Consider the following 236,843-nt stretch of genomic DNA (forward strand, 5'->3'; position numbering starts at 1 on the left):
TATCACAACTATAAGACTGATTTGAAAAGCAGACAGTCATGAATCGTGTCCAATATTTCGTTCTGCGTAAAATAACACAACAAAGTTTGAAACTTTCAATAGTTCACCTATAAAGGTACTTATAACGTGACATCTTCACTGACACCGTGAGCGGAGGAAATAGAGTTCTATATATGAACGACATACTAATGCAATACATTTGTATGGTTATGTATAAAGGTACACATACAAAGCAAAGAATAACTTACTATTTTTTCCTAAACGTGACTTGCTGTCAAATCATTTGAACCATTTAGGGAACAGAAAGGGGGCACAACTCCGCTATGCTTAACTTAACTGTCTATTGTTTCCATGTGGTTCTTGTGAAGCTTTTATATAGATCATCACGGTGCTATATGTTCTCAATGCTTTGTTCGCGAGTACCCAGACTTTTCTGCAACATTTATAAATATTGAAATAGTATATTCTTAAGGTGTGTTAGTTGACATCAGTTTCGATGAAATTGTAATACAAAAAGTGACATGACAAATAGCGATGATTCACCAGACTGTGTCCGTGCACTGTGTCCCCTAATTCATCCGATTGTGTCTGTGTAACGTGGCCCTGATTCACCCGATTGTGTCTGTGTACTGTGGCCCTGATTCACCCGATTGTGTCAGTGTACTGTGGCCCTGATGCACCCGATTGTCTCAGTATACTTTGGCCCTGATTCACCTGATTGTGTCAGTGTACTGTGTCCCCTGATTCACCTGATTGTGTCAATGAACTTTGGTCCTGATGCCCCTGATTGTGTCAGTGTACTTTGGCCCTGATTCACCTGATTGTGTCAGTGTACTGTGGTCCTGATTCACCTGATTGTGTCTGTGTACTGTGTCCCCTGACTCACCTGATTGTGTCAGTGCACTGTGGCTGATTGTGTCAGTGTACTGTGGCCCTTATTCCCCTGATTGTGTCTGTGTACTGTGGTCCTGATGCCCCTGATTGTGTCAGTGTACTGTGGTCCTGATTGACCTGATTGTGTCAGTGTACGGTGTCCCCTGATTCACCTGATTGTATCAGTGTACTGTGTCCCCTGATTCACCTGATTGTATCAGTGTACTGTGGCCCTGATTCACCTGATTGTGTCAGTGTACTGTGGCCCTAATTCATCTGATTGTGTCAGTGTACTGTGGCTCTGATTCACCTGATTGTGTCAGTGTACTTTGGCCCTGATTGTGTCAGTGTACTGTGGCCCTAATTCATCTGATTGTGTCAGTGTTCTGTGTCCCCTGATTCACCTGATTGTGTCTGTGTACTGTGGCCCTGATTGTGTCAGTGTACTGTGGCCCTAATTCATCTGATTGTGTCAGTGTACTGTGGCCCTGATTCACCTGATTGTGTCAGTGTACTGTGGCCCTGATTGTGTCAGTGTACTGTGGCCCTAATTCATCTGATTGTGTCAGTGTACTGTGGCCCCTGATTCACCTAATTGTATCAGTGTACTGTGGCCCTGATTCCCCTGATTGGGTCAGTGTACTGAGGTCCTGATTGACCTGATTGTGTCAGTGTACTGTGTCCCCTGATTCACCTGATTGTATCAGTGAACTGTGGCCCTGATTAACTTGATTGTGTCAGTGTACTGTGGCCCTGATTGTGTCAGTGTACTGTGATCCTGATTCACCTGATTTTGTCAGTGTACTGTGTCCCCTGATTCACCTGATTGTGTCAGTGTACTGTGGCTCTGATTCACCTGATTGTGTCAGTGTACTGTGGTCCTGATTGTGTCAGTATACTGTGTCCCCTGATTCACCTGATTGTGTCAGTGTACTGTGGCCCTGATTCACCCGATTGTGTCAGTGTACTGTGGCTCTGATTCACCTGATTTTGTCAGTGTACTGTGTCCCCTGATTCACCTGATTGTGTCAGTGTACTGTGGCTCTGATTCACCTGATTGTGTCAGCGTACTGTGGTCCTGATTGTGTCAGTGTACTGTGGCCCTGATTGTGTCAGTGTACTGTGGCCCTGATTCACCCGATTGTGTCAGTGTACTGTGACCCTGATTATGTCAGTGTACTGTGGCTCTGATTCACCTGATTGTGTCAGTGTACTGTGGTCCTGATTGTGTCAGTGTACTGTGGCCCTGATTGTGTCAGTGTACTGTGGCCCTGATTCACCCGATTGTGTCAGTGTACTGTGGCCCTGATTGTGTCAGTGTACTGTGGACCTGATGCCCCTGATTGCGTCTGTGTACTGTGGCCCTGATTCCCCTGATTGTGTCAGTGTAGTGTGGCCCTGATTCCACTGATTGTGTCAGTGTACTGTGGCTTTGATTCACCTGACTGTGTCAGTGTACTGTGTCCCCTGATTCCCCTGATTGTGTCAGTGTACTGTGTCCCCTGATTCCCCTGATTGTGTCAGTGTACTGTGTCCCCTGATTCACCTGATTGTGTCAGTGTACTGTGTCCCCTGATTCACCTGATTGTGACAGTGTACTGTGGCCCTGATTAACTTGATTGTGTCTGTGTACTGTGGCTGATTGTGTCAGTGTACTGTGGTCCTGATTCACCTGATTGTGTCAGTGTACTGTGTCCCTGATTCACCCGATTGTGTCAGTGTACTGTGTCCCTGATTCCCCTGATTGTGTCAGTGTACTGTGTCCCTGATTCACCCGATTGTGTCAGTGTACTTTGTCCCCTGAACCACCTCATTGTGTCAGTGTACTGTGGCCCTGCGTCACCTGATTGTGTCAGTGTACTGTGGCTCTGATTCACCTGATTGTGTCAGTGTACTGTGGTCCTGATTGTGTCAGTATACTGTGTCCCCTGATTCACCTGATTGTGTCAGTGTACTGTGGCCCTGATTCACCCGATTGTGTCAGTGTACTGTGGCTCTGATTCACCTGATTTTGTCAGTGTACTGTGTCCCCTGATTCACCTGATTGTGTCAGTGTACTGTGGCTCTGATTCACCTGATTGTGTCAGCGTACTGTGGTCCTGATTGTGTCAGTGTACTGTGGCCCTGATTGTGTCAGTGTACTGTGGCCCTGATTCACCCGATTGTGTCAGTGTACTGTGACCCTGATTATGTCAGTGTACTGTGGCTCTGATTCACCTGATTGTGTCAGTGTACTGTGGTCCTGATTGTGTCAGTGTACTGTGGCCCTGATTGTGTCAGTGTACTGTGGCCCTGATTCACCCGATTGTGTCAGTGTACTGTGGCCCTGATTGTGTCAGTGTACTGTGGACCTGATGCCCCTGATTGCGTCTGTGTACTGTGGCCCTGATTCCCCTGATTGTGTCAGTGTAGTGTGGCCCTGATTCCACTGATTGTGTCAGTGTACTGTGGCTTTGATTCACCTGACTGTGTCAGTGTACTGTGTCCCCTGATTCCCCTGATTGTGTCAGTGTACTGTGTCCCCTGATTCCCCTGATTGTGTCAGTGTACTGTGTCCCCTGATTCACCTGATTGTGTCAGTGTACTGTGTCCCCTGATTCACCTGATTGTGACAGTGTACTGTGGCCCTGATTAACTTGATTGTGTCTGTGTACTGTGGCTGATTGTGTCAGTGTACTGTGGTCCTGATTCACCTGATTGTGTCAGTGTACTGTGTCCCTGATTCACCCGATTGTGTCAGTGTACTGTGTCCCTGATTCCCCTGATTGTGTCAGTGTACTGTGTCCCTGATTCACCCGATTGTGTCAGTGTACTTTGTCCCCTGAACCACCTCATTGTGTCAGTGTACTGTGGCCCTGCGTCACCTGATTGTGTCAGTGTACTGTGTCCCTGATTCACCCGATTGTGTCAGTGTACTGTGGCCCTGATTCCCCTGATTGTGTCAGTGTACTGTAGCCCTGATTCACCCGATTGTGTCAGTGTACTGTGTCCCTGATTCACCCGATTGTGTCAGTGTACTGTGTCCCTGATTCCCCTGATTGTGTCAGTGTACTGTGTCCCTGATTCACCCGATTGTGTCAGTGTACTTTGTCCCCTGAACCACCTCATTGTTACAGTATAACGTCGCCCTGATTAACGCGATTGTGTCAGTGTACTGTGGCTGATTGTGTCTGTGTACTGTGTCCCCTGATGCACCCGATCGTTCCTTGGTAACGTGGCCCTGAGTCGCCTGACCGTGCCAGTGTACTATGTCCCCTGATGCACCCGACCGTGCATGGGTAACATTGCCCTGATTTTACCCGATTGTGTCAGTGTACTGTGGCCCTGATTCATCTGATTGTGTCAGTGTACTGTGGCCACTAGTTACCCGATTGTGTCAGTGTACTGTGGCCACGAGTCACCCGATTGTGTCAGTGTACTGTGACCCTTATTCACCTGATTGTGTCAGTGTACAGTGTCCCCTGATTCACCTGATTGTGTCAGTGTACTGTGGCCCTGGTTCACCCGATTGTGTCAGTGTACTGTGGCTTTGATTCACCTGACTGTGTCAGTGCACCGTGGCCCTGATTCCCCGGATTGTGTCAGTGTACTGTGTCCCCTGATGCACCTGATTGTGTCAGTGTATTGTGGCTCTGATTCACCTGATTGTGTCAGTGTACTGTGGCTCTGATTCATCTGATTGTGTCAGTGTAGTCTGGCCCTGATTCACCTGATTGTGTCAGTGTACGATGGCCCTGAGTCACCCGATTGTGTCAGTGTACTGTGTCCCCTGATTCACCTGATTGTGTCAGTGTACTGTGTCCCCTGATCCACCTGATGGTGTCAGTGTACTGTGGCCCTGATTCCCCTTATAGTGTCAGTGTATTGTGTCCCTGATTCACCTGATTGTGTCAGTGTACTGTGGCCCTGGGTCACCTGATTGTGTCAGTGTACTGTGGCCCTGGTTCACCCGATTGTGTCAGTGTACTGTGGCTTTGATTCACCTGACTGTGTCAGTGCACCGTGGCCCTGATTCCCCGGATTGTGTCAGTGTACTGTGTCCCCTGATGCACCTGATTGTGTCAGTGTATTGTGGCTCTGATTCATCTGATTGTGTCAGTGTAGTCTGGCCCTGATTCACCTGATTGTGTCATCGTACGATGGCCCTGAGTCACCCGATTGTGTCAGTGTATTGTGTCCCCTGATTCACCTGATTGTGTCAGTGTACTGTGTCCCCTGATCCACCTGATGGTGTCAGTGTACTGTGGCCCTGATTCCCCTTATAGTGTCAGTGTATTGTGTCCCTGATTCACCTGATTGTGTCAGTGTACTGTGGCCCTGGGTCACCTGATTGTGTCAGTGTACTGTGGCCCTGGGTCACTTGATTGTGTCAGTGTACTGTGTCCCCTGATTCCCCTTATAGTGTCAGTGTACTGTGGCCCTGGGTCACTTGATTTTGTCAGTATTCTGTGACACTGAGTCACCTGATTGTGTCAGTGTACTGTGACCCTGGGTCACCTGATTGTTACAGTGTACTGTGGCCCTGGGTCAACTGATTGTGTCAGTGTACTGTGGCCCTGCGTCACCTGATTGTGTCAGTGTACTGTGGCCCTGGGTCACATGATTGTGTCAGTATTCTGTGACACTGAGTCACCTGATTGTTACAGTGTACTGTGGCTCTCCATCACCCAATTGTGTCAGTGTACTGTGGCCCCGAGTCGCCTGATTGTGTCAGTGTACTGTGGCCCTGTGTCACCTGACTGTGTCAGTGTACTGTGGCCCTGAGTCGCCTGGTTATGTTTGTGTACTGTGACTCTGGTTCAACAAACATTAATAGTAATGTAAACAGTATATTATCCTGTGAATCTAGATAAAACGAATTGTCAACCAGATTAGTAGAAAGTAGATCTAGATTTGTACAAAAATCGTTTGAGATTGATCGTACACATCGTGCATGTTCTGTAAATTATATGATCAAATAAAACTTGTGAAAACATCCAAACATTTTGTTTTACATTTACGCTGCATCTTGTGAGATAATTATAGTATTGGAAACTATGGATGACATTTTGTACAGGCCATGTTGTTATCAATTGTGTGAAAGCGATATCAAAGAGACAAACATATCCATCGACATTGAAGTGAATTAGTGAGGGAGTGTTTACGACATTCTGTAATAGTCTAGCTGTAGCAATGTGGGGGAGAGAAATGAGCCTCAGACATTGTACCCATGTTGGGAATCGAACCTAGGCTTTCTGTGTGATGAGCGATTGCTTGTCCTATGACGTCACTGCTTTGCATGTTCGCAGATTGTTAGTAAAACTCAGAGCGCTGCTAACATCCCCAACGAGAGAGCATAGTAACATGTTGCCAACATCTATCACATCTATGGAACCAGCTGGGGTATCGTGTAGACAAACCAAATATGATACTCAAGACACAAATGACGACCAGTGGCCCCTGGGACACAGGGCCTCGCAAGTATACCTCCAACACTGACGAGGTCAGTCGCGTGATATCCTGGAATATGCAGATTTCATAGAGTCTTTGTTCAGCATAAATGAGATATATTCTTCGTTCTTCCCCAGATTCTCTGATCCTAACGTTTTGTAGAAGTTAATGGCGGATGTATTCCAGCGGGCACACACCTCTGCATCTGTGCACTGCGCTTGTCCATGGCGACCTGCAAGGTGCACACGGTATAGGGAAACGTGACAAGCGCTGTATTAGTTTCTTGTGACCCGTTCGAGTGTTACATATTTTTACAAAGAATCAGGAATGTTACACGTCCATGTAGAGTAGACAGTAGACAATAGACTACAGGTTCGCTTAACTCACTGAACATGCTGTATATGACGTTATATTGTGCACTACTGCAATTATACTCATGAAAGATCGTTATGCGTTCCTTCAAAATTAATACTTTAACAACAACCAATAGGAATTATAAAATCGTATTACTACAAATGTCTTGGACAAACAATTATTTGAGAGCAAGTAACTTTGTCTATTTGTTGTTTAACGCTAGTGACACCCAGCAATATTTAAGTAATGTGGTGGTGGCTTGAAAATGTTCCGGAGACTGGACCAGATTAACCAGTGATTGATATAATGAGCCAAGGCCCACACAGTCAGATACGATGCCAAGGAATAAACCAGGTATCGAGCCTGACCAACTGATCTATTTCGTCACCTCATAAGACAAGCCTGGATGATGGGGACGTATTCTACTGGAGAAGGAAAGCAAACGGGTGAGGAATGAGGTTGTGTCCGCACCTTCATTGCACATGCCCACAGTGCTGACCGAACGCCCTTTCTCCTGTAGTCTTCATCAACATAGAGATCCTCCACGTACAACACACGCCCAGACAGTGAGAAGAAACACCACACATACAACAGGTAGCCTACAAGCAGGGGTCGGTCTGAAACAGAAGGGTCAAATAACAAAATACGCAAATAGAGGAAACATGTTTGAACATGCAACATAATTCCAAATAATAATTTATATATGAGCAAATTGCAGAGTTAATTTTAGTCAAGATGGTGAAATTGTAAAACGCAAATAAAGGACATTGTAAAACTGATGGGAGTGTGCGATGCATTCTGACAGAGATCATTAGCCGAGTTGATATACTTTGGTTCCGACAGCGTTCTGAACAATCTGATATCTGATATTGTGCACACCACACCAACTGGAGATACCACATCAGGTCATGTCTTGTAATCACTGACCTGTTCCTTTGTGGTCCCTCGCTTCAGCAACAAAACAGTGGAACACTTTATCCTCACCAAAGCCGTTCCTTTTCAAAGCTGTAATAGAAAGGTTCATCTTTTCGCACACTTGATCACCACAAAAGCAGACATATGATCATTGATAGACACTATCTGGATGCTAGACAGGATGTTCAAAGTCCATTTGCATGCAGTTTCAGTGAGTCTAATAAAAGCTGTAGGAAATAACCAAGACTGGAAAACACAGTAAATATTCATACAATATAGATGTATATGTATCCATTCTCCATTCTCAGATATAGGTATATGTAAGCCGTATGCATTTAATTAATCGTACCATCAACATGTGAGAATGGAGATATCGCCACAAAGTAGTTAACAGTTACTGTTGTGCTGGCTACACCACGCTGTGGTATCGAGGACATACAGATGGAGTACATGCAGTTCGACAGGACAAGGATTCGTCTGAATAACAAGGTGATTTTGATGCAACGTTTTGTCTCAATGAAAAGTAGAATATGTACAGATATGATGCATTAGTACCCGTTTATACATATCTTATACCCTGTTCACATGGACAGAAATACACAGGAGAATATTTGAATGTGGAGTAAATCTATTTATGTATGTAAAAGTATAGATATTTTGCGTTCACATGTTTTATTAGTGTCGTGTGCAACTCCACGTTTTGCTCCCCTTAAAAATCAAGAGAATCGACCATTTCTTCTTGGTCTGTCGTAATGGCACGACTGGCAGTATCAAGGCCCAGAAGTTTCTCCTATTTCCTATGTGCTGGTTTAACTTCAGGACTAACAGAGGAACGGAGCGTTTGAACAAGGCCTAGATCACGACAGTGGGGGAATGAAATTGTGAAAGAAACTTTCACCGATGGTCAGTGGATTGTAAATATTAGAGTGACAAGGGAAACATTTAATTCATGTGTCAATAACTCACTACGGCTGTACCAGCATAATCAACAGTCATCAGAAAACCACTTGCGTTGGACAACAGGTTGCCATAGCAATCTATTGGTTGGCATCGTGTGCTGAGTGCTCAACTGTGCCCAACTGTTGGGGACCTATTTGGAGTAGGGAAGTCAACGGTGTGGAAATGGGTACGAGAAATTTGTGTACTTATGTGTACTGTCTATATTTACTCAGCGTGTAAAATGCCAGTATTTGATCCAAATATACCTGCTACATGTTATGCGTCTACATGTTATGCGTGTACTTGTAACATATAGACACGCATAACATGTACACGCATAAAATGTGTGTACTGCACTTGCGGATGAAATGTGTTCCCCTCACATTAAGTTCCCCGAAGTTGCTAACCTAAAGGCGTTGATTAAAGGTATCGGAAATACCTGGGTGTAACTGTGAAGGGGCTTTAGATGGGACACATCTCCCAATCATTGGGCCATTTAGACATGGTGCAATACGCAGCTATAGTTGGATCAGATGCCGTCATTTTACACACTGAGTAAATAGTGTCGCCGTTCACATGGCCAAATTGGTTCACCATGTAAAGTTACTTATATGTAAATACACTTTTGCATGAGCTGTTTTGTTCGTATAGATATACTCCCTGCGTCTTACTAAACACTGTTGTCCAACTGTCTCTCACTAAACACTGTCGTCCAGTTGTCTCTTACTAAAGACCGTGGTCCAGCTGTGTCTTACTAAACACTGTGGTCCAGTTGTGTCTTACTGAACACTGTGGTCCAGCTGTGTCTTACTGAACACTGTGGTCCAGTTGTGTCTTAGTAAACACTGTGGTCCAGCTGTGTCTTACTAAACACTCTGGTCCAGCTGTGTCTTAAAAAACACTGTGGTCCAATTGTGTCTTACTAAACACTGTGGTCCAGTTGTGTCTTACTAAACAATGTGGTCAAACTGTGTCTTACAAAACACTGTGGTCCAGTTGAGTCTTACTAAACAATGTGGTCAAACTGTGTCTTACAAAACAATGTGGTCAAACTGTGTCTTACAAAACACTGTGGTCCAGTTGAGTCTTACTGAACACTGTGGTCCAGTTGTGTCCTACTAAATACTGTGGTCCAGCTTTGTCTTACTGAACACTGTGGTCCAGTTGTGTCTTACTGAACACTGTGGTCCGGCTTTGTCTTACTAAACACTGTGGTCCAGCTGAGTCTTACTAAACACTGTGGTCCAGTTGTGTCTTACTAAACACTGTGGTCCAAAATGTAGACAGATAACATACAGACACATAACATGTAGACACATAACATGCAGACACATAACATGTAGACACATAGCATGTAGACACATAACATGTAGACACATAACATGCACACACATAAAATGGAGACACATAACATGTACACGCATAACATGCAGACACATAACATTCAGACACATAACATGCAGACGCAAAACATGGAGACACATAACATGCAGACACATAACATGGAGACACATAACATGTAGACACATAACATGTAGACACATAACATGTAGACGCATAACATGCAGACACATAAAATGCAGACACATAACATACAGACGCAAAACATGTAGACACATAACATGCAGACACATAACATGTAGACATATAACATGCAGACTCATAACATGCAGACACATAACATGTAGACACATAACATGGAGACACATAACATGAAGACACATAACATGTAGACACATAACATGCAGACACATAACATGCAGACACATAACATGCAGACACATAACATGCAGACGCAAAACATGTACACGCATAACAGGTACACGCATAACAGGTACACGCATAACATGCAGACACATAACATGTAGACACATAACATGTAGACACATAACATTTAGACATATAACATGTAAACACATAACATGCAGACACATAACATGTAGACACATAAGATGGAGACACATAACATGGAGACACATAACATGTAGACACATAACATATAGACACATAACATGCAGACACATAACATGTAGACACATAACATGCAGACACATAACATGTAGACGCATAACATGCAGACACATAACATGCAGACACATAACATGCAGACGCAAAACATGTAGATAAATAACATGCAGACACATAACATGTAGACACATAACATGCAGACACATAACATGTAGACACATAACATGGAGACACATAACATGGAGACACATAACCTGCAGACACATAACCTGCAGACACATAACATGGAGACACATAACATGCAGACGCAAAACATGTAGACGCATAACAGGTACACGCATAACAGGTACACGCATAACATGCAGACACACAACATGTAGACACATAACATGTAGACACATAACATTTAGACATATAACATGTAAACACATAACATGCAGACACATAACATGTAGACACATAACATGTAGACACATAACATGGAGACACATAACATGTAGACACATAACATGTAGACACATAACATGCAGACACATAACATGTACACTTACATAACATTTAGAAGCATAAAATGTAGACACATAACATGTAGACACATAATATGAACAAGCATAACATGTAGACACATAATATGCACACGCATAACATGCACACGCATAACATGTAGACACATAAAATGTAGACGCATAACATGTACAAGCATTACATGTAGACACATAACATGTAGACGCATAACATGTAGACACATAATATGCAGACACATAACATGTAGACGCATAACATGTAGACACATAACGTGCTGATACATAACATGCAGACACATAACATGTAGATGCATAACATGTAGACACATAACATGCAGACGCATAACATGTACACGCATAACATGTAGACTCATAACATGTAGACACATAACATGGAGACGCATAACATGTACACGCATAACATGTAGACACATAACATGTAGACACATAACATGTAGACACATAACATGTAGACGCATAACATGTAGACACATAACATGTAGACACATAACATGTAGACACATAACATGTAGACGCATAACATGTAGACACATAACATGTAGACGCATAACATGTACACGCATAACATGTAGACACATAACATGTAGACACATAACATGTAGACGCATAACATGTAGATATATAACATGTAGACGCATAACATGTAGACACATAACATGTAGACGCATAACATGTACACGCATTACATGTAGACACATAACATGTACACGCATAACATGTAGACACATAACATGTAGACACATAACATGTAGACACATAACATGTAGACACATAACATGTACACGCATAACATGTAGACGCATAACATGTACACGCATTACATGTAGACACATAACATGTACACGCATAACATGTAGACACATAACATGTACACGCATAACATGTAGACACATAACATGTAGACACATAACATGTACACACATAACATGTAGACACATAACATGCAGACACATAACATGTACACTTACATAACATTTAGAAGCATAAAATGTAAACACATAACATGTAGACACATAATATGAACAAGCATAACATGTAGACACATAACATGCAGACGCATACCATGTACACGCATAACATGTAGACACATAACATGTAGACACATAACATGTAGACGCATTACATGTAGACACATAACATGTACACGCATAACATGTAGACACATAATATGCAGACACATAACATGTAGATACATAACATGTAGACACATAACATGCAGACGCATACCATGTACACGCATAACATGTAGACACATAACATGTAGACACATAACATGTAGACGCATTACATGTAGACACATAACATGTACATGCATAACATGTAAACACATAACATGTAGACACATAACATGCAGACACATAACATGCAGACACATAACATGTAGACACATAACATGTAGACACATAACATGGAGACACATAACATGTAGACACATAACATGTAGACACATAACATGGAGACACATAACATGTAAACACATAACGTGTACACGGATTACATGTAGACACATAACATGTACACGCATATATGTAGACGCATAAAATGTAGACACATAACATGTAGACACATAACATGCAGACACATAACATGGAGACACATAACATGCAGACGCAAAACATGTACATGCATAACATGTACACGAATAACAGGTACACGCATAGCATGCAGACACATAACATGCAGACATATAACATGCAGACATATAACATATAGACATATAACATGTAGACACAAAACATGTAGACACATAAAATGTAGACACATAACATTTAGACATATAACATTTAAACACATAACGTGTACACGCATAACATGTAGACGCATAAAATGTAGACACAAAACATGTAGACACATAATATGAACAAGCATAACATGTAGACACATAACATGCAGACGCATAACATGTAGACGCATAACATGTAGACATATAACATGTAGACGCATAACATGTAGACACATAACATGTAGACACATAACATGTAGACACATAACATGCAGACACATAACATGTACATGCATAACATGTAAACGCATAACATGTAGACGCATAACACGTAGACACATAACATGCAGACACATAGCATTTAGACACATAACATGTACACGCATAACATAGTATGTGTACATATGCAACAGTGCTGTCGTATGTCTGTACTCTGTAGTTTATACACTTTATGCTACACTTAGCAGTCATTTCTCTAACACATACGTTTCGGTGGAGGTTCTAACACCGTTATCAAGTAACTAATCCAACCTCTAAATGCCTCTCCAAGGAATCAAGTATTCAAGAGGGAAATTGAGTGGAAAACGGTTCATCAAACGAGATGCAAAGGATGCATTCTAAAACACGCATTTTACATGAGTACCAATCAGGAATACAACAAGCAGTTGCAAGCGACGTGGCATGCTTCTGGTAAACTGGCCTCTGGTCTTTTGGGATGCCCTGTCCAACTCTTCTGAAAATGAAAACGGTGGAGGCGATGTTGAGGTGTTCCGATGGTGTCCCATACGTGGTCGGTGGAGGAAATTGCGATTTGTGTAATGTGGTGATGTTGCTGTTTCGATTATGCAGTGATAGTCCGACCATGATGGACACGTCCATTCTCATTCTGGAAGACAACACGTCAACACGAGATGTAAGTCCGATAGGCAGAGCTGTGTTGTCACGGTACTACTGTCCTGTGACGCTCCCCTGGCCGCTGTGTAATGGCGTTCTGTCCGTCATCAAGACCATATCATCAACGTCATACTGATGGACAGACACTGACGTCTGCTAACGTTCTATGGCACATTTCCAAACACGAGTACGCCGTTCAAGGAGGTCAAGACTCAATCTGGATTCGACAGAGGACACATGACCATCCGCTATTCCCCTACTGGCATCAGCCACATTGAGGCGATCGGTCAAAGTGGGGTTACGCGTGATCATCGAGATCCAGATGCAACACAGATCCAGATGAAATGAGATGGTGTTGGCGAGACGGATCCTGATGAAACGACCCTGGATGGCTGCTGTAGCTCTACAGTCCTGGTTCAACGTAGAAATGTGTCTGCTAATCACAGACTGAGAACACATTAAGTGTACAATCTGAAGCATGCCTAGCATTAGACATTGGACACAAAACGATGATCAGGTGCGTGCTGTAACCGTGCTGTCATCAAGCCTCTTCGGCCAGCTGGATTCACACTGACTTAATTAAGCTTCCAATACAAGAGCAAAAATCCTAAATGCATATTTTACACGTGCAAAGGACCGTCACAAGATGCAACCGCAGTGAAAGGTGCGTATGGGGGCTTTCCGTTAACACCAAGTAGCAATACAAAATAGGCCACATATGCATGTCGTTTCTGAAGAAAGTCAGATATGATTTTCGATATTCCCTACTTCTGCAACGTCCCAAGTTACAGTGTTTGTGCATATATACTTGCAATAATTTCTCAGCGTTAAAGTCATTGCTTATTTGCTTATCAACCATTACATCTTGTGGTAACAGTTTTGATGACGTTAGTTTTGTGTGATCATCAACAGCCCAGGTACTGGTAAAGACTATAAAGGATTCCACTATTGATAATATTGTCTTCAGTGTTTCTTATGTAATATTTTCTTTATATGACGCAGTTAACCCAGATGTCAACTTACTCTCTGTATCAGTCCGCAAAAGGTGCAGCTTCTTCTCAAACTCCGCCAAGCCCTGTAACGTAACACAACAATACTTCAGTGAGGTAGTGTTCATACACGATATTGACGTCCATATATTTTGGGGGAAAATACAACAGATACTCTGATATTGAATGTAGGTATGGATCACTTGGGGGACAATTACACAAACCAAGAAGAGGGCATATACAACCCCTTTAGGGCCAATCAGTTTAAGATGTCTTTGAGTCGCACGCAGGACCATGCTACGAGCGGTGACTAAAACGTTCTGGGCCGAACAATGGATGTACTTAGTTGCTGATTATTTTTCAACATAATCCCCTCTTGAGGTCCACCCACTTCTGCCAACGATACTGGAGTGCCTGGTTCTCACTGTTGTAGATTACTCCTGATAGTGTAAAACTTACACCACAACAGATATGACGTCATCAGCATAAAATTTGCATAATACTTGCAGGCAATTCTTTCTTCGAGTGTGGGAAGTGGTGGAAAACTGACGGTGCCACATATGGTCAATGAGTTCAAAGCCACAATCATGCCCTGCAGGAATGGAGACAACAGACTTGGGCACAGGTGCAATGCATGTCTTTTGGGCAACACCACATCTTTAGTGAGCTTTCCCAGACGTTTAGCCAGAGGAGCATAATATTGGCCATTTATGGTCTGACCACTTGGGAGGTATTCCACCAGTTGGATTCCTTTGGAATCCCAGAAGACATCGCCTTGCCGGTTGTTGGTACAGACTTTGCTTTCCCTGGAGGAGGGTGCGCAAGATGTTTCAACTGCGTTGACTGTCACTTGTCGACAGTGGTGTACCCAAGACTCATCCATTTAAGGTTACAAATCCCTCTACAAAATCGGCTGGGAGTGTTTTTGGACTATGTAAAACCTCACAAGAGTGATGAACCTGGAGTGTTTCTGATCGGGAATCAGAAGCCTCGGAACCCAACGTGCAGTTATGCATCTTCCCGAGGCCAGGAAGTTAACCTACTATAAAAGTCCAGCTTCCACCCTTGCCGAACTAGGCTGGAATGTTTTACATTTTGGCTGGACTAGGAGTCTATGCATAGTCCAATCAAACATCCGGTTCGTAAGCAACATGGATTTCAACGTGCAGATTTCTGACGACTGAAGGATTTGCAAAAGATGTTTACCGACAAATAGGCGTCGACAGATATTTTCCATATCTTTCAATGTCATTAATGAAGTTGCAGACCTGATTTGATGCACTTTGAAAGGTAAGACACGTTTTATTACAAATTAGATCTTGATCAGCGATCAGATCGTCTTGAGTGGGCACCACAATTTGTGTGGTGGAATATGTTTGGTCAATAGGAGGGGCATAGAAGGGACATGACTCGTAATAGCTACTGGTGGCGCTACGATCCAGTCCTGAAATTTCAGCCTCGTTATGTTTGACATGCCTAGTTCATTTATAATGCACCAGATCCCATTACTGAAATCATGCTAATGGCCTTATACGTTGAAGCAAGTTGTGCTACAGCAAGGAAAACGTCAAGGCGAGGGGTGTTGATTTCAGGTTGAATAGTACTGGTTGACAAGGTAGTTCTTTAGATGAGCCTTGAATGGTGGTGAGAGTTTTAGTTCTGTTGGTAGACTGTTCTAATCAAACTATTGGAAAGATCTGTGACCAAAGGTCTTCAAGTGGGTTTCTGTCACTTGCAGCCAGTGTTGACTTTCAGAACGGAGAGACCTGGATGGCTAGTATTTCGGCAAAAGTTCCATCAGATACCATGGGGCTGATTCCTTGAAGCATTTGAAGGTTTATGTAAGTAGTTTAAAATCTATTCTCGCTTTGAGAGGCAACCATTTCTGCAACATCTGAGAAGGAGTAATAGGTGTCCATTTTGAAGTTCTCGTAACAATACGTACATCTGTGTTTTGTATGCGCTCAAGCCTCATGACCTGTTCATTTGTGATGTTACCCATCAGACAATTGTCAAGCCTTGACAGGACCAAATATCTGGCCATGAGATGTGCAGCACCTTTGGTGAGCAGATGTTGAATGCCTCCTAAGTTTCGAAAATGAAAGAAAGTCTTGGAAATGTGGCTTACATGCTCTCAACTCTCACATGAGAGATGCCTACTGTATTGGCTATGTGACATGTTGTGAAACGTCTATATATAATAGCATCATCCATTAATATTTTTTCTTATCCTGATCATTGTCGAGGCTCCATCTTCTCCTCTTGAACTCAGCTTCAATATCATACCTTAAAGTTGACACCATATCCGCATGAATGGTTGCTGGAGTTGGTCCTTTCAGTTTAAGACTCTTGATGACTGTGAGCTAGCAAATTGTGTCCATGTTCAGCAACAGAGGATACCTAATCTTGATACCTGCGGAAATGTGCTGCCTGTTGTGTATTTCTCTCACATGTAGCCTGTAAGCATGGGAACTGTTGTACTTAATACATGCTGTTAATGGCAGACAGTACGTCATTCGTAGTTAGGCTCAGAACCTTTCAGCCACCCCTCGATAAGCAATACAGAAGTTCGATTCCATATAGTTTGTGTCCCTATATCAATATTTGTCTAAGTTATACTTACCTTCTCAAGTCCCATCTGATCATGTCCACCTCCTCAAGTCAAATCTGATCATGTCCACCTTCTTCAGTCCCATCTGATCATGTCTACCTTCTTCAGTCCCATCTGATCATGTCCACCTTCTCCAGTCACATCTAATTATGTCCACCTTCTCCAGTCCCATCTGATCATGTCCACCTTCTCCAGTCCCATCTGATGATGTCCACCTCCTTCAGTCCCATCTGATCATGTCCAACTTCTACAGTCCAATCTGATCATGTCCACTTTCTTCAATCCCATCTGATCATTTCCACCTCCTCCAGTCCCATCTGACCATGTCCAACTTCTTCAGTCCCATCTGATCATGTCCACCTTCTCCAGTCCCATCTGATCATGTCCACCTTCTCCAGTCCCATCTGATCATGTCCACCTTCTTCAGTTCCATTTGATCATGTCCAACTTCTCCAGTCCTAACTGATCATGTCCACCTCCTTCAGTCCCATCTGATCATGTCCAACTTCTCCAGTCCCATCTGATCATGTTCACCTTCTTCAGTCTCATCTGATCATGTCCACCTTCTACAATCCCACCTGGTCATGTTCAACTTCTCCAGTCCCATCTGATCATGTCAACCTTCCACATTCCCATGTGATCATGTCCACCTTCTTCAGTCCCATCTGATCATGTCCACCTTCTCCAGTCCAATCTGATCATGTCCACCTTCTCCAGTCCCATCTGTTCATGTCTCATCTGACCATGTCCACCTCCTCCAGTCCCATCTGATCATGTCCACCTCCTACAGTCCCATCTGATCATGTCCTCCTTCTCGAGTCCCATCTGATCATGTCCCATCTGATCATGTCCACCTTCTCCAGTCCCATCTGTTCATGTCTCATCTGACCATGTCCACCTCCTCCAGTACCATCTGATCATGTCCACCTTCTCCAGTCCCATCTTATCATGTCAACCTTCTACAATCCCATGTGATCATGTCCAACATCTCCAGTCTCATCTGATCATGTCCACCTTCTTCAATCCCATCTGATCATGTCCACCTCCTCCAGTCCTATCTGATCATGTCCGTCTTCACCAGTCCCATCTGATCATGTGAACCTTCTTCAATCCCCTCTTAGCACGTCAACCTTCTCCAGTCCCATCTGATCATGTCAACCTTCTTCAATCCCATCTTAGCATGTCAACCTTCTCCAGTCCCATCTGATCATGACCACCTTCTACACTCCCATCTGATCATGTCCAACGTGTCCAGTCCAATCTGATCATGTCTACCTTCTTCAATCCCATCTGATCATGTCCACCTTCTCCAGTCCCATCTGATAATGTCCGTCTTCTCCAGTCCCATCTGATCATGTCAGCCTTCTTCAATCCCATCTCAGCACGTCCACCTTCGCCAGTCCCATCTTATCATGTCCACCTTCTCCAGTCCCATCTGATCATGTCAACCTTCTTCAATCCCATCTTAGCATGTCCACCTTCTCCAGTCCTATCTGATCATGACCACCTTCTCCAGTCCCATCTGATCATGTCAACCTTTTACAGCCCAATCTGACCATGTCCACCTTTACGGTCTTACAATTGCACTATGAAATCGTCTACCACACAACAACTCTCTTACCTAATAAATCACAGTATGTCATAGTCCATCGCCTACAACTTGATCTCCCGCCATAATATGTATGTCTTATACCACCTTCAACTCTTTCCCCTTAATAAGTCGCACAATGTCTTCGTCTATCACCTTCAACTCCCTCAACTTGATAAGTCGCAGTATTTCATCGCAATCATCGACGCAAGCATCCCTAACTATAAACTCGGCCATACTTGAAAATGAGACATTTCGTCATCATTCGTCCTTTTCCGTAACTGGCAAAAACATCGATGTGACGCTTTAGTCACCGATTCGTGTATAATATTTCATGTTGACAGAAATTTCTTTGTATATCATTACAACGTGAGTGATCTTAAACTCTTTGTACAAACGCCAATATAACGAAATATTCCTTTCTCGGTTCCACTGGCACTGCGCTATCTCAACTCATAACCGATTCCCAATCCAAACAGGGTACTAACACAACTGGTTGCCATGCTTTGTTTCAAACCGGTACTTGGAATCCGACACTTGGTATTGCTTCCTTAGTTCGTGCTGCTGTGGCTTCGAATGGTGATGGCGGTGATGACTGGATAAAAGATGATTGGATGTCCCGCTGTCATCGAGGAGGGGCCGTATCTATATACATACAAACATCAGATCCAGGCAACCGGATTGAAAACGTGATTAAAGTGGGTCTGCTGGTCTGTTCTGTGCCTTCATTGATTGCGTGGTTGTTGCTCAATCACGAAGTCTCATCCAGACTCTGTTATTGTATGAGGGCATATCAGGAGGTTTTGAACCTGTCATATCTAGGTGGTTGTTATTTTTTAGCGAAATATATTAGTAATGACTTGTGTTTGTTGAGTCATATTTCACAATTTGGCGTGTGACTTTCTAATACTGTGACTCTGAGGTACCCTACATCATTGCATTGAAATGGATAAAACTGTATAGAGTCAGCCTTCATTTGTGTAACCCTTTAGGTAGCCCTGCACCATGGCAGTGAAATATATTTTATGAAACCAAAACCATACAAATATCATAATGTTCATATGATCCCCCTTTTGTCGATCCACCACCAGCATCACAAAAGAATGTTTTACCGGCTTCATTTGATAAATGCAAGTCAGAGGGCAATAAAAATAGTATATGTCAAAGTAACGCAAATTGACTAGGGAAGCTCGTGATGCTTGGAAACACGAATTATACGCCTCCTGTGACGTCATCCCATTGCTCTGTACAGGGGTTTCTCCCTTTCAGCAAGTATTTCGACTAAATCAAATTGAAAGACGGGGTCGACTTTGAAAATGTACCGACGAGGAAAAGTAGCTGTACTGTTATTGAAAAAACCAACATGATTTGGTAATTTGTCTGATAAATGTTTTCTAACAAATACATGAACAAAACCCATACCTGGTACAGGATACAGAGAGACACACGTAAAAGAGTACTGACTAGATTGGTTCAACAGCGGTCATCCTAACTGGGATGTGAATAGGCGACCATCATGGAACTTCAGCAGCCTGTCCAAGGTGAAGTGATGCGTTATACTTTATGACGATGTCGATCCCACAGACAAATCGGGAAAGGACAAGTCAATTTGACGAGTTGGTTTGTGAATTTGACTCATGTACGATGTAAAAATGTGTTTTGAATGTAAACACATACAAGACATGTTTAGGAATGTGTTTCAATCCTGGACGGAATACACATTTGGTTTGTTCTATCTAAAGACGTTTAGGGTCTAAACACATGAAATAAGCTCACAGCCTAAACACCACCTAAACACCGCTAGGACTTACAACGAACTTGGTGCAACGTTAGCCTTAAAATGTACAAATAAACACAGCTAATGGTGACCAGGAAATTGCACTTGTGACAACAACAATCTCCCTATCACAGGTGGGAGCGTGAAGGACTGCACATCAAGAGGTTGCAGGTTCGTATCCCGTCTTCATCCCGTGAATCTTTGTGTTCATAAATGTGTTGTTGCTGTATTTCCTTATACAGGAAGCTGACAATGAGGGTATATCTGATTACTACGGCAGACACTTTTGCTTTTATACCTCCGGAGTTGTCAGTTTGACTGAGTGGGTGAGTGTGGTTTTACGCCGCTTTTAGCAATATTCCAGCAATGTCACGGCGGGGGACACCAGAAATGGGCTTCACACATTGAACCCATTTCGGGAATGGAACCCGGTTCTTCGGCGTGACGAGCGAACGCTTTAACCACTAGCCTACCCCACCGCCCCCAGTTTGACTGAAGGAACGAGACAAGTGGAGTAAAGAGACTAGTCAATTTGGCTTCTGGCTATAGCAAAGCCAGTCAGGCTGGTTAGAATCATTATCAGCTCAAGGCCCTTGCCCAGATTGGGAGGTACCAAACCTAAGGCACCGAGAACAATGGGGAGTCGAACAACTTGGCACTTGGGATGCAATCGTGACATTTCGAAAGCGAGGCCTGCATATTTGTCAAGCTTTTGCTGAATCTTGTCAAACACATTTGTGTCAAAAGGGACAGAAAATTCAATAATATAAATGATTTCATTGGATTTATCAAAAAGGACAAGATCAGGTTTGTTGGCCTGGATACGTCTAAGGCTGTATACGGGACTATTCCAAAGCATTTTTTGATCATTTTCCATGACGCCCTCTACATATTCCAGGTCGTACCATGGATGGACCTCTGTGTCAAAACACTAGCATGGCGATGATGGTAATGAAATGATCAAACCATTCCATCATGTCGCTTAAGACAGTGTGTTTGTGCCAAAGCTGGGCATCCACTGACAATGTGTTGGGTAGCCTCATTAAATTCATTACATAATCTACATTTCACATTTACATTTTGATGCAAAATCACACATTGACGGTTTCGAGCAGCAAACAGAAAGCCTTCTGTTTCACTTTTCAGGCCAGCCGACCTCATCCAAGCGAAGGACTCTGCAGGGTTGCCGAATTTCTCAACACACTGCACATAAACTAGGTGCAGTGGTCTTTCAGATAGCCACTCCTTAAAAAACTGTGTCTGGGCCGATTTGATATGGCACTTCGCTTGGTTGGGACTTCTCCCAGGAAGCGCTGCCTAGTCAAACCCACCCAGAAGTTTTAGGAGAATGGGAAGACTCCCAAAATATGCAGCCTTCTGCATTACCCAGATTGTCTGTCGATGCTCCAACCAACATGTCTCTCGCTCATGCTCTCTGACAGATATAGTTGACCTCTTTACACATCTACAAGTGTACAATGTTATCTATCCACCTCACGTCACACGCTCTGTGTATCAGGTAAACAGGCCTAGCCACAGTTTAAGATAACGTACCGAGGATTCAGTAAACGCCCTACTGATGCGGGAAGTGAGTGCACGTGGTTTAACGCGTCATTTAGAAATAGTCAGAAAATGTATCACAAAGGCATGTATATAATCAAAGAGCCTTGCCATCGTGTATGATGTACACTCAACGAAGCCCGACCAGTTGGCTATCATAACAACCATGAGGTATAATGGGGGCCTAATGGGACCCGGAATCCCCACAGCATAAGGCATATCTCAACCCTCACTTCAGTGTCCATGGATGTGCATATCCTCACCCTAAAGCCCTGTAATGGTTTTTAATTGTTATCGTTTTGAAACAATTTAATTCATACATTTTGCTTATTATGTGTTAATATATTGCTAAATGTCATATGAAAGTTGCAGGACGCATGCAGCTGGAGTCAAGCCCGTCATACTCTGCACTGTTGGATGATGTTACCTTCATTGCAGAGGCCCACAGTGCTGATCCGACCCCCTTCCTTCTGAAGTCCCTTTCCACAAACAGGTCCTCCACGTACAGGAAGCGCCCAGTCAAGGTGGTGAAGGACCACATGTACATCAAGTAGCCAACAAGCCGGGATCTGCCTGGAAGAGGTGAAGTCAGACCTCATGGTCACGTAATGGGATGGCGGAGAAAGGGCTTCCGACGTCCATTGAGGCTGTTCATTTTAGTTGCCACACACAAAACCACAAACTAATCTAGGTACGAAAACTTGGTGATACTAAACACAATCATGCTGGCATTTTCATTGTATTACAGTCTGTACTTGTGACTAAACACCCCATGTCATACACTATCATGCTGGAATCTTCATTGTATTACAGTCAGTACTTATAACTAAACACCCAAGGCCATGCACCATCATGCTGGAATCTGTATTGTATTACAGTCAGCACTTGTGACTAAACACCCCAAGTCATAAACCATCATGCTGGCATCTTCATTGTATTACAGTCAGTACTTGTGACTAAACACCCAAGGCCATGCACCATCATGCTGGCATCTTCATTGTATTACAGTCAGTACTTGTAACTAAACATCCCATGTCATGCACCATCATGCTGTTATCTGTATTGTATTACAGTCAGCACTTGTGACTAAACACCCCAAGTCATAAACCATCATGCTGGCATCTTCATTGTATTACAGTCAGTACTTGTGACTAAACATTCCATTCATACACCATCATGCTGGCATCTTCATTGTATTACAGTCAGTACTTGTGACTAAACACCCCATGGCATGCTCCATCATGCTGGAATCTTCATTGTGTTACAGTCAGTACTTGTGACTAAACACCCCATGTCATACACCATCATGCTGGCATCTTCATTGTATTACAGTCAGTACTTGTGACTAAACATTCCATTCATACACCATCATGCTGGAATCTATATTGTATTACAGTCAGTACTTGTGACTAAACATTCCATGTCATACACCATCATGCTGGAATCTTCACTATATTACGGTCAGTACTTGTGACTAAACACCCCATGTCATACACCATCAAGCTGGCATCTTTATTGTATTACAGTCAGTACTTGTGACTAAACATCCCATGTCATACACTTTCAAGCTGGCATCTTTATTGTATTACAGTCAGTACTTGTAACTAAACACCCCATGTCATACACCAATAGCGTTACATGTTGTTCCAAACAGCAGAGTCAAACACAGTCGTCAGTGTACAGTCTTCAAGTTGTGGGTGTTTGGTAAATCTGAGTTTATGAACAATATGCTTGGAATATAGCGTTAGTGCTTTGCTTCACTTGATACTGATGGGTGCAGTGAGTCGGGGAATACATGTGTATATATGTCGCACTTAGAAACACTAGAGTTTAGAGCACGGCGCGCTGACCGGGACTACAGTCGACACATTACACGTCCGTAAACACGGTGTTCTGTAGAACACATCAGTGAATCAAGGTGGGCTTGACGTGACTCACCTGTTGATTGTGTCTCTTCTGCCACGAAACAATCGAACACCTTCTTCTCTCCAAAGCCATCTCTTTTCAAAGCTGGAATGATTTCAGCCAGTGAGTTTCAACAGTCCCCCTACACAGTACACATGCAGTCAGATGAAGAATTTATCAACACCCTATACCACCAATATGTCGTCAGTAGAATATAACATCTATTTCCTTGTAGAACAGCTTCTCCTAAAACTCCTCTCCTGGAGAAAAGATATTGCTACTATTATATGATGGATTAATGCCGCATCAATCACCATGGTGACAGCATCTAATACTGAGAAGTCCAGTTTATCCTTGGATTCCCTGCTACAGTTGCAGGAATAACTTCATCAAAACATTTGAAGGGCAATACAATAAACTAGAGTTATAATGAACTAAAAGGGACCACTAATTTTAGTGCGTTATAACCGTAATCCTTTTCAAACATATATACAGCATATATACCGCAAATGGCTGGGACCAAAAAAACAGTTCGTTATATCCGCCAGTTCGTTACAAGCGTGTTCGTTATAAACGTAGTTTACTGTATATTTGAAATGGTCTCACATACCATGAGTGCACACCAACCACTGGTGTCAGTGCCCCAGACGAGACTAATTACAGGTCGCTGCACACTTGTAGACTGCACATCAACCACTGGTGTCCGTGCTACTGCTGTTGCTACTACTGCTACTGCTACTACTACTACTACTACTACTACTACTACTACTACTACTGCTGCTGCTGCTGCTGCTGCTCCCACTACTACTGCTGCTACTACTAGAACTACTACTACTACTACTACTGCTGCTGCTGCTGTTGCAACTAGTACTACAGGCTGCTGCTCCCACTTCTACTACTGCTACTACTACAACTACTACTACTGCTGCTTCTACTAGAACTACTACTACTACTACTACTACTACTGCTGCTGCTGTTGCAACTAGTACTACAGGCATTTTCTGCTGAGAACGTTGGAGGCAGAATGTTCGTAGTTTTCTATTGAGAAACAAAGCTCACTTACTCTTGACATTGGTCTTCAAGAGATGAAGGTTGCCTTCGTGTGTGGCAAAACCCTGTAAACACACATACGGACAACCCTTAACATGGACTACAAAAGGACCGCAGGTTAAGAATAAGGAGATGTGTTTTTTACACGTCGCGTGACAAGAGAAGGATTAAACATAAATTAAAATGACAGGTGTTGGTATATACTTTCCATATCATACGACAAACATAGAGTGCTGGTGACCTGTTCTACCCCGGGATGTGCACTGAGCGCCTGGGACACTGCATGGACAAATATCGAGTGTTGGGTGCATGTTCCACGCCGGAATGTTCATTGATAGTCTGGGATACTTCATACACAAACATAGAGTGTTGGGGACCTGTTCTACCCTGGAATGCCCATTGAGAGTCTGGGACACTTAGTACGAAAAGGATATGGAGAGATGTGTCTTGTTCTATCCAGGGATGATGGGTGCTCTTTCTTTATTTAGATTTTGAGTCGAAAATAACCCCAAATGTACAAGATGAAATGTACTCGTCAATTTAATATCGAACCACCTGAGTGCTGATCTTCATCGGTAACTTTTGTACAGTATTTGTTATATGACAACCCAACGTGTTAATACATGTATTGATAGAAACGCATTCCCGATTGGAGAACCGGTAAACTGAACGATGCACATCGTTTAGCATGTTTGCTACTGATAAACAATATGATGTAGTGAAACCAGAATGGGAATTGCGGTTCGCCATGAGGTGTATCAGAACTTGTTTCTTGTTTGTTGTTTAACGCTGCTCTACCTATCTGCCCATGCTTACCGCTGTCTACCTTTGTATCCCTATGTCTACTTATGTATGCCTGTGTCTACCTATGTATGCCTATGTCTACCTATGTGTGCCTGTATCTACCTATGTATGCCTGTGTCTACCTATGTATGCCTGTGTCAGCCTATGTGTGCCTGTATCTACCTATGTATGCCTATGTCTACCTTTGTGTGCCTGTATCTACCTATGTATGCCTGTATCTACCTATGTATGCCTATGTCAGCCTATGTATGCCTGTGTCTACCTATATATGCCTGTGTCTACCTATGTATGACTGTGTCAGCCTATGTATGCCTATATCTACCTATGTATGCCTATATCTACCTATGTATGCCTGTGTCAGCCTATGTATGCCTGTGTCTACCTATGTATGCCTGTGTCTACCTATGTATGACTGTGTCAGCCTATGTATGCCTGTATCTACCTATGTATGCCTGTGTCAGCCTATGTATGACTGTGTCTACCTATGTATGCCTGTGTCTACCTATGTATGCCTGTGTCAGCCTATGTATGCCTGTATCTACCTATGTATGCCTGTATCTACCTATGTGTGCCTTTGTCAGCCTATGTATGCCTATATCTACCTACGTATGCCTGTGTCAGCCTATGTATGACTGTGTCTACCTATGTATGCCTGTGTCTACCTATGTATGCCTGTGTCAGCCTATGTATGCCTGTATCTACCTATGTATGCCTGTATCTACCTATGTGTGCCTTTGTCAGCCTATGTATGCCTATATCTACCTACGTATGCCTATATCTACCTATGTATGCCTCTGTCTACCTATGTATGCCTGTGTCAGCCTATGTATGCCTGTGTCAGCCTATGTATGCCTATATCTACCTACGTATGCCTATGTCTACCTATGTATGCCTGTGTCTACCTATGTATGACTGTGTCAGCCTATGTATGCCTGTGTCTACCTATGTATGCCTGTGTCTACCTATGTATGACTGTGTCTACCTATGTATGCCTGTGTCTACCTATGTATGCCTGTGTCAGCCTATGTATGCCTGTATCTACCTATGTATGCCTGTATCTACCTATGTGTGCCTTTGTCAGCCTATGTATGCCTATATCTACCTACGTATGCCTATATCTACCTATGTATGCCTCTGTCTACCTATGTATGCCTGTGTCAGCCTATGTATGCCTGTGTCAGCCTATGTATGCCTATATCTACCTACGTATGCCTATGTCTACCTATGTATGCCTGTGTCTACCTATGTATGCCTGTGTCTACCTATGTATGCCTGTGTCTACCTATGTATGACTGTGTCAGCCTATGTATGCCTGTATCTACCTATGTATGCCTGTGTCAGCCTATGTATGACTGTGTCTACCTATGTATGCCTGTGTCTACCTATGTATGCCTGTGTCAGCCTATGTATGCCTGTATCTACCTATGTATGCCTGTATCTACCTATGTGTGCCTTTGTCAGCCTATGTATGCCTATATCTACCTACGTATGCCTGTGTCAGCCTATGTATGACTGTGTCTACCTATGTATGCCTGTGTCTACCTATGTATGCCTGTGTCAGCCTATGTATGCCTGTATCTACCTATGTATGCCTGTATCTACCTATGTGTGCCTTTGTCAGCCTATGTATGCCTATATCTACCTACGTATGCCTATATCTACCTATGTATGCCTCTGTCTACCTATGTATGCCTGTGTCAGCCTATGTATGCCTGTGTCAGCCTATGTATGCCTATATCTACCTACGTATGCCTATGTCTACCTATGTATGCCTGTGTCTACCTATGTATGACTGTGTCAGCCTATGTATGCCTGTGTCTACCTATGTATGCCTGTGTCTACCTATGTATGACTGTGTCTACCTATGTATGCCTGTGTCTACCTATGTATGCCTGTGTCAGCCTATGTATGCCTGTATCTACCTATGTATGCCTGTATCTACCTATGTGTGCCTTTGTCAGCCTATGTATGCCTATATCTACCTACGTATGCCTATATCTACCTATGTATGCCTCTGTCTACCTATGTATGCCTGTGTCAGCCTATGTATGCCTGTGTCAGCCTATGTATGCCTATATCTACCTACGTATGCCTATGTCTACCTATGTATGCCTGTGTCTACCTATGTATGCCTGTATCTACCTATTTATGCCTGTGTCAGCCTATGTATCCCTGTGTCTACCTATGTATGCCTGTGTCAGCCTATGTATCCCTGTGTCTACCTATGTATGCCTGTGTCTACCTCTAGCTCAGCTTGTCTCGCACACCTGCATCAACCGTACTATCTCATCACAATCGACCTTGTGAGCTTCTATCACTGAAAAGTCGGCCATACTTGAAGCTGTATTATGACATTGTGATCACTCGTTTCCGTGACCGTGGGTTATCCAGGTCGGTGTTCCAGTATCAGACGAGAAAAGACATCCCACGAGTCTCAGTCAACAGTCAAGAGGACGTCAACTCGAGCGTGCATGCGTGCGTGCGTGCGTGCGTGCGTGCGTGCGTGCGTGCGTGCGAGCGTGCGTGCGTACGTGCGTGCGTGTCTTCAGCAACCCATGCTTGTCGGACGGTGCGACAAGCGGGAACGGGTGGTCAGGCTCCCTGACTTGGTCGATGCATGTCATCGTATCCCAATTGCGTTGATCGATGCTCATGATGTCAATCTCTGGATGCTCTGGTCAAGACTCGATTATTTACAGACCGTCGTCATATACGAGCCGTTGCTGTAATATTGCTGAGTGCGGCGTTAAACAACAAGCAACCATCCAGTGTGTGGATATGTGTACAGGTCAGTGTGTGTGCATATGTGTACAGGTCTGTGTGTGTGTGGATAATTGTACAGGTCAGTGTGTGTGGATGTGTGTACAGGTCAGTGTGTGTGCATATGTGTACAGGTCAGTGTGTGTGGATATGTGTACAGGTCAGTGTGTGTGGATGTGTGTACAGGTCTGTGTGTGTGTGGATATGTGTACAGGTCAGTGTGTGTGGATATGTGTACAGGTCAGTGTGTGTGGATATGTGTGCAGATCAGTGTGTGTGGATATGTGTACAGGTCAATGTGTGTGGATATGTGTGCAGGTCTGTTTTTGTGGATTTGTGCACAGTTCAGTGTGTGTGGATATGTGTACAGGTCAGAGTGTGTGGATGTGTGTACAGGTCAGTGTGTGTGGATCAGTGTACAGGTCAGTGTGTGTGGATGTGTACAGGTCAGTGTGTGTGGATATGTGTACAGGTCAGTGTGTGTGGATGTGTGTACAGGTCAGTGTATGTGGATATGTGTACAGGTCAGTGTGTGTGGATATGTGTACAGGTCAGTGTGTGTGGATATGCGTACAGGTCAATGTGTGTGGATATGTGTACAGGTTACTTTGTTTGGATATGTGTGCAGGTCAGTGTGTGTGGATATGTGTACAGGTCTGTGTGTGTGGATATGTGTGCAGGTCAGTGTGTGTGGATGTATGTACAGGTCAGTGTGTGTGGATATGTGTACAGGTCAGTGTGTTTGGATATGTGTACAGATCACTGTGTGTGGATATTTTTTCGGACACAAATTAACATATCAACCTGGTGTGTATAAACGTTCACAGCTGTTATATCAATATTTGTCACTTAATAGTAACAGGACTATTGCATCAACAAACCCCCGGGTTAGATGTGTTATGGATATACTAGACAGCATTGATTTATCCTATGTATTTAGCAATCCGTTAATTTGCACAACAAAGTGGCTAGTGTCAGAAGAAAAGCAAATACTTAAAGATATTTTTTTTTCAGAAATGGAGAAGTGACGTTAATTCTAGTTCAAAAGGATTATATTATAAACATTTAAAGGACACTCCGGTTCTCGATAAATATCTTCTATTGCCAAAACGAATATCAATTCCAATACTACGATTTCGAAGCTGTAATCATAATTTACCTAATGAGACTGGTCGATGGAAAAAAATCCAAAGGAAAATAGAACCTGTAAATGATGTAATTCTCCATCTATTGCTGATGAATTTTGCAACTATTTCAGATGTAATTTTTTTAAAAGAGAGAGACAAACATTTTGATCATCATACTATACTGAATGGCCAAATATTATTAAATTTGTAAAACTCTTATCAACACAAAACAGGATCTAAAGAATTTATCGAGATTTATTGTACAAACGTCCATTAGTATTAAAAATGCTAGGTAATCACATGCTGTTATTAACTGCGATCTTGTCTGCTATTTCTACATATACATACTTATTTATTTAATATGCTCTTGTACCACTTTTTGTGGTTCTTGAGAATAAACCTATTCTAATTCAGTGAAAGGTAGTATACTGACGAGCAAAAGAAACTACACTATGTGATATCATACCATGTCAGAGATCTGATTAGTCTACGTGATCTTGATAAAATACTTTATCATACCTCCATCTCAGAATGATGACATCTGATTGGTCTACGTGATCTTGATAAAATACTTTATCATACCTCCATGTCAGAATGATGAGACCTGATTGGTCTACGTGGTCTTTATGAAATACTTTATCATACCTCCATCTCAGAATGATGAGATCTGATTGGTCTTCGTGAACTTGATAAAATACTTTATCATACCTCCATGTCAGAATGATGAGATCTGATTGGTCTTCGTGAACTTGATAAAATACTTTATCATACCTCCATGTCAGAATGATGGGATCTGATTAGTCTACGTGAACTTGATAAAATACTTTATCACACCTCCATGTCAGAATGATGGGATCTGATTAGTCTACGTGATCTTGATAAAATACTTTATCACACCTCCATGTCAGAATGATGAGATCTAATTAGTCTACGTGATCTTGATAAAATACTTTATCATACCTCCATGTCAGAATGATGAGATCTGATTGGTCTACGTGATCTTGATAAAATACTTTATCAGTCCTCCATGTCAGAATGATGGGATCTGATTGGTCTACGTGATCTTGATAAAATAGTATGTTTCCAGCCTTGGAGGGAAATTAATTTCTGGGAGGCAGAATAATATACCCCGACATCGAAGCTTTTTCCGAATCAATGAAAGCCACGTGACACAGCACAAGCTATCCTCTTCTCAATCGATCAATTTTTAATTTGTTTCAATTCTTTTAAACTGCCATAATAAAACATGTAGGTAAGATATGTTCGTTGTAGCAGGATCACTCAGGGCACGTGGGGTTTTTATGCGTCCCAAACCTAACGCGCGACTCCCCATGTTCCCCTCGTGATACAGCTACAACTGTAAAACCAATCGCAGAAAATCAACAGATATGGCGCCAACTGAATATATTTTAAAGTAGTTCACTGAATTCTGTGTAAAGTCACGTGCGCACACAGCATGGTCACAAGATACATATGGATCTATAAAGAACAACTCACAATATTCGTCAAAGCAGAAATTCGCCCGGACATCAACGGTAACATGCCATGGGTATCGGCAGAACAGAGAGTATTGGTATGTGACTTGTGCGCCATGCATGACACCGTTGTGAGACACTCGTACAACAATCACAAGGTTGATGCAACGATACCCACAGACAGGGCCGACTCAGGGCAGGCAGACCGCGTGTTAAACCCTACAAACATCTTTATTTACCTACTCTTCATTTGAGGGACCGCCTCTTGATTGTGACGTTATCAGAGTCAACTGCTCTCGACATGTTGTCAGCCGCGTCGCTGTATCCAGACGACGATGTTGACCATGGTATTCAAGCCCGTATCGGCCGTTACATTCAGCAGGTCGGTAATTTGGTGGTTAAACGTCGCTCTCCTGAACTGTTGCCGATTAAAGATCTTTGGGACCATCTTGACCTTCAGATTAGAACACGATCTCACCCTCCAACAAGTATAGGAACATTGATAATGTATTTCGACGTCCAATGAACTCAGCATGACGTCGCCAATTGCGGACACGAACGCTATCGACTGTTACTATAACGATTCCTTTGATGCAGAGGGATTTTAATTTCAACCATATTGTGTTTCACAGTGGTGACTGTAAATACACACTATATCCATCCCCATGTCTTTGTTGGCCTGGGTCCTCTATTGTCGCTACCATTGCATTGTAACTCTAGATCTGTATCCCTTTGTCCTTGTTGTCCTGGGTCCTCTATTGTCGCTACCAGTGCATTATAACTCTGTATATCCATGTCCTTGTTGTCCTGGACCCTCTATTGTCGCTGCCAGTGCATTGTTACTCTGTATCCCTTTGTCTTTGTTGTCCTGGGACCTCTATTGTCACTACCAGTGCATTGTATCTCTGTATCTCTTTGTCCTTGTTGTCCTGGATCCTCTATTATCGCTACCAGTGCATTGTATCTCTGTATCCCTTTGTCTTTGTTGTCCTGGATCCTCTATTGTCGCTACCAGTGCATTATAACTCTGTATTCCTTTGTCTTTGTTGCCCTTGGTCCTCTATTGTCTCTACCCGTGCATTGTAACTCTGTATCCCTATACCCTTGTTGTCCTGGGACCTGTATTGTCGCTACCCGTGCATTGTAACTATGTATTCCTTTGTCCTTGTTGTCCTTGGTCCTCTATTGTCACGTATAAACAATATCTGTAGCTATAAACTTGGTGGAGTGGACAACGTCTGTTCCTTGGTCTGTACCACATGAACCCTACCACCGTGAGGCTATGATTCAGCCTGCATTCGTATCACCGCATATAATGTATGTAACAAAAACAAATATTTGTCATTTCAAACACAAGTAGGCAGAGGTTTTTGAGTTTGCCAACCTACGTTTGCAAAAAGATGCTGTCGACTTTAAACATCGCTTCATGGTTCCAGCACGTGTACGTCACCCCATGCTACAGTAGGCTTGTAAACGTGCACACAAAGTGAAGACGGTTGTGTTGTCACCGACATCAAACTCACGAAATCTCAACTGTGTGTAGTTCAACAGTAGTACCTGGGTTAATAATTAGGACTGTGGCACAATCGAATAAATAATATATTTAATGAATTGCTTACGAGTCACTTTGACTGAATGTGTGCTTTCAAATTACCAGGCAATGTGAGGACACTGAGAATCTGGGACGATTCATACGACATACATAGAGTGTTGGTGACCTGTCCTACCCCTGAATATTGCTGGGTGCTGGCTTTAAAACAGATCATCTCGGATCCATATTTTTGTTTTGTATTGAAAAAAACTAAAATGTACAAGATTATTACGCGTTAATTTGATATAGAACCACTTCAGCCTTGATCATCATCCGGGACTTCGTCTGAGTTTAACATCACTTGTGAACAATATTTTAGTTACATGACAGTCAAAGTTGTACATGTATTGATAGAAATCCATTCCAGATTGGAGGACCGGTTTATGTAAAGATGCATATCGTTTGGCGTGTATACTGCGGCACAACAATATGAAATAGTGAAACCAGAATGGGAATTGCGATCGACCACGAGGTTTGTGATAACAGCTAAACTGGAATTGCGCTACTGGGAAGACAACCTTGACAACAGTTCCGCCGTCACGGAATGCATTTGTCATTGAATAACCTGACTATGACGACACGTTATCTTTACCCAATGAAGGCAGGTGTCTAGAGCATCACGCGAGTAGGCAACACTGAAAGTCCAGGTTTCGTTTTGAAGCTGAACAAGGCGACGGCTATATTTGGGTTCTTGTTTGTTTCTTGTAAGTAAAACATATCTACTCACTTCTTGTGATTATACTATAGTCTTCTTAACATACATTATGTTGTGCCGCTTGATGAGTGTTTACAGCTGTCTGACTTTCATTATAGATCTTTAAGCATCAGTATGAACTAAGTTGAATCTAGTGTGTGTGTGTGTGGTTATGAGGAGGAATGTAGTGGATGTAGGTCGGGTTGGGTGGGGTGTTGATAGGGAAGATGGACACGACGTCACCTTTGCAGTTATTGTCAGTTAAAGAGTAAGCATGTCAACACAGTTTCTTGTATCGTGTTGCATGTGGATACAGCTGCTACTCTCGCCAACTGCTTGTGTGAACAGCATATGTACACTCGTTAGACGCGAAGATCTGACCATGTCAAACAAGGATCATGTCCCACCCTGTAATTTTTAGATTTGGAAAGGGTGCCAAGGATCAAGCAACTTTGTTTGCAGACACTAATTTGTTTGTGTTGTACAAGTAGAGGTAGGGCGGTGGGAACGGCAGGCCATGTTGTAACATGCTACACAAGCTGGCCATGGCTGGTGGTGAAGTCATTCTATAGGTTGTCATGGCTGCCACTCTGACATCACCATGTATGAATAGCGCTTCGACATGCCTGTCAAGTGCACGAACTGCAGTGATGTGTTTCTAGAGCGGCACAGCCGGGATATTGTGAAGTCGGGTCACGCATGTCAGCTGCTCAGCTTTACAACGAATGCAACGAACACAGCTTCACACATAGCCTCTTTGCTGTGGTGGGCATCGAACGTTGAAATCCATGTTTGACATATAAATTAACTGTGTAGACATTTGTTCAAAGGGTTCTGTCGCTTTATTTAATTATTTTGTATTGTATTGAGACTGCAATCTAGATATATCGCAGCCCTTAGAAGAACATACATATCTTATTGGGCATTTATTTCATTCAAATCTACATATAACTAGATCAGTGGGTGAGTTTAACGCTGTTTAACAGTATTTCCTTTATAAGCTTATGTGGGTGGAAAGCCCGTAGTAATGCAGGCCTACTCCGTTTACTCCTTTGGTAAAACCTACGATCAAGGGAATGGTGCTGACAAACGTAGACACATAATCGCGGCGAACCTGGAATCGAACCCACAATCATAGGTTTCTGGCGTACCCAATGGACGCAACTTTTCACAGTGAATCGCGGCTCCTTAGACGGCTGAGCTACCCGTGGCCCCTATAACATATAGGAAACCCATTTCTCTATGTAAGATATTATGGGAAATAAAGGGACGAAGGTACCTACTTCAATACATTATACATGTAACTATACAACATGGCGAATTGCAATCAAAAGTAAGATTTTCGCAAGGAAGAATTTGACCAGGACTTTAAGGAATTTAAGCTATTAATGTTTCCCTTTTACTTTTTAGAACTGTACCTTCATCCCAGCGACATTCCCACACACCTGACGTCAGAAGATGGCTGCCCCCCACGTTGTCGTCATCCAGAGGAACCACAAGTTCCTGAAGGAGTTCCTTCAGGTGGACCCTGTGCTGGACGCCTTGTTGCAGGACGGTGTCTTCACACAGGAGGACTATGACAGGTGTAGACAGGCTGGGCCAGAGAAGTGTGAGATGCTGTTAGAAATATTAAAGAAGAAGGGACAAGAAGGGTTCCGGACACTGTGTGCTGTCCTTGATTCCACACAGCCGTTCATCAAACAACGGCTTGATGGAACCTCCGTGGAAGCAGGTATGTAAGTAGGATTATCATAAGCTGCCAGAACTACCAATAGCAAACAGCTATCAGTTGGTCTAGTATTTCTGTAACTGTGTTTTTTGTGCATCAGAAATGTAAAATAATATCCCGCTCTTGGAATTGGTTTAGATTGTTGTTTGGAGAACTAAATCCTGAACGTTGCCACCTACCAGGTCACCACATTAAGCCTGGATATTACACTTAGATCACAGCCAGAAAGTCACAGGGTCACACATGATTTCATTCTCTCCCACTCAACAAATAATATCTCACGTTTATATCAATATATTGCGGTAAGTCTATGACAGTACGTATGAACATAAAAAAACATTAGAAAAATAAAATGATTTTAAAAAGATAAATGCAGTACAATATGATAAGATGTCGATAAAGAGAAGTGCTATCAACCACAGATGTGCCTAGTTAGTAGCTACTCAACAGAGGAAACAAAAAGTCTTCAAACAACGAGTTATATCTTGTCTTACTGTTTTACTACACGCGCACTATTCTACTCTTCAGGTAGTTCAGATCTCGTCTATGTCAACAAGTTCAAGCTGGAAGCTCAGTACAAAAAGGAACTTGGTGACAAAGAGGACCAGATAGCTGAACTGCACTCTGTGAGTAGTCCGAACACAGTTAAAACTTGTCTGCTCATCATGTTAAGATAACCCTGTATTCAGATGAGATAGATATGTTTGAATTAGTACTGCACATGTTTTAGGTATCAGATGTGCAATGTTAGTGAATGTAAGCTTCCCGCAACTCTCCTAAACATCAAGTTTATATTACATTTTCCGAGACAAGTGAAACAGGCAAGACATGTAATAAGCTGCAATGTCTAGTTGTATTTATATGTAATGGGTGTTCAGGTATTTACTCCTCGTTCACATCTGTTGTCAGGCAATGGAAAGACTTGAGGAACAAATAAAACAAAAAGACTTGGACCACGCTGAACGGGAGGAAGCAATTAAAAAGGAGAGAGAGGACCACATAGCACAGATAGAAAAGCAGAAGGAGGAAGTAGAAACATGTAGGCTGATGTTTGCTTTCCTGTTTCAAGTCTGTCTTTTATTTGCAACTTTGATTTTACTTCTGCTGCCAGTGTTGACGTTAACACGTGCAGCATTGCTCATTACCATTGACCTGTATAGTATTATTAACCACACGATGCCATTGCTGGAGATACTTTCCCTCCACATCTACAATAAAAGATACCAAGGAATTTGTATTTTGATCAAAGAAGCAATTAACTGATGTGATCCTTGCAACTTTCTCATTTCAGTGAAAATGCAACTGTCAAAGTCAAACGATGATTTGCAGCAGAGTCAGGCAGAATGTGACGACGTGAAAAAGGTAGGAATGAGTGAGTGAGTGAGTTGGGTTTAATGCCGCTTTTAACAATAATCCAGTTATATCGCTGCGTGTCAGCTTAATGTGGGAGGAAAGCCCGAAGTGATGCAGGTCTCAGACATTTACCACTTCGGTGAAACCCACGAGCACGGGTATGGCGCTGACAAACCTAGAAACATAATCGAGGCGAACCGGGATTCAAACCCACAATCATAGGTTTCTGGCGAGCCCAAGGGACCCAACTCTGCACAGCGAATCTCGGCGCCTTAGACGACTGGGCCGCCCGTGCCCCCAGGTAAGAATGATGTTATCCTGAAGGAGATACTCGGAAATAGAAACACTGTTTCACAACTACACATGTAACACAAAAGGACAATATGAAGCAATGGTACTTGTCATTTCAGAGACTGCACGAAGAACAGCAGGCAAACGAGGCCTTGTCAGGGGATCCTAGGCCACAGTCCCCAGATATGGAAGACATTGCAGTGCAGGTCCAACATGCAGGTACACTGAGAAAAGGGACAATCAATCTCACAAACGTAAATAGTCAGAAACATAATCATAATGAGGTGGGGAGATATGGGGCTTAGCTTAGCGAATACTTGCGTGCGTGTGTGTGCATGTGTGTGCGTTTGTGTGTGTGTGTGTGTGAGTGCAGGCGAGCGTGCGTGTAAGCGTGTGCGTGGGTGGCTGCTTGTACTAGTCCTGACTAATGTTGATTTTACAGCGCTCGTCCCACGAGCCGCAGTTTAGAATGAATACCTCTATCGTACACATTATACAGACGCCGAGCATACCAGTCCTTTTTTTAGCCCCTTAATATCGAGGTCCACGCAGGGTAACAAGTACCATCTTTTAACGGCTTTTGGTCAGGGATCGAACCCCCGACCTTTCGCTCCACGAACAGACGCTCTATCCACTAGACCAAGGAGGCGGCCTAATCATGAAGAGCTCAGTATGATATTGAATATATACATCTTATTGTGTTGTTTGTTTTTTACCCCCAGGTGCTATTGACAGAATGTGCCAGTTTTCAACTCAATCTTGCTGTGATGAAAGTCAGCTTTGTCTCCTTCCCTGCCTTCATTCTGCCTGCAAACCATGCATTGATCACCACACCGCCCTAGCGAAGCAGAAGTGCCTCCAATGTCCCTGTGGTCGTGAGTTCAACATGGAACAGACTGAAGTAGATCATGTTGGACGTAATGAGGCTGCCTATGCTGCCAACGTTAAGGGAGACAAGAAATGTAACTACATCGAGGGAGATCATGACGCAAAGGCTGAGGTGTACTGCCACGAATGTGATAACCTGCTCTGCTCCGACTGTCATAAACTACATGACGTGCCGAAACGGAATAGAAACCACAGAGTGGAGGAGGTCAATCAGACAGGGAATATCCCCTTCAAGCTTTGGCTGAAGGAACCTAATTGCAGAGACCACCCTGAGAACAGGCTGCAGCTGTATGACCACACATGTAAGAAGGCTATCTGTATTGTATGTCTACATGGGACCCATAGAGATCACAAGAAAGAAGACTTGAATCATGCCCATGAGAAGGCAAAGGGTCAGTTGGAGGAACAGTTGCAGAATCAACGACGTAAACTGAAAGATGTCACAGACAAAATGGCAACTGTCAACAGTCACCAAGATGAACTGGGAGATAAACAGAGAAAGCTGGAACAAGCCATCATTACTGTTTGTAAAAGTGTTGCTGTAAAGTCCCTTCATCGACAGCGAAAACTGAGGGAAGAGGTCAAAATGAGTCTGGAGGCCCCAAATAAAACAGTTCAAGAGACACTTGACACTATACATGACGTCCATACTTCCATTGCATCCACGATAGACTATACACAGAGAACACTGGAATCTACAAGACGAGAGGAGCTCATTACTCTCACTGCTGCAATACTGAAGAAATGTGATGAAAATATGAAGAGGGAACTTCCAGAAGATGACACAAGAGATACGAGAATCCTCCTTTCCTTTCAAGGCCAGAAAGCCCTGGAGGAACTCATCGATACATTTGGTGGCATTGTCTCCTCTCTTGACTTGGATCATATTCCAGACACACAGCCTACTTATCAAGGTAGGTATATCTAAGAACATTCATGTTAAGATAATACTCAGCAACCCATTGACCAGTTTCTCATTCCACTGCTGAAACATTTGCTTAAATGCCTCAACTGCACTTATTCTTTATGGCCACATCGGTACTAAAGCATTTAATCCAAGATGTTGGTGTAACACTTATCTATAAGTCGTAAGTGACTTTGTAAACATTGCACGTTAGATATACATTACAAAAAGCCGATGCATATATCTGTTCCATATTTGTCCTCAGATCTGCTTCAACAGATACACCTGCTGACATTGAGAGAACAAGAAACAAACACGGTAATATGTTGTTTAAAAGGAAATTTAATGTATCTTAATACATTGAATGCAAATATTGTTGGAATCAATTAGAATATTCGGCTGATGAACATGGTTGGGAGTTCTATACCAGTTCTATGTTATATAATAACATCACGTTACAGTCTCTCAGATGGTTGAATGCCCACAGGTATATATTGTGGTTGTCGTTTCAGCTGCATGAAGGACGATGGCGTCAGCTTCTCCAGATTATACATCGCATCACAGGTATTGTATGATACCAGGATGGAGGTCGGAAGGAGCAGATTAAATAAATCACTTATTCTATTTCAGTCTTTATAGCAAAACATCAATGTACCTAACGCATACGTGAACGACTCGAAATGTAGGATTTAAGTAAACATGCTTAAACAATTTGAGTCAGGTAAAAAAACGTTCAAATATGTTTGTTTGTCTTCCAACAGGAATCAAGGAATCCGACTCTACTGTATCTGGATCACAGGAACTCCAGCCTGCACAGCTGACATCACAAGACGTTTATGAAGCTGTCACCAAAGTACGTTCAATAACCTCATATGAATGCGGGTCTGAATAGGTCCCCAGCAACCAATGCTGATTGTAAACAGGCGAATAGATGGATCAGGTCATCAGGCTTGTTGATAGAGTGTCATTGTTCCCCGACGGCGTTGGGGGTTGCACATAAATCAATCATCGGACATGGCCCTGATATGATTATGTACATGCCGCCGCCATATAGTCGGAATATTGCTGAGTGTGGAGTTAAACAACAAACAAAATCGTCATATCACATACTAATGATCTGTCGCTAAATCTTCAGTTGCATTCAGTAAAAGTAAATCAATCTCTAAGTTCAAATTGTCCATCCTATAAAATGAAACAGCTTACGCTAAAAACAGTCTCTTAACACCTTTGTTTCAGCTCACAATTCGAGCATGCATCTCCACTGAGACAGTACCACGTGAAATCTTCTTGCGAGGTTCGTGCAGGACAACTGATTTTAGACTAAAGTCAAAACTTTATTCGAGTTACTATCAGTATAGAAGATGCCACCAGTTCCATCTAGAGTGCTACAATATCAATTATGTATAGTAGATAGGTCAATCGCTTGGATTGTGTAAGACCGACACTATACCTAAACTACCACAAACAGATTACTCAGAGGTCAATCAATTCTTCTTTCTATTCTCTTGTTACAGTCTTTTATATGGGTCACATTATGAAATGCAGACGGGATTGTGCAATGGCAGGACATATTTCGTTAATGCAGAAACTTTTGGTATTTTTGTATATCGGAAGTGAGTTCAATACACCAACAAGTAGGGATACGTGAAAAGAAACAAACTCTTACAACGTTGTTTATTACCCAGTCAATATCAGACATTGCGAAACCCCTTACGAATTGAGAAATGTGGGGCAATAAAGACACAACCCGTCAAATACTTGGCAAATATCTGTGAAGAATGACGTCTCCACTTGGTCACGTCGCTTGTGCAGTAGAAGGAAACACATTTTATATAGCTGTTCAGTTCGTGTTTGATATTTAGCCCAAAGGATTAAGGATCTGTGATAAGATAATTACTTTATCTGTTGCATGTTGTTCATATCTTGAACGTCTTCAACATGTTGATTTAATTTGTTATAAAAACAAAGAAAAGAGCACGATGATTTGGACCTTTGGTCCAAGTGGGACTGAGGGGGTACATCCTTCAGTCGTCGAGGTTCGTGATAAACTGTTCTACTTACACGTGGCTGTATCAGATGAGCACTGCACGGAGTGTTTTGACACATGCATGACGACAACACGATATCAGCTATGTGTGTTGGTTGAAATGTAAATTATGAAACTACAACACGACTAAGCTGTGTGTTTCACTTGTGTGAGGGTGCTTAACCATTGTGTGTTTCCCTTATGTGAGGGTGCTTAACCACTGTGTGTTTCACTTGTGTTCGGGTGCTTAACCACTGTGCGGGACACGGTTGACCCAGTCCTCTGAAGCGCAACAATTCACACAAAGCTGACACTCCATGATATAACTGAAATACAGTTTAAAAAAACACACCTCACAGTCTTCTAACTGTGCAGGTCATCTGGGAAAACAAACCATATTCACATTTCTTCAGAAGCAAATGCGCCAAAGTTGTGTGTTACATTGTAATCTATACTTTTGCAGGCTTTTCTAGCACAGTGCACATCGTCAACGGGGACAGCGGTGTCACATACTTCATGTGTAAGTACATTTGAATCATAGCGACAGCAGTCCGCTCTGCCATCAGAGTCGCATCAGTAGTAAAAAAACACTTCAATGAAATTCAACCTGAATGATAGTGTGTCATCACGCACTGATGTCATGGATCCTTGCTGTCCACTACTGGTGTCTGGCTGTGTGGAGCTGGAACACTACTAAAAGAGAGGGAGAACAAGCCATGCATTCGACAGTTGCATCCCACTTGTACAGAGTGAGTGAGTGAGTGAGGGAGCGAGGGAGCAAGGGAGCAATCCTCCAGGTGTATCGTGTACCTTTGTCGGGAAACAAACTTAAGCCACCAGGGTTTTTTTCCATTCGTTGTAATAACCAGTGACCCATGAAGATCCGGGGTAGAAGAAGTATTCACAAACTCATGCCTGCAGTAAAAGGCGACTATGCTTGTCGTAAGAGGTGCGTTTGTGGCTGCTTGTACAAATCTGGACTAATACCGATATCAAAGTGCTAACTACCGTGCCGCAGTTTAACATGATTACCCCACAGTATACTGATTCCATCTTTTACTAACATCTTGCCGTAAAAGGCGACTAAGCTTGTCGTCAAAGGCGACTAATAGGATCGAGCGGTCAGGCTCGCTGACTTGGTTGAAGCATGTCATCGTATTCCAAATGCGTAGATCGATGCTCATGATGTCAATCAATTGATTGTCTGGTTCAGACTCGATTATTTACAGACCACTGTTATATAGCTTGAATACTGATTGCGGCGTTAAACAACAAAGAAGAAACTGTAATAGCCAGTATTCCAATTGCATGGAGCCGCTCAGTTGTTTTCAGTTGTTGCATTTTTGAGAAGTTTCATTCACGATTGTTAACAAAAAAAACAAAAAAAATCCGACTGTTCTCTTTAGTATTCCCAACTTAAAATAGAATCACGAAATATAAATCTTACAAAGGCAGCTACTAAATAGTGAAAACAAGTCATTCCGCCGATAAGGAACAAATTGAAAGAAAAACGTGCAGATGTAGTATTTTAGGCTATTGATCAAGTTAACTGCTAAATATAACCGCTCGCCGTTACCTGACTGTCGATTCCTACCCGAATTGTAACAATGAGATCACAACTCAATGATGATGTTTGTTTGCGAGCAAAATAGCTATTTCTAGAAAAGCGCACTTTGCTATATTTTGCGATTACTGTAAGTAAATTGGCTTGTTTTTACTTTTTAAGTATTATCACACATAATAAGTTTTCCCCCTTGTCGAGGAGGTTAATGAGACTGAGAAATATTATTACTGTAAAACACTTAATTGTGTACGTTTACGTTTATCTGTTAATATTCATCTTCAATACTGTTTCTAAATGCTGTGAAATGAGGTTTAAAGTTGCGTTCAAAATTATTGCTCTTATACAGCGACGTGCATGTACGTGTGCGCGCGCGTTTGTGGCTGCTTGTACAAATCTAGACTAATACCGATATAAAAGTGCTAACTACCGTGCCGCAGTTTAAAGGGGCACTGATCTAACGCAATTCCCCGGGACTGGTTGTTGCCTTTGTTATTGTTTTTTCCCAGTGAGTACCCGGATGTATAGCAGAAATCTAGACTTGTTCGCGCCATTCGTAAGCGCATTAGTCACTTTTATGGATACCGGTAGTAATTGGGGCGTATGGTCACATTGATCAACAAAATGAAATACAGTTTTCGAGATAATAAGGAAATGTAGGTATCTCTTTGGGTAGCATCGGTAATGGTGACGAAGTTTTGATAAGTCACTTGCTTGGGCAATTTTGCGATTTTCGTTTACACTATTTTGACTTGCAACATAAAGTAAATATTTCACCTGAGCATTGCTTTTTTATAGTGTGTATATTATTTTACTTTCAAAATGTGTAACATATTTATTAAACGTCTAAATATTTAGTTATTTTACAAATTGACTGAAAAACATTTCCATCTCTATTATTATGATAACGAATTCCAAACATTTTGATGTTTAATGTCATCACCAAGAGACTGAAAATGTTACGTTGAAAAGTACATTTCTATGTTGTTTGGCTTCTAATCCTACATAATAATCTGTTGTGATATTTGTAGGCCCTTTTGATAGTCTTAATCAATCTGGACAGATTTTTAGACAAAATGACTAAAATATTTACACATTTTATAAAGTGCCTGAGAGAATCACATTTTACAAAATGACGGTAATATATACACGCTTACAAAGGAAAAGACCTGTGAAAACAACGTCTATCACGCATTGAAGAACTTCCCAACCAAGACGTAGAAAAACAAGAACGAATTATCGGTTCAAATGAAGGAAAACAAAATGCAAATACCATAATTACAACCTACCAAATTTATGTGTATAAATTTTAGGCAGCTTCCTTGCTCGAGGAATGTATCCGTGAATATCCACACAAAGGAACAATATCCCACTCGTCTGCAGCTGTACAAAGAAACTTATTCGATGTCACGTGCCTCTGTAACAATCAAATATTTTAAAAGATATATATATCGTTTCGGGATATGATAACCCGTGTTCGTTTCTCAACTGATCACTTGGATTGTTTCAGGTGTTTCACATAGGTGTCAAGTCTCAAGGGTCGGCTGAGAAAGCCGACGTGACAACTAATTTCGTAACGTTCACGGTTCCTAAAAAATCCATTGAGTGATAGATAGCAATGACCAATCAATCAACGTATTATCAGTTAACCCTTTGAACAAAATATGTTGTTTTTACATCGGCACTTCACGCCATGATATGAGTGTATTCCCTTTGTTTTAGTAAACCTAGACATGTAAACACTCACTTTTGACATATTCACTGTGCAAGATAACAGTGATTAATCAATCAACGTATTTTCTGTTAATCCTTTGATGACTAGGAACGATCCGTTGATTTACAAAAAAAAAGTAAATCAACAGATCATTCATTTCTTGCTGGGCTGCCACGTGCATATTACATAAAACACATTTCACCTCACTTCAAACCTGTATTTAGATTGAATAATTACCACAGACACAATAAATGCCAAATAAGAACCTTTGTCAGGTAATCTAAGTGGTGCTACCACTAATTGTACCTGTAATAAATTCATTAACTGAGCATCAAGTGAATGTCGTCGATCCAAATTGCTCGGATCGATGCTCATGATATAAATCACTGGATTGTCTGCTCCATACTCGATTATTTACAGACCGCCGCCATATAGCTGGGATATTGCTGAGTGCGGCGTAAAACAACAAACCAAACAACCATCCATCTTTGAACGTCTTTTGGTATGATGCGGCCGGGTAACGAACCCCGGACCTTCCACTCCCCGCATGGACGCTCTACCATTGGACCACGGAGGCAGTCTGTTTCTGAGTAAAACACAATTTGACATATTGGTTGTAATATTGCATTTCATCCTTTTTGGACACATTATTATACTTTGTGTCAGTGCTGATGGCATATATTATGCGTAAATCCTAAATTCTAATGCGGATTTCAATATCATTGTATTGTCACTTTTAACGGCGCCATAACACTTGTCTGACAATAATTGTAAAGGTTTATAAGTATTAACAAACCCATGTATTCTGATGTCCATGCTTATCGTAAGTGTACATATGTGTATGACACTGATGATGAAGGCCGTACCTGTTGCTATGGCAGCAGTTTTGGGACGGTGGCTGGCTAGTGGTTAAAAGCGTCCGATCAACACGTCGAAGACCCGCGTTCGAATTCCCACTTGGCTGAAATGTGTGAAGCCCATTTCTGGTATTCTCCGTCGTGATATTACCAGAATATTGATAAAAGCGGCGTCGGTGTTCAACATTAGAAAACAATTCTGATTACTGATTTCTGAATTTCAGTTCTGGTAAATGGTTAAAAATTTGATGTTGAATGCAAATCAAAAGAGTTGGAATTCGCTGCCTAGATCTATATACTGAATTACTGTCATTATTGTTCTCCAACTTCTAACTCTGTTCAACTCTGTGAAACTCAGGGTCGGGTGATTGGTGAAAGAAATAACAACACAACGGCAAGTTAGTCAGTTAACATTTAGCATTGTTGACTTGTCTGTCCTCAGGATAATATAGGTGTTAACACAATGTAGATCGTTGTTATCATATATTGTTTAGTTATTTTATGTTTACGTCTGTGGGAACAGTTTTAGAAGTGGGTGTATTAAATACTGAGAATGTATTTAATTATATCCTTGACAACATCTTTAATAATCGTCATGTGACAATAATCTACATCGTGTCACAACACATGACGCGACATCCTCCCGTCCAGCGAGTGTGCTGAAACTGTGGCCAGTGATTGAAGCGGACGTAGAAGTTACCTGTTCACAGTGTCTGTTGAACACTCAAGTGTAAAAATATCGTCAAACAGGTTTTTCCATCTTATTGTTTACAAAATTGTACAAGAAGAGTTTAGAATTGCCATGATGATAGTTTTATCGTGAAATAATGTGAAAACACTTGTATATTTAGGCTGTTGTCGTCTATTTCTGATTGCTGATACAAACCAGCTCAACTACAACTTTGTGAAAAAGTATTTAAAACAGCATTCATTTGTTTATAAATGCACATAAAAATGTATGAAAAACATTTTGAATACCCACTCAAATAATTTCACAGCGTTATTGCTACTATTTAGGGCATTGTTATGTTGAAATTCACAGACAGACGAACATGGCAGTCGATCTTTCAGTGCGGTGTTTTGTAAACATTGAAACGAGGTTCACAATAAAATGACCAATTTGTTATCTGAAGTCAGGAAATTTGGTAAACTGTAAACAAAATGTATATTTCCAGGTCCTAAACTACAACTGGACGCTGCTCGAGCCAACACAGACTGCTGCCACGTAACTACAGACGGTGAGCTGGTCAACTCGCCGCCCGCCACACGACACAGCAATAGTGGCAGGTTACAGACATACATCGGCACCTGTAGCTCCACCCCCATCCCCCTTACTCCACCCCCCTCTAATGTCCCCCCTGCCCCACACACACCACGATACTGGGAGACCCACTCCAGGGTGGGTGTGGTGGGTGGTGGATGGTGGCCTGTTGTCCTGGAGATGGGTGTGGGGGAGGAGAGCCAGGTGGACAGTGGGCCGTATGTTTGTGCACAGCGCCGCTCCTGGTGTGTCCGTGTATGGAGATGTGACACACGAGGGGGGAGTTTCTGTACCAGCGTGTGTCAGCCGGGGGAGCGGGGGGAGTGTTACAGAAACACAATGTCTGCCACACGCGGCACACAGGCCACCCTCCACTATGGCGTTGTGCTGGATGTGGGGAGGGGGAGACTCGCCTTCATCGATCTCGACAGGGAGATTGTTTTGGTCAAGTTGGATGTTGAGTGGAGAGAGTCTCTTCTCCCCATGTTTACTGTTGGGCGGCCAGATCACTCAACAGTCAACATGAAGGTGGTCAGCGGGGTGGACATCACCATGACTGACTCCAAGAAGTCACTTATCTATAACGCCCTCACATAGGAAATAAAATAAACATGACATTGTGTAAACTTGTACGTGTGACATATTTATTTAAACTGTCAAATGTAATGTGATTTTATTGATTGAGGCGGACATAGAAGTTACCTGTCTATGTGTTGTTTGTTGTGTACAAGAATGTAACAAGGTTAGCTAAATGTGTTGTTTTCTACTTGACTGGTTTCTGTTGTGTACTAGAAACATTTTGCATCCTCACATGGGAATTGTTATGATTATTAATCTGCGGTAATCGATCAGTTTATCACACATTTCCTACATTTCTGGGAAATGGCACAACAAACAACTGAGTGCACAAATTCATCAAAAGTTGTTACAAATCATGAATTTGTTTACATGGTCCGTTTCTTCTCTTTAATATAATTGTTTTAAATCCCCACATGAATAGTGTTGTGCTGAAAGTATTGCAGTTGTGCCGCCACATTGCCACATTTGATGTCAGTGAAGAAATGGGATGAAAGTGATTGAAGCGGACATAGAATGTACCAGGGTACCTGTGACGTGTGTACAGAAATGTTACAAAGTTCACTGAGTATTATGTTTCTCTATTCTCAAGTCTCGTGCTGTGTGGGAAAAACACTTAGAATACCCACTGAAATGTGTTTGTTTAATTATCTGCTCTGATTATGTCAAGAGGTGACGGACACTTACGAAGGTTACGGGTAGGCATGGTGTCTCGTGACTTTAGTCTACGGACACTTACGAATGATCCCTATGCCATTTGGCACACTCGTCCCATTCCGTAATCTACAAGATACGGAGTGGTGAGGAATGAGCCGATATGGCGCGAACTGAAAAACGGCTCCAGGCGTCAGACGTCAGACGTCGAACTCGCAAGTACGCATGAATGACATGGTATTTAATAATTCGATTTTGTGACAGAAAAGTGTGGTTGGGAACACTAAGGATGACATGTTATTTCCGACACTGCTGATATACTCTCAAAGATGAGCACGGTAATATTTAACTGTCTTCTTTAACAGATTCGGATTTTACCCCTAGATGCCGAGTTATTTTTCTGACGCACAATTTTATCAATTTTAAAATTGGAAATTGTGAGAGAATTGTCTTCGTGTGGCACTTGATTTACCTCTATACAATTCAGCAGGGAGACAGAATGTAAACTTTATTATCATGCAGTATCATATCACAACTATAAAATTGATTTGAAAAGCAGACAGTCATGAAACGTGTCCAATAATTCGTTCTGCGTAAAATAACACAACAAAGTTTGAAACTTTCAATAGTTCACCTATAAAGGCACTTATAACGTGACATCTTCACTGACACCGTGAGCGGAGAAAAATAGTGTTCTATATATGGACGACATACTTATGCAATACATTTGTATGGTTATGTATAAAGGTACACATACAAAGCAAAGAATAACTTACTATTTTTTCCGAAACGTCACTTGCTGTCAAATCATTTGAACCATTAGGGGAACAGAAAGGGGGCCGCTATGCTTAACTTAACTGTAGTCTATTGTTTCCATGCGGTTCTTTTATATAGATCATCACGGTGCTATATGTTCTCAATGCTTTGTTCGCGAGTACCAAGACTTTTCTGCAACATTTATAAATATTGAAATAGTATAGTAGATAAGGTGTGTTAGTTGACATCAGTTTCGATGAAATTGTAACACAAAAAGTGACATGACAAATAGCCATGATTCACCAGACTGTGTCCGTGCACTGTGTCCCCTGATTCATCCTATTGTGTCTGTGTAACGTGGCCTTGATTCACCCGAATATGTCTGTGTAACGTGGCCCTGATTTACCTGATTGTGTCAGTGTACTGTGGCTCTGATTCACCCGATTGTGTCAGTGTACTGTGTCCCATGATTCACCCGATTGTGTCAGTGTACTGTGTCCCCTGATGCACCCGATTGTGTCTGTGTACTGTGTCCCCTGATGCACCCGACCGTGTCTGGGTAACGTGGCCCTGAGTCGCCTGATTGTGTCAGTGTTCTATGTCCCCTGATGCACCGGACCGTGTCTGGGTAACGTGGCCCTGATTTTACCTAATTTTGTCAGTGTACTATGTCCCCTGATGCACCCGACCGTGTCTGTGTGACGTGGCCCTGATTTTACCTGATTATGTCAGTGTACTTCGGCCCTGATTCACCTGATTGTGTCAGTGTACTATGTCCCCAGATGCACCCGACCGTGTCTGTGTACTGTGTCCCCTGATGCACCCGACCGTGTCTGTGTACTGTGTCCCCTGATGCACCCGATTGTGTCAGTGTACTGTGTCCCCTGATGCACCCGACCGTGTCTGTGTACTGTGTCCCCTGATGCACCCGACCGTGTCTGTGTACTGTGTCCCCTGATGCACCCGACCGTGTCTGTGTACTGTGTCCCCTGATGCACCCGACCGTGTCTGTGTAACGTGGCCCTGATTCACCTGATTGTGTCTGTGTAACGTGGCCCCTGATTCACCCGATTGTGTCTGTGTAACGTGGCCCTGATTCACCCGATTGTGTCTGTGTAACGTGGCCCTGATTCACCTGATTGTGTCTGTGTAACATGGCCCTGATTCACCTGATTGTGTCAGTATACTGTGGCCCTGAAACGACTGGTTATGTTCGTGTACTGTGTAAACAGTATATTATCCTGTGAATCTAGATAAAACAAATTGTCAACCAGATTAGTAGAAAGGAGATCTAGATTAGTACATATATCGTGTGAAATTTGATCGCACACATCTTGCATGTTCTGTAAATTATATGATCAAATAAACTTGTGAAAACATCCAAACATTTTGTTATACATTTACGCTGCATCTTTTGAAATAATTATAGTATAGGAAACTATGGTTGTCATGTTGTACAGGCCATGTTGTTATCAATTGTGTGAAAGCAATATTAAAGAGACAAACATATGTGGGGGAGAGAAATAAGCCTCAGACATTGTACCCATGTTGGGAATCGAACCCGGGCTTTCTGTGTGAAGAGCGATTGCTTGTCCTATGACGTCACTGCTTTGCATGTTCGCAGATTGTTAGTAAAACTCAGAGCGCTGCTAACATCCCCACCGAGAGAGCATAGTAACATGTTGCCAACATCTATCACATCTATAGAACCAGCTGGGGTATCGTGTAGACAGCCAAATATGATAATCAAGACACAAATGATGACCAGTGGGCCCTGGGACACAGCGCCTCGCAAGTATACCTCCAACACGGACGAGGTCAGTCGCGTGATATCCTGGAATATGCAGATTTCATAGAGTCTTTGTTCAGCAAAAATGAGATATATTCCTCGTCCTTTCCCAGATTCTCTGATCCTAACCTTTTGTAGAAGTTAATGGCGGATGTATTCCAGCCGGTCACACACCACTGCATCTGTGCACTGTGCATCCTGAAAGATCATTATGCGTTCCTTCAAAATTAACACTTGAACAACAACCAATAGGAACTATAAAATCGTATTACTACAAATGTCTTGGACAAACAATTATTTGAGAGCAAATAACTTTGTCTATTTGTTGTTTAACTTGTTTGGCTTTTAAATGTTCCGGAGACTGGAACAGATCAACCAGTGATTGATATTATGAGCAAAGTCCCACGCAGTCAGATACGATGCCACGGAATAAAAACCAGGTATCGAACCTGACCAACTGATCTATTTCGTCACATCATAAGACAAGCCTGACTGATGGGGACGTATTCTACTGGAGAAGGAAAGCAAACGGGTTCATTGCACAGGCCCACAGTGCTGACCCAACGCCCTTCCTCCTGTAGTCTTCATCAACATAGAGATCCTCCACGTACAACACACGCCCAGACAGTGAGAAGAAACACCACACATACAACAGGTAGCCTACAAGCAGGGGTCGGTCTGAAACAGCAGGGTCAAATAACAAAATACGCAAATAAAGGAAACATGTTTGAACATGCAACATAATTCCAAATAATTATATATATATGAGCAAATTGCAGTGTTAATTTTAGTCAAGGTGGTGAAATTGTAAAACGCAAATAAAGGACATTGTAAAACTGATGGGAGTGTGTGATGCAGTCTGATAGAGATCATTAGCCGAGTTGATATACTTTGGTTCCGACAGCTTCTGAACAATCTGATATCTGATATTGTGCACACCACACCAACTGGAGATACCACATCAGGTCATGTCTTGTAATCACTGACCTGTTCCTTTGTGGTCCCTCGCTTCAGCAACAAAACAGTGGAACACTTTATCCTCACCAAAGCCGTTCCTTTTCAAAGCTGTAATAGAAAAGTTAATCTTTTCGCACACTTCATCACCACAAAAGCAGACATATGCCCATTGATAGACACTATCTGGATGCTAGACAGGATGTTCAAAGTCCATTTGCATGCAGGTACAGTGAGTCTAATAAAAGCTGTAGGAAATAACCAAGACTTGAAAACACAGTAAATATTCATACAATATAGATGTATATGTATCCATTCTCCATTCTCAGATATAGGTATATGTAAACCATATGCATTTAATCAATTTTTCTATCAACATGTGAGAATGGAGATATCGCCACAAAGTAGTTAACAGTTAATGTTGTGCTGGCTACACCACACTGTGGTATCGAGTACATACAGATGGAGTACATGCAGTTGGACTGGACAAGGATTCGTCTGAATAACAAGGTGATTTTGATGCAACGTTTTGTCTCAATGAAAAGTAGAATATGTACAGATATGATGCACTAGTACCCGTTTATACATATCTTATACCCTGTTCACATGGACAGAAATACAAAGGAGAATATTTGAATGTGGAGTAAATCTATTTATGTATGTAAAAGTATAGATATTTTGCGTTCACATGTTTTATTAGTGTCGTGTGCAACTCCACGTTTTGCCCCCCTTAAAACAAGAGACTGCCAATATCAAGGCCCAGAAGACGTTTCTCCTATTTCCTATGTGCTGGTTTAACTTCAGGACTAACACAGGAACTGGGCGTTTGAACAAGGCTTAGATCACAACAGTGGGGGAATGGTCAGTGGATTGTGAATATTAGAATGGCAAGGGAAACATTTAATTCATGTGTCAATAACTCACTACGGCTGGAGTAGGGAATTCAACGGTGGGGAAATGTGAACGAGAAATGTGTGTACTGCACTTGCGGATGAGACATTGAGAAATGTCAATTAAGTAATAGTACATGAAGCTTCTCTTTCCATTATGGGTCGATGACAGCAGTTTACACACTCTTCCAGCTGTGTCTTACTAAACACTGTGGTCCATCTGAGGCTTACTAAACACTGTGGTCCAGTTGTGTCTTAGTAAACACTGTGGTCCAGCTGTGTCTTAGTAAACACTGTGGTCCAGCTGTGTCTTAGTAAACACTGTGGTCCAGCTGCGTCTTACTAAACACTGTGGTCCAGTTTTGTCTAACTAAACATTGTGGTCCAGCTGTGTCTTACTAAACACTGTGGTCCAGCTGTGTCTTACTAAACACTGTGGTCCAGTTGTGTCTTAGTAAACACTGTGGTCCAGCTGAGTCTTACTAAACACTGTGGTCCAGCTGCGTCTTACTAAACACTGTGGTCCAGGTGTGTCTTACTAAACACTGTGGTCCAGCTGGGTCTTACTAAACACTGTGGTCAAGTTGGGTCTTACTAAACACTCTGGCCCAGGTGTGTCTTACTAAACACTGTGGTCAAGCTGTGTCTTACTAAATACTGTGGTCCAGCTGTGTCTTACTGAACACTGTAGACGAACATGTAGACGCATAACATGTAGCCACATAACTTGTAGATGCATAACATGTAGCCACATAACATGTAGACGCATAATATATAGCCACATAACATGTATCCCCATAACATGTAGACACATGATATGTAGCCACATAACATGTAGCCATACACCATTTAGCCACATAGCATGTAGCCACATAACATGTAGACACATAACATGTAGCCATACACCATTTACCCACATAGCATGTAGCCACATAACATGTAGACGCATAACATGTAGACACATAACATGTAGCCAGATAACATGTAGCCATACATACACCATTTAGCCACATAACATGCAGACACATAACATGTAACCACATATCATGTAGACGCATAACATGTAGCCACATAACATGTAGACGAATAACATAGTATGTGTACATATGCAGTGCTGTCGTATGTCTGTACTGTGTAGTTTATACACTTTATGCTACACTTAGCAGTCATTTCTCTAACACATATACTTCATATACTATTAAGAAAGTGGGGCATATCCAATGTAGAGGTTTTCCATGCTGTATATAGGTGGATCTTAACATTATGGTAAGATTCAGTTATACATGTATGAATGAACAATTTCATTTTTACAAGTGGGAGAGACATTTCGGTGGAGGTTCTAACATCGTTATCAAGCAAGTAATTCAACTTCTAAATGCCTCTCAAAGGAATCAAGTATTCATGAGGGAATATCCCCATGTCCTTGTTGGCCTGGGTCCTCTATTGTCGCTGCCAGTGCATTATAACTCTGTATCCCTATGTCCTTGTTGGCCTGAGTCCTCTATTGTCGCTGCCAGTGCATTATAACTCTGTATCCCTATGTCCTTGTTGGCCTGAGTCCTCTATTGTCGCTGCCAGTGCATTATAACTCTGTATCCCTATGTCCTTGTATTCCTTGGTTCTGTATTGTCGCTACCCGTGCATTATAACCTATTTCTCATTTCATAATCACAAAAGTTACATTTGGAATATCTTCTTGTCCTTTGTTTAGTCACGTCTAAGGTTGATATAGTTTGTTTCTCGTCAGTGTAAAACATTCGAAGGGGTGAAACTATGTGTTTGTTAAAGATGTCACCAAAGCTGACACATAGCCTCCCCATTGCACTTGTATCAAATATTTCTTTCCACGCCTTCTGTTGTGGTAACAGAAGCAAGGATGATACACCTTTATATGAGGGCTGAGTTTTACAGATGGATTTTTGTGAGGTCGGTATTTTTCTACGCCATTCACTAGCTACACGAACAATGGATCCCTCACCGTTCTCTACCGATCAGTAAATAAGTGTATACACTTGTACATCACCAAGCATTACTATCAACTTTGAGGGAAACTAATACATTATATTATGTATTCATTGGTGCAACGAACAGTTTCGTAATATTACATTCTGCCGTGACATCAACATATAGTGTATAGCATACCCCATGTATGGATCACGACGCTACTCTAACTAGATTTTTGTATACAGCTAACACATTATGTGTTCACAGCATGTCTACCCGCGACTACCAGCACAATGTTAGGTGATGCATTGCGTGACTAACTATCAACGTCAATTGGAGTATTGTGCATTAGTATCTGACAGCGTCTTTGTGGCCGTCACAGTTACAAAGGGGCCTAGTATTTCGTTCCGTCCTTTGTTCTTGTTGTCCTGGGACCTATATTGTCTCTACCCGTGCATTGTAACTCTGTATCTCTTTGTCCTTGTTGTCCTGGGACCTCTATTGTCGCTACCCGTGCATTGTAACTCTGTATCCCTTTGTCCTTGTTGTCCTGGGACCTCTATTGTCGCTACCCGTGCATTGTAACTCTGTATCCCTTTGTCCTTGTTGTCCTGGGTCAGTTGGTGTATTGTGCATTAGTATCTGATAGTGTATTTGTGGCCGTCACAGTTACAAAGGGGCCCAGTATTCCGTTCTTGATAGGAGGCGTAAAACCCTGGGCCCAGTATTAGCCTTCTGTCATCCTTGGTTTTAGATCCTGGCTGCATTCAGGTAACATTATAGCAGAGAAAGACACATCTTGGTCCCTCCTTAGATATAAGTATGTTCAGGTTTGTTTTCTTCACCTGGTGATTTTAAAGCACGACACGAATTCAAATCTATTTGCCACGTATAAACAATACCTGTAGCTATAAACCTGGTGGAATGGATTACGTCTATTCCTCGGTCTGTACCACATGAACCCTATCACCGTGAGGCTATAACTCAGCCTTCATTCGTATCACCGCATATAATGTAGGTAACAAAAACAAATATTTGTCATTTAAAACACAAGTTGGCAGACGTTTTGGAGTTTGCCAACCTATGTTTGCAAACTAATGCTGTCGACTTTAAGCATCGCTTCATGGTTCCAGCACGTGTATGTCACCCCATGCTACAGTAGGCTTGGAAACGTGCACACAAGGTGAAGACGGTTGTGTTGTCACCGACATCAAACTCACGAAATCTCAACTGTGTGTAGTTCAACACAACCACCTGGGTGAGACCGCTGGCACAATCGAATAAATTTATTTTTATTGAATGGCTTACGATTCACTTTGTTTGAATGAGTGCTTTCAAATCGCCAGGCAAGTGTGAGGACAATATGTATAGCCTCCCTGCCGTAATTGAATGCATTTGTCATTGAATAACCTGACTATGACACAAGTTATCGTACCCAATGAAGGCAGGCGTCCTGTGCGTCACGCGAGTAGGCGCCACTGAATGTCCGAGTTTCGTTTTGTAGCTGAACAAGGCTACGGCCATATTTGTCTTCCTGTTGAGTCTGTGTCGTGTAAGTAAAATATATCTACTCATTTCTTGTGGTTATATTATCATCTTCTTAACATATACTATGTTTTCCCTCTTGATGAGTGTTTACAGCTGTATGACTTCCTTTATAGATCTTAAAGCATCGGTGTGAACTAAGTTGAATCCAGTGTGTCTGTGGTTATGAGGAGGAATGCAATTGGTGTAGGTCGGGTTGGGCGGGGTGTTGATAGTGAAGGTGGACGCAACAGTGTTGATAAAACGTCACCTTTTGGCCCAGGATTGCAGGTATTGTCAGTTAAAGAGTAAGCATATCAACACAGTTTCTTGTATCGTATTGTATGTGGATACATCTGCTACTCTCGTCAACTGCTTGTGTGAACAGCATATGTACACTCGTTAGACGCGAAGATCTGACCATGTCAAACACGGATCATGTCTCACCCTGTAATTATTAGATTTGGAAAGGGTGCCAAGGATCAAGCAACTTTGTTTGCAGACACTTTGTAAGCAGTGTACAAGTAGTGGTAGAGTGATGGGAACGCCAGGCCATGTTGTAACATGCTACACAAGCTGGCCACGGTTGGTGGTGAAGTCATTCTATAGGTTGTCATGGCTGCCACTCTGACATCACCATGTATGAATAGCGCTTTGACATGCCTGTCAAGTGCATGAATTGCAGTGTTGTGTTTCAGAGCGGGTTACTCATGTCATCTGCTTAGCTTTACAACGAATGCAACGAACACAGCTTCACACATAGCCACTTTGCTATGGTGGGCATCGAACGTTGAAATCCATGTTTGACATGTAAATTAACTGTGTAGACATTTGTTTAAAGGGTTCCGTGGCTTTATTTACTTTTGTATTATATTGAGACTCCAATCTAGATATATAGCAGCCCTTAGAAGAACTTACATATTTTATTGAGCATTTATTTCATTCAATAGTGAGACTGAATCAACATATAACTAGATAAGTTGGTGAGTTTAACGCCTCGTTTAACAGTATTTCATTTATATCACGGCGTGTCAGCTTATATGGGAGGAAAGCCCGAAGTAATGCAGGTCTGAGACGTTTACTCTTTTGTCAAAACCCACGATCACGGATATGGTGCTGACAAACGTAAACACATAATCGCGGCAAACCTGGATTCGAACCAACAAACATAGGTTTCTGGCGCACCCAATAGACGCAAATTTGCACAGTGAGTTGCGGCTCCTTAGACGGCTGAGCTACCCGTGGCCCCTATAACATAAAGGAAACCCATTTCTCTATGTAAGATATTATGGGAAATAAAGGGACGAAGGTACCTACTTCAATACATTATACATGTAACTATACAACATGGAGAATTGCAATAAAAAGTACGATTTTCGCAAGGAAGAATTTGACCAGGACCTCTAACGCAGTATAAAAGGGCATTATGAGTTTAATGCTAAGTTATTAATGTTTAGAACTTTTTAGAACTGTACCTTCATCCCAGCGACATTCCCACACACCTGACGTCAGAAGATGGCTGCCCCCCACGTTGTCGTCACCAGAGGAACCACAAGTACCTAAAGGAGAACCTTCAGGTGGACCCTGTGCTGGACGCCTTGTTGGAGGACGATGTCTTCACACAGGCGGACTATGACAGGTGTAGACAGGCTGGGCCGGAGAAATGTGAGATGCTGTTAGAAATATTAAAGAAGAAGGGACAAGAAGGGTACCGGACACTGTGTGCTGTGCTTGATTCCTCACAGCCGTTCATCAAACAACGGCTTGATGGAACCTCCATGGAAGCAGGTTCGTAAGTAGGGTTATCATAAGCTGCCAGAACTACCAATAGCATACAGCTATCAGTTGGTCTAGTATTTCTGTGCATCAGAAATGTAAAAAAATATCCCACTCTTGGAATTGGTTTAGATTGTTGTTTGGAGAACTAAATCCTGAATGTTGCCACCTGCCAGGTCACCACATTAAGCCTAGATACACTTAGATCACAGCCAGAAAGTCACAGGGTCACACATCGTTTCATTCTCTCCCATTCAACAAATAATATCTCACATTTTATATCAATACATTGAAGTAAGTCTATGACAGTACGTATGAACATAAAAAAAAACATTAGAAAAATAAAATGATTTTAAAAAGATAAATGCAGTACTATATGATATGATGCCGATAAAGAGAAGTGCTATCAACCACAGATGTGCCCAGTTAGTAGCTACTCAACAGAGGAAACAAAATGTCTTCAAACTACGAGTTACATCTTGTCTTACTGTTTTACCACACGCGCACTAATCTACTCTTCAGGTAGTTCAGAACTCGTCTATGTCAACAAGTTCAAGCTGGAAGCTCAGTACAAAAAGGAGCTTGGTGACAAAGAGGACCAGATAGCTGAACTGCAATCTGTGAGTAGTCCGAACACAGTAAAAACTTGTCTGCTCATCATGTTAAGATACCCCTATATTCAGATGAGAAAGATATGTATGAAGTAGTGCTGCACATGTATTAGGTATCAGATGTGCAATTTTAGTGAATGTAAGCTTCCCACAACTCTTTTAAATATCAAGTTTATATTACATTTTCCGAGACTAGTGAAACAGGCACTACATGTAAAAAGCTGCAATGTTTAGGTGTATTTATATGTAGTGGATGTTCAGATGATTACCCCTCGTTCACGTCTGTTTTCAGGCAATGGAAAGACTTGAGGAACAACTAAAACAAAAAAACTTGGACCACGCTGAACGGGAGGAAGCAATTAAAAAGGAAAGAGAGGACCACATAGCACAGATAGAAAAGCAGAAGGAGGAAGTAGAAACATGTAGGCTGATGTTTGCTTTTCTGTTTCAAGTCTGTCTTTTAGTTGCAACTTTGATTTTACCTCTGCTGCCAGTGTTGACGTGAACACGTGCAGCATTACTGATTACCATTGACCTGTATAGTATTATTAACCAGACAATGTCATTGCTGGAGATACTTTCCCTCGACATCTACAATAAAACATACCAAGGAATTTGTATTTTGATCAAAGAAGCAATTAACTGATGCGATCCTTGCAACTTTCTCATTTCAGTGAAAATGAAACTGTCAAAGTCAAACGATGATTTGCAGCAGAGTCAGGCAGAATGTGACGACGTGAAGAAGGTAGGAATGAGTGAGTGAGTGAGTTGGGTTTAATGCCGCTTTTAACAATAATCCAGTTATATCGCTGCGTGTCAGCTTAATGTGGGAGGAAATCCCGAAGTGATGCATGTCTCAGACGTTTACCACTTCGGTGAAACCCACGAGCACGGGTACGGCGCTGACAAACCTAGAAACATAATCGAGGCGAACTGGGATTCGAACCCACAATCATAGGTTTCTGGTGTGCCCAAGGGACCCAACTCTGCACAGCGAATCGCGGCGCCTTAGACGACAGTGCCACTCGTGCCCCCAGGTAGGAGTGATGTTATCCTGAAGGAGATACTCGGAAATAGAAACACTGTTGCATAATTACACATGTAACATAAAAGGACAATATGAAGCAATGGCACTTGTCATTTCAGAGACTGCACGAAGAACAGCAGGCAAACGAGGCCTTGTCAGGGGATCCTAGGCCACAGTCCCCAGATATGGAAGACATTGCAGTGCAGGTCCAACATACAGGTACACTGAGAAAAGGGACAATCAATATCACAAACGTAAATAGTCAGAAACATAATCATAATAAGGTGGGGAGATATGTGGCTTAGCTTAGCGAATACTTGCGTTCGTGTGTGTGCATGTGTGTGCGTTTGTGTGTGTGTGTGTGTGTGTGTGTGTGTGTGTGTGTGTGTGTGTGAGTGCAGGCGCGCGTGCGTGTAAGCGTGTGCGTGCGTGGCTGCTTGTACTAGTCCTGACTAATGTTGATTTTACAGCGCTCGTCCCATGAGCCGCAGTTTAGAATGCATACCCCTATCGTACACAATATACAGACGCCGAGCATACCAGTCCTTTTTTTTAGTCCCTTAATATCGAGGTCCACGCAGGGTAACAAGTACCATCTTTTAACGGCTTTTGGTCAGGGATCGAACCCCCGACCTTTCGCTCCACAGACAGGCGCTCTATCCACTAGACCAAGGAGGCAGTCTAATCATGAAGAGCTCAGTATGATATTGAATATATACATCTTATTGTGTTGTTTTTTACCCCCAGGTTCCAGTGACAGAATGTGCCAGTTTTCAACTCAATCTTGCTGTGATGAAAGTCAGCTTTGTCTCCTTCCATGCCTTCATTCTGCCTGCAAACCATGCATTGATCACCACGCTGCCCTAGCGAAGCAGAAGTGCCTCCAATGTCCCTGTGGTCGTGAGTTCAACATGGAACAGACTGAAGTAGATCATGTTGGACGCAATGAGGCTGCTTTTGCTGCCAACGTTGAGGGAGACAAGAAATGTAACTACATCGAGGGAGATCATGACGCAAAGGCTGAGGTGTACTGTCACGAATGTGATAACCTGCTCTGTTCCGACTGTCATAAATATCATGACCTGCGGACACGGAATAGAAACCACAGAGTGGAGGAGGTCAATCAGACAGAGAATATCCCCATGAGGCATTGGCTGAAGGAACCTAATTGCACAGACCACCCAAACAATGAACTCCAGCTGTATGACCACACATGTAAGAAGGCTATCTGTATTGTATGTCTACATGGGGCCCATAGAGATCACAAGAAAGATGACTTGAATCATGCCCATGAGAAGGCAAAGGGTCAGTTGGAGGAACAGTTGCAGAATCAACGACGTAAACTGAAAGATGTCACAGACAGAATGGCAACTGTCAACAGTCACAAAGATGAACTGGGCGATAAACAGAGAACTCTGGAACAAGCCATCATTACTGTTTGTAAAAGTGTGGCTGTAAAGTCCCTTCATCGACAGAGAAAACTGAGGGAAGAGGTCAAAATGAGTCTGGAGGCCCCAAATAAAACAGTTCAAGAGACACTTGACACTATACATGACGTCCATACTTCCATTGCATCCACGATAGAATACACACAGAGAACACTGGAATCTACAAGACGAGAGGAGCTCATTGCTCTCACTGCTGCGATACTGAAGAAATGTGATGAAAATCTCAAGAGAGAACTTCCAGAAGATGACACAAGAGATACAAGGATCCTCCTTTCCTTTCAAGGCCAGAAAGCCCTGGAGGAACTCATCGATACATTTGGTGGCCTTGTCTCCTGTCTCGACTTGGATCGTATTCCAGACACACAGCCTACTTACCAAGGTAGGTATATTCAAGAACATTCATGTTAAGATGATACTCAGCAACCCATTGACCAGTTTCTCATTCCACTGCTGAAACATTTGCTTAAATGCCTCAACTGCACTTTTTCTTTATGTCCACATCGGTACTAAAGCATTTAATCCAAGCTGTTGGTGTAACACTTATCTATAAGTCGTAAGTGACTTTGTAAACATTGCACGTTAGATATACATTACAAAAAGCCGATGCATATATCTGTTCCATATTTGTCCTCAGATCTGCTTCAACAGATACACCTGCTGACATTGAGAGAACAAGAAACAAACACGGTAATATGTTGTTTAAAAGGAAATTAAATGTATCTAAATACGTTGAATGCAAATATTGTTGGAATCAATTAGAATATTCGGCTGATGAACATGGTTGGGAGTTCTATACCAGTTCTATGTTATATAATAACGTCACGTTACAGTCTCTCAGATGGTTGAATGCCCACAGGTATATATTGTGGTTGTTGTTTCAGCTCCATGAAGGACGATGGCGTCAGCTTCTCCAGATTATACATTGCATCACAGGTATAGTATGATACCCGGATGGAGGTCGGAAGGAGCAGATTAAATAAATCACTTATTCTATTTCAGTCTTTATAGCAAAACATCAATGTACCTAACGCATACGTGAACGACTCGATATGTAGGATTTAAGTAAACATGCTTAAACAATTTGAGTCAGGTAGAAAAACGTTCAAATATGTTTGTTTGTCTTCCAACAGGAATCAAGGAATCCGACGCTACTGTATCTGGATCACAGGAACTCCAACCTGCACAGCCGACATCACAAGACGTTTATGAAGCTGCCACCAAAGTACGTTCAATAACCCAACGAGGTTCCGGGTCTGAATAGGTCCCCAGCAACCAATGCTGATTGTAAACAGGCGAATAGATGGATCAGGTGATCAGGCTTGTTGATAGCGTGTCATTGTTCCCCGACGGCGTGGGGGGTTGCACATAAATCAATCATCGGAAATGGCCCTGATACGATTATTTACATGCCGCCGCCATATAGTCGGAATATTGCTGAGTGTGGAGTTAAACAACAAACAAAAACGTCATATCACATACTAATGATCTGCCGCTAAATCTTCAGTTGCATTCAGTAAAAGTAAATCAATCTGTAAGTTGAAATTGTCCATCCTATAAAATGAAACAGCTTACGCTAAAAACAATCTCTTAACACCTTTGTTTCAGCTCACAATTCGAGTATGCATCTCCACTGAGACAGTACCACGTGAAATCTTCTTGCGAGGTTCGTGGAGGACAACTGATTTTAGTCTAAAGTCAAAACTTTATTCGAGTTACTATCAGTATAGAAGATGCCACCAGTTCCATCTAGAGTGCTACAATATCAATTATGTATAGTAGATAGGTCATTTTGCTTGGATTGTGTAAGACCGACACCATACCTGAACTACCACAAACAGATTACTCAGAGGTCAATCAATTCTTATTTCTATTCTCTTGTTACAGTCTTTTATGTGGGTCACATTATGAAATGCAGACGGGATTGTGCAATGGCAGGACATATTTCGTTAATGCAGAAACTTTTGGTATTTTTGTATATCGGAAGTGTGTTCAATACACACGTAAAAGTGTCAGCCTTAAACTTAAGAAATTCGGATTCCGACAAGTAGGGATGGGTGAAAAGAAACAAACTCTTATAACGTTGTTTATTACTCATTCAATATCAGACATTGCGAAAATCCTAACGAATTGAGACATGTGGGGCAATAAAGACACAACCCGTCAAATACTTGGCAAATATCTGTGATGAATGACGTCTCCACTTGGTCACGTCGCTTGTGCAGTAGAAGGAAACACATTTTATATAGCTGTTCAGTTCATGTTTGATATTTAATCCAAATGATTAATTCTTGATCTGTGATAAGATAATTACTTTATCTGTTGCATGTTGTTCATATCTTGAATGTCTTCAGCATGTTGATTTGATTTATCATAAATCATAGAAAGGAGCACGATGTTTGGGACCTAAGTTGGACCGTGGGAGTACATCCTTGATCCAGATCAGATCATAATACATGACAGCTCATGATAGACCGTTTCACTTACACGTGGCTGTATCAGATGAGCACTGCACGGAATGTTTTGAAACATGCATGACGACAACACGATATCAGCTATTTGTGTTGGTTGAAAAGAAAATTATGAAACTACATGACTAAGTTGTGTGTTTCACTTGTGTGAGGGTGCTTAACCACTGTGTTTCACTTGTGTGAGGGTGCTTAACCACTGTGTGTTTCACTTGTGTGAGGATGCTTAACCACTGTGTGTTTCACTTATGTGAGGGTGCTTAACCACTGTGTGTTTCACTTGTGTGAGGGTGCTTAACCACTGTGTTTCACTTGTGTGAGGGTGCTTAACCACTGTGTGTTTCACTTGTGTGAGGATGCTTAACCACTGTGTGTTTCACTTATGTGAGGGTGCTTAACCACTGTGCGTTTCACTTGTGTGAGGGTGCTTAACCACTGTGTTTCACTTGTGTGAGGGTGCTTAACCACTGTGTGTTTCACTTGTGTGAGGGTGCTTAACCACTGTGTTTCACTTGTGTGAGGGTGCTTAACCACTGTGTTTCACTTATGTGAGGGTGCTTAACCACTGTGTGTTTCACTTATGTGAGGATGCTTAACCACTGTGTTTCACTTGTGTGAGGGTGCTTAACCACTGTGTGTTTCACTTGTGTGAGGTTGCTTAACCACTGTGTTTCACTTGTGTGAGGGTGCTTAACCACTGTGTTTCACTTATGTGAGGATGCTTAACCACTGTGTGTTTCACTTATGTGAGGGTGCTTAACCACTGTGTGTTTCACTTATGTGAGGGTGCTTAACCACTGTGTGTTTCACTTGTGTGAGGGTGCTTAACCACTGTGTTTCACTTGTGTGAGGGTGCTTAACCACTGTGTGTTTCACTTGTGTGAGGGTGCTTAACCACTGTGTGTTTCACTTGTGTGAGGGTGCTTAACCATTGTGTCTTTCACTTATGTGAGGGTGCTTAACCACTGTGCGGGACACGGTTGACCCAGTCCTCTGAAGCACAACAATTCACACCAAGCTGACACTCCATGTTATAACTGAAATACAGTTTATAAAAACACACCTCACAGATTGACTGTCTTCTAACTGTGCAGGTCATCTGGGAAAACAAACCATATTCACATTTCTTCAGAAGCAAATGCGCCAAAATTGTGTTTTACATTGTAATCTATACTTTTGCAGGCTTTTCTAGCAAAGTGCACATCGTCAAGGGGGACAGCGGTGTCACATACATCATGTGTAAGTACATTTGAATCATAGCGACAGCAGTCCGCTCTGCCAGGCAGTCGCATCAGTAGTAAAAAAACACTTCAATGAAATTCAACCTGAATGATAGTGTGTCATCACGCACTGATGTCATGGATCCTTGCTGTCCACTACTGGTGTCTGGCTGTGTGGAGCTGGAACACTACTTAAAGAGACGGAGAACAAGCAATGCATTCGACGATTGTATTCCAGTTGTACAGAGTGAGTGAGTTAGGGAGCGAGGGAGCAATACTCCAGGTGTATCATTTACCCTTGTTGGGAAACGAACTTTAGCCACCGGGTCTTGTTTTCGATTCGTTGTAATATCCAGTGACCCGTGAAGGTCCGGGGTAGAAGGGGTATTCAGCAACTCATGCCTGCCGTAAAAGACGACTATGTTTGTCGTAAGAGGCCCTTGACGTGATCGGGTCATCAGGCTCGCTGACTTGGTTGATGCATGTCATCGTATGGTCCAGATTCGATTATTACAGACCACTGTTATATAGCTTGAATACTGATTTTGGCGTTAAACAACAAAGAAGAAACTGTAATAGCCAGTATTCCAATTGCCTGGAGCCGCTCAGTTGTTTTCAGTTGGCGCATTTTTGAGAAGTTTGATTCACGATTGTTAACAAAAACAAAACGTCCGACTGTTCTCTTTAGTATTCCCCACTTAAAATAGAATCACGAAATATAAATCTTACAAAGACAGCTACTAAATAGTGAAAACAAGTCATTCCGCCGATAAGGAACAAATTGAAAGAAAAACGTGCAGATGTAGTATTTTAGGCTATTGATCAAGTTAACTGCTAAATATAACCGCTCGCCGTTACCTGACTGTCGATTCTTACCCGAATTGTAACAATGAGATCACAACTCAGTGATGATGTTTGTTGCTAGCAAAATAGCTATTTCTAGAAAAGCGCACTTTGCTATATTTTGCCATTACTGTAAGTAAATTTGCTTGTTTTTACTTTTTAAGTTTCATCACACATGCTCCTATCTTCGTTAATCAATCATCGTGATATTTCGTCATTCTATTTCAAGTGGCAGAGTCTATAGATGTTTTTAGTATGTCGGAACTGAGTTGTACCGCCTCCCGTCACCCTTGTATGGTGTGTGTGAAAGGATGACATGGATAATATGTATAGTACGTTCCGTATATCATAACTTTGGATATGTATTGAAAACGTTAAACTACAACAAACTGTAACAAACAAGTCGATTCACAAATTCACGTAAGAACTATGACATTGTAGATTTCAGTTGATCAGTTCACCTGACGGAGTTTCCCCCCTTGTCGAGGAGGTTAATGAGACTGAGAAATATTATTATTGTAAAACACTTTCAGTTAATCGTGTACGTTTTTCCGTCAACATTCATCTTCAATACTGTTTCTGAATGCTGTCAGGTGAAATGAGGTTTATCGTCGCGTTCAAAATTATTGCTCTTATACAGCTACGTGCATGTACGTGTGCGCGCGCGCGCGTTTGTGGCTGCTTGTACAAATCTGGACTAATACCGATATCAAAGTGCTAACTACCGTGCCGCAGTTTAACATGAGTACCCCACAGTATACTGATTCCATCTTTTACTACCATCTTGCCGTAAAAGGCGACTATGCTTGTCGTAAAAGGCGACTAACAGGATCGGGTGGGCAGGCTCGCTGATTTGGTTGAAGCATGTCGTCGATCCCAACTGCGTGGATCGATGCTCATGATATCAATCACTGGATTGTCTGGTCCATACTCGATTATTTACAGACCGCCGTCATATAACTGGGATATTGCTGAGTGCGGCGTAAAACAACAAACCAACCACCCAACCATATTTGAACGTCTTTTGGTATGACGCGGCCGGGTAACGAACCCCAGATATTCCACTCTTTGCATGGACGCTCCACCATTGGACCACGGAGGCAGTCTGTTTCTGAGTAAAACATAATTTGACATATTGGTTGTAATATTGCATTTCATCCTTTTTGGACACATTATTATACTTTGAGTCAGTGCTAATGACATATATTATGCGTAAATCCTAAATTCTAATGCAGATTTCAATATCATTGTATTGTCACTTTTAACGGCGCCATAACACTTGTCTGACAATAATTGTAAAGGTTTATAAGTATTAACAAACCCATGTATTGTGATGTACATGATTATCGTACGTGTACATATGTGTATGGCACTGATGATGAAGGCCGTACCTGTTGTTATGGCAGCAATATTTGGACGGTGGCTGGCTAGTGGTTAAAGCGTCCGATCGTCACGCCGAAGACCCGCGTTCGACTTCCGACTTGGCTGAAATGTGTAAAGCCCATTTCTGGTGTTCTCCGTCGTGATATTACCGAAATATTGATAAAAGCGGCGTCGGTGTTCAACATTAGAAAAACAATTCGGATTACTGATTTCTGAATTTCAGTTCTGGTAAATGGGTAAAAGTTTTGATGTTGAATGCAAATCAAAAGAGTTGGAATTCGCTGCCTAGATCTACATACTGAATTACTGTTGTTCTCCAACTTCTAAATTTGTTCAACTCTGTGAAACTAAGGGTCGGGTGACTGGTGAAAGCATTGTTGACTTGTCTATCCGCAGGATAATATAAGTGTTAACACAATGTAGATCGTTGTTATCATATATTGTTTAGTTATTTTATGTTTACGTTTGTGGGAACAGTTTTAGAAGTGGTTGCATTAAATACTGAGAATGTATTAAATTATATCTTTGACAACATCTTTAATAATCGTCATGTGACAATAAATACATAGTGTCCCAGTCACAACACATGACGCGACATCCTCGCGGCCAGCGAGGTTGCTGAAGCTGTGGCCAGTGACTGAAGCGATCGTAGAAGTTACCTGTTCACACTGTGTCTGTTGAACACTCAAGTGTAAAAATATCGTCAAACAACAGCTTTTTCCATCTTATTGTTTACAATATTGTACAAGAAGAGTTTGAATTGCCATGATGATAGTTTTATCGTGGAATAATGTGGAAACACTTGTATATTTAGGCTGTTGTCGTCTACTTCTGATAGCTGACACAAACCAGCTCAACTACAACTTTGTGAAAAAATATTTAAAACAGCATTCATTTCTTTACAAATGCACATAAAAATGTATGAAAAACATTTCGAATACCCAGTCAAATAATTTCACAGCGTTATTGCTACTATTTAGGGCATTGTTATGTTGAATTTCACAGAGAGACGAAAATGCCAGCCGATCTTTCAGTGCGGTGTTTTGTAAACATTGAAACGAGGTTCACAATAAAATGACCAATTTGTTATCTGAAGTCAGGAAATTTGATAAACTGTAAACAAAATGTATATTTCCAGGTCCTAAACTACAACTGGACGCTGCTCGAGCCAACACAGACTGCTGCCACGTAACTACAGACGGTGAGCTGGTCAACCCGCCGCCCGCCACACGACACAGAGACAGCGGCAGGTTACAGAGATACATGGGCACCTGTAGTTCCACCCCCATCCCCCTTACTCCACCCCCCTCTAATGTCACCCCTGCCCCACACACACCACGATACTGGGAGACCCACTCCAGGGTGGGTGTGGTGGGTGGTGTGTTGTGTTGGCCTGTTGTCCTGGAGATGGGTGTGGGGGAGGAGAGCCAGGTGGACAGTGACTGTTATGTTCGTGGACAGCGCCGCTCCTGGTGTGTCCGTGTATGGAGATGTGGCACACACCAGAGTCTCTGTACCAGGGTGTGTCAGCAGGGGGAGGAGGGGGAGTGTTACAGAACCACAATGTCTGACACACCCGGCACACAGGTCACCCTCCACTATGGCGTTGTGCTTGACGTGGGGAGGGGGAGACTCGGCTTGTTCGATCTCGACAGGGAGATTGTTTTGGCCAAGCTGGATGTTGAGTGGAGGGAGTCTCTTCTCCCCATGTTTAGTGTTGGGTCGCCAGGTGTCTACACAGTCAACATGAAGGTGGTCAGCGGGGTGGACATCACCATGACTGACTCCAAGAAGTCACTTATCTATAACGCCCTCACATAGGAAATGAAATAAACATGACATTGTGTAAACTTGTAAGTGTGACATATTTATTTAAACTGTCAAATGTAGTGTGATTGTATTGATTGAGGCGGACATAGGAGTTACCTGTCTATGTTCTGTTTGTTGTGTACAAGAATGTAACAAGGTTAGCTAAATGTGTTGTTTTCTACTTGACTGGTTTCTGTGGTGTATTAGAAACATTTTGCATCCTCACATGAGTATTGTTATGATTATTAATCTGCGGTAATCGATCAGTTTATCACACATTTCCTACATTTCTGGGAAATGACACAACAATCAAATGAGTGCACAGATTCATCAAAAGTTGTTACAAATCATGAATTTGTTGACATGGTCCGTTTCTTCTCTGTAATATAATTGTTTTAAACCCCTACATGAATAGTGTTGTGCTGAAAGTATTGCAGTTGTGCCGCCACATTGCCACATTTGATGTCAGTGAAGAAATGGGATGAAAGTGATTGAAGCGGACATAGAATGTACAGGTGTACATGTGACGTGTGTACAGAAATGTTACAAAGTTCACTGAATATTTTGTTTCTCTATTATCATGTGTTTGCTGTGAGGGAAAAAAACACTAAGAACACTTAGAATACCCACTGAAATGTGTTTGTTTAATTATCTGCTCTGATTATGTCAAGAGGTAACGGACACTTACGAAGGTTACAGGTAGGCATGGTGTCTCGTGACTTTAGTCTACGGACACTTACGAATGATCCCTATGCCATTTGGCATACTCGTCCCATTCCGTAATCTACAAGATACGGAGTGGTGAGGACTCAGCCGATCGATATGCCGTGAACTGAAAACGGCTCCAGGCGTCATACGTCAGACGTTGAACTCGCGAGTACGCATGAATGACATGGTATTTAATAATTCGATTTTGTGACAGAAACGTGTGGTAGGGAACACTGTAAGGATGACATGTTATTTCCGACACTGCTGATATACTCTCAAAGATGAGCACTATAATAATTAACTGTCTTCTTTAACAGATTCGGATTCTACCCCTAGATGCCGAGTTATTTTTCTGACGCACAATTTTATCAATTTTAAAAGTAGAAATTGTGAGAGAATTGTCTTCGTGTGGCACTTGATTTACCTCTATACAATTCAGCAGGGAGACAGAATGTAAACTTTATTATCATGCAGTATCATATCACAACTATAAGACTGATTTGAAAAGCAGACAGTCATGAATCGTGTCCAATATTTCGTCCTGCGTAAAATAACACAACAAAGTTTGAAACTTTCAATAGTTGACCTATAAAGGCACTTATAACGTGACATCTTCACTGACACCGTGAGCGGAGGAAATAATGTTCTATATATGAACGACATACTAATGCAATACATATACAAAGCAAAGAATAACTTACTATTTTTTTCCAAAACTTGACTTGCTGTCAAATCATTTGAACCATTTGGGGAACAGAAAGGGGGCACAACTCCGCTATGCTTAACTTAACTGTAGTCTATTGTTTCCATGTTTCTGCAACATTTATAAATATTGAAATAGTATATTCTTAAAGCCCCATCTGCGGTAGTAACTACCGCACTCTAGTGGGCGGAGCTTATACAAGTGATCTGACAGGTCAATATGACGTCATGGTAACACATACATTTCATTGGTTAATGCGTAAACGGGTGACGTCATGTAAACACCCACCCACGTGGGCCGTTTGACAACAAGGGATTAGGTTTTAATGGTAATAAATATCTACCAAACGATTCCAAGACTTTTCAACAAACGCGTACATCTTTGGTTCCAAAACCTACCAGCCATGTCGTCTTCACATCTTCATAAAATGATACCGTGGAATGTCCACGATTTATCCAGCACAGTCCAACACACAAATTATGGTTCTAAATCTAGAACGAAATACGTTTGTCGTGATGCATATGAGCAGTGTAAATGAACAAGAAACATAATATGTGTTGGGGCACCAATCGTTATACTGTTGTTTACGGTATATATGCAGTTTATTAATAGCATTTCTCACAATATATACGGCAATCGGTGATTTCAACAATGTTTTTCTTCGTGGTGTTCGTCTTGCCTCATCTGGAATCTGGATGACAACGATCGTGTAAAAAACCCTGGTAATGGTCAAAAATATTTTCAAGTGTTCAAAGTAGTTTCTTGTCGTTTTTTCATTGCCCAGTAGCAATGTATTTTGGCAAAGTCTCACTTGTCAGGTGAAGCTCTGCATGCCGAAGTAACTCGATCCGTGAAACTTGGCCGGTCCCAGTGACCCAGATCCCTCTTGATTGGCATGCCAAGTGTCATTTGCATAAGGCCATCCATATTTTTGTATGTGTTTCTCCCCTCAAGCCTCAACTAATCAGAGAGCGCGCGGACGAAATAAAATATATGACTAATCAAAAAATGTCTTTCAATAATTTTTACTTATCATGGGAACAAAGGTATGGTTTTCAAAAAACGTCTCCCGACACTCGGTTGTGTTTACATTGTCAGTCATTGTTCGAAACTGAAACACCGCCACCTTGCGGGCTATTTATAGTCAGGGTGGGGCTTTAAGGTGTGTTAGTTGACATCAGTTTCGCTGAAATTGTAATGCAAAAAGTGACATGACAAATAGCCATGATTCACAAGACTGTATCTGTGCACTGTGTCCCCTGATTCATCCGATCGCGTCTGTGTACTCTGGCCCTGATTCACCTGATTGTGTCAGTGTAACGTGGCCCTGAGTCGCCTGATTGTGTCTGTGCACTTTGTCCCCCGATTCACCCGATCGTGTCAGTGTACTATGGCCCTGATTTACCCGATCGTGTCTGTGTAAAGTGGCCCTGAGTCGCCTGATTGTGTCAGTGTACTGTGACCCTGATTCACCTGATTGTGTCAGTATACTGTGACCCTGATTCACCTGATTGTGTCTGTGTACTGTGGCCCCTGATTCACCTGATTGTGTCAGTGTACTGTGACCCTGATTCACCTGATTGTGTCTGTGTACTGTGGCCCCTGATTCACCTGATTGTGTCAGTGTACTGTGACCCTGATTCACCTGATTGTGTCTGTGTACTGTGGCCCCTGATTCACCTGATTGTGTCAGTGTACTGTGACCCTGATTCACCTGATTGTGTCAGTGTACTGTGACCCTGATTCACCTGATTGTGTCTGTATACTGTGGCCCTGATTCACCTGATTGTGTCAGTGTACTATGGCCCTGATTCACCTGATTGTGTCAGTGTACTGTGGCCCTGATTCACCTGATTGTGTCAGTGTACTGTGGCCCCGAGTCACCCGATTGTGTTCGTGTACTGTGGCCCTGATTCACCCGATTGTGTCAGTGTACTGTGACCCTGATTCACCTGATTGTGTCAGTGTACTGTGGCCCTGATTCACCTGATTGTGTCTGTGTACTGTGACCCTGATTCACCTGATTGTGTCAGTGTACTGTGACCCTGATTCACCTGATTGTGTCAGTGAACTGTGACCCTGATTCACATGTATCAATGTGGGGGAGAGAAATGAGCCTCAGACATTGTACCCATGTTGGGAATCGAACATAGGCTTTCTGTGTGATGAGCGATTGCTTGTCCTATGATGTCACTGCTTTGCATGTTCGCAGATTGTTAGTAAAACTCAGAGCGCTGCTAACATCCCCACCGAGAGAGCATAGTAACATGTTGCCAACATCTATCACATCTATAGAACCAGCTGGGGTATCGTGTAGACAGCCAAATATGATAATCAAGACACAAATGATGACCAGTGGGCCCTGGGACACAGCGCCTCGCAAGTATACCTCCAACACGGACGAGGTCAGTCGCGTGATATCCTGGAATATGCAGATTTCATAGAGTCTTTGTTCAGCATAAATGAGATATATTCCTCGTTCTTCCCCAGATTCTCTGATCCTAACCTTTTGTAGAAGTTAATGGCGGATGTATTCCAGCCGGTCACACACCACTGCATCTGTGCACTGCGCTTGTCCAAGGCGACCTGCAAGGTGCACACGGTATAGGGAAACATGACATGCGCTGTGACCTGTTCGAGTGTTACATATTTTTACAAAGAATCAGGAACGTTACACGTCCATGTAGAGCAGACAGTAAACAGTAGACTACAGGTTCGCTTAACTCACTGAACATGCTGTATGTGATGTTATATTGTGCACTACTGCAATTATACTCCTGAAAGATCGTTATGCGTTCCTTCAAATTTAACACTTGAACAACAACCAATAGGAACTATAAAATCGTATTACTACAAATGTCTTTGACAAACAATTATTTGAGAGTAAGTAACTTTGTCTATTTCTTGTTTAACGCCAGTGACACCCAGCAATATTTAAGCAATGTGGTGGTGGCTTGTAAATGTTCCGGGGACTGAACCAGATAAACCCGTGATTGATATTATGAGCAAAGACCCCCGCAGTCAGATACGATGCCACGGAATAAACCAGGTATCGAACCTGACCAACTGATCTATTTCGTCACATCATAAGACAAGCCTGACTGATGGGGACGTATTCTACTGGAGAAGGAAAGCAAACAGGTGAGGAATGAGGTTGTGTCCGCACCTTCATAGCACAGGCCCACAGTGCTGACCCAACGCCCTTCCTCCTGTAGTCTTCATCAACATAGAGATCCTCCACGTACAACACACGCCCAGACAGTGAGAAGAAACACCACACGTACAACAGGTAGCCTACAAGCAGGGGTCGGTCTGAAACAGAAGGGTCTAATATCAAAATACGCAAATAAAGGAAACATGTTTGAACATGCAACATAATTCCAAATAATTATATATATGAGCAAATTGCAGAGTTAATTTTAGTCAAGGTGGTGAAATTGTAAAACGCAAATATAGGACGTTGTAAAACTGATGGGAGTGTGTGATGCAGTCTGACAGAGATAATTAGCTCAGTTTCTATACTTTGGTTCCGACAGCGTTCTGAAAAATCTGCTATCTGATATTGTGCACACCACACCAACTGGAGATACCACATCAGGTCATGTCTTGTAATCACTGACCTGTTCCTTTGTGGTCCCTCGCTTCAGCAACAAAACAGTGGAACACTTTATCCTCACCAAAGCCGTTCCTTTTCAAAGCTGTAATAGAAAGGTTCATCTTTAAGCACACTTGATCACCACAAAAGCAGACATATGATCATTGATAGACACTATCTGGATGCTAGACAGGATGTTCAAAGTCCATTTGCATGCAGGTTCAGTGAGTCTAATAAAAGCTGTAGGAAATAACCAAGACTTGAAAACACAGTAAATATTCATACAATATAGATGTATATGTATCCATTCTCCATCCTCAGATATAGGTATATGTAAACCATATGCATTTAATTAATCGTACCATCAACATGTGAGAATGGAGATATCGCCACAAAGTAGTTAACAGTTAATGTTGTGCTGGCTACACCACGCTGTGGTATCGAGGACATACAGATGGAGTACATGCAGTTGGACAGGACCAGGATTCGTCTGAATAACAAGGTGATTTTGTTGCAACGTTTTGTCTACAAATTTAAGTGTCTGAATGAAAAGTAGGATATGTACAGATATGATGCATTAGTACCCGTTTATACATATCCCATACCTTGTTCACATGGACAGACATACACAGGAGTATATTTAATTGTGGAGTAAATCTATTTATGTATGTAAAAGTATAGATATTTTGCGTTGACATATTTTATTAGTGTCGTGTGCAACTCCACGTTTTGCTCCCCTTAAAACAAGAAAATCGACCATTTCTTCTTGGTCTGTCGTAATGGCACGACTGGCAGTATCAAGGCCCAGAAGACGTTTCTCCTATTTCCTATGTGCTGGTTTAACTTCAGGACTAACACAGGAACGGAGCGTTTGAACAAGATCTAGATCACGACATTGGGGAATGAAATTATGAAAGAAACTTTCACCGATAGTCAGTGTGATGAATATTAGAATGACAAGGGAAACATTTAATTCATGTGTCAATAACTCACTACGGCTGTACCAGCATAGTCAACTGTCATCAGAAAACCACTTACGCTGGACAACAGGTTGCCATAGCAATCTATTGGTTGGTATCGTGTGCTGAGTGCCCAACTGTGCCCAACTGTGGGTAACATATTTGGAGTAGGGAAGTCAACGGTGGGGAAATGGGTACGAGAAATGTGTGTACTGCACTTGCGGATGAAATGGGTCCCATTCACATTAAGTTCCCCGAAGATGCTGACCTGATTAAAGGTATCGGAAACACCTGGGTGTAACTGTGAGGGTCTTAAGATGGGACACATATCCCAATCATTGGGCCATTTAGCTTGTTTGCTTTGTATAAATACTCAGGTACGTTGCAGTGTTTATTAAATGTCGTGCAGTGGTCTTGTAAACAGAGACAATGAGTAATTTGTATTAAGAAATAGTACATGAAGCTTATCTTTCCATTATAGGTCAATGACAACAATTTACACACTCTTCCAGACGTGTTTTACTAAACACTGTGGTCCAGCTGTGTCTTACTAAACACTGTGGTCCAGCTGTGTCTTACTAAATACTGTGGTCCAGCTGTGTCTTACTAAACACTGTAGTCCAGCTGTGTCTTACTAAACACTGTAGTCCAGCTGTGTCTTACTAAACACTGTAGTCCAGCTGTGTCTTACTAAACACTGTAGTCCAGCTGGGTCTTACTAAACACTGTGGTCCAGCTTTGTCTTACTAAACACTGTGGTCCAGCTGTGTCTTAATAAACACTGTGGTCCAGTTGTGTCTTACTAAACACTGTTGTCCAGCTGGGTCTTAGTAAACACTGTGGTCCAGCTGTGTCTTACTAAACACTGTGGTCCAGCTGTGTCTTACTAAACACTGTGGTCCAGTTGTGTCTTACTAAACACTGTGGTCCAGCTGTGTCTTACTAAACACTGTGGTCCAGCTGTGTCTTACTAAACACTGTGGTCCAGTTGTGTCTTACTAAACACTGTGGTCCAGTTGTGTCTTACTAAACACTGTAGTCCAGCTGTGTCTTACTAAACACTGTGGTCCAGCTGTGTCTTACTAAACACTCTGGTCCAGCTGTGTCTTACTAAAAACTGTGGTCCAGTTGTGTCTTACTGAACACTCTGGTCCAGTTGTGTTTTACTAAACACTGTGGTCCAGCTGTGTCTTACTAAACACGGTGGTCCAGCTGTGTCTTAATAAACACTGTGGTCCAGTTGTGTCTTACTAAACACTGTGGTCCAGTTGTGTTTTACTAAACACTGTAGTCCAGCTGTGTCTTAATAAACACTGTGGTCCAGCTGTGTCTTACTAAACACTGTAGTCCAGCTGTGTCTTACTAAACACTGTAGTCCAGCTGGGTCTTACTAAACACTGTGGTCCAGTTGTGTCTTACTGAACACTGTGGTCCAGCTGTGTCTTACTAAACACTGTGGTCCAGTGGTGTTTTACTAAACACTGTGGTCCAGCTGTGTCTTACTAAACACTGTGGTCTAGTTGTGTCTTACTAAACACTGTGATCCAGCTGTGTCTTACTAAACACTGTGGTCCAGCTGTGTCTTACTAAACACTGTGGTCCAGCTGTGTCTTACTAAACACTGTGGTCCAGCTGTGTCTTACTAAATACTGTGGTCCAGCTGTGTCTTACTAAAAACTGTGGTCCAGTTGTGTCTTACTGAACACTCTGGTCCAGTTGTGTTTTACTAAACACTGTGGTCCAGCTGTGTTTTACTAAACACTGTGGTCCAGCTGTGTTTTACTAAACACTGTGGTCCAGTTGTGTCTTACTAAACACTGTGGTCCAGCTGTGTCTTACTAAACACTGTGGTCCAGCTGTGTCTTACTAAACACTGTGGTCCAGCTGTGTCTTACTAAACACTGTGGTCCAGCTGTGTCTTACTAAACACTGTGGTCCAGTTGTGTCTTACTGAACACTGTGGTCCAGCTGTGTCTTACTAAACACTGTGGTCCAGTTGTGTTTTACTAAACACTGTGGTCCAGCTGTGTCTTACTAAACACTCTGGTCCAGTTGTGTTTTACTAAACACTGTGATCCAGCTGTGTCTTACTAAACACTGTGGTCCAGCTGTGTCTTACTAAACACTGTGGTCCAGCTGTGTCTTACTAAACACTGTAGTCCAGCTGTGTCTTACTAAATACTGTGGTCCAGTTGTGTCTTACTGAACACTCTGGTCCAGTTGTGTTTTACTAAACACTGTGGTCCAGCTGTGTCTTACTAAACACTGTGGTCCAGCTGTGTCTTACTAAACACTGTAGTCCAGTTGTGTCTTACTAAACACTGTAGTCCAGCTGGGTCTTAGTAAACACTGTGGTCCAGCTGTGTCTTACTAAACACTGTGGTCCAGCTGTGTCTTACTAAACACTGTGGTCCAGTTGTGTCTTACTAAACACTGTGGTCCAGCTGTGTCTTACTAAACACTGTGGTCCAGCTGTGTCTTACTAAACACTGTGGTCCAGTTGTGTCTTACTAAACACTGTGGTCCAGTTGTGTCTTACTAAACACTGTAGTCCAGCTGTGTCTTACTAAACACTGTGGTCCAGCTGTGTCTTACTAAACACTGTGGTCCAGCTGTGTCTTACTAAATACTGTGGCCCAGTTGTGTCTTACTAAACACTGTGGTCAAGCTGTGTCTTACTACACTGTCGTCCAGTTGTCTTACTGAACACTGTGGTCCACTTGTCTGACTGAACACTGTGGTCCAGTTGTCTTACTAAACACTGTGGTCCAGTTGTCTTACTGGACACTGTGGTCCAGTTGTCTTACTAAACACTGTGGTCCAGTTGTCTTACTAAACACTGTGGTCCAGTTGTCTTACTGGACACTGTGGTCCAGTTGTCTTACTGGACACTGTGGTCCAGTTGTCTTACTAAACACTGTGGTCCAGTTGTCTTACTAAACACTGTGGCCCACTTGTCTGACTGAACACTGTGGTCCAGCTTTAGGATGTCATTTCAGGATTATTCATTACCCCTCCACGAATCATTTTGATGTAAAAAACATATTGGTTTTTTTTTAATTCTCATATCTTGTAAAATAGAATTGTAAATATATGTATTTCTGAGTATTCAGTGAGTGAGTGGGAGAGTGAGTTGGGTTTGACGACGCTTTCAACAGTATTCCAGTTAAATCACGACGTGTCAGCTTAATGTGGTTGGAAAACCCGAAGTGATGCAGATATCAGACATTTGCCAATTCAGTGAAACCCACAAACACGACTATGGTGCTAGAAATCTGGGCGAAGGGGGCCAAGTATGTGTATGAAAAGGCACATACTTGCGCACCATGCTTCATACAGACGCATAACATGTACAGGCATAACATGTAGACGCATAATATGTAGGCGCATAGCATGTACACGCATAACATGTACACGCATAACATGTACAGCATAACATGTACACGCATAACATGTACACGCATAACATGTACACCATAACATGTACACGCATAACATGTACACAAATAACATGTACATGCATAACATGTACAGGCATAACATGTACACGCATAACATGTACAGGCATAACATGTACACGCATAACATGTACACGCATAACATGTACACGCATAACATGTACACAAATAACATGTACATGCATAACATGTATAGGCATAACATGTAGACGCATAATATGTAGGCGCATAGCATGTACACGCATAACATGTACACGCATAACATGTACACCATAACATGAACACGCATAACATGTACACGCATAACATGTACAGGCATAACATGTACACGCATAACATGTACACGCATAACATGTACACGCATAACATGTACACAAATAACATGTACACGCATAACATGTACACGCATAACATGTACACGCATAACATGTACACAAATAACATGTACACGCATAACATGTACAGGCATAACATGTACAGGCATAACATGTAGACGCATAATATGTAGGCGCATAACATGTACACGCATAACATGTACACCATAACATGTACACCATAACATGTACACGCATAACATGTACACGCATAACATGTACACCATAACATGTACACGCATAACATGTACACGCATAACATGTACACCATAACATGTACACCATAACATGTACACGCATAACATGTACACCATAACATGTACCCGCATAACATGTACACGCATAACATGTACACGCATAACATGTACACGCATAACATGTACAGGCATAACATGTAGACGCATAATATGTAGGCGCATAGCATGTACACGCATAACATGTACACGCATAACATGTACACGCATAACATGTAGACGCATAGCATGTACACGCATAACATGTACACGCATAACATGTACACGCATAACATGTAGACGCATAGCATGTACACGCATAACATGTACAGCATAACATGTACACGCATAGCATGTAAACGCATAACATGTACACGCATAACATGTACACAAATAACATGTACACGCATAACATGTACAGGCATAACATGTACAGGCATAACATGTAGACGCATAACATGTACACGCATAACATGTACACCATAACATGTACACGCATAACATGTACACGCATAACATGTACACAAATAACATGTACACGCATAACATGTACAGGCATAACATGTACAGGCATAACATGTAGGCGCATAACATGTACACGCATAACATGTACACCATAACATGTACACCATAACATGTACACGCATAACATGTACAGGCATAACATGTACCTGCATAACATGTACACGCATAACATGTACACGCATAACATGTACACGCATAACATGTACACGCATAACATGTACAGGCATAACATGTAGACGCATAATATGTAGGCGCATAGCATGTACACGCATAACATGTACACGCATAACATGTACACGCATAACATGTAGACGCATAGCATGTACACGCATAACATGTACACGCATAGCATGTAAACGCATAACATGTACACGCATAACATGGACACGCATAGCATATACACGCATAACATGTAGACGCATAACATAGTATGTGTACATATGCAACAGTGCTGTCGTATGTCTGTACTGTGTAGTTTATACACTTTATGCTACACTTAGCAGTCATTTCTCTAACACATATACTTCATATACTATTAAGAAAGTAGGGCATATCCAATATGTAGAGGTTTTCCATGCTGTATATGGGTGGATCTTAACATTTAGGTAAGAAACGAGATGCAAAGGATGCATTCTAAAACATGCATTTTACATGAGTGCCCATCAGGAATACAAAAAGACGTGGCATGCTTCTGGTAAACTGGCCTCTGGTCTTTTGGGATGCCCTGTCCAACTCTTCTGAAAGTGAAAACGGTGGAGGCGACGTTGAGGTGTTCCGATGGTGTCCCATACGTGATCGGTGGAGGAAATTGCGTGTAATGTGGTGATGTTGCTGTTTCGATTATGGAGTGACAGTCCGACCATGATGGACACGTCCAGTGTCATCTTGGAAGACAAAACGTCAACACCAGATGTTAGTACGATAGGCAGAGCTGTGTTGACACGGTAATACTGTCCTGTGACGCTCCCCTGGCCGCTGTGTAATGGCGTTCTGTCCGTCATCAAGACCATATCATCAACGCCATACTGATGGACAGACAATGACGTCCGCTAACGTTCTATGGCACGTTTCCAAACACGAGTACGCCAAGGAGGTCAAGAGGTCAAGACTCAATCTTGATTCGACAGAGGACACATGACCATCGGCTATTCCCCCTACTGGCATCAGCCGCATTGAGGAGATCGGTCAAAGTGGGGTTACGCGTGGTCATCGAGATCCAGATCCAACACAGATCCAACACAGATCCAGATGAAATGAGATGGTATTGGCGAGACGGATCCTGTAATTAAGCTTCCAATACAAGAGCAAAAACCCTAAATGCATATTTTACATGTGCAAAGGACCATCACAAGATGCACGCGCAGTGAAAGGTGCGTATAGGGGTTTTCCGTTGTCACCAAGTAACAATACAAAATAGACCACATATGCATGTCGTTTCTGACAGAATATAATTTTCGATATCCCCTACTTCTGCTATGTCCCAAGTTACAGTGTATGTACATATATATTTGTAATGCTTTCTCAGCGTTAACGTCATTGCTTATTTGTGCTTATCAACCCTTATATCTTGTGGTAACAGTTTTGATGACATTAGTTTTGTGTGAACATCAACAGCCCAGGTACTGGTAAAGACCAAAAAGGATTCGATTTTTGATAATATTGTCTTCAGTGTTTCTTATGTTATATTTTCTTTATATGACGCAGTTAATCCAGATGTCAACTTACTCTCTGTATCAGTCCGCAAAAGGTGCAACTTCTTCTCAAACTCCGCCAAGCCCTGTAACGTAACACAACAATACTTCAGTGAGCTTCATACACGATATTGACGTCCATACTCAAATATTGGGGGCAAATACAACAGATGTATACATTACTCTGATATTGAATGTAGCTATGGGTCACTTGGGGGACAATTACACAAACCAAGAAGAGGGCAAATATACCACCCCTTTAGGGCCAATCAGTTTAAGATGTCTTTGAGTCACATGTGGGACCATGCTACGAGCGGTGACTAAAACGTTCTGGGCCGAACAATAGATGTACTTAGGTGCTAATTATTTTTCAACATAATCCCCTCTTGAGGTCCACCCTCTTCTGCCAACGATACTGGAGTGCCTGGTTCTCACTGTTGTAGATGACTCCTGGTTGTGTAAAACCTACACCACAACAGTTGTGACGTCATCAGCATAAAATTTGCATAATGCTTGCCAGGAAATTCTTTCTTCGAGTGTGGGAAGTGATGGAATACTGACGGTGCCACATATGGTCAATGAGTTCAAAGCAACAGTCATGCCCTGCATGAATGGTGAAAATAGACTTGAGCACAGGTGCACCGCATGTGGACAACACCACATCTTTAGTGAGTTTTCCAAGGCGTTTGACCAGAGGAGCATAATAGTGGCCATTTATGGTCTGAACACTTAGGAGGTATTCCACCAGTTGGACTCCTTTGGAATCCCAGAAGACATCGCCTTGCCGGTTGTTGGAACAGACTTAGCCTTCCCCGGAGGAGGGGACGCTAAATGTTTCAACTGCGTTGACTGTCACTTGCTGACAGTGGTGTACCCAAGACTCATCCATATAAGGTTACAAATCCCTCTACAAAATCAGCTGGGAGTGTTTTGGAACTATGTAAAACCTCACAAGAGTGATGAACCTGGAGTGTTTCTGATCAGGAATCAGAAGCCTCGGAACCCAACGTGCCGTTATGCATCTTCCCGAGGCCAGGAAGTTAAAGTACTATAAAAGTCCAGTTTCCATCCTTGCCGAATTAGGCTGGAATGTTTGGGTTACATTTTGGCTGGACTAACGAGTCTATGCATAGTCCAATCAAAATCGCGTAACGAAATCGACATCCGGTTCGTAAGCAACATGTATTTCAACGTGCAGATGTCTGTCGACTGAAGGATTTGCAAAAGATGTGTACCATCAACTAGGCGTCGACAGATATTTACCATATCTTTTCATGTCATTAATGAAGGTGCACACCTGATCTGATGCACTTTGCAAGGTAAGACACTTTTTCTTACAAATTAGATCTTGATCATCGATCAGATCGTCTTGACTGGGCACCACAATATGAGTTATGGAATATGATTGGTCAATAGGAGGGACATAGAAGGGACATGACTCGTAATAGCTACTGGTTATAGCTAATAGCTAATTTCAGCCACGTTCGGCAAGGTTGGAAACTGGACAAGTATAGTCAGTTATCTCCCTTGCCTCGGGAAAACGGCCGTTATATTTGACAAGCCTGGTTCATTTATAATGCGCCTGATTCCATTCATTGAAATCATGCTAATGGCCTTATACGTTGAAGGAAGTTGTGCTGCAGCAAGGAAAAGTCAAGGCGAGAGTGTTGATTTCATGTTGAATAGTACTGGTTGAAAAGGTAGTTCTTTAGATGAGCCTTGAATGGTGGTGAGAGTTTTAGTTCTGTTGGTAGACTGTTCTAATAACACTATTGGAAAGACCTGTGACCAAAAGTCTTCAAGCGGGTTTCTGTCACTTGCAGCAGGTGTTCACTTTCAGAACGGAGAGACCTGGGTGGCTAGGTTTTTGGCAAAAGTTCCATCAGATACAGTGGGGCTGATGCATTGAAGCATTTGAAGGCTTATGTCAGTACTTTAAAATCATTCTCGCTTTGAGAGGCAACCAATGTAGCGACATCAGAGAAGGAGTAACAGGAGTGCATTTTGAAGTTCTTGTAACAATACGTGCAGCTGTGTTTTGTATGACCCTTTCAGTTTAAGATACTTGATGACAGTGTGGTAGCAAATTGTGTTCAGCAACAGGGGATACCTAGTATTGACGCCTGCAGAAATGTGCTGCCTGTTGTGTATTTCTTACATGCAGCCTGTAAGCATGGGAACTGTTGTACTTAATACATGCTGTTAATGGCAGACTGTACATCATTTGTAGTTAGGCTCAGAACCTTTCAGGCACCCCTCGATAAGCAATACAGAAGTTCCATTCCATATAGTTTGTGTCCCAATATCAATATTTGTCTAAGTTTTACTTATACTTACCTTCTCCAGTCCCATCTGGTCATGTCCACCTTCTCCAGTCCCATCTGATCATGTCCACCTTCTCCACTCCCATCTGATCATGTCCACCTTCTCGAGTCCCATCTGATCATGTCCACCTTCTCCAGTCCCATCTGATCATGTCCACCTTCTCCAGTCCCATCTGATCATGTCCACCTTCTCCAGTCCCATCTGACCATGTCCACCTTCTCCAGTCCCATCTGATCATGTCAACCTTCTCCAGTCCCATCTGACCATGTCCATCTTCTTCAGTCCCATCTGATCATGTCCACCTTCTCCAGTCCCATCTGATCATGTCCACCTTCTCCAGTCCGATCTGATCGTGTCCACCTTCTCCAGTCCCATCTGATCATGTCCACCTTCTCCAGTCTCATCTGATCATGTCCACCTTCTCCAGTCCCATCTGATCATGTCCACCTTCTCCAGTCCCATCTGATCATGTCCACCTCCTCCAGTCCCATCTGATCATGTCCACCTTCTCCAGTCCCATCTGATCATGTCCACCTTCTCCAGTCCGATCATATCGTGTCCACCTTCTCCAGTCCCATCTGATCATGTCCACCTTCTCCAGTCCCATCTGACCATGTCCACCTTTACGGTCTTAAAGTCGCAGTATGAAATCGCCTACCACATAACAACTCGCTCACCTTATTAATCACAGTATGTCATCGTCCATCGCCTACAACTTGATCTCCCGCTTTAATACGTATGTCTTATACCACCTTCAACTCTTTCCCCTTAATAAGTCGCAAAATGTCTTCGTCTATCACCTACAACTCTCTCACCTTAATAAGTCGCAGTATTCCATCGCAATCATCGACGCGAGCATCCCTTACTATAAACTCGGCCATACTTGAAAATGAGACATTTCGTTATCATTCGTCCTTTTCCGTAACTGGCAAACTTCGATGTGATGCTTTAGTCACCGATTCATGTATAACATTTCATGTTGACAGAAATTTCTTTGTATATCATTACAACGTGAGTGATCTTAAACTCTTCGCACAAACGCCAACATAACGAAATATTCCTTTCTCGGTTCCACTGGCACTGCGCTATCTCAACTCATAACCGATTCCCCAACCAAACAGGGTACTATCACAACTGGTTGCCATGCTTTGTTTCAAACCGGTACTTGGAATCCGACACTTGGTATTGCTTCCATAGTTCGTGCTGCTGTTGCTTCGAACGATGATGGCGGTGATGAGATGATGACTGGATAAAAGATGATTGGATGTCCCGCTGTCATCGAGGAGGGGCCGTATCTATATACATACAAACATCAGATCCAGGCAACCGGATTGAAAGACGTGATTAAAGTGGGTCTGCTGGTCTGTTCTGTGACTTCATTGATTGCGTGGTTGTTGCTCAATCACGAAGTCTCATCCAGATACTGTTATTGTATGAGAGCATATCAGAAGGTTTTGAACCTGGCATATCTAGGTGGTTGTTATTTTTTAGTGAAATATATTAGTATTGACTTGTGTTTGTTGATTCATATTTCACAATTTGGCGTGTGACTTTCTGATACAGTGACTCTGAGGTACCCTACACAACTGCATTGAAATGGATAAAACTGTATAGAGTCAGCCTTCATTTGTGTTACCCTATAGGTAGCCCTGCACCATGGCAGCATATGTAGTTTATGAAACCAAAACCATAAAAATACCATAATGTAGTTCATATGATCCCCGCTCTTTGTCGATCCACCACCAACATAACAAAAGAATGTTTTACCGGCTTCATTTGATAAAGGCGAGTCAGAGGGCTATAAAAAAAAGCATATGTCAAAGTAACGCAAATTGAAGGGAAAAGGGAAGCTCGTGATGCTTGGAAACACAAATTATACACCTCCTGTGACGTCATCCCATTGCTCTGTACTGGGTTTTCTCCCTTTCAGCAAGTATTTGGACTTAATCAAATTGAAAGATGGGGTCGACTTTGAATATGTACTGACGAGGAAAAGTAGCTGTACTTCATATAAAATGGTCTAAGTAATGTTATTGAAAAAAACAACTTGATTTGGTCATTTGTCTGATAAATGTTTTCTAACAAATACATTGACAAAACCCATACCTGGTAACAGGATACAGAGGGACACGCCGTAAAAGAGTACTGACTAGATAAGTTCAACAGCGGTCATCCTAACTGGGATGTAAATGGGCGACCGTCATGGAACTTCAGCAGCCTCTCCAAGGTGAAGTGATGCGTTATACTTTATGACGATGTCGATCCCACAGACAAATCGGGAAAGGACAAGTCAAATTGACGAGTGGGTTTGTGAATTTGACTCAAGTTCGATGTCAAAATGTGTTTTGAATGTAAACACATACAAGACATGTTTAGGAATGTGTTTCAATCCTGGACGGAATACACATTTGGTTTGTTCTATCTAAAGACGTTTAGGGTCTAAACACATGAAATAAGCTCACAGCCTAAACACCACCTAAACACCGCTAGGACTTACAACGAACTTGGTGCAATGTTAGCCTAAAAATGTACAAATAAACACAGCTAATGGTGACCAGGAAATTGACACTTGGGACAAGCGGTCATCCTAACTGGGATGTAAATGGGCGACCGTCATGGAACTTCAGCAGCCTCTCCAAGGTGAAGTGATGCGTTATACTTTATGACGATGTCGATCCCACAGACAAATCGGGAAAGGACAAGTCAAATTGACGAGTGGGTTTGTGAATTTGACTCAAGTTCGATGTCAAAATGTGTTTTGAATGTAAACACATACAAGACATGTTTAGGAATGTGTTTCAATCCTGGACGGAATACACATTTGGTTTGTTCTATCTAAAGACGTTTAGGGTCTAAACACATGAAATAAGCTCACAGCCTAAACACCACCTAAACACCACTAGGACTTACAACGAACTTGGTGCAATGTTAGCCTAAAAATGTACAAATAAACACAGCTAATGGTGACCAGGAAATTGACACTTGGGACAAATACAATCTCCGTAGCACAGGTGGGAGCGTGAATGATTGCACATCAAAAGGTTGCACGTTCGTGTCCCGTGTTCATCCCGTGAATCTTTGTGTTCATAAATGTGTTGTTGCTGTATTTCTCTTATACAGGAAGCTGACAATGAGGGTATATCTGATTACTACGACAGACACCATTGCTTTTACACCTCCGGACTTGTCAGTTTCACTGAGTGAGTGAGTGTGGTTTTCCACCGCTTTTAGCAATATTCCAGCAATATCACGGCGGGGGACACCAGAAATGGGCTTCACATATTGTACCCATGTCGGGAATGGAACCCGGGTCTTCGGCGTGACGAGCGAACGCTTTAACCACTAGCCTACCCCACCGCCCCCAGTTTGACTGAAGGAACGAGACAAGTGGAGTAAAGAGACTAGTCAATTTGACTAATCTGACACGTCAATTTGACTTCAGGCTCCAGCCATTATGACAATTTTTTTACTTAATTTGATTCATATGGCTAGTCAAATTGACCAATGCGACCACATGTTGTCAGTTTGAATCATTAGAGGCTAATCGTTTTTACTAACTGCCGAGTCAAATTGACTTTCAGAGTCGTCATTTTCTAGACAATCAATTTGACTACCATTTTCTTTCAGTTCAGGCTTTTCGTATGAGTCAAAGGAAACTATTCTTCATGGTTTGTGCACTGGCTCCTAGAATGCAATCGGATCACACGGTGGCTACGCGAGTCAACACCTCTAAGGCCACCTCTACAATCCAGAAGACTTTCATGTCAGGCAGGTGCCACGTGATGAGACCTGGATCCAGCATTGGGTCCCGGGAACAAACACGAATCCAGGGACTGGAAACACTTCGGGTCTACCAACACCAAGAAGTTTAAAGCAACCAGATCCACCAAGAAAGCTGTGTCCACCTACTTTGGGGACAACAAAAATATCGATTATTTCCCACGGGGAACAGCTATGAATGATGAATATCACGTCATCGTATTGAAAGGATTGCGCGTGTCGATCAAAGAAGCGTCGCGGTAACTTCGACGTGGTGTTGTCATGGGAACGTGGACATCACCTGTAATCATCTGCAGTTGTAATCACCTGTAATCACCTGTAATTGTTTTCCTACGTCGCTGTGTAGCTGTACGCTGCTGTCCTGAAGTCGCCTATTGGAGACACTGGCACTCTTGTAAACAATATATCCAACACGGAAAGTGCACACCACTGGTCATGTGTATGTCATTCTACAACATATACTAATTATTATTGGGGTTTTCATAGCAAAGACAACCGTTATCACAAATGTGATAATGTATGTTGAGGTTTTATAAGCTGTAAATATACTGAACCGCAAAAGAAACGTCACCATGGATAGATGTATGAGAAACCTCATTTGTCCAAACACTGCAAACATACTTTGAGAAATATCAAAAAGATGAAATTTGGCAAAACTGATCATCAAGGTTAAATGTCAAATGTTCTCAAATGTTCTTAAAGTGAAACACAACACTAGTCTCTGAGAAAATGGCATCACAAGTCGGTATCTCGTGTGTCCGCCATGTGCATTGATGACTGGCGTGCAACGCCGATACATGGAATGGATGAGGCGGTTGATGAAGGCCATAGGCACTTGAGCCCACACTCTGAGGAACGCCTGACGCAGTTCAGCTGCAGTTGTCGGCCTTGGTTGGACGTCATTCAGCCGTCTTTGAATCTTGTCCCACAGGTGCTCAATGGGATTTAAATCGGGACTGAGGGCAGGCTACTGCATGGTTCTGATGCCATTCTGCTGGAGGAAGTCTCTTGTTGCTCTCGCAGTGATGGCACGGGCGTTCTCATGCTGATGAAACTCGTGGTTGCGGCGACGTGCCGAATGAGGTATGGCGTGTGGTCTCAAGACTTGATCAATATACCGAGCTGCTGTGACACCAATGCCTCTCCCTGGACCGATTTTCTGGAGGACCATAGGGCCGACCCTCTGTGCAAGACCAATTCCACCCAACACCATGATGCGAATAACGTTCCCCACGGCGTCTCTCTCTCTCTCTCTCTCTCTCTCTCTCTCTCTCTCTCTCTCTCTCTCTCTCTCTCTCTCTCTCACACATACATACATACATACACACATACATACATACATACATACATACATACACACATACATACATACGTACATACGTACATAAATACATACACATAAATACACACATGCACACAAATACACACACACACACATGCATATATACTTCCGCGCGGCACACACATTACCTACCATCCATCTGTGACTGTGGAGTTTATACATGTGATAGCAGAGAATGCGAATTGTCCTTAGTAAGTTAGAACTGGACTGTACTGCAGTCAGCAGCGTGAGTATCTCTACTGCTGTCACAAGTACACCACGGTGAGTGAGCGATGTTGTCATCGATCCTAACAACAGATGTCCAATACATCCGACACAAACTGTTGATGAATATAGAAATATAGAAATATTTCACACTATTTCACTGTGCCATGTGGGTATATTGACAGCTGAATGATTCAAATACCATGGAATTACTCTAAACTCGCTATGTGTGCTGATATTAGCGTATGAAGTGATCTGCGGTTGGCATATCTGTAATTCAAGGGAAATAATCAACGTGATATAATATCCATTTGCAGCTGAATTCAGTCATTCTACAAGCTTTGCGTGGGGTAGTGTGTGTGTGTGTGTGTGTGTGTGTGTGTGTGTAGGGGAGCGCGGGGGGGGGGGGGGGGGGGGGGGGGGGGGTAAATATATCCTCAAAGCATTAGCTTGTTCTGATTCCCTAGTGCAATCAAGGTCATAAAGACTGCATGGTATGAATGACATAGTACACATTTGAAATATTGAAACTGGACACTTTTCTGAACAGGAGCATATCTCACGTGATACTGTGTCCGTGTCACCTCGTGTGGGGTTGCGGGGTCACGGGTATCGGAGGACCTTGCTAGCTACAGGTCAACATTGCACAATGATGAGGTAAATAGTCAGGCATTGGTAAATGCAGAGACCTTATACCGACGACGGTCGGTATATGGTCTCTGGTAAAAGGAATTCAATCTCCATAAACGGTTTCCATAATCTTAGGGCATCTTTGGGATGTTGGTTCCTCTGGACATCTGTACACCTTAAGAGATGTCTACTTGGTCAGTGTGTATTGAAATCGTACACATTACGCGTGTGATCTTTAAACATTACTTGATGTGTTTGGGGCTCAGATAGACCTTCCTTTCAGGCCCAAGTTGCCCTTAATATATTCCACCAAGACCACCATAAGATTCCTGTCCTCGCAAACATTCAGTACAAATCTATGGAGGACTTGGACGCTTTATCAAAGGCCTTCCTGTGACCAACGTTTACCGTTAACCCTTCCTTTTGCACGTGTCAGTCTGTTCCATGTGTTTCTGTTCACGACCCTGGGTCCGCCTCTGCATCCTCTAAAGCATGTACCATTACAGCGTGATGCCGCTGCTTGTCTGTCAGTAATTAACAAATCATACGTCTTTGGGTATGCATGGGTATGCATGGGTATTCATGACGTTTGAGTCACGATTGTTTAAAAAGAATTTCGAAAAAGAGCAAATAATTGGCTTTTCCAAAATTGAACATCTATACTATTCGATAGTTCTAGATATGACACCTACAGGTCATTTAAAGGACAGTTACAACCAGAAGAACACGTATCGAATGTGAATGGTTAAAAACTGAGAAATACCATGGTTAGGATTATGTTTAACAGATAGAAAATTCCAAACTATACGTGCCATGTGGAAGATGAAGTTTATATTCTACGTGTGTGTGTCCTACATAATGATTTGTTCAAAAATAGGACCCTGCTAATTACATGCACACAGGCGATAGGAACTTATATTTTATGAGACCGTCATCGTCAGATATTTCACTTTGGGGCTGGTCATTTATTATAGGGGTGGGGTGCTCATGAAGAAATGTTACATAAACTGGGGGTAGGGAGATTCCACCCCCACCTCCCCCACCTCCCCATCCCTATAATAAATGGTCAGTACCTAAATAATGTATTAATCATGTATTAAATATACTAATTTTAATAAAATATATTAAATAAAAAAAGAACTGCATTGTGTCATTTCCACACCCCGGTGATGTATTTTGGCGTATTAACACAATGGCCTTATCTTCATCTTGCACATGGGCCTTATCTTCCCCATATAGAATTATCAGCGTACAGGTATCTACCTGTTTCTTAAACGTGCACTGCCTTGCAGCGTATACACCGTGCTGCATATGAAGACTGTCAAATTCGTTATGTAACTCATACGTCGATAAGCCTCACAAATAGCTAGAGGCAAGAGATTATATCTTTATGGATTGTAAATGTTAGACGGGAGTAACAATAAGGCCGAGACTCGTAACGTGAGAAAGTACGAGGTTTATTCCTTTATGACCTGCTCGCATCGGCAAGTCCATTCATGAAGCCTCAAGGTGGCTTTCGTTGATATCCGCGGAGAAAATTTCCGGGAACGGCCGACAACGTTTGACGCGTTTTGGCGCTACACTATAGTTGCGTTCAATGTAACCCTCAAGTGTCTCAAAACAGCTTTAGGGTATTTCGATGCACTTGACACAGTAAACTACTACTACTACTACTACTACTACTACTAACTATTACTACTACTACTACTACTACTTCTACTACTACGACTATTACTATTACTACTACTACTACTACTACTACTACTACTACTACTACTACTACTACTAGTATAGCAAACTCAGAATAACACAGGGGTTTCTATAGTTTCAGCAAGAAAATCGCAGAAAACATTAACATTGTTTTCATTTCTACTTCTCAAAAAGGCAAATACACGATACATGTGGACTTCTACTATTTGTGAAATGCTGAATTTCTAGTATCTGTGAAATGCTGAACTTACACTATCTGTGAAATGCTGAACTTACATTAGCCGTGAAATGCTGAAGTTATCCTTGCTGTGAAATGCTGAAGTTATCCTCACTTTTAAATGCTGAAGTTATCCTCGCTGTGAAATGCTGAAGTTATCCTCGCTTTGAAATGCTGTACTTACATTAGCTGTGAAATGCTGAAGTTATCCTCGCTGTGAAATGCTGAAGTTATCCTCGCTTTGAAATGTTGAAGTTATCCTAGCTGTGAAATGCTGAATTTACCCTAGCTGTAAAATGCTTAACTTATTCTAGCTGTGAAATGCTGACCATATTCTAGCTGTGAAATGCTGACCATATTCTAGCTGTGAAATGCTGACCATATTCTAGCTGTGAAATGCTGACCATATTCTAGCTGTGAAATGCTGAACGTATCTGAGAAATTCTGAACTTACCCTAACTGCACGTGTACTACTCCGCTTTACTATAGCCGACATCCACTGGTCGCGAATACAAAGCGAACATTCACTCCTTCACAAGCCGTTCTAGTAAAAGCCCACTGTTGGTTTAGCACCGCCCTTCACAATCTCCGTCAGAATCCAAACTAAGGTAAATCGAGGAAACATTTATGCTCTCTTGTAGTAAAAGCGTAGCTTCACGCACAGGACCATGTTACTAATAATAATAACAAACTCGCAAACCGGGCCATGTAACTAGTAAAAAAATTAACTCGCAAAAAAATCGTATGGTTCGGCCTCGTCTACGAGGTTTTTTGCGAAATTGATTTTTCATTAATTTTTTTTATATTATTATTATTATTATTATTATTATTATTATTTATATGCTCCAGTTGTTGCACATTGCGCCACAAACTTATATACTTACTCATACTTAGAGTCTATACAAACTCTCTTGAAGTTTGTTTGTAAAATGTATTTGTCATCGTTTGATTTGAATGTATCAGTAATTTACATCAGGAAATGTATTATTAGATATACATAAATATTTACATAGTATTAGAATTGATGAATCGTATGATTATCAATCAAGTTCGTGTTTTTCGTGCATTCAAAAAAATATTTCGGGTACAGGCTAAAAAGGGGCCCCAGCTTAACGTCACCGTTTTCCGCAGGCGAAAACGGCATCGATGTTCCTAATAGTAGTCTGAAACATGGGTGCAGGCTAAAACGGCACCTCAGCAAAACGTCACCAATTTCTTGGGCGAAAACGGCTACTGTGTGTCGGGAGAAAACGGCACCTCTGTTTTAACTAACGATAAAAACGATTTATGTAGTAGTGTATATTTGATTTATTTACATGTTATTTGATGTATTTACATTGTCATTTCCTGTTTTCCTGTCCGGCTAATTTCTCTATAACGGGCCACAGAAAGTCCGGTACCACATACACGATGGGTCCACTGGTCACAGTTGTCACGTGATACAGCATGTTAATGTTTGCTTACATTCTTCTCGCCTGCAGCCATCGAAAGGCCGTTTTCGCCCAGTGGCGTTTTGCTGAGGTGCCGTTTCAGCTATAACCCCTGAAACATACCGCATAAACGCAGCCTTGGTGACGTGTAGCAGCCATATTGGAATACTGCTGTTGACACGGGGCACTGAGTCAGACGAAATTATCACCAACAGGGAAAGGTCCTTTCCCATTTCAAAGAGTGTGATTATCAGCGTATTACACCATGAAAGGCACATATATATTTTGCATTGTCGCTAGTTTGTTTTTGGTAAACGAGGCGTTTTATTTGCCGGGTCTTGCGCCTGTCACGTACTGTGAAGAATCTGACCAACCCAAAGCAACTTGTAAGGTAAGTTTTACAGGATCCCTTAGCAGTCACAAAATGGCTAATAAGATTGACATCCCAATTTATAATTTCTGCATTTGCCGTTTTCCAAAGCTGTGCACAGCTTGTTGGAAGTTGGCTACCAGTGGAGTGTTTGTTGACAGAATTGTGAGAATGTGACGTGTCTGATCACTCAAATGAGCAAGCGATCAGTGAACAGCTTAAATATTTTGGTTTTGTACAAATAGAAATTGTGTTTGGGTGCTTGATTACAAACATGTTTTCTTGTTGTCACTCTTCGGATTTGTAGTTAAATTGCGTGTACCATGTGTACTGGTTCCAGTCTTTACACCTGGCGAGTAACTCACTGGTCCAGTAGCTAGGGGAATAACAGATTACCAACAGTAACAATTAGGTATATTATGGATGCCAGTCAAAACGCACCACTGAGAAATAAATACCCGAAACAAAGACCATATCTTCAATCTTAATCGTGATAATTACTTAAAGAATGCATGAAGTGGATTCAAAATATGAGATGACTAAGGAATTTGACTACATGGACGAAGTAGTATCCAATTTCTATCCTTGCAATATGTTAAGTGAGGACATCTTTACTTGGTCTGCAGATCTGCAAACTAAATTTCATAAGTAGGGAATTAAGCTAAATCTTTTAAACTGCCTTTTTAGTATTCCCGTCAAATTGTAACAAAGTTACATCAACAACGAAAGTGAAACAGTTGTCCATGTCGAAACTGTTCTGCCAGTGATCTTTTATAGAGATTGATACAGAAACTCTTATCCCCTATCAGAAAATGTGTCTACAAATTCACTCCCAGTTTTTCTAAAAAGTCACTGAAATTGTGTCTTGGAGTTGGTGGTATCTACCCATTTACATAACCCTATAGACATGATAGAGTCTGATGTATATTTTGCATAGGCCTTCACAAGCTCCGTTGAAATGCATGTTACAAATACCATGGACATGTTCTTGGTTCAAAATCTATCTTCATGTCCATATAATATTTCAGTTGAAATGCACTGTAAACACGATTGGGTCAAGTGTACTTTCTTGTGTGTCTGTGTCTAAAAAATGCGTTCACAGGCCCCTCTTCTGTTTCTATTCACCACAGGTAAAACAACCACACGTTAAGATCCCTGATTCAGCTTGGAAAGGGGTACTCTTTAGTCAGCCAGCATGCATTAAACTTGGATACAGCTGTTATGTTGCAGGACACTAGGTTGGAGAGGCGTTGAAAGATATTTCTGGACCTGACCATCACACACAACTGCACAAGTTTTCACTGATTACACTATCATAATCCACTTTCTCTTTCAGACCAAGGTCCCAGTCTTTGTGAACCGCCTTAATTCCTTGGAAACAGTTGTGCCTTATGAGTACCAGAGGTAAGTGGTGGTTTCTGTTTAACAGTGTCACAATCATTTTTCACCTAGTATGTCTGACATTGTGTTTCAATATTTGGACATGTTGGAAGAAGGCTTCTTGTGTTCTGGTTGTGGCTTTGTATGGTGTTTCTAATGTAGAGGTGTAAACATTTTGCTTTTATCGTCACATTACCAGTAACCATGGTAACATTTCACTTTGTGAACATGAAGTCCATAAGTGCTGCATGATGTTGAAAAAAACACAAACATTGATCTTATGGGATACTTTAACATGCATTTACTAAGTCTGTAAGCCATATCTTTAGTTGTCAACATGTTAATTGGGACAATATTTTGAGTTATTTCCATGAAAATCTGAAAAGCCATGTTATGTTGTCTAGTTAATGATCTTGCATATATCTGTGCTAGCGGGAACATTGTTTTTACAACAAAATATTTGGAATGTATCTTGTTTCAGTTTTGACTTCTGTGTTGATGACAAGCCTTCATCACCAGTGGAGAACTTGGGCCAGGTGGTCTTTGGAGAGAGGATAAGCTCATCTCCTTACACAGTGAGTTGACATTTCTTAATTAGTCAGTAGCAGCCAATTGATAATGTGCAGTGCCTTGTGAAGAGTAGGACCCTTTGATAATGTTAAGTGCCTTGTCAAAAGAGGTACCCATTGATAATGTGCACTGCCTAGTCAAAAGTAGTACCCTTTGATAATGTGCCTGTCCATTTGGGCATGTTGGGTGGCATAATGCTCATGTAGTTAGTTGAACTTTCAATGGCTAGAGAATCCATGGGGCGATCCTGTTCATATCCAGACCTCCCTGGGATTTAATGTTATTTGAGCACAGTGTCCAACCCAGGCCGCGCCATTGCGCAATTCACGCTAAAAAAAATCAAATCGCCCCTCTTAAAAAATCAAAGCGCGATCTGTCGCGCACAGTAATTTCTTGTACAGTCACTCACTCTATGAGCTGTTTATCCCTACCTTTAGATTCAATACTCACTAAATCTTTCATCAATTGACGAAGAAAGACAGTTCACAACAAACATTGTAATCAACTGTCGAAGACCGATCGATAACAACTGGAAGTTCGAACACGAGTGACGTCCCTTGGGTTGCTGAATAAATTATCGATAGGATTGGCATAGGAAACAAAATTTGATTTACTTAAGTAGAAAACGTATCAAAACTTTGATCAAAATTATGTTGTATTTTGTTGTTTAGTAATGGAAAACCTTTGACAAGATGTTAAAAGTTAATAAATATTCTATCTTGAATAGTTCTGAAAATATTTTTGAGCATATTAGTTCGTTTTAGTTTTGTTTCTGAAATCACACTATGAATCGCCGACTGTCATAGCAGACAGTCTTTTGAATAGTGAATGGCCATGTCGCGCAAAAACAAAAGAATTACAGACTTTTTTAATCAAAATAGAAAAAAGCACAAAGCATTGTTATTCATTTCAGTTCTTTATTCTGATCTGTTAAACTTTTATATGATGATGTTCCGGTACATAATACAAAATAATACATTTTTTGAAGAAAGCAATTATCCCCCCTACTTTTTCAAAATCCCTCCTATTTTCTACACGATGAGTCCCCCGTTGATTTTCAATTCTGGGTTGGACACTGGAGCTATGTTCAGTAACATTCAAATGTTTAATCTATTTATCATGTTTATCAATATCACACGGTTGTGAGATACTGTATGCAGACCTTTCACAGTTTTGCTTATAGTGCCTGTATCAATTCAACCATCAATTGGATGTTCGTGTTTCAGTTTACATTCAAGAAGAATGTGACATGTCAGCCTGTATGTAACAAGGAGTACAAGAAGGGTGACCAGACGTCAGTGAAGAAGCTCAACTTCCTGCGTCGTGGTATCGCCCTCAACTACATGCATCACTGGATTGTGGACAACATGCCCATCACCTGGTGCTACATCGTGGAGAACAACAAGCGCTACTGTTCAACCGGATTCCCAATTGGATGCTTTGTCACTTCCCAGGGACGACAGAAGGATGCCTGTGTGATGAAGGTATTTGATGCATCGCTGCTTTTTTTAATTGTCTTTTCTGACATTGTTTTAATGAAGACTCTTAATGTGTATTTGTTGAAAAATTCAAATTGAAATGTTGTTTGGTTTCCTAACTTTTAATTTCAATTTTCATCCATTATGTCCTGGTCTGCTAACATTCATCTTCCCGAGGCAAGGGAGTTCACTGATAATAAAAGTAGAGTTTCCACCCTTGTCGAACAAGCCTGGAATTTCTGAGCTTGATTGATCTTCCTTTTGACCAGTCAGATTCCACCTCTCATATCATTTGCTGCAAACAAAATGGCAGCGCCCAATCAAGACGATCTTGAACTAATCAATCAACATCGATTTTGTAATAAAAAGGATCTTACTTAGCGACATGCATCCAATCACATGAGCACCTTGATTAAAAACAGGAACATATTTGGTAAATCTTGGCGGTACACATGCTTTGCAAATCCTGTACTGAAATCTGCACAGCAGTTTACGAACCAGATATCGATTTCGTTACGCAAAATATAATTCCAGCCTAGTTCATTCGGCAAGGGTGAAAACTTGACTTTTATACTCAGTTAACTCCCTTGCCTCGGGAAGATTCTGACATGAACATTCAACACAGAATGCCTGGAACTTTATGATGATAGTGTGCTTACTGTGATAAATTGTGCTGACATTTACAGTTGTATTGATCTTTATTGTACATCACTTCATGATTCTAATAGTCTGTTTGAGTGTTCAGCAAATTACATTACATTACATATGTTGTGTGAGTTGTATGTTAAGCATTGCAAATGTCTTTATCGAAAAGTTTAATTTTACTTCCAGGCTGAATTCAAGGATGCCAACACTTACTATGTTTTCAACCATGTTGATATCACCATTGAATACCATTCTGGCACTAATGAAGAATGGGGTGTTGATCTGGCTGACAAGGGTGGGCGCATTGTCAGGGCCAAGCTGGAACCCAGAAGGTACATACTGCTTCAGAAAGCTGGGCAACTGAGTCAGAAAGCCGGGTCTTGCAGGCTCAGCCAATAATTGTCCACAGAATGTGACTATAAATGTCTCCTACAGACACCTGTGTAACTGATTGGCTTTTGCCAAAGTGTTGTTTTGATAGCAGTAGGAATTCTTGTAATGAGAATTCTTGTAATGATTTGTATAGTGTGCCCACGACATGAATGATGCTTGACACTTTCAGTATCTTGCACAACAAGCCGGGCCCAGAAGCCTGTGCTGGGAATGCTCCTGTGAAGGGCATCAAGGGAGGCGACATGACGGACGCTGTCAAAATTGACTACACCTACTCTGTTTACTGGGTGGTAAGGCTAATTTACGGTTACCTCCTGAATAATTTGGAAATTAAAGCTATGATGAAATGACTGATTGCTGGCAAATGCCCATTGGATTGTTCCTTTAGATCTGCCAGTGACCCAACAACGTTAATTTGAATGCATCTATAATTTTGCAATGAAGATAGTTATGGATCTATGGAACGTTAGAACTCATAAGTGAAGCAATCTGTTGCTGATGATAGATATATTCTTTGTTTGCCAGGAAAACAAGCAGATCAAATGGTCATCCAGATGGGACTACATTCTGGAGTCAATTCCCCACACAAACATCCAGTGGTTCAGGTACCTGTTGTTGTTGATATTGCAGCCAAGACAAACACTGATACTTGTATTTGGTGCTTTTTGATAAATGTTAGGAAATAAAAACTTTGTAAGAGTTTCATTTGGAAAATGTTTTATGACATGAACGGGAACATTGAATCTGCGGTAATTTGACATTTAGTCAATAATTCTGTTTGATTGCTTACTATTGACAAGAAATCTGTACATGCTGTCGGAGATGCTTATCTAGCAATCTATAATTGAATATGCATGCCATACATGACTGAAGTTGTATATTTAGCTCACCTAACTGAACGTTAAGTGAGCTTATAAAGGGAGTCAATGAGTCCTTGTCATTGTCCTTGGCTAAAAGTTAAGGATTTAAAGGGTCCCTAGATTCAAATACTATAGGAGAAAATCCCCATTTATCACTCACTTGTGTATGCAGTGATCCCTCGCTACAACCCTCCCTTCAGGGTCCAAATAATTGATGAGCGTTATAGATGATCAGCAGTTTAACGAAGGTCGAGTCGTGGGTGGTAGATGACCAACATGCTTTACTGCGCACTATAACCGAGTTATTGTTACATCGAAGAGCGCAGTAACAAGGGACCACTGTATACAGTAGTTGATAACAGGAGCTACTCCTTATGAATGATGTGGATGTTTCTGATTGTAGTATCATGAACTCCTTGGTGATTGTACTGTTCCTGTCTGGTATGGTGGCCATGATCATGCTGAGAACTCTCCACAAGGACATCGCAAGATACAACCAGATGGACAGTTCAGTACGTGTTTTCCATTTTCACAGTTAGATAAATAGGTCAGAGAGGCCTAACTAATCATCCCATTGCTATCTTCCGACTCATGAAGATCCGAATCTTGCCATGCTTGCCGTAAAAAACGACTATGCTTGTCGTAAGTGGCGACTAACAGGATCGGGTGGTGATTGATGACTCGGTTGCAATCATTATCATGTCATTGTATCCGAAATTGGATGGATTGATACTCATGATGTCAATCACTGGATTGTCTGGTCCAGACTCAATTATTTACAGACCACCGTCATGTAGCTGAAGTATTGCTGAGTGCGGTGTTAAACAACAAATAAACAAACATGACTATCTTCCAGCCATGTTGTTGATGAGGTTTAATGATGACTGTTACAGGAAGATGCTCAGGAAGAATTCGGATGGAAGCTTGTTCATGGAGATGTTTTCCGTCCCCCACGTCAGGGAATGCTTCTTGCTGTCTTCACTGGCAATGGAGCTCAACTCTTCTGTATGACATTCATCACACTGGGTAAGTTGGTGTCACAACAGCTGTGATCTATAATGTCTAGTACTGTTGTTAGATGTTCATCACACTGGGTAAGTTGGCATCACAACAGCTGTGATCTATAATGTCTAGTACTGTTGTTAGATGTTCATCACACTGGGTAAGTTGGCGTCACAACAGCTGTGATCTATATTGTCTAGTACTGTTGTTAGATGATGTTCATCACACTGGGTAAGTCGGCTCCACAACAGCTGGTGATCTAGTATGTCTCGAGCTGCGGATTGTGCAATTGTGACTAAAATATTCCTGTTTTTCTTGCAGTATTTGCCTGCCTTGGTTTCCTGTCACCTGCCAACAGAGGTGCTCTCATGACATGTGCTATGGTGAGTAGAAAGCTTCTTATTGTGTCCCAAAATATGCAGCTATTTTGTCCTGGCTAATGAATGTTCACACTTACTTGCAGAAGCTCTGAAACATTGTTATGTCCTCAAGGTTCATACAGGCTTGAAAAGGCCTTGGATTTTAGTGTAATCCTTGAAAAGCACCAAACTAGCTTAGAAAGCCTTGCAAAGCACCAAACTAGCTTGACAGACTTAATTTATCTTATTTGTTGGTTCTGTAAATAAATCTTTGTGAACAATTTGTGATGTTTATACTGCTGTTTAGGTCCTACAACCGATATATTATATGCTGGATTAAACACTGATTGACAGACTAAGGCTTATTTAATAACCCAGCTAAAACGCCTTGAAAGTGACATTTGAAATACTTGAATTTTACTGTTCCATATCTGTAACATTGATCCTGTATTGTAAACATTCTGTGTGCTATACAAGGTAACCATGTCTGTTGCAGGTGTTGTATGTCTGCCTGGGGACTCCAGCTGGCTACATCTCTGCCAGGGTCTACAAAAGTAAGTTGACTGCATTTGAAGATACAATCTGTTTTGCAAGATTCTGTATGTCAACAGGGTGAAGATAAACTTCTGTCTTTGAGTCTTCACTAGACTTACATCTAAGTGTGTTATGATATCTAGACTGATTCAAGTTCAGGAAATATTAATTATTGCTGATGTGACCAATATTCACTCACTTGAAATTCTTATGTGACATCGCTCTGTTGAGTATTTGTACTGATGAAGGAGCATCTGTCTTAAGCATGATTTTTTTACAATTCTGGTGTAAATGTGAATCTATTTCTTGCTGCTTCAGTGTTCGGAGGAGAGAAGTGGAAGTCCAATGTGTTGCTCACATCATTTTTTGTCCCTGGGTAAGTGATGTGATTTGTCACCATGCCCCACCCACTTAACTATGTCCCTGGGTAAGTGATGTGATTTGTCACCATACCCCACCCACTTAACTATGTCCCTGGGTAAGTGATGTGATTTGTCACCATACCCCACCCACTTAACTATGTCCCTGGGTAAGTGATGTGATTTGTCACCATACCCCACCCACTTAACTATGTCCCTGGGTAAGTGATGTGATTTGTCACCATACCCCACCCACTTAACTATGTCCCTGGGTAAGTGATGTGATTTGTCACCATGCCCCACCCACTTAACTATGTCCCAGGGTAAGTGATGTGATATGTGACCATGCCCCACCCACTTAACTATGTCCCAGGGTAAGTGATGTGATTTGTCACCATACCCCACCCACTTAACTATGTCCCTGGGTAAGTGATGTGATTTGTCACCATGCCCCACCCACTTAACTATGACAAATATGAACCATGAATGTGAATGAATACATGTTGTGTCTTTACAGTGTGATATTCAGTATCTTCTTCATACTGAACCTGATTCTGTGGATCAAGGGTAGCAGTGCTGCCATTCCCTTCACCACCCTCCTCGCACTACTGGCTCTCTGGTTTGGTATCTCTGTGCCACTTACCTTTGTCGGAGCATACTTCGGCTTCAAGAAAAGGGTATGTATTGTGAACAGTAGTTTACTATTAGTACTTTGTTCAAGATCTGTAGTGTTGCATGCACAGGACAACCGAGAGTAAAACAATGAAAGACCCGTTTGGGTAGGTCTTTCATTTGCTCTTCATCTGCAGTATTTCTATGAAGACCACTTCATACTTTTGTTTGTTGGTGTTGCAGCCCATTGAGCATCCAGTTCGTACCAATCAAATCCCCCGTCAGATCCCAGACCAGACCTGCTACACGAAAGCCCTGCCTGGTATCCTTATGGGTGGGATCCTGCCTTTCGGCTGTATCTTCATCCAGCTCTTCTTTATCCTCAACAGTATCTGGTAAGTCATGCTGCAACCCTCTTGTTGAGCAGTTAAACCATCATCCTCAGAAATTCACTGAACAAGATAATTTCAAACATTCTGCAAAAGCCATCGCATGATTACTGTTCATAGACTTAGACTACATCCTGACAACCTCTTGTAACAAAAGAACATTGTTCAATGATGATTATCACAAAGTAGGGCGGGGGATATAGGAACAGCGTTCATCCGTCCTTCCATCTTTTCGTCCGTCAGCTTCTCAAAGGGGACAAACTTTCTCAAAAACCATTGAAATCAGAGAAATGAAATTTTACTCACTGATGTTCCTGGTCCTGATGTCAAATGAGTTCAAAACTTGCTGTTGTAAATTCGGTTTCTTACCAAGTTATGGTCCTTGCTCCGTGCTTTTCAACTTAGTGCATACTGCATAAAATGGGGACGAGTTTTCTCAGAAACTACAGAAGTTACATGAATGAAAGTTTGCATGCTTGTCTAAGAGATACTTGTCCAGACAGTTCGAATATTGGTACCCTGCTATGGCCCTTGATCCATGTTATTTTACTTGGTGCATAGTGCAATAGGGACAACTTTTCTCAGAAACTACTGAAGTTGGTTTATCTGAGAGATACTGATCAAGACAGTTTGTTTTTTCCAGAGAAGGGGCCTTTTGTGTATCAATTTCACATTTAATCATTTTTTCTGATGACATTAAGCAGCCTAAGTGCCTCTCTCTTCTTCAGGCTTTATTGTACTCTTTTTTTCATAGTTAATGTTCACTACTTAATGAACAAACAAAATTCTAATGTGCCCCCAGGTGGGGGATAGAGATAATACTGCTTTCTTGTTTCTGTTATGGCTGCATACTTGATCATCTGTGATCAGTGAAATTGTATTAACAACTTAAGGCAAAAGTATGGCCTGCATGACTCAGTGTACTCGGACTTGCACATGTTGTGTACGAAATCTGTAGCTGGGGTGGGTAGAAGTTTGTTGTTTAACAGCGCACTTAGCAGTGTTCCAGCTATATGACGGCTATGTGATCCAGTAATTGGTATCATGGGCATAGAACCACACAATTGCAATGATGCATACGATGCAAGCATCAACCAAGTCACCAAGCATAACCACCTGAAGTCGTTACTTGTCTCTTACGACAAGCATGGGTTGCTGAAGATCTATTCTAACCCGGATCTTCACTGATCCTGGGTAGAAGTGCAGATGATGGATAGTGGAATACATTTTGACTATGCTTCCATTGTGTTATATTTTATGTAGGTGACATCTGATTGTTGTGTTGTGTCTGTCACAGGTCCCACCAGACATACTACATGTTCGGTTTCCTCTGCCTGGTGTTCATCATCCTCATCGTCACCTGTTCTGAAGCCACAGTCCTGCTGTGTTATTTCCATCTTTGTGCGGAGGTAGCTATAACAATCTACTTTCACAAACAGCATCTACTGTTACTACATCAAGTGGCTCATTGTTTCAATTGTTATGCTGTTGGCTAAATGTAACCCACTGAGAAATACTTTGTGATTTAATTCATTTTGACTCCAGGAAATCAACTGTATATTAGGTTTGTTTCTGCATCCTCTCAAAATGACATGATGAAATGTAGCATACAATGTTGAACAGCATCTTTTACTGTCCAAGTTAGAAAGTGATGCCTTCAGCAAATGTAGCCATTTCTCCATAGAACCAAGTAGCTTTTTAAATCAATTTAGAATTGATTTTGTTTTGGAAACTTGCATGAAATTTTTGAAAAAATCTCGGTAAACCTTTCGAGAAGTCATTTTTGAGGTATTATGATTCCAGGACTACCACTGGTGGTGGCGGTCGTTCCTGACAAGTGGCTTCACAGCAGTGTATTTCTTCATCTACTGTATCCACTACTATGTGTCCAAGCTAGAGATGGTGGGAGCAGCCAGTATGATCCTCTACTTTGGATACACCATCATCATCGTATTTTGCTTCTTCTTGCTCACAGGTAGGTGATATTGACCTGCTAAGCACTGCTTTTAAATACCCTTTTCAGATGATTTGTGATGAATGGAATGCCCGATCAAGTAATGTGGTTATCTATGTACCTGTTTGTATAATTAGGAAATTTTCACTGAGAGAGACTCTAATCCTGTCTAGGGAGGGTATAATTTGTTCATGGATTACAAATATATAAAAAGTTAAAAATGTTCTCTTCGTAAGAATTTACTTTTGTATGAAACTATAAGAAAATGAAAATTTATGAAAATCTAAATACCTAATGATATGAAAAGTTAGTGTGTTTCTTGTTGTTCATTCATCAAATTTACTATTGGTTGTCCGTAAAGATGTCAACTTTGAGTCTAAGGATTTTTCAGTCCAATATAGATTAAGCTGTTAAATTACATTAAGTAATACGTTACCACTGTTATACCGAGGCTGTTGTCTCCCACAACTGCTGCTATAGCGAAATCTACCACAGAGATCTCAATTACCTCATGCAGCACGTGCGTAGCCACCTAGCTGCCATGTGACACCCTTCACTCTTGTCTCCTTCGTCTGCAAAGCAAGACGTGTTTTCTCCTGCTGCAGCCTTCCTTGAAGATTTGGTGATATTTATTATAGTTTATTCTCTAATAAACTGTGCTTTTATGGGGCGTTGCGGTAGCTACGCTTGGTTATAATTTTCCCGCCCTTTTTTCTATATACTTGCGGGGTTCGCGTATGCACGTTGTGTTTTACGTTTCCCCTGTTCTTGTATGTTTTGGGGGTTAACATAACTTATTTCTTCAATAAAAGTTATATGTGTATGTTATATGTTCACATTGCTCGTTTATTTTCTTGTGAAAATGCTCGTTTGTGAATCATTGTGGTGCGTGCGTTGTAACCATGTTTTGTTTTTTGTTTATAGCAAACAATCAATGTCTGATATCCCCAGTATCCACCCCCTCTACCCCTGCTCCTCGGAGTTGTGGGGTGTGCAGAAAGTTTTTGTCGTCCCGGGATCCCCAAGATCGTTGCCCGCGGTGCAGGGTTCCTTGCGGGGACACCCGGTGCACCCTGTGCGAAGGTCTGGGGCCTGCGGAGTTTGAGCGATACCGGCTGTACGTACAGTCCGTCTCCACCCCTGTGGTGGCCGGTTCGTCCGGTCGGGGTCCCCGTGCGGGTACCACCTCCTCGGCTGCGGCGGATCCCCTTGCGGCCCTCGGGCTGTCTGGGGATTCCGTCGCCGCATTGTTGTCGAAACTTGTGGACTCCAAGCTGGCGGCCTTATCGCAAGATAGGCCGCTGGCTGTTCCGTCCCCGGCCTCTTCGGTGGCCGCGGGTTCGGACGTGGGGTCCACCGGTACGGCGGCGGCTGCCGTGGTTACCGGTCCTTCCCCCGAACCGTTGCTTCCGCTATCGGTTAAGGACCGCGTGGCCATGGTGTATGACCTCTTCGAGGACATGCCAAAGCCCCTGCCGATACCGCGGGGAATCCACGGTTCCGTGGGTTCCTCCGAGGTATACGACGAGACGTCCGACAAGGCTTTCCCGGCATCAACCTTGCTGCGCGGGATTAAGCCTTCTTTGGAGAAGGCCTTCACGGCTGCCTCCCGTCGGGGTCTCCCGTTACCTCCCCCGTCGTGGAGAAAAGGGTCTTTCCCAGTACATGACCTTGCCTTTCCCGAGGCTGGTCCTTCTGCGGAAGCCCATGTGGAGCGTTTGGGGGTCCGTGCCCCACCGGTTGCCACGGTACCACAAGGTACCTTGCAACAGCTGGACACCCTCGCTCGACACTCCATGCTGGCATTGTCGCGGAGACACATTGGCACGGAGACACATACCTGGCTGCAGCGGCCAGTCTGGTCGAAGGTTCTACGGACCGAGACCAGCGCATTTACAACTGCTTGCTCGGTTTGAATGCTTCCCTGGAGTACGTTGCCGGGGCTTCGGCCTTTGTTTCCGGCACGTGCCATTTTCTTCGGCTCCAGTCGTATCTGGCTGCTTCAGGGTTGGACGCTGCCAATCAGGAGGTGCTCCTTTCGCAGCCTTGGTCTGCTCGGACCCTGTTTAATAACAAGATCCCTGGGGTTCTGAAGGAACAACAGGCCGCTGTGTCTGCCGATGCCTCTCGGCACACACTGGATCTTGTGGGGTCCTTGCATAGGCGCCTGGGTGCCGCTCCGAAGCGGAGCGCGCCCCAGGATGCTGCGTCCGGCAGGCCTAAGGGGTCGGGTCCTTCTTCCTCCGGGAAGAAGCCCCGCTCTGAGGGCTCCGGTAAGGGTTCTCAGCAGCCCTTTCGCGGGAAGAAGGGGAACTGGGGGAAGCCCAAGTCGTCTAAGGACGGCAAGGGCCCCTCCAGGTGACTCTCATTGGAGGGGTTCGTATGCCGACAGCGCCAACTTCGGTTGGCCCGTAGGCGAACCCGAGTCACTTGGCCCTGGACAGTTGCGCCTGCCGCAGCCCGTCCGGCCCCCCTCTCTTTCCCCAGTGGGAGCCAGACTCCAGACTTATTGGGAGAATTGGGAACAAGTGTTCGACGACCCGTGGGTGGTCAACACGATTCGGTACGGCTATCGGCTCGATCTCAAAGCGAATCCGCCGCTCACCGTTGCCCCGTCGGCAGGTTTCTATTCGGAAACCGATCTTCCCTTCCTCGCCGATGCCATCGGCAGGTTGGTGGAGAAGAGGGCAGTTCGGGAGTTAGTTCTACCAGAAATAACACCGGGGTTTTACTCCAGGATATTTCTCGTTCCCAAGAAGGACAGTGCCTAACTCAGAATGATTCACAACTTGAAATCGTTCAACGAGTTCTACCTGCGCAAGCCGCCCAAGTTCAGAATGTTGAGCTTGACGGACCTGAAAGCACTGATCATGCCGGCCGACTGGCTAGCTTCGATCGACCTGAAGGATGCTTATCTGCATGTTCCGATTCACTCGGATCATCACAAGTATCTCAGGTTTGTCTTTCAAGGCAGGCACTACGAGTGGGTTGTACTCCCATTCGGTCTTTCATCCGCTCCCTGGCTGTTCACCCGGTTAACCACCCCCATAGTGGGGTTCCTCCACCGGAGGGGTGTCCGGTACTTCGCGTACCTGGACGACTCGCTAGTAGCAAATCGAATGACGGACACCCTGTCACGCCATCTCGTTTTCGCACGTCGGCTCTTGGAGCAATTGGGGTGGATTGTCAATCTCCCCAAGAGCGAGTTAACCCCTTCTCAGAACTTGCAGTTCATCGGAGGTCGGTTCAACACGGTGTCCCATCGCCTATTTGTCCCCCCAGACCGGTGGCACAAAATTCAGGCGATGATTGCCAAAGTCTTAGCGGTGCAACAGACTGTTCACTTTTGGGAACAGCTGTTAGGGCTACTTGTATCAGCCCAGGACTGCACCGAACGGGGTCGTCTCCAACTCCGCCCGCTGCAACGGTTTTTAATCCAGTTGTTAGCAACGGAGGTGAACAGTGCGACCGTCGCCCTCCCGGATCGGCTCCGACCGCATCTGGAGTGGTGGACGCTCCCTTACAATGTCATATCAGGAGTCTCTATGCGGCCCTACCGGGCCACGTTGAACCTGTATACAGACGCCTCTCTAGTGGGCTGGGGCGCCCATCTAGAGGGGGAGGTGAGCTCGGGGCTGTGGTGCGTAGACGAACTAGGTCTTCACATCAATTGTCTCGAGTTCAAGGCAGTGATCAACGCAGTCAATCACTGGAAGCATCGTCTCGTCGACGCCCGGCTCATGCTGGCGACCGACAACACGACGGTAGTGTCCTATGTGAACAAACTGGGGGGAACCCACAGTCACTCGCTACTCGATCTCACGTTCGAGTTTTACGCTCTGGTGGACAGTGTCCCGTGCCAGATACGCGCCCGTCACATCCCAGGTGTGCGGAACGTACTGGCCGATGCTCTATCGAGGCCTCAGGATCCGAGCCCCACAGAGTGGATGCTGAACCCAGTAGTGTTTCAGTGGCTGTGCGAACGTTTGGGTCGTCCGATGGTCGACCTGTTCGCAACACGGTTCAACAATCAACTCCCGTTGTTTGTATCACCAGTCCCGGACCCGAGGGCCATCCATCACGATGCTCTCGCGTTAGACTGGACGGGCTTGGACGCTTATGCTTACCCGCCGACAGCGTTGATACCACACATTCTAAGCCGGCTTCGAGGAGTTCGCTGTCGAATGTTACTGATCGCGCCCATGTGGCCGAACAGATCGTGGTACCCCGACTTGCTGACCCAGGTCACGCAGTCGCCACTCCCACTGCCTGTGAGACCGGATCTCTTGATCCACCCTCACACCCGTCAGCTTCATCCAAACGCAGGGCAGTTCAATCTGCACGCGTGGATGTTGTCACCGAGCGTCTGAGGAGTAAAGGTTTTTCTCGCCGGGCGTCTCGGGCATACGTTAGTATGCATCGTGATTCTACCCAGAAGGTGTATAATGCACGTTGGGTTATTTTCACGAAGTGGTGTTGTAAACATCACATTCATTCGCCAGATAAGGTATCTGTGCAGGATATTGCTCGTTTCATGTCTCACTTGCGAGAGACCCGGAAACTCTCCGGGGGTTCCATTGCCAACTATGTTTCGTCCGTTGCTACGGTACGGGACGTTGCTATGGGTACTAGTCTCTCCAAAGAGCCGGTGATACGGGGTATTATCAAGGGTTTCAAACAGCACGATCTTAAGAAGGGCCGCCTTCGGGCACCGGCCTGGGATCTTTCCCTAGTGTTGCAATCACTTACGGAAGCTCCGTATGAACCCTTGCATAGTGCTTCGTTCCGGCATGTGACTTGGAAAACAGCATTTCTCCTCTCCTTTGCCATGGCGGCACGTGTATCCGAAATTCATGCACTCGATGTCGCCAAGGTACGATTCGATAGGGGTGACGAAGGAGCGGTCCGCCTGGGCCTGCTCATGGGCTTCGTCGCCAAGAATCAGAGAGTCGGGCAAACGGAGAGAGAATTCACTGTAAGATCCCTCAAAGAAATCTTACATCCTGCTGATACTGAGGACAGAGCGCTGTGTCCGGTTAGGGCCCTTAAGTATTATCTTAAGGCTTCGAATGAACGTAGACAAGGGCGTGACCGTCTGTTCATATCGTGTAACCCTAATCGCACGGTTGACATAACTCGCAACTCGATTGCGTTGTGGCTTCGTTCTGTCATCAATCTGGCGTACCGGTCTCGGGGGTTACCGGTAGCGGGGTCAAACCCGCACGAGATCAGGGCGCTAGCGGCAACATTTGCCCTACACTCGAATATCTCTGTTCACAGAATATTACGAGGTTGTTACTGGCGTTCTGACTCGGTTTTTGCCAATCATTACCTCAGAAAGGTTTCTGATGAAGACGTGGAGGGGGTGCACCGTCTTGGGCCGCTGATCGCGGCACAAGCGGTCATCTAGGGGGTGTGTCCAGCGCAATTCCAAACTCCGCAGTCGTCAGTCCTTGCACGGTGGTCAATCTGTGTCGTCTCCAATGTTCCCACGCCGTGGGTACAGGAGTGGGGGTCCTGCAAACCAGCTCACTCACACCACAGGTGAGGCGGCTTTTTGTGTGTTTTATCCTTATTTGTATTTTGACAATTATTCATTTAATTGTCTGTCGTGTATTCCAACCTTGTGATACATGCTTACGAATACTGGAATTAGGTCACGCGCCTAATGCATACTTTAAGTAGGCTTGCTCTGGGATATACGGTCTGAAGGAAATTAATTTCCCTCTTTTCGACTGTTTAACCTGATCTAAGATTAAGCTCACGCGGATACAGTGTTCTCATCCGCTGCGGCGATGAAATACCTATCCAGTGGGGCCGTTTGGAGTCACCAATCGTTTTGGCAATGACGATTGAGCCTTACGGTATGCGCTTGACAGTGCTTTGGTATTCCTATAGGGTAATGCCTAGCTAGGTGCATGCGCATCGAGTGCTTCCGCCTTGGTGTTTACTTCTGCTGGTCGGAAGGAACGCTAGCAGTCAGGATTCGGGTTGTAGGTGCTCCCCACCGCCTACTGTGGTAGTCAGCCTCGGTATAACAGTGGTAACGTATTACTTAATGTAATTTGTAGAATTTTCCTATTCGGAATATTCTTAATGTAATACGTTACCACTGGGCTGCTGCCCGCCCGTCCGTCCCCCGAGCACTTGCTCTCGCAAGAGACAAGAGTGAAGGGTGTCACATGGCAGCTAGGTGGCTACGCACGTGCTGCATGAGGTAATTGAGATCTCTGTGGTAGATTTCGCTATAGCAGCAGTTGTGGGAGACAACAGCCTCGGTATAACAGTGGTAACGTATTACTTATAGAATATTCCGAATAGGAAAATTCTACAATTATTGTCAGAAGGTGAAATATGTTTTACTTCATTCTATTTATTTATTGCCGAGTTATGCTTGTTTCACTTTGAGTTGAAACGCCTCCGTGGTCTAGTGGTAGAGCGTCGGCCCGGAGAGCGGAAGGTCCGGGGTTCGATCCCCGACCGCGTCATACCAAAAGACGTTAAAATGTGGTACTTGTTGTTACCCTGTCTGGCGTTCTGCATTAAGGGCCTAGAACAAGGACTGGTCGGCTCGGAGTCAGTACACTGTGTCTGAGTGGGGTATTCATGTTAAACTGCGGCATGGTATCTCAGTGAGCTAGCACTATAAATCGGCATCAGTCCGGACTAGTACAAGCAGCCACACAAACACACACCTGTACATGCACGTCGCTTTATAAGTGCAATAATCTTGGACGCGACGTTAAACCCCATTCACTTTGAGTTGAATCAACAAAGATATGCCTGGTGATATGTGCTTTTCTCATTAGTACATGTTGCATTCGCTAATTGAATAGTGTGCTTTGTATTGCAGTGGCTACTAGATACATGATTTGCTAATGTGTTTCAGGCTCCATTGGGTTCTTCTCGTGTTTCTGGTTCGTGACAAAGATCTACAGTGTGGTAAAGGTAGATTAAGCCTTAGCGGTTCACGTGGGAAGGGAACCTGATCAGAGGGACTACCATTGGGATTACATCACTTGATGCCTGTCACAGGTGCAACACGCAACACGCAACCAGTACAACCATTGTGCACAAAAACAACTGGAAGGGCCGATGTGATGAACAATGTTGCGCATGGAAAGAACGACGTGAGACTGTATGTGATTTAGAACACAATGTGGGACCTAGATGTGTAAATGAAGATGAACCTTGAGTCTACCAGTCTGAGAGGACCATGCATATCTGGCAGTGTTGAGGCTTAGTGCATCTGTGGGACAAGTGACAAGTGTGGTTCATGTATGCATAATTTATATTCACCATATTTTACTTTGCCATCATGTGTACATACTATATGTTGCAACTCGAGTAGACATTACTCTAGGCTTTATTCTCAGTTTTCACCCTTAATTGCTTTACAAAGTAATGAGTATAATGCTTATTGTTGACAATGACAGATCACTTCTGAAAGCATACAGTCCCATTGTGATTGCCAGTTTCATATGGAGACTGTTTGTACTGAGTGGATGAACAAGTAGCAGGTTTTTGCGTTATTATCAACATTTTGTGGATTCTTCAGTGTAGAGACTATCCCATTTGGTAGAGAGCACTCAGTATAGTTGATATGTTCAAATGAGAGGAGGTCCATTAAATCTGTGTGCTTTTGTTGAAGATTTCAAATATCCAAATATCCAAATAGAATTATGGGGCCAAAATGTAAGATTTACAAACGTAATTGTTCTGTAAACAAATTTTCTTTCTGAGAAGGATCTGATGAAAGAAGGCATGAAGGCTGCATAGAATAGGTTACTTCCATGTTTTCAGCATGATACTGACAGGAAGGCTTTTATAAAACTAGCCAAAATGTTTGCACTGTTGCATGGATATTATCAAGGGAATCAGTTGTCAAAAATAAGGATCAACAGAAAGTGATTTGTGTGTAGCTCAGTCCACTACTGATAGTTTGAGTGTGTGCACTATTATGTGGAAACAGTATGTCAGTCCAAACAATATTTGCGCCAGTTTTTGTAAACCAACTGTTTTCAATGTGTCACGAAAACAAACTCAAGTTGCATGTGCTGAAATGTGATAACCCCCAAATTGGAATGTGTCTATTTATGGTATAGGACAAACCATGGCCTGACAAATGCTGACGGCCAATATCACGTGTACGGCCAGATAAGTTTTCCATTAACGGGAGGTTTATTCTTGCCTGGCCATGCTGAAGTTACCAGATTGTGGAAAGCCAGACACCATTCCTTCATGGCAAGAATAACATCTCTTTACTTTTCAAGCCAAGTAGAAGGGATCTCATATTGTGAACCAGAGCTTGAAGTGTCTTAATTAAGAGCAACGTTTCGATGAAGGTCTTAACACCGTTATCACTGTTAATACCTAAACCGAAACGTCACTCATAATTGTAATAAAGAAGTTGTTCATCCATAAATCTTATCCTTACTTAGCGCTCCAACTTCTAAATGCCTATCAAAGAAGTTGAAGTGTCTTAACTGTTGTTTGTGACCAAATCTTGTCTGCACATCTGTTGGTTAATGTACTGTATTATTCATGTGATATAAAACTGTACATATTCATTAGAGGTGTAAATCTACTGAGAGTTGTTTGTAAATTTTGTTTGTGTTATTTTGTTATTGAATAAATCTATTCATGTGTCATGTGTACAAAGTATACCATCCAGGACACCTATTGTTAGAGTAAGTGTTTTATTGAAGTCCATTACTACAGTGCAAGCCATGAATTTACAGTTTCACTACCCACATGCTGCAATACAAAATTAATTTAATACATAACATGCCCAAAATTTTATGAATAATTTCATGTTGGTTATCTGTTAAGTATATTCATTGAGGTAATTTTGGTTTTGATTTAGTTGTTTGTGAACATTAATTGCATTTTTGATATTGTTGAATGATATCAGTGTGCATCAGAATAGCATTGCCCATTGCTACCTTGATCTGTATGTATCTGTGTACGAGTCGTTCCTCACAATCACTGTACACACGTGGCTTGATAATATTGTAAATGTAATGCTTTGGGGGAACTTATTACATGGATACATTATGGGGATATATTTTTCTTGTAGATATTGCAGTGAGTGAAGGAGACTGTTCTACAAATAAAATACTGTGATTTGACTGATATGTAAATATATGCACATGTTACATCAAATCTCTGGTGTGGACAACTTTTTATATGTGGGAGAATTACAAAGGTAATAAAACTTGGACTCACATTCACTTCTGTGTTGTCTTTTGACTTGCTTGGATTGATGATAGGACATACTTGAAACAATGAACTGAATCCTCTTATGTACAAAATTATTGTGGTTAAGGGAGGTCTTGTTTCACATTTGTGGAGAGGGTTTGTAAGCCTAGATTAGCATATTATCCAGGCTTTCTGTAATATAAAGCCTTAAGAAGAGATATGCACACAAAAGGCCCTTCCTCTGGGGAAAATAAGTGGTCCTGATAAGAATCTCTCAGATAAGCCTTTCTGAGAAAACGTTGCCATACATCAAGACGGACAGCCAGCCTGGGGCATGATGGTACATGAGGAGACCCAGGTCATGGTCCAGGTATGACGTTACACCCGGACAGCCAGTTCATGGTCCAGGTGTGACATTACTCCAGGACAGCCAGGTCATGGTCCAGGTGTGACATTACACCAGGTCATTGTCCAGGTATGACGTTACACCAGGGCACCCAGGTCATTGTCCAGGTGTGACATTACACCAGGACAGCCAGGTCATGGTCCAGGTATGACATTACACCAGGACAGCCAGGTCATGGTCCAGGTATGACATTACACCAGGACAGCCAGGTCATGGTCCAGGTGTGACATTACACCAGGGCACCCAGGTCATGGTCCAGGTATGACATTACACCAGGACAGCCAGGTCATGGTCCAGGTATGACATTACACCAGGACAGCCAGGTCATGGTCCAGGTATGACATTACACCAGGGCACCCAGGTCATGATCCCGGTGTGGCGTTACACCAGGGCACCCAGTTCATGGTCCAGGTGTGACATTACACCAGGTCATGGTCCAGGTATGACGTTACACCCGGACAGCCAGGTCATGGTCCAGGTGTGACATTACACCAGGGCACCCAGGTCATGGTCCAGGTATGACATTACACCAGGGCACCCAGTTCATGGTCCAGGTATGACATTACACCAGGGCGGCCAGGTCATGTTCCAGGTGTTACATTACACCAGGGCACCCAGTTCAAGGTCCAGGTATGACATTACACCAGGGCGGCCAGTTCATGGTCCAGGTGTGACATTACACCAGGGCAGCCAGGTCATGGTCCAGGTGTTACATTACACCAGGGCGGCCAGTTCATGGTCCAGGTGTGACATTACACCAGGTCATGGTCCAGGTGTGACATTACACCAGGGCAGCCAGGTCATGGTCCAGGTGTTACATTACACCAGGGCACCCAGTTCATGGTCCAGGTATGACATTACACCAGGGCGGCCAGTTCATGGTCCAGGTGTGACATTACACCAGTTCATAGTCCAGGTGTGACATTATGCCAGGGCAGCCAGTTCATGATCCAGGTGTGACATTATACATTGCAACATTAAGCAATATGCATGCATGTGTTGCGTGGCTGCTTGTACTCGGCCATCGGGCGAGATACTGTGCTGCAGTTAAACATCAAAACCCCACTCAGACACAGTATACTGACTCCCGAGCCGACCAGTTTTATCCCCTTAATGCCAAGCGCCAGGCAGAGTAACAAAAAATACCATCTTTTAACATCTTTTGGTTTGACGCGGCCAAGGATCAAACCCTTAACCTTCTGCTCTCCAGGCAGGCGCACTATCCACTGGACCACAGAGACCGTCTGCTACACCAGGACATGGTTGGGGTATGACGATACACAATTTCTACTTTTCTTGTAATTTCATTCCCTCCAACAAGTTCAAGAAGAAATACTAAAAACATCTGTACATTTTATTCTCACCAGCCAAATTTATACAAGACATTAGTGCTTTGTGATCCAGTACTCATTCTGATAACACTGATTGCAAGCATGTAAACATTTCCATGATGAAAGCTTTTATACATACACTTTTATGATGAAAAGGCCTTCTACAACATGTCATATGGTTGAAGCAATGATATTTGTTTCTTGTTTAAAGCCGCATTCAGCAATATTCCAGCTACCGGTATATGACGGCGACCTGTAAATAATCAAGTCTTGACCAGATAATCCAATGATTGATGTTGTGAGCAGCTATCCACACCATCGGGGTACGATGACACACAATCAACCAAGGCACCAAGCCTGACCATCGGTTCCACTAAGTCACCTCCTATAATCAGCAGATGTTGCTGGGGACCAGTTCTAACAGGGCATCACCACAGCGGTGAAGCAGTGATACACAAGAGGCACATGAGTTACTTCTTCCTCCCTCCTCTTTCTTTCAGAGCCAGTGAAACTGTAGCACCATTCAAAAAGTTGTAGAATGCCAGTGTATTGGAATCCTTGATGAAAATTCCCTGCAAAACAAATGGATGACATGAAATAAGTCAAATAATGTTTCAAGTTGTTGTAATAGCCATAAATTGCCCATTTATCAATTTATGTTGTTATGAGCTTCTCTGAACAGAATATTATTTTTTCATAGCATATATAGAGGTAACTGTATTTTCTTGACAAATAACATGTTCTTCTCAACTTTGCACAGCTCAGCAGCAATAGATTGTGGTGTAGGACAAGGTACCAATGTTCTACCTCTATGTTGTATGTAGTGTAGGGTAAAGTGCCCCAAATTACTTCTATGTTGTATGTAGTGTAGGACGAAGTACCCGAGAGTTACCTCTATGTTGTATGTAGTGTAGGATGAAGTACCCAAGGGTTACCTCTATGTTGTATGTAGTGTAGGACAAAGTACCCAAGAGTTACCTCTATGTTGTATGTAGTGCAGGACAAAGTACCCGAGAGTTACCTCTATGTTGTATGTGGTGTAGGACAAAGTACCCAAGAGTTACCTCTATGTTGTATGTAGTGTAGGACAAAGTACCCAAGAGTTACCTCTATGTTGTATGTGGTGTAGGACAAAGTACCCAAGAGTTACCTCTATGTTGTATGTAGTGTAGGACAAAGTACCCAAGAGTTACCTCTATGTTGTATATAGTGTAGGACAAAGTACCCAAGAGTTACCTCTATGTTGTATGTAGTGTAGGACAAAGTACCCAAGAGTTACCTCTATGTTGTATGTGGTGTAGGACAAAGTACCCAAGAGTTACCTCTATGTTGTATGTAGTGTAGGACAAAGTACCCAAGAGTTACCTCTATGTTGTATGTGGTGTAGGACAAAGTACCCAAGAGTTACCTCTATGTTGTATGTAGTGCAGGACAAAGTACCCAAGAGTTACCTCTATGTTGTATGTAGTGTAGGATGAAGTACCCAAGAGTTACCTCTATGTTGTATGTAGTGTAGGACAAAGTACCCAAGAGTTACCTCTATGTTGTATGTGGTGTAGGACAAAGTACCCAAGAGTTACCTCTATGTTGTATGTAGTGTAGGACAAAGTACCCAAGAGTTACCTCTATGTTGTATGTAGTGCAGGACAAAGTACCCAAGAGTTACCTCTATGTTGTATGTGGTGTAGGACAAAGTACCCAAGAGTTACCTCTATGTTGTATGTAGTGTAGGACAAAGTACCCAAGAGTTACCTCTATGTTGTATGTAGTGCAGGACAAAGTACCCAAGAGTTACCTCTATGTTGTATGTGGTGTAGGACAAAGTACCCAAGAGTTACCTCTATGTTGTATGTAGTGTAGGATGAAGTACCCAAGAGTTACCTCTATGTTGTATGTAGTGTAGGACAAAGTACCCAAGAGTTACCTCTATGTTGTATGTAGTGTAGGACAAAGTACCCAAGAGTTACCTCTATGTTGTATGTAGTGCAGGACAAAGTACCCAAGAGTTACCTCTATGTTGTATATAGTGTAGGACAAAGTACCCAAGAGTTACCTCTATGTTGTATGTAGTGTAGGACAAAGTACCCAAGAGTTACCTCTATGTTGTATGTAGTGTAGGATGAAGTACCCAAGAGTTACCTCTATGTTGTATATAGTGTAGGACAAAGTACCCAAGAGTTACCTCTATGTTGTATGTGGTGTAGGACAAAGTACCCAAGAGTTACCTCTATGTTGTATGTGGTGTAGGACAAAGTACCCAAGAGTTACCTCTATGTTGTATGTAGTGTAGGACAAAGTACCCAAGAGTTACCTCTATGTTGTATGTAGTGTAGGATGAAGTACCCAAGAGTTACCTCTATGTTGTATGTAGTGTAGGACAAAGTACCCAAGTTACCTCTATGTATTTAGTGGTGCAGGACAAAGTACCCAAGAGTTACCTCTATGTATTTAGTGGTGCAGGACAAAGTACCCAAGAGTTACCTCTATGTAATTAGTGGTGCAGGACAAAGTACCCAAGAGTTACCTCTATGTTGTATGTGGTGTAGGACAAAGTACCCAAGAGTTACCTCTATGTTGTATGTAGTGTAGGACAAAGTACCCAAGAGTTACCTCTATGTTGTTTGTAGTGCAGGACAAAGTACCCAAGAGTTACCTCTATGTTGTATGTAGTGTAGGATGAAGTACCCAAGAGTTACCTCTATGTTGTATGTAGTGTAGGACAAAGTACCCAAGAGTTACCTCTATGTTGTATGTAGTGTAGGACAAAGTACCCAAGAGTTACCTCTATGTTGTATGTAGTGTAGGACAAAGTACCCAAGAGTTACCTCTATGTTGTATGTAGTGTAGGATGAAGTACCCAAGAGTTACCTCTATGTTGTATGTAGTGTAGGACAAAGTACCCAAGTTACCTCTATGTATTTAGTGGTGCAGGACAAAGTACCCAAGAGTTACCTCTATGTATTTAGTGGTGCAGGACAAAGTACCCAAGAGTTACCTCTATGTATTTAGTGGTGCAGGACAAAGTACCCAAGAGTTACCTCTATGTTGTATGTGGTGTAGGACAAAGTACCCAAGAGTTACCTCTATGTTGTATGTAGTGTAGGACAAAGTACCCAAGAGTTACCTCTATGTTGTATGTAGTGTAGGACAAAGTACCCAAGAGTTACCTCTATGTTGTATGTAGTGTAGGATGAAGTACCCAAGAGTTACCTCTATGTTGTATGTAGTGTAGGACAAAGTACCCAAGAGTTACCTCTATGTTGTATGTAGTGTAGGATGAAGTACCCAAGAGTTACCTCTATGTTGTATGTAGTGTAGGACAAAGTACCCAAGAGTTACCTCTATGTTGTATGTAGTGTAGGATGAAGTACCCAAGAGTTACCTCTATGTTGTATGTAGTGTAGGACAAAGTACCCAAGTTACCTCTATGTATTTAGTGGTGCAGGACAAAGTACCCAAGGGTTACCTCTATGTATTTAGTGGTGCAGGACAAAGTACCCAAGAGTTACCTCTATGTTGTATGTGGTGTAGGACAAAGTACCCAAGAGTTACCTCTATGTTGTATGTAGTGAAGGACAAAGTACCCAAGGGTTACCTCTATGTTGTATGTAGTGCAGGACAAAGTACCCAAGAGTTACCTCTATGTTGTATGTAGTGTAGGACAAAGTACCCAAGGGTTACCTCTATGTTGTATGTGGTGTAGGACAAAGTACCCAAGAGTTACCTCTATGTTGTATGTAGTGCGGGACAAAGTACCCAAGAGTTACCTCTATGTTGTATGTAGTGTAGGATGAAGTACCCAAGAGTTACTTCTATGTTGTATGTAGTGTAGGATGAAGTACCCAAGAGTTACCTCTATGTTGTATGTGGTGTAGGACAAAGTACCCAAGAGTTACCTCTATGTTGTATGTAGTGTAGGACAAAGTACCCAAGAGTTACCTCTATGTTGTATGTAGTGTAGGATGAAGTACCCAAGAGTTACCTCTATGTTGTATGTAGTGTAGGACAAAGTACCCAAGTTACCTCTATGTATTTAGTGGTGCAGGACTAAGTACCCAAGAGTTACCTCTATGTATTTAGTGGTGCAGGACAAAGTACCCAAGAGTTACCTCTATGTATTTAGTGGTGCAGGACAAAGTACCCAAGAGTTACCTCTATGTTGTATGTGGTGTAGGACAAAGTACCCAAGAGTTACCTCTATGTTGTATGTAGTGTAGGACAAAGTACCCAAGAGTTACCTCTATGTTGTATGTAGTGTAGGATGAAGTACCCAAGAGTTACCTCTATGTTGTATGTAGTGTAGGACAAAGTACCCAAGAGTTACCTCTATGTTGTATGTAGTGTAGGATGAAGTACCCAAGAGTTACCTCTATGTTGTATGTATTGTAGGACAAAGTACCCAAGAGTTACCTCTATGTTGTATGTAGTGTAGGATGAAGTACCCAAGAGTTACCTCTATGTTGTATGTAGTGTAGGACAAAGTACCCAAGTTACCTCTATGTACTTAGTGGTGCAGGACAAAGTACCCAAGAGTTACCTCTATGTATTTAGTGGTGCAGGACAAAGTACCCAAGAGTTACCTCTATGTTGTATGTGGTGTAGGACAAAGTACCCAAGAGTTACCTCTATGTTGTATGTAGTGTAGGACAAAGTACCCAAGGGTTACCTCTATGTTGTATGTAGTGCAGGACAAAGTACCCAAGAGTTACCTCTATGTTGTATGTAGTGTAGGACAAAGTACCCAAGTTACCTCTATGTTGTATGTAGTGTAGGACAAAGTACCCAAGAGTTACCTCTATGTTGTATGTAGTGTAGGATGAAGTACCCAAGAGTTACCTCTATGTTGTATGTAGTGTAGGACAAAGTACCCAAGTTACCTCTATGTATTTAGTGGTGCAGGACTAAGTACCCAAGAGTTACCTCTATGTATTTAGTGGTGCAGGACAAAGTACCCAAGAGTTACCTCTATGTATTTAGTGGTGCAGGACAAAGTACCCAAGAGTTACCTCTATGTTGTATGTGGTGTAGGACAAAGTACCCAAGAGTTACCTCTATGTTGTATGTAGTGTAGGACAAAGTACCCAAGAGTTACCTCTATGTTGTATGTAGTGTAGGATGAAGTACCCAAGAGTTACCTCTATGTTGTATGTAGTGTAGGACAAAGTACCCAAGAGTTACCTCTATGTTGTATGTAGTGTAGGATGAAGTACCCAAGAGTTACCTCTATGTTGTATGTATTGTAGGACAAAGTACCCAAGAGTTACCTCTATGTTGTATGTAGTGTAGGATGAAGTACCCAAGAGTTACCTCTATGTTGTATGTAGTGTAGGACAAAGTACCCAAGTTACCTCTATGTATTTAGTGGTGCAGGACAAAGTACCCAAGAGTTACCTCTATGTATTTAGTGGTGCAGGACAAAGTACCCAAGAGTTACCTCTATGTTGTATGTGGTGTAGGACAAAGTACCCAAGAGTTACCTCTATGTTGTATGTAGTGTAGGACAAAGTACCCAAGGGTTACCTCTATGTTGTATGTAGTGCAGGACAAAGTACCCAAGAGTTACCTCTATGTTGTATGTAGTGTAGGACAAAGTACCCAAGTTACCTCTATGTTGTATGTAGTGTAGGACAAAGTACCCAAGAGTTACCTCTATGTTGTATGTAGTGTAGGATGAAGTACCCAAGAGTTACCTCTATGTTGTATGTGGTGTAGGACAAAGTACCCAAGAGTTACCTCTATGTTGTATGTGGTGTAGGACAAAGTACCCAAGAGTTACCTCTATGTTGTATGTAGTGTAGGATGAAGTACCCAAGAGTTACCTCTATGTTGTATGTAGTGTAGGATGAAGTACCCAAGAGTTACCTCTATGTTGTATGTGGTGTAGGACAAAGTACCCAAGAGTTACCTCTATGTTGTATGTAGTGTAGGATGAAGTACCCAAGAGTTACCTCTATGTATTTAGTAGTGCAGGCGAAGTCTCCTACCCTGCAAGTCACACTCACCTCGTACTGCAGCTTCTGTTTGCCAGCTGGCATACCCAGCGACTCATGCAGCTTGGCCTTGATCACGGACACCTGCAGAGGAAACACACATGGTCACAGCTGCCAACATTACAGATGGTCACATTACAAATGTCAACACTTTTCCACACATTCTGGGAATAGCACAGTTCAATAAGAGAAGGTCATGGTGGAGTCAATGTAGGAGATGCAATTGTCCTGTCTGTACTAATTTGAAGTATCTTAATCTTAACACAACTTAAGTGGTGTGGTGACGTCATGTAACTAATTGTAACTAACAGAATCTGTGAGCGTAGAAGTCAAGTAACTTATTGTAACTTACAGAATCTGTTAGTGGTGAAGTCAAGTAACTTATTGTAACTTACAGAATCTGTGAGCAGTGAAGTCAAGTAACTTATTGTAACTTACAGAATCTGTAAGTGGTGAAGTCAAGTAACTTATTGTAACTTACAGAATCTGTGAGCAGTGAAGTCAAGTAACTTATTGTAACTTACAGAATCTGTGAGCGGTGAAGTCAAGTAACTTATTGTAACTTACAGAATCTGTGAGCAGTGAAGTCAAGTAACTTATTGTAACTTACAGAATCTGTGAGCAGTGAAGTCAAGTAGCTTATTGTAACTGACAGAACTTGTGAGCGGTGAAGTCAAGTAACTTATTGTAACTTACAGAATCTGTAGGTGGTGAAGTCAAGTAACTTATTGTAACTTACAGAATCTGTGAGTGGTAATGTGAAATCCAGCTTCTGTCCCTTCAGCTTCCATTCAGGCTTGTCGGGCACATTGGGCACAGCCACCTTGATAGTCACTGGGCCCTGCAAAAAACAATTCATGTAATACATTCAGTTTACAAATTGACAGCAATTTATTATTTGGATATTCATGATATTAGTATACACAAGTATACTTATCCTAACAGACTTACCCTTCACGTCACCTATCTCATAACACATAACCCCAAATGCGTGTCTTCTACATCCGGGGCACCTATTGCCCTTGGTTACACATTAGAGTTATCTGTCCTTGATCCTTCACTGCCGTCTCATCAGCACATATTTTGTAGGGGTGAAATATTGCACTGGTGCATCGTAAGTATTCATGTGACGAAACGCTGCACCATACTTCCGTTTCTGTATCGATACAAGACGATACACATGCAGAAATTTATTACTCGCTATTCGTTTCATGATCCCCAGCAATTTTGTCAGTCAGATATAGCGAATTATGTTGGAATTAGCGTTTCTAGTACTACTAAAAATAACCACTACGAACATGTGTATAAAACCTAGCTTTTCCTTTTGAACCTGCTCTGAAATATTTATTGTCAAGATGTTTCCATGCAATTTGATGGAAATATGAGTATTGCGATACGTATCATATCATGACCTATGTGTCATGATACATATCATATCATGACCTTGCTGTATCATATCACCCTAGTATTTTAATATCCAGACAGGGATCGGGCCTGAGACTTGTTTTGCTAGGATAAGTATCGGTATCCAGATATCATGAACATCCAAATTCATGTAAATTATTTCCCATTCTGTCAATACACTGCAACATTTTACCCACAGTCGGAGGCAGGGTGTGCAGCTTGGGCTGTTTGTAGCCAGCATCGGATCACTAATCTCGTATTACCTGTCACAGCGTTCCTCTAACATGCAATTTCATAACACAAGGGAAATTGTGTTGGGCTTAAAAATGGCTATGGTAACAAACTGTTCAAGGGTAATTATCCTAACAGAATGGAGATGTTACCCACTGTATAATCAAAGCTGCATCTGATGTTTTTTGTCTTCTCTGTAGAACTAAGAAGCATACCTTGTTTTTCTTGAGGAACTCCTCCTCGGGCATGAGGTTGTCTTCAGTCTTCTGCTTCTTGCTAGGGGGTTCATCATCCATGGGACCAGAAGGGGGAGGCGGTGGCCCAGGGCGGTGAGGGGGGCCTGGGGGGCCAGGGGGACCTGGGTACCCTTGCGGGGGACCTGGATGCATGCCCATTGGTGGCCGCATGTGGGGTCCCCTCATACCTACAACACAGTAACACAACCTTTCATCACACACACGTGCTGAGAGCTGGCAGCTCAACATACCTTTAACATGGAGTTGAAACTTACCACACACCAGGGATGTGAGCAGGTTTTCCCGAAAAAAGATGAAAAGTCTAGGGGGGTCTTGGGGCATGCCCCCCCCAGAATTTTTTTAAACATTTGATTGCATTTTAAGCAATTTCGTGCAGTTTGGACAACATTCACAACAAGAAATGTAATAAGTCAATGGCAAAAGTCAATAAGTCAAATAAACAAGATGGCAGATGCAGTAAAATTTCGAAGTTAAATCAGTACTTTTAAAAAATCCGGCATAGCAACCCAACACCTGGCTACCCACCAAGTATGGGAGCAAAACTGCCATAAACTACAACCCCCATCCCCCAAACACAAGGACAACTGTCACAAGCGTGCAATGTCTGACCCTTTCCCCGTGTTGAAGCATATTGAAAAAAACTTACCTTGTACTTACCTTTTGTTGAAAAAAACAAAACTCCATTGCAAACATAAGACATTAACAACAAAAGACAACTTTATCTTAAAAACAAGCCATCATCTGACTCTGAGTATTTACAATTTCTGTGTGACGCCACACCCCACGTTATAGTGCAAGTATTCGTGATAGAAAATGTATGATGTCCGAAAACCTATGCTGCTGAAAGCTCTGTTGTCCGGTTTTCGATCATATTTTTTTAAGTGTTTTTTTTTAAAAATCTTTGATTATATTTTTAAGCGGAAGATGATTGTTTCCAAGCACTACTGTTTTAAAAACCGCAATTTTCCGCGTTTCCGCACAGATTTCACATACACTTTTGGACTTGTGGCCATTAGTCTGTGATTTCGTCATATTGGGCGATTTGTCTTGTTATGGAACATGACCTGTATCTATGCATGACCAGTATACATTACTGTGTGAACTCTGTCTTCATATTAACTATAATGTGCTGAAATCATTCTCTTATCCACTGGAACTTATCCACCAGTCAGCCTCACACTGGTCCTGGCATGGTCACGTGACCTTTCACCTACTTGACTTATCCACCAGTCAGCCTCACACTGGTCCTGGCATGGTCACGTGACCTTTCACCTACTTGACTTATCCACCAGTCAGCCTCACACTGGTCCTGGCATGGTCACGTGACCTTTCACCTACTTGACTTATCCACCAGTCAGCCTCACACTGGTCCTGGCATGGTCACGTGACCTTTCACCTACTTGACTTATCCACCAGTCAGCCTCACACTGGTCCTGGCATGGTCACGTGACCTTTCACCTACTTGACTTATCCACCAGTCAGCCTCACACTGGTCCTGGCATGGTCACGTGACCTTTCACCTACTTGACTTATCCACCAGTCAGCCTCACACTGGTCCTGGCATGCTCACGTGACCTTTCACCTACTTGACTTGTCCACCAGTCAGCCTCACACTGGTCCTGGCATGGTCACATGACCTTTCTCAGTCGGTTATGTAACATAGTGTCTCAGAAGTTGGGGGCTGTTATCAAAGTAATTTCGACAAATTCTGTCATCAGCTAGTTACAAAACAGATGTCAAGCCATAACAGACATCCAGTTGGCTTCTTATCATCCATCCAACCTGTTTAACAGTGTTCTGGAGACAGTAGTTACGTGTGCTATAGCAGGAGGTGCATCAACTCACCCATCATCATGGGGGGCCTGGGAGGCAGGACCATCACTCCTCCTGGGGGATGCATGGGCACTTGGTGGGACACACGCATCTGTTGGGGTGGAGGAGGCCTGCCAGGAGGCTGCGGGGGTCCTTGCTGTGAACCTGGGGGAGGTGGGGCGGACTTTGGAGGAGGGGGTGGTGGTGGGGCACCCCCTTTAGGCATGGCAGGTCCAATCTTCTCTTTCTCCTCATCGGGTCTGTGAAGAGTCATATTGGTCAAAAGGTCAAGGCTCTTGTGAGTGACTGAGGTAGCAATATTTCAGCAACATCACAACAACGTACTTCATGGCTCTGGTGAGTGACTGAGGTAGCAATATTACAGCAATATCACAGTAGCGTACTTCATGGCTCTGGTGAGTGATGGAGGTAGCAATATTTCAGCAATATCACAGCGGCATACGTCATGGCTATGGTGAGTGACTGAGGTAGCAATATTTCAGCAATATCACAACAACGTACATCATGGCTCTGGTGAGTGACGGAGGTAGCAATATTTCTGCAATATCACAGCGGCATACATCATGGCTGTGGTGAGTGACTGAGGTAGCAATATTTCTGCAATATCACAGCGGCATACGTCATGGCTATGGTGAGTGACTGAGGTAGCAATATTTCAGCAATATCACAACAACGTACATCATGGCTCTGGTGAGTGACTGAGGTAGCAATATTTCTGCAATATCACAGCGGCATACATCATGGCTATGGTGAGCAAGTGAGGTAGCAATATTTCAGCAATATCACAGCGGCATACATCATGGCTATGTTGAGTGACTGAGGTATGCTTTGCTCAGTGAGAATGGTATTGCGCCATTTATAGCAATATTCCAGCAGCACAAGATGGCTATGGTGAAATCAAGTTGAATATGCACCAAGATGTTGTGTTACAGGCTGGTATTGTAATGTTACTTTTCTTTTATCAATTACAGATTAGATACAGACTAAACATGCTTAATGAAAAAAAAAGAATAAACAAATATCTTTCTTGTAAGCATTTCAACCAGTCAACAAATTCCTCTCAAGGTGATATTAATTGATACATGCATGTGCACCAGTAGCCATGATTACAGCCAACATCAAAACAATTGTAAGTAAAATATGGGACTTACAGCAGTCCCTTGACCTTGTGTATGGTGGCAATCTGTTCTTCAATGGAGATGTTCTCCCTGGCCCTCTGTGACACTTTCTCCATGGAAGCTGTGTGCCCATCCCACACGATCTTGGAACGCTCCTTCTTGTCTTCCTCTCCAATCTGCATGGAAAACACATAGTTGTTGTCACAGTGCTATAAACAGGAGCTTAACCAACCCTTCTTTTACCAGTATCCTGGTACAGTAGTAGGCATATCAATGGAGTAGGATACACATGATGTACATCTCGCAATACCCGATCTCCAAATGATAACTCACATGCTATCATGATAATGACTGAGCCCATGTAACTATGACCATGTAGAGCAGTCTGTGCAAACACACTTGAGTCCAGTAGCCACAACCAGACACTTGACATCATGTCCACCTTAGTGTTCATGTGTGGACTTAAATTAGCATGATTAACGAAGCTTACTAGACTGAACGAAATTTTACAAGACTCAGGACCAGTGGTTAGTCACAGACTGGTAGTGTGGTGAACAACACGTAGAATTGTTACTGCCTCCTTTCTAGCATCTGTTGTATCTATTCTGGATAGTACTGTATGAAAAGGTAGGTGTTTAATGTGTCTCAAATGATAGGAGTGATGGCGTGAGCTTAAGTTCTGTTGGTAGATTGTTCCGAAGTGTTGAAGCACAGTATTGGAAACATCAATGGCGAAAGTCTTCAAGCAGATTTCTGGAACTTGCATCAGGCGTTCACTTTCAGAATTGGGTGATGGCTTATATTTTGGCAAAAGTTCCATCAGATACAGTGGGGCTGATTCACTGAAGCATTTGTAGACTAATGTTAACAGTTGGGATTCAATTCTGGCTTTGAGAGGCAACCAATGCTGCGACATCAGAGCATGAGTTAAGGGCGTCCATCTTGAAGTTCTTGTAATGAACTTCTTGAATGTCACCAACTAAAACTTCCCCTATCATCCATTTAAAACAAAAAGTAATACTATGTAAATGTTACCTTTTTACCAATCTGTGTTTCCTCTGTGCCGACACCAAAGATGTCGGTACGCCTCTCCGCGAGCTGCTTGAGGTTGGTGTCGATGGCGGAGCCAGCAGCGTACACCTCCTCTTGTTCCTTCATCTCCTCCATCTGCCTCTGTTTCGCCTCCATCCACTTGGGGTTGAGCAGACCGATCCTCATGTGCTCAGGCACCTTGTGGGCAGGGATCTTCTCCCCAGTGATGGGCGACACCATGTACTGGTCAGGTCCTCCCTCGGCCGTCACAGGTCGGGCTGCAAACATTCATTGTCATCACAAGTAGAATTAAGTACACGTAAATCACAATTGTTTCACTATAGTAAACACAAGTAAATGAGTAATGACAACATGATTGAGGAGTGTTTACTCCATGATTGAGGTGAGTTAATAACATGATTGAGGAGTGCTGCCAAAATGATTGAGGAGTGTTTATAACATGATCATTAAGGAGTGTTTACAACATGACATAGGAGTGTTTATAACATGATTGAAGAGTGTTTATAAAATGATTGAGGACTGTTTACAACATGATTGAGGAGTGTTCATAACATGATTGAGGAGTATTGACAACATGATTGAGGGGTGTTTACAACATGATTGAGGGTGTTTACAACATGATTGAGGAGCGTTGACAGCATGATTGACGAGCATTGACAGCATGATTGCGGAGTGTTTACAACTATGATTGAGGAGCACGCTGGGAACCTACCCTTGGGGTTGTAGTCCTTCCTGATGATCACCTGGTCCGGTGTGGGGGGCAGTGGGGGAGCCTCTGATGGCGGGGGCGGGGGAGGTGGGGGTGGTGCAGCAGCTTTGGACTTCGGTGGTCTATCCATCACTTCCTCGTCTGAATCTTCCTCCATGTCCTGGAAACCAGAAGACATGAAGAAATTCCTTAGCCATTGTAATACAAGAGTCATCAGGAAATGAGACATTCCCCCGGCCCTCACAAATTCGAAAGATCACATCCTCTGATTGTTACAGCATGTCCTACAAGAATGAGCTGTCAAACTTGATGGGAGCATTCCTATCTAATCTGTCTGTCTGTATACAAGAGTAGTTATTGAGATATCAAAACATATCCACTGCTGTAGTTATTAATAGTTGGCTGGCTATATTTGAGAAACAGTTCCAACTAAATTATATGGGGTTGACCACGTTTTAACCCATCAAATTTTAAAGCTTTAATCGGACATTTGCTGTATCTCTAACTTGTCTAAAAATAAGAAAATATACAGTGGTTTCACATAAAATGCCTTCTCTTAACCTGACAGTGTGACTTACCTGCACCTGAATGTCGTCATTTGTCTGCCCCCCTGGGCCGTTCTTCCCCGGAGCCTGATCATCATCATCTCCCTCCTCATCAGACTCCATCTCCATGTCATTGTCAATCTGCAGCACACACATTTCGTTACAACCCATACACAGCACTGCACGTGCCACATGCCACTCCCACATGATCTTGTTGTCACAGTGGATCATATCACTACAGTGGATCATATTACTAGAGTGTAAGATCATTTCATCACATTAGATCTTCATACCACCTGCATTAGGTCTTCATATCACCTACATTAGATCATCATATCACCTACATTAGATCATCATGTCCCCTACATTAGATCATGTCCCCTACATTAGATCATCATGTCCCCTGCATTAGATCATCATATCACCTACATTACAACATCATGTCCCCTACATTAGATCATCATATCACCTACATTAGATCATCATGTCCCCTACATTAGATCATCATATCACCTACATTAGATCATCATGTCCCCTACATAAGATCATCATATCACCTACATCGGATCATCATGTCACCTACATTAGATCATCATATCACCTACATTAGATCATCATGTCCCCTACATTAGATCATCATATCACCTACATTAGATCATCATATCACCTACTTGGATCATCATGTCCCCTACATTAGATCATCAGGTCCCCTACATTAGATCATCAGGTCCCCTACATTAGATCATCATATCACCTACATTAGATTATGTATCACCTACATTAGATCATCATGTCCCCTACATTAGATCATCATGTCCCCTACATTAGATCATCATATCACCTACATTAGATTATGATATCACCTACAGTGTAAGATCATTTCACTACAAAAGATCATGTCCCCTACATTAGATCTTCATACCACCTACATTACACTTCATACTACCTACATTAGATCTTCATATGACCTATATTAGATCATATCACATGAGATCTTCCTTCACATCACCAACTCTTACATGGAGTACAGCTTAGATTGGTAGAATCATATGTTGTATTATTCTTGTATGCTGGTTGTTACCTGACACACAATCAACTCTTGCTCACGCAGTAGCGCCATATTCATGCACCTACCTCGCCCTTTTCAAATCTCTCTTGCTGCAGTGCACGGGCACCCACTTCACTGGGGTTGGTGGGTGGGGGCAGGTTACCTGAAACACAGTCAAAGTCACATGAACATGAGAGCACCCAGCACACAGGGAGCACATTGATAAGGGTTCTAGGTGTCAGGGCAAAGCACGGACATGACATCACCCAGCTCACAGGGAGCACATTGATATGGGTTGTAGGTGTCAGGGCAAAGCATGGACGTGACATCACCCAGCTCACAGGGAGCACATTGATAAGGGTTGTAGGTGTCAGGGCAAAGCATGGACGTGACATCACCCAGCTCACAGGGAGCACATTGATAAGGGTTCTAGGTGGCAGGGCAAAGCATGGACGTGACATCACCCAGCTCACAGGGAGCACATTGATAAGGGTTGTAGGTGTCAGGGCAAAGCATGGACATGACACCACTCAGCTCACAGGGAGCACATTGATAAGGGTTCTAGGTGGCAGGGCAAAGCATGGACACGATCATCATGATGGAAGTATGTTTATCAGATTTCTGACAATGAACATTCTCTCCCTTCTTTCCCACTGCTACTAGTTTCATGGTGAAGACGCCCGCACTGTCGGGCTATGGGCATGGCCCTGCATGTGTGTACTCACCTCCCTCGTGTGGCTGGAAGTCCACTGTCTCCACAACAACGAAGTCATGCCAGTCGATCTGGGCATAGGAAACTGAAACACAAAACAAAACATTGTGATTATATGACCCCTGCATAGTTATGGTTTGATGAGGATAATAAGTGGATGCTAGAGAGAGTGACAGTCCATGATAACGACCTATGTCACCCATCTACCACAGCCCATCAATGCACTGTTGCAGTCTAACCGAGTTATCTCCCTTTGTCCATCTATGTCATAGCCCCACCATTGCACTGTTGCAGTCTACTGGAGTTATCTCCCTTTTGCCATCAATGCCATTGTAATCTTTCACATCTGGCTTCCATTTATAATCTTGGTAACAGAGAGATATGCATTCAGTTATTCTGTTACTGTACATTATCACCCATGATGTAAACGTGGTAAAATGGGGACAAGAGTGAGTTTCCTCAGAGAAGCCCTCCTGATATGAAGCCCTCCTGACGGTGAGCTGCCCGTATCATCATTGAATACTGACCTCGCTCTCTCTCCACTTTCTCCTCCTCCTTCTTCTTCTCCCTGGCCTGGTACTTGGCCCACTCCACTCGGTACTTGACAGCCTCCAGCACCTGCCAACACACAGGACACCCACTCCCTGATCACTCTCATGGAATCACCTGCCTCACTCTCCAAGTGAGGTGAAGTGAGGTGAGTCCAAATGGTGTTTCACGTCACATTCAAGGTTATGGCCTTGCGTGCGTGCCCGCTGCTTGTGTTCGTCTGGACCAATTGCGAGTTCATAGTGCTAGCCCACTGAGATACCATGCTCCAAGTTTTAACACAAATACCCCACTCAGACGCAGTTTACTGACTCCGAGCTGACCAGTCCTTGTTTTAGCCCTTCAATGCCGAGTGTCAGGTAGGATAACAACATGACCACCTTTCAACAGTTTTTGGTATGACACGAACAGGGATCGAACACTAACCTTCCGCTCCTTGTGCAGATGCTCTATCTACTAGATCATGGAGGCTGCACGTATACAAGTATAGGTGACATAGCCCTACCTCCTTGTAGCTATCGGACTATTTGTGTGCTAGTATATGAGCATAGGTGACAGCCCTATCTCCTTGTAGCTATGGGACTATTTGTGTGTGCTAGTATATGAGTACAAGTCACATAGCCCTACCTCCTTATAGCTCTTAAATTGTGTGTGCTAGTATATGAGTATAGCTGACATAGCCCTATCTCCTTGTAGCTCTCAGATTGTGTGTGCTAGTATATGAGTATATCTCACATAGCCCTATCTCCTTGTAGCTCTCAGATTGTGTGTGCTAGTATATGGGTTTATCAAATAATGGGAAGGTTTCTCGGCAGGATAAAGTCAGATAAAAACGATATCCGTTGGGGTCATATGCGGATAGAGATGCAAATATCAAAGGTCAAGTAGGGCTACTTTCACTGTTTATAAACAAACATGGCGTCGCCCTCGTCATTCGGCGATCGAGTCTGAACCATCGGGAATCTGGATAAACTACAGGGATAATTGCTATCATTATCAAAAGTCTAATATACTGAAAATCAGTGTCTAACTGTGACGCAAAGGCATTTTATAAGTTTTAGCAACTTTGGAGATATAAATTTCGAAACAATTTTGCGAGGGCACGAGGCCTAGCCAAGCGGGATCAGGAGCCATATCTGTGTTTGTAGACCTCTGCGGCTTGAAACCTTCTCCACAAATTAAAACAGATGGATTTGGCCTAAATATGTTTGAATTGTTACCTTGTTTCGTTTTATCGCTGTGTGTACATCTGATTACACTTCTGAACATTATGACAGGACAGACCGACTGTCAACAACATCTGACCGTGGCCGTGACGTCTCATAGACTTTCCCTTTGACAAAGGGCAGTTACTCTAGCAGACAGACCGATGGATTGCCGCGAAAGGCAATTAAAAACAACTGTTGTTTTGCGTATATGTTGCTTCGCCACTGTATAAGAAACAGATTTCAGTTGGAACTATATTGGCTACTGTCAGTGTCCGACTGACACATCACTTACCCTGTGACGTAATAAATATTAATGCGCGCATTCCAGGAAAACTCGCAATTTTTCGGTAATGTTTGTGAGAGAGGGAAAGCGATTTTAAAGCACAGAATTAAAGAATGACATTATATGATAAAGAGGTTATCACGCTTGTGTGTTTGGGGATGGTAAATATCCTGTATTAGGAATAAACACTATGTATTTAGCTTGCCAAGGCTCGCTAAACACAATGTTTATTCCTAATGCAGGATATTAACCATCCCCAAACACACTCGCATTATAACTCTATATAAATGACAGACCTACCTCCTTGTAGCTCTCAGACTCCTTAGCAAGCTTTTCCTTCAGGTTTTTGGGCGGGATTAGGATCTGCAAAAATCACCACACTTACAAACACTGCCAACAAGAGTATCCTCGAACATAACCATGATTAATTTTGAAAAACTGCATTATTTTAACCACATGTAACTCAAACTATGCAGCTTTCTATGTACTGTTACTCTGAAAAGGAGCACACAAAAAAACAACCAAAGTTGATAAGCAGCCACTAACTGACACAATCTTCATTGGTCAAAGCAACACATATAATCAAATTACAAAAGGCCAGACCCTGAAAGAACCCACATAACCCACTATTCATGAACAAAATGGATCCCCTGCCATATATTTGTTTAAACCGGCCCAACAGTTTCATAAGAAAGGGGTCACTTTTCAACTTGAAGCTTTGCATTTCATATCTGATGTCTCCAAAAAGACATGTATTCAGAAACCCTCCTAATGTTGGATGCCTGTTATTGACCTTGATTAATGCCTTGATTAAGTTGACAGACCAGCAACAATTCAAAGCCTAAGGTTAATTCTTCCTGCAGACACTAATTGGCGCAAAATTCTACCACTGAACCAGTGTTTTCATAACATGTAAAACTGACCAGTAATCCCTTAAAATTATGACAAGACCTAGAAGTAAACGTTTGAATTTCTCAAGCAAAGTTCCATCCATAAAGACACTCTTCACAACCTTAGTGTACTGCTCCACAAGCTTGGTAAAGTAGTTGAAGAGGCTGTGCTGGGGACGCAGGAAGTCAAACAGGTAGTTGCGCTGCTCTCTCTGCATCACCGTAGTGAGGAACTGGCGACCATTCCGGGCCACAAACTGGGCTGTCAGCTTCACGACATCTCTGGAACACAAACAGTGAACAAACATGAAATAGGGACAAATAGCACTATCTCTAGTAAGTGTTGGGCGGTGGGGTGGCCAAGTGGTTGATGAACCGATTGTCACACTGGAGCCTGCGTTCCATTGTGTAAATTGTGTGAAGCCCATTTCTGGTGTTCCCTGTCATGATATTGCAGCGTAAAAATATAAGGAAAGGACCACTGTGATGTTTTTTATAGTTCAAAATGAAGCTTCACTACTACAGTGATGTTGGGGGGACTACATAAAAGCCAATAGAACTGTTGATGACAACATTAAAGAAATGTTGTGAACATAATCCCAATGTGATTTGTATCTAAAGAACCAGGTTGACCGCTAGGGCTGGGATGAGTCCAAATTTACTACCCCAGGTACCCAGACCCCTATAACCAGATCCTACCCAGGTACCTGCTGTAGGTCTCAAGACATACGTACAAACTATCGATTGGGGAAAGATTGACTGTAGCCCTGGCAGAATGTATTCAAATATACGTGTAAAAACGATCTGGTCATGTATACACTGAAGTTGACTGAAGTTTTATCTTCATTTAAAAGTTAGAAGGAATGGGTGCATGGTCAGAAAGAAAAGCGAACATTAGTGATTTAGTGATTAGCGTTTTAGGTAATTTTTGTCATTAAACAATATGTCACATGACTAACCATGGGTCTGAGTAATCCTGTTGTTACCTGGGTCCTACTCAGTACCCACCCCACCCGAGCGCCTGAGTTACCTGGGTACCACTCAGTACCCACCCGACCCGAGCACCTGAGTTACCTGGGTACCACTCAGTACCCACCCGACCCGAGCGCCTGAGTTACCTGGGTACCACTCAGTACCCACCCGACCCGAGCACCTGAGTTACCTGGGTACCACTCAGTACCCACCCGACCCGAGCACCTGAGTTACCTGGGTACCACTCAGTACCCACCCGACCCGAGCGCCTGAGTTACCTGGGTACCACTCAGTACCCACCCCACCCGAGCGCCTGAGTTACCTTGGTCACTAGGTTTCAGCAAACAATCTTGTAGCCAGCATGCCTCATAAACATTCAGAACATGTGGACAGAAATTGTTTGATAGGCATTACTTAGAAGTTGATGGATGACAAGGTAGACACTATTTTATGGATAACAACTTCTTTAATACTGATGTTGTGCTCTGAGAGCACAACATCCCCCGCATGAATTTTTTTAAGAAGTTTATATTTTCTTTGTATTTTGTAACTCTGTCAAAATTAGTCGAAATGAAACGGGACTGCGATATGAGTATCATCAATATGTCGACATCTTGTGTGTAGAGTGTCAGGGATATTCTCTGGAAACTGTAGGAGGAGTTGATTTCACAAGCTTTGTACCCTCTCTCACAATCAGGCAAATGAAGCTCCGTAAAACAGGGGAAGTAACTCTGTCAAAATTAGTCGAAATGAAACAGGACTGCGATATGAGTATCATCAACATGTCGACATCTTGTGTATAGAGTGTCAGGGATATTCTCTGGAAACTGTAGGAGGAGTTGATTTCACAAGCTTAGTACCCTCTGTGGGACGGACAGACGGACCGACAGACAGACGGACTGACTGCGCCACGACATAATCCCCCTTCGGCCATTCTGGCCAGGCGGGGGATAAAAAGCAGTCTTGTTTGACAACGGTTTAAGGATCTATACCGAAACATCGCTTTTAACAGTATTAAAGAAGTTGTTATCCATAAAATTGTGTCTACCATGTGGACAGAAGATGACATAACACTGAAGCATGTGAAGGGAGCTGGGTGAAGGATAAAACAAACAAACATCCCTGTATCTCAGTTAGTTGATCCGTTAAACACAAAAGAAATGGCTAATTTAGTCATCTTCCATTTCACTTCTTTTAAAACAATCCAATATCACTGAAACATTGAGGACGAAATCATTAAACAGTGAACATGGTGAAAGCTAGTCAACATTGTCACTCACAGATCATAGGCTGAGATGGAAGGAGGGTCTGCTACAAACTCAAACTCAGGCGGTGGATCTTTGGGCACAAACACTTCAGCTATCTTCGTGTGCTCCAGAGGGGGCTTCAATGCACTGGACAGGTTCAACTGTTTGGTTGCAAAGATGTACAATGTCATATATGTCAATTTTATTGTTATTATTGGTTGAAAGAATAAAATCCCCTGAACTGTTTTCAGTTATTAACTTACATATCTATGTATTTGTGATAACACAACTCCACATTAACGATGAGTAAAAATGATCATCGACATCCATTGTTCATACAGGAGGGTACCAGTAATCAGCAGGTTAAGTTGAAAAATAAAATATAACCATCCGCTTTGTGTTTGTGATTTTCAAATATTACCTAATATTACTTACCTTATTTTTTGGTGATAATGATGATGTATTTGATGTTCATTACCAGTTCTTTGCTTCAGCTACTTTTTGGTAAAATTAACTTGAATATTTTTTCTGAGGAAACGTGTTTGTTGTTATTGTGTCGGCTATGGTGCGGGTCATGACATGTCACCAGTTTAACAATCGATATATACAGCTTGTGAATGAAAATACTACAACCACCTACCCGAGATTAATTTATAAATACAAACATCCTAAAAATTATATCTCGTTTTTAATTAATCATCGTTACATAGAAGTGACATAACACTGCCACAAACTAATTTGCATATCATGTGACCAGCCTTTCTCTCCTTTTTAAACAAACACTGCAATCAGACTGACGCTTTACATATTGTTTTGAATAATTATTTTCTACCGTGAGGTGCCTGACAATATATATTAATGCATCAAAGTGACCGTACCGCAACCTCTCCGTATGGCTTTGATGACAGCATGTGAGGTGAACAAAGGAAAACTACGCAAATGGAAATAGTCTTTCAAGTTTTGAGATAGTTTCTCACAGAAAGTTAATCATAACAAATGTTTATCGTGATGTATAGACTCGTAAAAAATGAAACAGAAGAATATAAATCATTCCTGCATTGAGAAATATCAATTGGCGCTGTCTCAGTAAGTGGTAAAGCTGGTTCCATGGAAAGGGGTGAACAGAAGTTGTAAGTAACGTAGGGACACGATTTCACCGACATTTTAAAAGTAAAACATTTTTGAATGAAATTTTGAATAAAATTAATAAAATAGATTACAAACTGAAGTCCAGATATACAATGAACACCCAAACAGTGTGAGAAAAGGGTTAACTTGCGTAATTCAATGTGGATTTGTTGATATTCTATTTCCGATGACGGATCATGACAGTCATATATATATATGACTGCCTGAAATGATTCTAAAGAAAATGTCTGTGCGTATTATACACGAGAGATATATTTTTCCAGAATTTAATCCCCAACCTAAGGGTGCGCATAACACACAAGTATGTATTATCCTCGAATAAATAAGTTTTGTGTACACTTATCAATCGGAAGGGGCGCTTATTGGGATTGTTTACGTGCCAAAAGATTTGCAAATATCGCCATGGGCGCTTATTACATGGAATACGGTAATATCAAATAAGTTCACGGTGAACAAATACCATTTCATTGATCTAAGTCAACAACCAAAAGGACATGTTTTCAATGAAAATGTAACCACATACCTTTGGTGCCACAGGTTCTTGTCCTGAAAACAGAAACAACAATAGAATTATTGTGATTAGTTCTTGCATACTGCTGAATGAAATATCTTCTCTTAGGAGTCATAAAGGGTATTCACAAGTTTCAACTAGTTTCTACAGTTATACAACTTGGTAGAACTTGCACAACTTGTTGTGTGCAAATGGTTCTACAAGCTGAAGTTGTATGCAATCTGGTGTCCATAGAATGCATCCTTAGACATCAATGTGAATCTATTTCCTGTGTATGAAATTGCAAGATGATTCTCCAAAGGGAATATGCACATTTTGCACGTTTTAGGAAGGAAATAGGTTACACAACTGGATCAACATGATCAAAGTGGTTGTATGTTTCATACATGTCTTACATAAACAATGCTCAAACAAACAGCAAATTATCCAGTGTTAAATATATATCTAAACATATGAAATAATATTCAACGGTAGTAGATTTTCTGAATGGACACTGAATTGGGTCACTTTTTTTAATGAACTCTCAATATTACACTGAAAATGGGGAATTGGTAAAATGTAAAAATGGCAATTTTGTTGTACATTATTTTCAGAAGTCGTTCATTGTACTTTTGCTGTCTGCCTAAACATGCTAAATGACTGATAACAAAATCACATAATAAATACTTTCCTGCAGAAACCAATTTATTCATATTTGTAAGTGATATATTTTGAGTTTTAGAAACATGATTGAACTATGGACATCTCCTCCACAATGTCTACAGTCACACAGCCTTCCATGTCATCCCACGGAAATATAGTATATCCCATGTTGCACAACTAACTTCCAACAAAATGGATACAAGTGGAAGAGTGGGAGCAGCAATACTTACCTTTGCCCTCTTTGAACTCCTTCACCTTATACTGGTAGTATGCATGATATGCATCATTGGGGTTGAGGAAGTTGAACTTAGGGTTGTTAACTTCATTCTGACGAATCCTGTTCTCAAACTCAGGTCCATTTCTCGCAACAAAACTGGCAGTCTTGTCAACAATGTCTGGAATTCTAGTTTAAGAAACAACACTTCAATCTGGAAGACAAATATATAACTCAATTTGTTACAACAGGTATGTCAATGCAGGATTGGGAATTGACATGTAGAAATAATGACTATGAAGTATGGATATCCTGAGCGGATATATCTCTGAAATGAAAAGAATGAAAAGTACACCATATATACTCGGACCCCGTGGTACCGCAGCATTCATGGTATCACAGCATTTGTGATTTCCTGTAGTTCATGCGGGACACGCCTCTTAGCGGCTGTCCATTAATGCAAATCAGTAACCAGGAAGTGCTCACTTCATAAACGATTTCAATTTCCTTGGAATGTTCCGTCTGCTGTAAGTAAGGAGTTATTAATGCATTGATAATTACTTCTGGAATCTTTTTTAATATTGCCTTACCCCCATCTATCGATGGCCAACGATATAACCCTCAGTTCCCCAAGTAAACTTTCTCTATCGCCCTGAACTAGATCATCTGCATATTCATGGCGACTAATAAGGTAATGTAAGTTACGTAGCCAGCACATTTTTTCTTGCTCTGTGCCCAGAATCTATTGGGAGATCATAAGGGCCATAATGCCAAACTTAGAAACACGTTCTTTACTAGAAGCCAAACGATAAATACAAACTTTGGGCATACCAGGAGTGCTTTTTATATACTTATTGTTGACTTTTAACATTTTTTGACAAATCATTGTCATCCAATTTTTTTTAAAAACAATCTTAGAATAACATTTCTGATATTTTCTGGTTGATTTTTAAAATATTTTTCTCCTACTTTTTGGTAAATATGCATTGAATACCTATTGCTGATAACACATTTAGAATTTTACTTGTGCTGTCTATGCACTTGTCTGGACAAATCACTGATGTCTGGCATGATCATACAAAGTGGTTGGTAGAATCATGTCCTCTTTTTGTCCAATAAGGACCTCCATAAACGAATTTTCCCTGTACCGCGATACAATGGAGTTTTCTCCCTTGTCAAACTGAGCGCGAGGCCTGGCTTATACTCGGAGCTACTAATGTAAAAAATTATCTTTGATCAGTAAAATATGCATTGTTAGATGAAATAAATGACATCTGATATAGAGAACACGAATAATCATAAAGGTTAGTGAGTGCCTTTTGTTCCGTTTAGCGTACATCACGCACATGACAAGTACTGCGATACCCCGAGGTTGCAGATTTGGAATAATTGCCCATTCAATGTAATAAGCATCTACATAAATTAATCTGATTACATCTTGTACCCAAATGAGTGTACTGCAATTAGTGTATTAAAACTTGTTTCATTGTCCCTTTACCCTGTCGTTCATGGACCACATTTTCACGTTGATGCACATGTGCAGAAAATCAAAACGATGAAAATTTGAAAATTGTGTAACCCACACGTTAATTCACACCTAACCTTGTTGATCTTAAATGGGTTAGTCTCTAATAATTTTCAAGACACCATACACGGATCACAGAGATGTTGTTTGTGGTATTATACTTCGATACTGACACGACACTATTTGTGGTAATCCTCGTTCTGTTTTGCGGTTCTTTCGGTTTCATTAACTTGCAAGGATACTTCTCACTTCTGGAGGGGGGTAAATAATGCCAATGACAGGTTTACTGACAGTCTGCTGTTGGCCTTGGGTTTCTCCATCTTCAACAGGAGGCCTCTGAACCTCGGCTGTTGGCATGTTGTTGTTTTTTTATCTCTCTGTAAGGAGAAAGTGTGTATTTTCTTCCTTCGTTCTATATTCGATCCAATATGGCGTGCTTTACATAAAGGGAGACAACTCTGCATGTTCCAGAATGATATCGCAACAACTGTTTATTATTTTATTCAGTATCATAACTCTTCGGGTAAAGTAATGCAGCCTTGGCGTTATAGAAGTAGTAGCCCGATGTAAACATAAGTTTAGAAATTTTATTCATTAATAGTCATCGGCATACAAAATTGGAGTTTAAAATGAATTAACTTAGCAGGGACACATACTACAATGCCCAGTCAAAGATCTCTCATTTGCTTATTTCAAGAAATGTAATTACTTATTACTTTGCCTATAAATACGATTGCTTTAGAAGAAACAGTAATTATAAATGGTTACGGAAGTCATACCTAAATATTTGCCTGTGTCCGCATTTTACGATGGCATTGTATGCAATATAAATAAATTGCTGTTCGGAAAATAGTATTCTCATGCATCTCGCACATCACCGTGAGCTTTAGTGTGACTTCCTGTAGATTTTTGTTTACCCGCTGCTGTGGACGCCGTTCACGACTGATGAATAACTAGATATGCCGATACACTCAAGTTGATTTTCCTTTACTTGTTGTTGATACAGCTCCGAAGTCTTCAGGTACTATCGCAAGCTCTGTTACCTATGTTCCTCTTTTGTTTTAAATATCTGATACCTTACCGTTATGTTACTAGGGAAAACAAGTGACTACAAAATGGGCACAATTTTGATTAGAGCCAAAAATAACTCGATCTTGTTCCAAAATGGGCCTCTGTCTCCTTGGTGATAATTGTTCCAAAATGAAAACGGATACTCAATGTTGAAATAGACACATCCGAAAATCCCATCTTCATGATTTATTATGGAAGCAATTTTGTTTCTCAGGAAGATGTAGCATTGTCATTTGGACTATGTTTTCGGGGTCGTTGTGAAGTCCAACAGGATACTATCTATCCATGACATTGTAGTTTATACATCAATAGATTATGGTACACTAGTCTTTGGTTTCTACCCCCTATGACTTGACACTACCCTTTGATGCTCAACTGTTGGCGATGAGTCTGACTGGGATTCATAGCTTATAAACAGCACCAATTGGTGAGAACAGACCCTTGCCCACTTTGAAACTACAGCTACTATTTGGTAGCAAAAATGGCACCTAATTATTTTGCTACTTTGGTTTTTATAAACAAGCAATAAATGGAATTAAACTTATACTCGGACCCCATGGTACTGCGGCATTCATCGTATCACAGCATTTGTGATTTCCGTTAGTTCACGCAGGACACGCGTCTTAGCGGCTGTCTATTAATGCAAATCGGTAACCAGGAAGTGCTCACTTCGTAAACAATTTCAATTTCCTCGGAATGTTCCGTCTGCTGTAAGTAAGGAGTTATTAATCCGTTGATACATATTTCTGGCATCTGTTGTAATATTGCCTTACCCCCATCCATCAATGATCAACGATATAACCCGCAGTTCCCCAAGTAAACTTTCTCTATGGACCTGAACTAGATCATCTGCATATTCATGTCGACTAATGAGGTAATGTAAGTTACGTAGTCCTCACATTAGTCTGCTCTGTGCCCAGAATCTATTGGGAGATCATAAGGGCCATAATGCCATACTTAGAAATACGTTCTTCACTAGTAATCAAAAGATTAATACCTACTTTGGGCAGACTAGGAGTGCTTTTTATATATTTATTGTTGACTTTTAACATTTTTCCATTTTCTGACAAATTATTGTCATCCAATTTTTTTTAGACAATCTTAAAATATCATTTCTGATATTTTGTTGTTGACTTATAAAAATGTTTTTCTCTTACTTTTCGGTAAAAATGCATTGAATACCTATTGCTGATAACACATTTAGAATTTTACTTGTGCTGTCTTTGCACTTGTCTGGACAAATCACTGATGTCTGGCATGATCATACCAAGCGGTTGGTAGAATTATGTCCTCTTTTTGTCCAATTCGGACCTCCATACACAACTTTTCTCTGTACCACGATACAATGGAGTTCTCTCCCTTGTCAAACAGAGCGCGAGGCCCGGCTTTTACTCGGAGCTACTAATGTAAATAATGAACTTTTATCAGTAAAATATGCATTGTTCGATATCTGATACAGAGAATACGAATAATCATAAAGGTTAGTGAGTGCATTTTGTTCCGTTTAGCGTACATGACAAGTACCGCGATACCCCGAGGTTGCAGGCTACAGACAAATCCTATTGAATGTAGCCTCTACTTTGACATGACATTCAAGTGTTTTCATATTATGGGTAATGTAGAAAAGTAGCAAACTTAGATTAGCAGCACTTTCTCCTTTGGCTAAACAGTACATATCCCTTTTTGATTTGTTAAATTAGATACTGTTGGAAAGACAATCAACTCAAGCTTAATCTTATTCAATTTAGTTGCACAGTATGAAGAAATAAGAAATGGCCAATTTATGAAACTGGTATACATAGCCATCTGATGGACAGGCAAAAACAAATTCATTGTCCAAAAACACCAACTTTCAGTAGTGAGTATGTAATACACAGTATGTCATCCCTGTAGCAAACGCCTGTCATCGAGCCGTGCTATAGGACAAGGAGATCAGTTCTCCTAGCTCTACTGATCCCACCCCAAATCATAGTGGAACCCCCTCCATAGTGTTCTTGTTTGGCTACGTTGGGATCTTGAAATCTTGCCAAACTCTGGTACGACAATCTGTGAGGTCAGACAGCATCTCGATTCATCAGTCAATAGTACTGGAGCAGGGTCCTGGTCTGGCCAATTGATGTGATGTTCACCCCAATCCAAACATGCCTGCTTCTGATGTCGAGACAGTCTCACAATGTCTTCTTGTAGGCATATGTACCTGGTTATAATGACTTATTACTTTTCAACTTTCCCAGCACCTGATAATGTTGATCAAGGTAATGTCTCCCGAAACTCCAGAGAGTCCTCATTAAAGATATGATGCAAGTCTGGATTTGACGCTTCTGACACATCATTATAGCATGATGCTGCTTCGGGTTTACTCCTGGTCTGTGAAAATGAAATCCTGTTTGACATGAAAATGACTGTTGACAGCATGTCTGTTGTCTATTCACCAAGGCCTGGCTTCTCGAGACATTGTGATTATTACCATGTGTGATAATGACATTGTGTTTGTTGACTTCAGTTGTATATCAATTGATACACATCTATAGCAGACTGAATTGTGTTTGAATGACTTGAATCAAACCATCCTTGGTTTTTCAGTGTAGGGACTCCGATCTAATATAATACATACCATGGACCTGTTTGCTAGCAGAGCCTTATCTTGAGTATGGTTCTTTTGGTTGAAACAAGAAGGGACATCCCCAATACTTGACTCTCTGCATCCTGTATCAAATACAACGCGGAATGTTTTGTAGCTTAAGACTTCCCTCCCACATCTTAATACTCAGAATAGTATCTCTCCATCATTGTTGTCTCTATATCTGTGGAGCAGTGGTAGCCTAGTAGTTAAAGCATTTGCACGTCACGCTAAAGACCCGAGTTTGATTCCCCACATGGGTACAATGTGTGAAGCCCATTTCTGGTGTCCCCCGCCAGGATATTGCTAGCGACATAAACCATACTCACTTACTGTAGATCTGCCTTAGCCAAACGTTTGTTTGTTGTTGATTTCATGCACATGAGAGAAATTGTATGATAAGGTAGTGATTTAAATGTAATGGAGCTTAAGATTAGAAATTAATAATAATATAGTGATTTAAATTTAATGGTGATAGTGATGAGTAATTGTGGGATAAGATATGATTTAAGAGCAATGGCGATCATTAACGATGAGAAATTGTGTGATTAGATAGTTATTTATGTGCAATGGAGATAGTGATGTTACAACTGAAATCAAGTAATCAGGTTACGCTTGTGAATGTGTCCATTGTATTAGAATGGCGTTATGATACACTGGATCATCTATTGTAGGCTCAAACTAGGATTGCCGATTTGGGGATTCAGTCCCCCTTTAACATGTTTTAATTTGAACTATAGTTAACACATTTTCCCTTACGGTGATTCTTATTATGTCATAATTTTGAAAAGTCGTACACATGTACACATGCAAGGCAATATCAAACTCTGTCCTGATTAGCTTGATGATCTGATGTTCAGTAAATCAACATGTTTGACCTTCTGAATCTGTTGGGTTTTTTTCATATGAAATTAATTATTCACTATAAACATGTTAAACATAACACCAGCATAGCATGTATAAGACAATCAAAAGAGATTGTTGAAACATTGCACCTGTTTCTTCAAAATTCTGCAATATCCTAAAGGCCTACATGTCATCACACGGGAAACAAAGTATCGCAGTTTGGTCTGTGTGGGACAATGGTAACTCAAGTACTTAATATTACCATGATTACCAATGGTTTTATTTATATTTTCAAACAAATACAGCACTTTGTGTTTACTGTTTGTTTTCTTACCCTGAATAGGTGCTGATTATATTCACTCAACTGTGCAGTATTATTAATATTATTTGGGATATTCATGAAATTATAGTTAAAACATCTGGTCGTTGGGTTTTAAATCTAAAATCTTGAGTGAGGGAAACGCCAGAGGGCCAAAGTTTCTTGAATGTAACCAGCCCATCAAGTTGCAGGCCCATATTTGTAAATATATGCTTTTACTATGATTGGTTTTCTTCTTGAGAGGAACCAGTCCGACTTTACCTGGCAATGTTAACACGGCTCTTACAAAAATCTCGCTGCAGTTATGCAAATGTGTTTTTTAATACAGTAAATATACACTGTAACTGTCAAAAGAAATGTAATAATTAGTGCTGATATCTTCTACTGGTCAGCCGAGCAGGTGGGAATAAATTTCCCCTCTCCCGACAGAAGTGTTACCAGTCACAGGGGGTAGAATAGGTCTTCAGCAACCCGTGCTCGCCGTAAAAGGCGGCTATGCTTGTCATAACAGGATTAGGTAGTCAGGCTCGCTGACTTGGTTGATGCATGTCATCGATCCCAATTGCGTGGATCAATGCTCATGATATCAATCACTGGATTGTCTGGTCCAGACTCGATTATTTACAGACCACCATCATATAGCTGGAATATTGCTGAGTGTGGCATTAAACAACAAACCAACAACAATCAACAACACCCTGGGAGTACAAGCCTGTGTCTGTCTAACTGATTTAGTAACCTGTTTCTAAATGATGAGGGGGCACGGGTGGCTCTTAAAAAAGGGGTTGTTAAACCCAACTCACTCACTCACAAAATGATGACCAAAATCAATGAGTAGACGCAATGTAAGGAAGGTCAATTTGTATGTCACTGTATAAGTGCAATAATCTTGGATGTGATGTTCAACCCCATTTCATCTCGCCATTTCACCCCAACCTATTGTGCATCAAAATTAATCGTTCAGTGCCATTTTGCTGTTTTTCAACTAGATCACACTGAACAAGAACAAACCAAAATTCTTACTTCAGCATTTCCCCCCCCCCCTCCAAAGACACTGGCCTCACTCTTCCTCACATTTTCTCTATGTACAAGTTGAAAGGAACTCCACTTCACCATCTCAGGAAATAAAAATATCTCCAGGTTGAGACAGAGGTGAAAATTATTTGTGTTCAAGTATGGAAAATTGAGTTCGATTTCTTGGTCATTTGTACCTGCCAATCAATCTCTGATTATTTCATTCAATCGGAACACCACCAATAGCCGGTTCAGAATTTAGTTGGTCGATGAGACATACCCACAGTTTAACCTTGAAAATGATTTCTGTTTCTGGTGTAACGATTGATGTCAGATTTCACTGACCTTGAGTATTATTGACAGAATACATTCTTTCCCCACATAATTTATGCACACTAAGTGCTTTTCCTCTGTATAGATTTGTATAAGGTGACAAGACATACCACAGAAATGTTTATAGCTTCAAACAAGTGTTTTCTCTAACTAAATTCTCAGGGTTGTGATGTTTGACTGAACAATGTTAGCGTTATCGTGTCTACAGAACGTACAGAAGCAGAGATGAGCTTGTACCCATCAAGACTGTGTCTTGTAGAGTTTACTACCCCAGTACCGGCATGTTGAGTGGATATACTAGGATTGCTACATTATTCATTAAAGTTTTACTGAAACAAATTTGGAAATCAGAATTTAATATGTATATCATATTCCCAGGGTTCACTCTAGGAATTTTTTGACATGGGCCCTTTATCTGAAAATTTCAAATATTCCATAGGTAAACCCACACTTACCCATATAGCATGATATAGTACAATGTTAAAATGTCCAAATGTGGGCCTTTTTTCAAATTTAGGGTCTTAAAAGAACAAGCTCTTTCTCCCCACTCCAAACCCCCTGACGCACCCACCCACATACCCTCTAGAATTATCCATGTATTCAGTATGTATTTAGTTTCATTAATATTTCATAGTTAACATTCACTGAAATTCATATTTCACATCATTCTGCTGACTTGCCGGTTGTTGTGGGAGCATAGCTTAGCACATACAAAAGCATGCATCAAAACTAAAGTCTATTGAGAATGACAAGTGACAAATAGTGGTCTAATAAAAAAATTGTGCTAAGCGTTACTTCAGCAAACCCATTCATATCATTAGTTTGGCTTTGGGTGTGACGTCATGTGCATCTCTGTCTTAACTAGCTGTCCTCAGAATTTCAATAATTTTGACATGAAAATCAACAACCAATCAAAATGACTCTTTTGTTCAGCATAGATCAACATACGAAATTACACCCATGAAGATCTGGGGTAGAATAGGTCTTCAGCAACCCATGCTTGCCGCAAAAGGCGGCTATGCGTGTCATAACAGGATTAGGTAAGCAGACTTGCTGACTTGGTTGATGCATGTCATATCCCAAATGCGTGGATCGGTGGTCATATGTCAATCACTGGATTGTCTGGTCCAGACTATATTGTTTACAGACAGCCGTCATACAGCTGTAACATTGCTGAGTGCGGCATTAAACAACAAACAAAACATCCAAATTGTGACCTTTAACTATGATTATCTGTAGCTGTATCTATGTTGTATGCGTATGTATTGAATGGCTATCTTTATCTGTATTGTAGCATGTTGGTGATCTTTTCTTGTATTATATTTTATATGTGAAAAAAAAAGAAGACTGAAAAATAAACTTCAGCTGGAAAAACTGTTTTTCTGGGTATTAAGGCAGAGGGAGTTGTATTTAAGACAAGGATGTCCTTCAAGGGTGTCCCATATTTATAACAATATTGCAGAGATGTAATACACAGACTATTCCAAGATGTCCTTTACGGGTGTTTCACAACCCAGAACCTCGATCAGTGTCCAATATTTATAATAATATTATGGAGAACCTTGATCAGACCCATGCAACAACCATAATGGGGGGCACCTTGAATCAATGGCGTCTGTTGGCTGCTTGTTGACTACCTGGGGAATATCTATTGATTGCTATTAAAAATAACATGATAACTTAGCACACTTTCTTAAGTTAAAATAAGATGCAAGTCAATTACCTTAATGTCAAAGACAGTGACAAAGTCGCTGTTAGTCTGCTTTTAGAAAGAAATGATATTGATTATTTCCAAATGATATGGCCTACAAGAGTTCCCACCCACACATGTGGTGATGATGGTCTTACAGATAAGCCATAAGATATTCATGATGTGTGTAGGTTCCAGTAAAAGTCGTACACGTAGTGGACTTCACTTGACTGATGACGCCGTCAGTTTGCTGCTGCTGCTGCTGCTTCTGTAGGTATATGTTTAGTGACGCTGTGGCATCTTCCAACATGCACCCTTCTCAGTATCAAGGTAATTAGGTACTTTAGATGTATTGCAAAGAGTAGATATTCACTGTTTCACTTGTCAAGCTTGCTAACTGTATATTTTGTGTGAAACATGCATATGCTGATAGATTCTTAACAGATTTTTACAGATAAGAGCATGTTACTTCAGGCTGTAAAATTAACTCAACAGTGCATATAGTGTAGTGGGTGATCAGACTAATATTTGATGTGATATGTGCTTAAATCTTGCCAGTACTTTGAAGGTCCAAGGGAAAAAGGCATATTCTATCAGTAGAAATTGAGAAGATATTTTAACAAGTTTGGTTTAATTCTACCTTTAATCCTGAATGCATTTTATTTGATATTTGTCTGTCGGACAGTATATTGAAAGGTCATTGTCATTAGCTCCAAAATCAGTATTTTTGGATGGTGACATATAATTTACGATTGCAGGATACGAATGGTCTCAGGTATCAGGTGAACATGAACATTTCAAACATGTAAAAGTAAACTAAGATTGAGTGCAAAATTGAAAGAATATTGTGATAATAAGTTGTTTCATATTTAATAGTAAATTTCAATGAATAAACCTCCCCTTGAAAAAATGTGGAAAATGAAAAGAAATGAAATTTGGACAATTTTCAGAGACTGCTAACATTTCAACAAGATTTTACTCCAAAACAAACTTGATGACCATACTGTTTTATTTTGTTTGGAAATTGTCATACTTACATACATACATAGTTTTTATTATGTCAAATCTGACTGTATTGCTGACTGTGTCTGTAATATCTTTGATAATCATGATAATATGCCGGTATGTTATAATGGGTTAGTGTTGAACAAAGTGGAAAATTGTCTGTCATGTTCATTGGTGGTGTGAAAAATACTCTCTAAAACCTACAATACCCTCGAGAACAAAAGTCAAATTATATACAAATAGATGAAGATGTTTTAAATCTTTTTGAAAAGTTCTAAATACAATCGACTAGAATTTTCATGTGCCCATTACTTCATGAAATATAGTGGACATGCAAATAACATTACAAATCCAAGCTTAACAAATTTTGTAATTATTTGTATTCACAGAAATTTGAATGACAATTAGTTTAAACATATTTTATTCAACTTGAAAGGGATTGGTAAACAGGCCTAACTGGCTCATGTAAATACCGCTCCCTGTTGCATAGGTACATTTGTGTTGGCATAAAAAACTTTGAGGTCAAGAAACAATAAATATTATATTGTAGGAATACTGCATCCTTTATATAGTAGTACAAAGTGCTTGTCACTTTACGATATGCAGGACAAGTAAAGAGGAAGGGAAGTGGAGACTCCAAGTGTAAACATCACTGACATGCTTCAATATTTGAAATATGTCTTTCAACTCTATGACTAATGAGATCACTGCATCCAGTTGTTAAACGAGCATGGACAATTTGACAATATCAAGTACCCTAATTTAAGTCAAAGTATATGCAATTTTAAGAAGTAGCCAATGCCTTTATAGAACCATTGTACGTGCTAGAATGCTCAACATCATCACAAATGATGTTTCCGTTTAAAATTAATGGACAAAACGAGGGAAACGCGGAAGTGATTTTTCTCTAACTAACAATTCTAAATTTCTACTTCCAATATTCCCTATGATACCTTAACGTTTGGGTAGTTTGGTAAGGACTATAGGTCTATTCTGTCACTGGTTGGTGTATGCACTCTCCTTGTATTCCAGTCAAGTATACTTAGTTTCATACATACTGTAGTAGTCCATATCAGTTTCTGCTTGCTGCATTATGTAGTACTTAATATTACGTGTAATTCCATTATTCTGACTATCAAGGTATTTTTTTGTGTAAATATTATGTATACACCTTGACTATCTTTGTTACCTGATTTCTGTGTAGGGAGAGGTATTAAAATAAGCGCTGTCTTGTTTTCCAATCCCAATTTTCAGTTGAAATACAGATGTGTTTAAACTAAAAATAAGCCAAAAAGTTGAATTGGATCTGTCCTTAACTCTCGGTGGCTGACAACATATTTGTATCTATGGAGTGGCATATACTGGAACAACAGTGGAGTATACCTTCTATTATGGTAGAAATGCTTGTCAGTCTGGCTTAGTTGTCACTGAAGTTGATGGATGACATATTCCTTTGTAGATCCATATTAAATGATTCATTTGTTATTTTGGGTTTGAATGGCCCATGATTGTCATCTTGATGATGTTAGCCAACAGATCATTGTGTGTAAGGACAGGGTTCCGGACTCCTCAGATCCTTGGGAATACTGTACATATGGAAAGTTTTGCAAGCTGGAAAGTACTGCGAAAACTGTGAGCGACACATACGCGCTAAAGGGTCATGTCACAGTTATGTTAGCAGACCAACAACAAACAAGACTTGTAAGGAGGCATATTTCTTGAATTTACTTGCAGACATTGTCAAACCAGCCAGTACATGATTAAATATAACATTCCTCTCATCCTGTGTTTCCCTTATTACACATTGTCGCTTCACGTCAAAAGCCTAATTAGTCCAACAAAGTTCTCTAACCTGCCACATCTCATCAAGTTGTTGACTAACTACAAGTAATCAAGACAGCCAGTCTATTCTGTCTGCTAAACACACCACACAAACCCCTCTTGTCAACTACAACAACATACCGTATTCGACGTAATAAGCACCCCGCTCTAATAAACGCCCACGGCGATATTTGCTAATATATTGGCTAGTGAACAATCCCAATTAGCACCCCTTCCGATTGATTAATGTACACAAGACTTATTTATTCGCATATGATACGCACTCTTTATATGCACACTTAATTATGGGTAATTAAATTCGGGAAAAATATATCTGTCGTACATAAACATTTCAGGCTGTCAGCATAAACCACGAAATTTATCTTTCAACTCACCTTTTTTCCACCAAAATAATATTCTAATTTTGAGAGCGCCCTGGGCGCTTATTACGTCGAATACGGTATGCATCTATAGTTTAAAACTGACACTGAGTTACCATTCATCATGCCTCTTGCTACCTATCAAAAACAACACCAGCAAAAGTACATGTAGGTAGCTTTGACATTGGTAATCTTAACTAATAGGGTATCGCAAAACTTTCCCGATGCAGTTAGTGCTATTGTTTGCCACAACGCAGTTTGTGCTATTGTTAGCCACTTGCATTAATTTACTGGTGCCAAACTTTCAAGATTTACAGTATGCTTCTCCAATTTCAGCATAATACTTGATTGAATCCTCAAGATGCCATTCTGGTGTAGAAGAATTATTCCTAAGTGTAATGGTTATGTTGCAGTGTACAACTACCGTCCGATCCGGAATCTCCAGAAGCAGGGCATTTTCCTGTCTCCCCCTGGTACCACAATGTCAGCATTCAACACATCCACTCGACGGGAAGATGTCTCCCTGCGTCTCCGTGCTCAGTGAGTACTCTCATTACACACATTATTAGACGAACATATATTGTTATATAATACATTTCTCACCTCTCGGGTCTTTGTTGATATGAGGGTCCCTTGTTGATTAGGGGGATTTCCAGCTGATATGGGGGTCTCTGGTTGATATGGGTGTCTCCGGCTGATGTGGGGGTTGCTGGTTGATATGTTGTATGACATGAAAACTGCCATATAATAACTCCTACATATTCCAGGCCAGTCATGGTGCAGAACTAACACATTATACTCTTGTACTCAGGGACTGATACATCCATCCAGTGGAGATTCCGGGTTAGAACTGACCTGTACGAACCTATGTATATTGACTGGATCAGGGGTCAGACTTGGTGATTTGGTTGATCGCATGTACCCCGATGGTGTAGAGCACTGCTCTTAATATCAGTCACTGGTTTGTATGGTCCAAACTCTATTATTTACAACAATATTTATAGGTTGCTGAGTGTAGCATTAAGCAACACATAGACAAGACTGATTTTGGTTTTGTTGCCAGTGTGAAGGACAAGGCATTACTCATTTATCAGTAGGATTGTAAACTGGAGGGGAGTCAGGCTCGAAGGACTTATGAGACTCATTTCTCAATGGCCTACAGTCCTAAGTATAACTCTGGAGGCATGGTTTATCTCACTTAGATGCAGACAAATGTCGATCATATATGTTACATACTATTGTGCGATATCAAATATATGTGACAATTCAACTTGTCCCATGCATAAGAAACTGCTCGGTGATGCCAAATGTTAACCATGGATGTTCTTCTGTTTTTGATTGATGTTGCAAAGATTCAACAAGAATAACAAAACAGAGTTTTATTTGTTTAAAAAATTAATTTCTTTGCATTAAGTCTTGGCACTGAATATTCACCAAAGTTTTGATGTGGGATGTAATTTATTGAATCAGTGGTTGTGCTTGGGAGCTTTGAGAATCATTTGTCAAAGTGATCGCTAGTTCCTGGTTATCTAACGAGAAATACACAACACTATAGATTACAGTGTTTACAAAATGCTTACTGTAATGGGAAATATTCTGACAATTGTCCAGCCTCAGACTTGTCTTAAAACTTATTAAATACACAACACTGTAGATTACAGTGTTTACAAAATGCTTTCTGTAATGGGAAATATTTTGACAATTGTCCAGCCTCAGACTTGTCTTAAAACTTATTATTGCCAAAGTTTTAGTTTCTTGTAATTTGAACTAAGTTTTCTCTCTCTACCTGGATTGTTGACATTGTTGTGTTACTCGTGTCTGGTTTCAATAGGCGTTTCCCTTATTCCTTTTTCAAAGCCCAAGGCATACAAGGTAAATAGGATTGATTTGAATGCCGGAAATCTTTCGAACGTTTCACTGCGTATGAATATTTTTATTGTAAAGCGTTTCATTTTCTCCATAACAAATTAATAAAACATGGCTACCATGTTAATTAAATATAAGTTTGATCAATATTCATGAGAACAACTTTTATTTAGTTTGGTGTTTTTTTCTGCATTCTGCTAACCAGGCCAGTTCATTTATCACAGATCTTTGTGACGTCATGTGAGTGACATTTTTAGTCCACTAGTCCTTTTAATGATAACATATAGTAAAACCCTTAAAGGACTATAGGACTAGTGGCAGTTTGGTGACAAAGACCGCTGCACGTCTCTCTTATAACCATGAGAGAGAGAACTTCAGAAAAAGGCAGATTGTATGTTACAATGTTGCTAAATATTATATTTTCAGATCAGTATATCACAGTTTTTGAGTAATTGGTGCCTGGAAATGTTAAAATCCAAATGAACTTTTCAAGCATGGAATCCCCATTAACACCAGCAAATCTGAAAATGTTGACCTCCTAAAGGAGCAGAAACATTTCAGGGGTAAAGCATTATAAATGATGTTACAGGAGCTTTTCCAAGGTCACATCTACAGATAGGCAGGTAGAGCCTTGCAGTAACCATGGCATCACAGTACATGATGTACCCAAATATCACCCCCCGGGTGTTGTATCCGTATTATCAAGTGTCATAACATCCTCTGTGACTGTGCATGATGACTGGTTTCTGGGTGATACACTCCCAGATGAATTCTGCGTTACAATTATCAATGTACTGCGATATAATCACCAAAATTCTGTGGATAACATTACAAAATTCTGCTGTAAAAGCATAATCATTTCTCAACGCATTTTAAATCACTTGTATTTAGACATTATTATGCAAGATTTATGCAAATACATGTGCATAGTGTGTGATACTTATAATTGGTTAGATATAAACACAGTTTCTGTAGCTGTTTCTGTTATTGAACATTGAAATGTAAAAATGATACATTACAAATGTTGTTTTTTTGGGGATTCATATTTTGTATGTTTGAATCGCATGTTAAATGTTTGGGCATCATTTGAGAGCAAATTTGGATAGAAAGTTTTAAAATAATTCATTGATTAAAAAAAGGCAAATTCTGCCATTTGTCTGCAATTCTGAAGTAAGTTACATTTTCTGCAAATCTTTCCATGATCATGTAATAGCAGAATTAGTCTGGGATTTTACGGTTATACAACGATAAGTATTAATGGATTTAGACACAACTGTCTTGTTTGTTTTCTATGCAAGCAATATGTTCAACAGCTCTATAGTCACTGTTAGGGGTCAATCAGTCACATATAGTTGCTGCAACGCATGCCTGCAGTTGAAAGCAAGTCTGAAAGTTTTTTCTGGTTTTGATGTATACATTTTTTAATATCATATTACACTGTATTGTTTAAAACATACCTAACATGTCCGGTGGCACTTTTCAGGTCTAATTACCTGTAAGTAACTGTTTACAAATTTACCGAATTCTTTTCATTCATCATATATCTGTTGTCTTGTATTTGTTGTCTCTATGTCTTGTGAGGTAGAGTTTAGCATTGCTTATGTAGAACTTTGATCTTTGCACTTGCTATGTAGCACACCTCAGACCTAGGTTCAATTCTAAACATGAGTTAGTAATATGTTTAGACAGAAAAAAAAGCAGTGTTTTGACAGTGATGGCCTCTAATGTAATGCAGAAAAATATTGTGCTTCAAACAAAATGGCAGCACCCAGTCAAGGCAATCTGATTGATAATCAAAATCTCTATTGTAATAAACGAGTCTTACTTTTCAAAGTGCATCAAATCACGTGAGCACCTTAATTAAAAACAGGGCGGTCGGGTAGCCTAGTGGTTAAAGCGTTCGCTCGTCACGCCGAAGACACGGGTTCGATTCCTGATATGGGTACAATGTGTGAAGCCCATTTCTGGTGTCCCCCGCCGTGATATTGCTGGAATATTGCTAAAAGCGGCGTTAAACCATACACACTCACTCACTCACTATGTCTTGTGAGGTAGACTTTAGCATTGCTTATGTAGAACTTTGATCTTTGCACTTGCTATGTAGCACACCTCAGACTTAGGTTCAATTCTAAACATGAGTTAGTAATATGTTTAGACAGAAAAAAAAGAAGTGTTTTGACAGTGATGGCCTCTAATGCAATGCAGAAAAATATTGTGCTTCAAACAAAATGGCAGCACCCAGTCAAGGCAATCTGATTGATAATCAAAATCTCTATTGTAATAAACGGGTCTTACTTTTCAAAGTGCATCAAATCACGTGAGCACCTTAATTAAAAACGGGGCAGTCGGGTAGCCTAGTGGTTAAAGCGTTCGCTCGTCACGCCGAAGAGCCGGCTTTGATTCCAGACATGGGTACAATGTGTGGAGCCCATTTCTGGTGTCCCCAGCCGTGATATTGCTGGAATATTGCTAAAAGCGGCGTAAAACCATACTCACTCACTCACTCACTCACTCAATTAATTAAAAACATCTAAAGATTTTGAAAATATCTTTTGACCCCGAGTTGGTGGTGCATGTGCTTTGCAAATCATGCAAACCAGATGTTGATTTCGTTATGCGATTTTGATTGGACCCTGCATAGACTGGCTAGTCAAACCAAAATATGACTCCATAAATCCAGCCTAGTTCGGCAAGGGTGGAAACTGGACTTTGTTAGTCTCTTAGTGACTTGTTGATGATGTGGATCGTTCCACACAATATCTTGATTCTTTTCAGGTCACCGTCACATAGCTGGAATATTGCTGAGCGGTGTTAAACAACAAACACACTGTGACACATTGATACTTGTGCATTGCTGAAAACAGTGTCATATAGTGCCATCATTGATATTCTTACCCCATCAGAACAATAGGTTGATCTTTGGGTTGACATGGCATGCTTTCCTTCTTGGTTGTTCATTGTAAAATAGAATTGGAAAAAATAATATAATCTTCTTGGCATGACATATTCTAGTCCCTCCCTGTGAAGGATTGCTGTAAGGCTTAGTAAGATGCCGACCATATGATATTGTGAAGGGTGCGTGGGAGGAAACAAAATAACATCTAGTCTCCCTTACCCCCACTGCCTCCATTCAGGGAAAAATGTGTGTAGTTTGTACCACTGAAAAAGTATCCTGTCTCAAACAAAAGAAAAAGGCTACAAAAGAAATCTTTGTCATGGATGTATAGACCTTACCCTGGTGGTCAATGGATGAGTAGATTCAGCACAACAAATGATTAAAACAAGATGGCCCTTCTGGGTTTCCAGTATTCCAAGAAATGTAAATTCCAACACTGCTACGTACAACATGTACAAGTAATGAAGAGATTTAGAAATATTCCTCTCAAGTAGCAGGTTTGATGTCACTGATTGTTATGTGATGTATGCATATTTAAAGGCAAGTACATGTATCTAATTTTATATTTACCTGTATTTCTCAGCAACTGTTTCTGTTGTGTTGTGTTCTTTGTCGTACATCTTTAATGATTTGGATGGCCTCAATGTCACTTCTCTCAATTTGTTTAGAAACAATATGTTATATATCCTCTGGGTTTTTGAGCCTCTAAGAAGTATTCCTGATAATGTGTCTAATAACAATCCCAAGACACTAAAATTAGGTCTTATCTTCTGTTAGCACTTGGATGGTCAATATCCATGTCTTGTTAATTTTTTAGTGATAATTTCCCTCCATATGAGACTCATCGATCAGGAGCCATCTTGTTACCGTCACTTTATTTCGAGCCCCTCCATTACAGTCAAGTCAAAAATAGATGGACAATATGATCAGTCACATAGTATGACACACAGGAAGTTTACAAACAGCTGCCGATATATTATTAGTGCATTCCATTGTTATGAAGCAAAATTATCATCGGATCAAGTTTGATTAAAAAGTGCATGAGTGAAAAGGTACGTTTTGAGGTATGTTTTCATTACTTAGTGAATATCTTACCTTGAGTAGCTTATTCGGAACAAAACTTTTTTCCGAGGCAAGTGATGAATACTTTATTGTGTTCAGTGGGCTTTGAACCGTCTACCTTGATTACATCATTAAGCATGTGGTTATGTATTGTTTAGGGGCTCAAAAATAGGTGAGGCTTGGAAACATGAGGCATTGGATATAAGATATATGTGACACACCAGGACATAAGGGACCTTATGGGGGCTTGGATACAATTGTGCTGTGACGTCCTGAAAAAAGAGAGGAATGACATCATCTTACTTCCGTACAAATCGCCATGTGTGTGGAGTGTTAAAAAATAACTTGTTTCTGTCTCATTAGTTTGTAATGTAATGAAAAGATTATTTCAAAACATTCCCTCATACATGTCTACTTTCAATTAATCAATCAGGCATTATATCTAAAATCTGCAATCATTACATAAACAGTCATAAGTCTGAAAATGGGACTTTGCAGTCAATGAGTCCAAATATTTGATGCCACTTATCTCTGTAATAAATATGAATTGAAGCTTAAGAATTGTATTTTTGTGGTAAATACTGTAGTTTTAATTTAAAATGAGAAATGAAAATGTGATTTTGCATCCATAGGGTCCCTGATCTCGTGGTTAGTCACATATATACGAGGGGTAGACTGGCCCATTGGCCCGTGGCCAGTTAAATGTTTGAAGGGCTTCCTGAAATGTAAAGTAGGTGGCCCGTCAGGCTAGCCACCACGTGCATATGAAATATCTACATGTAATAATTTGATCAGAAATATTTTGGGGGATGAGGCCCTAGTTAACTGAAAGAAAGATACATATCTATCATCTCAATAGAATGAAAACCAGTTGCCATTTTGTAATGCAACAACTACAGTTTTATCGCTCATAAATTCGCCATGAAATGAGACCAATGGAAGCCAATGGCACTAAAAGTGCAACCCATGCTTGCTGTAAGAGTCAACTATGCTTGTTGTAAGGTGCGACTAACAGGATTGGGTGGTCATCGTTTCCCAATTGCGTAGATTGCTTCTCATGATGTCAATCACTGGTTTGGCTGGTCCAGACTCGATCGTACACACCGCTGCCATATAGCTGGAATATTGCTGAGTGTGGTTTTACTTTTACCCCCCTTATTCCTGGTTTTTAGGGTAGATAGATCTGTAAGCCGTATAAAAAAACCAGATGCATCATTTTTACTACAAAGACTTTGGGTGTTGACAATTTAAGAACAGGGGTGTGCTGCATTAAACTTGAAACATACTAGCATATCGTGTATTTATTCAGGTTATTCAACCAGCATGACTAGGAAAGTGGTTTCGTACAAAAGACTATCTCAGAAATAATTTAAGCATTTGAAAAAAGAAATTTGCCAGGCTGCTATTCAGGACCCACAGACTTATTTTGAAAAACTGTGCTTTGCATTATTTCATAATATAATATTTCAGCTATGTTTTTTTTTTATTCCTGGGAAGCTGGAAACCAAAATGCTAAGCATGATGATACATTGGAAGGATCTATAGCACTACAACTGGCTTCTGACTTAGTTCTTTAGAAACTTGGCTACTGTTGACGATGATGCAAGTGTGAACACTCTCAGAAGCTGCATTACCAAATTCTGTGATACTTCACATGAATGTATTGCCATAGGAATGCAGTAGTATTGGAAAGGTCACAGACTGGATATTGTGTTATTATCTCATGTGATGTATTGATACTTGTCATGACAATACCAGATATTATCTCTGGGACTGAAACTATCAAACTCTGTTTCTATATTGTGTCACATCATATTGCTGTTCTTTACCTTGACAACTATTGAAATAGTCTGCAGATCATGCAGTTTCTTGACAATGGCAATATTTAATTCAGTGAAATATGTGGATCTTATTGTTTTCTATATGATGGTCACATGGTTGTACCTTGACTTACAAAAATGATTAATTTTTAGAGTCCTGGAATGTAATATTGTAGTCCTGTAGAGTAAGGACATGGTGTAGTGTACTGTACGTTTTGATATATGTTAGAGCTTGGAATGAATCAATGATCATGTGGACAGTAGTCATGACTGATGCAAGAAATGACAGACAGCCATAAACATAATAACTGCTCTTGATGCGCTGTAGGTTCAATGGATATTATTGTGCATCCCTACCTATATTGTTTGTCTGCGTCCAATCTCAACATTTATGTCTATTGGCACACATTTGTGCGTCATGTAAAACCCTGTGGTACTATGATTAGTTATAGAGATGCCAGTGAATGTGAAGGGCGAGTATCACGTAGATGTGTGGATTGGATGCTCTGTGCACAGTGCACTGGTGGATCCAGAGTGGGGCAATAACATCACAACCTTTCATGTTGACTGTGTCCTCGGCCAAGTCTGTTTGTGGCTTCAGTAAAAAGCATGCTTGCACACACATATTCTCACATTTTTTCAAAATCATGGATCCACCTCTAGGATGTTTGGCTAATGGCACTAGCACATTGCTCTAAGCTGCAAGTAGATCGGTCATTGGTGAGTGAAAATTTGGAAACTGAACAAAACATGTTAAAACACTTGTCTCTTGGTGAGTGTGGAAAACATACAGTCAAGTCCCGTTAATCCGACATTGTTGGTTGCATATGATTATGTTGGATTAACGAGTATGTCGGATAAACGAAATTAGATAGTCTCAATGTTCGTGATCGAAAATTTGATAACTGCACGATAGATTTAAACATGTTATAAAAGAAGGAAAAGGGAACTACTGTTTCAGACTGTATGACTGATTCAAAATATTTTTTAAAGCATAGTCTGGAATGGAAGTCGCCAATTTGAAACTAGTGCTGCAATGCTTAAGAAAGCTGCTTTCTTAGTGGCTAATGTGAACTTCCTGTTAGAAATTTCATTGGTCAGTCAAAGTTTGCGAAGGTCATTCTGGTGTGACGATTTTAATGAGATTGAGGTAATCTAGGCATGTGATTAATCCTGTTTTGTATATTTAAAGCAGTACTTGTTCATTGTTAAGCAAGTTTATATCTGCAGCCGTTGTAATATGCAGCTACTCGCAGACTCATCTAGCATCAAAACACGGGGCTTTGTACTTGCTGGCTGATGACCACAGAGTACGCTGATCACTGTGTCGGATTAACAAGACTGATTAATGAGTGATTTCAGCAATTCATTGCAAATTAGGTGTGTCGGAGTCAGAGTGTGAGACTGTCGGATTAACGGGTCTAAATAGCACTGATTTAATGGGTTCCCATCATTTGTTGGATTGTTGGATTAATGAGACTTGACTGTACACAATCCCTACATATTCCCCCTCAGTGAATTTGGTTAACAAACAGGAGATAACGATGAAACTTATCTTATAAGTAATCTCCCTGTGGATGCTGTTTAATTAAGCTTGAGTTGTGCAATCTACCAAACACTTCACAAATGATTTTGCCTAAATGAATGTAAACAATATTGAATGAAATTTTGAATAAAATTAATAAAATCACTTACAAATAATGATTTTGTTGATGGCAGTCAGAAGTTCACCAAGAGAATATCAAAGCACATCTTGATTTTCAAATGTAGAATCTACAATTTATGCAACAGACAAAAACCGCCCATGTCTAAATGAGCTATGTAATGCTACAGTTTTCATGCAGTAGATACCAAAACTGAGGAGAACAATGTGGATGAACTGAAGAGTAAGTTCAATTCTGTATATTGTATTGGTAAAGAAGAAATGGCATTTACAAAATAAATAGCGGTAAGAAATAAGTTTCATATTAGAATAATTTTTTATTCATCACGATAATAGGTAAAGTTACTTGCCAATATGATATGTATTAGGTAGTGTGACTTCGCATGGCCACTTGAATTTCATTTTGTCTAGTGATTAAAAATATTTACTTAGTTATGAACAAGTAATTAGAAGAATGAAGTTGGAGCCCTGTGGTACGAGTGCATCCGTATTCATGGTACTAGTGCATGGGGCATTGTAGTACAACACACAATAAAGTCAGTCAAGGCACCTGGCTCATTGTCTTATGTCAGTGGTGTTTGGAAGTGGCTGTCATGTCATTAATGTAATCAGTTGGATCCAAACCTATCAATCATCAATTGTATTTGGTAGATTCTATTTTGTGTGCTTCCTGATTACCTGTTTTGATCATGATTTGGTGCATTTGGATTCTGGTTGTCACTGCTCTGAGCCAAGGTGGTGAGTGGTGGTTGTCACTGCTCTGAGCCAAGGTGGTGAGTGGTAGGTGGTGGTTGTCACTGCTCTGAGCCAAGGTTGTGAGTGGTGGTTGTCACTGCTCTGAGCCAAAGTTGTGAGTGGTGGTTGTCACTGCTCTGAGCCAAGGTGGTGAGTGGTGGTTGGTGGTTGTCACTGCTCTGAGCCAAGGTGGTGAGTGGTGGATGGTGGTTGTCACTGCTCTGAGCCAAGGTTGTGAGTGGTGGTTGTCACTGCTCTGAGCCAAGGTGGTGAGTGGTGGATGGTGGTTGTCACTGCTCTGAGCCAAGGTGGTGAGTGGTGGGTGGTGGTTGTCACTGCTCTGAGCCAAGGTGGTGAGTGGTGGGTGGTGGTTGTCACTGCTCTGAGCCAAGGTGGTGGGTGGTGGTTGTCACTGACTTCATCCAAGCTGGTGAGAGTCGGATGTCACAGTTGTGCCTGTGTGTTACAGGAACATGCGGACAGCGAAGGAGCAGAGCAAGAAGCTGGAGTTGGAGAACAGGAAGATGGAGGAGAGGCTGAGGGAGCTGAAGGTGGCCATGAGTCGCGAGAAGGAGGAGAGAGAGTGAGTCGTAATGTAGTTCATAGACTTGATCTGCTTGCAGTATCTTTGCTTGTCATATCAGATACTTCAGGTTTCTCTTTCAAATAGATGTACTGTAAATCTTGAAATTAACGCGAGCATGAATTAAATTTTTAAACATCGCATTTATATCAACAATAAGACATTTTGGATAGCAAAAATACCAACTTAGACATACGCTGATGTATTCCACACCATTGTTTATTGACAATAGTTCTTCTCACTTACGTCATCACTGATCACACCTGCAAGTCCAGACAGACGCCACCCTTTGTTCTTTGCAACTGCGTCAAAGGCCGACACGAGCCAGCACGCATGTATTGTTTTAGTGGAAGTACTCTACTCAGCGCTAATAAGTGGTGCTATTTGGTGTGTGATTGGATTAATGTAAGGTTGGATTAAGGTGAGGATTCTAAACCTGACTGAGGACATTTTCTTTAGATAGAAATCCACTGATGCTTGAGAGGAGGGGGTGTCGCATTCATATAGGGTCCAGTGGTTGCATTCTTTTGGAGACACAATAATTTCAGACGCATTTAATTTACAGTATGTTTGTATGTATTTTTCAGACGGAATGGGGGAGGGTTTTGGCGTACTGGTCAGTCCGGCAGTCTCTCCACCTATGCCACCGATGTCCTGGACAAGCCGGTGCGCTCCAGCAAGGTGAGACAAGAACTGTGTCCATGCCAGGCAGTCATAACTTCTTCCAACTACAGCTAAACTTAAGCTTCAAGTCATTATGTTGTGTGTTCATGGTGTTTATGCTGCTGATAAAAATCTCTCTTGTTTCTTAATTTCAGGAGCATAAGAAGAAAGGGATCAGAGTTTTAAGGGATGAACCTTTAGGTAAAGTGATATCATGATTATTTAATCGGTTGAAGTCATTTCCGTAGCTTAGTTACTGATGACTGGCTAATTAGCGGATCATCTATATTCTGTAGGTAAAGACTCCTGTACTGATAGATAATTGTTAGTTAAGAAGTAAAATATTGAGAAGTTTGAAAATAAATCTACACACATGACCTCTAGATCTGTAGGTGAACATTCTTTTTGTGTAGGCCCCATTGTAGTACACAGTGATGAAGTGGATCATTGTGTATCATCAGACATTGACAGAGTGGATAATTGTGTATCACGATACATTGACAGAGGGGATCATTGTGTATCATCATTTATTACCCACGTGGTGAAGATACAGGTAGTAAGATACTAAATCCGTACATCACATGTGTGTCGAAACAAGGTTGACCTTGTTTTTTTCGTTTTGATTGGATAACCGTGACCTCTGTCACACCAGGACTACTTTTTTCATTCATGAAAATTACGAGACGTCATTCAGTTTGCAACTACAAGGCAGAACTGAATCAATCTCCAGTGAGAGAGAGAGATTTACACTTTATTAAACCAAACAAGATAGTCACATGCATCAAATTCGCTTTGCATTCTATATAAGTTATGCATAGAGCTTCTACAGACATTATATAATCGAGCTAGATATCCATTTACAATGTACGACTACCGATCAATAGATCGAGGATCCCAATGAGCGTGACGCACCCGACCACTTTCGCAACTTTCAATTTGATTTAACGTAAAAGGATAAGCGTGGTGAAATGAAGTCAGTTTAAACTATCTGGACAGATATCTAGACTTACTTGGGATGATCCGGTTGTACCACCAGTGTCCCCTTCGAAGAGAATTTTGTGGCACTGTTTTGGGAGTTGTTTGTGCATGACTGCACGACCAGATCACTCAAAGTGAACATTTCCGATACAAATCATTCGAAAACTCCGTAGAGGTGTGCCTGACTTCTGATTATGGCCCAAAATATCCCAGATGTGAACAGTAACATTCCCTATCTCTAGTGTAAAATTCTGTGAGTAGATCACGGTTGTCTTTTCTTATTCCGGTGGTGATCGTTCGAAGCTGTCACTGACCTGCAAGCAGACTTGAGTTTGTTGATTTTCACGTCGTCAATATAGGGTGGTGCAGTTAACATGAATGTCTTCAGAGAACACTCTTGATTTCCGTCTTCCAAAATGGTACAGACATGCTATTGATTCAGCTAATAGATCAAGGAAACCGAACCATTTTGATTGCACAGACTGATCCACGTCAGTGCGGGTGACGGACTGTTGGTCCGATATTCAAAGCGCGGCGCTAATGTGACTTTTCAACTTTTCATATAGGTGTCCTGCGTACTAACAACTTGGCGTTTGAATTGGCATTAGTTGAAGAAATTCTTCCCAAAAGTATCTTGAGCGTCGGTGCTGTTTTGTTTGCAAACGCAACTACAGGCGCATGTTGTTAATGCATATGCATTAGAAATGTCAACAATGCCCATATTTCGACATATTATATCAATATTCATGCACAACCAGATTTTGCAACCGGTTTCAGTTAGGTCTGTCAACAAATGAAAGTTGTTATGTATTTACACTTAAGTATGTATTTAACTTGGGTAATAAATAAAATACCACACTCATTCTTGTTAGATACCTTTTTTACGAAACTTGTGAACTTTCTATGGTATCTAACGAGAATGATTGTAGTATTCTCCATACATTGACAGAGTGGATCATTGTGTATCATACATTGATGGAGTGGATCCTCAAACATTGATGAACTGGATCATTGTTGATCCTCATACATTGATGAAGTGGATCATTGTGTATCATAAATTGATACCCCGCCATGATATTGCTGGAATATTGCTAAAAGCGGCGTAAAACCAAACTCACTCTCTCATAAATTGATGGAGTGGATCATTGTGTATCATCATACATTGACAGTGGATCATTGTGGATCCTCATACATTGATGGAATGGATCATTGTGGATCCTTATACATTGACAGTGGTTATTGTGGATCCTCATACATTGATGGAGTAGATCATTGTGGATCCTTATGCATTGATGGAGTAGATCATTGTGGATCCTTATGCATTGATGGAATGGATCATTGTGGATCCTCATACATTGATGGACTGGATCATTGTGTATATTCATACATTGACAGAGTGGATCATTGTGTATCGTCATAAATTGTTGGAGTGGAACATTAAATTGTGTTACAGACAAGATCATAATACTCATTAACCAACATTATGATGGCTCATGCGGAGTGAATGTAAGTACATGCGTCACAATGCGTCACATTGCAGATGTACCAAGTCGCAGCAGTGAGCCGGGGACGATGAAGTACATTGCTAAAACATCTCAAAACACCAGAACTGGGAAGGAGAACAGACCAAAGGGACCCAAGTGTGGCCAGTGTGAGGACCGAATAGCCTGTCTGGTCAGTTACATTTCTTCCCTGTGTCTTGTATACATGATAATGCCCCTCTATGGTGACAGATATTTGTAAGTCGATGCATCCATGAGTTCCCCTTGTTTCCTTCCACAACTTCATTGAAGATGGATGCAGGTCATGTTTTCCCATACTCAGTGTTATATGGTGCTGGCAGACAGGGACAATGTATCACACACAAGCATTCTAATAACATTCTTTTACTGTATCTGGCTTGTGGCTCCTGCTATTATTGCTTATACCGTAGTGCTTCATGTTTCAGACATGTGTTCAGTGTTCAGAGCATTACTGTTCTGGCTGCTTTGCTGCATTTCACCTCCGTGGAGCTCTGAAGAAACATCGGAGTGTGCCCCTCCAGGTGAGATACCATTGTAACATGGGAGTGTGCCCCTCCAGGTGAGATACCATTGTAACATGGGAGTGTGTCCCTTCAGGTGAGATACCATTGTAACATGAGAGTGTGCCCCTTCAGGTGAGATACCATTGTAACATGGGAGTGTTCCCCTTCAGGTGAGATACCATTGTAACATGGGAGTGTGCCCCTCCAGGTGTGATACCATTGTAACATGAGAGTGTGCCCCTCCAGGTGAGATACCATTGTAACATGGGAGTGTGCCCCTCCAGGTGAGATACCATTGTAACATGAGAGTGTTCCCCTTCAGGTGAGATACCATTGTAACATGGGAGCGTTTCCCTCCAGTCGAGATACCATTGTAACATGAGAGTGTGCCCCTCCAGGTGAGATACCATTGTAACATGGGAGTGTGCCCCTCCATGTGAGATACCATTGTAACATGGGAGTGTTCCCCTTCAGGTGAGATACCATTGTAACATGGGAGCGTTTCCCTCCAGTCGAGATACCATTGTAACATGGGAGTGTGCCCCTCCAGGTGAGATACCATTGTAACATGGGAGCGTTTCCCTCCAGGTGAGATACCATTGTAACATGGGAGTGTTCCCCTTCAGGTGAGATACCATTGTAACATGGGAGCGTTTCCCTCCAGTCGAGATACCATTGTAACATGGGAGTGTGCCCCTCCAGGTGAGATACCATTGTAACATGGGAGCGTTTCCCTCCAGGTGAGATACCATTGTAACATGGGAGTGTGCCCCTCCAGGTGAGATACCATTGTAACATGGGAGTGTGCCCCTCCAGGTGAGATACCATTGTAACATGAGAGTGTGCCCCTTCAGGTGAGATACCATTGTAACATGAGAGTGTTCCCCTCCAGGTGAGATACCATTGTAACATGGGAGTGTGCCCCTCTAGGTGAGATACCATTGTAACATGGGAGTGTGCCCCTCCAGGTGAGATACCATTGTAACATGGGAGCGTTTCCCTCCAGTCGAGATACCATTGTAACATGGGAGTGTGCCCCTCCAGGTGAGATACCATTGTAACATGGGAGTGTTCCCCTTCAGGTGAGATACCATTGTAACATGGGAGTGTTCCCCTCCAGGTGAGATACCATTGTAACATGGGAGTGTGCCCCTCCAGGTGTGATACCATTGTAATATGAGAGTGTGCCCCTCCAGGTGAGATACCATTGTAACATGGGAGTGTGCCCCTCCAGGCAGCCACTGAAGCTGGCTGATTGTACATATCGTGCCCAGATGATGTTGAATGTTGCTTGTGCTACCAGCCACTGAAGCTGGCTGATTGTACATTGTGCCCAGATGATGTTGAATGTTGCTTGTGCTACCAGCCACTGAAGCTGGCTGATTGTACATTGTGCCCAGATGATGTTGAATGTTGCTTGTGCTACAAGCCACTGAAGCTGGCTGATTGTACATTGTGCCCAGATGATGTTGAATGCTGCTTGTGCTACCAGCCACTGAAGCTGGCTGATTGTACATTGTGCCCAGATGATGTTGAATGTTGCTTGTGCTACAAGCCACTGAAGCTGGCTGATTGTACATTGTGCCCAGATGATGTTGAATGTTGCTTGTGCTACCAGCCACTGAAGTTGGCTGATTGTACATCGTGCCCAGATGATGTTGAATGTTGCTTGTGCTACCAGCCACCAGTCACTGAGGATGGCTGATTGTACATCGTGCCCAGATTATGTTGAATGTTGCTTGTGCTACCAGCCACTGAAGTTGGCTGATTGTACATCGTGCCCAGATGATGTTGAATGTTGCTTGTGCTACCAGCCACCAGTCACTGAGGATGGCTGATTGTACATTGTGCCCTGATGATGTTGAATGTTGCTTGAACTACCAGCATAACAATTGCTGGGACATCAGCTCAGTTGCTTGTGTTTGAGTTGATCCCATTTGTTTTTACTTGCAGGCATCCGGTCCCCGGCAGTGTATGTCTCCCCGCCCCACGCCCCCACCCTCACACAGGTAAGGAAACAATAACTCAATCTCACAGAAAATAGTTCTAAATAAATGAAGAATATATGAAATAATGTACCTCGCAGTAGCAGTGCTTGATTTAGCTATATAAAACATGCACCAGTGCAACCTATTATTGAAAAATGCAACATAATATGAATGCCTACATGCACCAAGTGCATGTACAAAACCCTTACTTGTACTAACCCTTACATGTACTAACCCTTACTTGTACTAACCCTTACTTGTACTAACCCTTACTTGTACTAGCCCTTACTTGTACTAACCCTTACTTGTACTAACCCTTACTTGTACTAACCCTTACATGTACTAACCCTTACTTGTACTAACCCTTACTTGTACTAACCCTTACTTGTACTAACCCTTACATGTACTAACCCTTACTTGTACTAACCCTTACTTGTACTAACCCTTACTTGTACTAACCCTTACTTGTACTAACCCTTACATGTACTAACCCTTACTTGTACTAACCCTTACATGTACTAACCCTTACTTGTACTAACCCTTACTTGTACTAACCCTTACATGTACTAACCCTTACTTGTACTAACCCTTACTTGTACTAACCCTTACTTGTACTAACCCTTACTTGTCCACTCCCAAAGTCCACCTATGAACACACTCATTACCTATAAAGGTTTTTTTACCATACTACGTCACATATCCCTGTGTTCAGTTAATTTGTCATGCTTTCTTGGCTTGACATAGGGGTGACTATTGGTCTGGAAATCACTATTGCAATAACTATTGATATCGAAAGAAACTATTGCGATAACTATTGATATTGCAAGCAGCTATTGTAATAAATATCGATAGTTTTCAGTGTATCATTTTAGATGGATTTTAGAGTTGAATTAAACCTTGGAACTGAAGTTTTCTTTGAATGTGATAACCATAACAACAAATAAAAAGTAAAGATTGAGATATGACTGATTTGTTTTTTCTTTACTCTAATAAGTTAAGAAAAAGAAACTTCCACATTACCATGTGCAAATTACTACCACACATGATCAAAAGAAAAAACAAATTTGAACAGCATTGCATGTATTTTATTGAAACTGTAAAACAATCGAAACTATCGATATACCGGGGTACCTAACTGAAATCGATACTTTTGATCGGAAACTGGTTTAACAATCGATTTATTGACTTTAAGTGCTTACCAATAGCAATATATCAATATTTCAATTTATCGTGAAACACCTAGCTTGACATCTTCAAACTGTGATGAGTTCAAGAACATCTGCACATGTTCCTGTTACGCTTTACGGCAATTCATCATTAACTTATGTGACACGGGCAACAGCAGACCAGCCTGTGTTTCAATTTTGATATATTTATGGGACCAGGGTGCAACCTGGTTTTGTCTGGTGCAACTTGGTTTTCATGTCAACATGCAACTGGTGCAAGTTCTATCAAGTTCCTTAAATCTAGCCCTGAGTAGCTTAGTCTCAGACCCAATACCCCCTCACTGTAACTGTGCAGTCTCGGTGTCCGTCAGTTTGTACACACTTACTTGGGCCTTGTTGAAACATTAGCTCTGGTGTAACGTCAGGATAATGTATGTTTATGTTTAGGCATGATAGTCACAATGTAGCACTAAGATTCCCTTTCCACAAAGTACTTATAGCTGTGCTGTCGTGAGTGTCGAGATTGTTTTGGTGAATGGGCGTACTGACACCAGTGTTTGCTCTATGAAACAAAATCCACAATGCTGTAGTTGTGCCTTCACAAACAGTTTGAAGGGTTAATGCAGATACAGCTTGTGGAAGTGTCACTATTGTCCCAAGTCATGCCCTTTGTTTGGATCACATGATGATCCTTCTGTGATGTTGTAGAGAGATGAAGCCATCCCCGGCAGTAGGCGCAGTATCCAGCACCATCAGGTTCCAGGTACGTTGAGGGCTACAGTCAACAAACAAAGCTCCATACCAAGTCATTCATTCCATCCAATCCAGATGAGAATAGGTTCTCACTTCCCCATGCTTGTTGCAAGAGCTGATTAAAAAGAGGGTGGCGTAGGCGGATCTTTTGGTGGGTGTTGTCCTCCTTTTGAAAAACCAAATGCCAAAGGTAGTATGTTGTAGACAATCACACAAACACACACATATAGCTTTACCAACCACTGGAATGACAGGTCCAGATTTGATTATTTAGAGGTTCCTGTGAAATAGATGGAATATTGCTGACTGTGTAAAATATCAATAGTTCAAATGTGCCACACTACTAAAGCAGTTGACACTTGATGGTGAATTATAGTCAGGACTATGTTCATGAAAGGTATATTTACAAGACATTTGGGACATGTAAGATATATGTAGAAAAACACCTCATCTGCCATCAGATTCACTACATGTATGTCTACATGGCAAGATCAGTCCCAGACAAATTCTGCAGTGAAATCTGCGGTAATATTTGTGGTAAAAACAGGACCATTTCCCCCTATAAAATATACAAACTGATTTTGTTTAAAAAAAATAATTTTAATCTCTTCCATTATGATTATGTGTAAACATAGTTATGAAGTCATACTACCACAAAAACGTTAAAAAAAATGTTTATTGTAGGATTCATATTTCAATCTTGGAGAATCATTCGAGTGCAAAACTTGATAGAATAGCTTGAAAGTATTATACATTAGTCTGTTGACTGATCACAAATGGCAAATTTTCTGCAATCTTCCCGCCTTCACAGAATCGCAAAATTTGTCTGGGACTGCTAAATGCTGAGAACTTGTTAATGTGTGAGCATGATGTACTTTGTTGATAGGAATCAGAGAGAAATGGCCCAGAGGGTGCAAGTGGTTCATACGAGTCGGCGGGGGAATTGTTGACTGGTCAGTACAACGAAGCCGAGAGTGCTGCCTCCTTCCAAGCTGCTCTACTGGCATGGAGGCAGGGTGATGACATCCCCTCACCGACCGTCTCACCTCGCATGTCCGTCTCTCCCCGGCAAACCAAAGGTAGGTGGTGATGAGTGATCTGAAAGACTGTGTGAGTCTACAGCTGCTGATAGTGGAGCACCAGTGTTGTGAGAGGTGTAGCTCCTGTTAATATGGTGTGTTCTGAGAGTCTATTAGTGCATCTCCTGTTAATATGGTGTGTTCTGAGAGTCTATTAGTGTAGCTCCTGATAATATGGTGCATGTCTCTGTGTAGCTCCTGCTAATATGGTGTGTTCCGAGAGTCTAAGAGTGTAGCTCCTGTTGATATGGAGTGCTCTGTGTATCTATGTGTAACTCCTGTTAATGTGGTGTGTTCTGAGAGTCTATGAGTGTAGCTTCTGTTAATATGGTGCGTTCTGAGAGTCTCTAAGTGCAGCTCCTGTTAATATGGTGTGTTCTGAGAGTCTATTAGTGCAGCTCCTGATAATATGGTGTGTTCTGAGAGTCTATAAGGGTATCCCCTGTTAACATGGTTTGTTCTGAGAGTCTATGAGGGTAGCTCCTGTTAATATGGTGTGTTCTGAGAATCTATAAGGGTAGCTCCTGTTAATATGGTGTGTTCTGAGAGTCTGTAAGGGTAGCTCCTGTTAATATGGTGTGTTCTGAGAGTCTATGAGGGTAGCTCCTGTTAATATGGTGTGTTCTGAGAATCTATAAGGGTAGCTCCTGTTAATATGGTGCGTTCTGAGAGTCTGTAAGGGTAGCTCCTGTTAATATGGTGCGTTCTGAGAGTCTATGAGGGTAGCTCCTGTTAATATGGTGCGTTCTGAGAGTCTGTAAGGGTAGCTCCTGTTATTATGGTGTGTTCTGAGAGTCTATGAGGGTAGCTCCTGTTAATATGGTGTGTTCTGAGAGTCTATAAGGGTAGCTCCTGTTAATATGGTGCGTTCTGAGAGTCTGTAAGGGTAGCTCTTATTAATATGGTGTGTTTTGAGAGTCTCTAAGGGTACCTCCTGTTAATATGGTGTGTTCTGAGTGTCTGTAAGGGTAGCTCCTGTTAATATGGTGTGTTCTGAGAGTCTGTAGGGTAGCTCCTGTTAATATGGTGTGTTCTGAGAGTCTATGAGGGTAGCTCCTGTTAATATGGTATGTTCTGAGAGACTATAAGGGTAGCTCCTGTTAATATGGTGTGTCCTGAGAGTCTGTAAGGGTAGCTCCTGTTAATGTGGTGTGTTCTGAGAGTATGTAAGGGTAGCTCCTGTTATTATGGTGCCTTCTGAGAGTGTGTAAGGGTAGCTCCTGTTAATATGGTGTGTTCTGAGAGTATGTAAGGGTAGCTCCTGTTAATATGGTGCGTTCTGAGAGTCTGTAAGGGTAGCCCCTGTTAATATGGTGTGTTCTCAGAGTCTGTAAGGGTAGCTCCTGTTAATATGGTGCGTTCTGAGAGTCTGTAAGGGTAGCCCCTGTTAATATGGTGCGTTCTGAGAGTCTATCAGGGTAGCTCCTGTTAATATGGTGTGTTCTGAGAGTCTATAAGGGTAGCTCCTGTTAATATGGTGCGTTCTGAGAGTCTATGAGGGTAGCTCCTGTTAATATGGTGTGTTCTGAGAGTCTATAAGGGTAGCTCCTGTTAATATGGTGTGTTCTGAGTGTCTGTAAGGGTAGCTCCTGTTAATATGGTGGGGTCTGTGTATCTATGTGTAGCTCCTGTTAATATGGTGTGTTCTGAGAGTCTATAAGGGTAGCTCCTGTTAATATGGTGTGTTCTGAGTGTCTGTAAGGGTAGCTCCTGTTAATATGGTGGGGTCTGTGTATCTATGTGTAGCTCCTGTTAATATGGTGCACTGTGGTTTGTGTGTCTACAGCTGCTGCTGGTGTTCACACAGCAACAACAATGACCAGCAAACCAGACTCACCACAGATAACGTTCACCAACACCATCAGCTACGCTGACCGCCTGCTCTTGAAGAAACATCGCCGCACTGACCCTGGGGATCTCGGGACACCAAGACTGGAGGACGACTACCCCTCTCCACGCAGCAGATATAGCCCAGGTACAAGGAAGGGCCCTCGGTGTGAGTGCACCTGCCCATGTCGCTACTTCAGCGTACTCAAGGAAGACCATTAGTTATGTAATAAACCACATAGGAGCAATGTTATACACATCTCAATGTCACAATGTGATACATGACATAGGCTCTATTCAATCATCGAAACATACTTATTTAATGTTAACCAGTAACACTGACAATAGCTTGAGCACTTTCGTCAAAGTGAAAGGAGATTTTATTCCCAATCACCTTTAGACTTTTTAACATGGCTTTGAATTGTGAATGTTTTGAAAAATTTTAAGTTGTCATTTGAAAGTGCCACTTTACACTGTACACTGTTGTCATTATTACCAGCACCAGCACCAGCCCTGAAGCCAATGGCACTATACTCAATAAGTAAGGTACCTACAGGGCAGAAAAGATTTTAGAATTTGGTGGGAAAGACACTGTATTCATCATTGTTAGGAAAAGTGATTTACAGTTTCAGTTTCAGTTTATTATTCTCCAAACCACCGGCGGTGGTACAAAAGAGTGCAAAAGAACAAGCATGTAAACAAAGTATTAATATGTGGCAAGATGACAGTATGTCATGCATGAATATGTGATATCTTTTCTGTTTTGTTACTGCTTTAAATATTTCATCAATAAATCTCGATAGGTTCTTAAGATATCTAGTGTTTTGATTGGACAATAACCTCTTGAATGTATATAAATTAGACCAATTATTTTGGTAAGCAGTTGGTGCAGAAGTCGAACATCAATCTATTCAGATAATTTCAGATGCACGAATTGTTTCTTGGGTGGTCATAATTTATTGAACAATATCAGCTTATAGCATGGACAACCATTATCATATGCTTAGTATGATGCAGGAAAAAACTATGTTTTTTTATTGCCCCCAAACAGCACTGGCAACAGGATGAAAAGTGATGTGCCTTTTTTTAGCTTATGTTGTCAAACCTGTTTCAGAAATTTGATCACGTTTTTGTGTCTCAATTTGTCTTATGTCTCATGTAAGAAAAGTATTTTAAATGTTTATGGAAACATGTAACTTTTATTGACAACAATTGTTTATCATTTATGATCATGACAAAGACATTTAAGGGCTACTTCTTGCCTCTTCACCTACCTAACAATGCCTTAAGTCCAAGTTTAGTTTATGATGTGACATTTTGTAGATGATGAGAACCGAGTGAGTTTCACTGCCTTATACCAGGCCTCCGTGGCCAACACCTGCAGCGACAAGTCTCAGGTATCTCGACCTGACTCTAGTCTGTCAATTGTCGAGCTACAGGACACACCGGTGAGTCATTGTGATGAGGAAACAGCATGTTGATGTCTTCGTGGGAACAGTATTATATCATATCATTGTCAGGCATAAGTTTGAAGTCACTTTCCATTGAACTTTACCCTATATGAGGGACATCAATGTAACTATGTAAACACTACCAGGCAAGAATGCAGTATACCGGACACCTTCCGCCGTTTTGGTAAAGGATGTGCACAAGCCCATTCCTTAGTAGGCCCTAACGGTTTCTAAGTTTTTCAGATGCCATTTTTGACACCTCGCTAAAATAACAGGTTGGAATAAAATGTTATTGTAAGTAAATGTATTGTTTCATTTCCAAAGTAGCTACAGAATACAATGTGTTCCCTAAAACAAGGCTCCGACCAATGTCACTGATGAGGTTGCCGTTAGCCTCTATGGAACGTCTATTTTTGAGTATTCTTTTTTATGTTGATGTCCAATTTATTACGTTCCTGCATTGCTTTGATATTCAATTTCAAGGTTTAATCACATTAAACCATACAAATGCAAGCAGGGTAATCTTTTCTGCTTTTTTTAGCTTTATCGCCATATTTTTCAAATAGTGATGCTGTCACATGCAGCTTTAGTAGTAGCATCAAACAAACATGACGGATAGATGTTCGGTATAACACCACCAATATTAGGACAACAGACTGGCATAGGAACTCTGAGATACAATTTGTTTATTTCATTTTTTAAGTAGTGGTTTGTGATGATCTATGTATTGTGTAAATAGTTATCAGAACTATGTCAGCGTCCACCTCCGAAGTTATGTGTCAAACATAGATGATACCCAGGTAGGAAAACAAATAACCATATGCTCAGACTCTTAAACTCATCATTCATGTCAATCCATGGGTATTTCATCCGTTTATATCAGTGAACAGAGTGTATGCCTGGAGAGCAAAAGGTTGGTGGTTTGATTCCCTGGCTACATCTGCATTAAGGGTTTTAAATCAAGGTCAAAGTCAGCATAATGTGTCTGAGTGGGGGTTCCATGTTAAACTGCTGCATGATATCTCGGTGGTCTAGCATTATAAAGACTGGAATAGTACAAGCAGCCACAGAAACAGTATAAGTGAAATAATATTGAAAACAATGTTAAACCCCATTTCACCTAACCCGACCTGATCAGTGTATAACCTGTTAACATTTGCCAATCTTGGGGCATTTTTGAAATTGTACAGTACGAAAAACATTCATTCTTGGGCCTTATTAAAGTAATTCAGAAAGAAGAAAATGCTCAATTTGTCGTGATTTATGTTGCCTCCTCCTACAACACTGAGCATCTTCAGTAGCTGACAGTAATACTGGATGCTGTTCCTAATGTGTGTGCCCTGATAGTCAGTGATGTTGTTGCAGCCCCGGATGCGACACCTGGAGCACACAGACAGGTACCAAGTGCAAGAGGTCAGCAGCTTCGAGGCCTGGCAGGTGCAGAGCTACAGGTACACTCATACCCTGCACCCACATACTTGCTGGAGCAGCAAACTTGTATCATAAGGGACTGGGTATTTATTATAGGGTGGGAGGGGTTTTGGGGACAGGTGTGTGTGGGTGCTTGAGAGGCGTGTGTGGTCATGAAAAAAGAACACAACTACAGTATATAGGGGTATGATAAAATGACACAGTTCTCTAGTTTTTTATATTATTTTTTTCATAAAATTTTATGAACATTATTCAGGGGGAGGGGGCATGGAAAAATATCTATCATGAAATGGGGGAGGGGTCAGCAGACTATGATACAGTCCGTAGACCAATTCCACCTGTCCACCACCCCCTATAATATATGACACTAGTTCCTACATTGGCTTGTTGACAAGTATTACTAATGATGTGTTAGCTTTAGTAATGCGTTATTGTATTTAAGAAATAAACAAGTTGTTATTTAAATAATGATGACACCCTCATTAGAATCCAACCACTGCAATGTCTGACTGCAAAGTCCATTTGATGCACAGTTGGGTATGTCCCCGCATAGTCTCACAATCCTCACACATCAATTACCTGTACCTCACATCCCAATACCGATTGTCTCACCCTCTCCCGCAATCGTTCGTTCTACATTACCTGAGATGAAAGTTCTGACTGTTGAACTTCAACTGTATATAGGCATTGATTTATATGCCAATGCTAGGTGCAGCATTTCTACAGCGTGGCAGACCATGTATCTGTTTATTCGTGTATAGGAACTGACAGAAAAAGTAGATGTAACATTTAATGTCCTGCACCTTGACAGTACATCTCCAAAGAGCAGCAGATCAGCAACAGACAGTTCAAGGACTCCAAGATCCAAGTCTTACAGTAGAAGGTCTGGCCAGGCAGCAGACAGGGATGTGTCTGAGACGGTGGTGGTAGACTTGTATAGTGACACGCCAGTCCTACACACTGTGCCAGACTCCAGGGGAAAGTCCGGGAGAAAGCAGAAGGTCCGGTGTGACTCTAGTGTAGGCCATGTTGAGGAGGCCAGTGGCTTGGACAGGCCCAAATCCAGGCCAGTGTCAAGGAAATCTCGCCAGTCTGTTAGACCCAAATCTGGACGACAGTCTCGAGCAAATTCAAGGGCATACAGTAGAGCAGGTTCAACACTTGGGTAGGTTTACCTCAGTTTAATTTTAAGGTTCAAATTTTACAACAATTATCCAGTTTATTGTTTGTTTGTTTGTATATTTGTTGTTTAACGCCGCACTCGGCAATATTCCAGCTCTATGACGGCAGTCTGTAAATAATCTAGTCTGGACCAGACAATCCAGTGATTGACATCATGAGCATCGATCCACGCAATTTGAATCGATGACATGCATTAACCAAGTCAGTGAGCCTGACCACCCGATCCCGTTAGTTGCCTCTTACAACAAGAATAGTCGCTTTTTACGGCAAGCATGGGTTGCTGAAGACCTATACTACCCCCGATCTTCATGGATCCAACAATTATCATCTAGGTATGATACTGTACTCTCTTAAGACCAATTCTACTTTGGGGGGGGGGGTGTTTAAATTTCCATATTGATCATTGGTTTGAAAAATATTCAAGGATCAAATCATGATGATGATGATACGCTAAAGGAGCATTCTTTCTCCATAACCTACTTGTATCACCATGATAACAATAAACTCAGTAGCAAAACTATCTTCCTAGACTTTGCAACAAAAATGCATGCATGTGGAAACTCAGTAACAGCCTTGAATCTTTAGTTATATTGATAGACAGACAGACAGATATTTTATTAAAGCCTCACCTCAACTTTTGATACATAAAATTACTGGTATACACATACATTCTTTAGAAAGAACAAAAGTTGAGCCATTCCATGCAGAATTACAAGAGACTTTAATGCATAAAACTAAACAAACTATAAACAAAGAGTTATTAGATAAAACTGTAATTGCCATGAAAATAAAATAATGTTGAAAAAAGATTTTATGATGCGTTTTGACTTGTGCAGGGAAGGGATGTTAACGAAAACTCCAAGTTCGGCCCTGCATGACATCGCGTGTCGCCTGAGGGAGACGGACACCCACTTGTTCGCCCCCACGCTGGAGGATTTCTTCATGGTGGGGGTCAAGCCTGCTCCTCAGGAGAGAACACTCACTCCTACAGCAGATAAGGCCAAAAAAGATGTCATGAAAGTTAGCAACAGATGTAAGTATGATATCATTCATTCCTATTCTCATGTTTCAGTACAAGGAGTAGAATCAGGTCAAAGTATCACCCATCTGACTGCTAATGATGTTTCATCTATCGGTATGATCATATGTCAAAATGAGTATGAGACTATGTCAAAGTATCAATTATCTGACTGCTAATGACGTTTCTTCTATCAGTATGATCATATTTCAAAATGAGTATGAAACTATGTCAAAGTATCAATTATCTGACTGCTAATGATGTTTCTTCTATCAGTATGATCATATTTCAAAATGAATATAAAAATATGTCAAAGTATCAATTATCTGACTGCTAATGACGTTTCTTCTATCAGTATGATCATATGTCAAAGTATCAATTATCTGACTGCTAATGACGTTTCTTCTATCAGTATGATCATATTTCAAAATGAATATGAAACTATGTCAAAGTATCAATTATCTGACTGCTAATGACGTTTCTTCTATCAGTATGGTCATATTTCAAAATGAGTATGCAAACTATGTCAAAGTATCAATTATCTGACTGCTAATGACGTTTCTTCTATCAGTATGATCATATGTTAAAGTATCAATTATCTGACTGCTAATGACGTTTCTTCTATCAATATGATCATATTTCAAAATGAATATGAAACTATGTCAAAGTATCAATTATCTGACTGCTAATGACGTTTCTTCTATCAGTATGATCATATTTCAAAATGAGTATGCAAACAATGTCAAAGTATCAATTGTATAATACTTAATGACATCTAATGACCTTGGGCAAACATTCACTTACCTGCAGTGTACCAGATGGCGCCCAGGTCATGGCGACCAGACAGCAGTCTGGGTGACGTCGTCCCCCTAGACCAAGTTGCAGTTGATGATGAGACTACTATCTCCTACACCTACAGTGCACAGGCACAAGGCAAGCCAATCACAACCTCCTACAGCAGTATAGCAGGGGAAGATAACCCAAGCAGGTCAGTTGAAACTATGTATAACAAGAGTCACAATGGACCAATTTGTCTTTGGGGCTATTTTTATTCATGACGGGTCGTTCTCTGAGTTTACAGTTTTACTTACCTGTGAAGAGACTCAGACTATTTGAGTATTGTTCAGAATTTGCATCTTATGTCACAATATTTGTTACAATCTTTAGGTACAATAATATATCTTTTACTTATCCTGCATTACTCCTTAATGCATATTACTTGTTTGTTCTTGACAGAGAAAAGAGCTGTGTGAGAGGTCTTTGCTCGAAGAAGTTGTTCCAACTAGCTGAGAGGCAAACCCTATCACGCAGCTCCCACGTGATCAAAGGAAGTGACATCACGCATACTCAGATTACTCTTGTCACTTGTTGAGTGAAGACCTGTTTTTTCTGTAGCATAAAACTTATTCAAACCCTCACGTGTTTGCTCTTTGAGTTAATGTTTTTTGTCTGTGTTATGCCTACAGTTTGTATTTTGTACATTCTATGTTTGATAAACATGTAGCATAACGTTATGAGACAACTTACTGGAGTGTTCTCAAAAGAAAACATAATGCCAGGTGTCTTGTTGTTTCAAGTAGCCATCTTGAATATTTTACGTGGCCAGCAGTTAATGAACTGGCTTGCGTTCTATATTCTTTTGCTTGGTGCCCCACGATTGGCATATCCTCGCAGGTATCGTTTGTTTTTGTTGTATGTTGTCTTACATTTGTCGTAATATTTGTTTCATAAACCCACACAGTAGGATAAACAAATTATAGCATACATAATCGGGAGGGGACGCATTGTGATTTTACTCTGCTTCATTGCAGATATCATGCTCTCCTGCTCAAAGTGCCGGCGTAATATGTCGCCGTGGGATCCCAACCCCTCGTGCCTTTATTGTACATCTCAATGCCTCCAGGGTCACTGATGTAAAGACTGTATACTGCTTTCACCAACAGCTTTCAGTCAGTATCTCCGTGTGTCTAAGAAACACAGAACACAGCAGGCCAGGAAACACTGGCGCAGGATGTCAGACCTCTCCGAGCATTCCCCACGCAAGATCGGCCTTCTCGGATGACTACACCCTGACCTGAACTACTACCTTGATGTCGGACCCCATGGTCGTAGTCTCCACCCAGAGCACTCTGATGACCACTACTACAGCGTCTTACGGCGGCAGTGGCCACCTTGACGCCCGGTGTGGCGCCCACTTACCAAATGGCGCCTATACTACCCTCTGGACAGACGCTCGGTCTCCAACAGGTGCCCCTGCCTATGGCATAGACGCCTCTCTCCTTCAGTACATTCAGTACTTTCAGGCCAGACAGCCGTGGACGCCAGTGCCTTTACAGACACCTCTACTAGTACCTCCTATAGCGCCTCCGCAGACACCTCTTCAAGCACCCTTTCAGACGATGCCTATATATCCTACAGCGCCTGTACAGACACCCGCACCTCTGCCTCCGCCTCGGCACTCTCGTAACTCCATGGACTCGGCTTCCCAAAGTACGTCTTCACGTCGGTTGACAGCAGATCTTATCATCAGGGTCATAGATCTTGGAGCCACTCCCTGGTTCACCTACACCCCAGTGGCTATCGGTCTGACTCCTCGGAGTGAGCCTTCATCCCTTGTTACGACGACACCCCCATGGATGGCGTGATCAAGTCACAGACTGGCTGGCAGACAGATTGGAGGCAATCGCTCCCTCGCCCGGCCTAGAGGTCAATAGCAAGACAGCCATTCGTGCGGATACCACCTCGATCCCTCCTGACCCACTGATCTAGAGACATGATCTCAGCCTTGGACGAGGACTTCAGTAAACTGTCTTGACGCTGTCTTTCAGGCCCCCAAGCTATAGACGAGATGACTTCCCAGTCCACTCTCATACCCTAGATGAGGACATGCACCGAATGACAGGATCGAACCGCTCCACCTCAGTCCGAGTTTCCAACAGCAAACTATGTGGAAACCAAGATTCACCACATGCTCAAACCTCTCTCACTGATGGTGTCATCCTCCAGAGCCATACTAAAGGACTTATCGGAGGATAACCCTCATAGGATTGACCACCTAACAACGGTTGTTTCCTACCTCCAACAACAAGTGGAACAGATGCGCTCTCATATGCGTGCCCCTCTGATCGAGCTCACTACCACCAGACACCTTGGGTACCTTGCCTTGTCGAACTGGGACCCAGAGTTTAAAAGAGACCTTTTTCGTCAACCTTGGTCCAGCTCTGACCTCTTTAATGGACAGATATCCAAGACACGCTCCCAGGTCTCAGCCTTCGCCTGTGATAAGACGGCTCTCAAGGTCCTGGCCAGCCAGCCTTTGCTAAGGTGTCCCAGTCTGGCTCCTACCAGCCACGACGCAACGGCCTCCAGACTCGGGGGCAGGGCCCCACCTCAACCTTTCGAGGCAGAGGCCAGGGGAAAGGAAAGTCCTCGGGTGCATACCAGTCCCACTGCAGCCACCCCAAGGGAGATAACACCGACTGCAGGGAACACAAAGGAATCGCCAGACAGGCACGACGTCCAAGTTGTCGACACCCCAGTAGGTGGGAGACTGAGTCGCTTCTGGCAGAATTGGGAGATCCTGGGGGACCCATATGTCACCAACATCATCCGACAAGGGTACAAGCTGACGCTTAGTGAACACATACCCCCCTACTCAACAGCAGCTACTGAGCCGGAACATCGCGGCGCTGCTAGACAAGAAAGCCATAGAGGTCGTACACACCTTCCTGGTCCCCAAGAGGAACTCGGACAAACACAGGATGATCCACAAACTCGCCGCTTTCAACAAGCACTACCTGCTGCGTCTACCTTATTTCAGGATGCCCACACACAGGCTACTGCGATCCAGGATCCAGGTGCAGGATGTGCTCATCAGCCTGGATATCTACATGTCCCTATATATCCCTACCACCAGAAATTCCTCAGCTTCATCTTCATGGGAATCCATTATCAATGGGCGGTCCTCGCATTTGGAATTTTTTCGACCCTGTGGCTATTCACACGGCTTACTAAGCAGATAGCCGTGTACCTTCACCACCGGGATATTTAGTTTGAGGCGTACATAGATGAACCTTTGGGACACGGCCACTCTACTCCGCCACAGGGACTTCACCCTCCGGCTCCTGTACCAGCTGGGGTAGAAGATCAACCACAGGAAGTCAGAGTGGACACCCCTAAATCGCCTTCAGTTCATCAGGGGCCTCTTCCAGACGCACCTCAACCTCCTCTGTACCCAGAGACCCATGGGAGTGCATGCAGGCGCACCTGACTCCAGCGCTCCACCTACCAAGAACTCTGCGCCAGTGTCAAGTGTCCTGGGCCTCCTAACATCAGTACAGGACTTGACCTACAGAGGAAGGCTCCAACTGTGTCCAGTTCAGATGTTCCCTGGCTTAGGCAGTCAACGCTTTCAGCGTCCCCTGGGAAGGACTAAAAAGCGAACTCTTTTCCGCCACCTGTACTCCTCCCCAAAGTTGTCCAGAAGATCAGATTGATGCAGAACCTCGATCTGACTTTGGTTGCACCCTGGTGGCCAGCTAGCGCTTGGTTCGTCGACCTCGGAGAGCTGCCCGACGCCAACCCACTGCCACTACCAGATTGGCCAAATCTGCTGATCCACCCTCGCAGCAGGCAGCCACACCCAGGACCAGACAAGCTGTGTCTTCACGTCTGGTCCATTTACAGAAAGCAATGAACGCCAAAGGCTACTCGGCCAGAGCGGCTAGGGCCATTACTATGGCACATCGCCCAACCACCAGGAGCCTCTATGATGATAAGTGGCAATTCTTTGAGAGCTTTTGCAGGGCAAAGAACAGGACCCCACTTCTGCATCGCCTCAATTCCTGGTTGAGTTCATGCTTCAACTGCGCCACAAGCGTAAGCTCAAGGGCAGTACAATCATGACCTACCTTGTGGCGCTCAACTCCATCCTGGCAGTTCCGAAGGATCGGGGCATGACGAAAATCCCAGGCTCCAGGCTCTGCTCTGCTCTTTCAGACTGGAAAAACAAAAGGCGAAATTCCGTCCACAAGCTTGGGACTTGAACGTCATTCTCACGTCGCTGAGAGACGCGCCTTTCGAGCCACTTGAAACAACGTCATTCCAGTCTTCCAACTGGCGCTCCCCACAGCAGCCCGTGTCAGAGAGCTACACGCCTTGGATGTCACACGGGTCTGCTTTGAGCTTGGAACAGACGGAGCCGTGCATCTGGGCCTGTGCTGGGACTTCATCACAAAGAATCAGCTCCCAGGACAGCCCAATAGATCGTTCCTCTTCCCCCCATCATCGATTGTTGGCGCGGAAGACGAACAACAGCTCCGTCTATGTCCAGTTAGAGCGCTCCATTGCTACATCAGACGATCCAAGGAACGCCGTAGACAACGATGATGCCTCTTTGTACCGGTACCTGCGACCTCGCGAGCAGAAGTCAGCCGCAACACGATCGCCCTCTGGCTACGAGCCATCATTCTTCAGGCCTAGAAGGCCACGGGATTGGACCCTCCATGCTCCAACAACCCACACAAGAACTGGGCGGTCGCCTCCACCATGGTGCTACACAGCCGCTGCTCTCTACACACCATCATGGAGGGGTGTTTCTGGTGATCCAACACAGTCTTTGCCAGTCACTACCTGCAAGCATCGCATTTGAGGATGTGCAAGGCACGCATAGCTTTGGTCCGTTAGTGGTGACCTGTTGGGCCATCACTAAGTCCAGAGCCGACCTTTCGACCTCCCCTGGCATATGCCCTGGACTAGAAGGTTCATGCCCCACTTGCATACAGCTCGGTGCTCCAGTCTCGACCTAACTGATAGCTACTGTCAGGCTGCGTAGTACCAGGACACAACGCATACCAGACTCTTCCATTCCATGTAATGGTCATCCAGGCCGACCATACAGCCGGAGACGGGCTGGGGGAAACGGAGTTTTTCCCATACATTGAGCGGTCACCTGACGCCAACCACATAGCCAAAGACTGGCTAGGGAACTGAGTCTGGAAATAAAAGATGAAAGCCCACATCTGAAGGTATGCCTTCCTCTGATTCCGTCCGATAAAGATGCATTAAGGAGAAATGCAGGATAAGTAAAAAATCAAGTAAAATCCTAGATATTTTTTATATTTGTATACTTATCCTGCATTACTGCGTCTAAATGGTACCAACCATCACAGATCTTCCTCCCCACGATGCCTTCCGATGTTTCAGACTTCAGAGTAATGTGAGGATCCGTGACGTCACTTCCTTTGGTCACGTGGGAGCTGCCTGATAGGGTTGGCCTCTCAGTTTGTTGGAACAACTTCTTCGAGCAAAGACCTCTCACACAGCGCTTTTCTCTGTCAAGAAGCAAGTAATATGCATTAAGGAGTAATGCAGGATAAGTATACAAATATAAAAATATCTAGGATTTTACTAGTTTTCTAAGTAGAACTTATGTATGTCATGTATCTGCAAGACAGGATCATTTGACCAGAAAGTGCTGAGTAGTGTACAATAACCTTTGGCAACTTCCCAAGGTAATTTAGTTATGACATAAGCATGAAGAAATAAGCTCCTTAGTATTAAGCAGTTGGTAGTATGTGCATTTCTGTATTTACGACTTAGCAGTGGCTTATTGTTAGTGCAGGTGTCACTGAAGGATTATGTGACCATGAAACAAACAGTCACTTTGTCACCACATTTAGGTCCACCACACCTATAAGGAGTGTATCTAGTCCAAGGCGTAGCCAGTCAAGGAAAGCATCTGACCAGTGGTCAAGTCGACCTGCAAAATCCAGATCTGAAAGGCAGGCACAGTCAGAGTTTCAGTCAGAAGGACGGAGTGTGTCTGGAATTGAATCAAGTTTGGAAACAAGGTCGGAAACAAGGTCGGAATCAAGGCGTGGAAAGAAGAGTGTTGTGTCCAGCAGGTCCTCCAGCACTATCCAAGCATCAGGTCCCACTCACCACTCACAGCTAGAGGAATCAATTTCCCGCCCGCAGTCACAACTAGAAGAATCAGTTTCCCGTCCGCAGTCACAACTAGAGAAATCAGTTTCCCGTCCGCAGTCACAACTAGAGAAATCAGTTTCCCGTCCGCAGTCACAACTAGAGGAATCTGGTCGGATATCTCAAGCTGTCGGTGAGTGTCACAGCTTATAGGAACCTTGCCAGAACCTAACACTAATTCAGCACTAATCAGATCTGACGTATTATGGGCAGACCTATTGCTTTTTGGTGTGTGTTTTTGTTTTATAGATGTACTCATCATCTCATTTCCTTTTTAAAGACATTTTTTATTTTACTTTCTTGAAATTTAATCATGATATTCTTTTGTGTTTTTTTACCCTGAAGTCTAATATGACTTAATCTCACTGATTCCTCATTGTCAGCACATTCTGTTGATACATACAAGTATTGGCTTTGGGAACTAGAATAAGCAGACCTTTCAACCCTCCCACAATTTGATGAAATCACCCAGTCTCCTGCATGATGGACTATTTCTCCCTCAAAACAGAATTCTTCATTATTTTAAAAAATCGCCTCCATTTTCCCGTGAGTAAAAAAACAAAGAACGGGAAGTTTACGTCCGGATCTGTCTGGTAGGCTCACGGATTAGCGACTGCTATCACGGCCACCCGCAGGGGGACCGAGATGGGCTTTTGTCTGGGAATAAACTGGTAATTGAATTCATATGGTGAATGATTTAACAATGTAAAATGTAAAGAAAACTTGGTTAGTCCTAACAGGTGCCTGAAGGGTTGAACTTTAAATGAATAATCAGCCGAGTACTCATCACTTACTGAAATCACGGACGTATATACACGTCTTTGCTGAAATGAACTGTTGTCTTCGTGTTCTTAGTGTGTTTATTCCTCCATAATTTATGAACATAGATACATACAGCTGGTCCAGTTATACATGACTTAATTGGTTATCAAATTTGTAAGAAACTGTCAAAACAATAAATATACCTCAAAGTTACATCATTAAGCTCTCCTAAATGAAAACAAAATATAACCGGCAAGCGCCGTCTTCAGAAACAACACTATGCATGATTGGTTGATTCAGTAGTAGAAATGAATGTGTTAAACAATCGGGCTTCCACATATCTAGGGTTTCAATGTCAAAGTTTAAAGTGAGACTTATAAATTTCCTTTTGACTGACATCGTAACTTCTTTGCACAGATATATCAACACATAGAACTTTATCAAATTTCACAAGAATGGATCCTGTGATTATTTTACACGATTTCATTGGCTAATAGTTTGCTAGCATCCCAGATCTGCAATCTAATTTGCATACAACAGTACTAGTCAACCAATCAGATTAAGACATGTCAAGGGCAGAAAGGTCAACAACGACGAGACTCATTTCATTCATAAATTGTAGTAAAACGTAATAGTACTTCCAAATATGGCATACATTTCTTGGAATGGAATAACGTGAAGATTTCTAACGAAGTAAAGGGGCACTGATCTAAAGCAATTCCCCGGGACTGGTTGTTGCCTTTGTTATTGTTGTTTCTGAGTTAGTACCCGGATGTATAGCAGAAATCTAGACTAGTTCACGACCTCTTCTGCGCCGTTCGTAAGCGCAGTCACTTTTATGGGAAGTAATAAGGGAGTATGGTCACATTGATCAACAAAATGAAATCCAGTTTTCAAGATAATAAGGAAATGTAGGTATCTTTGTGGGTAGCATCGGTAATGGTGACAAAGTTTTGATAAGTCACTTGCTTGGTAATTTTGCGATTTTCGTTTACACTATTTTGACTTGCAGCACAAAGTAAATATTTCACCTGAGCATTGCTTTTTTTATAGTGTGTATATTTTTTTACCGTCAAAATGTGTAACATTTTCAAATTTATTAAACGCCTAAATATTCAGTTATTTTACAAATTGACTGAAAAACATTTCCATCTGTATTATCATAATAACGAATTCCAAACATTTCGATGTTTTATTTCATCACCAAGGAGTGAAAATGTTACGTTGAAAAGTACATTCTATGTTGTTTGGCTTCTTATCCTACATAATAATCTGTTGTGATGCTTTTAGGCCCTTTTGATCGTCGTAATCAACTGTAGTCAATCTGGACAGATTTTTCAGTCAAAATTATTTACACATTTTATAAATTGCCTGAGAGAATCACATTTTACAAATTGACGGTAATATATACACGCTTACAAAGGAAAAGACTTGTGAAAACAACGTCTATTGCGCATTGAAGAATTTCCCAACCAAGACGTAGAGGAAAAAGAACGAATCGGTTCAATGCTTCAGCAAATGAAGGAAAACAAAATGCAAATACCATAATTACAACCTACCAGTTTTATGTGTATAAATTTTAGGCAGCTTCCTTGTTCGAGGAATGTATCCGTGAATATCTACACAAAGGAACAATATCCCACTCGTCTGCAGCTGTACGAAGAAACTTATTCGATATATATCGTTGCAGGGTATTATAACCTGTGTTCGTTTCTCAAATGATCACTTAGATTGTTTCAGGTGTTTCACATAGGTGTCAAGTCTCAAGGGTCGGTTGAGAAAGCCCCCTTGACACCTATTTTCACAACGTCCACGGTTCCTAAAAAATCCATTGAGTGATAGATAACAATGAGCAGTCAATCAACGTATTATCAGTTAACCCTTTGAACAAAGTATTTTGTACTTACATCGGCACTTCACGCCATGATATGAGTGTATTCCCTTTGTTTTAGTAAACCTAGACATGTAAACACTCACTTTTGACATATCCACTGTGCAAGATAACAGTGATTAATCAATCAACATATTTTCTGCTAATCCTTTGATGACTAGGAACGATCCGTTGATTTACAAAAAAAAGTAAATCAACTGATCATTCACCTCTTGCTGGGCTGCCACGTGCATATTACACAACACACATTTCACCTCACTTCAAACCTGGATTTAGATTGAATAATTACCCCAGACACAATAAATGACAAATGGGAACCTTTATCAGGTAATCTGAGTGGTGCTACCAGTAATTATACCTGTAATAAATTCATTAACTGAGCATCATGTGCATGACGACAAATACACAAATTTAGGGTGATACCAGAAAACGTGGATGACAACAAGGGAGTAGTAATCGTATTATCGACGCAATTCGAAATCCGAAAATGCTTTCACTGCATGGATACTTTTTTTATGATTAAACTATGACCATCTGGGGTATTTCCAAATGACGACATCCGATAAGCTAAGCCGTTCTTTTTGTCTGTTTGTTTAGGCTGAAGAAATTAATTAACATGCGCCCTTTGTCCAAATCTTTATAGATCACAGTTAACCAATCAGCGTTCAAAAATGCATAAAACAAATATTGCCTCCAGCCTCCAAGTTTATTTAGCTGTCCTTGCAGATGGTAGCCCAGTCTCTGGTCACGCTCTGTTGCGTTGCGCATCATCCGGGTACTCACAGGGGGAAAAAACAATAACAAAGGCAACAACCAGTCCGGGGAATTGTGTTAGATCAGTGCCCCTTAAGTGGACTGTCAACAGACTACCGTAGACAGAAATAAACAATATATCTTATTGAAATTAGGGGCGATCAAGTTGCGTCAGGATAAACGCACTTGATATTTCTTTGGCATATTTTGTAACAAAATTTGCGCCAAATTCTCAGAAAACCTGCATTATTACGAACCCTGACAACTGGTCGGATTGAACACGATGTCACCTGGTCAAGCTACCGATTGTTAATTTTCAATATCTGTTTACGTTTATCTGAGATGATCTTTGAATGAAAGTGATGTGGGTAGATTGTGCTTTGTATATTCTTGGAGGATGAAAATGAAATGAAAAACGGAAATTAAGCAAGCTGTACGTGTCACGTATTGAATCAACCACAAACACAAATGAGATTGTAATACAGATTTATTCCCTCCCTTAAAGTAATTTTAAATCCCAATAACAATATCTAAATTCAAACTAATACCAAATTAAGTAACACAACTAACTAAACTAGCTTCTCCTACCAATAACAATACTACCACCTACTACTAATACTAATATCTTAATACTAACAGTACAAATGTCTACTACTAACAATACAACTATCACGATACACTATCCTAATACTAATAGTCTACTTCTAACAATACTAACACTAATACAAATGTTCTAAGAATAACACAACTAATACACAGTAAAACTTTGTGTGTGTATATATATATACAACAACAACACACAACCACAAAAAAAAAAACCAAAAGATACAAAGCCACTCCACTGTCACTGTCACAAAAGTTCTATACAGAACTTTAGAATCTCTGATGTTATTGAGCAGTTCATACGAGAATTCTTCCTCGTAATAACGAATGGTGATCTTTCCACCCAGGCGATGTTGTCCCCACGGAGTTAGGGGTGCCTGTTTACATGGATGCCACGGCTGTGTTCATCCTACGATGTGCCACGGAGACGAAGATACTTCTCTCCTTACGTTGGGTCGGAGAACTTCTCTCCTTACGTTATGTTGGAGGTTGTTACTTCCTCCTACGTAATATCGGAGGTTCTTCCCTCCTACGCACTCTAAGGTTAACCGGCCAGTTCCGGGACACTACAATGTAATATACGCAATTACAGTCACTGAGGTATGTGTCACTACCTCACAATACATACAGCCATGCACCAATACTCCGATTTACATATTACTGAGTTGAACTGTTTATACTTTGATCATGTTGTGGTTATTTGTTACAGTGGCTTTACGCTATTACCATCAATATGTGTATATAATTACGTTTGGAAAAAATACATAACTCAAAATTCTATCCTCTAAAATACAATTCAACATGAAACAATAAATGTAAAAACTTACGCCAACCAGAGTAGAAGTCTCCCACAATATTAGTCCATGCCTTACATGACCATGCTGATTCTGGCTGACTGTACAAATTATTACCCTGCCCCGCTATTTAAACTGACCCCAAAGCCCAAGCTACCCCTGACCTCCCTATTGTTACACCAATTAACTCCCCAGCTATCAGCCGTACCCAGTCACGCTTCCCTGAACCTAACCTGTTCCCATAGTATTACCTGACAATATCTAAAAACAACTCGCTAAGCTTAATATACTAATGTAACCATACCGTAATACATCTATCTGAAGTACTAACATATAATTAAAATATACAAGATTATCTGTGATCTTGACAGTACGTATAAGAAGTTATACATTATTTATTGTTTTAAAATATTTGGTTTTCTTCTAAATAATAATAAACTTAAAAGGTGGAAATTATCTTATCTTCACTATTTTATAAAGTTCCCCTTTTGGGGGCATATCTCCCCCAATTTGAAGCCAAATCTCCCACATTGTCATGATGAGGGGTTGACAGGTCTGGAATAGGTAGTATAACTAGGCAGAAGCTCCTAGCTTTAGCATAAATAGAAATATAATTACCCACTTAAAGGAATAGGCAGTATAAAAGGTACACAGTAAGTAATCATACCTTCCTGTGTTAAAAAGTGATCTTAATGAAAACACTTAAAGCAGATTTGGAATAATGTAATAATTGATGAAATACGTTTATACAGACAATCATACTTGATGCCTGGATAAAACGTAAACTATTTACCACTTGTTAGCTGGAATATAGGTATTGCTATCAGGTCAATCTCTGCAGTAGTCCATGAGGCCCAATGTCACAGACAAACCAGGGCTTGATTGCAGTGTTCCATGAGGCACAATGTCACAGACAAACCAGAGCTTGACAGCAGTGTTCCATGAGGCACAATGTCACAGACAAACCAGAGCTTGACAGCAGTGTTCCATGAGGCACAATGTCACAGACAAACCAGGGCTTGATTGCAGTGTTCCGTGAGGCACAGTGTCACAGACAAGCCAGAGCTTCACAGCAGTGTTCCATGAGGCACAATGTCACAGAAAAACCAGAGCTTGACAGCAGTGGTCCATGAGGCACAATGTCACAGACAAACCAGTGCTTGAAAGCCGTGGTCCTTGAGGCACATTGTCACAGACAAACCAGTGCTTGAAAGCAGTGGTCCATGAGGCACAATGTCACAGATAAACCAGAGCTTGACAGCAGTGGTCCATGAGGCACAATGTCACAGATAAACCAGAGCTTGACAGCAGTGGTTCATGAGGCACAATGTCACAGACAACCCAGTGCTTGAAAGCAGTGGTCCATGAGGCACAATGTCACAGGCAAGCCAGAGCTTCACAGCAGTGGTCCATGAGGCACAATGTCATAGAGAAGCCAGAGCTTCACAGCAGTGTTCTATGAAGCACAATGTCACAGAGAAGCCAGAGCTTCACAGCAGTGGTCCATGAGGCACAATGTCACAGAGAAGCCAGAGCTTCACAGCAGTGGTCCATGAGGCACAATGTCACAGGCAAGCCAGAGCTTCACAGCAGTGGTCCATGAGGCACAATGTCACACTCTGACCAGCCTCAGATTGGTTGTCTCTCATGACAAGCGTGGGGCCCTGGAGATGTGTTCTACGACAGCATGCCCACGGGAAGCCAGTTACAAACAAGCATGAACATTCAGTTAGTTTTAGATGGTATATATGTAAGCATAATTTAAATGTCATGTCATGACGTCCCAGCTATGGAGTACCCATCTTGAGTATACTTGTTTAGTACACCTGTTGTCTTGTGTGCTTGTAGTAATGGATGGGGAGGATCTGGCACAGTATGATGATGTAAATGTTACCCGCTACCATGATGAAGATGATGAGGAAACACTCAACCAGTTAGAGTGGGAGTTAGCGTCCGAGTCGGGCAGAATCACAGGTACTGACCAACACTTCAACACAAGCGTATGAAGGCAGATATTAATATCCAGATCATCCTATGTTGTTCAGAATATATTAAAATTGACTAGTATTTTTTGTATAGGCTGCACAACTTCTTAACAAGCTCTCACATGTTTATCACATATGTTTGTTGACACCATCTCCTCTTAAAATACCAGTCTTCTGTTTAAGTTTATTTTTCTTTGATATATCAGAATGATTTCATGACTAATTAATCTAATCTGTTTGTTCATGGTACAGATTTTACTGTCAAATATTTTAAACTGAGATCATACCAGAGACCAAGTCTGTGTTATGTGTGCCACTGTCCATGTGTGAGTTGTCTGTTCATCTGTTGAGTGTGTGTGTGGTGTGCCACTGTCCATGTGTGAGATGTCTGTTCATCTGTTGAGTGTGAGTGTGGTGTGCCACTGTCCATGTGTGAGTTGTCTGTTCATCTGTTGTGTGTGTGTGGTATGCCACTGTCCATGTGTGAGATGTCTGTTCATCTGTTGAGTGTGAGTGTGGTGTGCCACTGTCCATGTGTGAGTTGTCTGTTCATCTGTTGAGTGTGAGTGTGGTGTGCCAATGTCCATGGTTGAGATGTCTGTTCATCTGTTGAGTGTGTGTGTGAGTTGTCTGTTCATCTGTTGAGTGTGTGTGGGGTACCACTGTCCATGTGTGAGATGTCTGTTCATCTGTTGTGTGTGGGGGGGGTGCCACTGTCTATGTGTGCGTTCTGTGTTCATCTGCTGAGTTTGTGTGTGGTGTGCCACTGTCCATGGTTGAAATGTCTGTTCATCTGTTGAGTGTGTGTGTGAGTTGTCTGTTCATCTGTTGAGTGGTGTCTGGGGTGCCACTGTCCATGTGTGAGTTGTGTGTTCATCTGTTGAGTGTGTGTCGGGGGTGCCACTGTCGATGTGTGAGTTGTGTGTTCATCTGTCATGTGTGTGTTGGGGGTGCCACTGTCTATGTGTGAGTAGTGTGTTCATCTGTCGTGTGTGTGTCGGGGTGCCACTGTCTATGTGTGAGTTGTGTGTTCATCTGTTGAGTCTGTTTGTGATGTGCCACTGTCCATGTGTGAGATGTCTGTATATCTGTTGAGTGTGTGTGGGGTGCCACTGTGTATGTGTGAGATGTCTGTTCATCTGTTGAGTTTGTGTGTGGTGTGCCACTGTCTAAATGTGAGATTCTGTTTAACCATTGTATGTATGTGTTATGTGTCACTGTCCACATCTGAGATGCCTGTTCACCTATTGAATGTATGTCTTTCAGCCGACGGCCAGCTGTCCCGGCTCAGCATGATAGAAAGACAGTCAGACAGCAGTGGTTCACGTAGTTCCACACCCGTCATCAAACTCAGCATGGATAAGGGCTTTGACATCAACTTCAAACTCAGGTAGTGTACACTCTACAAGATGTTAGTGTATAGAAAACTGGCATCAGTTAGACTTGTCTGCAGTATGTGGCTTGGCATCATTTTAATACCTCAAGAGACAACACATATGTTGAAAGCATATTGACATGTCAGCAGACTAGTGGCTATATGTTGAAGGCATGTGATCCACATGATGTTCACCAGTTAGCCATCATGTTACTTTTACAGTACTGCATATTACATAGAAACAGGCTTCCTGTTACAGTAAGCAGTGTATATCATCTAATTACCATAGGTCCCCAACAGCATTGTGGTAAGAGGCGACTCATTGGATCGGGTGGCCATTCTCTGTGACTTTATGTCCCTCCATCATGGGACCTTCATGATATTGTAATGGAACAACCAAAGATAACTCAACAATAACTTGATAACAATTTACGCAAAATAGGCTGCCACCACTGACAAAACAAATACCAGAGCTTGGAGACAAGGTTTAGTGAAAATATTTTGCAGATCTACTAAATTACAAATGTTGAAACTAGCAAAATGCATATTGATCAGACACAACCAGATAAAGTTCACTAACAGCTCCCCTGTTGGGCTTCTGGGTTAGAATTGGTCCCAAGCAACCTTTGCTGCTCATAAGAGTGGACAAAATGGATCGGGGGTCAGACACATTGATCTAGTATCACAATTGCGTAGATCGATGCTCATGACTGCTGGATTGTCTGGTCCAGACTCGATTATTTACAGGCTGCCATCATATAGCTGGAATATTCTTGACTAGTGTAAGTCTTCCATGGATATGGTTGCAGGGATGAGGAGCTCTGTGAGGAGATGGATGAGAATGCCAACCAGATGAAGGATGAGCAGGATGTCCAGGCTCTTCACTAGCGCCGGCCACACTGACAACTGTCAGCCCTTCAGGTGCTCAACCTGCACACACACAGCACCAAGAGGCACACGTTCCTACAGATGAACGCACAATGCACTACACAAAACATCTGCTCAAAGCTTGAAATCCAAATGACCCATACCATATGCACTCAGGTTTATGTGTCGTTTGGAATTATGTACCTGAAGTTCAACGAGACAGGAGCTGAAGCTGGTGAAGAACGAGAATTGAGGACCAAATATGCTAGTAAATGTTTCTGTATATTACTATGTTCAGGCAAGTGATATATATAGTGGACAATTAACCTGAAATGACTAAATCCCATTCCCAGTGTATGAAGCCTGTTATTTAGTTGATATGATCATGTTAGTGTGGCGAAAGAAATTGGCACTAGTCCTATAGTCCTTTTCAAACTGCCCAATAGTGAAGGTATCATGAGGATGAGTAGAAATTTGCCATTTTGTAAAGGTTTTGCTATACATAATCATTATAAGGACTAGTGGACTCAATATTAGTTTCTATCAGTGCTGTTGGAAGCTCAGGAGCAACTGAGTGATCTCCGTGTCAGTCGACATGAGATGTTCTACAGCCCTGTGTTACTGGTGTATGGGAATCTGGCAGCATGTCTAGCAAGTGGGACGTAACTACATTGTACTCGGTGGATAGCTGAACAAGCTGATGCTTTCCAACTCCACAAAGACCATGCATTTCAACATCATCATATTCTACTTTCCTAAGCAGTCATTACATTTGTGTTACATTCAGCACTTCTTGTCAGGACATCTTCTTGTTTCATTCCATGGTAACTATTTCCACGTATAGGACGTTTTCCAAAACTGATATTTGTCATTTTCTTTTCTTTTAGTACAAATAGTAATGTTTTATGTGAAAAAGTTATGCAGAAATCTGTTCACGTTTCCTGTCCATGAAGCCACTCTGTTAGTTTTTCAAGACAAGAGGTGAGCTGGTGAGGTGAAATGGGGTTTAACGTCACGTCCAAGATGATTGCACTTATATAGCAACGTGCATGCATGTGTGTGTGTGTGTGGCTGCTTGCGCTAGTCCAGACTGATGCTGATTTATAGTGCTAGCACACATAGATACCATGTTGCAGTTTAACATGAATACCCCACTCAGACTTAGTATACTGACTCCAAGCCGACCAGTCCTTGTTTTAGCCCCTTAATGCCGAGCGCTAGAGTAACAACAAGTACCATCTTTTAGTATGACAGGGCCAGGGATCGAACCCCGGACCTTCAGCTCTCCGAGCGGATGCTCTACCACTAGATCACGGAGGCGGTCTTCAAGACAAGATATGATTCAGAAAGAAATCAGATAATAATACTCTCTAATACTAATCATTTCTTACATGTCTCGTGTACCCAGTGATGACATTGCTTTCACAATTGCTAAAGGTGGGGGGTAAAGCCCTGCTCACACACTTCATCAATTCTCGGATACGTGGACATCCTTCGGAGTTATGAATTTGATGAAGATATTTCATTAATTGTTCCTATTTAGTTAAAGAACAGGATGGTGTTATTATGGAGTCCATATAATTATTATACAAGAAAACATGCAGACAATGATGTCTGATTATCTGTTTGTGTGGTGATCTTCATTATGTTTGAGCAGGCTATATTGATAGCAGATGTAGGAGCAAGATTGAAGCGAATACCTTTGTGTCTTATAATTGTACTTAGTTAAAATGACTGTGATATTGCTGCCACGAAGTGAGCTTAGCTAGCGCCAATCACATTTGTGATATAATGCCTGAAGTTGATCATGTTCAGTTATGTCATGTTTTTACTGTTGTTATTGTTTTATTTCAACATTCTCTAGTCTGCATATATCTCCATACATGGGACTGTTCCACATATAATGTATGTCTGTGAGGGTCATAAGTCATGTGTGTGCATACCTTCATGAGTTCACAAACAAGGGCCTGAACGCAGCCATTCATGAACAAAGTAGGAAGAAGCTGTCCTCCAAGCTTACCTCAGTGACTGTACGTTAGGGCTGTGTCGAGTCCAAATTTACTACCCAGGTACTCCACCCCCTATTACCCGTCCCTGCCCGTGTACCTGCTGTAGGTCTCAAGAGATGGGTACAAAATGTCTGGTTGGGAATTGTTTGACCGGAGACCTGGCAAAAAGTATTTACATTCAGGTATAAAACGATCTGATCGTGCGTACACTGAAGTTGACTGAAGCTTTATCTTTACTCATGCATATAAAAGTCAGAAGAAATGCGTGCATAGTCAGAAAGAAATGTGAATGTTAGGGACTTGTTGTGTAACCATGGTCATGGAGTTCCAGATATTTTTTGTCATTACACAATATATCATGTGACTAAACACGGGCCTGGATAGTCCTGTGGATACCCACCTGACCCAAGTACCTGAGTTAACCATCCAAGCCCTACTTCACATTGTTCACAGAAGATTTTATTCTAACACAATACACAAGCCTGAGATCACTATGCAATAGGAAGCCATGCATTACTTTTATTATCAAGATTTCCCAAATTTTAATGAAATGACCTATTCCCTGTGTTATGCTTACAACAGTATACTATAACTAAGGCCAACTTTCTTTTGTTCATTTAGTATTATTGCTACTCTGGTATGTAAATGTTAGTGCATAATAAATAGATTGTAACCCACCCAGCATAATCATCGAAATGTTCAGGTTCATATTTCACCAGTACTGAAGACCAGCATTTGGTGTTTGTTGTACGAAGTACAGTCTTGAAGTTTCACAAATTAATTACAATATTTTTTCTTGTTTCAATATAATTCACACAGGCTGCTTATGATATGCTTTGTAACTAGTTTTTATTTGTGAAGATTGTTTACTGTTAATATTTTATTATATCCCCGACCTTTCAGGCCAGGGGTATATAGTTATACCAAGGCTCCGTCCGTCCGAAAACTTTGTCTGCGCAATTTCTCTTAAACTATTCAGTGGATTCATCTCAAACTTAGTACATATAATCTGTGTCATATGGAGGGGTGCAGTCAAAAGAAAAAAAATCGTTTTTATTAACTTTCCATTTTTTTCTGAATTTTTCAAACCCTAACCCTATCCTAGCTATTTAATTTGAAACTACTGACACACTAGGCGGGTCGGGAGTATTAGTGAGCCACGCTCACTTTTGCCCTTGTTTATGTCTATTTCAAAATACAAAGTTTTAGTTTGCTGTAGAATGGTAAAAAGACGACACAGAAAGTGAAGCTATGCATTTGCTTTGCATGTAGAGGGCTATCGCACCATTACCATGTCACATGTATCTTATGGAAAGAAGTCTGCATCCACAAACCACCTGATCATGAGCTGATTGTTAACAGTCCTTGTCTCTGAATCTTCTAGCTCATGGTTATCATCCCTTCATTTCTTGCCTTGATGTTGCCATGGCAACTCACTGAACACAAAATGCTTCATCCAACATTTTCATATCACAATCTCATTAAAGTCTGATATTTTAACCTCTCTGCACGAAGATCTGAGCACACCTCCATAGCAGATCATGTCAGGTTAACTTTCTCATCAGTCAATTCAAGTAGAGGCGTGTAAATCTTTGGTACAAGTAAACGAAACATTCAGACAAGCATGCAAATTGATAAAGCTTCACCAATATATTGTTGTTGGTGTTTAAGGGGCGGTGCAGTAGCCTAGTTGTTCAAGTATTTGCTCGTCCTGGCTTTGATTCTCCACGTGGGTACAATGTGTGAAGGCCAAACCCCTTAGGGTTTACTTAATGGCACCTTCTATTGCTTACTGGAGGTGTCCACAGATCTTGACAGAGGTGATATCAGAGTCAAAGATCTCATTTTACTGAGATTGTTCATATAACTACCAAATTTCATGTTGTAATTTGTTGTATCAGCAAGTGTTTGTGTGTTTGGCTATCGTAGCTATTTAATAAAATATCAATACTGAGGAGTTGCGTTCCAGTATATTCCAATTATTGCCTCACAAGTGTGAAACATTTACATTTTTGTCCTACATTGTAGAGCATTACACAGCAGGACTGGCATCAGATTATGTTCTCTTTGTATATGTGTCTTGGTGGGCCTACTCCTATGACTGTCCAACCTATTCTAATAGACTTTACAAAAAACAGAGACATGTTGGATGAGTGATGACATTTTGAACACAGATGAACAGAGGGCAGGTGGCCAGGTTCAGGAGAACTCTATTACCTGTGTCCCCATTAGCTTCAAGTACTGCCTGGCATGTCCCGAGAGTAGGAACATGCCTTGTGAATGTTAGCCAATTTGACCTGCAGTGCATGTGCAGGGTCTGTGTTTCATGATGAGTTCAAACCTGGTGATAAAAGGGTCACCTGTACAACGTGGTTCTGTGGGAATGTCGCTGTTACACTTGCAGTATGTGGTCTGCCATCACCGTGTTGAAAGATGATGTTAGTATGGTTGATAATGTGAACAATGTGCGGCTGTGGGATTTCATCACAGTAGCTTGGGGACATTAGGTACCAAGCTTGTTTTTCAAACATCATTACACCACCGCCAACTCTGTCAACCCCTGTATGCAGTTGGTGGTAAAATGTTCATGGCAAGGTCCGTACACCTGGCTCTTGATTCTGGACTTGTCTGAACCAAACTGTTCTCCACCCCTGCTTAGACCATACTCTGTGTGTTTGACACAACTCATGTTGAAGACGTTGCACACGCACGTGCGCACACGCCACATTATGGGCTATTTCGTATGTTTCACGTACAGAACATGCTTCCCAAAATAACGTAAAACCATTGCAGTCGTTCGGCAAGAACAGTTTGCAACTAATGGCTGTACAGTTTGAAGAGGCGTGGTAGCGTTCCTTCTTCAATCAAAGGCAATCACAAGACATGATTTAACACATATTCAAAGACTAACCATATATTGCAAACAGTCGAATCCCTACTAGAAATCTTGCAATCAGGAGGCAAATGTAATACGTTATAGAGAAAGATGGCACCACAGGAACTCGATATTGCAAGGTCTTTTATGTAGTATAGGGGGTATATTTTTACAAAGAGCAATATCGAGTTCCTGTGGACAGCAACTACGCAAGAGTGAATATGCGCAACACAAATAAACGAATAAGTGCAATTCATACAACGGCCCCTTCCAACCATCATCGCGAATTCTACAGTATGTCATCCATGCAGTGTTGTCTTCTCAGTCGCGATTTTTGCAAAGACATAATTGAGGGTAATTGTGCATAGCGTTGTGTTTTGAACTGCGCGGCACCGAACAAAGTTGCGCATCTGGGCCCTGAGAAGATAGAACCACACACCTGTACCTACATCACGTGAATCGAGTCTAATTAAGTCTTATGACGTCATTTCTTTATCATTGGGCACCAATGACGTCATATTGCAAGGGGCAGAAGCCATGGTGTGTTTATTATGGAAATAGAACTCTCGGTTAAAGGGCAAGTTCACACGGAAATGAACCATTTTTTCTTGTACTTTTGCCACATTAAAAGTGTTAACATAGAAGTATCATAGACAAAAATATAAAAACATCATATTTAATTAACATATTTATTGCACTAAAACGATTTATATTTTTCACATTTACCAAGTGTTCTTTTTCCATAACAAAAACACCATGGCTTATGCCCCTTGCAATATGACGTCATTGGTGCCAATTGATAAACATTATGACGTCATCATGCTTTGTTAGAGCCGCTTCACGTGGTGTAGGTACAGTTTTGTGATTCTAGCATCTCAGATGCCAGCCAGAATTGTGTTATGCTGAGTCACCACTGCGCCGGAGTGTGTCGTAGACCATGTTGTTTTACCGCAAACTGGTCCTTGATATCTTTTGCGTTGAGAATAGACAGGGACCCAGTTGAATTGGCACCAATTACGTCATAATCTAAGGGGGATAACTCAGGCCTATTTCGCTCGTAAAACGAAGGCCTCATAACGGCATATCACTTTCACACTATTGTGAGCTTCCTACTTTCACTGTGAAAAAAAATGAGTGTATATTTTCAAACACAGATACTAACTAATTCTAAAATTGCGTTTTGTTTAGAAAAAGAAAGAAAGTGATTTTTGCGTGTACACTTCCCCTTTAATGTGAAAAATATGAACCGATATAATGAATAAAATAAATTAGATACTTGTGATAATATTGTTTTGCCACTGAAACTACTAGGTAAATACTTTTCATGATGAAAAAGTACAAGAAAATACAACAAATGTTATATTTGGGATAACACTTTCTTAGTTAAGTACAGATTCTCGTTCTTTTTGGGGTTGAGTCCCGTCTGGGACAACTGATAAGTCTAGATCGGGTACTTTGTGAAACCCCTATGACAAGTGTGAAGTGGCACATGGCCGAAAGCTATGAATTCACAATGCCACTTAGAAAGTGGTCAAATGTAACAAATGTTAAAACATGGGGTAACACTTTCTTAGTGAAAACAAGCGTATAGTTGACAAAGTCATCTATATCCCGCCCATTTTAACACGTTATGGCCCCAAACCAGGTAATTGACCCAACATTTCTCTTAGCCCATGTCAAAATAGCTGCAATGGAAATTCTAAAATAAACATTTCTAAAACTCCTTAATATCAAATGGCACTAGTTCAGTATGCGCTTTATATATAGACATGCAATGTTTGGCAAGGAAATATTTAACAGTTTATTTGTTATACTACTTAAGTAAACCAATCCTATATTAAAACTTAAATCCAACTTCTTGTCATGGAAACATAAACGATAAAAAATTATAAAAGTGCTATATATCAAAAGGCACCAGTTCAGTATGTGCCTGGTAGACATGCAAAGTTTTGTAAGAAAGTATTTAACGGTTTTTGAGTTACACTCTGGAAACGAACACCACCCCTGTAGAACCTAAGTCCAACTTGTTGCCATGGAAACGTGAAAAATAAAAATTTCTAAAATTCCTAAATAGCAAGAGGCACCAGTTCAGTATGTGTCTGGTAAACTTGCACAGTTTTTGTTGGAAAGTATTGAATGGGTTTTGAGTTACGCTCCGGAAACAAACTCTACCCTATAGAACCTAAGTCCAACTTGTTGCAATGGAAACGTAAAAAATAAAAAATTATAAAATTCCTAAATAGCAATAGGCACCAGTTCAGTATGTGCCTAGTAGACATGCAAAGTTTTGTAAGAAAGGATTTAACAGTTTTTGAGTTATGCTCCGGAAACCTAAGTCCAACCTAAGTCCAACTTTTTGCCATGGAAACGTAAAACATAAAAATTTATAAAACTCCTAAATAGCAAAAGGCACCAGTTCAGTATGTGTCTGGTAAACATGCAAAGTTTTCTAAGAAATTATTTAACGGTTTTTGAGTTACGCTCCGGAAACGAACAGCACCCTTACAGAACCTAAGTCCAACTTGTTGCCATGGAAACGTAAAAAAATATAAATTTACAAAATTCCTAAATAGCAAAAGACACCAGTTCAGCATGAGTCTGATAGACATGCAAAGTTTCGTAGAGAAATATTTAACGGTTTCTGAGTTATGCTCCGGAAACGATTTCGGGACGCACACACACACGCACGCACACACACACACACACGCACACACTGGAATGTACCCAGCTATTTGGTCTCTTTAAAACTGGCTCACAATATATACTTTCTAAGGGACGGACTAAATATGAATTTCGTTGTTGGGTATCTTTGATATCTTTTCTTGAAAATCAATAAATTTGCTCTTTTCGGCATGAATTAATAACACTTCAAACATGTTAGGGGTCATGTGGTTGCAAGTTCATTTCCTACCCTAGTCTTCATCGAACCAATATATTTTTACACAAAATTATTCAGCCACATATTACTTTTCACAAACTGTTGCAGGAATGAGTGATGGTTAAATAGACGTTATCAAATTTAACAACAGTTCTTTCAATAATTTTCCATTACATAAAAAACAAACTCAGTATACTCAGTCTCCACCCTCAGTCAATGTTTTTGCTCGTGTGATACTTTATGCATATTGTTCATAATTCTGCGATAATTCTTTTTCATAATCATCATTATGCTTAAAATGCATGAAAATGTTAAGGCACTTGGCAACTCATGGTCGAGCATCCACTGTATTACATCTCCATTCTATTATGATGAATACCGCTTAAAACTACCATTTATTTATTATTACAAAATCATTTGCGAAATTTGGAACCAAATCCAAGCCATATTACGGAGAGGGGCGTCAAAATCGGCTCAACATGGTGCCCATGTGGTGAATTGGTGTGACGAGACAACGCTTTCACCTCGCTAGACAAACCCACCGCCAATGGCTTTGTCGGTTAAGCTTGTTTATATAAACAAATGTCAAATCAGGTTAGAAGTGTTGTATATTTCATGCAGGTGTTCACCAGAATAGTCACGTGATGTCATGGTTACGAGCTTAGCCAATCGGGAAACTCTTCCGTTGCACGAGTTTTTCCTGCGCGTAATACAGACTCTATGGATCGAAGCAGACGACGCTTACTTTATCAAATGCACCGGTGCATGTTAAATTTAGTTCAACAAGCTGTTTAGAGTTCACTTAGAATAGAGATTACAATGGGCTTTGACCCCTATTTATCATGTTTATATTATCCACGCGCTACTTTGAACGCTGCGTTTAAAACGTTGGTATGTCTTTTGCATTATGAAGACTTTTCACGAAGAAACATTTTTCAGCTTGATTTCCTGCCCTGCCGTATGTTTCACTCTGGAGAAGACATGGTAAGTGCAGCAATATGTAATTAAACAATATGTTGGTGAACATATTATTATGTAAACGATGTCGCTGTTGCTGTACCGATTCGCAGATGATGTGATGGCAATTCGATACAAAACAGCACCAAGGCATCAGGCCGGTAAAAGCGTTTGTGTGTGCATGTGTGCGTGTGTGTGTATGTGTGAAGGGTTGGGGGAGATTGTCCCATGTCGTCAATGAATAAAGCATATTATTTAATGTAAGAATACAACATGTACATAGAACATATTGAATCTAAATTCTGTTGATGATCTTACACCTATGTCGTTAGTGTTTTTAACTTAACCAATCATAATTATATTTCAACCGCATTACGACCGTAAGACCAAGGATGGGTTTCACACATTTTACTCAATTTGGAACAAGACCCGGGTTTTCGTCACAGGAGCGAACGTTTTAACATAGTTTCTCCATACAACACCAGTGAGGTAAACAAGAGAAACCACTTTCGTTGCCGTCATAACGGCTTCCTCAACACAATTATGCAGTGTTAATATACCATTTTTAAACTCCACCCATGGCATATCATTTGTCAGGTTTTTTTAGATAATGAATGAATGAATTAGGACTGGGACGTTTAACTCGGGTACCCGTGTCGGGTGGGTACTGAGCAGGACCCGGATACCCGCAGGATTAACCTGTGGTTAGTCATGTGATATATAGTTGAATGACAAAACTTATCTCGAACTCTATGGGTACACTGCAAGTCACTAATGTTCGCATTTCTTTCTGACTATGCACCCATTCCTTCTGACTTTTCATATGGTTGAATAAATGTAACTTAAGTCAACTTCAGTGTATGCATGACCAGATAGTTTAATACATGTATCTAAATACTTTTTGCAAGTGCTGTGGTATAACAAAATTCCCAATCGGACATTTTGTATCTCTTGAGACCTACAGTGGGTACCCGGGTAGGGTCGGGTAATAGAGGGGGTGGGTACCCGGGTAGTAAATTTGGACTCGACCAAGCCCTAGAATAATCAATCAATCAATCAATCAATCAATCAATGAGTATGGTTTTAACGCCGCTTTTGGCAATATACAAGCATTATCACGGAGGGGGACACCAGAAATGGGCTGTACCCATGCCGGGATTCGAACCCGCGCGGGCACCGACAAGTTATTTTTTCATGTTGTTTCTGACATATTCCGTGTACACAGTTGACTGTACCAATAACTTTTATTTTTGTGAAACTATGAGCAAATGCGTTCATTTCTGTCGGTGCCAATAATATTCAGTTGATTTCTCTTATAACGCTACGATAGGGAATCAAAACAGTGGAAATAGAACTTTCCCGTCGACTTACTGTACCAGCTATCGCCATCGTCTTAACAGCACGTGCACCGCTTTAGTTATACAAATTGCATTATTTAGTATCTCTGGTATCGCACTCAAAATGTTTTTCATCAAAATGAATAAGAAATGCTATTATCAATTTGTCGTCTGCAAACTGACAAAAAACAATATTCCCCAAATTCGATCTACTTTATTAATAGCATCAAACAAACATGGTGGATTGATGTCCGGTATAATGCATGTGTACCCAAATAGATTTCAGAATTGTATCTTGGGGAAGAAATGGCAGACAGATAGAAAGCAATGACAGAACTGAAAATGCATCATCGTGTTGTTTGATTTATATTTTCGCATGAATACTCACAAGACACAGCCCACGCGTCTTATCTCAAGTGGTATTTCAGCAAGGTGATTATGGTGGGTTTTTTTTCTAATAATTTCCTCACAAAAGTCCATTTTATTCATCATTTTCGGATATAATATGTCTCTCTTCTAATAAAAACGAGCAAAAGTAAAATGAGATGCGATCACGTGCGCGCTATAGCGGGGAGCTGGCGATAATTGGTCCTCAGCGATAACTCGTCAGTACCGATATAAAATCCCGATAAAATTGTCAGTGTTTTTTACATCAAAACAAAATTGACGGAAGTGGTCGTGATTAGTTCGCATGCAGATTGTCAAAGAGAATGTTACAATACGAATAACAGTTTGGAATGTATATCTTGATGAAATCCCGATTACGTCCATGTAGGTTTCCGTGTCCGTGCTCTTTCACTGGTGATAAAAACAACTTCGAGGTAATTGACATCGGACATTTTCAAAGGACAAAATGTGAAAGATCGCTAAACAGTCCTAACAAGAGCCCTCAAACTGACATCGCTCAATATCTGACATCATTACCATTTCTTAATAATTAACAAGATTATAACGCACTACCAAGCAAGAGTAAGTACAAGTAGATTCAATCAAAATCGTTGAAACGTTTTCAGTGGTTGAAATCTATTCAAACCTATTTTCGATCACTCGTAACTTGGACGCTGTATGTCATACAAGCATATTGCTTCGTTGTGAAATCACACAGAGCGCTTAATTATACTTCGGGTGTTCTGATGAGTTGTTAATGGTTTAAATCTACCTTACAAAAAGCTTGAAACGATATGTAATTGGACAATTTTAATACTTGAATTTGAAAGCCCAAGAAGCATAGAGTAGGCTATATCTAATACAAGTAAACGATATTATTAAAGGCAATATTATTGTTTTTGCGGAACAATACCTAGTAATACCTGATCAAGTGAAAGAGAAAATTACGAAAATATGAATTACTTCGATTGAAGTAGTGTTCAATGTATATACAGTTCATGTGCTCAAAACTCTGAACACATTTGTTTCACAATGACCACTAAAAACGCACATCCTCGTCTCAGCATGTATTTCGAACTTGGTTGCCTCACTTAGACCTTTGCTTAGTCCTTGGAATACAACTTTTTCTTTCATATTGTTTTTATATATACGACTTTTGAAGTCTATTTTACACCAAGGTATGTACATGCACATTCAAAGACATTCGTGATAGTTTATTCCCAGTACAGTTTTCCATTTCATCCCATTCTGCAAAAGGAAACGTTTGAAATAGATAATGATCGTTGGTGAATGAAAGTAATGGAATTATTTGTCATATATTCTTGGTATTGAACTTCGAAAATATACCTTACACAATCCTTAATATTAGTGGTTTTCAGTTGTTATGTCTTTCCTTTTTTTTCTTTTGGCCAAGCTAAACTACAGCTTACAGGGACACATACACAATTTATAATCGTGAAACAAGAACCACAAGAACGCATTCATTTTGCTCCCAGACAAGATTTTTCTTTTTGCAAATTCTATTTCTTACTAAGAATGCAAAACAAAGTAATTATTACTAAATACGTATGTCACTGATCGAAGTATTTACTAATTTATATAATGCACAGTGAAAAAGTAAAATGACAACTATTTAAAACCTCAAAACGAAATCACAGTTAGTCTACACTGAAATAATTTTGTCATTCAAAAGTCGATTATGAATTTACCTATATATTGCGTGTAGATCTAATTTTATTTACTGTTTATGTTATAAATTGGTCCAAGCGAGATTCTAATATACGAGACTAAAAAAATAAAAAGGTTGTTTAATATTGGGTCAGTTTTGACAGCTTTCTCACTGTAAAACATTCCATTCCATTACTCATCTAAATGCACATTATTTTCTTGGAATATCAAACCTTTAAACATATATGAAAAGCACATTCGTCAACATACCAAAATTACAAAAAGGCCCCAAACAGGGTTAGTCTAGTGATAAACGGTCTCATTCACTCTTCGGTCGCCGTGGTAATCTTCTCATTCGTGATGTACTAGTCTACTTCCTAGTTCTGTCAAAGAGATAATGTTATTATTTGGAAACTGAAACCACGTGTATCCATTATACGACCACAACATTAGATCAGCTGTTTGAAATAACGTCACCCACGTCAGAAAACGTGAGGTCAAATCACGCGCACCTGTCCAGACGACAAAATCACAGCGGCGTCAAATCACCGACCGTCTATTTAGTCGACACACAAAACAATAATTGAAGATTGTAACGTCATTCAACGAAAATGCGTTTACTCACTGCTGACTTTTCAGATAACATATCAAATAACAGTTGAAGAGTACAGTCAACATCAATAATTTGTAAATTTAATATAAATTGAATCTAATATCCATGGCAGAATGTTGGAAATACGAGCTCTCGTCCAATGATAATATATTCCATTTATAATGTGTATTTGATGATCACATCACATCATGTACCATGACTCACGCAAAATACTATTTTAGAACCCGTGAAGATCCGGGGTAGAATAGGTCTTCTGCAACCCATGCTTGTCGTAATAGTGACTATGCTTGTCGTAAGAGGGCTAGGCGACTAGCGGGATCGGGTGGTCAGGCTTGCTGACTTGGTTGATACATGTCATCGTATCCAAATTGTCGATGCTCATGATGTCAACCGCTGGATTGTCTGGTCCAGGCTCGATTATTTACAGACCGCCGTCATATGGCTGGAATATCGTTGAGTGCGGTGTTAAACAACAAACAAACACACATTGTTTTAGTTGTGTCGATGTATTAAATAGTTGTTTGATGTTTGTATCGCATGTACCGTCGACAGAAACGAGGGCGAGCTACCACATGTGAAACCGTCCTTGACACAATTTGTTTACAATATAGCGTCGACTAACGTTAGATGCCGTGGCCACACTCTTGAATTCTCCTTTTGCGACAAAATGCGAAACGGTTAGGGCAATTCATTCACACGGTCAGGTAGTTAGAGCAATCACATATGACTATTAGTCATTTCATGTGAAAAAAGCAGCAGTTATTTGTAGAAACGGGCGAGCATGTAGGGCAACTGGTAGACAAGAAATCGCGGCACTGCTCTGATGCAAACGTTCCCTGTCGGTCACTCTGGGCTTGGCCATTCAATGTTTACGTTTTGATCATGGACTTGCTGCCCATACATATACACTATACGACCGTAATATTAACGATCATAGCTATCATTCTACATCTTAGGTTGAATTTTTTTCTGTAAATCAGCATCATAAACAGAAAGACAACCTTCACTGTCGTTTCGTCTCTAGCGCCGTGCTAAATCGCCATGAGACAGATTCGATAACTTCTGTTGCGGACTAAACGATGGCAGTCTCGCGCCAATAACTGTACAGCGGGGAACAGTAAATCTTTCTGGCCAGTTTGATATATTTCATTTTTCAAATTGGCTGTCTGATATGATAATAGTTACGTGTATGTGACTTGGGTGCATAATAAAAAGAATTGCGTCATTCGCATGAAGTTCATCATGGCAGCAAAAGGACGAGAAGCGCGGTAACCGCTTTACTAATCTCGTTAAATTTCGCAATCCGTAGCATTGTATAAAATATGAGTTACACGATATTACAGATGAGATGATTATGGTGATGATGGTTATAATTTTGATTGTGTGCACTCAGCCTTTGACATGTAAATTTATAGTTGAATAGGGACACTTTCACGGGACAATATATGGTCCCGTGGCACCAAGAGGGTACGGACGCCCTTCGACAAAAGATAATTAATGGTGCGTATGCATGTCGATTTCCGTCCACTGTTTCCGTCAGATAACCAACCGCTGGTTGATAAATTCCGTTGAGGTTAGTATCGGACAGTTCAGGCTAGGTTATATTTAAACCATTTCAATCACAAGCACCAAACTATCTCAGCGTAAGTGCGTGGCCGACGGCTTTTCACATCTTCATGGGAATACACCTAACCCAGCATCCAGAACGGGTACAGTCGCGACTGTCCTATGTTGAAACTATCCGGGGATCGGCGATCAGATGTGGGGGTTACTCCTGGGCGTTGTATGACTACCTTTTTCGCAAACAAATGGCTCGTGACCCGACCTGGTGTTTGGGAGTTACGGAAGGGGACCTCTGGCTGCGTTTCATGCTACCAGGTAAGCAGGTAAATCCCGTCAGGCCTTCCCCAAGAAAACTTACGACAACAACCAGGCTGCTTTGTATGTTGGTATTACATCCGGTCAAGGTGCCGGGTTGTGTATTCCCTCACAAGTGTTCTAGGTCCCATGCTACGTGGGAGAGAATATTTTCCTTTGCTCGAAACTCATGTTTTTCTTTGGCAAATACATAAAGGTTTGTCTACAATCATTAATACACATGATTCAACTCATTTTAACTTAATTCCCCCATGGTCGAAAAGGTTTGGCCAATGGGCAGTCCCTTTACAGCATTTACTAATTGTGTGCAAAGTATGTTGTATCATGTGAAATATACAGTTGGGAACATGAGCAATAAGATTTAGCAACATAAACATCCATAAAGTGGTGTAGGGAAAATGGTGAAAACAAATTGAAATATATTTGAATAAAACATTATTGTACAAAACAACTTGCCAAAGCGGTGCCCAAAATTGTTTGACTGTATTTTGTGTGCTGTAGACTGACCAATAGCAAATAATTGTCATGGTATACGCATGCTTCCATATGCAGATTCAGATATACCACCGGTATGAAGCTGAGAACAGACATGTCAAGTATAACCTGCATTCACTCACAAGCAATTTAATTCTTGTGTGTATGCCCTCTCCTCTGAAAAAGGTATCTCTAAAGTATTTATATTGTAATAAATATAGTCCTGAATAAAACTTGGTAATTTGGTGTGTCTCCGATTGATATGATTTTCAGATGGCAAGTTAAATATAGTCCTGAAAAAACTGAATCTGTTCAATTTACTCATAAACTAAAACCTAGTCGCAAAACTAAAAAAGATGTACAAAGTCATAAGCACCTAGGTATTACTTTACAAAGTAATTGTTCATGGAAAATGCACATAGATGATATTGCAAGGAAATGTTCTCCTCTGATTAATTGTTTAAGAAGTTATAAATATCGTCTTTCCCGAACTACCTTAGAAACTATGTACAAATCATTTATCTTACCATTTTTTATTATTACTGTCATATTTGGGACAACTGTAGTAATGAACAAGCTAATTTATTGGAAAAATTAAACTTTGATGCCCTTAGAACCATATGTTGCGCTGTCTGGTACAAGTCATCAGAAGATTTACAACGAAACAAACTGTAAATCATTAAAAGACAGAAGATACAATTCAAAATTTGTAATGTTATACAAAATTAATAACAATTTCTCCCCAGAATATCTTTGTAGGCTTATTCTTCATACAGTTTCGGAAAACACAAATTATAACTTAAGGTATAACTAATCTTCAAACAGTGAAGTGTAAAACAAAAGCTTATGCAGATTCAATTGTACCAGCTACAACACAACTTTGGAATATGTTACCAGAAAACCCAACGGGGGCAGAGACCGTTACACAATTTAAGGATTTGCTTCACGTTAACAGAGATAATGGTATACATGGGATTTAAATATGTGGAAATAGATTTTATGTCAAATTATTCACAGTCGCCTCAGGCCTGGCTGCAGCGATCTTAACGCAGATCAGTATGGTAGATATATTTTGGATACAAAAACTTGTTCCTGTGGATATCATACCAAAGATGCTCTACACTTCTTTTTTGTGTGTACAAAGTACTATGTTCTTCGAAATGAGATGCATTTTTACCAACATGGTTATTCTTTATAAACAGTGATATGTGGAAATTTGTATTTGAGTAAGGAAGAGCAAATCCAAACATTAGATTCTATTCAAAACTTTATATTAAAAACTGGCAGATTTTCAATAAAATGAATGGTTTAACATAAACTGCAGATATGTTCATTATATATACACATCTAGCTTGGCATATACAATTCATTTGTTACATCTAACCTCCATTGATGAATTTATTGTATTACGTCTTCAGTGTAATGGAGAGGTATTGACATAAGCGCGTCACTTGTTTACCAATCCATTTTCACATTATACAACAAAATATAGACAGAAGGCACTACACCATCAACATTGAAACATGTAAAAGTAGTACCAGTCCTGAAACCAGGAAAACCCCAAAATGAGCCTGACTCATATCGCCCAATTTCACTAACTTCCCATTTATGTAATATTATGAAATCAATTATGAATAACAGACTCAAGCACAATATTTCAATAAACAATCTTATTAGCCCAGACCAGAGTGGCATCACAAACAATAGACAAACTTTAGACCACGTTTAACATTTGGAACAAGACATTAGGACAGGACAAGCACAAAAACAATATACACTGCCCATATTTATAGACTTCAGCAAAGCTTTCAATATGGTTTTGCATAATGGCCTCATTCAAAAATGAGAAAATATAGCCATTAATGGGAGAATTTTAAATATCATACACTCATTCCGAACAGACAGAAATGTCACAGTTAAATCCCATGGAACATTATCAGATACCCACCCATAAGAAAATGGCACCCCACAAGGTAGCATATTGTCGCCGACATTATTTAATTTCAAGATTGATGATATTTCCAAAAACTATTAAAAACAGTTATTTATATTCAGCAAAATTTGCAGACCACATTTCCTTCTGGACATCCTCATCCCCATTAAACTTAATTAAAACCAAAATACAATCTGCACTTAAAAGTATTCAAAAATGGTCTACCAAGTGGGGCTTTCAAATAAACTGAAGAATTCACATTACAAAAAGAAGCAAAATTTCTAGGAGTCACATTTGACCAACACTTCACCTGGACTCCCCATATTTCAAAACTTGTGAACTCTTGTGAAAAAGTCTTAAACCTAATGAGGGCCATCAGAGGCACTGACTGGGGATCAGACAAACAAACCCTTCTCAGAATATATATAAAAGACAAATGCAGTCAAGAATAGATTATGCCGCTCCGGTCCTAAGTGACATTACAAGTACAAATCATAATAAACTAAAATCTATATAAAGCCCTAAGAATAGCCACAGGTACCAGGACTGGTACTGCCCACAATACACTACTACTAATGACAGGTATAAACGCTCTCAATGACACACCGCAGACATCTATCTAGCTTAAACTACTGGGCTTGGACCCAACATAACCCAATATACAATCACTCACACAAATATATGACAACATTGAAATATCTACAATAAAAAAATACCCAACATCTCCCCTACAGATAAAACATCATTAATACTTAACCACATACATACCAACTGGCCCCCTATAAGTCAACTCAGGGTACCTGGCCAATCAACACACCTGGAAACAACATTGCAGACAAAGCAGCTAAAATAGCCATAACTCATCCATCCCCATCCATTGATTTTCACACTTCCAAAGCCCAGCTGAAACCTAATATAAAACAATCCATCAAAATTCAAAATTTCTACTGGATTAATGTGGATTAAGACTATATTTCATCAACCTATCTATAATTGCCACAATTTTACCAAATCAACCTTTTTTGATAAAATAATATCCCGTATTATCAGTGGCAATACAAATCTTAATTTAAGCAAAAGTAACATCTAAATGGTAACTGTACAAACTGCCTCATTCCCGAAGATCTAGATCACATTTTTAACCTCTGTCCACTTTAAGGCACTTTCCACTCTCAACTCTATCCCATACTTTTCCAGACAGAATCATTTTTTCAATATATTGGTGTAAACCCGGTGCTACTGTAACTTCATATAGTTTCTATAGTCACAGTGACTTTGACTGAATGTAAGCATGTCCCTCTACAATTGTACGTGATATCTAGACGACCAAGGTGCCTGGACATGGGTTACACATTGCAACTGTCTGTGGTCATGTGGGCTCCATTCTGAGAAAGCCATGCTATGCTGGACTTTCTCTGTGAAGAATGTGGTCAGTAGATATAGGGGTGTATTTTGCTGGTCCGAATGTTCCGAGTAGTGGGGAAAGTATAACCTTCCGCATTCATGGTGAAGTGTAAGAATGAGTTGCGGGTGCTGTCCACACCCAATGATACCCCAGTTACCGTAGAAAGGCAGTTGTAGTGTCAGCTGAGGTCGTCTGGAAGTCTAATCTCCAGAGCACATATACTGATAGATATTGAAAAGCTCTAAGCTTCAGGTTAAAATGAAGAGATACGCTGTCTCCATTTCACCATTGATTTAGCACAATAGTCAATGCAAAGATGTGGAGTTATGGACCTCTGTGGTGTGTACCTGTTCCAACAAGTAACTTTTGTAGAGGTTTATAACGATTTGCAATATCACTACCAAAGGATCATTGTGAAAATAAAATAAAAACTCTATGGTCTGCATTGAAATGTACCACCTCCAGTAACAATGATTTAGTCTTTTAATGTTTTAGATCCAGTTCAGATGTGCATAATCCTATTTTAATGAGTTGGTCTTTCAGTGTTTCAGAACCATTTGAGAAGCGCCACTTCCTGGTATAATGAGTTGGTCTCTAATGTTTCAGCTACGGCTGTGACACACCACTTCATATAATGAGTTGGTCTCATATGTTTCAGCTGAAGTTGTGACACGCCACTTCACATAATGAGTTGGTCTCATATGTTTCAGCTCCAGTTGCGACGCACCACTTCAATGAATGAGTTGGTCTCTACCTTTTCAGCTCTGATTGTGATGTGACACTTTGTGAGTTAGTCTCGATTGTTTCAGCTCCAGTTGGGACACACCACTTCATATAATGAGTTGTCTCTAATGTTTCAGCTCCAATTGTGATGCAACACTTAATATGATGAGTTGGTCTCTAATGTTTCAGCTCCAGTTATGATGCTGACACTCTATATAATGAGTTGGTCTCATATGTTTCAGCTCCAGTTGCGATGCACCACTTCAATGAATGAGTTGGTCTCTAATGTTTCAGCTCCAGTTGTGATGCTGACACTCCATATAATGAGTTGGTCTCTAATGTTTCAGCTCCAGTTGTGATGCTGACACTCCATATAATGAGTTGGTCTCTAATGTTTCAGCTCCAGTTGTGATGCTGACACTCCAAATAATGAGTTGGTCTCTAATGTTTCAGCTCCAGTTGTGATGCTGACACTCCATATAATGAGTTGGTCTCTAATGTTTCAGCTGCAGTTGTGACACGTCACTTCACATTATGAGTTGGTCTCATATGTTTCAGCTGAAGTTGTGACATGCCACTTCACATTATGAGTTGGTCTCTAATGTTTCAGCTGAAGTTGTGACAAGCCACTTCACATTATGAGTTGGTCTCTAATGTTTCAGCTCCAGTTGTGATGCTGACACTCCATATAATGAGTTGGTCTCTAATGTTTCAGCTCCAGTTGTGATGCTGACACTCCAAATAATGAGTTGGTCTCTAATGTTTCAGCTCCAGTTGTGATGCTGACACTCCATATAATGAGTTGGTCTCTAATGTTTCAGCTGCAGTTGTGACACGCCACTTCACATTATGAGTTGGTCTCATATGTTTCAGATGAAGTTGTGACACGCCACTTCACATTATGAGTTGGTCTCTAATGTTTCAGCTGAAGTTGTGACACGCCACTTCACATTATGATTTGGTCTCTAATGTTTCAGCTGCAGTTGTGACATGCCACTTCACATTATGAGTTGGTCTCACATGTTTCAGCTGAAGTTGTGACACGCCACTTCACATTATGAGTTGGTCTCTGTTTCATCTTCAGTTGTGAGCACTTCATATAATTAGTTGGTTTCTGATGTTTCAGCTCCAGTTGTGACGCACCACATCATTTTATGAGTTAATCTCTACCTTTTCAGCCCCAGTTGTGACTACTAGCATGAGCTGATTTTTTAGGATTCATATCCAGTTGACACGCATCACATAGATGAAGCAGATTACTTTTCCAGACAGAATCATTTTTTCAATATATTGGTGTAAACCCGGTGCTACTGTAACTTCATATAGTTTCTATAGTCACAGTGACATTGACTGAATGTAAGCATGTCCCTCTACAATTGTACGTTATACCTAGACGACCAAGGTGCCTGGACATGGGTTACACATTGCAACTGTCTGTGGTCATGTGGGCTCCATTCTGAGAAAGCCATGCTATGCTGGACTTTTTCTGTGAAGAATGTGGTCAGTAGATATAGGGGTGTATTTTGCTGGTCCGAATGTTCCGAGTAGTGGGGAAAGTATAACCTTCCGCATTCATGGTGAAGTGTAAGAATGAGTTGCGGGTGCTGTCCACACCCAATGATACCCCAGTTACCGTAGAAAGGCAGTTGTAGTGTCAGCTGAGGTCGTCTGGAAGTCTAATCTCCAGAGCACATATACTGATAGATATTGAAAAGCTCTAAGCTTCAGGTTAAAATGAAGAGATACGCTGTCTCCGTTTCACCATTGATTTAGCACAATAGTCAATGCAAAGATGTGGCGTTATGGACCTCTGTGGTGTGTACCTGTTCCAACAAGTAACTTTTGTTTCTACAGTTTTTCAGCTGCAGTTGTGAGCACCACTTCATATAATGAGTTTGTCTCTATTGTTTCAGCTCCAGTTGTGACGCACCACTTCATATAATGAGTTTGTCTCTATTGTTTCAGCTCCAGTTGTGACGCACCTCTTCATATAATGGGTTTGTCTCTATTGTTTCAGCTCCAGTTGTGACGCACCACTTCATATAATGAGTTTGTCTCTATTGTTTCAGCTCCAGTTGTGACGCACCTCTTCATATAATGGGTTTGTCTCTATTGTTTCAGCTCCAGTTGTGACGCACCACTTCATATAATGAGTTTGTCTCTATTGTTTCAGCTCCAGTTGTGACGCACCTCTTCATATAATGAGTTTGTCTCTATTGTTTCAGCTCCAGTTGTGACGCACCACTTCATATAATGGGTTTGTCTCTATTGTTTCAGCTCCAGTTGTGACGCACCTCTTCATATAATGAGTTTGTCTCTATTGTTTCAGCTCCAGTTGTGACGCACCACTTCATATAATGGGTTTGTCTCTATTGTTTCAGCTCCAGTTGTGACGCACCACTTCATATAATGAGTTTGTCTCTAATGTTTCAGCTCCAGTTGTGATGCAACACTTCATATAATTACTTGTTCTCATATGTTTCAGCTGAAGTTGTGATGTTCCACTTCTTATAATGAGTTTGTCTCTATTGTTTCAGCTCCAGTTGTGACGCACCTCTTCATATAATGGGTTTGTCTCTATTGTTTCAGCTCCAGTTGTGACGCACCTCTTCATATAATGAGTTTGGCTCTAATGTTTCAGCTCCAGTTGTGACGCACCACTTCATATAATGAGTTTGTCTCTATTGTTTCAGCTCCAGTTGTGACGCACCTCTTCATATAATGAGTTTGTCTCTATTGTTTCAGCTCCAGTTGTGACGCACCACTTCATATAATGAGTTTGTCTCTATTGTTTCAGCTCCAGTTGTGACGCACCACTTCATATAATGAGTTTGTCTCTATTGTTTCAGCTCCAGTTGTGACGCACCACTTCATAAAATGAGTTTGTCTCTATTGTTTCAGCTCCAGTTGTGATGCAACACTTCATATAATGGGTTGGTCTGTTGTTTAAGCTCCAATTGTGATGCAACACTTCATATAATGAGTTTGTCTCTAATGTTTCAACTCCAGTTGTGACGCACCACTTCATATAATGAGTTTGTCTCTATTGTTTCAGCTCCAGTTGTGATGCAACACTTCATATAATGGGTTGGTCTGTTGTTTAAGCTCCAATTGTGATGCAACACTTCATATAATGAGTTGGTCTCTAATGTTTCAGCTCCAGTTGTGAGCACCACTTCATATAATGAGTTGGTCTCATATGTTTTAGCTCCAGTTGTGATGCAACACTTCATATAATGAGTTGGTCTCATATGTTTTAGCTCCAGTTGTGAAGCAACACTTCATATAATGGGTTGGTCTCTGTTGTTTCAGCTCCAGTTGTGAGCACCACTTCATATAATGAGTTTGTCTCTAATGTTTCAGCTCCAGTTGTGATGCAACACTTCATATAATTACTTGTTCTCATATGTTTCAGCTGAAGTTGTGATGTTCCACTTCTTATAATGAGTTGGTCTCATATGTTTCAGCTGAAGTTGTGACACGCCACTTCACATAATGAGTTGGTCTCATATGTTTCAGCTCCAGTTGCGACGCACCACTTCAATAAATGAGTTGGTCTCTACCTTTTCAGCTCTGATTGTGATGTGACACTTTGTGAGTTAGTCCCGATTGTTTCATCTCCAGTTGTGACATGCCACTTCATATAATGAGTTGTCTCTAATGTTTCAGCTCCAGTTATGAGCACCACCTCATATTAGTTGGTCTCTAATGTTTAAGCTCCAATTGTGATGCAACACTCTATATAATGAGTTGGTCTCATATGTTTCAGCTCCAGTTGCGACGCACCACTTCAATGAATGAGTTGGTCTGAATGTTTCAGCTCCAGTTGACTGACTGACTGACTGATATAGAAGATTTATCGTGCGCTTTCCGACTACAGCGTATTTCGCACACGGGCCTGGCCGGACCATTTAGTGTATTCCGAGAAGGGTGAAAGTGGTGTGTGCAACCCAAGAGGGGGCTTTTAGGGGTTGCTTATATTGATTTTTTGAAATTTTTAAATTTGGAATAAATGCCGAGGTGGGTGGAGGAGGGAACTAAGGGAGCCGGGTGAGGTGGGTGTTTGTATGTTTATTGGATTTTGGATTGGTAGATTAATTAATTTTAGATGCGCTTAATTAGGTCTGTTTTGATTAGGAATACGCCTAGGGCCTTGAAGTTTTCTAGTTTATTTTGAGGGTTTAGTATTTCATCTAGAGTAGGAACCTTATTTAGATTGAGGGTGGTTTGTAGTGTGGTTCTGTGTGTTTGATAGTGGGTGCAGTGAATGAGTGCGTGTTCTGTGGTTTCGGGTTGTTTGCAGTTGGGGCAGTTGCCTGTGGTGTGTCTTTTAAGTTGTTTTAGGTGGTTATTTAGGTTAGTGTGTCCTGTTTGGAGTTTTGTAATTAATCTGTCAATTTTTTTAGAGGGGTGTAGGATTTTAGGTTTGGCTAGTGGTTTTCTGAGCACTTTTTTGATTTGGCTATTTGTGTTTTGATATTGATTATGCCATTTTTTGGTCATTTTTTGTTTGTTTACACTTTTAATTTCTGATTTTGAGATGGGTAGGTTTAGGCTTATTTCTGGTATTTTGAGAGATAATTTAGCTGCTTTATCGGCGCTTTCGTTGCCGTAAATTCCTACGTGGGCGGGGATCCACAAGAAGGTTATTTGTTTGCCTGCTTTTGTTAGGTCGTTGGAGCTTTTAAGTATTTGGTTTATTAATTTAGGTCGTTTTTTGGTATTTTTGTTTTGGAGGGCTTGTAGTCCACTAAGGGAGTCAGTGAGAATTAGGATTTTTTTTTTGTTTTTAGATTGTTGGTTATGCAGGGCTGAGGCCATGCCCATAAGTTCGGCCGTGAATATAGATTGGTTGTTAGGGAGTCGGTAAGATTGTGTGGATATAACTGGTTGTGTGGTATGGACTCCGAAGCCTGTGTGGTTGGAGATCGGGTCTGAAGATCCGTCAGTGTATATGTGACACCAATTTGGCCAATTTTCGTGTATGTATGCAAGTGTGGTGGTTTTAGCTATGTTTGGGTCGGTTTGTTTATCTATTTGGTTAGCTAGCGTTGTGTCTATTTGGGGTATTTTGAGTTTAGGGGTGAAGATATTTGATTTTTTGCAGTTTTGTTTAAGATTTTGAGTTTGGTGTTCATTGAGGTAGTTTGTTATTATGGGATATTGGGGTGAGTAAGGGGTGTTTGCGAGCTAGAGCTTGGTTTCTTGGGCTAATGTTTTGGTTAATTAGGTTTTGGATGAGAGGGTTTGTTTGGGACGCGGCCCAGAAATTAAGGCTTAGATGTTCCCTGCGTAGATTTAGTGGCATTTCTCCTGTAAGGGCCTGAAGTGAGGTGTAGCTCCAGTTGTGATGCTCCACTTCATATAATAAGTTGGTCTCTAATGTTTCAGCTCCAGTTGTGATGCTGACACTCCATATAATGAGTTGGTCTCTATTGTTTCAACTCCAATTGTGATGCAACACTTCATATAATGAGTTGGTCTCTAATGTTTCAGCTCCAGTTGTGATGCTGACACTCCAAATAATGAGTTGGTCTCTTATGTTTCAGCTCCAGTTGTGATGCTGACACTCCATATAATGAGTTGGTCTCTAATGTTTCAGCTGAAGTTGTGACAAGCCACTTCACATTATGAGTTGGTCTCTAATGTTTCAGCTGCAGTTGTGACATGCCACTTCACATTATGAGTTGGTCTCATATGTTTCAGCTGAAGTTGTGACACGCCACTTCACATTATGAGTTGGTCTCACATGTTTCAGCTGAAGTTGTGACACGCCACTTCACATTATGAGTTGGTCTCTGTTTCATCTTCAGTTGTGAGCACTTCATATAATTAGTTGGTTTCTGATGTTTCAGCTCCAGTTGTGACGCACCACATCATTTTATGAGTTAATCTCTACCTTTTCAGCCCCAGTTGTGACTACTAGCATGAGCTGATTTTTTAGGATTCATATCCAGTTGACACGCATCACATAGATGAAGCAGATTACTTTTCCAGACAGAATCATTTTTTCAATATATTGGTGTAAACCCGGTGCTACTGTAACTTCATATAGTTTCTATAGTCACAGTGACTTTGACTGAATGTAAGCATGTCCCTCTACAATTGTACGTTATACCTAGACGACCAAGGTGCCTGGACATGGGTTACACATTGCAACTGTCCGTGGTCATGTGGGCTCCATTCTGAGAAAGCCATGCTATGCTGGACTTTCTCTGTGAAGAATGTGGTCAGTAGATATAGGGGTGTATTTTGCTGGTCCGAATGTTCCGAGTAGTGGGGAAAGTATAACCTTCCGCATTCATGGTGAAGTGTAAGAATGAGTTGCGGGTGCTGTCCACACCCAATGATACCCCAGTTACCGTAGAAAGGCAGTTGTAGTGTCAGCTGAGGTCGTCTGGAAGTCTAATCTCCAGAGCACATATACTGATAGATATTGAAAAGCTCTAAGCTTCAGGTTAAAATGAAGAGATACGCTGTCTCCGTTTCACCATTGATTTAGCACAATAGTCAATGCAAAGATGTGGAGTTATGGACCTCTGTGGTGTGTACCTGTTCCAACAAGTAACTTTTGTTTCTACAGTTTTTCAGCTGCAGTTGTGAGCACCACTTCATATAATGAGTTTGTCTCTATTGTTTCAGCTCCAGTTGTGACGCACCTCTTCATATAATGGGTTTGTCTCTAATGTTTCAGCTCCAGTTGTGACGTACAACTTCATATAATGAGTTTGTCTCTAATGTTTCAGCTCCAGTTGTGACGCACCACTTCATATAATGAGTTTGTCTCTATTGTTTCAGCTCCAGTTGTGACGCACCACTTCATATAATGAGTTTGTCTCTATTGTTTCAGCTCCAGTTGTGACGCACCACTTCATATAATGAGTTTGTCTCTATTGTTTCAGCTCCAGTTGTGACGCACCACTTCATATAATGAGTTTGTCTCTATTGTTTCAGCTCCAGTTGTGACGCACCACTTCATATAATGAGTTTGTCTCTATTGTTTCAGCTCCAGTTGTGACGCACCACTTCATATAATGAGTTTGTCTCTATTATTTTAGCTCCAGTTGTGACGCACCACTTCATATAATGAGTTTGTCTCTAATGTTTCAGCTCCAGTTGTGACGCACCTCTTCATATAATGAGTTTGTCTCTATTGTTTCAGCTCCAGTTGTGACGCACCACTTCATATAATGAGTTTGTCTCTATTGTTTCAGCTCCAGTTGTGACGCACCACTTCATATAATGGGTTGGTCTCTATTGTTTCAGCTCCAGTTGTGACGCACCACTTCATATAATGAGTTTGTCTCTATTGTTTCAGCTCCAGTTGTGATGCAACACTTCATATAATGGGTTTGTCTCTAATGTTTCAGCTGCAGTTGTGAGCACCACTTCATATAATGAGTTTGTCTCTAATGTTTCAGCTCCAGTTGTGACGCACCACTTCATATAATGAGTTTGTCTCTATTGTTTCAGCTCCAGTTGTGACGCACCACTTCATATAATGAGTTTGTCTCTATTGTTTCAGCTCCAGTTGTGACGCACCTCTTCATATAATGGGTTTGTCTCTATTGTTTCAGCTCCAGTTGTGACGCACCACTTCATATAATGAGTTTGTCTCTATTGTTTCAGCTCCAGTTGTGACGCACCACTTCATATAATGAGTTTGTCTCTATTGTTTCAGCTCCAGTTGTGACGCACCTCTTCATATAATGGGTTTGTCTCTATTGTTTCAGCTCCAGTTGTGAGCACCACTTCATATAATGAGTTGGTCTCATATGTTTTAGCTCCAGTTGTGACGCACCACTTCATATAATGAGTTGGTCTCATATGTTTTAGCTGCAGTTGTGACGCACCACTTCATATAATGAGTTTGTCTCTATTGTTTCAGCTCCAGTTGTGACGCACCACTTCATATAATGAGTTTGTCTCTATTGTTTCAGCTCCAGTTGTGATGCAACACTTCATATAATGGGTTTGTCTCTAATGTTTCAGCTGCAGTTGTGAGCACCACTTCATATAATGAGTTTGTCTCTAATGTTTCAGCTCCAGTTGTGATGCAACACTTCATATAATGGGTTGGTCTGTTGTTTAAGCTCCAATTGTGATGCAACACTTCATATAATGAGTTGGTCTCTAATGTTTCAGCTCCAGTTGTGACGCGCCACTTCCTAATAAGCTGTTTTTTTATGATTTATGTCCAGTTGAGACGCATCACTTAGACGAAGATAATTATGAGATCTGAATGTTTCACATTCTCTTTTCTGTGCATATTTAATTTGTCTTCTTGACTTGAAACCGTACAATGCTGGCTTTTGCTTCAATCTGAAGGTTATCAACAGTTCCCACCATCATCCAGCGTATCAGAGTCTACAGCTTGATTGGGATGTCATTAATGTTACTTGTAACAGATCAGGGATTGTTGATTTTGTCATCTTTTCTCTTGCGTACAAGCTGTGCTGACTTGTATATAACCTTCATGTTGTCCATGCCCTGGTCGTTTACAATTGCAGCATGCACCATCTCTTTCTCGCAGGCTTCTGGGGAGTAGAGAACAGCCGGGTTTCTTTGGTCTTTTTGCAGAACAAATCTGACGAATGGTAATTCTGTAAGTATCCTATCTTTCAGCCACTGCCTGGAATAAGTGAGTGTGAGTGAGTGAGTTGGGTTTTAACGCCGCTTTTAACACTATTCCAGTTATATCGCGGCGTGTCAGCTTAATGTGGGAGGAAAGCCCGAAGTGATGCAGGTCTCAGACGTTTACCACTTCGGTGAAACCCACGAGCACGGGTATGCTGCCTAGAAACATAATCGAGGCGAACCGGGATTCGAACCCACTATCATAGGTTTCTGGCGTGCCCAAGGGACGCAACTCTGCACTGCGAATCGCGGCGACTTAGACGACTGGGCCATCCGTGCCCCCCCTTGAATAAATAGGTACATGGTCAGACAAGCAGTCATGTTGATATATGTAACTACAATATTTCCCAATAACAGATAGGCCTTGTTGTCTGTTTGTCTACATACCAGATTAATGAGTTTGGTTAATCAGGCACTTTGATGTCCAGATTCAGATCACTTGAATGGAATCTGCATCATTTGGAGAGATTGATGAATGAAGTCTGGTCTTTAAGGCGGGATTGTTTACAACTGCATATCTTAAATCTTCCCCAGGATTTAAGGTCCTGACATTAAAAAGTGGCTGTCTGTGCTCTTCCTGGCAAAAGAAGCAAAAGTCCTTGACCTATGGCATTGTAGACGACCGTGTAAATGGTGCAGATGTTTCCTCATGGAGATCTCTTCCTTTCCTTTTACGCCCTCTCTTTTTAGAAGGTGTGGAATCATCAACTTTTCCTTTCTGTGTCCTGTCTCGTGCTCACTGTATTTGATCGCTGTTAGTAGCATTGGAGTATTGGATGCCAAGCAGCACTGTGAGATGATAAAGTCTCTGTCACAGCCTTCAAGTCTTTGCCATATACCGGTATATTCACCATCATGGACATTCGCTCGTTCCTTCAAAACATGGAGTAATCGGTTGTAAGAATCCAATCCTGGCTGTGATACAAGTAGGGATGATCCATGACAGACTTGCATTCTCTTGGCACAGAATACAAAGATTCCAATCTGTAGTGACTGATGTTGATATCTTCTGACACACTTGCCCAATACAAGCTGTGGTAATGATATCATCATTTATGTTGGAAGTTTCCTGAAACAAAACAATACAGATCATAAAGTAAAAACAGAATAAAATAGTATTTTTTTGGTTTTTATAATCAAACATCGTTTATTAAAAATATTTCTTTGTACATTGTTTGGCAAAAACAATAAAATAAACGCCTCTATTTAAAAGATTTCAAAATTTTGAAAATATTACAATACTTCAATATTTGAAACTTTTGTGAATCCAATAGAATACCTTTCATTCACCAACAAGAATAATATGAAAGCATTAAAAATGCTTTCAAATGTTATGTTCAGAAATATTTTTATAAAGTTGTGTTATTTAGTAAAAAAATTCATTTCAAGTCTTCATACTAGAATTTGCCATTATTCACAGTTGTTAGGCAAACATTACTAAAAATGTTTGATACCACAATATCGTATGGGTTTTATTTTTCAAGTGAAATTACCAAAATATTTAACGTATCATCTGAAGCCTACAAGCAAAAGTATTGCTGTAATTATTTGTCTGGACACAACAATATGTGACATACACAGGACATTGGAGTGGGGCCCTTTTAAGGATGTATGGATAATTGTTTTTAATACACGCATATAAAATTATTGAATGTACGTTTAATGATAGGCATGTTAAATAAAAGTATATAAATTATCTATGAAAAATTTAAGCAACAAGAATAATTGCAATATTTCACAAATGTAATTATACTGAATCCCTAAAGGGGCCCCAAAGTATCACAGCATATAACTTTTATGTAGCATATCTTGAGCTAAATAGGATAGTTTACACTAAAATTGAAATTTCCTGCAACTGAATATACGCTAGGAAGCATTTTTAGTTAAGTTTAACATGTAGCAAATGGCTGCAATTTACGTTTAATGAAACAGATCAAGCCTATGTTGTCAATCGTGTTATTATGAAGAAATCATGGTCGTTCAATTTCCCAATAATTATCAATGAACCAACATAGATAGCACATGGCATAATATTCTATAAATATTCACTCACCTATTTAGATGAACTTCAGCGGGCATTAGTTGATGATAAGCCTTCCTTGATGAAGGAAAAACTCTTCTTATCAGAGTTGTCTCAGCCATGTTGACTTGAAAGGTCAATGTTACAAGGGGAGATAACCCATTTTCATAATATTACCTACAACTAGTCATTATTGCTGTCATTTACACTGTCATCAAGTGGTCAAGTTTGAGCGTCATTTATTCGAAAAGTATGGACCCAAAAAATTGGAAACATTGGTTTTTATGTTGAGTAGGCTCTTTAGTATCTAAAAATATATACAGATTCAAATCTAAACAAAAGTTAACGATAAATTAAAAACTTGACTATTCAATACAATGGACTATCAAAAAGTCCTAGTCAAAAGGGGCTGTTTGAGGGGGTAGGGTAAGGCTCTTATGTGCCGTGTGCCGGGAGCCACAAAAAAGTGCCAGTCAGCGAGAACCGAGGGGACATTTGGGTTGCATAGACTGGCGGCAAGTCTCATATAGCTAGAATACTGCTGAGTACGGCGTTAACGGGGCACTGATCTAAAGCAATACCCCGGGACTGGTTGTTCCCTTTGTTATTATTTATTACCCGTGAGTGCCCGGATGATATAGCAGAAATCTAGACTAGTTCGCGACCTGACCTGCGCCATGCGTAACTGCATTTGTCGCTTGTATTGATAGTGTAAGGACGTATAGTCAATATGATCAATAAACTGAAATACAGTTCAGTCTTGAAAATAATACCGAAATGTAGCTATCTTTGCATAGGTAATGGCGACGAAGTTTTGATATGTCGCTTGCTTGGTATTGTGCGATTTTCGTTTACACTATTTTGACTTGCAACACACAGAAAATACTTCACCTGAGCATTGCTTTTTTTTATCGTGTGTATATTTTATTGTCAAAATGTGTAACATTTTCACTTAGGCAATTTATTAAACGCATAAATATTCAATTATTTTACAAATTGACAGAAAAATCTGTCCATTTCTGTTATTATGATAACGCATTCCAAACATTTTTTATGCTTTACTTTCATGACCCAGTGACTGAAAATGATAGGATTAAAAGATTAAAAGAATACGAAGTACATTTCTATAGTTTTGGCTTCTAATCCTAGCATAATTTGTCTATTTTGATGTTTAAGCCCCTTTAAACCACTTGATAATTGCCAGTCAATCTGTTTCATTAATGGAGAGATGTTTCAGTCAATTTGTAAATTACTGAAATATTTAGACATTTTATAAATTGCCTGAGGGAATCACATTTTCACATTGACTGTAACATATACACGCATACAAACGAAAAGGCTTACGAAAACAACGTCTGTCCCGCGGCGAAGAACTTCCCAACGAAAACGCAGAGGAACAAAAATGATTGTATTCAAAGCAACAGCAAATGAATGAAACCAAAATGCAAATGTCATAATTACAACCTACCAAAGTTATATGTATAAATTTAGGCAGCTACCTTGTTCGAGGAATGTATCCGTGAATATCCACATAAAGGAACGATATCCCATACGTCTACAGCTGTACAAATAAGCTTATTCGATGTCACATGTCTCTGTAATAATCAAATATTTTAAGATATATAGAGAATATCACCCGAGTGTCTTTTGATATGAAATATATCAACACGAGTTGATAAAAGTGGAAAAATTCCGAGGATTGCCGAGGATTTTTGCCTCTTTTATTAACGAGTGTTGATATATTTCATATCAAAAGACACTCGGGTGAGATTTTATCTATTATCCAACATCATTCTTCCAACTTTTTCAATTTGTAGACAGTAATGTAGCAGTGTCTTCAGTGTAAAAAGTACTGCTAACAGCTTCAGTAGCAGAGCCATTAGTGATGTCATTTGATTGTGACGTCATGGTAACCAGTGACGTCATAATGGTCTGCAAAGCATTGTGATTTCATTGCAGTGATATCTACAGTGTTTATATCGCTTGATCTCATCGAAGCGATATCTCCTGTGGGAGCCAGTTTGGGATGATAAATATAGCTTTTCGGGATAATATACCTGTGTTCGTTTCTCAACTGATCACTTACTTTGTTTGAGGTGTTTCACAAACACTTACTTACTTACTTTGGAGATTTAACGTGCGCTTTCCGACTGATGCGTATTTCGCACACGGGCCCGGCCAGGCCATTTAATGTGTTTCCGAAAGGGGCGAAAGTGGTGTGTGCAACCCAAGAGGGGGCTTTAGGGGTTGCTTATATAGAATTTGGGAATTTTGAGATTTGGAATAGATGCCGATGGGGTTGGGGAGGAGAACTAGGGGAGCTGGGTATGGTGGATGTTTGTTTGTTTATAATTTTGATTTGGTAGATTATAGTGTTTTTAGATGCGTTTTATTAGTTCCGTTTTGATTAAGAATACGCCTAAGGCCTGGACGTATTCTAGTTTATTTTGTGGGTTTAGTATTGCTTCTAGAGTGTGAGCCTTGTTTAGATTGAGGGTGGTTTGTAATGCGGTTCGATGTGTTAGGTAGTGTGTGCAGTGGATGAGTGCGTGTTCTGGAGTTTCTAGTTTGCAGTGTGGGCAGTTACCTGTAGTATGTTTTTTAAATTTTTTTAGATGGTTATTTAGGTTGGTGTGTCCTGTTTGGAGTTTAGTGATTACTCTGTCGATTTTTTTCGATGGATGGAGAATTTTTGGTTTGGTTAGTGGTTTGCTGAGTACATTTTTGATTTGGCTATTTGAGTTTAGATAAAGGTTATGCCATTTTTTGGTGATTTTTTGCTTGTTTACGCTTTTAATGTCTGATTTTGAGATTGATAAGTTTAAGCTTATTTCTGGGATTTTGAGGGATAGTTTAGCTGCTTTATCGGCGTTTTCATTACCGTATATTCCTACGTGGGCGGGTATCCACAAGAAGGTTATTTGTTTGCCCGCCTTAGTTAGGTCGTTGGAGCTTTTAAGTGTTTGATTTATTAATTTAGGTCGGTTTTTGGTATTTTTGTTTTGGAGGGCTTGCAGTCCACTTAGGGAGTCGGTAAGTATTAGGATTTTTTTTGTGTTTTTTGGATTCTTGATTATGGAGGGCTGAGGCCATGCCCATTAGTTCTGCCGTGAATATTGATTGGTTGTTTGGGAGTCGGAAGGATTGTGTGGTTTTAGTTGGTTGTGTGGTATGGACTCCGAAACCTGTGTGTTTGGAGGTCGGATCTGAGGATCCGTCCGTGTAAATGTGACACCAATTTGGCCAATTTTCGTGTATGTATGCTAGTGTGGTGGTTTTAGCTATGTTGAGGTCGGTTTGTTTATTTATTTGGCTAGCTAGTGTTGTGTCTATTTTGGGTATTTTAAGTTTAGGGGTGAAGATATTTGATTGTTTGCAGTTTTGTTTAAGATTTTTAATTTGGTGTTCATTGAGGTAGTTTGTTATTCTTTGGGATATTGGGGTAAGTAAGTGGTGTTTACGAGCTAGAGCTTGGTTTTTGGGGCTGATATTTTGGTTTATTAAGTTTTGGATGAGAAGATTTGATTGGGACGCGGCCCAGAAATTTAAGCTTAGCTGTTCCCTGCGTAGACTTAGTGGCATTTCTCCTGTTAAGGCCTGAAGTGAAGTGTAGGAGGTGCCATGTTGGGTGCGTGTAATTAGTTTGAGGGCCTGATATTGTATTGAGTCAAGTTTTTTATATAGAGAGTTGTTTAGGGTGTTGTATATGGCGCAGCCGTCGTCTAGTTTTGATCTAATTAGTGATATGTAGAGAGAGAGGAGGGTATATTTGGAGGCTCCCCAGTTAGAGCCAGTTAGGCATCTTAGGGTGTTTAGGTCTTTACTGCATTTAGTTGTTAGGTTTTGGATGTGAGCATCCCAGGTGAGATGTTCATCGAAAATAAGTCCTAAGAATTTGGTTTGTTTTTGAAATTTGATTGTTTGGTTGTTTAGCTGGAGGATTGGGGTGGACACAAGGTAGACACATTTTTATGGATAACAACTTCATTAATACTGTAAAAAGCTACGTTTCGGTATAGATCCTTATTCCGTTGTCAAGCAAGACTTAATGAGTGACTTAGTATAGTAGGTGGAGGATCAACAGTAGAGGATTAACAGTAACAACAATTGCATATATGAGTGTGATAACATAGGTAAGGTGTTGACAACAAGGCGATAATGCTGTCATAACACGATGGACAGAGAACAGACAGGTGGAAGCCAATGGGACATGAAGCCAATTAAACAGGATAAGTGATTATTGCTTGATGAGTTTATAGCAGGCGGACGGAATGAAATAGCCTTGATCTCTGTCGATTGATGGCTTGTGGTGTCGAATGTGGATTGTTTCTGTTACTTTTCTTTTTGTGAAATCATGGGGGTTGTTAGAGAGGATTTGGGCGTTGTCCCAGTTGATGTTGTGATCAGGACAGTTGTTGATATGGTCCGAGATGGCTGATTTACTGTCGGATTTAATGGTGGAGGTTTAGTGCTCTTTCATTCTGGTGTTGATTGGGCGTACGATTTTCCACAGATGCAGTCACCTTTAGGTTCTTGGGGTTCGGTTGTGTTCCTGCCGTTGGCTCTTAGCAGGGTCTTGAGGGAGTTGGAGCTGGTGAAGTGGGTGTCGATGTTGGCTCTTAGCAGGGTGTTGAGGGAGTTGGAGCTGGTGAAGTGGGTGTCGATGTTGGCTCTTAGCAGCGTCTTGAGGGAGTTGGAGCTGGTGAAGTGGGTGTCGATGTTGGCTTGCTGTTTGAGGAGGCGGCTGATGATGTGGGAGGCTTTTCCTATGAACGAAAGGGCGATGCGGAAGGGCGCTGATTCAGGTTTGAGGGTGGCAGGTCTGGGTGTACAGAGGTGATGACTTTGTCGACGAGATTAGGTTGATAATTGTTGAGGTGGGTGCCACGCCTTTCAAATGTGCAACGTGAACGTGCCGTCGGCATGTTGCAGACGGGAACGTCCGTAGCTGAAGTTGCAAGGACGATAGGTCTTAGTCGACGGACTGTTTATGATTTACAGACGCGTCTACTGCAAATGGGTACCACCGCTGATCTCCCTCGGCCAGGTCGACCACGTGTGACGTCACATGCAGAGGATCGTCAGATTGTCTTATGTCACCTTCATAACCGATTTTTGACGGCTACATCAACCAGAAATTAACTGTTTAGGGGTAGACTGAGTGCACAAACTGTTCGAAACCGTCTGAGAACTGCTCACCTTCAAGCACGACGGCCACACTGCGGGCCGATTCTGACTCAATTACACAGACGTCAACGTCAAGTGTGGGCACAGCGACACTTACGATGGACTCAGAGAAATTGGAATCAAGTCGTCTTCAGTGATGAATCCCGATTTAATCTTCGATATGCTGATGGTAGGGCGAGGGTGTGGAGGCGCCGTCATGAACGTTACGCCCAGTGTTGTGTACAGGAAGTTGACAGATTTCGAGGCGGAAGTGTCATGGTGTGGGGTGCTTTCTGTGGCAATGCACGTTCCAGGCTTCTTGTCATCCGTGGCTTACCGCGACCAGGTACTGGCACCAGAACTTCTGCCTTTTATGGCAGCACATGAACCCGGTTTGATCTTCCAACACGACAATGCCAGACCCCACACAGCAATTTTGACAAGGAATTTCCTTCAGAATGCGGGAGTCAACGTCATGGACTGGCCGTCAAGGTCTCCCGACCTCAATCCCATCGAACACGTCTGGGATGCTCTTGGCAGAAGTCTGCCAGAACCAACCACAGAATTTGCAAGATCTTGGACCATTTTGCAGCAACAATGGCGTCGTCTTCCCAGTCATGTGTTCACAAGCATCACAAGGTCCATGCGGAGGCGTTGTGTGGCAGTTGATAACGCACATGGTGGTCATACACACTACTGAACTTGTGTGCCATCAGATTCTCGTGCTTGGGACTTATGATTTAAACTGTTGATGTTATTACAGAATACCGTAGGTGCTTGGAACAAATTATGGTAACCACCGTTAATTAAAATCCTTCTTTGGACATTAATGATTAAAAATTACCTTCTCTGATACATTTGTCCGTTGTATAACATATATGGGATTACTTTTTAAAATGTGAAGTTTTTAATTTGACTCAGTATACTTCAGGCCTTTCGACAGGACGTTGGTCTTTTCTGTGATGAGTTGCTTTTTGCTGAGGTTGATAACGGTCTTACATTGGTGACTTCACCACAGATGTCAACTCTTAAAGGTCAGCTAAGAAAGCCTACGTGACAACTATTTTCATAGTCCACGGTTCTTTAAAAAACATAGTTAGATAACAATATTAATGAACAGTCAATCAACGTTTTATCGGCTAATCCTTTGAACAAAGTATGTTGTTTTTACATCGGCACTTCACGCCCAGATATGGGATATTCCCTTTGCTTTAGTAAACCTACACATGTAAACATTAACTGTTGACACATCCACTGTGCAAAATAACAGTGATTATTCAGTCAATGTATTTTCTGCTGATCCTTTGATGGCCAGGAATGATCAGTTGATTTACTCCTCTTGCTGGGCTGCCACGTGCAAATTACATTTCACCCAACTTCAAACCGGGATTCAGATTAAATAATTACCCCAGACACATGAAATGCCAAATGGGAACCTTTGTCTGGTATTCTGAGTGGAGCTACCACTAATTATACTTGTAATAAATTCATTAAATGCACATGCCGAGTAAACATGGATGACAACAAGGGAGTAGCAATCGTATCATCCACGCAATCCGGAATCCGAAAATGCTTTCACTTCAGTGATACGTTTTATCATTATTAACTATAACCATCAAGGGTATTTCCAAATATGAACATCCGATGAGCTTCCATCGTTCTTTTTGTCTGTGTGTTTAGGCTGAAGAAATTTATTAACATGTGCCCTTTGTCGAAATCTTCATACATCACGGGTAACAAATCAGTGTTCAAAAATTGGTAAAACAGATACTGCCTCGAAGTTTATTTACGCTGTCCTTACATACGGTAGTCCAGTCTCTTGTCACGCTCAGTTGCGTACGCGAGCAAATCGACTCACGGCAGCTAGTGAGGCCCAGCGGGCAGTGTCAGACAGCCGAGAAGAAGACCGAGATTAGTTCCCCTTTAAACAACGAACAAACAAACAAATATTGATAATTAATCATCATTTGTCACCATGCATTTTGTCGCTAGTCCGTCTAGCGTAAGGTCCACCGCCATAACTGGGATGCTGAGAAAAAGCAAAGCAAAGCTTTGAAATTCCTCCAACATTTGAGAGAATTACCCCGTCGCATTCGAATCACGCATTCATGCAAGGGGCTTTTGTGCGGATTCGTACAGTTTGCACTTTGGTTTTTCGATTCATACCTCAATGAACCGAAATAAATATACAGTCAATCCTTAAATGACACTACTAATGGCTCTGCTACTGCTTTCTTGATGTTCGTTTTGTTCATATTTCTGGAGTGCCATTCTGTTCTACTTACCGCCTAACCCAAGTTTAGGAAATTATCCGTGTTTCCTTTTCTCAATGTGAAATGCATGCCTATGCCGATGACGGCGAGTCTGTCAGTGACGAGACCTTCTCAAAACAAAGCCTTGATTAAAAAAACCCGACTTGTCTTCTATTATCAATGCTAGATAGTTTATGCAGTGTAAATCAGACAGAAATATAACATACTGCAATAATGTGATCTTTAAAGGTTTTAAACAGAACTATATTTTTCAACACGTTAATATTTGAGTGAGTGGACAGTGTTGACACAAAACAGCTGATTCTTGATCGGCGACAGTTTTTTCCCCCTTGAAACACGTTTTTAATATGATTATGGGTAATAAATAGAATAATCCACTCGGTACGAGTGATCACGGAAAATATGTCACTCGTGAAATTTATGTTTTAAGTTCCTCGCTAAAGCAACGTTAATTTCACCTCGCCGGTTATTCTATATAAGTATTTCATTTCTCCATAGGAACGGTGGGGTAGCCCAGTAGTTAAAACGTTTGCTCGTCATGCTGTCGATTCCCCACATGGACACAATGAGTGAAGCCCATTTCTAGTGTCCCCTGACGCGATATTGCTGGAATATTGTTAAAAGCGACGTAGAACCATACTCGCTCTTCCATATACGTCAAATATGATCATGTCATAGAATCATACTCGCTCTTCCATATACGTCAAATATGATCATGTCATAGAATCTCATCAATAAGTTCGTACCTGAAAGTTGCAGGCGGCCAAACTTGTCAAGGCGAAATGTCCATACGAAATGTTTGTGTTCAGTTTTCCTTTAATTGCGTCTGTCATTTTCTTGTTGTCTCTTGATTGTGCAAATGAAGCAGCAATCACAGGACGAACATGTAGTTTCCGGGCGACATCGCATCCAGGAAGTAGCTGTTACGGTTCGTCTCCCTGTGTAATTGTTCTTCTACTTGCCAATATATTGTGCCTTTCATTTCGGGATCAAACGTTATACGCCTTAGCAGTGACTTAGCACTTGCTTGATAAAGGTGTTAGGATCTACACCGAAACGTCGCACTAATTGTAATAAAGAAGTTGTTCATCCATAGAACTCGTCTTTCTTTAACAGTACCGGTAGTTATTTTGCATCATTTGGCGTGGCGCCTGAATGTGGGAACACACACAGAGCGCACACTAACATTCAGCAATACTCTAAATTGCATGTTTCGATTGATAGTAAGTCAAATTCATCATTGTAAATGCCATAGTATGGCGTAATTACCAAAATGGCCCCATATGCTTAAAATGACAGTTGAAGGTTGATTTGATTATCATCTTTTCCTTCAAGCTGTTGACCAACTCCAATTTGGTCCCTTTGGCGTCTACTTCCATCTTTGTGCACCAGTACCGTACACCCAGAACCTACATGATATGATATAGATAATGTTGAAACCACGAGTGAGTAATTTCACTTCGATCGTGCCGTATCATCTTAATATTTGACATCTCAATGAGACACCATTCCATGTTTTAACATTTTGCTACAAGTTATGTATCGAGTTTCGTTTGTTATCTGCTTCGTGAACATAAGGTGTACTTAATTTGTTTCATTTACATTATCATACAATTTACAAACAAATGAGACATGGATTTCAACTTCAATATCAATATTATTTTGGCTTTACAATTTTAGTCAGATATGGTATATCTAAGTCTTACAGGCTATGTGTAAGCCCAAACTACTGCATCTGAATCTAGTTATCAATGATTTCAAATACGTTTGGATAAAGATAGATAAATAGAGATTGTATAAAAGGATAAGTGTTATGATATTGCATACATAGTTGGGAATCATCTACATGTACATCTATTGTCAGTCATTTGATTGTTAGTTTGTTTGTTTGTTTAACACCGTTCTCATAAATATTCCAGCTATATGACGGCGGTCTGTAAATAATCGAGTCTGGACCAGACAATCCAGTGATTGATATCATGAGCATCGATCCAAGCAAATGGGACACGATGACATGCATCAACCAAGTCAGCGAGCCAGACCACCCAATCCCGTAAGTCTTCTCTTACGACAAGCACAGCCACTTTTTACGGCAAGCAAATATGGATAGGTTTGTTTGGCCCCAGATATAGATGATTCCCAACTATGTATCAACTGAGCGGAGACAGAACTACATCAGGGGGATTCTTCAATGTCTAACAATAACATTAAACAATCATTTGAGAAAACTGAGAGCGACATCGATTCAGGCTAAGAATGATGCAGGCTTTGAAGCCAGACAGATCAAGTATATGTCGAGTCACCGAAATGAAGCGTCCATTCGAAGCTATAACAGAGAATGCTCGACTTACCAAAAGAAATCACTGAGCTCCACACTGTCGTCTATTGCTTCGGGAAATCCAACCGCACCGCCTCAAGCGGTAATCCCCGTCATCATCAGCCGCAGTATGACTCAAACACACACCCAAAGTTCACAGAACGATAACAGCAATCCATTTTCAGCATCACTTTGTTTGCAACTTTTATTTTAAGCGAGTGACATTGCCGTAGCCGCCATTTCCTATTACGATTATTAGTTACATGGTCCTGTGAACGAAGGGATGTCACTCCATGCAAATGGAATGGTTGGACGGATGACGTCACGACGTCACGAATCTCCGCGTTGATATAGTTCGCTTTAAATAATTAAAGTTTGATGTTTAATGGATTGTTTTGTTATGATTTATGTATCTGTCAATATAAGGATTGAAGTTGTACGACAGCAACTCAGCAAGCGTCAATATGCGCAACACAAATGAACGAAGAAGAGCAATTCAGACAACGGACCCTTCCAACCATCACCGCGAGTCTTACAGTTCCTTACCCATGCATTGTTGTCTTCTCAGTCGCGATTTTGGAAAACGAGTAATTGTGCTAAGCGTTGTGTTTTGAACAGCACGGCACCGAACAGAACATAACAATAGGCTGTGCCTCTTAGAAACTAGAATCACACACCTGTACCCACACCAACACGTGAAACGGGTCTAATAAAGTCTTATTACGTCATTCCTTTATCATTTGGCACCAAGACGTCATATTGCAAGGGGCATACGCCATGGTGTGTTTATTTAAGGATTGACTGTGTATTTTGTTCGGTTCATTGAGGTATGAATCGAAAAACCAATGTGCAAACTGTATGAATCGCATACACAGTCAATGCTTATAATTAAATTCGACAACATTAAATATGTTTTATCGACAACAGTTTAACCAAAAACAGTTGTATATATCAAAACAGACAAAAATAACGAGATTGATAAACATTCCAGGTGTAGGAATACATACTGTGGCGTCATATTAAAGGGCAAGTTCACACTGAAATGAACCTTTTTTTCTTGTACTTTTTCCACATTAAAAGTGTTAACATAGAAGTGTCATAGACAAAAATATAAAAACATCATATTTAATTAACATATTTTTTGCACTAAAACGATTTATATTTTTCACATTTACCAAGTGTTCTATTTCCATAACAAAAACACCATGGCTTATGTCCCTTGCAATATGACGTCATTGGTGCCAATTGATAAACATTATGACGTCATCATGCTTTGTTAGAGCCGCTTCACGTGGTGTAGGTACAGTTTTGTGATTCTAGCATCTCAGATGCCAGCCAGAATTGTGTTATGCTGAGTCACCACTGCGCCGGAGTGTGTCGTAGACCATGTTGTTTTACCGCAAACTGGTCCTTGATATCTTTTGCGTTGAGAATAGACAGGGACCCAGTTGAATTGGCACCAATTACGTCATAATCTAAGGGGGATAACTCAGGCCTATTTCGCTCGTAAAACGAAGGCCTCATAACGGCATATCACTTTCACACTATTGTGAGCTTCCTACTTTCACTGTGAAAAAAATGAGTGAATATTTTCAAACACAGATACTAACTAATTCTAAAATTGCGTTTTGTTTAGAAAAAGAAAGAAAGTGATTTTTGCGTGTACACTTCCCCTTTAATCAGATCATCGTTTAATTTATGCACATAACTTGACGCCTACACAGTCAGTAGCCAATCAACGGAGTGCAGGATCAAAACAATGTTCATTGGACCTGTCAATTAAGACAAGAGGCGAAAAGAACTGCAACAGTCAGGATATAACGAACTGGAAGAATTTGTCCGGGAGAAGGCGGCTGTTTAAAAAAAAAGTACAAGAGAAAAATAGGCTTTTTTTCGTGTGAACTTTCTCTTTAATATATACTCACCGCAAGTTGACAACGCGCATAGGGAGCCGTAGACCACGAATTGTGACGTCACTACAATTGTGATGTCAAATTATGCTCATGACGTCACAACTAACTACCGTAAACATACAAGGGTATCTCTAAGGCCAAAATGTCTGGAGAGGGGTACAAGTTTGTACAAGATGCCACAAATGAATTGCACAAGAAGCTAGACAACTTGGAGAAGAGGGCTGTGAGTCTGGGAGAACACTACGACAACCTGTTAGAGCGAGCCGGCAAACTAGAGCAGTGGACTAATGAATACATGTCTAGGATTGAGAGAGATGGGAAGCTGTCAGTCATAGTGGAACTTCTCATGCGACGGGACAAGAGGTCTGAGCTGTTACTGGATTATGTTTGTGTTTTCTTTGAAGTTGTGCTGAGGAAGGTGCAGAAGGCAGGTGTTCCGGTAGCCTCTGTAAAAGATCTATGGTTGGGATTAGGGGAGGAGGGAGCAACAGAGAGAGCCTTCACTGCTGTCACTGGAAAACTTGGCTTTTCTAAAGCAGAGGTGGATCCACTCTGGCTTCTGTTCGAGGTGGTTCACGATAGAAAATTAATTGAATGTGGCACAGGCAAGAGTTTGACAGAGACAATTGTGAGAGAGAGACGGGACGAAGATGATGAAGACAGTTCGTGGATGCGGGATGCGGACGTTGCTAGTCTCATCCTCTATTTGCAGATACAAGACGGGCTACAGACGTCGGTGAGGGGAGCCCTGCGACGGGTAGTAGCTGTAGCCCATTGTGGACTTATGGGAGCAGACGACACAGAAACATGCCTCAATCTTGGAAGTGTCCCGTCGCCAGAGCTTGCATCACGTTTCCTCACGTCAACTCCGAAGACAGCTAAGAAAACCAGACGCTCTTCATCAGCAGAAGCTTCCACCACAGAGTTAATGGACACTTCAACTGCTGTGCGGCCTGTTATCAGTACCCAATATGCCTGTTCAGCGCATATCACAGATAGGTTAGACTCGGCTGACCTGACACCTGGGAAAGGACGGTGTCACACTGGTGACGACTCCACGTCCATGTCAGACACGTTTGAGACAACAAGTGGTCACCAGAATGACAGTCGTGTCTCCATCACACACACGGAAGACAAGTCTGAGTTGGGATCCCATGGCGACCGTCGTGCATCCTCCACAGATGAAGATAACTTGAAATCTGACAGTGATTGCCACGTACCTGCGAGTAACGCGCGGGACATGCTTGGTGATCAAGCACGCAGCATGTGTGACGACACGTCTGGGAGAGGGACACATGACACACGCGCGGATGGCTGTGAAAAATGTGTGCGCTTCTCCGCTCAAACCGCGACGTCGGAATGTGACAGTAACGATGACGTCCGAGACCTCGCTCATAGCGTTGACGACATCCAGGTAGAAAATATGTCGGGCTCTGACCTTGAATCTGCATCATCATCGTCTTCATAAATAACATTCCTGAGATGACCATCCATCGAATACATTTTTTATTATTATTGTTTTTTTTGTGTGAATCTGGACATGTATACAGCTTAATAAAATGTCTATTGTACACTCTCAGACACTTTTGTTTTATCTGATCTTAATTACTTGACATGGGGCTACCTTGTCACTAATCCCACGAGGACGGAATCGGTGCCAGAACAGATATGCACTGAAGGCTGAACATGCATTCATTACGACGATTACAGCCATTGGAAAGTATTCTCATTACACAATCAGGACGCCATAGGAAATTACAATCTCTTGCTGTGTGACAAGTTCCCAGAAATGATTTGGCGCGTGAAGCCCACCAACACTGATTGTAACAGGGCATGTAACTAAATATAAGCACGTGTTTCTCTTTTATCACCTTAATGTTTGTTTTTTTGTTATTTAACGCCGCACTCAGCAATATTCCAGCTATATGACGGCGGTCTGTAAATAATCGAGTCTGGACCAGACAGTCCGGTGATTGATATCATGAGCATCGATCCACGCAATTGGGATATGATGACATGCATCAACCAAGTCAGCGAGCCTGACCACCCAATCCCGTTAGTCGCAAGTACAAGCATGGTCGCCTTTTACGGCAAGCACGGGTTGCTGAAGACCTATTCTACCCCGGATCTTCATGAATAATTAACGTTTTAACCATATTTCATTTATGAAAAACTACTGATTTATGATATTAAAAAAAGTATTGAAATAGTATTAAAACTCAAGTAGACAGTTCGTCATGATTGTTTGTTTGACTTTTATTTAACGCCGCACTCAGCAATATTCTAGATGTAAATAACGACCCAACCCGTCGGTGTAGTACAGTACGGTGACACGCAATCGACCAAGTCACTGAGCCTGACCATCCGATCCATTTGATCGCCTATAGTCTGGGGACCAATTCTGACTCGGAATCACCACGGGGGTTTCAGTTAGAAGAAGACGAAGAAGTTAAAATTATTCTTGAGCATATTTGTTTAAATAAGACAATGCTAACATAGCAATTACAACAATATAGGGTTTGTCGTATTTGCACTGGTCCATTTTGACATGAAAACTTGCTGGTCGGACCACATTCATGTCAGTTTTGATTGCACCCGATTTAACTTTCAGTTGAGTAGAGTGGCCTCCCTTGGGTGTTTATAGTCTAAACTGTTATAATTATACCAGCGTTTGATACCTTCGCTGACTACCCTCCCAGGATATCAGCAGCAAGTTTATTTACATGCTTGTTTACAGTTGTTTATTTCCGTGACTGACTACATTGTTCAAACGCTTTGAGGTAGCAGTTTCTGAAAGGCTGGCTATACCTATATGAGAGCGAGACAAGGGCGAGAACATGCCTCATAAAAGATATTTAAGAATTGACCTTCACTTTGTGTGAGTTCATTGGAGTATGAACCTTCATAGAGTGAGGGCCAAACTGTATGAACGTCGGAGCTTGCGACGACGTTCATACAATATGTTTGGCTCTCACTCTTCAAATCTTATAATTTTTAATCACAATTTCTTACCTCAAAGGATGTAGGCCAAGATCTTAACACAGTTTTATTTAGTACGTGTGGTATGTTTACACTGACAGCCATACAACAACCAGCTATATCGCGGAGTAAAATAGTTCCCCAAAAAGAGAGGTGAAGGTCTGTAAAGAACTATCTCAGTAAGTCAGTCACAATGACAGCGCGTCGTAATACATAAATTACATCAAGTACAAGACGTCAAAATGGCCGACACGATAAACGTAACGGGAGGATTTCCGAAGTTGTTAATGAACCTGTGGCGGTTACATGTGTTAGTCATAATTGATCAACTGACCGATTATTGAAAGGTGATTAAAGATGCGTCAAACAGACACCAAGGTAAATTCATAGATTGCTGGAGGCGGTAACTGTCAGCCAAGACACAGATCGAGTCGATACTGACGATAGTTTGGATGTGCATTTTTCCGTTTGTTCATTAGGATGGGCCGTAGCGAGGAAATTCGTGAACAATCATGCAGTCAAGCTCTCTTACGTTTCTCAATGTATACTGAAATGCTGTGACCAAGATAAAAGGTTTTAAATGATCGGAAATAATGCTAATGTATGTTTTCGTGGTAGGGAATTCCCAGGGGTTTCCCCAGGAATGTGGAAGTAGTCCGTCAGTGTTTACGTCATTTCAAGAACACGGTCTCGTGAAAAACGTATGAACGTCAAATTGTGTCGTTCATACATTTATGAACGTCAATTTCGCGGTCATGTGACCGACCTCTCGTCCAATGGAAAAGTCGCATATCGTGTAAACGTCAAATTAAAACATTATTCAACTGTGAAAGATTCTCGACATTACCTCACTTACTTCTGTAATAGGGCCTGTTATTTATTGCTTCTGCCACATATTTGACCCATGGTATTGGCTTCTAAGATTGTAAACCTCATCCTGTGTATTTCAATAGTGGTTATTGTTCGTTGATTTTGCGCGGTCATTTACTGATTTCACAACTTGGATCTGTCGGTACCGATTTCTGGGTTAATCTTCGCGTTTCAGGTTAGAAATCAACACATAACCCCGGGAAGTGGTATTCCCTAAAACCGTTTTTTTAAATCTCCCAATAGTAGACAACATATGCTTTGATACGTTGAGTCTGCCCTGATATAGTAAAACAACTACAGACTTTACATGAAATCAATACCTGTTTTCATTGGCCTTGAAACCCTCAATATTCACGGAGGATGGCGTCCAAAACGCGCAATATCCTTTGGATAAAACAGAGGCCATAAATATACCAACACCACTCGTGGATAAAAATATAAACCTCCACATCAAACCTTGGGAGTTTTGATCTTTTATCGGTGACAGCATATGATATTGATATAGTTGACATTAAAAGGGTGAGATTCTCTATCATGCACCAATAACAAATCAGGTTGTGCAGGCATCAATCATAGATGATGAGATTAC

The 236,843-nt window shown here is 41.4% G+C and overlaps 5 protein-coding genes and 2 pseudogenes across 5 annotated transcripts; 3 read left to right on the top strand and 4 right to left on the bottom strand.

Moving 5' to 3' along the window:
• Positions 1 to 6,308: 6,308 nt before the first annotated feature.
• Positions 6,309 to 19,066, bottom strand: LOC139447080 (thialysine N-epsilon-acetyltransferase-like; annotated as a pseudogene).
• Positions 19,067 to 22,521: 3,455 nt separating this feature from the next.
• Positions 22,522 to 31,409, bottom strand: LOC139448886 (thialysine N-epsilon-acetyltransferase-like; annotated as a pseudogene).
• Positions 31,410 to 33,520: 2,111 nt separating this feature from the next.
• Positions 33,521 to 68,425, top strand: LOC139448887 (uncharacterized). Its single transcript, XM_071230405.1, has 25 exons — positions 33,521 to 33,582; positions 34,983 to 35,304; positions 35,830 to 35,927; positions 36,211 to 36,340; positions 36,593 to 36,663; positions 37,065 to 37,164; positions 37,668 to 38,747; positions 39,003 to 39,055; positions 39,250 to 39,301; positions 39,499 to 39,590; positions 39,974 to 40,031; positions 41,227 to 41,283; positions 46,071 to 46,741; positions 56,701 to 57,031; positions 57,542 to 57,639; positions 57,923 to 58,052; positions 58,305 to 58,375; positions 58,777 to 58,876; positions 59,405 to 60,484; positions 60,740 to 60,792; positions 60,987 to 61,038; positions 61,236 to 61,327; positions 61,711 to 61,768; positions 63,753 to 63,809; positions 67,155 to 68,425. Exons 2-25 carry the CDS (start codon positions 35,031 to 35,033, stop codon positions 67,835 to 67,837), a joined length of 5,541 nt encoding a protein of 1,846 aa, XP_071086506.1. The 5' UTR covers positions 33,521 to 33,582; positions 34,983 to 35,030; the 3' UTR covers positions 67,838 to 68,425.
• A 2,758-nt stretch (positions 68,426 to 71,183) lies between these two features.
• On the bottom strand, positions 71,184 to 83,465 carry LOC139448291 (thialysine N-epsilon-acetyltransferase-like). The gene is made up of 5 exons (XM_071229838.1): positions 83,212 to 83,465; positions 80,106 to 80,157; positions 72,857 to 72,934; positions 72,403 to 72,548; positions 71,184 to 71,822 (listed from the first exon to the last, which is right to left on the bottom strand). Exons 1-5 carry the CDS (start codon positions 83,275 to 83,277, stop codon positions 71,643 to 71,645), a joined length of 522 nt encoding a protein of 173 aa, XP_071085939.1. The 5' UTR covers positions 83,278 to 83,465; the 3' UTR covers positions 71,184 to 71,642.
• Positions 83,466 to 91,855: 8,390 nt separating this feature from the next.
• LOC139447221 (transmembrane 9 superfamily member 2-like) lies at positions 91,856 to 111,847 on the top strand. The gene is made up of 17 exons (XM_071228453.1): positions 91,856 to 92,100; positions 93,416 to 93,483; positions 93,941 to 94,034; positions 95,256 to 95,513; positions 96,339 to 96,484; positions 96,715 to 96,835; positions 97,071 to 97,150; positions 97,809 to 97,917; positions 98,299 to 98,431; positions 98,729 to 98,790; positions 99,263 to 99,320; positions 99,619 to 99,676; positions 100,177 to 100,336; positions 100,515 to 100,666; positions 101,958 to 102,069; positions 102,464 to 102,635; positions 109,504 to 111,847. Exons 1-17 carry the CDS (start codon positions 91,975 to 91,977, stop codon positions 109,569 to 109,571), a joined length of 1,977 nt encoding a protein of 658 aa, XP_071084554.1. The 5' UTR covers positions 91,856 to 91,974; the 3' UTR covers positions 109,572 to 111,847.
• A 1,714-nt stretch (positions 111,848 to 113,561) lies between these two features.
• On the bottom strand, positions 113,562 to 138,093 carry LOC139447725 (splicing factor 3A subunit 1-like). The gene is made up of 18 exons (XM_071229196.1): positions 137,885 to 138,093; positions 136,134 to 136,298; positions 135,274 to 135,296; positions 133,635 to 133,762; positions 131,505 to 131,664; positions 130,793 to 130,855; positions 128,980 to 129,070; positions 128,466 to 128,537; positions 127,827 to 127,903; positions 126,726 to 126,833; positions 126,151 to 126,307; positions 125,421 to 125,695; positions 124,419 to 124,561; positions 123,280 to 123,506; positions 121,393 to 121,601; positions 120,282 to 120,383; positions 119,555 to 119,626; positions 113,562 to 114,124 (listed from the first exon to the last, which is right to left on the bottom strand). The coding sequence occupies exons 1-18, from the start codon at positions 137,997 to 137,999 to the stop codon at positions 114,023 to 114,025; spliced, it is 2,289 nt and encodes a 762-aa protein (XP_071085297.1). The 5' UTR covers positions 138,000 to 138,093; the 3' UTR covers positions 113,562 to 114,022.
• A 465-nt stretch (positions 138,094 to 138,558) lies between these two features.
• On the top strand, positions 138,559 to 194,858 carry LOC139447864 (zinc finger B-box domain-containing protein 1-like). The gene is made up of 20 exons (XM_071229342.1): positions 138,559 to 138,663; positions 149,155 to 149,281; positions 159,253 to 159,366; positions 159,954 to 160,047; positions 160,185 to 160,230; positions 162,548 to 162,681; positions 162,956 to 163,051; positions 164,987 to 165,042; positions 166,896 to 166,950; positions 167,827 to 168,019; positions 169,806 to 169,994; positions 171,170 to 171,294; positions 172,663 to 172,748; positions 173,540 to 173,893; positions 174,747 to 174,943; positions 175,739 to 175,916; positions 181,609 to 182,045; positions 188,564 to 188,689; positions 189,967 to 190,090; positions 190,885 to 194,858. The coding sequence occupies exons 2-20, from the start codon at positions 149,223 to 149,225 to the stop codon at positions 190,961 to 190,963; spliced, it is 2,742 nt and encodes a 913-aa protein (XP_071085443.1). The 5' UTR covers positions 138,559 to 138,663; positions 149,155 to 149,222; the 3' UTR covers positions 190,964 to 194,858.
• Positions 194,859 to 236,843: the final 41,985 nt, after the last annotated feature.

This window comes from Haliotis cracherodii, unplaced genomic scaffold, assembly GCF_022045235.1.
Source record: "Haliotis cracherodii isolate W230 unplaced genomic scaffold, xgHalCrac1.p SCAF_7, whole genome shotgun sequence".
NCBI lineage: Eukaryota > Metazoa > Mollusca > Gastropoda > Lepetellida > Haliotidae > Haliotis > Haliotis cracherodii.

Coding starts and splice junctions, on each gene's coding strand:
- LOC139448887 (XM_071230405.1), top strand. CDS start 35,031: ATGGCTGCCCCCCACGTTGTCGTCATCCAGAGGAACCACAAGTTCCTG. Junction 57,032..57,541: donor TGGAACCTCCATGGAAGCAG/GTTCGTAAGTAG, acceptor TCTACTCTTCAG/GTAGTTCAGAACTCGTCTAT. Junction 61,769..63,752: donor ACGTGAAATCTTCTTGCGAG/GTTCGTGGAGGA, acceptor ATACTTTTGCAG/GCTTTTCTAGCAAAGTGCAC.
- LOC139448291 (XM_071229838.1), bottom strand. CDS start 83,277: ATGGCCGAGTTTATAGTAAGGGATGCTCGCGTCGATGATTGCGATGGA. Junction 80,158..83,211: donor GAATACTGCGACTTATTAAG/GTGAGAGAGTTG, acceptor GTTACGTTACAG/GGCTTGGCGGAGTTTGAGAA. Junction 72,549..72,856: donor GAGGGACCACAAAGGAACAG/GTCAGTGATTAC, acceptor CTTCTGTTTCAG/ACCGACCCCTGCTTGTAGGC.
- LOC139447221 (XM_071228453.1), top strand. CDS start 91,975: ATGAAAGGCACATATATATTTTGCATTGTCGCTAGTTTGTTTTTGGTA. Junction 97,918..98,298: donor ACAACCAGATGGACAGTTCA/GTACGTGTTTTC, acceptor TGACTGTTACAG/GAAGATGCTCAGGAAGAATT. Junction 100,667..101,957: donor TTTATCCTCAACAGTATCTG/GTAAGTCATGCT, acceptor TGTCTGTCACAG/GTCCCACCAGACATACTACA.
- LOC139447725 (XM_071229196.1), bottom strand. CDS start 137,999: ATGCCAACAGCCGAGGTTCAGAGGCCTCCTGTTGAAGATGGAGAAACC. Junction 133,763..135,273: donor AAGAACCTGTGGCACCAAAG/GTATGTGGTTAC, acceptor GCAACCAAACAG/TTGAACCTGTCCAGTGCATT. Junction 130,856..131,504: donor TTGTGGAGCAGTACACTAAG/GTTGTGAAGAGT, acceptor TGATTTTTGCAG/ATCCTAATCCCGCCCAAAAA.
- LOC139447864 (XM_071229342.1), top strand. CDS start 149,223: ATGTCAGCATTCAACACATCCACTCGACGGGAAGATGTCTCCCTGCGT. Junction 159,367..159,953: donor CGCGAGAAGGAGGAGAGAGA/GTGAGTCGTAAT, acceptor TGTATTTTTCAG/ACGGAATGGGGGAGGGTTTT. Junction 174,944..175,738: donor CATGAAAGTTAGCAACAGAT/GTAAGTATGATA, acceptor ACTTACCTGCAG/TGTACCAGATGGCGCCCAGG.